The following is a 248,723-nucleotide window of genomic DNA, read 5'->3' as shown; positions in this document are numbered from 1 at the left end:
TTCTGTAACAAAAACAAAATAATTTGAGATTTTAGGATTTTTATGCATTTATGAATAAAAATTTAAAAGAACTACTCTTTTTAAGGTGAAATTTTAATGACAAGATGATTGATTTTAATTAATGAGTTACTATTTTATAGATTAAGTTCGGATACTTTAAAGAATAGAATTCAAAGGAGTGTTGTAAAGATTTTTTGAAGGGTGTTAAAAGCTCCGCTGGTGGCTCGTCTCTGTGGGTCATTTGGCAAGATGGGTCTTCAACTCTATTAACTCAAGCTAAGTATAAGCCACTTAGAATACTTAGAAGGGTCGTATATACGCAAAATTAAATCCCTCGAGGTGGGGCAGCTGGTGGTGGCCTGATCTAAACATTGTCGCTCCAATAAGTAAGTTTTAATTGGTAGGACACGTCACTTCAATGTGCTGAATTGATACTTTCACCCCATAAAAAAAAACTCTCCCCTAAACTTAAAATAACATGAATAATTAAAATTTAATAACGAGTCATTGAGACTGAACCTATTCTACAAGCAAACACAATGGATATAACTAATCAAGCAATAGGTTCAAAAATAAAAGGAAAAAAAAATTCACCAAGTAGTACAAAGTGAAATATTGTTTTTTGTTGTGCACTCACGAATTTATTGAAATATGTCTGGCTTAGCCGCTTAGCTAATGAATTTTTGTTATGGATTGTATGGTGTTCATAATATAATCTAATTTGTTTAATTCACCTTATCTGTAAAAATTTAATCCGTAAAAAATTCGATGGTGGATTAAACATGGATTTACTTCTATAAACCCACAAAAACTCGCGAATATACAAAAAGAATAAAAAAAGTTTATTTAATTAAGAGTAAAACTTATAAATGTGGTGTTACTACTTGCTAATAAGTAAATAAGTTAAAATGTAGTTACGTTAAAACCATATTATATCATATCCAATAATAATGTAAAATAAAAATAATTGAATAATGAAAATAAACAAATATTAAATTGTTCTTTTCGGTGTGTTATATATTTGAAACTTTGAATGTATTATTCTAACTTTTTTATAAATAATTAATTAATTTAAATCTTATTTAATATTGATTTTGATCGATAGTAAAATTATTTTTATATAAGATTTTTTATTTAATTAATTCATAGATTGGACAGAATTAAAAATTTTTTATCCACAAACCAATGTGCAAAATGGTAGATGAATATGGATTGAGTCAAATCAGCATCCGATCTGTAGATGTATAGATTGTATTTGAATTGAATTGAATTGAAAATTTATAATCTGTAAAATCATGTGTCGGATATAAATTAATGTGCAATCTATAAAATTTGATCTGCGAAGACTCCTAATGGACTGTGATCCACTAAACCAATGAATAAAAGTAACTTATTTTTGCAGGTATTGTTTTGTAGGAATGGTCTGAACATAAACATATCAATCATTAGCAGTGAAGAAATAAAATACTAGAAGTAGGTCCATTCAATCTCTTTTCTTCAATTTACACAATCATGAACCCTTTAAAATAGCTCATTACTCTCTATGGCCCTATAGACTATGGTCACCACAAATGCTTTTATGAAATGGTCCTTCAAATATTTATCATAGCCATATAATAGAGGGCATATACCTTTGGATGATGTAGAGATGAAGTCATGCTCTGCACTTGTTGGCCAGATATGTGTCCCACGATGCTTAACTTAAAAAAAATGTTGTATAATTGATTGTAAGTGATTGCCAATTATATATGAATCTTATTTGCCCCATGAGGGCACTAATTTGTCCTTTAAAATTGTGTGGGGGATTTAAAATACTAGTCTTCATACTTGAAATAGACAAGAGAAAAAATAAATGAAAAGATAAATATTTACAATGATATTAGAGATTTCAATAATTTTTTTTAATGGGATACGATATAATTGATATATTTACAATTAGAATTTAATTCAATACTATTACAATACTGCCCAAAGTTTTATCTTTACAAATTGTTCACAAATACATTTCAGAATTAATGTCCACAAATTTCTTATAAATTTAGAATAATAGTAGCTCCTCCACCAACTAGTAAGAAAAAGTAAGCTCCACCCACAAGCTAGTAAGAGAGAAAATAATTTCTAAATATATATATGAATTTATATTTAGAATGAGAAAAGAATCCACTAAGACTCGACCCAAACTCCCAAGTTTAACTTAATATAGTTGAATCAATTTAATTGAGTCCCAACAACTATGTGTTACTATGAATTCCATAACTTGCAAATTACTATTCTATCATCCAACAAACAAAAAATCACATTAACAAGAACTTAAATGCCAGCCTCTCTAAACATTACCCAAATATGATGTACCTTTTGCCTTCTTATTATGGATCAAAATTTTTGATATTATTAACATGAATAGTTCCACTAATCACTATCAATAAAAAATTCGAAAGTTACTGCCAAAAGAAGAATTTTGATTGCATTAATTCTTGAATGAATAGTACTTGTAACCTTATAATAAAGCTAGAGGACAAAGAAGATAAATTATAATTCACCGACCCAAAAGAAAAAAATATATTGATTTACAAAAGCATAAGAGGACAAGCAACAGAACAGGTTTCAACTGAAGTCTTCAAATATTGTAAGATTATAACAAAGGTTTGTGATAATGTGGGTCCACTTGAAGACTAAAGGAATGTTTCATCAAAGAGGGTCAAGAATCAAGATCACACCCTCTTAAGTCAACCCCACCAAGGGTCTTGGTTGAAGATTAATTTGGTGACAGGACACATGCCCACTAGTCAATTTGTTTATTCACTCATCATCCTATTGAAAATTTTAAAGATGATAGAACCTCTCTTTTGAATTTCTTTTTTAATGGTTGAAATTTGATAATACAATATTTAAATCAAAGATTTCAATGCAAAGTCAATGACAAGAGAGATGGTCTTTTTAGACACAACACCGAAAGCCTTCAATTCAACCAACAATAATACATATAAATTTACGAAAGAATATTGTTAAGATGATTTTACAACTGATTTAATTTACAAATAAATTTTACTAATAATAGCCAAGGGAGAGGAACTTTTGAGCTTAATTAGGTGATGATGTTGGAGGGAGGGAGGGAGTTGGTGAGGATAGCAAGAATTTGGACAAGTTTCCAAGATTAGAATTAATTCCACATATTAATTTGGTTGGTAAAGTAAGTTTTAGACTTGCATTTCTATATTAAATTATCATCTTGTTGAGAATGTAAAGCAACTTAAATGTATTATATTGCCACTAAACCATTTGTAGATCTTACTAGAACAAGAAACTATGGATATAGGCTCTATTTTAAAAGTCATGTATATGTAATGGTTAAATTATTTTGAGTTTTTAATTAAACATTTCTATCCATAATACATTATCCCACTAGGGAGAGCCAACTTTCAGAAAGCAAATTATATAAATATCTTTTGGCTCTTGTAACACAAAGTGGAAATCTTTGTTGGTTTTGTAGGAAGAGTGTACAAAATAAGAGTGGATTGTAGAATGGCTACAAATTAATTAGTTGGCAGAGAAATACAGCATAAAAAAATGAATATACATGTGAAAAGATTTCTTAAAAAAGTTGATGAAATGGAAATATCATTCAGTTTAATATAAATTCTCTTTCTTAATTGCTGAGAAGAAGAGAAAATCCTTCTTAGTTCTTAGCCAGCCAACCCTTCCTAAGCCTGACGTGATTTTTTAATTTTCTAATTTTTTTATATACTTATTTTGACTTATTACCCTCACTCATTGAGAAGAGCAATTTGTTTTTGCTTTAATTACCTTTAAGTGGTAGGGTTCCCGTTTGTTTTTATTTGGTCCTTATGTATTATTTTTATAGGCATTTTAGGGTTACGGGGGGGTTTGCCCTATCTCCCAATTGTGCTTTCTTGGATCACACTGATCAATCACCTACCAAACATTGCTTTTGTTTCCCAAAATAAAGTACTTTTTGAGTTTGGGTATTTATAATCAGTGGTGAAACTGGTGACGTTTGTTTTTTTATCTGAAATCTGAATAGACTTGAATTAGTCTGAATTATGAATAAATCTGAATGTTTGAATCTGAATAATATGTTTGTTTTTTCGTCTGAATCTCGGAAAATAAATATTAAGTTGTTTGTTTTTTTCAACTGAAAAAGCTGAAAATATGTACTTTTACATTTGTATCCTTATTAAATTTGAATATCAAATAAATAATATATTAAATACCACAATATTTTAACATTTATAAGTAAAACTATATTCAAGTGAATACATAATTGTTTTAGAATTTTAATATATAAAATACCATAAATTTCAAATTTTATCGTATATAATATAAGAAAGAAAAAACATAGATATTTTTATGTGGGCTAAATGTCCATGGGTGAGTTTTGGGATAAATATGAAAAATAAATTATAAAACATGGATATTTTTTACATTAGTAAGTAATTGACTTAATTCAAATTTCTCCATTAAGTAAAAAGCCAAAAAAATTAGCTTATTTTATTAAGTCAAAATTATCTAAAAAGTCTCATTAAGTTATAAAAACAAACACCTCTAATTAACTTAATTAATTAAGTTAAGTCACTTTAAGTCATTAAGTTAAAAGACAAACGACACCTAAGAATTTATTTTAATCCAAGTTAAATTAAAATACTCTTTCAATAAATATTATCGATTAAGACTAATACGAACATTTCTTAAAGTTTGATATGAACATTACTAATTTTATTGTGATTACAAAAAAAAAAAAAAACATGCTAAAGGCCAGTATTAACATTACTTATTTTATAACGGTTTATAATAAAATTTCTTGAAATTTACCTTAGCTTTGCCTATGTTTATTACTACTCCAAAGTTTCATTATAAGAGATCATTTGAGGTTGTTTGTAGGAGATTTTATTTTAGTTATCAATTATTATATATACACAATAAAAAATATTTTATATGCATATTTATAAATGTGTCAATAAATTTCATTCAACATTATCTTCAATTAAGTCATTTATATTCTCACAGTAGTTTAACAATAAAATACATACAACTGCTTTTTAAAACTCACAACACTATTAAAAATAAATTTGACCTAATTTTCAACTAATCTATTTACGGCTAATTATTTTAACAGCACAGTTATAAAAAAATATTTTAAAAATTACAGCATTACCAAATTGACCCTAAGTATAGTTGTTTAGGTTTGAGATTTCACTTTCATGTGACTTATGTTTTTGCACTGTGCTTGGTAGACTTTGAACTATATGTTATTATTAATCTGTGAATTTAGACTTCCATTTAATTTAGTCTAACTAAAAGAATAAAAAAGTATGGCAAGACCTAAGACATGAAACAAAGAAAGTTAAAAATGAAAGATGAATTGACTTTTGAATAATGAAAGCTCAGTAAGTTAAAAGTAAAACTAAAAACCCACCAATCTAGACCGTCCAAATTGCTTCACGTTGGTTGATGACTCTAGGAGTATATCATAGTCAACAGAAAAGTAAACCAGTTGACAACATTTAATTATAAAATTGTTAACAGCTAGGATAATTGATTGACTTAGCAAAACATGATATTCCAATTCAGAATTGCATGATTTTTGACAACAATAAATAACTATCACATCAATCTAAGTTTTAGATATTTTTAATTTAATCGCACCAGTAATTAAGTTAATCTAAGATTGATTTTTGGTACGTATTTTGATAGGTACCTATTGACTATTGTTCTAACCAAAGTCATCATGTATGGGTGTGTATATATATATATAATATAATATAATATTATGATTGTGGCGTGTACGCGGTGCGTGTTTTACTTTGAGTACTAATGAGTTTGACCTAATTAAAATTTAAAAATTAGGACATACGAAGATTTTAGAAGCACTTTGTGAGACTGAAAAATTCTATAAACATGGGCCATGAAAGTAAGGCGTGTTTGGCTGCTGAAATTGTTGCTTTTGTTTCTTGAGCTTTGGTCAGAAGCGCTTTCACAATCTTAGTCACTCTCGTGAAGCTAGCTAGCTGCTTGGCCTTTTCATTTTTCTCATTTTGTTTTCCTTTTCATGAGGAACAAAGAGATCAGACAAAATCTCGTGTCAAGAAATTCAAGTAGGGTTCTGGTTTTTGTCACGTTAGTATGCACATGACCAATTGACCACAATCTTAATTACACTATTGTTACATAATCGTCTTTTATATATAATCCCTAGCTAGAAATAAAGGAATTCTAACAATTATAATTAATATATTAGGACTATTAATAATTTTCAAATGACAGGATGTTCATCTTCATCGATCGGCTAATAAACTAAGAAACTAATTAATGTTGTACTAATTATTTATAAAGCTAATTCTTATTCCCAAGCGTTTTGGTTGATGGAGAGGAATGTGAACGAGAAAAACTCAAAATTGGAATCTTGTGCAGTATCATTGACAATGACAAGCACTGCTGCTGCGTGAGGCGACAATTGATATTTTGCCGGCAGCAGACCTTTAGAAAGACATGGGGGGCACATGCAAATGCGATGAAGAACCCACTTGGAAGTTTGAAGATCCAAATTCAAATGATTCATTTGGGCAAGTTGTAAGATGGAGAGATTCAACCCAGGTTGCGAATGTGATGAAAATCAATTGGATTGCTTGTTCTTTCTACATAAACCGTTCACTTGCCCAACCACCTCCATTACCCACAAAAGAAAGAAATGAAACAATTAATTAACAACTACTTGTTATTTGCTAGTAAAATACAATCAACAAGACAACAACTTTTTAGTTGAATTTATCGGTACATGCTCTCCTTATTTTTATAATAGAGAATTCGAGTCTCTTTATTTATGTAATTATAAGAACTTATTTAGTTGATTCTCTGAATTAGATTTTAATATTGGGAAAGTAGTATTGGTATTGTGATGCTATGCCTTTGTTTTTATTATACAAATATATGATACATTCATGTAAGTTTATAATCCACAACTGTAAGTGTCTATTAAACATTTTAGAGATGTATATTTTAAGACTTCGAGTACCAAATAGAAATATCAAACACACCTTGAATTAAAAAAATATTCAATAATCGATAAATTATGTCACAATTATTAGAAATTTGAAATGGAGAAGAAAATGAAGGGGGTACGTGTAAAAATGGGTTGGGGTGCAAATGATTAGGAAATTAGAAGAATATCATAAAAGAAAGCACGAAGAAGAAGAAGAACGAACGATAAGGCGGCAAGCAAAAAGAGAGGGGGTCGCCTTCGCTTTCAGGGCTCTGACTCTGAGGCAAGTGTAGGGCTTGCGGGACCCATGTGTCGTCGCACGCGAGCGTGCACGCCGCGTGGACCCCACCCGTTGACTTTGATCCAAAAGTCTTACCCTTCTAAGCATGACGTCATCCAGTCTCTGCCGCCTCGACCTCAACTCAACTAACCTAGTCAATTTCCATTTCCCCACCTTTATTTATTTATTTATTATTATTATTATTTTATTTTTGTGGTCAATTCTTAATTTTAATTTAATCTTTCTTCTTTTCCATTTTTTTCCTTAAAAAATTGTTACCTTAATTAAATTTTCTTATTTTTGGATACTCAACTGATAATTTTTATTTGCATTTGCCTTTTTTGGCTAATGGGTGGTATACACTTATGATGATACATGCATGTAAACTCCTAACAATTTTCTACTAAAAATAGGTGAAACATGAGTTTTAAATTATAAATATTTTGCAACGTGTTTGTTATAATTTATTTCAAAGTTAAGGTTTATCTTTTTTCTACCAAAAAAAATCATAATCTAATTTTTTTACTATTGGGAGTTATAACTTCAATTGTTTTGTGTATCTTTTTTTTATTTTAATTCTTATTCATCTCAACTCGAGCTTTGAAAATAATTTATCTCTATGTATTAAAGAGAGAAACACAAGTCTGCATAAGATGATTAGATCGATTAAAGATGCTTTGTATTCATGATTAGATGGATTAAAGATGCTTTGTATTCAATCACATAGGAAACCGCATCAAATAAGTTCAATATGGACGTACCTTATCCTGAATTACAGATTTAATCAAACTTACATTATGCATAACAAATCCTTTTTGACTTTATTAAGAAATGTTGTGAAAAATATAAACTGCCTTAATTAGAAAATGTTGAATTTCACCACCTAGATTGAATAAAAATCGAGTCATCCACCAACAATTCTTTTTTCATATGGTTAATAATAAATTGTAGCCTTACCGGGCACGGATATTGCTCTAATTTAAACCACAATTTATGCGATCTTTAACAACAAAATTTTTACACTTCTTATCATGCTCAATTTCTTGTCGACCACCTTATTGTAGATTTAATAAAAATGATAGTGGATAGATGTTGGAATAATTCAGAATCAGGAATGAATATGTTTTTCCTTTTCAAATTTTTAAAGTGAGTTTTGAATTCGAGGTAATTTTATTTATAGTAGGTCAATTAATTGCTCTTGACGTTTAAGCAAAATCTATAAAAGGTTCTTGTATTTGAGCTATAGCTTGCCTTGCATGAAATTTCCTTGAAGCAGTAATTAGTATATGATTTGTGGGTCTTTAAATTCAGTTAACAGTTTTGGAATATATATGTAGTAGGAAATTAATAATCATTAGTGTTGTTTGTCTAACACTTGTCTTTTAGAAATTCCCTCTGTTATTATTAATTATATATGAAAAAAAGAGATAAATATATGATGAATTATATTTTTCAACTACAATAAGAATCTACTGAAATTAGTACTATGAAAATCTAGCCCAGATAAGATTTATTAGATTTACTTCTAACTCTTTGAAAGAAAGAGTTCGAATGAGTTGGATCTACTTTAAATATTTGAAAGAAAGAGATTCTTAAAAATTTAGGTTAGAACTACTTACAACTCGTTTAAATATTTAAAAAAAAAATCAACCTTTTAATGCATATACAAGTACTTGAACCCTAGTTCAAGAATGAGTGAGAAAGTGTAACTACTAGACTAAGTAATAATTTGCTTGAGTCTCATTATAATTAATTTGTGAAAAGTAAAAATATTATTCAAAATTTAATCAAAATTTGAATGATGAAACAAAATATTGTTTCTTACAAGCTTATGGGAAATTCTGGCCTATGATTGGCCAAAATGGGCTCCATGTGCCTTGGTGGCCAATTTTTGGCATTACCTTACTAGGCAAAAGTTGTGCCAATTCGACCATATTACTTTCTCTCGTTCATATTATATTATATTTGAAAGAAATAAACTAATTGAAAAAAAAAGGGATAATTAAGAGCATCTAAAATAAGAAATTAATAAGAAAAGGAAAAAAGAAAAGAAATTCAAAATGAAAAAGACCTAAATTTTCTCTTGTCTAATCAACCCCCTGAAATGTCAAACATTAATCCAGATACTCGTTTCACTTTGCACAGTAACCCTGAAAAACAGTTCTTCTTCAAGCTCACACACACACACACACACACACGCACATATATATATATGACAAATATGCAGCGAGCCGATCATTTTATGTGACCTTCAGAAACCTCCCAAAAAAATAAATTGAAACCAAAGAGAGAAGAAGATCAAGAAGCAAGCAAGAGCTATTGTTATATTTATTAGCCATGGCAGATGAATTTAACACGAGCACAAACTGGTGGGAATCATCAAGAAACAGGTTCGATAGCGGCTCTTCATCTTCAGCAACTTCTGGTCTCAATAGTAATACCAGTAGCTTTGGATGGCCAGTCACAACTCATCATCATCATCATCACCATCATCAAATGATTGACATCAAACCTAATACTGCAGCCACAACAAGATCCTCTATAGATTCTTCGGCTTCGGTTTCGGGTAGTTCAGTTGTTTTTCAAGATTCCCATAAGCTCCAACAACCCCCTGCTGTTGATTCTGATTTGCAAATGATGGGTTTAGGCCTCTCATCTCCTTCTTCCCTTGACTGGAACCAAGCCTTGCTAGTGTAAGTATCTATATGTGTGTGTGTGTGTGTGTGTGTGTATACACACACTCCACTATATGTATATAACAAATTTCAATTAATTATCTTTTTTTGTTGTTAATTAGTACCCGAGGTGATAAATCTGAGGGGAGCTTTCGATCTATGCTGCAAGAGAATATGAATTCAACAAGTGGGTACCGAGGGTTTTCTCTAGATCATCAACAACAAATACAGTTTAGTCCTCATCACGGCGGGAGCTCCAGTGACAGCACGGTAACGTGCCAGGGCTTGCCTTCGAGTTTTCAAATGGATTCATCATCTCCGGTTAATTTGTACGGCAACGTCCCAATTTTTCAAGGTGGTGGAATATTAGGGTCCGACAATAATCAGAATTATCAGTACGGAGCTGCAGCAGCAGCAAGTAGCAGCTATGGGATGAACACAAGTGAGCTATCACCTTCTTGGTCAGCTGCTGCTACTAATAACAATAATAAAGTGCCTCAATTCTTGAGAACTTCACCGCCAAAACAGCAACAACAGCAGCAGCAGCAGCAGCAGCTTCACTTCTCTAACAACGCACCGTTTTGGAATGCGTCTGCTCCCACATCATTGAATGATGTTCGGTCACCGAACTTTTTCCCTTCTTTACAAACACCGTATGCTACTCAAACTTTTGATGAAAAACCAAAGGTAATGTTATTGATTAATACGCATCATCATTGTCTGTTTCTATTTTTTTTTTTCTTTCCTTTTAGATTAATTCAAGATTAGGGTTTCGATTTTATTAATTTCATCGTTTTTGTTTTCAGCACCATGTATCTGAGGTTCGAGATAACAGCAGCAGCATAGCAGTGAAGAAAAGTAGTGGAGGTGAACCCGCATCCAAGAGGGCTAAAAATGATCAACCGGCGTCGCCTTTGCCAGCTTTTAAGGTATAATTAATATTTATTAATAAGTTGAAAAATTATTTTGTTAATAAGATGGGATAGGGCTTATTGTATCTTTGAATTTGTTCATACAGGTGAGGAAAGAGAAGATGGGGGACAGAATCACTGCACTCCAACAATTGGTTTCACCTTTTGGAAAGGTAATTAATTAATAACAAGTTTACTCATCAATTTTTATTTTGAAATATTGATCATGAAATATTCTTGCTCTTTTATGGATTTTTCTTTGTGACTTGGTTTTAATGTATGTATTGGTATACATTTGTCAGACTGATACAGCCTCAGTGCTATCTGAAGCAATTGAATACATCAAATTCCTCCATGACCAAGTAGCTGTAAGTATCCACAGAAAGACCTTGTTATTGTCGCAATAATTATCAATAACAAAAAATCATCACATAAAATTTATGCGGTGGCCTCAACTTTCAACTATTTTTCTTTTTCTTTAAATATAATATCAGGTCTTAAGTACCCCATACATGAAAAGTGGAGGAGCTCCCATACCACACCAACCGGTAACATAAATTGTATATGTATATATATAATTATTGCATAGCGCATACATTATATGTTTTTGGTCACATAGTAGTAGATAAAACACACACACACATAATTTTTTTTTTCTTAATATATGCAGAATTCTGAGAAGGTTAAGGACAGTGAAGGGCCAAAACAAGATCTTAGAAGCCGGGGACTATGTCTAGTGCCGGTATCAAGCACATTTCCAGTCACTCATGAGACCACTGTGGATTTTTGGACTCCTACATTTGGAGGAACATTCAGATAGATGAAAAAGAAAGTGAAAGCAGCTAACATGGGGCATGCAATATGCAAGGAACTGATTCTCTGCTACATTTATGTATCTTATCAATTAACCCTAGACAAGTTGTGGGGGGTGAATTGATAAAGATTGATGAATGGTGAAAGAATAGGAAACAGAAGCTGCCCACAAAACTGTCTAGTCCGGGGATGGAAATTTTGAAAAATGAATTGTAGAAATTGTAAAAGGAGAAACAAAAGAAAAAAATTGTTGGGCCAGCTACAAGCAAAATGATGTAAGTTTGCCCTAGACTGGGACCATTTATGCAGCATATATTAATTGTTGTAATAATTGAAGAATTATGAAATTTTAAGGTTGTTTTAGGGGATGAGAATAGGGTGCTCAAGTATAGGATTTGTTTAGAAGAACATCTGTTGTTAGCATAGCTGAGGTTATATATTAGTTCATTAATAGAGATGATAAAGGTGAATTGAGAGCTGGCACTAGCTTTAGCTTGGTAAGCTTTTGTTAAGGGAAAAAAGAAAGTAAAGGAAAAAAAATAAAAATTGAAGGGAATAATTGAATTCCAGATAGGAGTGAGTGTGGGGATGTCATTTGATTGGAAATCTCACTTTTGATTTGTTTATGTGTTTGGAATATGTTAGTGGAAGTCAGAGAGTGACCCACAGCTCCTTCTTTCATGTTTTTATTAATCTATTTATTTTTTAAAAAAGCTTTATAATATCGTTAGAATTGGAGAAATGTATGTGCAGATGTTATCAGACATTGCTTTTGAGTTTTGTGCTTTTGATCCAATGGTCACATAGAGCAGCTTCCATTGGAAGACAAAGAGAAGCAAATTAATCATCTCTTTCTTTCTTGTTAATTTAAATCGAAACATGTTATAATTATTATCCATGTGTAGTTTTATCTTCAAAAGAATGGGCATTTGATAACCGTTGACACTTATGTTGTCTCATTGCATCTCCTGTACAACGAACTTTAGGGTTCTAAATGTGTGTATTTGAATTCACAATTCTAAAAGCATTTGTATCATATGATCCATGATTAGTGATAAGCAATGATGTCATTCTTGATGTTGAGTCAATACAACCACAATAATATGATTACATACATTTTATCTTTCATCTAATAATTCGAAATATATTTTGTTTTGATCCTTTCAAAAAAATGATAGTTTGTTTTGATCCTTTCAAAATTATGATAGTGTGCTAGAAACTTACAAACGTAACTCATAGTCATCCGCAAATCAAAAGTATATGAAATCATCATCTTTTATTAGGCTGACTTTGTTTCAGCTTTTGGCAACTATGCTACCAAATAAATGGTAATATTACCCATCAATTTTTTCTTGACAACTAGAACTTTCATTTTATTATTTCACAGCAGTACGTGATAGCTTAATAAAAACTATAACATCATAATATCAAATAGAGTGCAAATTATAAGTTAGTATCTCATTGGTTTGAGTTATCTTTACTACTTTTATATGTTCTCTTGATCGTAAAAAAAAAAAATCATACATAAAAACACAAATTTGAGAAAATAGTAATAATAGCTTCAAGGTTGAAAAGCTTACATAGACTTTTATTGGTTTATTAATTATTTATAGCAACATGTGAGATATAATGTGAAAAAAAAAAATTGATGATTCTTTTGTCATAACTAATCTGAAAAAGTAGTAAATATTTGAGTAAGTGTGAAGACTAGTTCAAGAATATTCCCAAAAAGTTAAAAGCTGTGGCACCTCTCTCTCTTTGAGGAGAAAAGGTTTTTCAGAAAAAATAATAAAAGCCTAATATATATAATATACAACAGACTAATCATGAACCCCAGCAAAAGAAAGAAGAAGAATTTAAAAAAAGCAACAAATCTTTCTTCTGAAATCTACTTGATTGGCATCTCTTAATTTCTCACACTTTCTTTTCCCTCTTACGACTTTTGCACCTATTGGCTAAAGAGTATAAAATAATGTAACATATTCCTTCAACCCAGCCCCGGGATCAGCACCAGCTTTATGAAAATTGAGCTTTAAATTTCTTTACTGAGATACAAACAGGCACACACACACACACACATATAGTATTTCGTGTGAGAATTGAAGATATCTTTAGCTTTACTGTACAATCTCTATACACTTCGCTTCTGCTTTCTTACTAAAGTGCTTCCAAGTAGCTAGAGCCACAATGCTATTGTGGGAAAGCACTTTTGCCAAAGGGGTTAATGGTAAAATGGGCATAGAAAAATTTAGAGTGGAAAGCAAAATTGTTGGCCTGCCCAACAGCATGATTGTAGAGAACTAATGGAGTGAGAAATGCGTTACCAGTAGTGAAAGGCATGTGCTTCACTAGTGCTTGACACATGCATGTACAAAGTACAAATTATATGCATATTCACCTATTCAAGTTGCATATGTAGGAGATGAGAAGTAGAAAAAAGTTTAATACTCATTCGAAAGTATCATGGGTTAAATTGAAAAACGTAAGATAATGAAGAAAAAGGCAATGGGAAGCCTGTTTGCATTTGTTTCCTTTGCCACATAAGCTTGATTGTTCGAGTATTTTTATACACACGTTTTTTTTTTTTTGGTTTGATACACAACAACAGCATCTTAGAATTTTGCTACCAGCCCCGGTATTGAATTCTGCTACATTTGAAGCTTTCTAGTTGGATCTTGCACACATTGTTGGCATATGGGCAAGAGAAAAATATTCTGATATCATGAAATTTGTGGTTGAAGTTTTGTTTCTTTTGAGGTTCTTCTTAAAAGTTCACTGCCACTTGTTGGGCCATCATTTGTGTTTATTATGTTTTCAGCTTTCAGCCTAATCAAGGAACTTTGCGGCTGATTCCGGGGAAATCTTATTTCCAAAGATCTCTAATTAATCATTCTCTGTCACCTTGTGCTAAAGCATAATTATCTTTTACGGATAAGTGAATCAAAATTCCAATGCTTCTTTTTACTCTCATTTACTTTTCAATCCTTACCCTGTTTCCAGCATAATCTGGGGCAAAGTAGAAGTTCACGGTGGAGAAATTGGACACAGAAACACATGCCCATAATGATGTGTTTAAGAAGACATAAGTTGAACAATAAGGGTTACTCACATGGGGATGTACAGTTCAGACGTGGATGTCTCGATGAAATTAAAATTTATTATTTTTTGTTTTGTCTTTCGGCTTCGTCCGGGTAAATTTTTCATGTGGACATCTAAAACTAGGCACGACTCCACAGTTCACATACCTAAAGTTAGGTGCACGTCAATTCGTGTTTGAAGAATAATCAGTGTTCAGTTGATATTAGGTTTGATCTGCAAAATCCAGTTGGCTTCATTTCCAGTCATGCAATTTAGTGTGAACAAGCTTGATCCAAGCAAGCTGGAATTACATCATGAAATTTTGTAACCGACCAAATCTTATTCGTCTCCTATACATGCTTTGGTCAAAAGTATTCACCGACAAGTAGGAAACGAGGGACAAAAAGGACGAAGACAATAATATTTCCCAATTTAATGTATAGAAGAAGTACAAATAATCAACCAAGCAACTTTTTATCATGAAGAAAAGCCACTATATGACACACGCACAAAGCTTATACTGATAACAAAGCAAGAATTTATTGTTTGCAAACCAGAAGATATAGGAAACCGGGAATTCTAGAGACGAAAAGAATGGAATAAGTCCACCTAATGGTTGTATTGTAAATTGAAATATTTAAGCACTTCCCTTCAGCTTCTTTGCAATGCCCGCAATGTGTTTTCCCTGGTGGAAAGCTTGCTCCAACTCAAGCTCAGTTGGCTGTCTCGAGCCATCTCCAGCAAAAGTTCCTGCACCGTAGGGACTTCCACCTTTCACTTTCTCCATCTCAAACATGCCAGCACCAAATGTGTATCCAATAGGAACAAATATCATCCCATGGTGAACAAGCTGAGTAATTGCCGTCAACCTGTGAAAATTCTTAAACTATTAGTCCTTGTTCGGTTTCATCAAGGAATTTCCATAATGTCAATTCAGTCTACCATGTTATCGGAACTTACGCTGTAGTCTCTTGTCCACCACCTTGTGACCCAGTGCTGTAGAACATCCCAGCAGGTTTGCCAGCGAGCTGTTGTGTCCTCCATAGACCACCAGTAGCATCTAAAAATGCTTTAAATTGAGCAGCCATCATTCCAAATCTTGTTGGGAAGCCAAAAACAAACCCATCAGCCTCAGCAAGTTCGTTGGGGGTAATAATAGGTACATCACTCTTTGGTGGTGCACTCATCTTACCAAGTACCTCCTCAGGTAGTGTCTCAGGGACCTGTACCATATGGACACTAGAGTCAGTTGGGGATCATTACCAACTACATGCTATTGAGGAAATAGCGCAGGAATTAAAAACCACAAAAAAAAAAAAAAACACATCTGGGTTCTAAAACAAGAGATAAACAGTATGAGAATTCAGAAACAAGGATTACTGGTTCAGTTGGGATGTTAAGAAAGGACATTGGGACAAACAAAGTAAACTTTGCAATCTCTTTGAAGCTTAGCTGCAGAAAATGACAACTTTGCAGCAGAGATACTTTGGCCGTTTACACCACAACAATAGATAATAAGCATGGAGGAATCATGAGTTATGGCCAACCAACTAAACAATATACTACCTCAAAACCTTAGTCAGTAAGAAGGCAATAACTTTGATGACTGGTTCAGTTGGGATGTTAAGAAAGGACACTGGGACAAACAAAGTAAACTTTGCAGTCTCATTGAAGCTTAGCTGCAGAAAATGACAATTTTGCAGCAGAGATACTTTGGCAATGTACACCACAACAATGGATAATAAGCATGGAGGAACCATGAGTTATGGCCAACCAACTAAACAATATATTACCTCAAAACCTTTCTCAGTAAAAAGGCAACATATACCAGACAAACAACAAAATAGCAGACTTAGTATATTATTATTGACAACAGAATGTGACACATAGGTAACATGGCAAACATCATTACCTGCCATAATTTGGCTTCAACACCCTCAACAGATGAAGCTCCTTTCTTTATCTCTTCTGCCAGTTTCTCTACATGTCCATACATGGAATAGTACCTGCAATGCCAATAAACTTTGATCAAAAAGAGTCACATTATGCTTGCAAAACAGTAAGAACATTGTACAATAGATACATAATTCTAGATTTTAGATGATAGAACAACAACATCTTAACAGATCAAATATCGTACAAAGGAGTAGAGAGAAAACAAAATATCTGTAAATCATTAAATTAACTGTCACTGTTATTAATAATGTATTATGGCCAAAGTTTTCAGCTAAATATAAAATAAGCAGTAGGAACACCTGGTCTAAGTCCCAAGTCCTAAGTTACCCTAACTGCTGCAACTGGTTATGATGAAACATTAAACCACTATGGTCAATTACCAAGTACTGACACATCATATAAAAATGAGGCCATATGGAATAAGTCTGAACCAATGTGGCAACCATATAGAAAACAGAGCATACTCCCAAGTTAACAGAGTCGGTCCGTAAAACCACATCCATCATTATCTGGCCAGGACAGAATGGAACAAGATCCCTCAGCCACCCACAATGCTTGAATAAGAAATGGTAAGGTACTGAATCAGGTCCTTGCATTAATTTGCTGCAGATCAAAAATGGGAACAAGGCACCTTGGAGGAACCAATAATCAGAAGACACAGAGGATAACTGCTGGCATGAGCCATCGATGATGCCAAAAACTGTCAGTAAAATTCATAGCAAACATTGACGTTGCTTGAAGAAATCAAGATGGAAAACTAAACTAGATATTAAGCCAAGTTATCGTGTCTGTTTGAATACCATCCAATGCCATGAAAAAATCACTTCTAATGGCCACCCCTACCTACAGCTACTTATCCTATGGCTTAAACGTGGGTACCTACCCACTGCTTTATGAGACCTTCTCTCATTGTGCATTATATCCAAAGCATAACTCTACCGTCCACATAAGACAGTTTAGTTGATCTTTTCACCATATGCAGGTCTATAGATCCGCAAATATTTCAAAGCTTTGGAGTTCAAACACATGTCAATAAGCTGGTGACAGCACGGAGTCAATAAACATACCACAATACAAGCCGAAAGAGAAAATGAAAAAATGAGAAATCAACTACACTCACTTATGAATTACAATCAAACAATGCTGTCTATAAACAGAGTGGAATGGGTGACTGAAGCATGAATTGTATTGGCCCATAACATTCTAAATGGTCAGTCTTTTGACTCTAAAGATACCTTATCCTAGCAATACCATAAATCTACTTCCAAACAGAAGTTGTCCCTGCAATTAGCTACATGACATGCGATAAGGAGCTTAGACTGCTGAAAAGTATGCATATGTCTATACTACTTCCATACTCTGAAAACAGCATTAGGAAATGAAAATTGGATGAAAATTTGACAGTTAACTTCCTTTCTTTGAAACAAAATTTATTTATCATTAGGAGCTAACATCTCCAATTCCAGGTTACCAAAACAACATAATATAGCATAACATCCTTTAGCTATGAATATTCAACATATACTCACCACTACACTAATTCGAAAATAATTGCATGAAACATGTAATTCTAAAATTGAATTTCACAGACTCCAAACATTTTAATATCATTACAAATATCTTATTATTTCACGCTTTCTCAGCTCAAGTGTTACTTTCAGCAGGAGCAATTTACAATATCAAAAAGACACTCCCAACGCGACACCAAATACACAGGCACGCACACAAACAGAAGGCATAGGAAACACAACAAAAACACTCAACCAAAACGATTATCAAAAGCTGAGGAACGAGTCACGGTAACTGCATTTCTGATCAAATAGATTTTTAATCGTAAAAACACAATCAAACCGCCAAGTGTCTACACAAGATGATCAAAATTACAGAAATTACGATAAACATACAATATTATTACGTAAATGAACTCTGTTAATTAACCTAAACACAAACAGATCCACAATTACGACATAATCAAACTCTCAAAACGCAAATTAAGTAAATATAAAACAATAAAAAATATTAATTTGCAAGAAAAAATAACAAATAGAGAGAGAAATTACATACACAATATACACTTTGGTTGCCATCTCTTAAGGAGTCTTCTTCGACGAGTCTCTGTTACTTTTCTCTCTATATATGAAAAAAAAGTTTGAAAAAATGGATTGGAAAATGGAGAGCCTAAGAAGTCGTATTTATAGTTGAGAAAGAGCAGTGATTGAAAAGATAAATCACGGATTAGTTATTCAATTAGGCGGACCTGGACGGTGTCGTTTTAGCTTTCCAAATTACAAAATTAAAAAAAAAAAGTGGTTAATGATGATATGTTGTTGTCACGCTCATCATCATCACGGTCGTTGGGAAACTAATTAATAATCTAGAAGATGGCACTATTTTTAATGCTTTTATATTGTTTAATTATTACTAATTAATGATTCAATCAGGTAATATCTAATAACATTTAAATCCCTAGTTTTTGAAAAATAATAAATAATGATACAATTTATATTTTATTTCACAAGGGTCCTTGCCACTGGAATTTTTTTTTTTATCACTGGCAATAATAATAATATGCATGAAAGTCTATCTTACGATAGTTCCATATTTCTTAAGGGTATTAAATCATTTTTTGGTTGAGTAGATGATATCTCCACATCTTATTTTTGAGTTTGATCGTTTGAGTTCTTCATGTGAGTTATAAGAATAAATATGATACATTTAAATAGGTTTTAACATATTTATAATGCATATATTTTTAATTGAGATTATAATACTTTGATATAAGTTGATCTTTTATCATACTATATGATGAATTATTCGTTATAATTTACTATATAATAGAATATTTAAAAAATAACTGAGGCTAAAATTCCAAATCAACATCATTAATTTTATTTGAGTGTGGATGGTTATTCTAAAGGTAATCGTGTTACTGGTGGTATTTTGCATGACCATTGGAGTGTGGTGTTAGATGCCTTTGGATCTCTTTTGGGTCATCAACATATTCTTTTCGCTAAACTGATCATAGTTTGTGAGAATTGAAATTTTGCTATTCAACTTGGCTATTATGAGATTAAGGCAAAGTTTGACTCGACCACAGTCATTTCTTCTATCAATTCTTATTGCTCTGCGCGGTGGGATTTTACTTATCTTTTTGGTCGTGTTCGTGCTCTGTTTTTTGGCCTCTCTATCCTTATTAGGCAAGTGTTATGGGAGGCTACATCTACTGCTAATTTTACGACCAATTAGGCATGTGTTTCATTATTGGTTTTTAGGTTGTCGAGACCTTCCAATTAGTTTGACTAGTATTTTTTATTTCGATATTTCTAAGGCCCTGCCTGCGTATTAAGTAATGATATTTTATTTTCAGCTTATTTTTTGGAGTCTTTTTATGTCTTGTTATACCTTTTTCATTTGCATTGGAAGTTTTAATCTTGTCGCTCTCTTTTTGTATCTCAATTTTTAATCTATATTACTGGTAGGAATCCAACTTAGCCCCTCACTATCTTGGTGGTTTCAACCAAAAAAATAAAAATGAAACATTTATTCGTGGATTCACGGACATACATATGCTAAAATAAGTAGACTGCCTTCGTCTGTGATTATGCAAAGACTCTAGGGAATCGAAAGCAATTCTCCCATTAGTTAGTTTGTTTTACCCTGGTGGGATATTAGTGGGTGCGGGCTTCAGGACAAATGAAAGATGCCGTGGCACGAGATGACAAGAGCTGCGTGACAATAATGCGAAGATGGGCGGCTGCGATTTCGCCTCAGATTAATGGATTTCGGGGTCCAATAATTTCAGAAAATGGAACTGAGCTGTTGATTGGTGGATAGAGTTTGACTTTTTTCAAAAAATTCGAGTGTGGACAACATTAAATGACGTATCACACGCTGCATGCTGACTCAAAATAACTAAATAATATGAATTTTTGACACCTTTGACCTAATCCGTTAGAAAATTTGAGTTTCAACATCGTGCCATTAGGTTGTCTCAGCTCTGCCAAATCTTAATTTAATCTGAATTGATTTTAATTATGGGTTTTTTTTTTTTTACAGAAAACCCAATACGGAAATTAAAAAAAATAATTAATGTGAAATTAGTTACTTTATCAAGTAAATTGGTGCAAAATCAATGGAAATATAAAACAGATTTTTTGAAATTTGAATGTCCAAATTTGTTGGGTCAAGAAAATGCAACTCTTTGGCCATCCAATTTTGTATGCCAGAAAGTTTTCGCATGGTTCAATGCTCCAAATCTTGTGTCATCTTTTTTTTTTCTTTTTTTACTTATTTAAAGCATTTGGAAAAAAAATTTTATTCCCACTTGATGAATAAACAACTACAACTTATAAAAAATTATGCCTAATCGTTGTTAAAACGGCCGCCATTGTTTTGTATTGAATCTCAAAAGAAGGGGATATTCATTTGTGCTTGTTGTTGAAGTCAACAACGGGGAATATGAATAGCATAAATTAAAAATGAAGTTTTGTCAATGGAAAAGCAAAGCTCTTTTTGGGTCAGCAAAATCCACCACTATGATCCCTTTTTTTTTTTTTTTGTTAATGCCCTAAACAGCTTGCATGGTCAATGGAGTAGCATGAGCAATAATGTATTGAGTGCTGGTAAGAGCGTATCATTGACATTGCCTCAAAACATATTTTAGTGTTGTGTCAATTTCTACACTTTGAATGATGAGAAGATCAAACACAAAAATTGAAACCCCCACCAAGCTCCAATGGTAAATTTCAAAAATGGTGGATGGAAGAGTTAGGTCTATAACCAAAATTCTTGTTTCAATATAAAGAATCATCCTCAAAGTTAATTGAATGCTAATTTGGACGTTAATCACAGTATTCAGAAACTAAACTTGTTTAGATGATGACAAAGTGAAAAAAGAAGGGTTGCAAACTTGCAATCTACATTCAATTTAATTGCAAAAGTCAGCTTTAAATCTATAAAATTATTCATATTTTATAATTGATTATCACATAATACATTAGTCCTTTCGTCCAAAAAGTAACAACCGCTAACTTTTCACATGATTAGAAAAAAAAGGGAATTTGGGCATTTCTTGAACTGTCAGGAACCTCCATTTCATAATTAATCATCATAATTTTTCATAATTTCCAACAAATGGGAATGGGTCCACAATGTGCATGGAAAAAAACAAAAAAAAAAAAAAAACAAATGTGAAACAGGCTTTGGCTTCAAGAGAATTCTGCAATCTGTAGACAAGTCACAGGGTATATAGCCCATGATGCTCAATCTTATTGCCTTGTTCAGAAAGTTATGCATTTGACCAATTGTCTCCTCTCTTATATGCAAAGGTGGTTCTTGTATGGATTCACATTTCTTCCAGACACAGCAATACAAGCAAGGATCTATGGCTGCTGCCTAATTACTACTTTCCTGTTGGCTTGTCATTCTTTTGGGCTACAAAATAAAGCAAGAGCATAATATGTATGTACATATCTAATATCTACATATATAGATTATATATAATTTTTTTGTTTTATGCTCTTTAAAAAGTTCGGATGGAGATGTAAAATCTCACCCATTAAATATTGATCCACTTTTATTTCTTATTATTACTCGAATTCAGGTAATTGCAAGTGCAATGCGAATTGATAAACGCAGCTTTTAAATCTTTGTAACCAAACATATCATATTGATGAAAAATAAAATGAAATCAAATCAAACTGGAGAAATTTATAAGGCTGGAAGATCAAGAGTGTAAATTAGTAATGAGAATTAACTAAATTTGAATTTGCTTCAACCAGGCGAATAAAAATCTGAAATCTGATGCAGCAAATATCGGACCCCATAAAAACTCTTAAAATAACTTAAATTTCTTGATATTCCCCTGTAATCCCAAATCTACAACTTTTTCACTATTCATCATCATCATCATAATTCATTAAAATTGGCTGAATTGTGAGATTTATTCTGACTGTGCATATATACTATATAGCCTTTTAAGAGTTTTAAAATATTTTGTCAATGAGTAGTGCTAAGTAGAGGAAAAGCTGAGAGAACACTAAGAGAAATTAGCCCTCTCTCTCCACCTTTTTCTTCACAATTTCTCTCTTAGCCTTTTCTTCACTTAACATATTTCTTTGTCAATAACTGCCACGTATCTACAAACATGTTATGTCGTTAGTTTCCATGCCTAAATCAAACAATCAGCAACATATATCTATAAATAATTATTGATACTGTTGAAAAGTAATATATGTAATGTTTTTTACTTACATGTCTTATAAGGCTAAGGTTGTGGTTTGGATTATAAAATCCTCTATATATATATATTTATGTATATGTGTGAGTATTAATCTGATCTATAATCTTAAACTTTATTAAAGTTTAAGAAAGTTATAAGTCCTACGGTTTAAAGTATAATGCCGTGAGTATTAATCTGATCTAGAATCTTAAACTTTATTAAAGTTAAAAAAAGTTATAAGTCATACGGTTTAAAACATAATGCCGTTACATTATTAAAGCATGTGATTTAAGTGCTTCTTTAGACTTTAACAAATCTAAGATCTCGATTGAAACATTTCTTTTATATATACACACACACAAAATGAGTCATGGTATTGCGTAAACTAAGTAACTTGTTAGTATTGCAGAATACAATAAGGTTACCCCGTATACAGATCTAAAACCAGCTTCTCCAAGCTTGGTGTTGATTGATTAAAAAGTTATCAGTTGCATTGGCAAACTGCATCCAACTCAGAGAATGGTAGCTCCAGGCCTTCTTTTCGATCTTCATTTCTATGAACAGATTGCGTGTTCTCTGTTTTTGCTAAAACCAAAAAAAAAAAAACAGTGGACACATTAAGCAATCCTCGTCAGAATTTCTAGTTGAAACATAATTGCCAGCACAAATTTACGACAGTAGGAAGTTTTAACAACCAAAGAAACATAAACTTGTGAAAGAAAACAGAATGTAATCTTACCTACTAAATTTCTCCTCTTTTTTGCGAATGTAAAAGCTGACTATAAGCACAAGCACCTCTGCAATTAGACCAACGGTTGTCACAATTATCAATATTTTCTTCTCATTCTTATCTTTTGTTCCCTTGATAGGCAATTTGGTACACCAAACAGAAATAGTCAATGGTGATGGTGCCAAGAAAACACTGCACGTTGGGAACCCATGGTTTGTGTGTCTCTCTGATAAATGTTAGTTTGTGCAAGGTGTTTGATGATATTAGCAAAGTGTTAGATCATTTGTCGGAGTGAAGAATCCTGCACCAGCTCTCACCATCTCACTCATGTACACTGGACAGTGACATGGACAAACAGGAGACAAGGACAGTACACGGCAGCCATTGGATCAAGTTTTTGTTAGCCGTAGGATTAAACGAAAGACATGAGATGGACTCTTCTTGTATGGGAAAAAACAATGTTGCGTGTGTGAAGATAGAAACGAATGGCATTACAAATTTTCTTAGCTTTGCAGTATTGGATCGTTTCTTAAGTTATAGTTGTTTTTACTTTTATATTTCCATTATAAAACTTCCAAGCTCTATAGAAGCTGCCCAACAGCTCCTGTTGAGCGTCAGCAGTGTTAGTACAAAGGTCTTCGAATTTTCTTTATAGTTTCTGCATCAGAGGCACTAGATCGAGCAGGATTTGCAGTTACCGAAGCCTTCATCCTAAGAAAAGACTTAGCGGTTTTTAACATGGTTATTCAAAAAGCATAATCAAACACTGACATAATGACATTATGGTAGCACATGCACAAATGGACATAAAGTGCACATACATTTAGTGAAACAAAAACGAAAGTGATAAAAGGCATTCATTAGAGACGAATTCAATTGGAGTCACCGTATGACCAATAGTAGCTTAATTTGCGAACCCGTAGGCCCAACCAGCGAAAATCAAGCCCAGAAATCAGAGCGAACAAGCCCAGCAATGTGCTGTCACCACTCTCTTTGAAGAGACTTGCAGAGCAAGGATAAGCGAGCTTGCAACTTCTGCAAGAAAACGTGAAATCCTGGTTGCATGAAGATAAAATTCTGTCTCCAAACGTAGTAAAAACCACATTGTGAAATTTGGACCATAGATTTTAGGGCTAACAAATTCTATGGCCAGATGACATCCAGTGCATATGCTTAGCTACCACTCCATCTTTGTATAAGGATCACTATTTCTAACTCTTCAAAAATTAATGAAATCATCTAGTAACTAAGATTCATAATTATTCCATTACAACAAACTTTTAAGTAAGATATATAAATGATCAAAAACCATTTACGTAAAATTTTAGAAGTTTCAACTTAGTTATATTTCTAATGAGAATTTGGTCTCAAATCGAGGTACCTAGCTTGCTGCTTTTGCCCACAATAATTGTTTCCATTAAAACTAAGATTGTGATTGTAAATGCCAGAAATTATGGCCACTTACACTGCATCGCATGTTTGTTAAAAATTGTTAATTCAGATAAAGAATATATTTTATATTGATTCCAATTAAACATCAATATAAACACAGCTCACATTGATTCTGGATCATAAATCAATATCTGATATGAATTATGTTCAGCCTCGGATTTAATATTAATATTAATTGGATGAATCATTGTGAAAGGTCCAGAAAAAACAAACATCAATCAACCCGAAAATGTTGATAAGTAATGACACATGGTTACTAACGAAACCACGTGCTAGGAAATGAACAAACAGTTGTCAAATTTAATGGTTCAAATTAATTTAAGGAAAAAAAATGTGAGGATTCATATATGAAATGATAGAACTTTCGCACCATTCTTCCGTCTCTCGGTCCGTAACTTTCACCAATTTTTAGAGATAAGTCGAAAGAAATTCATATCTAAATCAATTCTCAATCTCCAACGATTGACTTGAGTGTCAGAGTGTCTTTTAGAAGCACACATTACACACTCGAGTTCAATCAACAAGAGTCCATGAGAATTGTGATTTTTTCCAAAATCTTCAAAGAAATCGGGTATAACTCTTTGTTTATTATACATTGAATTATCATATGATGGATGAAGCTTTAAGCACCGTCCGTGATGGTCTGCCAAATGAATTAATTTAGTGCGTCTATTAGTTTTCTCCAATATTTTAAATTTATTGTATATAAAAAATTTTTAAATTAAGAAATTTTTCGAGTCTTTATTAAACAAAATATGAATTGTGAGAATGTAAAGAAAAGTTGCGATGAGGATATCATGAATAGAATTTTATTTTCTTATAAAAAAAAACGTTTTCATTTTCTTATTCATGCTATATTAACATGATTAACGACATAGAAAAGTAAAATTCACATGAGTGACATATCTGATAAATTTTTAGTTTCACAAAATGAAAGTCTTTATGGAACAAAATTCTTACCATTTCTGTCAATATTTAAATAAATATAGGAGTAAGAGGTTTTAGCCTCTTAAGCATAGTTCCACTGGCTATGAATTAATGAATACACTTTGTGCCATGGTCATATGAGTTTAAGTAATAGTAGAATATGAGAGTTGCTTTTAATGAGTGAGACTTCGCATCCGCATCTAAACTTTTTAATATAGAAGATTTTTATAATCCCGTAAATAAATATGTATGTGTGTGTATATGTATATAGTATGTATGTGTGTATATGTGTATGTGTGTATGTGTATATATATATATATATATATATATATATATAGTTATTCTCTTGTGCGAATATTTACATTTTATAAAATATGGGTACACTTTTTACAATATTATAATTGATGTGTTTACATTATTGTAAAGTATTTTACAATGATTTAAATACTTTTGTACTTTTGGACTATTGTAAGAGGAAGCGTCCACAGAAAATTTTCCTTTTATATATTATAGTGAAGATTGCAATTTGCAAATACATGTTTAATCCTCCTTAGGGAGACTGCCACTTCCTAAATAGTTTGACTTTTACCACTTTACCCTTGGGGGCTCCCATAACACTTTATTATTCTCTTAAAGTTAAAGCTTTAACGGAAAATGTTTCATTTTTTTCTTTTGCTTTTTCACATTTAACAAAATTTTAAGTCTAATACTTCAATTTAATGTTGTCATAAAATTATTCTGCGGAGATCTTTCTATAAGTTTATTTATAGATTCTTCCCCCTTTTATTTTATACTGAACGTTCCAACAGTTCGATACAATATAATTAACAGTAATAACTTAATAAAGAAACCAAAAAATAAAACAAACTTTCATCGTCAAAATCAATCATTACTAAATAATTTTATTTATTTATTTATTTATAAAAGGATACTTTAGGTTCAATTCTCTGGACTTAAATATTGTTCACCATTATTTATAAGTTTTAGAAACTGAGAATTATATGAAGCTCATAAATTTGATTGACGCAAGCGTAAAAATACTATATCTCAAAATGTAGAGGGATTGCTCCAGTTTACTACATACATACAGTGTTGAAAGAGTGTCTTCGGAACTGCTACTCTACTGAAGGTTCCAGGAAAGTTTCTACATGAAATAATCACATATTCTAAGTTCTGAAAAATTACTGATAATTTTTTAGAAAACGTAGAACAGGGCATGTACCAATAGGTTCTCTATCGGCCTTCCAACGTTGAGATCGTAATTGTATTAGTTGAAGATGATTCAAGCATGCTTGATGAAGAATTTGGCCCAGATGATTTCCTGTCCGCCAAGAAACCGGGTTGCTTCGGGTGAGGCAACATAATCTCACTGCCCAACATCAAAATCACCGAGGGCATACATGGCCTGTCCTCAGGATGGTGTTGCACGCATAACAAACCGACATGGATGCATCGTATGACTTCAGCAAGATTGCACGATTCTTGATAACACGCATCAATCAGTTGTGAAGGCATGCTGTTGTTCCACAACTTCCACGCCTGCAACATGTCAAAAACCTTATGTCATATATGATTTATTAGCGTAAAGTATGTCAGAAAATGGCATATGCATTTTACTTACATGTCCTATAAGATTGAGGTTCTTGTCTGAATGATAAAATCCTCTGTTTTTCTTTCCACTTACTATTTCCAGCAATAATATGCCAAAGCTGAAGACATCAGATTTTACAGAGAATAGCCCATCACTAGCGTACTCCGGTGCCATATAACCACTTCAGAGGATTAGAATATATAAGTTAACTTTCAATAATCAGTAGAAGTGAATCATAAAGATGATAAAGCAAGAAATACTTACTATGTTCCAACCACTCTCTTCGTACTTCCTTCTATCTCGTCTCCGACAAAAGTTCTGGCCAAGCCAAAATCTGAAATTTTTGGGTTCATCTCATGATCAAGTAACACATTACTTGCTTTGAGATCTCGATGTATAATCCTCAATCTAGAATCATGATGAAGATAGAGAAGACCCCTAGCAGTCCCGCAAATAATACAGAAACGTTTGGACCAATCCAATAGCTTACGTTTTGTTTGATCTAGAAAATATCACATTAAGGTTAGTACAGTTTCCAGCTTGAATTTTATGAAAAAGAACATAATGTCTGCTAAATCTTAAGAAAAAATATAATGAAAGCACAAGCTAGCTGAAATTTTTAAGGTTTTGACTTGTAGAGGGATCCAGACCAAAAATGAAAGAGTCTAGGCTTCTGTTTGGCATGAATTCATAAATCAGCAATTTCTCCTCTCCCTGAATGCAGCAGCCTAGAAGCTTTACAAGATTTCGGTGCTGTAATTTGGAAAATAGTATAACTTCATTCTTTAACTCCTTCAATCCTTGCTCCGAAATCTTTGAAAGCCTTTTCACAGCAATTTCATGTCCATCTGGTAGTGTGCCCTGAAAAAATATATGAGAAATTAGTTGTGCTACCCTGAGTAAGATAAGTACTTAATTATTGGGATCATTCTACAAGCGTGTTGCAATTTTACCTTGTAAACAGGTCCAAAGCCACCTTCTCCAAGCTTGTTGTTGATTGAAAAGTTATCAGTGGCATTAGCAATTGTAGCTAACTCAAACAGTGGTAGCTCCAGGTCTTCGTTTTGATCTTCATTTTCCTGATCGGTTCTTCTGTTGTTTCCTGTTTTCGCCAAAATAATGTACAATATTAACAGAAAGCAACATATGAGGATTCTGGACCATATCAAAATTTAGATTTCCATTTCCATGATCTGCGTGTGAAGGTTCTTTATCAGGAAAATAGCACTGAAACTATCTAATTCGTCCAATATGTGTTTTTCCAATCAGTATGAAAGTGCAAGTAAAAACAGAACCATAGGTGAAAAAGAAGTACCATATAGTTATATTGTTGCCTACAAAAAATTATCTATTTCGTAATGAATTTTTTTTGAAGACTTGATAAAATGAAACTGCTAGCATCAAAATGCAAACAAATGAATAAAAACTTTTCAAGGCAAATGGAGCAATTTTACCGGCTATGTTTCCCCTACTTATGCGAATGTAACAGCCCACCATAAGCACCACAGTAAACAGCCCAGAAGCAGAAATGAGTATCACCAGTATTGTAGTTGTAGGCTCATTTTTCGCTGCTTGATCATCATATTTTGATATAGAAAAGTAAGTCAACAATCATATGGCCAAGCAAAAACATTCAAATTGCAGCAAAATTCTAAGCATAGAGCTCAATCTGAAACTGCTTTTTATGAACTACATAGACGGTAGGAGTACCTCAATCGGCTCAGTAATAATAACACCACCCACCCCACAAAAGAAAAGATAAGTGGAATAGAGAATCTAACTGGAGTGTCACTCCTAAATTCTCATTATGGAGCAACATAAACAAGTAAGCCGATACCTCCTAGCTCTGAAGCAGACATTCGAATATACAAGTCCTGTCCACCATCTTGGAAGTTTCTCATGTCAATCAGATCACCAAACCACATAACACAGCCACTGCCGCCTCTAGTGATATCCGAATTTGTGTAAGCCATACAAGAAGAGTTTTCTAAGCATTTCTCCCTGCATTCCTTGAGATTCATACTTTTGCTCACCCAAGATGAAGTAGAATCTGGCAATTTGAGCTCAGAAAACTTGATAAAACCATCTTTTCTTGAGTAATTCAATGGCTTATTACGGACACACCCTTGAGACCAGTCCACATATCCCCCCGATTTTGAATGAAAACCTTCCAAACATTGGCAAATAGGTGATTGGCTAATGATGCAAATTCCATAGGCGCCACAAAGACCATAAGTGTCACATTGATCTTTTGGCAAATTTGAATACAACTCCCAACTTTGGTTTGCTTTACGCCATATGAATCGTTGACGTAGAGAGACTGTTTGATTCATAACAGTCCTTGAGATAACAGCTTTATCTGTGAGGTAGAATGTGTAGTACAGCTCATCCTCATTGAAGACAAAGCGATACTTAAAAATTGGGTTAAGCCTGAGTGATGAAGCACTGAATATAAGGCCATTCCAGGGGCCAGTCCTATAAAACTTTCTTGATCCCTTCCACATGACTAACTCAGGATAAAATTGTCGTTCAATTTTCCAAATAAAGTCTCCAGGAGACGGGTCATCTGAGCTCTTCCATGATGTTATACGCCGCTCAAGACCAGTCTTGAAATCCCATCCAAGCTTCATCCCTGGTAGCAATGTATCAGAAGGGTAATCAAAGCTTTGCCATAAATAAGTTTCAGAACCACCATCTCGTTCACCTCTGAGGACAAGATTTCCTGAATCTAGTAGCTGTAATACAACTGGGGTCTGCACTTCTTTGCTCAAGTTTGCTGACCAAACTACGCTCTTGTTCTGGCTTGTTAAAACAAGATTGCCCGTCTCGTTTACAACTAACAACCCAGAAGAGTCATTAATGGGGTTGATTCGGTTTGCAACCCAAACAACAGTTTTAACTGGCATATTTTTGTACCAAATTCCCACGTAACGATTCTTGGAACTACCAGGACTGAAGAAACCAAGCTCAAAGCTTCCATCTTTTGAAACTAAGGTCCTGCCATCGCTGAGGGACTGAGATGAAGTAATGGTGTCGGAAGCAAAAGAGGATTCAGACAAGAAAAACAGTAGCTTACAACAGATGAACGAAAACGAAAGTACATCCATTTGTTATACTCTATAGGCGTAGAGCTCTCTCTAACAAATTAAATAAATATAATTAAACACCATGACTGATAATCCATCTTGGAGGGCACTGACCTGAAAGCGATTGCTTCTGGACTCAAAATTCTCTATTTAATATTGTAAAATGTGGAACACCGGGAACGTAGAACAACTGTTAATTGTAGCTGAAAATTCAACATCTCTATAAATATGTGAAGGGTGAGCCGTTTGCACTCAAAAAAAAAAAAAAATCATCACACCCATAGAAAATTTGCAAGAAATTTGACTTATACTTACAACAATGGAAAAAAGGCATTTGATGTTAAAATTTTCTAGAAGTTTGACATATTGAATCAATATTGGTACCTTTTCCACCGCAAATTATTTAACATGTTCGTTGGCCCAATAATTGAAAATTTTAAAAAGACATATATCATTGGCCATCTCACAAACTATAAAAAAAAAAAAAAAAAAAACACGAACCTACGTTGCCAAGGTGTAAGCAACTGGTTAAACTACACTGCTATCCTATCGTTTGTTACAATAAAATTAATTAAAGAACAAAATATCTGTAAATTTTGGACGAACAAGTCCTGATTTTTTTTTTAATGTTTTCATTTGTCACTAAAATGAATCAGCAAGCCCAACTCTACTCAAGCAATGCCTGAATTCAAAGCAATGCAGACACTACCAATTATAAGCAGCTCCGACATGATAATAACAATTAATTTTGCAGATTCTTGGAGAGGCGAAATGAGTTTGATCCCAAAGGCATAAACCTACCAATTATAAGTTGAGCAAATTCCCCAACCCATGCATGAGAATTGAATCGAGTTCAGTTGCCAATTCAAGCCAACAACATTGAAGCCTGAACAGACCATCTTACCAAGAAAGGATACAGCAACTTCGGAGCAGAGAGTAAATATTAAAATTAAAAAAAAAATCTAATCAAGGATACTTTAGGAATTACAAGAGGTTTTACTTTTATATGGTAAAATTTAATTCTTCTAATTTTAATGTCATTTGGCCCCCCATAAAAATGCACCTTAGACCTATTTTTAAATAAAATTTTATATTACAAAAATAATCTTAAATAAAAATTACCAAAATAATAAATAATTTAATTATCTAAATTATTGCACCAACCATAAAACGGTTATTTGTGGGGTATTAAGAAGTTTATAGAGTTAAAATTTAATTTTAAGATTTTGATAGGGGATATATTAAATAAATGGATGTTAAGAGGAATTTAATAAGTTCTAAAAATTCCGTTCTTTTAATTAATTATGGATGTGTGGGGCAAATGTGTTTATTGAATAATTTGATGGGTTGCCTAATGATGAGCTCATGCTCCACCAACTCAATTTTTCAAAGGGGCTCGTTCCTCTTAACCAAATAATTTTTCTTAATATATATTGAAATAAATTTCTAAATTAGTACTCGACAGACTTTCTGAAAAGTATGTTATAAGTTGTAAAGAAAATTTTAAAAGAATTTTATGGATTCAATTCAAATAGTCTCACCATTAAGATATTTGATAAATTTAGATTATGAGACAATCCATTATAAAATCGTTTATCATACATGTTTAGTCAATTAATTGTGAAAGAGTGATGTGCGTGTATAATTACAAAAAAAAATGTGTTAAGTAATAAAAAGTATCAGCTCAGCCATGCCCTCATCTCCCACCTCGGGGCGAATCTCCTCAGCTGAATGGCACGAGAACAGTCCTGGTAAAACGTCTTATACAAACATGTGCCAACCAGAGAAACATACCAACCAGAGAGATGTACCGACCAGAGACGTATACCGACCAGATACCCATCACCCAAAGAAAGGGCACACGATCTCACAAAGTCTCGACAGTTCCGCTACGTCCCGAACCGTTGAGAGAAATATGGCATCCCACGTTTACCCACAGTCTAGTGGTTGGAGACCCATGAGGGTCTGCCAACACCCAAAAAAAAGGGGGGCAGGAAGAGTGCGCAGAAACGTGGAGCAACGACTATTAAAAGTCGGAAAACCGATGAAAAAGGAGAAGAAAAATTGAGAGTAAAGGGAAAACTTTGCCAAATTGAAATCAGATTATTTTCTATACAAGTTCTTGAGCACATTACGAAAAATCACATAATCTAAATTATATAGTTTTTCCGTAAACATTTTCCTATAAAACACCTTGTGCTAACTTAAGTATCGGAGGGTTTACGCCGGTAAAATCACCGGCGTCTCTGATCCGTTTTTGTGAACGCAAACTTGGAGAGAGAAAAAAAAGAGTAATTCCAGTCCCAAGGATTCAAACAATCGTTGAGACAGGAAAGAGGTGACGTTTTATCTATCAATCACATAAACGTTGGTGAAAGAATATGGTCGGACAAAGGGCGAGTAGATTTTAGCATCAACAACATGTTCAATATTTTTTATCGTAGATTATTATAATAAGTAGATTACTTAATTTTTGTCATGTTCAAAATTTTGAAAGTACAGTAAATATTGTAACAAAAAGATTTTTGTTGACGGGTGTCCAATTTTCATGCGTTTGGAAATTTTTTTTCATGAGATTGCGATGCTATCGTTACGGGGTCACTCGCATAAAAATAAATAAGAAAATCAGAAACCGCTGGATTCATCAACCAACCGAATTCATCAACCGCCGGATTCAACCAACCAACCGAATTAATGGTTAGTAAATAGGATTTTGAAAAAAAAGAGAACGGGACACGAGCCCAAAGACTTTTGATATAACAATAGTACTGCACATCCCAATTTTTTTATTTAAAAAAATTATCTCAAATAATGTGTCATTAATTGAGTGATTGATAATTCTTTACAAGATTCAAGTGAATTAATTGTATTATCTCACCGACCAATTGATAAATGACACATCATTTGAGATAACTTTTTGAGATAAAAAATTTAAAATGTGTAGCATTATAATTGGGGTCCATTTGTAATGTCGATAATAATAATTATCTCCCTCCCATTAAAGTCTTTCTTGACTTAAGCAACGTAGACTTTGATCATGATAGTTATGGTTGGTTGAATGAAGCTCAAAATTTTGATAACCCAAGTTATATTAAAAGTTAAAGTCGTGGTGAAAAAAAATATTGTAGTTACAAAAAAAAAGTTGGGATAAATATAATTTTTAAATAAGAATTTTAATAAAATAATAAAAAATTTAAAAGATTTTTATTATGAGCATTAGGATAAAAATAAATCATCCCAATTCTTATTGGCAGGAGTGGTGGATTTAGCATGTGAAAGACAAAAAAAATAAATAAAAGAAAAAATCTTTTGCGTTTCTAATTAACCTTCATCAATCTATTAAAATAGCCTCTATACATTCATAAACCTACAAAATTTAAATTTTAACTTGAACTTTTAAACTCACACTTTATTTAAAAATAATAATAACTCACAACCCAAAACATTTTTCTATTTCAAAAAATAGATTCAAATTTATTAAAAATAATAATTAGCCACTCCTCCAATCACAAATTTTATCTTTCCTGTTCTAAAAAGAAAAGAAAATTAGGGCTTGGGTTAAATTAGGAAAGAATAATTAGGTGGGTTTGCAGGAATGAAGGGAATCAATAAGTTGCTAAAAGAATAGTTTGAGACTAAAAAAGATAAAGAGTATCCATTACAGTATTAATATATTCGTTGGTGACACTTAACTACAATTTTTTCGGTTCCCACAGTCACAGTAGAGAGAACGTTTTCAGCAATTAAGTTCATGAAGAGTCAACGCTGAAATTGGATGAGAGATGAATGGATGAATGTTAATTTTATTGTTTATGTAGAAAATGATGTACTTAATAGTATTGATAATGAATATATTGCACATGGTTTTCAAAATGTAGAAAAAATCTTGGGTACTCTTGGAGAGCTTCTCCTTTTTCATTTACTCTTTGTCACGTGTATGTTTCTACTAATCATGATGACATATATACACAAGTAATAAATTGTGAATAGATAAAAATGCTCCAAAAGCACCAAAGATATTCCCATAAATGTATTAGCAAATATTTTATATCTAAACAATTATAATGTCTTGCTTTTATTTAATTTAATTCTCGGTTAATCATTTTTTTGGACCCAACACTGCTCACAGCACCTCTAATTTACAATTTCTATATGAACATTAGTTTACATTCTATTTTTTTTTTTTTACCAAAAATAGGCTTAGCCAACTTTCCATTTGGTTGACATATTACGGCTTTTGCACTTGACAATGTAGAATAAAGCATGATACCACAAATAAATTCTCTACCGACCCTCCAACTCAGAGATCGTAATTGTATTAGTTGAACATGATTCAGGCGTGCTTGATGAATAATCTTGTCTGATAGATTTCCAGTCCGCCAAGTAACCGGGTTGCTTTGGCTGAGGCAACACAGTCTCGCTGCCCAACATCAAAATCACTGAGGGCATGCTTGGCCTGTCCTTTGGATGCTGTTGCACGCATAACAAACCGATGTGGATGCATCGTATCACTTCAGCAAGATTGAATGAGTCTTGAACACACGGATCGATTAATTGTGAAGGCATGCCTTCGTTCCACAACTTCCATGCCTACAACATATTAAAACTCTTTTATCATCTATAGTTTATTAGTTCAAACTATGTTAGAAAATGTGGTATGCATTTTACTTACATGTCCTATAAGGTTAAGCTTGTTGTCGGAATGATAAAATCCTCTATTTTTCTTTCCACTTATTATCTCCAACAATAAAATTCCAAAGCTGAAGACATCGGATTTTACTGAGAATTGCCCATCACTAGCGTATTCTGGTGCCATATAACCACTTCAAAAGATTAAAATATATAAGTTAATTTTCATTAATCAGTACAAGTGAATCGTAAAGATCACATGACAAGAAGTACTTACTATGTTCCAATCACTCTGTTTGTATTTCCTTCTGTTTCGTCTCCACCAAAAGCTCTTGCCAAACCAAAATCTGAAATTTTTGGGTTCATATCTTGATCGAGTAGCACATTACTTGCTTTGAGATCTCGATGTATAATCCTCAATCTAGAATCTTGATGAAGGTACAGAAGGCCCCTAGCAGTCCCACAAATAATGTGGAAACGCTTGGACCAATCCAATATCTTACATCTTTCTTGATCTACAAATTACCACATTAAGGTTAGTACAAAATTTTCTGAAAATACATAAGAAACGTCTATAATCAAGGCACAAGCTAGCTGAATATTTTAAGGTTATAGGGACCCAGACCAAAAATGAAAGAGTTCAGGCTTTTGTTGGGCATGAATTCATAAATCAACAATTTCTCCTCTCCCTGAATGCAGCAGCCAAGAAGCTTTACAAGATTTCTATGCTGTAATTTGGAAAATAGTATAACTTCATTCTTTAACTCCTTCAATCCTTGCTCAGAAATCTTCGAAAGCCTCTTCACAGCAATTTCCTGCCCATCCACTAGCGTGCCCTGCCCAGACATATATGTGAATTTAGTTACCCGGTAAAATAATTATTTTTGACTGGCAAGTTTCAAGTTTACCTTGTAAACAGGTCCAAAGCCACCTTCTCCAAGCTTGTTGTTGATTGAAAAGTTATTGGTGGCATTAGCAATTGTAGCTAACTCAAACAGTGGTAGCTCCAGGTCCATGTTTTGAACCTGATCAGTTTCCCTGTTGTTTTCTGTTTTCTCTGAAATATTGGATAATATTAACTGAAAGCACATATGCGTATACTGGACAATATTAAACTCCTAACTAGTAACTACAATTTTCATGTTCTGGATGAGAAGTTCTTTATCTGTAAATTTGTATTAAAGATATTTTCCAGTCAGTATGAAAGTGCAAGTAAATAAAGAACCATAGGTGAAAAAGAGGCGTGTATTAATATAACACTAAATGCAAATAAGTAAGCATGCTATCAAAACGAAAAATTTACAACTTTAATTACCTTGCCCCTGATCTAAATGATATGCACTGATAACTCTTCATCTTGAAACAAATATACAGTTATTGCTGCATATAAAAATTTAATCTACTCTTATAAATTTAATATTTATAAGAGTTTGATTTGCCTGCATCAAATCGTTAGCGAGAATTTGTGAAGGAAAATGGAGCAATATTATACCTACTATATTTCTCCTTCTTTTGTGAACCAAGTAGCCACCTGCAATCACCACAGCTGACAGAGCAGCAGTAGAAATGACTATCACCACTATCTTCGTCCTAGGCTCACCTTTCGCTCCTTGATCGCCGTATTCAGATATAGCAAAGCAAGTCAATAATCAAATGATTCAAATAGCAGCAAAATTCTATGCATAGAAGCTATACCCAGAAACTGCTTTATGCGAAAGGAGCTTCTCAATCAGAACTCAATACTAAATTGCACAATAAAAATGTGCAACTAGTCTAACTGGAGTGGTACTCCTAAGTTCTCATAATGGAGTGACATAAACAAGTTTGCGGGTACCTATCTCCGAAGCAGACATTCGAATATACAAGTCCTGCCCACCATCTGGAAAGTCTCTCATGTCAATCAGTTCACCAAACCACATGGCACAGCCACTGCCTTCTCCTCTGATATCTGAATTTGTGTATGCCATACAAGAAGAGTTGTCTAAGCATTTCTCCCGGCATTCATTGAGATTCATACTTTTGCTCACCCAAGAAAGAGTAGCATCTGGCAATTTCATCGCAGTGAATTTGATGAAGCCATCTTGTCTAGAGTAGTTTAACGACTTATCACGCACACACCCTTGAGACCAGTCCACATATCCCCTTGACTTTGGTTTAAAGCCTTTTAAACATTGGCAAACAGGCATATCGCTAATGATGCAAATGCCATAGGCACCACAAAGGGCATAAGTGTCACATAGATCTCTCGGCACATTTGAATTCAAGTCCCAACTTTTAGTTGCTTTATTCCATATGAATCGTTGACGTAAGTAGAGTGTTTGGTTCATAACCATCCTTGAGAAAACAGCTTTATCTATCAAGTCGAAGGTGTAGTACAGCTCATCCTCATTTGAGACAAAGCTGAAGTTAAAAACGGGGTTTTGCCTTAATGATGAAGCACTGAATCTAAGGCCATTCCATGGGCCACTCCTAGTTAACTTTCTTGATCCCTTCCAGAAGATTGACTCAGGGTTATCTTGTCGTTCAAGTGCCCAAGTAAAGTCTCCAGGAGACGGGTCGTCTGAGCTCTTCCATGATGTTATACGCCGCTCAAGACCAGTCTTCAAATCCCATCCGAGCTTCATTCCCGGTAGCAATGTATCAGAAGGATAATCAAAGCTTTGCCATAAATAAGTTTCAGAATCGCCATCTCGTTCCCCTCTGAGGACAAGATTTCCTGAATCTAGTAGCTGGAATATAACTGGAGTCCGGACTTCTTTGCTCAAGTTTGCTGACCAAACTACACTCTTGTTCTGGCTGGTTAAAACAAGATTGCCCGTCTCGTTTACAACTAACAACCCAGAAGAGTCATTAATGGGGTTGATTCGGTTTGCAACCCAAACAACAGTTTTAACTGGCATATTTTTGTACCAAATTCCCACGTAACGATTCTTGGAACTACCAGGACTGAAGAAACCAAGCTCAAAGCTTCCATCTTTTGAAACTAAGGTCCTGCCATCGCTGAGGGACTGAGATGAAGTAATGGTGTCGGAAGCAAAAGAGGATTCAGACAAGAAAAACAGTAGCTTACAACAGATGAACGAAAACGAAAGTACATCCATTTGTTATACTCTATAGGCGTAGAGCTCTCTCTAACAAATTAAATAAATATAATTAAACACCATGACTGATAATCCATCTTGGAGGGCACTGACCTGAAAGCGATTGCTTCTGGACTCAAAATTCTCTATTTAATATTGTAAAATTCTCTATGAATAGGTGAAGGGTGGGCCGTTTGCACTCCAAAAAAAAATCGTCACACCCATAGAAAATTTGCAAGAAATTTGACTTATACTCACAACAATGGAAAAAAGGCATTTGATGCTAAAATTTTCTAGAAATTTGACATATTGAGTCAATATTGGTACCTTTTCCACCGCAAATTATTTACCATGTTCGTTGCCCCAATAATTGAAAATTTTAAAAAGACATATATATCACTTGCCATCTCACAAACAATAAAAAAAAATAAGAACACAAAACTATGTTTCCCAGGTGTAAGCAACTGGTTTAACTACACTGCAGTCCTATTGTTTGATATAATAAAAATTAATTAAAGAACAAAATATTTGTAAATTTCGACAAACAAGTCCTGATTTTTTTAAGTGTTTTTAAGTGTCACTAAAATGAATCAGCAAAGCCCAACTCTACTCAAGCAATGCCTGAATTCAGAGCAATGCGGGCACTACTAATTATAAGCAGCACCGACATGATAATACCAATTAATTTTGCAGATTCTTGGAGAGGCGAAATGAGTTTGGTCAGAGGCATAAACCTACCAATTATAAGTTGAGCAAATTCCCCAACCCATGCATGAGAATTGATTCGAGTTCAATTGCCAATTCAAGCTAACAACATTGAAGCCTGAACAGAGCATCTTACCAAGAAAGGACATAGCAACTTCTATGGCAGAGAGAAAATATTAAAATTAAAAAGAAATCTAATCAAGGATACTTTAGGAATTTCAAGAGGTTTTACTTTTATATGGTAAAATTTAATTCTTCTAATTTTAATGTCATTTGGGCCCCATAAAAATGCACCTTAGACTTATTTTTAAATAAAAATTTATATTACAAAAATAATCTTAAATAAAAATTACCAAAAACAATAAATAATTTAATTATCTAAATTATTGCACCCACCATAAATCGGTTATTTGTGGGGTATTAAGCGGTTTATAGAGTTAAAATTTAATTTTAAGATCTTGATAGGGGATATATTAAATAAATGGATGTTATGAGAAATTGCATAAGTTCAAATAATTCCATCCTTTTAATTAATTATGGATGTGTGGGACAAATGTGTTTATTGAATAATTTGATGGCTTGCCTAATGATGAGCTCAGGCTTCACCAACTCAAAAGGGGCTCATTTCTCTTAACCAAATAAATTTTCTTAATATATATTGAAATAAATTTCTGAATTAGTACTCGACAGACTTTTTGAAAAGTATGTTATAAGCTTTAAAGAAAATTTTAAAAGAATTTTATGGATTTAATTCGAATATTCTCACAATTAATTAATATTCAAACTTGACTTTTGAAGTAATCAACTTCACAAATAATTTCTGAAGATATTTGGTAAATTTAGATTGTGAGACAATCTATTATAAAATCGTTTATCATACATGTTTAGTCAGTTAATCGTAAAAGTGTGATGTGAGTGTATAATTACTAAAAAAAAGGAAGACATGTCCAATATTTTTGGTCATGGGTTATTATAATCAGTAGATTACTTAACAAAAAGATTTTTGTTGACGGGTGTCCATTTTTCATGAGATTGCAATGCTATCGTTACGGGGTCACTGGCATAAAAATAAATAAGAAAATCAGAAACCGCCGGATTCATCAACCAACCAAATTAATGGTTAGTAAATAGGGTTTTGAAAAAGAAGAAGAAAACGAGACAGGAGCCCAAAGACTTTAGATATAATTGGGGTCCATTTGTAATGTCGATAATAATAATTCTCTCTCTCCCATTAAAGTCTTTCTTGACTTGAGCAACGTAGACTTTGATCATGATAGTTATGGTTGGTTGAATGAAGCTCAAAATTTTGATAACCTAAGTTATATTAAAAGTTACAGTCCTGGTGAAAAAATAATTGTAGTTAAAAAAAGTTGGGGTAAATATAATTTTTAAATAATAATTTTGATAAAATAGTAAAATTTTTAAAAGATTTTTATTATGATCATTAGGATAAAAATAAATCATCACAATTCTTATCGGTATGAGTGGTGGATTTAGCATGTGAAAGACAAAAAATAGAAAAAAAAGAAAAAAATATTTGGGTTTCTAATTAACCTTCATCAATCTATTAAAATAGCATCCATACATTCATAAACCTACAAATTTTAAATTTTAACTTGAACTTTTAAACTCACGCTTTATTTAAAAATAATAATAACTCACAACCCAAAACATTCTTCTATTTCAAAAAATAGATTCAAATTTATTAAAAACAATAATTAGCCACCCCTCCAATCACAAATTTTATCTTTCTTGTTCTCAAAAGAAAATAAGGGCTTGTGTTAAATTAGGAAAGAACAATTAGACGGGTTTGCAGGAGTGAAGGGAATCAATACGTTGCTAAAAGAATAGTTTGAGACTAAAAAAGATAAAGAGTATCCATTACAGTATTAATATATTCGTTGGTGACACTTAGTTATAATTCTTCCGGTTCCCACAACCACCGTAGAGAGAACGTTTTCAGCAATTAAGTTCATGAAGAATTAACGCTGAAATTGAATGAGAGATGAATGGATCAATATTAATTTTGTTGTTTATGTAGAAAAGGACGTACTTAATAGTATTGATAATGAGAATATTACACATGGTTTTTAAAATGTAGGAAAAATCTTGGGTACTCTTGGAGAGCTTCTCCTTTTTCATTTACTCTTTGTCATGTGTATGCTTCTACTAATCATGATGACATATATACACAAGTGATAAATTGTGAATAGATAAAAATGCTCCAAAAGCACCAAAGATATTCTCATAAATGTATTAGTAAATATTTTACATCAAAAAAATTATAACGTCTTGCTTTTATTTAATTTAATTCTCGGTTAATCATTTTTTGAACCCAACACTGCTCACAGTACCTCTAATTTACAATTTCTATATGAACATCAGTCTACATTCTATTTTTTTTTTTAACCAAAAAAAGGCTTAGCCAAGCTAAGACACAACCGAGCGGGGAATCATTGTCCCATACATATCATAACAAAGCCAAGGATCATGACCTACAGGAGGTTCTTGATAAACATGAAATCCGAGAGGTATAGAGCCTGCATTTTTAGCCAAGTAGTCAGCTGCAAAATTGGCATGTCCTCTGAACTTTTAGATCCACAACATGCATTCACTGGATGATCCTCATCATTTTTTATCCAATCATTTATCTTAACTTTCCATTTGGTTGACATATTACTGCTTTTGCACTTGACAATGTAGAACAAGGCATGATACCACAAATAGATTCTCTACCGACCCTCCAACTCAGAGATCGTAATTGTATTAGTTGAACATGATTCAGGCGTGCTTGATGAATAATCTTGTCCGGTAGATTTCCTGTGCGCCAAGTAACCGGGTTGCTTTGGCTGAGGCAACACAGTCTCGCTGCCCAACATCAAAATCACTGAGGGCATGCTTGGCCTGTCCTTTGGATGCTGTTGCACGCATAACAAACCGATGTGGATGCATCGTATCACTTCAGCAAGATTGAATGAGTCTTGAATACATGGATCGATTAATTGTGAAGGCATGCCTTCGTTCCACAACTTCCATGCCTACAACATATTAAAACTCTTTTATCATCTATAGTTTATTAGTTCAAACTATGTTAGAAAATGTCATATGCATTTTACTTACATGTCCTATAAGGTTAAGCTTGTTGTCGGAATGATAAAATCCTCTATTTTTCTTTCCACTTATTATCTCCAGCAATAAAATTCCAAAGCTGAAGACATCGGATTTTACTGAGAATTGCCAATCACTAGCATATTCCGGTGCCATATAACCGCTTCAAAAGATTAAATATATAAGTTAATTTTCATTAATCAATGTAAGTGAATCGTAAAGATCACATGACAAAAAAATACTTACTATGTTCCAACTACGCAGTTTGTATTTCCTTCTGTCTCGTCTCCACCAAAAGCTCTTGCCAAACCAAAATCCGAAATTTTTGGGTTCATATCTTGATCGAGTAGCACATTACTTGCTTTGAGATCTCGATGTATAATCCTCAATCTAGAATCTTGATGAAGGTACATAACACCCCTAGCAGTCCCACAAATAATGTGGAAACGCTTGGACCAATCCAATATCTTACATCTTTCTTGATCTACAAATTACCACATTAAGGTTAGTACAAAATTTTCTGAAAATACATAAGAAACGTCTATAATCAAGGCACAAGCTAGCCGAATATTTTAAGGTTATAGGGACCCAGACCAAAAATGAAAGAGTCCAGGCTTTTGTTCGGCACGAATTCATAAATCAACAGTTTCTCCTCTCCCTGAATGCAGCAGCCAAGAAGCTTTACAAGATTTATGTGCTGTAATTTGGAAAATAGTATAACTTCATTCTTTAACTCCTTCAATCCTTGCTCAGAAATCTTCGAAAGCCTCTTCACAGCAATTTCCTGTCCATCCACTAGCGTGCCCTGAACAAGACATATATGTGAATTTAGTTACCCAGTAAAATAATTATTTTTGACTGGCAAGTTTCAAGTTTACCTTGTAAACAGGTCCAAAGCCACCTTCTCCAAGCTTGTTGTTGATTGAAAAGTTATCGGTGGCATTAGCAATTGTAGCTAACTCAAACAGTGGTAGCTCCAGGTCCATGTTTTGAACCTGATCAGTTTCCCTGTTGTTTTCTGTTTTCTCTGAAATATTGGATATTATTAACTGAAAGCACATATGCAGTACGTATACAATTTTCATGTTCTTGATGAGAAGGTTCTTTTTCTGTAAATTTGTATTAAAGCTATATTCCAGTCAATATGAAAGTGCAAGTAAATAAAGAACCATAGGTGAAAAATTTACAAGTTTAATTACCTTGCCCCTGATCTAAATGATATGCACTGTTAACTCTTCATCTTGAAACAAACATACAATTATTGTTGCATATAAAAACTTAATCGACTGTTGTAAATTTAATATTTATAAGAGTTTGATTTTCCTGCATCAAATCGTCAACGAAAATTTGTGAAGGAAAATGGAGCAATATTATACCCACTATATTTCTCCTTTTGTGAACCAAGTAGCCAGCTATAAGCACCACAGCTAACAGAGCAGCAGTAGAAATGACTATCACCACTATCTTCGTCCTAGGCTCACCTTTCGCTCCTTGATCAGCATATTCAGATATAGCAAAGCAAGTCAATAATCATATAGCTAAGAAAAAATGATTCAAATAGCAGCAGAATTCTATGCACAGAAGCCATACCCAGAAACTGCTTTTTGTGAAAGGAGCATCTCAATCTGAACTCATTACTAAATTACACAATAAAAATATGGAACTAATCTAACTGGAGTGGCACTCCTAAGTTCTCATAATGGAGTAACTTAAACAAGTAAACGGATACCTAGCTCTGAAGCAGACATTCGAATATAGAAGTCCTGCCCAGCATCTGGAACGCTTCGCATGTCAATCAGATCGCCAAACCACATGGCACAGCCACTGCCTTCTCCTCTGATATCTGAATTTGCGTATGCCATCCAAGAAGAGTTGTCTAAGAATTTCTCCCGGCATTCATTGAGATTCATACTTTTGCTAACCCAAGAGGAAGTAGAATCTGGCAATTTCAGATCATTAAATTTGACAAAACCATCACGTCGAGAGTAGTTTAACGGCTTAGTACGTACGCACCCTTGAGACCGTTCCACATAAACCTCTGATTTAGGTTTGAAACCTTTTAAACATTGGCAAACAGGCGATTTGCTAATGATGCAAATGCCATAGGCGCCACAAAGGGCGTAAGTGTCACATAGATCTCTTGGCACATTTGCATTCAACTCCCAACTTTTAGTTGCTTTATTCCATATGAATCGTTGACGTAAATAGAGTGTTTGGTTCATAACAGTCCTTGAGATAACATCTTTATCTGTGAGGTAGAATGTGTAGTACAGCTCATCCTCATTGAAGACAAAGCGATACTTAAAAATTGGGTTAAGCCTGAGTGATGAAGCACTGAATATAAGGCCATTCCAGGGGCCAGTCCTATAAAACTTTCTTGATCCCTTCCACATGACTAACTCAGGGTTATCTTGTCGTTCAGTTTTCCAAATAAAGTTTCCGGGAGACGGGTCGTCTGAGCTCTTCCATGATGTTATACGCCGCTCAAGACCAGCCTTGAAATCCCATCCGAGCTTCATCCTGGTAGCAAATTATCAGAAGGATAATCAAAGCTTTGCCATAAATAAGTTTCAGAACCGCCATCTCGTTCACCTCTGAGGACAAGATTTCCTGAATCTAGTAGCTGCAATACAACTGGAGTCCGGACTTCTTTGCTCAAGTTTGCTGACCAAACTACACTCTTGTTCTGGCTTGTTAAAACAAGATTGCCCGTCTTGTTTACAACTAACAAGCCAGAAGAGTCATTAATGTGGTTGATTCGATTTGCAACCCAAACAACAGTTTTAACTGGCATATTTTTGTACCAAATCCCTACGTAACGATTCTTGGAACTACCAGGACTGAAGAAACCAAGCTCAAAGCTTCCTTCTTTCGAAACTAAGGTCCTGCCATCGCTGAGGGACTGAAATGAAGTAATGGTGTCGGAAGTGAAAGAGGATTTAGACAAAAAAAACAGTAACTTACAACAGACGAACGAAAACGAAAGTACATCCATTTGTTATACTCTATAGGCGTAGAGCTCTCTCTAACAAATTAAATAAATATAATTAAACACCATGACTGATAATCCATATTGGAGGGCACTGACCTGAAAGTACACCCATTTGTGTATTGGTTTAGATCTCTCTCTAACAAACTCTATAGATGCTAATACCGTGACTAATGATCCATCTTTAACGGCATTGAACTGAAAGTCAATGCTTCTGGAGTCAAACCGTCGTATTTAAGAAATAAAAACCAATGGTTAGAAAATATGTTTATGAAAAAGATAAAGAAAATGGGAAATAAATGAGCCGAAGACTTAAAATGTAGGAATAATGTCGGGACCCACCAAAGTCGTTCTTGACTTCTTATGGCAATGTACACTTCCGCCTAATGTCGGGACCCACCAAAATTGTAGGAAACTAGGAATAATCTAAGATTCATTTATATTTTATTATTATTTATATTTAATTAATAGTTTAAATTTTTATAATTAAAATAAAAAAATTTCACCGCCGTACTTTAGTGCCATTTGAACTAGATTTTGATACCATTAAAATAATTATTATTTGGGTTATGCAACTATTACCAATAAATAATTTTCATTTGTCATAGATTTACAATTATGCAATAGTACAACTCTTTATTTTTATTAGTTTTAGGGCCAAATATTATAACGAAGGCAATTTGGGATGTAATACATCATCATCATCATAATAATAATAATAATTATTATTATTATGGTCTTCAATATATCGGCAAACACTGAGAACTGAGAAAAGTTTACATGAAATTTAATTAGAATAGAAGAAGCGAATTTCTAGCCATATGCATGCTGGGCCGTTATCAATTAAATAATGGATGGCCGAATAGAAAACGTCATGCAATAGTTTTAAATTACACAGAAAAATTATGGAGCTGTTTTTTTATATTAATTTCAAAGGAAAGAATAATCAATAATTTCGAAAAACCCCACCGGCTAAATTACGTGTAGAACTTCACAAAGGACATTGAATACTAATTATATTTTTGGTATCTGTCTATAAGTTGCAATCGGTTGTCATCAACGGATAATTTTTTGCTGGCTCCGAGATTCCAACTGTAATAATCATAATTGAGCCGAAAAAAATACTAATTACAGAGGCTTTATCTGTCAAACATCTCGCACCATCCCATTTTCTATTGTTTAGTTTCTCACTCCACATCCAACGGCTGATGCTGCAGCTTACAGATTCCAAGTGTAATCATAATTGAGCCGAAAAAATAATAGTGACGAAACAGTGACGCGAGTTAATTTATCCATTGACTTGACTGAGTGTTTACTTGGGTCATCGTTGTAAATCATTTGTTGTAATTAAATTTCTTATTTCTCATCTAACTAATAATGAATTTATATTGGTATAATTTTAGAAATCTGTCGAATATGATCTAATAGAAATCATGTCTTCTTGTTCCTATTAAAGTACGGCTGTTGGAAATATGAGTTAATATATATAGCGTCCTTAAAATTAAAGATGGAGACATAAACATAAACAAAATGAAATGATACGCACGTACTATTCAATTTATTAAACTTAAATATAAAATTGTAAAAAACCATGCATAAAACACAAATGGAAAAATAAGGATTTTTTAACTTCCCCAGAAGCTGGAAATTAATTATGATCGTATATATTTATTAATCACATGAGCTAAATCATTTTTACAGCATGAGTAGTTTTCCAATCCAAGATCCGGGAGACAATTTGTAGCCGTCGGATCAAATCCAACGGCAACTTATATTTTAATTTCAAATATTGATTCCAACATAAGGGTCTACATGCAGATTTTTATAATTTTTAATATTAAAAAAAAAAGTTGCCTAATAAATTTTTAGAGAGAGAACTGATCTTCCCCATCGGTTTCTTCATCACTGCTTTTCAGAATCTGAATATCCTCTCCATTTCATTCCTCCAAGACTTCAAATTTCTTCTCTTTTTACTCAATTCGAATTGACACATTTGAGTTTTTAACGATCAGAACCGAACTGTGGGGGGTTTAAAGATCGGTTCTTTTGCGACTTCTAAGGCTTCCTTTTAATCTTTGGATCTGGATATGAGGGGTTTCAATGATTGGGCTGTGACCGACGCAGTGTGACCGCAGGTGAGTTGAGCGATGGCGAAGGGGCGGATGAAGAGGGAAATGGAGAGCCACAAAAGAAGGGATTGGAAGGGCTCGCTGCTTTCGAAGAAGAAGAAAGCGAGAAAAATGAGAAACGAAGAGTCTGTAAAGGCGATTAAGAGAGAAAGTTTTGTGAGTTTTTGATGGATGTTGATGCCTGACTGGAGTCTGGAGATCCTGCTCCAGCACTTCTCTATAGTTGCCGGTGAAGGAAAGTTAATAGCAAAGCTCACCTGATTGATTTACTAAAATCAGATGGATCATGAACTCGTTGTTTTTTATGCCCTCAATATTAATAAAATTACAAAGTTTGAGATAAACCAAAAAAAAAAAAGAATTACGGCAACATCGGCAAGAAATGGTGACAAAATGGAAATCAGTGTGCATGTGTAATCATCTGCTTGTTTTATTCCTTTTCCCCCCTTGATTTAAGTTGTACTAAAATGGATAATGAAAAAGTGGAAATCCCAAATGGTGATTTGTTAGTATCAGTTCTTTTTGGCTTTAGTCAGATGATGAAGAATCTGGGGAGGGAATATCAGTTCTCTATTTAAAAGCAGCTTTACTTTTTAATATTAAAAATGGACTCGGCTATGTTGCAACTGTCGTACCCTAACTTTTGTCTTTTATAATTTAAATGTTGTCAAATTTACTTGAACACCTGCACTAATTTTATTTATATTTTGTTTATAAATCTTAAAAGGACAAAATTACCCTTCTTGACAAGTGTTAGAAGAAAATGGATAAGGTGCAGGGATTACGTATTTTGTGGTCGTGAAAAGCCATGGCAACAACCCCTCTCCTGGCCGCCGGCGATCGTAAAGGAGTCTTAGTTGGGGGATGGAAGTCGAAAGAAGACCTCAGCAAGCCGCACGTGACAGAGATCGGGCTGTTTGCAGTGATGAGTACAAAAAAAACAGTCAAAGAACGAGTTCAAGTTCAAGAGCGTGGAGAAGGGTGAGACTAAGATGGTTTCCGGCACCAATTACCGACTGATCTTGGTCGTCAAGGACGGAAAGAATTGTTACCAACAATGCATAATCTATGGAGGAGGAAAGTAGTGTCGGATCCCTTTTGTCAAAGGTGCAAGTGCAGAGGTGAGGATGTTTTCCATGCTTTAGTGGAGTGCAAAGCAGCGAGGAGGATTTGGAAATTTACAGATCTTGATGAGGAAGTTAAACAGTTGGCTCGTCAGGACATGTTAAGTGTGATTCAAGATGTAGCTTTGAAGAGAAGAAAGAAGGATCTGGAGTTTTTTGTTGCTGTGTGCTGGGCTATCTGGTATTCCAGAAATCGTTTTTTTTTTTAAGGGAAGGATGAAGATCCGAAGCAATCTTTTGCCAGAGCAGGAGCTATAGTGGAGTCGTACTGACGAATTAAATCCCAAATGCCCAAGCCATTCCAGAGCACAGCAAGAACAGAAAGTTGGAATGGACTACTCCTCCAAATGGGTGGTTCAAAGTTAATGTTGATGCGGCAATCAATGTCTCAAAACAAAAAGCAGGGCTGGGAGCAGTTATTAGAAATTGCAGAGGCAAAGTTGTTGCTGCAGCAGTCCAGGGAATCCCATATCAAGAAAATGTAGCTTGTATGGAAGCTGAAGCTATGCTGCTCGGTTTTCAAAGTGCTCAACAAGCAGATTGCTTCCCTTTGATCCTTGAATCAGACTCAAAGGAAGTGGTGGAACTAGATTTAAGTAAGAAGAGCAGCAAGGCTGAAATTTCGTGGAGAATTGCAGAGATTCAAGAAAAAATGAAAGTCCAGACATCGGCCTCAATTACATATGTCTCTAGGAGCTGTAATTTTATTGCTCACTATTTAGCTAAGGCTGCTTTAGATTTTTACAAGCAAGTTCTTTGGCTGGGAAATTTCCCAGAACAAGTCAAGTGTATTACAAATAGAGCTGTTTGACAAAATTATGAACTTTAGATTTTTACGAACTTAAATGAATATTAAACCCTCCGAAAGCTGTTTGACAAAATTATGAATGTTACATTATTATCATAATAATAATTACAGATAGAGCCTTGCTGAGTGAATACATTTGTCTATATTCTTGATTGTTGAACCTTAAATTTTGACAAATCCATTCCACCATTTACCTGCAACTCCGAGATAAAAATTTTCCGTTCAACATGAGCATAAGAGTGCCTTGCCCTTGCTCTTTTTTAGTTGCGTATGCTGTCCTTGTATTCTGCTTCAGCTTCCACGCCATTCTAATTCCTGAAATCCTTGGTGTGAGGGCTTCTGAAGTTGTTGGCAACGGGACAGATCGATTAGCCTTGCTTGAATTCAAGTCCAAGATCACCCATGATCCTCTTGGTGCTTTAGGCTCGTCGAATGAATCCATCCACTTCTGCCAATGGCATGGCGTTACTTGTAGTCAAAGGCACCAACAGAGAGTCACAATCTTGGATTTGGAGTCCCTTAAACTTGCTGGCTCCAAATCTAAAATTTTATTTTTAGTTTATAAATTTAAGGGTATTGTTGTCTTTTTGTTAATATTAGTGTTGGATGTAAACAAATAAATACTTTAATATTTATGAAAATAATAAATAAAAAGAGTGTAAGGTGTTAAATAGAATTTTAATAGTGTATGTAAGTAAAAGGTATCATAATATTTGTTAATATTTTATGAATAAAATAGAGTATAAGGCGTTCTGTTAAATTTACATTAGTTAAATCACAAAAGATAAAAATTGAGGTCCTGACAACTCTTGCAACATAACTGAACCCTTAAAAATTGTAAAAGTCTGCATGTGGGCCCTACTGTCGGAATCAATATTTGAAATAAAAATATAAGTTGCCATTGGATTTGATCCGACGGCTACAAATTGTCCCCCGGATTATAACTCCAATCCAAGATACTGGATTGGAAAACTACTCTGTACAGCATATCCTCCAAATGAAGCTTCGATCATAGGTAAGAAAAATGATAGTCTCTTAACGGGGCAGTGGACTAGGAATACTAATTTTTCTGTTTTGTATTTGTCTACAAGTTGCAATGGATCTTTTTTAATGGGATTTTTTTTTTTGCTTTTTGAGATTCAAGAGTGATCATATATGTTGTGCACGGAATACAGAATCAAGCGCACCAAATAATCACAGAAAAATAAAAGACACAGAATTTTACGTGGTTCGGCAATATGCCTACGTCTACGGGAGCAAAAGAAAAATAATTGTATTACCAACAATTATTAGAGTACAAATTTAAGTAGAAAAACCTCACTTTCCCAAAACCTAAATACACCAAATACTCTCACACACACTCTCCAATTGCTCACACTCTCAGAACTTTATAATTGTTTCACTTGCAATTTCTCTTAAGCTCTCAAATTTTTGGGATGAAATGAAATGAAGAAATGCTCTCTATTTATAGGCACCAACACCTAACATCTAATTTACATGCAATTATTTCAATGATTTGGGCCACCATTTCTACCTTTTGAAAAACTCTTCAATTGCATAAAAAAAGTCTTCATAAAGTTACAAAAATTCTTCATTTTTGAAAGAAATCATGCATGCGATTCCTACCTCTTCCAAAAGTCAATTATGCATGTGGCTCACCTCTTATTTTTCAATCAATTTGAATAAACAAATCGTCAATTTTGACTTTTCAACAATATATGAATTAAAAAAAAAAGACAAAACAAATAACATATATTTCTAACACGGAAGAGATAATTGATGGATGTCAATTCTCAAGGCCTGGCTAGTCTTTTCATTTGAACGTTCTATTAAAGGTTATTAACTTCTTGGAATGGGAGTCAAGAATGGAAGACCGGAAATGATTCCATTATTTACTTGCTTATTTGATATTTGAGAATGTGAATGAAATTTGTGAGGCCCACCAAATTTTAAAGGTGGGAATGAGAATCTTATTTCTATGAGAAGGTGGGATTGCGATTTTTATTTTCTAAATTAATTATTTTACTATCCCTTAATTTCTGAAATTTTGATTTTATTCCTATTACATAATTAAATAATCTTAATAAGATTAATTATACTAATAAGAAAATAAACAATTATAATAATAATAGTATTAGTAGTAACAATAACACAAGCCGACCTTGTAATCTAATGGGAGAACCTATACCTAGAAAGTTGAGGGGCGTAGGTTCGAGTCCTGCCAGCAACAAAAACTTGGTATTTGAACTTTGGTTCCCCTTCTGGTAATAAGAAGGAATTAAATTAATAAGAAGTTAGGGCTTTAATTTCCCTACAATAATAATATTAATAGTAGTTATTATCGATTTAAAATAACAACAACAACTACTAGTTTACTCAAAAACTCATTGTATTACACTCAATATTATAATAAATATGCCAATGGTTTCTTTAAAAATGTTTGCTTATTTATTTTACATAGAAAAATACATAATTGTAACTAAGGACATTTTTTTAACTTGCAATAACTCCTTCGCTTACCAGATGGATGAAACGTATATCATCATGACATCTGGCAAGAGTGGAACTAAGGACATTTTTATGACTTGTGACAACTTATTTGGATTACAAGACAAAAGTAAATACATCAATTGGAATTTTGTTGATTTCGATTCAAGTATATAATTTACTTTGATTCTTATTTCTCATGTGATCAATTCCAGCCTGTTCTGATTTCAACTCATTGCAATTTTTGTCCATTCCAATTCCAAGTAAACAAATTGCTAGTCTTATTAAATTTTCTCATAGTTAACCATTGGGGTATGTTTGGATGCAGTTAAAGACAGTGGAATAGACTAATTTTATAAAAAATTAATCCCAACATAGTATTTGACGCAAAAAGTAAACTGTCCACTTTACCAAGATCAATATAGTTGTATGTACATCTAAAGCAATAGCATGATGAACTAAAAAGTCTCTGGGGCCTATTGTTTATTTGACTCAAAAAGTAAACTGAGGATAATGCAGGTAAAGCCCACCAAATAAATCTTGTGATTTTGAATTTTTTTTTATGGGTGCGTTTGACATACTATATTGTATTATATTATATTGTATTAAGCTGTAATACAATATGGTGTTTGATGTAGCTTGCATTGTATTATTTAAAATAATAATTTCTATTTTAATATTTATATTAAATTATAATCAAAGTTTCATTTATATTCTATTATTATTTATATTCAATTAATAATTTAAAATTTTATAATCAAAATAAAAAATTTTCACCTTGACCATCCCACTTTAGTACCATTTGAACTATATTTTGATACCATTAGAATCATTATTATTAGGGCTATGCAATGGTCAACTATCATTGGCAAAGGAATTTTCATTCACCATCGATCTACATTCAAGGTTTTGGCATTACTGTGAAGCCCCGACAATGAGAATTTTAATGATACCAAATTTTAGGGTAAAACATGATGTCATGCAGTAGCCACCTGTGGCTAGCCGCCGTCGAACTTTCGCTAGTAGTTCATCAGCACTAGCGGCAACATACTTGAATTTTTAATTTTATTAAATATTATACATTTTTATTTAGTTTTGTTATTTTAATTAAAGAAATTAAAAAAATAATGTGAACAGTGCCATCTCACACAAATCTAAAATTTTTGGGTTCATCTCATTATCAAGTAACACATTACTTACTTTGAGATCTCTATGTATAATCCTCAATCTAGAATTATGGTGAAGATAGAGAATTTGACATCTCTATGAATATGTGAAGGGTGAGCCGTTTGCACTAAAAAAAAAAAAAAAAAAATCATCACACCCATAGAAAATTTGCAAGAAATTTGACTTATACTTACAACAATGGAAACAAGGCATTTGATGTTAAAATTTTCTAGAAATTCGACATATTGAGTCAGTATTGGTACCTTTTCCACCGCAAATTATTTAACATGTTCGTTGCCCCAATAATTGAAAATTTTAAAAAGACATATATATCACTGGCCATCTCACAAACTATTAAAAAAAAAGAAAAAAGAAAAAAAAAACACAAAGCTATATTGCCAAGGTGTAAGCAACTGGTTAAACAACACTGCTATCCTATTGTTTGTTATAATAAAATTAATTAAAGAACAAAATATCTGTAAATTTGGACGAACAAGTCCTGATTTTTTTTTTTTAATGTTTTCATTTGTCACTAAAATGAATCAGCAAGCCCAACTCTACTCAAGCAATGCCTGAATTCAGGGCAATGCAAGCACTACTAATTATAAGCAGCGCCGACATGATAATACAAATTAATTTTGCAGATTCTTGGAGAGGCGAAATGAGTTTGATCCCAAAGGCATAAACCTACCAATTATAAGTTGAGCAAATTCCCCAACCCTTGCATGAGAATTGATTCGAGTTCAGTTGCCAATTCAATCCAACAACATTGAAGCCTGAACAGAGCATCTTACCAGAAAGGATACAGCAACTTCTTTAGGAGAGAGAAAATAATAGAATTAAAAAAAGAAATCTAATGAAGGATACTTTAGGAAGTACTAGAGGTTTTGCTTTTATATGGTAAAATTTAATTTTTCTAATTTTAAGGTCGTTTGGGCCCCATAAAAATGCACCTTAGACCTATTTTTAAATAAAAAATTATATTACAAAAATAATCTTAAATAAAAATTACCAAAAACAATAAATAATTTAATTATCTAAATTATTGCACCAACCATAAAACGGTTATTTGTGGGGTATTAAGAGGTTTATTAAAATTTAATTTTAAGATTTTGATAGGGGATATGTTAAATAAATGGATGTTAAGAGAAATTTAATAAGTTCAAATGATTCCATCCCTCTAATTAATTATAGATGTGTGGGGTAAATGTGTTTATTGAATAATTTGATGGATTGCCTAGTGATGAGCTCATGCTTCACCAACTCAAAAGGGGCTCATTTCTCTTAACCAAATAATTTTTCTTGATATCTATTGAAATAAAATTTTTAAATAAGTACTCGATAGACTTTCTAAAAAGTATGTTATAAGTTGTAAAGAAAATTTTAAAAGAATTTTATGGATTCAATTCGAATAGTCTCACCATTAAAATATTTGATAAATTTAGATTATGAGACAATCCATTATAAAATCGTTTATCATACTTGTTTAGTCAATTAATCGTAAAAGAGTGATGTGCGTGTATAATTACAAAAAAAAAAAAAAATTACATGTTCAATATTTTTGGTCATAGATTATTATGATAAGTAGATTACTTAATTTTTGTCATGTTTAAAATTTTGAAAGTACAGTAAATACTGTAACAAAAAGATTTTTGTTGATGGGTGTCCAATTTTCATGCGTTTGGAAAATTTTTTTTCATGAGATTGCGATGCTATCGTTACGGGGTCACTCGCATAAAAATAAATAAGAAAATCAGAAACCGCCGGATTTATCAACCAACCGAATTAATGGTTAGTAAATAGGGTTTTGAAAAAGAAGAAGACAACGGGACACGAGCCCAAAGACTTTAGATATAATTGGGGTCCATTTGTAGTGTCGATAATAAAGATGATCTCTCTCCCATTAAAGTCTTTCTTGACTTACGCAACGTAGACTTTAATCATGATTTATGGTTGGTTGAATGAAGCTCAAAATTTTGATAACCTAAGTTATATTAAAAGTTATAGTCGTGGTGAAAAAATATATATATATATATATATTGATGCGAGATTTTAGTTTCTGCTCATTTACGATCAGGATCTCTTTTTAACTCTTAAACTTGCAGCCTACCGAGTATACTTCATGTTACTCTTCTAGGCGAATAGAGGTATGCCTCTTGCAACTTCTTCTCGACGAACTCCTGTGCACACAAATTAGTCAGAGCACGCTGGAAGTTTTCTTCGTGTAAACCCTTCAACGCTCAAATTAGAAATTCGGGTTGACTTTTTAAGAAATTCTGCCACTGATCTCGTGGCTCCCTAGGCAATAAAATACCTATGAGCTTTTCACAGGTTTTTCCTAGAATGCTTTTTTTTTCTTAATTTTTATGTAAAAGTGTTTAACCTTTTTACCTTCGTTGATTACCTCTTTTATAGTCTTCCTATAAATTTAGCCCCCCATGACCCACGTTCACCACCTCCCCAGCTCTCGGAAGTGGATGCTTGAATATTGTAGTTGCGGCCGAGTGGATTTCGTGCTTAGATTTTCGAATAGAAGTGCACACCCGTTAACTGTTATGGACTGGGTCTGTCGACCCCGGTCTCCAGCAGGAAGGCTCTCGGTTTCTAGCAGGAATCCTGCTCGTGCTAAGGTCTAGCAGAGGGTGTCCTTGTAATCGAGCAGAAAATGCCTGCTTTTGGCTACCTGATACCAGACCTCACATGTCTGCTCACTTATAAGAAGGTCGACTTCTCGTTTAGGGTATAGCTGGTCACTTCATAATACACCCTCAAACATTGTAGTTAAAAAAAAAATTGGGGTAAATATGATTTTTAAATAATAATTTTGATAAAATAGTAAAAATTTTTTAAAATTTTTATTATGATCATTAGGATAAAAATAAATCATCCCAATTTTTATCGGTAAGGGTGGTGGATTTAGCATGTGAAAGACAAAAAAAATAAAAGAAAAAATCATTTGGGTTTATAATTAGAGCGCTGCTATATGCCCCGAACTTAACTCTGAATTTGCCAAAACGCTGTGTTTTAAAACGGTCACTTTTCCTTTTTAATTGCAACTGTGCAGCACATGTGTGTGAGTTTTAAAACGGTCACTTAAACCGAACGACGTTGCTTCTTCAATTCATTGCAGCAACACTAACGGTAGCAACAATTCCAGCAGCAAGACTTGTTGATTCCAACAAGACTTGGGCACTTGTTGTATTCAATTCATTGAAGCAATTTCACACACACATATCAGCAGCAACAAGTGCCCAAGATAATAAAAAACAATCAGGAGTTCACACTAGGGATGGCAAAACCCTGGGCCGGGTCCGGGTATTGCAATGACCGGACCCTGCTCGAATGCAACCGGTCTGGGTTTGGGTCCGGGTCGGGTTTTAATTCTAGTGCCCGAATTTTATATATATATTTAATATTATATGTGTATATATTTTTTATTTTTTGATAATTTTATAAGTTTTAAATTTATTTCAATAAAATTTAACATGAAAATATAAATTTTAAGTATTTAAAACTTTATATATGTATAATAAATGAGTCAAATAAATATAAATATTTAAAATAATATATTTTTATAATTTTTTTAATAAAATCCAGGTTCCGGGTTTATCAAGTGATACCTAAGATCAACCCAACTTTATACCCGGGCCGAATAACAACGCTCGGGTATGATCTGGGTCTAGACCGGGCATATATTTTTGCCACCTCTAGTTCATACACACAAACACAAAAAAAAGAAAAAAAATTGCAGCAACAATTCGAGCACCAACTCCAGTACCAGTAACACTTCTAGCAAAAAAAATTCCAGTAACACTTCCAGCAAAAACAATTCTAGCAGCAACAACTCGAGCATCAATTCTAGCACCAGTAATGGTTCCAGCAAAACAAATTCCAGCAGCAACAACCTGGCCAAGGGGAGCCGTGTGGCGCTTTGTGAGTGGATGAGGAGGGAGAGAAGTTGACCCGCAAACCCGACTTGACCTGCAAACGTGACCCGGTTGGATTTCACGATCCCGACCACTCTACCGGCCGATCAAGGTATTGATCTGAAGATTGGAAGTTGGCCATCGTTTCCTTGCCATCCTCGTCGCTGAAAACCAATAGGAACACCAGCGATTTAGCTCGAAAGAACTGTGGCTCTAACTACCTCCGTCGTCGTCGATTTCGTTGGAGTTTGGACGCACCACCGCGTGAGTTCTACTCCCTCGATCACGTGATGGCGGTGGTCTGTCGTCTGTACCGGCTGTTCGCGTGGCCGTTGGGTGATTGCTATTTGTGGGTGTGATTGCTATTTGTGTTGGAGTCTTTGGTTTGTCAAAAGGAAAGTAACTTGGTAGCGTTTTTTACCCATTGTTTTCATTTTTGTTTTCATAATACAAACATAATATATGTTTGGTGAGATGGATTCAAAAAACAAATCACAAAATAACAAATTCAGATCCAGTGTTATAACTACAAACATGAAAATGTGTTTAACATGTTTCCTAAATATTACAAACTAAACTCAAAAATAGATTAAGAAACAAAACTCATTCTCTTCGGCAGCAACCCTCTCCCCCCTCTCATTGTTCTCGATCTGGTCACCCCCCCTCCCTGCCATCGTTATCGATCTAGTCACGGCAGCAGTGCTTTCTCCTTTTCTTACTCCAACAACATTTTCTCTCTCCTTATCTCCTCATCCTTTTCTTCGGTAGCAGTCTTCTCTCTACCCGCTCTCTCTCTCCTTTTCTCCCTCCAACAACACTTTCTCTGCCGCCGCTGCAACTTCGTCTCTACCGCGGTTGTCCTTTGGTGTGCCGTTCTCTCTCCGTCGTGGCCGTTGCTGCTCCGTTTGAGCATAGCCACTGCTGTCCATCTCCGTGTAGCCACCGCCGCTCCTACTTGATCGACTGAACTGCTGCATCTCTCTCAGCTTGCTGGTAATTTTTTTTATTTCAGTAATTGTTTGAATAATTTTGCGAGATTTTTTTAAAGCATGTTAATTGTGTATTCCCTCTATTCAAGCCAAAATAATTTTGAGTAATTGTTTTAGATTATGAGTAATTGTGTTGATTTGAAAACAAAACCGTGTGAATATAGTTTTGCTACACTTTGATTTTGTTTGCGGAATGGAAAAAAAAGGAAGCGATGAACTGGAATTGGGGGATTTAATTGTTGTTATGTTGTTGCTTCGTGTGCTTTGTTATTATGAGTTTTAATAATTTTGAGTAATTATTTTAGATTATGAGTAATTGTGTTGATTTGAAAGCAAAACCGTGTAAAAATATTTTTGGTACACTTTGATTTTGTTTGCAGAATGAAAAAAAAGGCAGCGATGAACTGGAATTGGGGGATTTGTCTTGCTGCTTTAATTGTTGCTATGTTGTTGCTTTGTGTGCTTGGTCATTATGAGTTTTAATATTTTCTCTCTGTCATTGAATCGAAATGCAAGCTGGAAATTGTAATTTCAGATAAATATATTTGGGGAAAATGATGATTGCCGAATAGCATTGTATTTGTGTTAAGGATGCAGAATACATATATCTGTTTTTGTTTATGCCATTAATTTGAATTGGTGAAGTTGTATTGGAATATTTTTTATTTTGGACTGTTGAATTTTTAATCTATGACATATTGGTAAAATGGCTTTCATGCTATGTTGAATTTGATTAATTTCAAAAGTTTGAGCTATGTATGTTTAGAAGTAGTTTCTTTAATTTCATTAATATTTGATATATGTTATTTTTTCTAATTTTATAGTAACAAGATATGGATCCACATGATGTTGGTGGTGAGGATAGCAAGATTTGGTTACCAGCTAATGTCGCAGAGATGAATGCTATAAGAGATGAGATTGCAGCTTCTATGAGGCACGATTACACATAATGCATAATGTGTACTATATAATTTTTTATAATTATTTTGTTTAAATCATGTGTTGCAATATACATCTTAATTATAGTATAAAAACAATGACAATGTAAAACTTTTTTTTTAATTAATGGTAATTATAAAACTTTATCATTATTTAATTTTTTATAATAATTTTGCTTAAATTATTATGGTATATTCGTGTATGTAATATTGTCACAATTATTTTCTAACTATAATTATAACTTAAAATGCTTAGTAAAAACTGTTTTTGAAAAAGGTATTACCGAACGCATATTATTTGGTTTTATCATTTTCAACTATATCTACCACACGCATATTACTGTTTTCAGTTTAGAAATATAGGATACAGAAAATGATACCAAACGCATATTTAAATTCAAAATACAACAACTGCAAAACACTATTTTCATTTTCATTTTTATTCTTAGAAAATTCAAATTCAGAAACAATACCAAACGGACCCTAAGAGACTGCGTGAGTGTGGTTTCTGATGCAGCGTTTTCAATTGAATCAAAACGACGTCGTTTTTCTAATTCGGGGCGCAATTCCGGATTAAATTCAGGGGAAATAGCTTTTTCCTTCTAATTAACCTTCATCAATCTATTAAAATAGCCTCTATACATTCATAAATCTACAAAATTTAAATTTTAACTTGAACTTTGAAACTCACGCTTTATTTAAAAATAATAATGACCCACAACCCAAAACATTTTTCTATTTCAAAAATAGATTCAAATTTATCAAAAATAATAATTAACCACTCCACCAATCACAAATTTTATCTTTCTTGTTCTAAAAAGAAAATTAATGCTTGAGTTAATTTAGGAAAGAACAATTCGGCGGGTTTACAGGAATGAAGGGAATCAATAATGTCTTGCTTTTACTTAATTTAATTCTCGGTTAATCATTTTTTTGGACCCAACACTGCTCACAGTACCTCTAATTTACAATTTCTATATGAACATTAGTCTACATTCTTTTTTTTTTTTTACCAAAAAAAGGCTTAGCCAAGCTAAGACACAACCGAATGGGGAATCATTGTCCCATACATATCATAACAAAGCCAAGGATCATGACCTACAGGAGGTTCATGATAAACATGAAATCCGAGAGGTATAGAGCCTGCATTTTTGGCCAAGTAGTCAGCTGCCGAATAGGCCTGTCCTCTGAACTTTTAGATCCACAACATGCATTCACTGGATGATCCTCATCATTTTTTGTCCAATCATTTATCTTAACTTTCCATTTGGTTGACATATTACTGCTTTTGCACTTGACAACGTACAATAAGGCATGATACGACAAATAGATTCTCTACCGACCCTCCAACTTAGAGATCGTAAATGTATTAGTTGAACATGATTCAGGCGTGCTTGATGAATAATCTTGCCTGGTAGATTTCCTGTCCGCCAAGTAACCGGGTTGCTTTGGCTGAGGCAACACAGTCTCACTGCCCAACATCAAAATCACTGAGGGCATGCTTGGCCTGTCCTTTGGATGCTGTTGCACGCATAACAAACCGATGTGGATGCATCGTATCACTTCAGCAAGATTGAATGAGCCTTGAATACACGGATCGATTAATTGTGAAGGCATGCCTTCGTTCCACAACTTCCATGCCTACAACATATTAAAACTCTTTTATCATCTATAGTTTTTTAGTTCAAATTATGTTAGAAAATGTCGTATGCATTTTACCTACATGTCCTATAAGGTTAAGCTTGTTGTCGGAATGATAAAATCCTCTATTTTTCTTTCCACTTATTATCTCCAGCAATAAAATTCCAAAGCTGAAGACATCGGATTTTACTGAGAATTGCCCATCACTAGCGTATTCTGGTGCCATATAGCCACTTCAAAATATGAAAATAAATCAGTTAATTTTTATTAATCAGTACAAGTGAATCGTAAAGATCACTTGACAAGAAGTACTTACTATGTTCCAATCACTCTTTTTGTGTTTCCTTCTGTTTCGTCTCCACTAAAAGCTCTTGCCAAACCAAAATCTGAAATTTTTGGATTCATATCTTGATCGAGTAGCACATTACTTGCTTTGAGATCTCGATGTATAATCCTCAATCTAGAATCTTGATGAAGGTACATAACACCCCTAGCAGTCCCACAAATAATGTGGAAACGCTTGGACCAATCCAATATCTTACATCTTTCTTGATCTACAAATTACCGCATTAAGGTTAGTACAAAATTTTCTGAAATAACATAAGAAACGTCTATAATCAAGGCACAAGCTAGCTGATTATTTTAAGGTTATAGGGACCCAGACCAAAAATGAAAGAGTTCAGGCTTTTGTTGGGCATGAATTCATAAATCAACAATTTCTCCTCTCCCTGAATGCAGCAGCCAAGAAGCTTTACAAGATTTCTGTGCTGTAATTTGGAAAATAGTATAACTTCATTCTTTAACTCCTTCAATCCTTGCTATGAAATCTTCGAAAGCCTCTTCACAGCAATTTCCTGCCCATCCACTAGCGTGCCCTGCCCAGACATATATGTGAATTTAGTTGCCCGGTAAAATAATTATTTTTGACTGGCAAGTTTCAAGTTTACCTTGTAAACAGGTCCAAAGCCACCTTCTCCAAGTTTGTTGTTGATTGAAAAGTTATCGGTGGCATTAGCAATTGTAGCTAACTCAAACAGTGGTAGCTCCAGGTCCATGTTTTGAACCTGATCAGTTTCCCTGTTGTTTTCTGTTTTCTCTGAAATATTGGATAATATTAACTGAAAGCACATATGCAGTACGTATACTGGACAAACTACTAACTAGTAATTACAATTTTCGTGTTCTTGATGAGGAGGTTCTTTCTCTGTAAATTTGTATTAAAGCTATTTTCCAGTCAATATGAAAGTGCAAGTAAATAAAGAACCATAGGTGAAAAAGAGGTGTGTAATGATATAACACTAAATGCAAGTAAGTAAATCTGCTATTGCAACAAAAAATTTACAAGTTTAATTACCTTGCCCCTGATCTAAATGATATGCACTGTTAACTCTTCATCTTGAAACAAATATACAGTTATTGCTGCATATAAAAATTTAATGTACTCTTATAAATTTAATATTTATAAGAGTTTGATTTCCCTACATCAAGTCGTCAATGAAAATTTGTGAAGGAAAATGGAGTGCTATTATAACTACTATATTTCTCCTGTTTTTGTGAATCAAGTAGCCAGCTATGAGCACCGCAGCTAACAGAGCAGCTGTAGGAACGACTATCACCACTATCTTTGTTGTAGGCTTACCTTTTGCTCCTTGATCAGTGTATTCTAATATAGCAGAGCAAGTCAATAATCAAATGATTCAAGTAGCAAAAGAATTATATGCATAGATGCTATACCCAGAAACTGCTTTATGCGAAAGGAGCTTCTCAATCAGAACTCAATACTAAATTGCACAATAAAAATGTGGAACTAGTCTAACTGGAGTGGTACTCGTAAGTTCCCATAATGGAGTGACAAAAACAAGTCCACGGGTACCTATCTCTGAAGCAGACATTCGAATATACAAGTCCTGCCCACCATCTGGAAAGTCTCTCATGTCAATCAGTTCACCAAACCACATGGCACAGCCACTGCCTCCTCCTCTGATATCTAAATTTGTGTACACCATACAAGAAGAGTTTTCTAAGCACTTCTCCCTGCATTCGTTGAGATTTATACTTTTGCTCACCCGAGAAGGAGTAGCATCTGGCAATTTCATCGAAGTGAATTTGATGGAGCCATCTTGTCTAGAGTAGTTTAACGACTTATCACACACACACCCTAGAGACCAGTCCACATATCCCCTTGACTTTGGTTTAAAACCTTTTAAACAGTGGCAAACAGGCAAATCGTTAATGATGCAAACGCCACAGGCTCCACAAAGGGCATAAGTGTCACATAGATCTCTTGGCAAATTTGAATACTGTTTGGGGGATATGTTTCGACGACGACCAGCAGTGATGAGCAGGCGCCTGGTAGCAGGGTTCCTCGAATAGGTATATCTTGCAAGAGTCTGGTAGCCGGGGGAGCAGGAGCAGGAGTATCCTGCTCATCCATGAGTACGGCATCCACGAGGTCAGTCTCCTGTTGGGAGCATAAAGCCGTTCCTGCTATATTACTACTAACGGTTGGGTCGAGGAGACCCAGTCAACGACAGTTGGCGAGACATGCTCTCTAGTCCGAGAATCAAGGCGCGAGGGCCACGCAACCACCCACGACTACGGCAATGGAGCATCCACTTTCGAGAAGTGGGAGGATGGCGAGCGCAAAGGGAGGAAAGGCCTGAGCTCAAAAGTGGCCTATAAAAAGGTAGCCAACGAAGGTAAAAGGGTTAGCAATTTTGAGATTATAACAGAGAGAAAGGAAATTCTAAAAGAGAAAAAAACGACCTAAAAGCCATAAGATTTGTGGCAAGCGTTCCCAGAGCCTTTATATCTGACTTGAGCATCGGAGGGTTTACGCCGAAAAAACAACCGGCGTGCTCTGACTTGTTTCTGTGGACGCAGGGATACTTAGGGAAGAAAGCGTACGAGGAGAGATCCTGATCGAGGTGAGGTTGATCGAGCAGACATCTTGGTCGTTGGAAGGCGTAACCAGAATCTCGCATCAACATTTTGGCGCCGTCTGTGGGGAGCTGAGCAAAAAGCTTCTGTTGATAACAAGAAGAGAAGGGAAGCAACTGAAAAGCAATGGAGACAGGAGGAAGTAGTGCATAAGGGGGTGATATGAGGCTTAACGATTCCGTGACGCTGAGGGAGATAACCAGTGAAGCACGGGAAAAAGCCATGTTCGACCGGATGGAACGGATGGAAAAGCAGATGGAGACCTTGACAACCATCCTGCATGAGCTGCGGAGCGAACGAAGGGTAACCCAGGAAGAAAGGGTGAGAGGTGGTGGAATGGCACCAGGTCCCGATAGTACGAGGAGAAGTCAAACCACCGGGAGATTTTGTGGTGAAAGAGGTAACATACCCCTGCGGGGAGAATTCCATAGAGAGGAAGAGCAGTCCCCGGTAAGACAGATTTTTGACGAGGACGATAGGGTGGCGAATGCAGAGGAAACAATGCTGAGGCAACATTTGCATGATGTAGAGCAAGAGCGGGATTAAGTTGCAGCACGTGACCCTGGTCGTGCAGTGCAGCTGGAGGAGGAAGTGCGCAGACTAGCCCAGATAATTGACGACATGCAAGGAAGGAGCAGAGCTCCTGGTTGGAGGATAATGCTGGACGGAGAATCACCGCTCGCAGCAGAGATCATGAGGGCAGTTATTCCGAGAGATTTCTGCCTCCCAGACCTTAGATATTCGGGAAGAACTGATCCGCTGGTACACATAGAGCGCTTCAACGACATAACTAGGGTACAAGAATTATCTCAATCCCAAAGGTGCAGGGTGTTCCCACTATCCCTTGAGGGACGTGCATGAGAGTGGTACAGGAAACATCCTCAGGGCAGCATTAAAACCTTCGAGCAGATGTGCCAGGAATTTGCAGAGCAGTTTAGTGGGGCAATGGCACTAGAAGATGACATGATGGAGCTGAAAAGCATGAAACAGGGGGAGCAAGAAACCCTTCGGGAATTCATCAAGAGGTTTCATCGTGTTGTCCTCGACTTGGGAGCCTTCAACCACCCTCAGGCGTTAAGGGGATTGAAAGAAGGGGTGAAGATAGGAAGGTTGTGGTACAACTTGAGAAGCCCAGTTATCCAGACGTATGCGGCCGCATACGAGCAGGCTAAGAGAGACATTGAGATTGAAGAGGAGAAGGCAGCACGGATTAAGACAGACTAGTTAGAAGGGTTGGGGAGGAAAGAGAAGAAAGCATTACCAGGGAATGGGCCGATCAGGAGGAGGGACCACCAGACCTCGGGTAGTGGAGCAGGAGGTCGGGTAACTGCTTACCAGCCTCATCAGAGGCCACCACAGTATCAGCGCAGCAGGGCGCAACCTCCTCGTTCCTCAACTAGGGAGCCTTGGAGAAGGCATGATTCGGCATATGGGGGTCTTCATCAATATTCCCACAGTAGCAGAGGGAGCAGACCAGAAGTACTGCCAATACCCCCAACTCAGAACGGAGCAAACAGAGAAAGAGCAGTGCACCTGATCGACCAGAACTAGGACTATGGACGGTACACTTCCTTGAAGATGTCCCTGGACGAGGTGTACGAGGCCATAAAGGATCGGGGGTTGCTATACCTCCCTGCTCCAATAACAAAGCTACCCAGCAGGAGAGATAGGGGACGCTATTGTAAGTTCCATGGCACTCATGGCCACACTACAACAGATTGCAGAGATCTTAAGACCTAGGTTGAAGATTTGGTGAGAAATCGGTATCTGGACAAGTTTGTAGATGGGACCTTCCCAACGGTAGCCTCAACAAGTGAAGGGGAGCAGAGTGACAGGAACTTGAGGCGAGAGCAACCTGCAGTAAGGGTTATAGCTGGGGGCCCAACATTGGCCGGAGATTCCAACAGGTCGAGGAAGAATTATGCTAGATACGCCATGACCAGCAAGGAGGTATTCTTCAACACCCCAGCGGCCAAACGTGCAAGAGTCAGGCAAGTGCCAATCATGTGGACAGATGAGGATGAAGAAGGGATCTTATACCCCCACGAGGACGCTCTGGTCATCAAGGCCACTGTTGCTAGCAAGAAGTTTGACAGGATACTGGTTGACACAGGGAGTTCAGTTGATGTGTTGTTTAAGTCAACCCTGGAGGAGATGGGAATAGCAGACCTGAAGTTGGATTACACCAATACCTCCTTGAAGGGGTTTGGAGGAGGAAAGCTGGTCCCTCTGGGCGTGGTCGAGCTGCCTATCACGATTGGGAGCTCCCCGACAGAAAGGACAATGATACTGGACTTTGTGGTAGTGGATGAGGAAGGACCTTACCAGATGATCCTAGGCCGGCCATTTCTGAGGATGAGCAAAGCGGTGCTGTCCAACCATTATCTGGCTTTGAAGTACCGGGTGAATGGGGTAGTTGGAGTGGTACGAGGAGACCATAGGATCGCAAGAAGCTGCTACTCCTCGGCAGCAAGGGAAGCAATGCAGATAACATCCCTCAATACCCGAGTAGAAAACAAGAATGGCAGGTAAGAACCTGTAGAGGATCTGGAAACAGTAAGCCTGGAACCAGAGAATCCGGGAAAGACGATCAGGATCGGGTCGAGACTTAAGGGAGAGCAAAAGCATGAGTTGATGAAATGCTTACAGGCTCATGCAGATGTGTTTGCTTGGACACATGAAGACATGCCAGGGATTGACCCTGAGGTAGCATGTCATAAGCTGGCAATAAAGAAAGGTGCTCGGGCAGTAAGGCAGAAGAGGAGGTGCTTTAACCATGAGAGGTATGATGCTATAAATGGCGAGGTGGAGAAGCTCTTGAGAGCAGGGTTCATTCGGGAAGTCAATTACCCTGAATGGATATCGAATGTGGTGTTAGTAAAGAAGGCAAATGACAAGTGGATGATGTGTGTGGATTTCACAGACCTTAATAAGGCGTGCCCAAAAGACAGCTTCCTTTTACCAAAGATCGATCAGCTGGTAGATTCAACGGCTGGACACGGTCTGCTTAGTTTCATGGACGCGTTCTCGGGATACAACCAGATCCCCATGTACGAGCAGGATGAGGAGAGCACGACTTTCATCACTAACCAGGGTTTGTTCTGTTACAGGGTAATGCCATTTGGTCTCAAAAATGCTGGGGCCACCTATCAGAGGCTGGTGAACAAAGTCTTTAAGCCGTTGATTGGGAAAACCATGGAGGTGTACGTGGATGACATGATCACCAAATCCAAAATCCCGAAGGAACATGTCAGACGCCTCGAGGAGACATTCGGGCTTTTGAGAAAGTATAAGATGAAGCTCAACCCGGAGAAGTGTGCTTTTGGGGTCGAGTCAGGAAAATTCCTTGGATTCATGGTGAGCCATAGGGGGATTGAAGCAAATCCTGAGAAAATCCAGGCGATTGTGCAGATGAAGTCTCCTCGTAACCTGAAGGAGATGCAGAGCCTCACAGGGAGGTTGGCGGCGTTGAGCAGATTCATATCCAAGGCTACAGATAAGTGTCAGCCATTCTTTCAAGTGATAAGGAGGGGAAAGAAAATAGAATGGACACAAGAATGCGAGGAAGCCTTCCAGAACTTAAAGCAATACTTGCAGCAAGCTCCACTGTTGTCCACACCGAGGGATGGGGATAAGTTGTATATGTATTTGGCGGTATCGGATCGGGCCACCAGTTCTGTTCTGGTGAGAGAGGAAGGAGGAGTTCAGTATTCGATATACTACACCAGCAAGGCCCTGCTCGACGCTGAGACCAAATACCCAACGTTGGAGAAATGGGCACTTGCTCTTGTGGTTGCGGCTCGGAAGTTGAGGCCATATTTTCAAGCATTCCCAGTCTCGGTAATAACAAACCAGCCATTGCGTCAAACTCTGCACAAGCCAGATGCTTCTGGTCGGCTAGTCAAGTGGACTATAGAGCTGAGCGAGTTCGACATAGACTACAAACCCCGAGCAGCGATAAAGGCTCAGGCAATGGCCGATTTCGTAGCTGATTTCACAGAGCCCGAAGTATGTTTAGATCGATGAGATGTAGTTACAGACAGTGACGAAGCTCAAGTATGGCATATGTCTGTGGATGGGTCATCAGGGGAGCAGGGTTCAGGAGCAGAGATTGTCTTGGAAGGCCCGGAGGGGGAGGAGATCTCTTATGCTGTAAAGTTAGAATTTGCAGCCACAAATAACCAGGCAGAGTATGAAGCCTTGATAGCAGGTTTGGAATTGGCTAAGGCCGTGAAAGCAGTCAGAGTGAAGATCCGAACTGATTCCCAGCTGGTTGCGAATCATGTCAGTGAAATATTTCAACCAAGAGAGGAGAAGATGGAGCAGTACCTGAAGATAGTCAGGCAGATAATGGGGAAATTTGAAGCAGTTGAGGTGATACAAATCCCTAGGGAGCAGAATAGTCGAGCAGACATTTTGGCCAGGATGGCAGCAGTAGCCGACCCAAAAATGCCAAAGTCGGTCCCTCCGGAGGTGAAGTCCAGCCCAAGTATCGAGCGGAATTTGGGGGTGTTGCGGATAGAACAAAAATGCTCGTGGATGGACCCGATAATTTCATACCTCAGAGACGGGGTGTTACCACCAGATAAACTGCGAGCTCGGAAGGTTAGAGCCCAGGCCTCGAGATACACGATGATTGATGGGGTACTGTATCGACGAGGATATACACTACATTTCCTTCGATGTTTGGATGAGGACAACGCAGATTACGTACTGAGAGAAGTACATGAAGGAATTTGCGGGAACCATTCTGGTGGGAGGTCCCTGACCCACAAGGTTCTAAGGCAGGGATATTTCTAGCCGACAATGCACCAGGATGCACAGGAGAAGACCAGGAGTTGTATAAACTGCCAGAGTTTTGCAAGTTTCTCCAACCAACCACCAGAGAAGCTCACCTCTATGGCCTCCCATTGGCCATTTGCTCAATGGGGAATTGATCTGATCGGCCCGCTACCAAAGGGACGAGGAGCAGCAACACATGCAATAGTTGCTATAGACTACTTCACGAAATGGATAGAAGTAGAAGCCCTTAGCAGGATCACAGAGAAGAAAACAACAGACTTTGTATGGAGAAACCTGGTCTGTCGATACGGGATCCCTTATGCCCTGGTAACGGATAATGACAGGCAGTTCGATAATCACAACTTCAGGGATTTCTGCCAGAACCTCGGGATAGAGCTGAAGTATTGCTCGCCTGCTCACCCCCAATCGAATGGACAAGTAGAAGCAGCCAACAAGACAATCAAGAGGCTTTTGAAAACCAGGCTTGGAGCAAAAAAAAGGTGCATGGGTTGATGAGCTGTCAGGTGTGCTATGGGCATACAGAACAACCCACAAAACAGCAACTGGGGAGACACCATTCGCCTTGGCTTTTGGACACGAAGCGGTCGTGCCAGCTGAGATAGGAACGACCACGCACCGGACAGATCATTTCAATGAGCAGGAGAACGACGAGCAGATATGTTTGAAACTTGATCTGCTAACCGAAAAGAGGGAGCAAGCAGCCGAGCGATCAGTCATTTACCAGCAGAGGGTTGCCCGGTATTATAACCAGAAGGTGAACATACGGCAGTTCAAGGTCGGAGATTGGGTGTTAAGGAGAGTGAACCAGAACACCAAAGACCCGACTCAAGGAGTGCTCGGTCCGAATTGGGAGGGGCCATATAGAGTCAAGCAGCTAGTTGGACCAGGAGCTTACAAGCTGGTTCGCACGGATGGCCACGAGGTGAAGCGCCCGTGGAACGCAGCACATCTCAGGAAATATTTCCAGTAAGAGTCGTTAATATTTTCAAGTTCTTTCTGTTCGTATTTGCTGTTATTTATTTTATAACCAAACAATTTCATGTAAGTTGAATCCTGCAATTAATGGAACGTCGAGGAATCTCATTCACTTGAAACTGTGAAAATTTTCTAAGGCATGCAAAGGCTCACCAAGTCTCAAAGCCTGTTTATGGCGAGACAGAAGCCAAGCGTGCCAGGATCTGCTCGACCACGCGAAGGCGAGCAGAATCCCCAAGCATCGAAAAAATCTCTAAGGCATGCAAAGGCTCACCAAGTCTCAAAGCCTGTTTATGGCGAGACAGAAGCCAAGCGTGCTAGGATCTGCTCGATCACGCGAAGGCGAGCAGAATCCCCAAGCATCGAAAAAATTTCTAAGGCATGCAAAGGCTCACCAAGTTTCAAAGCCTGTTTATGGCGAGACAGAAGCCAAGCGTGCCAGGATCTGCTCGACCACGCGAAGGCGAGCAGAATCCCCAAGCATCGAAAAAATTTCTAAGGCATGCAAAGGCTCACCAAGTCTCAAAGCCTGTTTATGGCGAGACAGAAGCCAAGCGTGCCAGGATCTGCTCGACCACGCGAAGGCGAGCAAAATACCCAAGCATCGAAAAAATTTCTAAGGCATGCAAAGGCTCACCAAGTCTCAAAGCCTGTTTATGGCGAGACAGAAGCCAAGCGTGCTAGGATCTGCTCGACCACGCGAAGGCGAGCAGAATCCCCAAGCATCGAAAAAATTTCTAAGGCATGCAAAGGCTCACCAAGTCTCAAAGCCTGTTTATGGCGAGACAGAAGCCAAGCGTGCCAGGATCTACTCGACCACACGAAGGCGAGAAGAATCCCCAAGCATCGAAAAAATTTCTGAGGCATACAAAGGCTCACCAAGTCTCAAAGCCTGTTTATGACGAGACAGAAGCCAAACGTGCCAGGATCCGCTCGACCACGCGAAGGCGAGCAGAATCCCCAAGCATCGAAAAAATCTCTAAGGCATGCAAAGGCTCACCAAGTCTCAAAGCCTGTTTATGGCGAGACAGAAGCCAAGTGTGCCAGGATCCGCTCGACCACGCGAAGGCGAGCAGAATCCCCAAGCATCGAAAAAATCTCTAAGGCATGCAAAGGCTCACCAAGTCTCAAAGCCTGTTTATGGCGAGACAGAAGCCAAGTATGTCAGGATCTGCTCGACCGCGTGAAGGCGAGCAGAAGCCCAAGCATTGAAAAATTTTCTAAGGCATGTGGCAAAACCATATGCCAAGCCAGAACCTGCTCAACCAGACGAAGGTGAGCAGATTCTTAAACGAAAAATAACTCATGATTACAACACAAGAAAGTAATCAAAAACATTTTTATTAATGTGTTAATAATTAACAGAGGAGATAAATTTCATAAACGTTGTTCATTACAATACAAGAAATATATCAAGAAGATGGCGGATCAGTAAGCCGAGCAGCATCGGTTGGCTGGACCTCCTCAGGTGCAGGGGGAGTATCACCAGTTGCGTCCGGGGGGGTGCTCGCCTCGGCAACGGCAGCACGGGTGCTCGCCTCGCCAACGTCAGCAGGGACCGCACGAGGAGGAGAATTTTCCTCCTTAATCACGATCGGCTCTATCCCTTCGGCATCTTTCTTGGCCGCCTCCTCGTCCATATGTTGAGCAACACCAGCTACAAGGTCATCCATCTTCAGATCAGGATGCTGCTTCCCGAGGACGGCCATGATGCAACAATAGGAATGCCGAAGTCCCTAGTCGTACTGGTTGTCGGCCTCCCTCTCCAAGTTCTCAACCTGAGCCCGGTGGGAATCACGTAGAGATTCGAGCTGAGCCTCATACATAGCCTTCTGCCTTAGCAGATCCTCCTTGACCTTGGTCAGCTCCTCCTCCAGGGTAATGGCTTTTGCTTGAGCAAGAGATTCTTGCTCCATCAGCTTAAGGTTCTCAACATTCAGCTCCCCTGCTCTCTTCTCGGCAACGTCAGCTCTGGTAGTCGCTGACTGAATGTCCTCCTTCATCTGCCGATTGTAGCGGCCAACCTTAGCCTTGTAATAGGTGATCATGCAGCTGAGGTGGAAAGCGCTATACTGCATGGCTCCCACCAGTTCACCCAAGGTGCAGCCGTCAAAGTCCTCCAAGTCCTTCTTGCTCACGAGTTTAGATAACTCATTGAGATAGGGGACCAAGTGTTCTGCTCGGCTGTCAGGTAAGCGAGACCGAGGCCCGACAGGAGGAGAAGAAGAAGCAGGATCTGTGGCTGCTCCACTAGTTTCCTCGACCTTGGCAGGAGCAGGAGGAAGAGTCTGCAAGGGAGGAACCTGCTGCACGATGTTCTTTCGCTTCGTAGCAGGAGCATCTTTGTTCTGGTCCCGTTTGGTTGTTGGAGGCCGAGAACGTTTCCCGGTCAGAGCTCCAATCACTGCGTCCTCCATCTTATGGCCGGGGGGCACCAAACGAGACTCGAGCAGGTTGTAGGTGGTTATCAGCTCTCGACTCGGGCAGGAATTAACCAATACGGCCTCGACCCGTTTGAGCTGGTCAGGTTTAAGCGGGAAGTGAACACCCCAAGAACCTGCAACGCAAACAGACACTTGGTTAAGAACAAACCAATAAAGCGAGAACAATTATGGATACGAGGCATCTAAAGCGAGCAGGCAACTTGGGACCACGAAACGGGGTGGGACGCGATAATCGTTCCCGTCAATTTGTGCAACTTGACCCCAAGGACCCCCAGCAAAAAAGAATTTCCTCTTCCAAGTCCCACCACCACCAGTTGGAAGATCAGTTATGGGTTTCCTGCTCTTGGTACTAGATTGGAAGTAGTACCAGCCGGCATCTTTAGGGCTGCTCTTTAGCTGGTATAGGTGCTTCACCTCATTAACCATGGGCTCGCTTTGGCAACATCTGTCCCACAATATGAACAGACCAGAGAGCACTCTCCACCCATTGGGGTTCAGCTGACCAGGAGCCAGATTCAGCCCGTTAAGTATCCGGGCAAAGTAGGGTTGCAAGGGACACCTCAGCCCAAACTTAAAGCTTTCCAAAAACAGGGTAACATATCCCCTAGGAGGTCGGCTAGGTGTATCCTTCTTTCCTAGGATCTTGAGAGGAATTTCACCAGGAATGCTATACCTAAGCCGGAGGTCATCCAGCTCGTTGAATGTGGTCGTGCAGGTCATGTAATCAATAGCATAATCCCGCGACAAGGCTCTACCTCCTACTGTACTACGCCCTTCTGGTCGCGGTGTTCCTGGTGAAGATCCCTCACCAGAATCACCTCCTTGATCCTCACTTAGGGTGTCTTCCGATCCAAAAGGTCCCTCCTCACCACTACTTCCGCTCGTGGAGGTTGTTTGGGGGGACATCCTCCTAGCGCTAGTCCCGACGCTAGACCTAGTGGGTTCTAAGGGGATCCCGGGGTCAAAAGCAGAATCAGCGAGCAGACTAGGCAAGAAACCTAGTTCGTCGTCATCAATCTCAACGACCTTCTCCTTACCCTTCGACATTCCCTAGGTAATAACCAAAACACCACCACCAACTACTACCCCAAACAAAGCAAAGAAAAAAGAAGTTATCTACAAACTATCCGAGACCGAGGAGAAAGAAGTAATACCTGAAGTACTGTTTCAGTCGGAGAAAGGCAAGGATGGGGGCTTTTATGCCGAAACTTCTTCGCCGGAGAGACAAGGACAGAGACGGTGGAAATGGCTAATTTCCCTTCAAGAGGTTTTGGGTTATCTTATTGGAAGAAAAACTCTTGGATAGCCAGCATTTAACAGCACCGAATCCCGAGGGTCTCGTAACCGTCGGTTTGAAATTCAAATGGAGGGGTGGATCTCCGCCACATCACCTCATCCGCAATTAAATGCGACACGACTCTTGGTAGCCTTTTCCTATCCTGCGCGAGCAAGAACTGTCGAGTTTCTACTGTTGGCTCACTACGCTACCCAACACAAGAAACTGGGGGACTGGTGTTTGGGGGATATGTTTCAACGATGACCAGCAGTGATGAGCAGGCGCCTGGTAGCAGGGTTCCTCGAATAGGTATATCTTGCAAGAGTCTGGTAGCCGGGGGAGCAGGAGCAGGAGTATCCTGCTCGTCCATGAGTACGGCATCCACGAGGTCAGTCTCCTGTTGGGAGCATAAAGCCGTTCCTGCTATATTCCTACTAACGGTTGGGTCGAGGAGACCCGGTAAACGACAGTTGGCGAGACATGCTCTCTAGTCCGAGAATCAAGGCGCGAGGGCCACGCAACCACCCATGACTACGGCAATGGAGCATCCACTTTCGAGAAGTGGGAGGATGGCGAGCGCAAAGGGAGGAAAGGCCTGAGTTCAGAAGTGGCCTATAAAAAGGTAGCCAACGAAGGTAAAAGGGTTAGCAATTTGGAGATTATAACAGAGAGAAAGGAAATTCTAAAAGAGAAAAAAACGACCTAAAAGCCATAAGATTTGTGGCAAGCGTTCCCAGAGCCTTCATATCTGACTTGAGCGTCGGAGGGTTTACGCCGGGAAAACAACCGGCGTGCTCTGACTTGTTTCTGTGGACGCAGGGATACTTAGGGAAAAAAGCGTACGAGGAGAGATCCTGATCGAGGTGAGGTTGATCGAGCAGACATCCTGATCGTTGGAAGGCGTAACCAGAATCTCGCATCAACAAATACAATTCCCAACTTTGAGTTGCTTTATTCCATATGAATCGTTGAAGTAAATAGAGTGTTTGGTTCACAACAATCCTTGAGAAAGCAGCTTTATCTCTCATATCGAAGGTATAGCAGAGCTCATCCTCATTAGAGACTATGCTGAAGTTAAAAATGGGGTTTGGCCTCAATGGTGAAGCACTGAATTGAAGGCCATTCCATGGGCCACTCCTATGAAACTTTCTTGATCCCTTCCACATGATTAACTCAGGATTATCTTGTCGTTCAACTGCCCAAATAAAGTTTCCAGGAGACGGGTCGTCTGGGCTCTTCCATGATGTTATACGCCGCTCAAGACCAGTCTTCAAATCCCACCCGAGCTTCATTCCCGGTAGCAATGTATCAGAAGGATAATCAAAGCTTTGCCATAAATAAGTTTCAGAACCACCATCTCGTTCACCTCTGAGGACAAGATTTCCTGAATCTAGTAGCTGCAATACAACTGGAGTCCGGACTTCTTTGCTCAAGTTTGCTGACCAAACTACACTCTTGTCCTGGCTTGTTAAAACAAGATTGCCCGTCTGGTTTACAACTAACAAGCCAGAAGAGTCATTAATGGGGTTGATTCGGTTTGCAACCCAAACAACAGTTTTAACAGGCATATTTTTGTACCAAATTCCCACGTAACGATTCTTGGAACTACCAGGACTGAAGAAACCAAGCTCAAAGCTTCCATCTTTTGAAACTAAGGTCCTGCCATCGCTGAGGGACTGAGATGAAGAAATGGTGTCGGAAGCAAAAGAGGATTCAGACAAGAAAAACAGTAACTTACAACAGATGAAGGAAAACAAAAATACATCCATTTGTTATACTCTATAGGCGTAGAGCCCTCTCTAACAAATTAAATAAATATAATTAAACACCATGACTGATAATCCATCTTGGAGGGCGCTGACCTGAAAGTGATTGCTTCTGGACTCAAAATTCTCTATTTAATATTGTAAAATGTGGAACACCGGTAACGTAGAGCAACTGTTAATTGCAGCTGAAAATTCTACATCTCTATGAATATGTGAAGGGTGGGCTGTCTGCACTTAAAAAAAAAAAAATCGTCACACGCAAATAAATTTTGCAAGAAATTTGACTTATACTTACAACAATGGAAAAAAGGCATTTGATGTTAAAATTTTCTAGAAATTTGACATATTGAGTCAATATTGGTGCCTTTTCCACCGCAAATTATTTAACATGTTCGTTGCCGCAATAATTGAAAAATTAAAAGACATATATATAACTTGCCATCACAGAAACTATAAAAAAAAAAAAGAACACGAAACTATGTTGCCCAGGTGTAAGCAACGGGTTTAACTACACTGCAGTTCTATTGTTTGATATAATAAAAATTAATTAAAGAACAAAATATTTGTAAATTTCGACAAACAAGTCCTGATTTTTTTTTTTTTAATGTTTTGATATGTCACTAAAATGAATCAGCAAGCCCAACTCTACTTAAGCAGTGCCTGGATTCAGGGCAATGCAAGCGCTACTAATTATAAGCAGCATCGACATGATAATACCAATTAATTTTGCAGATTCTTGGATAGGCGAAATGAGTTTGATCAAAGGCATAAACCTACCAATTATAAGTTGAGCAAATTTCCCAACCCATGCATGAGAATTGATTCGAGTTCAGTTGCCATTTCAAGCCAACAACATTGAAGCCTGAACAGAGCATCTTACCAAGAAAGGATATAGCAGCTTATGAGTTCTGAGATGAGAGAAAATATTAAAATTAAAAAAAGAAATCTAATCAAGGATAGTTTAGGAATTACAAGAGGTTTTACTTTTATATGGTATAATTTAACTTTTTCTAATTTTAAGGTCATTTGGGCCCCCATAAAAATGCACCTTAGACCTATTTTAAATAAAACTTTATAGTACAAAAATAATCTTAAATAAAAATGACCAAAAACAATAAATAATTTAATGATCTAAATTATTGCACCCACCATAAATCGGTTATTTGTGAGGTATTAAGCGGCTTATAGAGTTAAAATTTAATTTTAAGATCTTGATAGGGGATATATTAAATAAATGGATGTTATGAGAAATTTCATAAGTTCAAATAATTCCATCCTTTTAATTAATTATGGATGTGTGAGGCAAATGTGTTTATTGAATAATTTGATGGGTTGGTTAATGATGAGCTCATGCCTCACGAACTCAATTTTTCAAAGGGGCTAATTTCTCTTAACCAAATAATTTTTCTTAATATATATTGAAATAAATTTCTGAATTAGTACTCGATAAACTTTCTGAAAAGTATGTTATAAGTTGTAAAGAAAATTTAAAAAGAATTTTATGGATTCAATCCGAATAGTCTCACAATTAATTAATATTCAAACTTGACTTTTGAAGTAGTCAACTTTACAAATAATTTCTGAGGATATTTGGTAAATTTAAATTGTGAGACAATCTATTATAAAATCGTTTATCCTACATGTTTACTCAATTAATCGTAAAAGCGTGATGTGAGTGTATAATTACTAAAAAAAAAAAAGAAGACATGTCCAATATTTTTGGTCATGGGTTATTATAATTAGTAGATTACTTAACACAAAGATTTTTGGGGTAAATATAATTTTTAAATAATAATTTTAATAAAATAGTGAAAATTTTATAAGATTTTTATTATGATCATTAGGATAAAAATAAAGCATCCCAATTCTTATCGGTATGAGTGGTAGATTTAGCATGTGAAAGACAAAAAAAATAAAAGAAAAAATCATTTGGGTTTCTAATTAACCTTCATCAATCTATTAAAATAGCCTCTATACATTCATAATAAACCTACAAAATTTAAATTTTAACTTGAACTTTGAAACTCACGCTTTATTTAAAAATAATAATAACCCACAACCCAAAATATTTTTTCTATTTCGAAAAATAGATTCAAATTTATTAACAATCATAATTAGCCACTCCTCCAATCACAAATTTTATCTTTCTTGTTCTAAAAAGAAAATTAGGGCTTGGGTTAAATTAGAAAACAACAATTAGGCGGGTTTGCTGGAATGAAGGGAATCAATAAGTTGCTAAAAGAATAGTTTGAGACTAAAACAGATAAAGTGTACCCATTACAATATTAATATATTCGTTGGTGACACTTAGCTATAATTCTTTTGGTTCCCACAGTCACAGTAGAGAGAACTTTTTCAGCAATTCAGTTCATGAAGAATTAATGCTGAAATTGAATGAGAGATGAATGGATGAATATTAATTTTGTTGTTTATGTAGAAAAGGACGTGCTTCTTAGTATTGATAATGAGTATATTGCACATGTTTTTCAAAACATAGGAAAAATCTTGGGTACTTCTATTTTTTTCATTTACTCTTTGTCATGTGTATGCTTCTACTAATCATGATGACATATATAAACAAGTGATGAATTGTGAATAGATAAGAATGCTCCAAAAGCACCAAAGATATTCTCATAAATGTATTATTAAATATTTTATATAAAAAAAAATTATAACATCCTGCTTTTATTTAATTTAATTCTCGGTTAATCATTTTGTGGACCCAACACTGCTCACAGTACCTCTAATTTACAATTTCGATATGAGCATTAGTCAACATTCTATTTTTTTTTTTTTAACCAAAAAAATGCTTAGCCAAGCTAAGACACAACCGAGCGGGGAATCATTGTCCCATACATATCATAACAAAGCCAAGGATCATGACCCACAGGTGGTTCTTGATAAACATGAAATCCGAGAGGTATAGAGCCCGCATTTTTGGCCAAGTAGTCTGCTGCAAAATTGGCTCGTCCTCCGAACTTTTAGATCCACAACATGCATTCACTGGATGATCCTCATCATTTTTTATCCATTCATTTATCTTAACTTTCCATTTGGTGGTTCTTGATAAACATGAAATCCGAGAGGTATAGAGCCTGCATTTTTGGCCAAGTAGTCAGCTGCAAAATTGGCTCGTCCTTTGAACTTTTAGATCCACAACATGCATTCACTGGATGATCCTCATCATTTTTTATCCAAGCATTTATCTTAACTTTCCATTTTGTTGACATATTACTGCTTTTGCACTTGACAAAGTAGAATAAGGTATGATACCACAAATAGATTCTCTACCGACCCTCCAACTCAGAGATCGTAATTGTATTAGTTGAACATGATTCAGGCGTGCTTGATGAATAATCTTGTCTGGTAGATTTCCTGTCCGCCAAGTAACCGGGTTGCTTTGGCTGAGGCAACACAGTCTCGCTGCCCAACATCAGAATCACTGAGGGCATACTTGGCCTGTCCTTTGGATGCTGTTGCACGCATAACAAACCGATGTGGATGCATCGTATCACTTCAGCAAGATTGAATGAGCCTTGAATACACGGATCGATTAATTGTGAAGGCATGCCTTCGTTCCACAACTTCCATGCCTACAACATATTAAAATTCTTTTATCATCTATAGTTTATTAGTTCAAACTATGTTAGAAAATGTCGTATGCATTTTACTTACATGTCCTATAAGGTTAAGCTTGTTGTCGGAATGATAAAATCCTCTATTTTTCTTTCCACTTATTATCTCCAGCAATAAAATTCCAAAGCTGAAGACATCGGATTTTACTGAGAATTTCCCATCACTAGCGTATTCCGGTGCCATATAACCACTTCAAAAGATTAAAATATATAAGTTACTTTTCATTAATCAGTGCAAGTGAATCGTAAAGATCACATGACAAGAAGTACTTACTATGTTCCAATCACTCTTTTTGTGTTTCCTTCTGTTTCGTCTCCACCAAAAGCTCTTGCCAAACCAAAATCCGAAATTTTTGGATTCATATCTTGATCGAGTAGCACATTACTTGCTTTGAGATCTCGATGTATAATCCTCAATCTAGAATCTTGATGAAGGTACATAACACCCCTAGCAGTCCCACAAATAATGTGGAAACGCTTGGACCAATCCAATATCTTACATCTTTCTTGATCTACAAATTACCACATTAAGGTTAGTACAAAATTTTCTGAAAATACATAAGAAATGTCTATAATCAAGGCACAAGCTAGCCGAATATTTTAAGGTTATAGGGACCCAGACCAAAAATGAAAGAGTTCAGGCTTTTGTTGGGCATGAATTCATAAATCAACAGTTTCTCCTCTCCCTGAATGCAGCAGCCAAGAAGCTTTACAAGATTTCTATGCTGTAATTTGGAAAATAGTATAACTTCATTCTTTAACTCCTTCAATCCTTGCTCAGAAATCTTCGAAAGCCTCTTCACAGCAATTTCCTGCCCATCCACTAGCGTGCCCTGCCCAGACATATATGTGAATTTAGTTACCCGGTAAAATAATTATTTTTGACTGGCAAGTTTCAAGTTTACCTTGTAAACAGGTCCAAAGCCACCTTCTCCAAGCTTGTTGTTGATTGAAAAGTTACTGGTGGCATTAGCAATTGTAGCTAACTCAAACAGTGGTAGCTCCAGGTCCATGTTTTGAACCTGATCAGTTTCCCTGTTGTTTTCTGTTTTCTCTGAAATATTGGATAATATTAACTGAAAGCACATATGCAGTACGTATACTGGACAAACTACTAACTAGTAACTACAATTTTCGTGTTCTTGATGAGAAGGTTCTTTCTCTGTAAATTTGTATTAAAGCTATTTTCCATTCAATATGAAAGTGCAAGTAAATAAAGAACCATAGGTGAAAAAGAGGTGTGTATTGATATAACACTAAATGCAAGTAAGTAAACCTGCTATTCCAACCAAAAATTTACAAGTTTAATTACCTTGCCCTTGATCTAAATGATATGCACTGTTAACTCTTCATCTTGAAACAAACGTACAGTTATTGTTGCATATAAAAACTTATTCTACTTGGTGAAAGATTTTATTGAAGATTTGATACAGGGAAATTGAACTCATATAAATATTGATTGAAAGGAAACGGCTATCATAAAAATGCAAGCAAATGGCTATAAAGTTTTGAAGGAAAATGGAGCAATATTATACCTACTATATTTCTCCTTCTTTTGTGAACCAAATAGCCAGCTGCAATCACCACAGCTAACAGAGCAGCAGTAGAAATGACTGTCACCACTATCTTCGTCCTAGGCACACCTTTCGCTCCTTGATCAGCATATTCAGATATAGCAAAGCAAGTCAATAATCAAATGATTCAAATAGCAGCAGAATTCTATGGATAGAAGCTATACCCAGAAACTGCTTTATGCGAAAGGAGCTTCTCAATCGGAACTCAATACTAAATTGCACAATAAAAATGTGGAACTAGTCTAACTGGACTTGTACTCCTAAGTTTTCATAATGGAATGACATAAATAAGTATACGGATACCTAGCTCTGAAGCAGACATTCGAATATACAAGTCCTGCCCACCATCTTGGAAGTATCTGATGTCAATCAGATCACCAAACCACATGGCACAGCCACTGCCTTCTCCTCTGATATCTGAATTTGTGTATGCCATACAAGAAGAGTTGTCTAAGCATTTCTCCCGGCATTCATTGAGATTCATACTTTTGCTCACCCAAGAAAGAGTAGCATCTGGCAATTTCATCGCAGTGAATTTGATGAATCCATCTTGTCTCGAGTAGTTTAACGACTTATAACGCACACACCCTTGAGACCAGTCCACATATCCCCTTGACTTTGGTTTAAAACCTTTTAAACATTGGCAAACAGGCATATCGCTAATGATGCAAATGCCATAGGCACCACAAAGGGCATAAGTGTCACATAGATCTCTTGGCACATTTGAATACAATTCCCAACTTTGAGTTGCTTTATCCCATATGAATCGTTGACGTAAATAGAGTGTTTGGTTCATAACAATCCTTGAGAAAGCAGCTTTATCTCTCATGTCGAAGGTGTAGTACAGCTCATCCTCATTAGAGACAAAGCTGAAGTTAAAAATGGGGTTTGGCCTCAATGGTGTAGCACTGAATTGAAGGCCATTCCATGGGCCACTCCTTTGAAACTTTCTTGATCCCTTCCACATGATTAACTCAGGATTATCTTGTCGTTCAACTGCCCAAATAAAGTTTCCAGGAGACGGGTCATCTGGGCTCTTCCATGATGTTATACACCGCTCAAGACCAGTCTTCAAATCCCATCCGAGCTTCATTCCCGGTAGCAATGTATCAGAAGGATAATCAAAGCTTTGCCATAAATAAGTTTCAGAACCACCATCTCGTTCACCTCTGAGGACAAGATTTCCTGAATCTAGTAGCTGCAATACAACTGGAGTCCGGACTTCTTTACTCAAGTTTGCTGACCAAACTACACTCTTGTCCTGGCTTGTTAAAACAAGATTGCCCGTCTGGTTTACAACTAACAAGCCAGAAGAGTCATTAATGGGGTTGATTCGGTTTGCAACCCAAACAACAGTTTTAACAGGCATATTTTTGTACCAAATTCCTACGTAACGATTCTTGGAACTACCAGGACTGAAGAAACCAAGCTCAAAGCTTCCATCTTTTGAAACTAAGGTCCTGCCATCGCTGAGGGACTGAGATGAAGTAATGGTGTCGGAAGCAAAAGAGGATTCAGACAAGAAAAACAGTAACTTACAACAGATGAAGGAAAACAAAAATGCATCCATTTGTTATACTCTATAGGCGTAGAGCTCTCTCTAACAAATTAAATAAATATAATTAAACACAATGACTTACAGCAGACGAACAAAAATGAAAGTACACCCATTTGTGTATTGGTTTAGATCTCTCTCTAACAAACTATATAGATGCTAATACCATGACTAATGATCTATCTTTAACGGCATTGAACTAAAAGTGAGTGCTTCTGGACTCCAATTCCCTTGCGAGAACGCAACTATTTAGTGTTGCAAGTGGTGGAAACTTGAACAACAGTGACTGGTAATTGAAAATTCGATCTCTATCATGAGGTTGTGAAGACAAGATTTGTGTATTGATTTATATAGATGCTAATACCGTGAGTGATGATCCATCTTTTTTTTAAAAAAAAATGATCCATCTTTAACGGCATTGAACTGAAAGTCAATGCTTCTGGAGTCAAACCGTTGTATTTAAGAAATAAAAACCAATGGTTAGAAAATATGTTTATGAAAAAGAAAAAGAAAAAGAAAAAGAAAAAGAAAATGGGATATAAATGAGCCGAAGACTTAAAATGTAGGAATAATGTCGAGACCCACCAAAGTCGTTCTTGCCTTCTTGTGGCAACGTACACTTCCGCATAATGTCGGGACCCACCAAATTGTAGGAATAATCTAAGATTCATTTATATTTTATTATTATTTATATTCAATTAATAGTTTTAATTTTTGTAATTAAAATAAAAAAATTTCACCGCCCTACTTTAGTTCCATTTGAACTAGATTTTGATACCATTAAAATTATTATTATTTGGGTTATGCAATGGTACAATTATTACCAGCAAATGATTTTCATATGCAATGGTATAACTCTTTTATTTTATTAGCTTTAGGGCCAAATATTATAACGAAGGCAATTTGAGATGTAATACATCATCATCATCATTATTATGGTCTTCAATATATCTGCAAACACTGAGAACTGAGAAAAATTTACATGAAACTTAATTAGAATAGAAGAAGAGAATTTCTAGGCATATGCATGCTGGGCCGTTATCAATTAAATAATGGATGGACAAATAGAAAACGTCATGCAATAGTTTTAAATTACACAGAAAAATTATGGAGCTGTTTTTTTATATTAATTTCAAAGGAAAGAATAATCAATAATTTCGAAAAACCCCGCCGGCAGATATGAGCAGCAGTTAAAAACAAAAAACAAAAAAATAAAAATAAAAACAAAAAGGAGCAGAGCAATGATGAGCAGATAAGCCCCACTTGTATGTGAAATCGCTAAATTACGTGTAGAACTTGAGAAAGGGCATTGAATACTAATTATATTTTCGGTATCTGTCTGTAAGTTGCAATCGGTTGTCATCAACGGGAAATTTTTTGCTGGGGAGATTCCAAGTGTAATCATAATTGAGCCGAAAAAATAATAGTGACGAAACGGTGACACGAGTTCATTTATAGAATATACATTGCCACGAGCATATATTCATCGACTTTGACTGATAGTTTACTTGGGTCATCCTTGTAAATCATTTGTTGTACATTAGTTAATTTATAGAATTTAAATTTCTTATTTCTCATTTAACTAATAATGAATTTATAATTGGTATAATTTTAGAAATCAGTCGAATATGCTCTAATAGAAATCATGTCTTCTTGTTCCCATCATCATCCTATTCGAACCCTGCTGCAAGAAACTCATGTTTAGAAATATGAGTTAATATATACAGCGTCCTTAAAATTAAAGATAGAGACATAAACATAAACATAATGAAATGATACACACGTACTATTCAATTTATTAAACTTAAATATAAAATTGTAAAAAACCATGCTTAAACACACAAATGGAAAAAATAAGGATTTTAACTTCCCCAGAAGCTGGAAATTAACTATGATCGTATATATTTATTAATCACATGAGCTAAATCATTTGTACAGCATATCCTCCAAATGAAGCTTCGATCATAGGTAAGAAAAATGATAGTCTCTTAACGTGGCAGAGGACTAGGAATACTAATTTTTCTGTTTTATATTTGTCTACAAGTTGCAATGGATCTTTTTTAATGGAATTTTTTTTTTTTTTTTTGCATTTTGAGATTCAAGAGTAATCATATATTTATGTTGTGTGCGGAATGCGGAATAAAACGCACCAAATAATCACAGAAAAATAAAGGACACAGAATTTTTCGTGGTTCGGTAATATACCTACATCCACGGGAGCAAGAAAAAAATTATGAGAGTACAAATTTAAGTAGAAAAACCTCATTTTTTCCAAAACTTAAATACACTTAGTATTCTTCCACACACTCTTCAATTGTTCACACTTTCAGAACTCTAAAATTGCTTCACTTACAATTTCTCTTAAGCTGAAGAAATGCCCTCTATTTATAGGCACCAAGCTTGCACCTAATATCTAATTTGCATGCAATTATTTTAATGATTTCAGCCACCATTTCTACCTTTTGAAAAACTCTTCAATTGCATCAAAAAAGTCTTCATAAAATTGCAAAAATTCTTCATTTTTTAAAGAAATCATGCATGCTGTTCCTACCTCCTCCAAAAGTCAATTATGCATGTGGCTCACATCTTCTTTTTCAACCAATTTAAATAAACAAATCGCAAATTTTGACTTTTGAACGATATATGAATTAAAAAAAAAAAGACAAAACAAATATCATATATCTCTAACATGGAAGGGATAATCGATTGATGTCAATTCTCAGGGCCTGGCTAGTCTTTTCATTTGAACGTTCTATTAAAGGTTATTATTAGGCTGCGTTTACTTAGGAATGGGAATTCAGAATTGGAATAATTTCTTAATAAAATAAGGAGGAGAATGAGAATTAATTTTGTGAGTTCCATAATAATTCGGGAACAAAAAATGAAAACTTAGGAATCAAACTATGTTCCCGAGATTTCACATTCTACCCATGAATGTTTTATTATTTAAAAAATACCCTCACTTCAGATAAAAATACAAATAGCGAAAAATTTAAAAAAAAAATCCCTAAAAACCTAAAGACTCTCTCTCTCGCACAAACCAGAAGCTTCCATCACATCTCCCTCCCCTGCTTTCATCGCGTCGTCGGCACTCCCTCTCTCTCGCGCATCAGTCACCGCCTCACCGGACGGATTCCTCACTCTCTGGCCGGATTCATCATCTTACTGGCCTGATTCATCACTCGTTTTCTTCTTTCCCGTTAGCTCACTGGCCGAAATCATCAGCTTGTCACCGACCAACCACTTCTGCTCGGTTTCTCTCGGATTCGTCAGCCCGGTTCTCTCACGTCGCTCACCAGTCCGATTCGTCGTCGGTTGCTGATCGGTTTCTCTCGGATTCTGTTGATGTGGTTGATGATGATGTTCATGATGTTGTTGTTGATGATGTTGATGATGTTGATCATCTAATTGTGATGATGATGTTGTTGATGAAGAAGATGAAATTGACGATGGAGAGAAGTAACGAAGAAGTTGCAGAAGAGAGAGAAAGAAAAAAGAGACGAAGAAGAAGATAAAAGAAGAAAAAAACAAAAGAGAGATAAAATAATATAAAAAACAAAAGAGAAAAAAATAATAATAATAAAATAAATTATTTATTATTATTATTATTGTGATGGCAATTTGCTGGAGAAGTTGCCATTTGTTGATTTTGGACCATACAAATTTTATATTTATGATAATAAAATTAATCAATAATAATAATAATAAATGATATTCTAATTATTGTTAATACGATTATTTTTTAACAAAAAATTAATATATTATTATAAATTATTATTTTTTATAATTGTTTAATTCATTATGTAGAATAATAACAACAACAATAATATTTTATTAGTTTTATTATTATTATTATCCTTAATTTATTTTATCATTATAAGCAATAGGGGTATTTTAGTAATTTGAAACAACCTATTCCGATTCCATTTCGATTCCGATTCAAACAATTAAGTAAACAATTTATTCTTATTCTTGTTTTCCATTTCAATTCCAACTCATTCTGATTCCAACCCATTCTCAATCCGGGAGGTAAACGCACCATTTACTTCTTGGAATGAGAGTCAAGAATGGAAAAATGGAAATGATTCTATTATTTGCTTGCTTATTTGAAATTAAAGAATGTGAATGAAATTTGCGAGGCCCACCAAATTTTGAAGGTGGGAATGAGAATTTCATTTCTATGGAAGGTGGGATTGCGATTTTCATTTTCTAAACTAATTATTTTACCATCCCTTAATTTTTGAAATTTTAATTTTATTCTTATTACATAATTAAATAATCTTAATAATATTAATTATACTAATAAGAAAATAAACAATTATAATAATAATAGTATTAGTAGTAACAATAACACAAGCCGACTTTGTAATCTAATGGGAGAACCTATACTTAGAAAGTTGAGGGACGTAGGTTTGAGTCCTGCTAACAACAAAAACTTGGTATTTGAACTTTGGTTCCCCTTCTGACAATAAGAAGGAATTAAATTAATAGGAAGTTAGGGCTTTAATTTCCCTATAATAATAATATTAATAGTAGTTATTATCAATATAAAATAACAACAACAACTAGTTTACTCATAAACTCATTGTATTACACTCAATATTATAATAAATATGCCAATGTTTTCTTTAAAAGTGTTTGCCTATTTATTTTACATAGAAAAATACATAATTATAAGTAAGGACATTTTTTTTAACTTGTAATAACTCATTCGCTTACTAGATGGATGAAATGTATATCATCATGACGTCCAGCAAGAGTGGAACTAAGGACATTTTTATGACTTGTGATAACCCATTTGGATTACAAGACAGAAGTAAATACATCAATTGGAATATTGTTAATTTCGATTCAAGTATACAACTTATTTTTATTCTTATTTCTCATGTGATCAATTCCAGCCTGTTCTGATTTCAGCTCACTGCAATTTTTGTCAATTCCAATTCCAAGTAAACAAATTGCAAGTCTTTATTAAAATTTTCTCATAGTTAACCATTGGGGTATGTTTGGATGCTGTTAAAGACAGTGGAATAGACTAATTTTATAAAAAATTAATCCCAAAATAGTATTTGACGCAAAAAGTAAACTATCCTCTTTACCAAGATCAATGTAGTTGTATGTAAACTTAAAGCAGTAGCATGATGAACTAACAAGTCTCCCGGGCCTATTGTTTATTTGACACAAAAAGTAAACTGAGGATAATGCAGGTAAGGCCCACCAAATATATCTTGTGATTTTGACTTTTTTTGTGGGTGCGTGCGTTTGACATATTGTATTGTATTAAGCTGTAATACAATATGATGTCTGATGTAGCTTGCATTGTATTATTTAAAATAATAATATCTATTTTAATATTTATATTAAATTAATAATCAAAGTTTCATTTATATTCTATTATTATTTATATTCAATTAATAATTTAAAATTTATAATCAAAATAAAAAATTTTCACCGTTGACCATCCTACTTTAGTACCATTTGAACTATATTTTGATACCATTAGAATAATTATTATTAGGGCTATACAATGGTCAACTATTATCGGCAAAAGAATTTTCATTCACCATCGATCTACAGTCAAGGTTTTGGCACTACTGTGAAGCCCCGACAATGAGAATTTTAATGATACCAAATTTTAGCGTAAAACATGATGTCATGCAGTAGCCGCCGTCGAATATCGCTAGTAGTTCATCAGCACTGGCGGCAACATACTTGAATTTTTAGTTTTATTAAATATTATACATTTTTATTTAGTTTTGTTATTTTAACTAAAGAAATTAAAAAAATAATGTGAACAATGCCATCTCACACAAATCTAAAATTTTTGGGTTCATCTCATTATCAAGTAACACATTACTTACTTTGAAATCTCTATGTATAATCCTCAATCTAGAATCATGGTGAAGATAGAGAATTCGACATCTCTATGAACATGTGAAGGGTGAGCCGTTTGCACTCAAAAAAAAAAAAAAAAATCGTCACACCCATAGAAAATTTGCAAGAAATTTGACTTATACTCACAACAATGGAAAAAAGGCATTTGGTGTTAAAATTTTCTAGAAATTTGACATATTGAGTCAATATTGGTACCTTTTCCACCACAAATTCCTACACTGCAGTCCTACCGTTTGATATAATAAAAATTAATTAAAGAACAAAATATTTGTGAATTTCGACAAACAGGTTCTGATTTAAAAAAAAAAAAAGTTTTTATATGTCACTAAAATGAATCAGCAAGCCCAACTTTACTCAAGCAATGCCTGAATTCAGGGCAATGCAAGGACTACTAATTATAAGCAGCGCCTACATGATAATACCAATTAATTTTGCAGATTCTTCATTCTTGGAGAGGCGAAATGGGTTTGATCCCAAAGGCATAAACCTACCAATTATAAGTTGAGCAAATTCCCCAACCCATGCATGAGAATTGATTCGAGTTCAGTTGCCAATTCAAGCCAACAACATTCAAGCCTGAACAGAGCATCTTACCAAGCAAGGATACAGCAACTTCTTTAGGAGAGAGAAAATATTAAAATTAAAAAAATAAAAATAAAATAGTCTCAAGCTACCTAAAAAAAATAAAAATAAAAATAAAAATAAAAGAGAAAATTATTTAGGTTTCTAATTAACCTTCATCAATATATTAAAATAGTCTCTATACATTCATAAACCGATAAATTTAAATTTTAACTTGAATTATAAAACTCACACTTTATTTAAGAATAATAATAACCCACAACCATTTTTCTATTGCAAAAAATATATTCAAATTTATTAAAAATAATAATTATCCACTCCTTCAATTACAAATTTTTATCTTTCTTGTTCTTAAAAGAAAATTAGGGATTGGGTTATATTAGGAAAAGAACAAGTAGGCGGGTTTGCAAGAATGAAGGGAATTAATGATTTGCTAAAAGAATACTTTGAGACTAAAAAAGATGAAAGCGTATCAATTACATAATTAATATATTCGTTGGTGACACTTAGCTTTAATTCTTCCGGTTCTAACAGCCACAGTAGAAAGAACATTTTCCGCAATTAAGTTCATGAACAATCAACTTTGAAATCCGATGAGAGATGAATGGATGAATATTAATTTTATTGTTTATATAGAAAATGATGTATTTAATAGTATTGATAATGAGTATATTGCACAAGGTTTTCAAAATGTAGGAAAAATCTTGGTGCTCTTAGACAGCTTCTCCTTTTTCATTCACTATTTGTTATGTGTACGCTTCTACAAATCATGATGACATATATACACACATGATAAATAGTGAATAGATAAAAATACTCCAAAAGCACCAAAGATATTCTCATAAATGGATTAGCAAATATTTGATATTAAAAAAATTATAACGTCTTGCTTTTATTTAACTTAATTCTCGGTTAATCGTTTTTTTTTTTTGGATCCAACACTGCTCACGGTACCCTAATTTACAATTTCTATATAAACATTAGTCAACATTCTATTTAGATCCACAACATGCAATCATTGGAGGATCCTCATAATTTTTTATCCAATCATTTATGTGAACTTTCCATTTGGTTGAGACATTACTGTTTTTGCACTTGACGATGTAGAATAAGGCTTGATACCACCAATAGATTCTCTACCGACCCTCTAACTCAGAGATCGTAATTGTATTAGTTGAAGATGATTCAGGCCTGCTTGATGAAGAATCTAGTCTGGTAGAATTCCTGTCCGCCAAGTAACCGGGTTGCTTTGGCTGAGGCAACACAGTCTCGCTGCCCAACATCAAAATCACTGAGGGCATGCTTGGCCTGTCCTTTGGATGCTGTTGCACGCATAACAAACCGATGTGGATGCATCGTATCACTTCAGCAAGATTGAATGAGCCTTGAATACACGGATCGATTAATTGTGAAGGCATGCCTTCGTTCCACAACTTCCATGCCTATAACATATTAAAATTCTTTTATCATCTATAGTTTATTAGTTCAAACTATGTTAGAAAATGTCGTATGCATTTTACTTACATGTCCTATAAGGTTAAGGTTGTTGTCGGAATGATAAAATCCTCTATTTTTCTTTCCACTTATTATCTCCAGCAATAAAATTCCAAAGCTGAAGACATCAGATTTTACTGAGAATTGTCCATCACTAGCGTATTCCGGTGCCATATAACCACTTCAAAAGATTAAAATATATAAGTTAATTTTCATTAATCAGTACAAGTGAATTGTAAAGATCACATGACAAGAAGTACTTACTATGTTCCAATCACTCTTTTTGTGTTTCCTTCTGTTTCGTCTCCACCAAAAGCTCTTGCCAAACCAAAATCCGAAATTTTTGGGTTCATATCTTGATCGAGTAGCACATTACTTGCTTTGAGATCTCGATGTATAATCCTCAATCTAGAATCTTGATGAAGGTACATAACACCTCTAGCAGTCCCACAAATAATGTGGAAACGCTTGGACCAATCCAATATCTTACATCTTTCTTGATCTACAAATTACCGCATTAAGGTTAGTACAAAATTTTCTGAAAATACATAAGAAACGTCTATAATCAAGGCACAAGCTAGCCGAATATTTTAAGGTTATAGGGACCCAGACCAAAAATGAAAGAGTCCAGGCTTTTGTTGGTCATGAATTCATAAATCAACAATTTCTCCTCTCCCTGAATGCAGCAGCCAAGAAGCTTTACAAGATTTCTGTGCTGTAATTTGGAAAATAGTATAACTTCATTCTTTAACTCTTTCAATCCTTGCTCAGAAATCTTCGAAAGCCTCTTCACAGCAATTTCCTGTCCATCCACTAGCGTGCCCTGCCAAGCCATATATGTGAATTTAGTTACCAAGTAAAATAAGTATTTTTGACTATCAAGTTTCAAGTTTACCTTGTAAACGGGTCCAAAGCCTCCTTGTCCAAGCTTCTTGTTGATTGAAAAGTTATTGGTGGCACTAACAATTGTAGCTAACTCAAACAATGGTAGCTCCAGGTCTATGTTTTGAATCTGATCGTTTTCTGTTTTCTCTGAAATATTGGACAATATTAGCTGAAAGCGCATATGCAGTACGTATACTGGACAAACTACTAACTAGTAACTACAATTTTCATCTTCCTGATGAGAAGGTTCTTTATCTGTAAATTTGTATTAAAGCTATTTTCCAGTCAATATGAAAGTGCAAGTAAATAGAGAACCATAGGTGAAAAAGAGTCGTGTAATGATATAACACTAAATGCAAGTAAGTAAACCTGCTATTCCAACCAAAAATTTACAAGTTTAATTACCTTGCCCCTGATCTAAATGATATGCACTGTTAACTCTTCATCTTGAAACAAACGTACAGTTATTGCTGCATATAAAAACTTATTCTACTTGGTGAAAGATTTTATTGAAGATTTGATACAGAAAAATTGAACTCATATAAATATTGATTGAAAGGAAACGGCTATCATAAAAATGCAAGCAAATGGCTATAAATTTGTGAAGGAAAGTGGAGTGCTATTGTACCTGCTATATTTCTCCTGCGTTTGCGAATCAAGTAGCCAGCTATAAGCACCACAGCTAGCAGAGCAGCACTAGAAATGACTATCACCACTATCTTTGTCGTAGGCTCACCTTTCGCTCCTTGATCAGCGTATTCAGATATAGCAAAGCAAGTCAATAATCATATAGCTAAGAAAAAAGGATTCAAATAGCAGCAAAATTCTATGCATAGAATCTATACCCAGAAACTGCTTTATGCGAAAGAAGCTTCTCAATCAGAACTCAATACTAAATTGCACAATAAAAATGTGGAACTAGTCTAACTGTAGTGGTACTCCTAAGTTCTCATAATGGAATGACATAAATAAGTATACGGATACCTAGCTCTGACGCAGACATTCGAATATACAAGTCCTGCCCACCATCTTGGAAGTATCTGATGTCAATCAGATCACCAAACCACATGGCACAGCCACTGCCTTCTCCTCTGATATCTGAATTTGTGTATGCCATACAAGAAGAGTTGTCTAAGCATTTCTCCCGGCATTCATTGAGATTCATACTTTTGCTGACCCAAGAGGAAGTAGAATCTGGCAATTTCAGATCATTAAATTTGACAAAACCATCACGTCGAGAGTAGTTTAACGGCTTAGTACGTACGCACCCTTGAGACCGTTCCACATAAACCTCTGATTTAGGTTTGAAACCTTTTAAACATTGGCAAACAGGCGATTTGCTAATGCTGCAAATGCCATAGGCACCACAGAGATTGTACGTGTCACACTGATCTCTTGGCAAACTTGTATACAGCTCCCAACTTTGAGTTGCTTTACTCCACACGAATCGTTGACGTAAAGAGAGTGTTTGGTTCACGAGAGTCCTTGAGAAAACAGCTTTATCTACGAGGATGTATGTGTAGTAGAGCTCATCCTCATTAGAGACAAAGCTTGAGTTAAAGATTGGGTTAGGCTTTATTGATGAAGCACTGAATGTGACGCCATTCCATGGGCCAGTCCTATAGAACTTTGTTGATCCCTTCCACATGACTAGCTCAGGATTCCCTTGTCGTTCAATTTTCCAAATAAGGTCTCCAGGAGACGGGTCATTTGAGCTCTTCCATGATGTTAAGCGCCGCTCAAGACCAGTCTTTAAATCCCATCCGACCTTCATTCCTGGTAGCAATGTATCAGAAGGATAATCAAAGCTTTGCCAAAAATAATTTTCAGAATCACCATCTTGTTCACCTCTGAGGATAAGATTTCCTGAATCCAGTAGCTGTAATACCAGAGGAGAACTCACCTCTTTGCTCAAGCTCGCTGACCAAACTATGCCCATGCTCGGGCTTGTTAAAACAGGATTGCCTGTCCTGTTTATCATTAACAAGCCAGAAGAGTCCTTGATGGGTTTGAGGCGGTTTGCAACCCAAACAACTGTTTTAACTGGTATACTTTTGTACAAAATTCCCACATAACGATTCTTGGAACTACCGGGACTGAAGAAACCAAGCTCAAAGCTTCCACCTTTTGATATTAAGGTGTTTCCATCACTAAGAGACTGAGACGAAGTAAGGACATCTGATGCAAATGAGAATTCAGAAAAGATAAGCAGTAACTTGCAACAGATTAACAAGAGCGAAAGTGCATCCATTGGTTTCTACTATTTAGATTTAGATCTCGCTCACAAGTTAAATACATATAAACACCCTAATTAATGATCTATCTTGGAGTGAGGTCCATGCTTATTTAGATTGGAAGTTATATTGACCTTCAGGTCAGTGACTGTAGCCGAATTTGGCTTGTTCCGCCTGCATAGGCTCAAATTCCCTTTCGAAGTAGTTAAATAATGTTGTAAAGTGATGGGACCTTGAAAAACAATGACTTGCACCTGAAACTTCAAGATCGCTATGAACATATGAAGAAGATTATGATAATAAAATCTTGTAGGCAATATTACCCGATCTTTCATTTGACCACGACAGCAATTAGATGCATCGATGCATCAGTAGATATATATTAAAGTGGTTCTTGTGGCAACACAGACTTCGTGGATATCGTAGTTACGTTTGAACAAGAATCAAAATTTTGATTGGAATCTTTCTATCTTACGTTACATGTAGAACCGAGTGAGAACCTCAGAGAGGACTTGGAACACTTTTTTTTTTTAATATAAATCTGTCTATAAATTGCGATCTACAAGTTGCAATCGGTAGTTATTAGTGGGAAATTTTTTGGTGGTCCAATTTCTTTTTGAAAACTTTGAGGTAATTGAGGTCGGTTCTCAGGCCTTAATAGTCATTTCAATATTTATACATTGACTTGACTGGGTCATCATTGCTATTTAGTTACTCTACTGCAAAAACTTGGACCACTAAATTCTTTGTCAATGACGTGAGCTAAATCATAAGTACAGCATATCCTCCAAATAAAGCTGCTTCCATAGCGTCTGTTAACTGACGCTGGTTCGATCTATGGGGCAATCTTGAATGAAGACAAAAATTAATTAGTAATTTTTCTATAAGAGATATCCAAATTTGTTAAATTAAAGGAAGAAAATAAGAAAATATACACTCTAATAATATTTATAAACTTTGTAATGAAATTTACAATAATATCTAAGTATTTATTAAATTTTTATTTACTTTTATTTTAGTAAATTTTAAATATTATATAAATCTTGTCCAGTCCTATGTATCCCCAAACCTAAGACAATATTAATGTAATCTAATTCTGTCCTATTACTAAACACAAGTCAGGAGTAGATATAATCTATTAGGAAATTTTATATGCAGACATTATTACTTTGTAGAACAACTTTTTTTTTATATCACTTATTATGAAATTTTAATCCCACTCAAGATCTTATAAGAAAAAATATCAAACAAATAATAAATAAAAAATAGATCAAAAATAAAACTAATCACACAACACAAGAATTTACGTGAAAAATTTTATGTTGGAGAAAAAACTTGGCCGCCAAGGATGACAAGAGAAAAATCTACTATGTGAAAAATTATTGCAATCATTCTGATATTTTCCTCATACCAAAACCCCAATAACACACAATCTCTCAATAGACCCACCGTTTCTCTCATATTAAAAACTGTCTACTTGAAGAGAAACAAATTGTTGTCTTATGTTATATAAACAAGTTAACCTCATTATATATAGTAATTATTTCTTTTTAGTACAGGAGGAGCACTTAGCAAGGGCTAAGGAAGAACAGAGCGAGTGTAAGAGAACCCGTACATGTCATGAAGCAACCAGTAATTTAAACCAACAGGGGGTGAATCCTGCACATAAAGACCTAAGGGGAGAGAGGTAGCCAAATTTGCAAGGAAGTCAGTAGAGTGATTCGCCTCTCTATACACAGTGGAGACTAACATTCCAATCACGAGTCAGTATTTCTTTAATGGCATGCAGAATTGGAATAGAATCATTAGGAGCGACCCTTTTATTCCAGACAAGCTGGGTTACACATAAGCTATCAACTTCCACTTCTAGATTTCTAATCCCATTTCTCCAAGCGAGAAGTAAGCCTTGATATAAGCCCCAAAGTTCAGCAAGAGTGATAGAACACATCCCTATATTCATACGGAAACCACCACACCACCGACCCTGAGCGTCTCTGATCAAGTCCAAGCTCCCGCCATTTCAGAGCTCTTGCAAGATCCATCCATATTGAGTTTGAACGCAGGTGATGCAGGGGGACTCCAGCTAATCCGCTTTTCAATTTGAGCAACATCAGCTGGTTTGATTGCCAAGTAAACACGCTGAATTTCCGCAACGCGAATAGAGACATCATGGATAATACTTCGACAGCAACTTGTAGAATTAGAGAAAATCACCTTATTTCTCCAATTCCATAATTGCCAAATCATCACACCAAAAGTACATGGCCAGTCATTATTAACATTAAAATTCCAAGTATTTCTAAGGTTGCAGAGAATCCAATCTTGAAGATTAAGAGAAAAGAAACCGATCGTGTTCTCATTGGGTAATAAAGATCTCCAAATTCTAGTTGCCATCTAATAGTCCCTTTAACACATGAAGGGTATCCTCCAGGTGGTAACCACGTATATCACAATTTGAATTTATTGGAATGTGGCATCTAGCAAGTTCTGCTTTAGTCTTTAGCTTATTTTGGATAGCAAGCCACAAAAACATTTTAATTCTTTGTTGACCTTGCCACTTCCAAATAATCTTCCAACCAGGATCATCAAGAGCGGATTATTGTTGAATTAAAGAAAGATAAGCTGATTTGACTATGAAAAGCCCTGTTTTAGAATGTGCCCATCTAATCTCATCCCTGCCACCACTATTTAGAGGGGGTTTAATAGCTGCAATACGAAGGATCACATTATTTGGGAGCAAATTAGCAAAAAGTCCCCAGTTCCAAGAACCATCGCCATTAACACACTCTGAAACCGTGCTATTGATTAACTCCACCGAAAGGGGTTGCTGAACATAAAAAATCGAAGGCTTGTCCTCAAGAGCCCCGCAGTCCCACCAAAAGTTAACTTTTCTACCGTCCCCAAGGTTCTATCTTATCCCCTGAAAAACTTTATTCCAAATAATTCCAATAGCTTTCCATATATAGGAACCAAACTTGGTATTCAAAGATTGTGGCACTACCTGATCTTCAATGCCATATTTCGACCGTAAAACCTTGACCCACATGCTGTCTGATGAGGTGATTAGGCTCCAACCGATTTTAATGAGCAAAGCCTTGTTCATATCATCAATTCTTTTAAGACCCAAGCCTCCCCAAGTCCTAGGCTTGCACACAGTGGCCCATTTAACCATACTCATCTTCTTCATCTCAGCATTTCCGCTCCAAATAAAATGACGACAACACTGATCGATTTGGTCATAAAGTATGGAGCTTGAAGTCTGCATTGTGTAAATCAGAATGGATTGAATAACTGACTGCACAAGTGTGACTCTGCCAACCAAAAAAAGATGAAGGGTATTCCATCCAGTGAGGCGCTGTTGGACTTTATCAAGGACACCCTTTTAGGTGTGTTTGTTAACTCTATTATGTAAAAGGGGAACACCAACATAATTGCCTAGGTTATCAGTCACATAAAAACCAAGCTCAGAAACAATCTCACGCCTATCATCAACTCTAACATTTTAAGAGAAATAAATATTGGTTTTTTCTTTGCTGACTTTTTCACCAGATGCGAGACAGAAAAAATCAAGCACCTCATAAATAACTTGGGCTTGGTGAAAGTAGTATGAGATCATCCGTAAAGAACAAATGAGTGAAGAGGACTCCATTTCCATTCAAACGAACAGGCCACCAACGCCCTTTTTTGACTTCACTATTAATCCCATGACTCAGGCGTTCTACACATAACACAAAAATATAGGGTGATAAGGGGTCCCCTTGACGAATCCCTCTCGAAGGAGTGAAAGAGTCGGTTAACTCTCCATTCCATAATAATTGCATTGTGGGGGAGGTGATGCAATCCATTATAAGACGAATAAATTGTGCAGGTAAGCCCACCTTCGAAAGAGTTTCATGGATGAAGTCCCAGCGGAGCCTGTCGTAAGCTTTTTCCAAATCCACCTCAATCACCATATGCCCTATCTTGCCTGTCTTCTTCCTCATCGAACGAATAATTTCTTGAGCTATAATCACATTCTCAACACTGCTCATAGTACCTCTAATTTACAATTTCTATATGAACATTAGTCTACATTCTATTTTTTTTTTTTTTAACTAAAAAAAGGCTTAGTCAAGTTACGACACAGGAATCATTGTCCCATACATATCATAACAAAGCCAAGGATCAAGACCTACAGGAGGTTCTTGATAAACATGAAATCCGCATTTTTAGCTAAGTAGTCAGCTGCAAAATTGGCCTATCCTGTGAACTTTTAGATCCACAACATGCATTCATTGGATGATCCTCATCATTTTTTATCCAATCATTTATCTTAACTTTCCATTTGGTTGACATATTACTGCTTTTACACTTGATAATGTAGACTGAGGCATGATACCACAAATAGATTCTCTACCGACCCTCCAACCCAGAGACCGTAATTGTATTAGTTGAACATGATTCAGGCATGATCGATGAATAATCTCGTCTGGTAGATTTCCTGTCCGCCAAGTAACCGGGTTGCTTTGGCTGAGGCAACACAGTCTCGCTGCCCAACATCAAAATCACTGAGGGCATGCTTGGCCTGTCCTCTGGATGCTGTTGCACGCATAACAAACCGATGTGGATGCATCGTATCACTTCAGCAAGATTGAATGAGTCTTGAAAACACGAATCGATTAATTGTGAAGGCATGCCTTCGTTCCACAACTTCCATGCCTACAACATATCAAAACTCTTTTATCATCTATAATATATTAGTCCAAACTATGTAAGAAAATATCGTATGCATTTTACTTACATGTCCTATAAGGTTAAGGTTGTTGTCGGAATGATAAAATCCTCTATTTTTCTTTCCACTTACTATCTCCAGCAATAAAATTCCAAAGCTGAAGACATCGGATTTTACTGAGAATTGCCCATCACTAGCGTATTCCGGTGCCATATAACCACTTCAGAGGATCAAAATTATAAATTAATTTTCATTAATCAAGGCAAGTGAATTGTAAAGATCACATGACAAAAAGTACTTACTATGTTCCAACCACTCTGTTTGTGTTTCCTTCTGTCTCGTCTCCACCAAAAGCTCTAGCCAAACCAAAATCTGAAATTTTTGGGTTCATATCTTGATCGAGTAGCACATTACTTGCTTTGAGGTCTCGATGTATAATCCTCAATCTAGAATCTTGATGAAGGTACAGAAGGCCCCTAGCAGTCCCACAAATAATGTGGAAACGCTTGGACCAATCCAATATCATACATCTTTCTTGATCTACAAATTACCACACTAAGGTTAGTGCAAAATTTTCTGAAAATACATAAGAAACGTCTATAATCAAGGCACAAGCTAGCCGAATATTTTAAGGTTTAGAGGGATCCAGACCAAAAATGAAAGAGTCCAGGCTTTTGTTCGGCATGAATTCATAAATCAACAATTTCTCCTCTCCTTGAATGCAGCAGCCAAGAAGCTTTACGAGATTTCTGTGCTGTAATTTGGAAAACAGTATAACCTCATTCTTCAACTCCTTCAATCCTTGCTCAGAAATCTTCGAAAGCCTCTTCACAGCAATTTCCTGTCCATCCACTAGCTTGCCCTGGCAAGACATATATGTGAATTTAGTTACCAATTAAAATAAGTATTTTTGACTAGCAAGTTTCAAGTTTACCTTGTAAACGGGTCCAAAGCCACCTTGTCCAAGCTTCTTGTTGATTGAAAAGTTATTGGTGGCACTAACAATTGTAGCTAACTCAAACAATGGTAGCTCCAGGTCTATGTTTTGAATCTGATCGTTTTCTGTTTTCTCTGAAATATTGGACAATATTAGCTGAAAGCTCATATGCAGTACGTATACTGGACAAAATCACTACAATTTTCATCTTCTTGATGAGAAGGTTCTTTATCTGTAAATTTGTATTAAAGCTATTTTCCAGTCAATATGAAAGTGCAAGTAAATAGAGAACCATAGGTGAAAAAGAAGCGTGTATTAATATAACACTAAATGCAAGTATGTAAAACTGCTATTCCAACCAAAAATTTACAAGTTTAATTACCTTGCCCCTGATCTAAATGATATGCAATGTTAACTCTTCATCTTGAAACAAACGTACAGTTATTGCTGCATATAAAAACTTATTCTACTTGGTGAAAGATTTTATTGAAGATTTGATACAGAAAAATTGGACTCATATAAATATTGATTGAAAGGAAACGGCTATCATAAAAATGCAAGCAAATGGCTATAAATTTGTGAAGGAAAATGGAGTGCTATTATACCTGCTATATTTCTCCTGCGTTTGCGAATCAAGTAGCCAGCTATAAGCAGCACTGCTAGCAGAGCAGCACTAGAAATGACTATCACCACTATCTTTGTCGTAGGCTCACCTTTCGCTTCTTGATCAGCGTATTCAGATATAGCAAAGCAAGTCAATAATCATATAGCTAAGAAAAAAGGATTCAAATAGCAGGAAAATTCCATGCATAGAAGCTATACCCAGAAACTGCTTTATGCGAAAGGAGCTTCTCAATCAGAACTCAATACTAAATTGCACAATAAAAATGTGGAACTAGTCTAACTGGAGTGGTACTCCTAAGTTCTCATAATGGAATGACATAAAGAAGTATACGGATACCTAGCTCTGAAGCAGACATTCGAATATACAAGTCCTGCCCACCATCTTGGAAGTATCTGATGTCAATCAGATCACCAAACCACATGGCACAGCCACTGCCTTCTCCTCTGATATCTGAATTTGTGTATGCCATACAAGAAGAGTTGTCTGAGCATTTCTCCAGGCATTCATTGAGATTCATACTTTTGCTAACCCAAGAGGAAGTAGAATCTGGCAATTTCAGATCATTAAATTTGACAAAACCATCACGTCGAGAGTAGTTTAACGGCTTAGTACGTACGCACCCTTGAGACCGTTCCACATAACCCTCTGATTTAGGTTTGAAACCTATTAAACATTGGCAAATAGGCGATTTGCTAATGCTGCAAATGCCGTAGGCACCACAGAGATTGTAGGTGTCACACTGATCTCTTGGCAAATTTGAATACAGCTCCCAACTTTGAGTTGCTTTACTCCACACGAATCGTTGACGTAAAGAGAGTGTTTGGTTCACAACAGTCCTTGAGAAAACAGCTTTATCTATGAGGTTGAATGTGTAGTAGAGCTCATCCTCATTAAATACAAAGCTGACGTTAAAGATTGAGTTAGGCTTTAGTGATGAAGCACTGAATGTAACGCCATTCCATGGGCCGGTCCTATAGAACTTTGTTGATCCCTTCCACATCACTAGATAGGGATATCCTTGTCGTTCAATTTTCAAAATAAGGTCTCCAGGAGACGGGTCATTTGAGCTCTTCCATGATGTCAAGCGCCGCTCAAGACCTGTCTTTAAATCCCATCCGACCTTCATTCCTGGTAGCAATGTATCAGAAGGATAATCAAAGCTTTGCCAAAAATAATTTTCAGAATCACCATCTTGTTCACCTCTGAGGATAAGATTTCCTGAATCCAGTAGCTGTAATACCAGAGGAGAACTCACCTCTTTGCTCAAGCTCGCTGACCAAACTATGCCCATGCTCGGGCTTGTTAAAACAGGATTGCCTGTCCTGTTTATCATTAACAAGCCAGAAGAGTCCTTGATGGGTTTGAGGCGGTTTGCAACCCAAACAACTGTTTTAACTGGTATACTTTTGTACAAAATTCCCACATAACGATTCTTGGAACTACCGGGACTGAAGAAACCAAGCTCAAAGCTTCCACCTTTTGATATTAAGGTGTTTCCATCACTAAGAGACTGAGACGAAGTAAGGACATCTGATGCAAATGAGAATTCAGAAAAGATAAGCAGTAACTTGCAACAGGTTAACAAGAGCGAAAGTGCATCCATTGGTTTCTACTATTTAGATTTAGATCTCGCTCACAAGTTAAATACATATAAACACCCTAATTAATGATCTATCTTGGCTTATTTAAATTAGTTTATGCTGACCTTCAGGCCAATACCTGCAGCCGAAGTTGGCTTGTTCTGCCTGCATAGGCTCAAATTTCCTTTAGAAGTAATTATTCAATGTTGTGAAGTGATGGGACCTTGAAAAACGATGACCTGTACCTGAAACTTCTATGAACATATGAACAGGATTATTATAATAAAATCTTGGAGGCAAAGCAATATTACACGATCTTTCATTTGACCACGACAGCAACCTATATATATATATATAAAGAAAAGGGAAACCGTCGGTTCATAAGGTAACCAAATCAATGGTTAGAAAATAAGTTTTTGAGAAAGAAAACAGAAAATGGCAACCTAAACACCTGGTAAATGAGACACAGAACAAAATCTTCGATTACAAGTGGAGTCCCACCGAAGATAATGTAAATGTAAGAAAAATAATTTGTCCTCCATTAAAATCGTTCTTGTAGCAACACAGACTTTGTGCACATCGTAGTTATGTTCGGACAAGAATCAAATTTTTTATTGGAATCTTTCTATCTTACATTGCAGACGAAAGTACGTTAAAATGGGGTGTGGTTAGGTTACATACATCACAACTAACAAGTGGTTTCCTAGTGATTCGTTGAATGATATATTTTATGTAATTTAGCAAGGTGCATCAAAATGATACTCCTGAAGGATTGTTAATGTCAGAGCTTGAGGCAGTTGAATTATATTATTGAGTATCACGGGAAAATGATTTGAAGTTTATCTGTTTTTGTATATTTGTTTTGTTTTCCACTAATTATGAGGTACCATGAAAAAGGGTAATTTGCAGTTGTATCCCCTAAGGTTTAGCGTATTTCCACTTGATAGAAATTATCAATGTATCTTCACTTTCCTCCCCTACAGTCTGTATACCGTTTCATTTATCGTTAATGGATGAGGGTAAATTCGTAGAATCGTAGTACACATTTATATTCCAAAAATTAAATTTTAAAAAATAAAATGCTGAGGCTACAAGTTATTATCCAATGCATCTATCGCTACATAATATATCCAGCAGATTTGAGAGTGTTTCTTCTCTTTCATCAAATCTATTCATCACAAAAACAATTCTCCTTCATCTAACCGAAACACAAAAACATATCCACCTCTAAATGCTTTGAAGATAAAGAAATCAACCGTAAGGTGATAATCAAGGGTGACGGCGTCGACTGAGTGCCGCCTGCGGTCGGGGCTAGAGGCGACCGTCGCTCAATAGCGTAGAAGGTTAGTCTTTGAAAAAAAAAAAAAACTCTTTGCATGTTGGAAATCAGTGATTGGGCATTATTTTGTTTTGTTATTTAAAAATGAAAATGGGTTTGTTAATGTGTCGAAGAATATGTTCTGTTGCTGGTGTTGTTTGTGGATTAAAATGAAAATGGGTTTGTTGATGTTTTGATGAAGTTGCTCTGCTGCTGGCGTTGTTTTATCAATTAAAATGAAAATGGGTTTGTTGATGTGTTGAAAATGCTGTCGGGGATTTTTGTTGATTAAATGAAAATGGGTTTGTTGATGATGTGTTGAAGCAGCTGCTGGCATTGTTATTGTGACTTTATTTATCCAATTGATGAAGTTATGAGCTAATAGTTCTGTTTGATCAAGTTTGGGCTCTTAATAGTGGAGTTGATATTCCTAAAAGTGAATTTATGATTATGAGAATATGAAAATTGAATGGCATGGTAGAGGTCAGGATTAATCACCGTCAAATATGTTTCTAGATAAAGGAGCAAGCAGCAATCAATTTGAAAGTTAAAACTTTAGGCATATGTAAGTGCAACTGAATCAATCATCAGTTGTTATCTCGTAAGTTAATACTAGCATATTGCTTAATGGTAAGTGATGCTATTTTATGTGTATCGCTGCCTATCAAAATGTTTATGTTGTAAGTTATCTCCTTTTAGGAAATTGGATGCTTCTGCTAGTTCTCTGGTAAGGGCTATTTAACTAGTTCTAACAGATGCCGTCGTGTGCATTAATTAGCTTAATAGTTTATTGACCCATATCCATGCCTATTCTCCATTTCTCTAGTACTTTAGCTTTATGAATGTGTGAAGTGAACTTTTGTTTTATGTTTCAGGACTTGGGATTAGAAGTGTATAACATTCAATATCTTTATATCAAAGAACTGATATATGGTAATGTTGTGCGACCTGGTCTTTATTAGCTTCTTGATTTGCGAGGACGTTTGACAACCATCTTCTTTGACTATGATTGCCAGCATATAAGCTGCTACATATTGTATCTTAGGAATCACAACAATTTATTATTGCAATATGGTGATTTTGAAACCAAAACTTGGCAGTGTCAAGAAAATAGACCTATGTTTATTTATCTTCCTGTTTTGTATGTCTTTAATAGACTAATATAAGTTATTTTTAGTTTTATGAACTTTTTTCAATTTAGTTATTTCATCTGATCTTTGTTCAGTTGTGGTTTCCTTTAACTGAGCTAATAGTGTTGTTTGGTCAAAGTAAGTTCGGCTTCATAAGCTTCATAGTAGAGTGTAGAATTGGGTACAATTTTGGGTTAGACAAGTCAAAAGTCTTATCAAGTAATTGTGCTGCTTACTGATTTGGTAATTGTTAATATTTCTTGGTATGCTTTGAAACATTAGAAAGCAGAAACCAATTGTCTTAATAATGGAAAATCATAAGAACTTAGTTTATTAAACATGATTAAAAAGTTAGGTTCTTTGTTAATGAGTTTTCTTTCCTTGAATTCTTGGACCTTTTTTTTTTTCATATGATATTTTTGGCATCTTTAGATCTTACTCTACAGAAATTTCAAAAATTGTGCTACTACTATTATTATTATTATTCTGACTATTAGTGCTAGACTGCTAGTATTATGGTGATGATGTCTGCAATGAAAGTGATAGCATGGCAATAAATATAATTGCGACATTACTAAATAAGTTTATTTGTCCTTTTATTTTGTTGACTTTATTGTATGTCATATTATTTCATTTAACTATTTTCTCAGTTCTAGGTGAAAATTTCAGCTTCAAGACCAAGCTAATCATCCAGCAATTCAGTGAAACCGAGACACAGTGGCTCATAAATTGTTGTTGATGATCCAGCCATTCTGGTGCTTGCCAGTCCTAGATGAGAAAACTTTCAACATGGTGCATAAAATTGTTGTTGATTTGCTTGATATATGGTGCGTTTGGGATTGAGGTTGGACAGCTACAGCTCTAAAGTGTTTGGTAAACACTAGTTGCTGTAAACCAAACACTTTAGAGCAGTAGCTTGAGAGCTATATTAATATGATTTTTCACTTGTATAATGGAAAATTTATTATATTTTTAATAATTTTATCAAAATTATTATTTAAAATTCACATTTACTATATATTACTAACTTTTGTTTTATAGTTACAGTTTTTTTTCCACAACAACTATAACTTAGAAGCTACATCATCTCAATTCCAAACACTCCCCTATTTTGACCTTTGTGAATCCATGGTTTGATTCCAATGTTTGAAATTCAATTAAAAGTTGAGCTGTGATTAATTGATGAAAGAGTGTGTATGGCTTGAGAAGCAAGTGAAAGAAATGGGAAATGTGTTTTTTTTTTTTTTTCATCTATCTATTTGTTTATTTTTTGCTTACAAATGTAACAATTTATGGTCATAAGAGGAATAGAGTTGTATTTAATTTATTATTATTATTTTTTAATGATTCAGTAATGTCATTGTTTTGTCAATGGCGTTTTGTCATTTGGCAAGTACTCTACCCTTTGGCGCTAAAGCAGATTACAGCAGTCGAAATAGTAAATTCGGTTCTTGATTTGAGCGCGAGGGGTATCCTTGTCTTTTCATCGGCCAACAAACAGTCAACAGAACAGCCTACAAACGGTAGGGGCTAAATGTTATGCTATTATTTATTCTTTACAATTTCTATTAGTTTTATTAGTTTTGGGGCCAAATGTTATACTGAAGGCGGTTTGAACACGCAATACATTATTTAATTTTTTTTTTTTGGAGCTATTATTTATTTATTTATTATCTCACTACTTCAAGTCTTCAACTATGATGAAGTAACACAAACCACTACATAAATTATTAAAGTGTTTTTGTTGTAGTTTAATTTTTATTATTTTTTTGGTTAGAACGACTAGTCAAATACAGATGTCATGATGATGTCACAGGGGCAAAATATATATATATATATATATCTTTACACAAAATCTAACCCAAAATTATGAATCAACCCAAAAATTTTAAAGCCAAAAGCAATCCCAAACATACCCTTGGAATCCAGAAAATTCAGCAGGTCTTGAAGCCGATTCCATCACAGGGCCCTCAAAAGATTTGGACATTTGAAATTTCTAATAGCTACCAGAGGGGACCGTCACTTTTACAAGAACTTTCCTACGGTAAAGTTTTTGCATTTTAATATTTCTTTAGCCTGTCATCAAGGTTTACAACAACTCATTGCTTGATTAGACAATGTATCTCAAGTAAAACTCACCTCCAGCTCCAGTGTCAAGCTTTTGCCACAGTTTTCCAGACAACAATGTTCTCTATGAGATATCAGTAACTTGGAGCAGAAACATAGATTGCTGATGAGGCACCAATTACAAAAAATTTTAGGCAAAAGATTGATTTTTTAAGCATATGGGGCTGTATAGATAGATCATCTAATTTGGGAGCCCGCATGTTGGGCTTCCACCACTTGAGAACATCCAGGCTTAAACCGAGAAACCCAAGTCCTCTGATCAATCGCTACGTTAGGCTATTCAAAGTTTGGAGAGCCATGATTGATTAAATTTGGTAACCAAATAGTAAAGTCTTGAGACAACTGAGCAAGACTTGATCCCCAACTCTCTTAAATTGGATGGCAATCGGACCAAATTGACAAAAACTTTTGTAGCTGTTGCTAAGTTATCAAGCCAAATTCATATCTACATTCTTAGTATATGCCATAAAACAAGTAAATAGATATTCCAAATGGTTATCTATATTTCTCATTTCCTTCTGCATAAGAAAATTTATTTCATTAAAAAAAAATCTTGAAACATCAATAAAACGAACAAACAAATAAATAAATAAAAGGCCGAAAATCCATGACAACCACTGAACTCTTGTTCTAGAGCTTCTTCAACCAATAACCTTGAAGCATCATCACCTCAGGACTCAATTTAAGCATCAAGACACAAAACTCCATCTGCTTAAGAGCTCTATCACAATCAAAGTCACCTTCTTTCAACATACACTTGAGATCATCATCACTCAAGTCTTGCAAACCCAAAAAGGCTGAGATTTTCTTCGAACTCTCAAAGGTGATGATGGCCCCTTAATGGCTTTATCAGCATCCATTGAAAGATTAGTGTGTTACCAATTATTAGATGCAAAAAATTTAATTGATGATCACAAATTATGTCGGCGTCATGGGATGTCAGTTAGAAAATTTAACAATTTGTTAACATAATGAAAGACAAAATAATTTAAAGATTTATTAATATTTATTGATATGACATCTTTTAATAAGGTTATTCATCTTCCTCCAGATAAATTAGACTAAAAAATATGGATTAGGATCCACTCCAGGATAGATAAGTTGTAACAAAATTATTAAGTTGTAATCCGACTAGTAAAATTAATCGTTGGTACTAGATTCACAAGAGCGTTAAAACTGTGAATAAATCATTCCAAGTTTGAAATATTACTGAAAATGTACTCTTTAAGTTTCAGAAAGTGTCTCATAAGACGTTTCACTAATAGCTTCTCTATCGACCCTCCAACTCTGAGATCGTAATTGTGTTAGTAGAAGATGATTCAAGCATGCTTGATGAAGAATCTGGTTCTGTTGATTTCTTGTTCGCCAAGAAACCAGGTTGCTTTGGCTGAGGCAATACAATCTCACTGCCCAACATCAAGATCACTGATGGCATGCTTGGCCTGTCGTCGGGATGCTGTTGCACACACAATAAGCTAATGTGGACACATCGTATCACTTCAGCGCGATTGCATGATTCTTGATAACAAGCATCGATCAGTTGTAAAGGCATGCCTTCGTTCCACAACTTCCATGCCTAAAAGATATCAAAACTTTTTCATCATTTATGATTTATCAGTTTAAACTAATTTAAGTCAAAATTAAAGTGACATAATTCTTGATTCATTTTCTAAGAAGAGTGTGCATTTTACTTACATGTCCAATAAGGTTAAGGCTGTGGTCTGAATGATAAAATCCTCTATTTTTTTTTCCACTTACTATCTCTAGCAACAAAATGCCAAAGCTGAAGACATCGGATTTTGTTGAGAATAGCCCATCACTAGCATATTCCGGTGCCATATAACCACTTCAAAGAATCAGAAAAAGTTAAATTTTATTAATCAGTGGAAATGAATAATAAAGATGAAAAAACAAGACATACTATGTTCCAACCACTCTGTTTGTGTTTCCTTCTGTCTTGTCTCCACCACAAGTTCTAGCCAAGCCAAAATCTGAAATTTTTGGGTTCATATCATGATCAAGTAACACATTACTTGCTTTGAGATCTCGATGTATAATCCTCAATCTAGAATCTTGATGAAGGTAGAGAAGCCCCCTAGCAGTTCCACATATAATGTGAAAACGCTTGGACCAATCCAATAGCTTACTATTAGTTTGATCTAGAGAGTATCATAACAAAGGTTAGTACAATTTTCAGCTTGAATTCTCTCTTTTTTTTTTATAAAAAAAAATCTGCACTAAATTATAAGAAACGTTTATAATCAAGGGACTAGCTAGCTGAAAATTGTAAGTTTTAGAGGCATCCAGACCAAATATGAAGTAGTCCAGGCTTTTGTTCGGCATGAATTCATAAATCAACAATTTCTCCTCTCCGTGAATGCAGCAGCCAAGAAGCTTTACAAGATTTCTGTGCTGTAATTTGGAGAATAGTATAACTTCATTCTTCAACTCCTTCAATCCTTGATCAGAAATCTTTGAAAGCCTTTTCACAGCAATTTCCTGCCCATCCACAAGTGTGCCCTGGAAAGACATGTGAATTTAATTACCAGGTAAAATAAGTAATTTTGACAAGCAAGTTTCTGTTTACCTTGTATACAGGTCCAAAGCCACCTTCTCCAAGCTTGTTGTTGATTGAAAAGTTATTGGTGGCATTAGAAATTGTAGCTAATTCAAATAGTGGTAGCTCCAGGTCAATGTTTTGATCTTCGTTTTCCTGATCAGTTTCTGTTTTCACAGAAATAATAATGGACAGTACTAACCGAAAGAAACATATGCAGTCCAGATACAGGACTTAATTAAAATGGAAACTTCCATTTTCTTGTTCTTGATGCGAAGGTTCTTCTTTTCCACAAAATTTATTAAAGTTCATTCATTTAACAGTCCCCGTCTAATTGATATGCTCTTTCAATACTATCTACTTGGTAAAGAATTTGATTGAAGAACTCATAATGAAGAAAGCAAAGAAAACTATCGGAACCATTGGTTGAATGAAAACTGCTGCGTAAAAGTTCAAACAAATGGCAATAAATATGTGAAGGCAAAGGGAGTTATTTTACCTGCTATGTTTCTCCTTCGTTTGTGGATCAAATAGCCAGATATAAGCACCACGGCCAACAGAGCAACGGCAGAAATGACTAGCACCACTATCTTTGTCGTAGGCTCGCCTTTCATTCCTTGATTGGCATATTCAGATATAGTAAAGTACGTCAATAATCATAAAGGTAAAGAAAAAAAAAAAAAAACTCAAGTTGCAGCAAAAATTCACTGTTCAAGCAGATAGGAGTACCTCAATATCTGAACTCGTGAACAAATCACACAATAAAAAAAATGGGAACATGTAATCTAACTGGAGTGGCACTTCTAAATTCTCATTATGGAGTAACATAAAGAGGTCAGCAAATACCTAGCTCTGAAGCAGACATTCGAATATAGAAGTCCTGCCCACCATCTGGAAAGCTTCTCATGTCAATCAGATCGCCAAACCACATGGCACAGCCACTGCCGCCTCCTCTGATATCTGAATTTGTGTACGCCATACATGAAGAGTTTTCTAAGCACTTCTCCCTGCATTCCTTGAGATTCACACTTTTGCTCACCCGAGAGAAATTAGCATCTGGCAATTTCAGCTCAGTAAATTTGATAAAACCATCTTGTCTAGAGTAGTTTAATGCCTTACTACGCACACACCCTTCATGCCAGTCCATGTACCCGCCTGATTTAGTTTTAAAACCTTTTAAACATTGGCATACGGGCGATTTGCTGATAATGCAAACACCATAGGCACCACAAAGACCATAAGTGTCACATTCATCTCTTGGCGCTTTTGAATACAAGTCCCAAGTTTGAGTGTTATTACTCCATGTGAATCTTTGACCTAAATAGGTGGTTTGGTTCATGACAATCCTTGAGACAACTGCTTTATCTTTGATGCTGAATGTGTAGCACAGCTCATCCTCATTAGCGACAAAGCTGAAGTTAAAAATTGGGTTAGGCCTTGTCGTTGGGGCACTGAAGCTAAGGCCATTCCACGGGCCAGTGGTATAAAACTTGCTTGAACCCTTCCACATGACTACCTCAGGATTATCTTGTCGTTCAACTGCCCAAATAAAGTCTCCAGGAGACGGGTCGTCTGCGCTCTTCCACGATATTACACGTCGCTCAAAGCCAGTCTTTAAATCCCATCCGAGCTTCATTCCTGGAAGCAATGTATCAGAAGGATAATCAAAGCTTTGCCAGAAATAAGTTCCAGAATCACCCTCTTGTTCACCTCTGAGGACAAGATTTCCTGAATCTAGTAGCTGTAATACCACTGGAGTCTGCTGCACTTCTTTGCTCAAGCTTGCTGACCAAACTACCCTCATGCTCTGGCTTTTTAAAATAAGATTGCCCCTCTTGTTTATAATTAACAATCCAGAAGAGTCATTGATGGGGTTGAGTCGGTTTGCTACCCAAACAACAGTTTTAACTGGGATGCTTTTGTACCAAATTCCAATGTAACGATTCTTGGAACTACCAGGACTGAAGAAACCAAGCTCGAAGCTTCCATCTTTTGAAACTAAGGTCCTACCATCACTAAGAGACTGAGATGAAGTAATGGTATCAGATCCAAAAGAGGAATCAGGCAAGAAAAATAGTAAATTACAACAGACGAACAAAAATAAAAGTACACCCATTCGTGTATAAACTTAGATCTCTCTCTAACAAACTATATAGATGCTAATACTATGACTAATGATCCATCTTTAACGGCATTGAACTAGAAGTCAATGCTTCTGGACTCAAATTCCCTTGCGAGAACGCAATTATTTAGTGTTGCAAGTGGTGGAAACTTGAACAACAGTGACTGGTAGTTGAAAATTCAATTTCTATGAGGTTATGAAGACAAGATTCTACACGACTAAACCTGTCCCATTTGATGTGATAATAAAATCTTGGCAACCAATATTAGTGATCTTGGATTTTAAAGGTCAGTCCAGCTGCGTTACAAATAGGTCTGGATTGGAATTTTATTCAGATGCATGAGAGAATTATGCTGGATTTGACCTTCCATTTTGTCGTTTGTAGTGAAGCAATGATGTGCTGTTGAGATATAAATTCAAACCTAGAGCATAAAATCAAAGAGTATTTACTGTAAAGTTTCGCAGGTTGATTTCACTCACCAAGATTTCTTCAATCACAGGTAAATTACACATCAACAATGTCCTAGAGTGCAGGGTACGGGGTTTTGCACAATCAACTCTTAATGCCCCATCAGTTACATGTAACCTTTTGCCACTTTCAGAGATGTGGAGTCCAGAAAATTCTGCAGTCTTCAATTCCATCAGAGGGCTCTCCAAATGTTTGGCAGTTGGCATTTCTTGCTGCTACCAAATTCTACCATTACTTTCACAAGAAGTTTCCTGTCATAAAGTTGTTCTTTGCAGACAACAGTGTTCTTTATGAGATATCTGTGAATTGAAGCAGAAACATGAGATTGCTGATGAGGCAAAAATGTATATATTTCTATATATTATTCATCTCCAATTACAAACTTTTTAGGCTAAAGACGATTTTTTAAGGTGCACATTGCGCTGTATGTATCATCTAAATTGGGTGCCTCCATGTTCTGCTTCCAGCAGTTGAGACCATCCCGGCTTAAAAACAGAAACCAAAAGTCCTCTGATCAATCACTAGATTAAGCTTCTTTAAAGTTTAGAAAGCCATAATCAATCCAATTTAGTAACCAAATAGTAGTTTTGAGACAATTGAGATAAACGTGTTTCCCAAACTCAATCATACCAAATTGACAGTTATTCAAAGGCTGAATTTTACTTCAAACTCTCAGAACTGATGACCCCTTAGACTTAAAATTCAACCGCCCAAGCTTGATCCCGTTTTGGATATGCGAATTGTTAGTTAGGCATATTTTTATGGTGTACAATAAATGTATGTATTTAGACTCCCAATAAAATTTAGATTGTTAAAAAGATAAAAAAATTAAAAATTAAATAATGAGCATAAATAAGCTCACCATTAGTTAACGTTATTTAACTCCTGAAGTAATCAACTTAGCAAACAATTTCTTAAGGTGTTTGATAAATTTTAGATTTTGAAACCATCAGTTATCATATAATTTATTATACAGGTTTGGTAAGTTAATCATAAAAGAACATGTCCATTATGTAATTCACGCAGCAGGGCAGTGGAAGCGAATTATAGGATAGATAAACATTAAATATTATTCTAGTTCTGGGCCAATCAAATACAATTGAGTTACATTTTAATTGAAGTTTGATTAGATCTAATTTTAATCCAATGAGATTTTGATCTCTCTGATATTAATTAATACAAGGGGGTAGCGGAAGCAGGTTGATAGGGTAGATAAACAATGGATATCGTTTTACTACTTGGCAAAGCCAATGCAATTAGGTTAAGTTTTAGGCTCCGTTTGGTACAGCTTATTAAATAGAGCTTATAACAGTAGAGCTTATAGCAGTAGAGCTTATACCAATAGAGCTTTTGGATAAAAAGTCATTGGTGTTTGGTTGTCAATAAAAAAAGCACTTTTGAACCATTAAAATGTGTGATATTTTTTATATTATATATTTTTAGAAAAGCTCTATAGTCTCTACTCCCAAAAGCTCAAATTTTGGGCTTTTACTAGTAGAGGTAAATTAGCTTATTTAAGCTAAAAAAACTCTATTAAAAAAAAACCAAACACCATAAAAAATTTTAAAAAGTGCTTATACGATTAAATAAGCACTTATGCCTTTTAAATAAGCCATACCAAACATGCACTTAATCAAAATGTGATTAGATTTTATTCTAATTCAAATGACTTAATGAGATTTTGACCTAGTCTCTAATTAATATCATTAGTAAATTAATTTATGTTTGTTACATGTTTAAATTATTTACACTATATTAATATATAAATATGATGTAACAAAAAGATCTTGTTGACAGGTGTGATTTTTCATGCGATCTGAAAATTTTCTCATGAGATTGCATTGTGTTCTCCTTACAGCGTCACACGTATAAAAGTAAATGAGAAAATCAGAAACCGTCGGATTCCTAAAGTAACTAAATCAGTGGTTAGAAAATAAGGTATTGAAAAAGAAAGAAGAAAATAGGACAAAACCTAAAGATTTTAAATATAATTAGGGTCCATTTATAATTACAATGTGAGTAAGAAAAATAATTTCTCACCCATTAAACGTAGACTTTATGCATAAGAGTTTATGATTGTTCAATGAAACTCAAAATTTTGGTTGGAATCTTGTGTATCTTTCTTTAATTTTAAACGAGAGGAAGTCAAAATGATAACAATATAACGTTCATATTTTTGATATCTTGAATTGCTATTTTTAAATAATAATCATGACAAAAATAACAAGATGCTAAGGGCTATTATGAAGAGTTCCTCTTATTTACAATTTCTATATAAACATTAGGAAGCATTCTATTTGAGATCCACAACTTATACTACATCGTAGGATAATTGAACCAAAAACCTCATCATTTCTGATTCAATCATTTAGCTGAAATATCACTGATTATGTCATTTAAGTTTCAGAGATAATGTAGAAGATGGCATGTTACTAATAGATCTCTAACGAGCCTCCAACTCTGAGATCGTAATTGAGTTACTTGAAGATGATTCGGGAATGCTTAACAAAGAATCTGGTCCAATTGATTTCCTATCCGCCAAGAAACCGGGTTGCTTCGGCTGAGGCAGCACAATCTCACTGCCCAGCATCAAAATCACCGAGGGCATACATGGCCTGTCATCAGGATGTTGTTGCACACATAATAGACTGATGTGAATGCATCGTATCACTTCAGTCAGATTACAAGATTCTTGATAACAGGGATCAATCATTTCTGAAGGCATGCCTTTGTTCCACAACTTCCATGCCTAACAACATATCATAACTCTTTTGTCACTTATAATGTATTTAGTGGTTTAAACTATGATAGAAAATGTCGTATATATGCGTTTTGCTTACATGTCCTATGAGATTAAGCTTGTTGTCCAAATGATAAAATCCTCTATTTTTTTTTCCACTTACTATCTCCAGCAATAATATTCCAAAGCTGAAGACATCGGATTTTACTGAGAATTGCCCATCACTAGCGTATTCTGGTGCCATATAACCACTTCAGAGGAGTAGAACGTATAAGTTAGTTTTCATTAATCAAAGTCATTAATCAAAGCAAGTGAATCGTAAAGATCACATGACTGGAAATACTTACTATGTTCCAACAACTCTGGTTGTGTTTCCTTCTGTCTCATCTCCGCCAAAAGTTCTGGCCAAGCCAAAATCTGAAATTTTTGGATTCATATCCTGATCGAGTAACACATTACCTGCTTTGAGATCTCGATGTATAATCCTCAATCTAGAATCTTGATGAAGGTAGAGAAGACCCCTACCAGTCCCACAAATTATGCGGAAACGCTTGGACCAATCCAATAGCTTACATCTTTCTTGATCTACAAATTACCATGTTAAGGTTATAAGATTCGTCTATAATCAAGGCACAAGCTAGCTGAATATTTTAATGTTTTAGAGGGATCCAGACCAAAAATGAAAGAGTCCAGGCTTCTGTTCGCCATGAATTCATAAATCAACAATTTCTCCTCTCCTTGAATGCAGCAGCCAAGAAGCTTTACAAGATTTCGGTGCTGTAATTTGGAAAATAGTATAACCTCATTCTTCAACTCCTTCAATCCTTGCTCAGAAATCTTCGAAAGCCTTTTTACAGCAATTTCCTGTCCATCCACCAGTGTGCCCTGGGAAGATATATGTGAATTTAGTTACCCAGTAAAATAAGTATTCTTGACTTGCAGCTTTCAAGTTTACCTTGTAAACTGGTCCAAAGCCGCCTTCTCCAAGCTTGTTGTTGATTGAAAAGTTATACTGGACTATATTAAACTAATAACTACCATTTTCTTGTTCTTGATGAGAAAGTTTTTTTTTGGAAAATAGTATCATAGCCATTTCATTCATCCAATATGCATTTTCCAGTCAATATGAAAGTGTAAGTAAATAAAGAACGACAGGTGAAAAGAGCCATGTATTAATATAATACTAAATGCATGCAAGTAAACATGTTATTCAAGCAAAAAATTTACAAGTTTAATTAACCTGCCCTAGGTCTAAATGATATGTATTGTTAACTCTTCATCTTGAAACAAATGTACAGTTATTGTTGCAGACGAAAACTTAATCTACTTGGTGAAAGATTTTATTGAAGATTTGATACTGCAAAATCGAACTCATATAAATATTGATTGAAAGGAAACAGCTATCATAAAAATGCAAACAAATGGCTATAAATTTTTGAAGGAAAATGGAGCAATATTATACCTACTATATTTCTCCTTCTTTTGTGAACCAAATAGCCATCTGCAATCACCGCAGCTAACAGGGCAGCAGTAGAAGTGACTATCACCACTATCTTTGTCGTAGGCTCACCTTTCGCTCCTTGATCAGCGTATTCAGATATAGCAAAGCAAGTCAATAATCATATAGCTAAGAAAAAAGGATTCAAATAGCAGCAGAATTCTATGCATAGAAGTTATACCCAGAAACTGCGTTATGTGAAAGGAGCATCTCAATCTGAACTCATTACTAAATTACAGACTAAAAATATGGAACTAATCTAACTGGAGTGGCACTCCTAAGTTCTCATAATGGAGTAACTTAAACAAGTGAACGGATACCTAGCTCTGAAGCAGACATTCGAATATACAAGTCCTGCCCACCATCTGGAAAGCTTCTCATGTCAATCAGATCGCCAAACCACATGGCACAGCCACTGCCGCCTCCTCTGATATCTGAGTTTGTGTAAGCCATACAAAAAGAGTTTTCTAAGCACCCCTCCCTGCTTTCCTTGAGGTTCATACTTTTGCTCACCCAAGAAGGAGTAGCATCTGGCAGTTTCAGCTCAGTAAATTTCATAAAGCCATCTTGTCTAGAGTAGTTTAACGGCTTATTACGCACACACCCTTTAGACCAGTCTACATATCCCCCTGACTTGTGTTTAAAACCTTTTAGACATTGGCAAACAGGCGACTGGCTAATGATGCAAATGCCATAGGCGCCACAAAGGCCATAAGTGTCACATTGATCTCTTGGCACATCTGACTACAGTTCCCAACTTTGAGTTGCTTTATTCCATATGAATCGTTGACGTACATAGAGTGTTTGGTTCATGATAATCCTTGAGATAACTGCTTTATTTGTGATGTTGAATGTGTAGTACAGCTCAACATCATTAGAGACAAAGCTGAAACTAAAGACTGGGTTGGGCCTTAGTGATGGAGCACTAAATCTAAGGCCATTCCATGGACCAGTCCTATAAAACTTTCTTGATCCCTTCCACATGACTACCTCGGGATTATCTTGTCGTTCAATTGCCCAAATAAAGTCTCCGGGAGATGGGTCATCAAAGCTCTTCCATGATGTTACGCGCCGCTCAAGACCTGTCTCTAAATCCCATCCGAGCTTCATTCCTGGGAGCAATGTATCAGAAGGATAATCAAAGCTCTGCCAGAAATAAGTCTCAGAATCACCATCTTGTTCACCTCTGAGGACAAGATTTCCTGAATCTAGTAGCTGCAATACAACTGGAGTCCGGACTTCTTTACTCAAGTATGCCGACCAAACTACGATATTGCTTTTACTTGTTAATACAAGATTGCCTGTCTTGTTTATCATTAGGAAGCCAGAAGAGTCATTGATCAGGTTGAGTCGGTTCGCAACCCAAACCACTGTTTTAACTGGGATATTTTTGTACCAAATTCCTACGTAACGATTCTTGGAACTACCAGGGCTGAAGAAACCAAGCTCGAAGCTTCCATCTTTTGAAATTAAGGTCCTACCGTCATTAAGAGTCTGAGATGAAGTAATGATGTCAGGTGCAAATGAGAATTCAGACAAGAAAAACGGTAACTGTTGAGTACATAAAAGCACCAGGTCGGCCATGCTACTATTTCCGCCCCGGCACGGATCGCTTCAGCCAAAGTGATATGAGCAGAACACGTGGGCTAACATGAGCCGACCAGAGATGAATATAACCAGGGAAACATACCGACCAGAGGTTTATACCGAGTCGGCACTCATCCCCAGAGAAGCGGGAACACGATCCCACAGAATTGCGGTAGTTGCGCTTTTCCCAGAACCGTTGAAGGACACGCGAGATCCACGTTTGCCCACAATGTAACAGTTAGAGTCCCATGAGGGGCTGCCACTACCCGAAAAAGGTGGGATGAATGGCAAACGGAAACGTGGGGACAGCGGCTATAAAAGAAGAAGAAATCGATGAAGAAAAGGGGATAGAAAAACTGAGAGAGGGAAAACGCTGCCAAATTGCAACCAGGCCATTTCCTTACAAATTTCTAACAAACTTCTTGAATCCAAATTACATTGTTTTCCCGTAAATACCTTGTGCTAACTTAGGCATCGGAGGGTTTACGCCGGCAAAACCACCGGCGTCTTTGACCCATTTTTGTGAACGCAGGTCTAGTGAGAGAAAGGAGGGTGATACCAGCCTTAGTGGTTCGAACAAACAGTCGATAATACAAACGTTGGTGAAAGAATCTGGTCGGTCCAAGGGCGAGCAGATTTCAGCATCAACATTTTGGCGCCGTCTGTGGGGATCTGGATAAAAAGCTACCACCGAATCAGTAATTACCGGAGAAACAGCGAACGATTGATATGGATGTGCCGAGAAAGGATGCTTTGAGGGAGGATAACGAAACTGTGGAGACAATCACTCACCGGGAAATTACAAACGAAGCCCGGGAGAGGATGATGCAAGACCGATTGGAACGGATGGAGAAACAAATGGAGACTCTCACGACCATACTGTATGAGATGAGGGATGAGCGGAGAAAGGATTGTGAAACCCCCGTGGGGAGAGATGATGTTGGAGGAGAGCCTAGCTTCCGGAGGCGTAGAGTTGAGGAAATCCCTCCGCCGGTAGACCAATTTGATGGGGTGCATCCCCACAGAAGCACTAGTCGGGCTTCAGGAGAACGAGTAGATGAAGGGAGGGACCAACCTCGCCCCGAACGGGTACCGGAGATTGATGGCCAAGGGGCCAGTATTGATGAAGGAGAGCTCAGACAACGGTTGCAAAACGCCGAGCAGGAACGAGCTCAGATAGCTGCGCGTGATCTTGACTGTGCCATATAATTGGAGGAAGAAGTGCGCAGATTAGCGCAATTGATAGAGGAGATACAGGGCAAGAGAAAGCCCCCGAGCTGGAGGATAATGCTAGATGAAGAATCTCCATTATCAGCTGTGATCATGGGTACCATAATCCCAAGAGATTTCCGCTTCCCCGACCTCAAATACTCCGGGCGAAGTGATCCACTGGTGCATATTGAACGTTTCAACGACGTGACGGGTGTGCAAGGGTTAACACCAGCCCAGAGATGTAGGGTGTTACCATTGACACTGGAAGGACGAGCCCGAGAATGGTACCGCAAGCTGACACGAGGAAGTATCAGAGGGTACGAGCAGATGTGCCAAGAGTTGGCCGAACAGTTCCGAGGAGCAGTGGCCCCAGAGGATGATATGATGGAGCTAATGGGAATGAAGCAGGAGGAACAAGAATCCCTTCGGGATTTTATAAAACGATACCACCGAGCCGTGCTTGATTTGGGGGCCTTCAATCACCCGCAGGCGTTGAGGGGATTAAAGGAGGGAGTGAGGATAGGCCGGCTATGGTATAACCTGAGAAGTCCCTCGGTACAGAATTACTCAGCGGGGTATGAGCAGGCAAAGAGAGACATTGAAATCGAAGAGGAAAAGTCGGCGAGGATAAAAAGTGAACAGCTGGAGAAGCTGAGAAGAAAGGAAAGGAGAACCCCGAGTGGGAGCGGATCGGGAAAGCGAGCTGGGGAATCCTCAGCTAAGAGCGGAATATCAGCTCGGTCCCGCCCTTACCCTGTAGCTTTGAGACCGCAACAGTTCCAACACAGCCGGGCCCAACCTCCGCGTACTTCATTCCCGGAGCGGCAACGAGAATTCAGGCAGATGGCTGCCCGCCCTTATCACAACGCTCCCAGACCGTTACATACAAGTGGTTCCAAGGCAGGAAGACCAGACCAGCTAGCGACTATACCAGCCCGAGATGACATTCAGGATAGCCGAGCAGTTCAACTGATAGACCAGAGCTTGACATATAGACAGTACACTCCATTGAAGATCTCCATGGAGGAACTGTATGAGAGGATCGAAGGACGAGGCCTGCTGTACCCTCCAGCCCCTATAACAAAACCGGCTCATCGACGGGATAAGAACATATTCTGCAAGTTTCACGACACTCATGGTCACACAATCGACCAATGTCGTGACCTAAAGATTCAGGTGGAGGACTTAGTACGGAACCGGTACTTGGATGAGTATGTAGAGGGGGTGTCCCCGATCATCGAATCACAGTATACACGGGATGAAGAAGTTCAGAGGGGTCTGGGAGGTGAACAGCCGACCATCCATGTGATAGCTGGGGGGCCAACATTGGCTGGGGATTCGAACAGAGCACGGAAGAACTATGGGAGATACGCCATAACTGGCAAAGAGGTGCTTCTAAATTTGCCAGCAGCCAAGAAGGCGAAGGTACGGCAAGTTCCCATTATGTGGACGGAGGATGACGAGGAGGGTATTTTGTATCCTCATGAGGATGCATTGGTGATTAAAGCAGTGGTGGCTAGCACAGAATTGCGGCGAATACTAGTGGACACGGGCAGTTCAGTTGACATTCTATTTAAGTCAGCCCTGGATGATATGGGGATTTCAGATTTAAAGTTGGAGCGGACAAATACATCCTTAAAGGGATTTGGAGGGGGACGGTTAACTCCCATGGGGATCATCGAACTCCCAATTACTCTGGGGACGAAGCCATTTGAAAGAACAATGATGCTGGATTTTGTCGTGGTAGAAGAAAGAAGCCCTTACCAGATGATACTGGGGAGACCATTCATGAGGATAAGTCAATGCGTTGTATCCACGCATTACTTGGCACTGAAATACAGAGTAAATGGGGTGGTTGGCGTTGTAAAAGGCGACCAGAGGATGGCAAGGAGTTGTTATGCTACAGCGGCCAAGGAGACACTGCAGGTTACTTCTCTAGATAATCGAGGAGAGTCCAAGAAGGGCCGCCAAGAGCCTGTTGAGAAACTGGAAGAAGTTGCGGTAAGCAAAAGCAACCCAAGCAGAGTAGTGAAGATCGGGTCAGGATTGGTTGGGGCAGTAAAAAGCGAGCTGATAATTACCTACAGTCTCATGCAGATATATTCGCCTGGTCTCATGAAGATATGCCCGAAATTGATCGCGGGGTAACTTGCCACAAGTTGGCAGTCAAGAAGGGGGCAAGGCCGGTGAGACAGAAGAGGAGATGCTTCAACCAGGAAAGGTACGAGGCCATAAACGCCGAGGTGGAGAAGCTGTTGAAAACAGGATTTTTAAGGGAAACCAAGTACCCAGAATGGATTTCAAATGTAGTCCTGGTAAAGAAGGCCAACGGGAAGTGGAGAATGTGTGTGGACTTCACGGACCTCAATAAGGCATGCCCGAAGGACAGCTTTCCCCTACCCAAAATAGATCAGCTGGTGGACTCAACAGCAGGTCATAGTCTGCTCAGTTTCATGGATGCCTTTTCTGGATACAACCAGATACCCATGGACGAGCAGGATGAGGAAAGCACTACCTTTATAACTAACATGGGTTTGTTTTGCTACAGGGTAATGTCTTTCGGCCTAAAAAATGCAGGAGCCACCTATCAAAGGTTGGTAAACAAGATCTTCAAACCGCTGATTGGACACACTATGGAGGTATATGTGGATGATATGATTACAAAGTCCAAAGAGCCGAGGGATCATGTGAAGCATCTAGAAGAGACCTTTGAATTACTGAGGAAGTATGAGATGAAACTAAACCCGGAGAAATGTGCATTTAGGGTCAGCTCGGGCAAATTTCTGGGATTCCTGGTAAGCCACCGAGGGATTGAGGCCAACTCCGAAAAAATACGAGCGGTTACAGATATGAGATCTCCACGGACAGTTAAAGAGGTACAGAGCCTTACAGGGAAGTTGGCAGCATTGAACCGATTCATCTCGCGAGCCACAGATAAATGCCACCCTTTCTTCCAAATCATAAAGAAAGGGAGAAAGATGGAATGGACGTCAGAGTGAGAGGAAGTATTTGGGCAGCTGAAGGAATATCTGGCCCGTGCACCGTTACTATCAACTCCGAGAGAGGGTGACCAGCTGCTTTTGTACTTGACAATCTCCAAGCGGGCTACCAGCTCAGTCTTAATCAGGGAAGAAGAAGGGAAGCAACACCCGGTATACTACACGAGCAAGGCCCTGGTGGACGCAGAAACCAGATATCCACTAATGGAGAAGTGGGCGCTGGCTCTGATAACGGCAGCACGCAAACTCCGACCATATTTTCAAGCCCACCAGATCATTGTGATGACTGACCAGCCCCTTCGGCAAGTGCTTCAAAAACCAGATGCGTCTGGTCGGTTAGTAAAATGGTCTGTGGAGCTGAGCGAATTTGACCTGTCCTACAGGCCCCAAGGAGCAATCAAAGCCCAAGCCCTGGTAGAATTTATGGTAGACCGAGCTGAACCAGTGGAAGGAGATCGGGAGGAGCAACCGTTAGAGCATGAGAAAACAGAAGGGATGTGGTTGGTAATGGTTGACGGATCATGTAGTGAGCAAGGATCCGGAGCAGGGGTTGTAATACGGAGCCCAGAAGGATCCGAAATAACGTATGCAGTGAAGTTCGAATTTCAGCTCACAAACAACCAAGCCGAATATGAAGCCTTTATCACCGGGCTCGGACTCGCACACGCCTTAAAAGTAGAGAGGGTAGAAATCCGAGCAGATTCCCAATTGGTATGTAATCAGCTCAATGATCAGTTCCAAGCAAGGGGAGAGAAGATGGGCCTTTATTTGAAGAAGGCGAAGCAAATGGTCGGGCTTTTCCAAGAGGTGGAGGTAAAGCAGATATCCCAGAATGAGAATTATCGAGCGGATATGCTGGCTAGGATGGCTGCAATTGCAGACCCGGAATTACCTAAGTCGGTCCCACTAGAGATAAGGACCTCGCCGAGCATAGGGGAGGAAGTGGAGGTGATGAGAGTAAGCACTGGAGAATCCTGGATGGACCCGATTCGCGCGTATGTCCGCGACGGAGTTTTGCCTGAGGACAAAAGGCAAGCGAGAAAGTTAAAATGCCGAGCAGCGAGGTACACGCTACTAGATGAAGTGCTGTACCGCCGAGGGTTCACCTTGCCCCTTTTGCGATGTGTGGATGATGAGGAGGCAGATTATGTACTCAGGGAGATTCATGAAGGAATTTGCGGCAATCACTCAGGAGCAAGAACTTTAGCCTTCAAGGCACTCCGGCAAGGATACTTCTGGCCAACCATGCACCAGGATGCGAAAAGGATGGCAAAGAATTGTAAAACATGCCAAAGCTTCTCCGAGGTTCCTGCACAACCCCCGGAAAAGCTGACGGCTATGACATCCCCGTGGCCTTTCGCTCAATGGGGAATCGACTTGATTGGTCCGTTGCCTAAGGGACGAAGAGCGGCGACACATGCAATTGTGGCAATAGACTACTTCACCAAGTGGGTGGAAGTGGGAGTCCTCAGCCAAATCACAGAGAGAAAGACAACAGATTTTATTTGGAAAAATATCATCTGCAGATATGGGATCCCCTACACCATCATCACAGATAATGGGAGGCAATTTGACAACAGCAACTTCAGAGAATTTTGCCGAAATTTGGGGGTGGACCTGAAGTTCTGCACCCCCGCACACCCCTAGGCAAACGGACAAGTGGAAGCAGCCAACAAGGTGATAAAAAAGCTCCTGAAGACTAAATTGGGAGAGAAGAAGGGAGCTTGGGTTGACGAGCTACCAGGAGTATTGTGGGCCTACAGGACAACTCACAAAACCGCCACAGGGGAAACCCCGTTCGCTTTAGCTTTTGGTCATGAGGCGGTAGTCCCGGCAGAAGTGGGAGTGGGGACACATCGGACAGAATATTTTACTGAGAAGCAAAATGACGAGCAGATCTGCTTAAGTCTGGACCTGCTGGAGGAAAAAAGGGAAGGGGCATCACAGAAAGTGGCCCAGTGTCAACAAAGGGTCATGCGCTACTACAACAAGAACGTACGCGTGAGGCAGTTCCGAGCAGGAGATTGGGTACTTAGGAAGGTGAACCAGAACACCAGGGATCCTAACCATGGCGCTCTTGGCCCAAAGTGGGAAGGCCCATACCGAGTGATACGAGCCACTGGACCAGGAGCATATAAATTAGCGTACCAAGACGGACGAGACGTGAAGAGGTCATGGAACGCCGAACACCTGAAGAAGTATTTCCAGTAAGCAAAATGCTCTATTAAATCCTCACTCTGGCAAGTTATTTCTGTTACAATGCCTGATGGCCTGTTGCACATGCATGCATTATTTTTGTAATACATTCAAATTTCAATAAAGATGAATTCAGCATGAAATCCCCTGCTAGCGAGCCCAATAAGAAATTTTCTACTAAGGCAACAAAGTGCCTGTTTCTACTCGGTCCACGAAAGACCAGCAGCTAAAGTTTCGAAATACTACTAAGGCAACAAAGTGCCTGTTTCTGCTCGGTCCACGAAAGACCAGCAGCTAAAGTTTCGAAATACTACTAAGGCAACAAAGTGCCTGTTTCTGCTCGGTCCACGAAAGACCAGAAGCTAAAGTTTCGAAATACTACTAAGGCAACAAAGTGCCTGTTTCTGCTCGGTCCACGAAAGACCAGCAGCTAAAGTTTCGAAATACTACTAAGGCAATAAAGTGCCTGTTTCTGCCCGGTCAACGAAAGACCAGCAGCTAATTTCTCAAAATTTTACTAACGCAAGTAAGTGCCTGCTTCTGCTCGGTCAACGAAAGACCAGCAGCTAATTTCTCAAAATTTTACTAAGGCAAGTAAGTGCCTACTTCGGCTCGGTCAAGGAAAAGCCAACAGTAGACTCTACAAAAGTTTCTCAGGTAAATAAATGCTTATTCCTGCCCGGTCCACCAAAGAACCAACAGGCAAGATTAGATAAATGGTCAAGTTAATTTGCAGAAAACAATCCATGAGCAAACATCAGACAAGAGAGCCAATGGAAAGCAGCTAGAAATTTTATAAATGATTAATTGTTTACAAGACTAATGGAACTTTAAAGTCTATACAAAAATAGACCTAAGGATTAGGAAGGTCGACGGCCTCAGCAGGTGAAGGGTCAGCTATCTCGGGAGGTGGAAGGTCAGCAATATCGGAGGGAGGAGGCACGAACCCCTGTCCCATTTCAAAAACACGCTGCCCAGCTTCTCCCTCCTGCACCCCATCCAAAGGAGCCTCCACCTGGTCCTGCTCACCCTGCTCCTTATCTGCTTGGTCGACCTCTGCCATATACCGCTGCACTCCGGCCTCCAGCTTGCTCATGTCCAGCTCGGGATATTCCGTCTTAAGCACAGACATGATGCACTTGTAGGAGAAGGCAACCCCAGAATCATACTCGGCATCCAGCCGATCATCCACATCAGCGAATTTGCCTTTCTCCTCAGCCAGCTGCTCACCCAAGGATTTTATTTCCCCCTCAAGGGCGACCCTCAAAGTATCCCTTTCAGTTTGAGTAGCCTGAAGATCAGATCTCAGGTCACCCAACTTGCCCTCAAGTTTGGAGGAAGTGGATTCAGTAACCGCAACCTTCTCCTCTATCTCCGTGATCTGCTTATTCAGCTCAGCTAGCTTCTCCTTGGAGCAATCAGCAGAGTCAGTTTTCTTCTTCAATTCCTGGTTGTCAGCCTGGAGCTTCCTCTCATGGCGCGCGGACCCAATCTTGTAGCACGAAACCATGGTGGCCAGCCTGAAGGACACTCTCTGAACAGAAGCAGCTAGCTCGGAGAGGTTCATACTCTCGATGTCCTTCACCATCTTGGGCCCCACCGATCTCTTGTAATCCTTCTGATACGGGCTCAGGTAGTCTGCTTGATCCCGAGATGGTAGAGGGGAAGATCGGTCCCCAGACGGGTAGCTGACCTTAGGACTTTTGTCAGAAGTTTTCTCCCCGCCACTCTTACGGGGTGGAGGAGGGGGCAGAGCAGGGACAGGAGCCTTGGAAGGGCCGACACTGGTTTTCTTTGGAGGAGGAGGGGGGTTGCTGGAGCTGCTTGGAGCCCGACCACGCTTCCTGCTCATCGCGCTGAGGATCGTGTTATCCATTCCAGCGGCTAGGTCTACTAGGCCTGAAACGACCAGGCTTGTTGGTGACAGGAGGTCCTGGCAGGTAAACGCGTTCAACAGAGCAGTTTCCACCTGAAGCAAGGGTCGATCTTCAAGCCCCTCGATCAAACCCCACGACTCTGAAATAACAAAGAAGGTTAAAGAACTCGATAAGTGACAATTTGAGTAAGAGCATAGGCAAAAATGAACGACCTGGGGTGACAAAATGTGTGGGAAGATAAATGTCTCCACCAAGCGACCGAACCGCTGGACACCAGTTCCCCCCGGTAAAGAAGAATTTGTTCTTCCAATTTTTACATGAAGAAGGAAACCCAGTGATCGGTTTCCTCTTTGCAGAACTTGACATAAAGTAGTACCAGCCCGCTTCCCTCGGGCTACTCCGTAGCTGGTACAAGTGTTTCACTTCAACAAGGGAAGGCTCCTCCGACCCGCACCTCTCCCACAACACAAACATTGCCGAGAGAACCCTCCAGCCATTTGGGTGTAGCTGACCTGGGGCCAGGTGCATACCGCCCAGTATCTTGGCAAAATAACATTGAAGGGGCAGCCGAGCTCCTAATCTGAAACTCTCCAAATGCATCGTCACATGCCCTTTCGGAGGCCGACTAGGGACATCACCTTTTCCAGGAACTACAAGAAGAACATCGTTGGGGATGTTGTAGAGGTTCCTAAGCTTAAATAGATCAGTGGGGGTGGTGGCACAAGCTATGAAATCAATAGGGTAGGAATCAGCCTCAACCCTATGGCCAAGATGCCTTTTCTTAGCAGGTCCGCTCGGTCCGGAACTGCTCCCCTCACCATCACCAGCTCCTTCAGGAATCCCAACCCCACTAAAGCTGTGGTTCTCACCAGAGCCCGACGCAGGTCCACCTCTATTCCCTACAAGCTCTAGTTCGGAGGAGGGAGAGACAACCAAGGGTCGTGGGTACTCAAGGGTACCCCTGCCAGGGGAAGGACCTACGCTACTGGAGGGGCCTAAGAAATCTGTGGGTATTGATACATTGAGGCCTGAATCCCCTGATTCTTCATCACTCTCATCAACAATTAACTTTCTTTTCCGGTTTGACATATCGGAATCCCAAAAGAAAACAAGGAAAACTCGAATATACGGATACAAAATGGGGCAACACGAAACCCAATCAACAACAACCAGAGAAGGGATTAAAAGCAGTACCTGAAATGAACTGGCCCTGATAGCGCTGCCGTGACAGAGAAAAAACCAGCAAGTAGAAACTCTAAACGTAGGGAATGTGAGTAAAGTTCAGAAAGGGGGGAGATTAACGACGGAGAGACGAATAACACGGAGAGACGGATAACAAAACAATGACAATGTAAGTCTAGGGATTTGAAACGAAAAAGGGGAAATGAAAGCATTTAAGTGATGGGGATGCCAGCTCACTCACCAAATATCGAGGAAAGATAGCCCGTCGTTTCAAATTTCAAATATGAAGAATCTGGAGGTGCCACATCACCAACCGTTACAAGGGGCCAAGATAGACGTAAGCCCAGATAGGCAATGGGCATGCTCATTTAGGCCCATACTCAGGTCGGAATCTCCCCAAAAGAAAAATGGTACCTCAAGTCCGCCCCAGCAAACAGAAGACCAGATGAGAAGCTCCCCGGGTTGGTGAGATTTGACCATCAGTTTCTACTCTTCACTCATTTCACTCGCCAGACCAGAAACTGGGGGACTGGTGTTGAGTACATAAAAGCACCAGGTCGGCCATGCTACTATTTCCGCCCCGGTACGGATCGCTTCAGCCAAAGTGATATGAGCAGAACACATGGGCTAACATGAGCCGACCAGAGATGAATACAACCAGGGAAACATACCGACCAGAGGTTTATACCGAGCCGGCACTCATCCCCAGAGAAGCGGGAACACGTTCCCACAGAATCGCGGTAGTTGCGCTTTTCCCAGAACCGTTGAAGGACACGCGAGATCCACGTTTGCCCACAATGTAACAGTTAGAGTCCCATGAGGGGCTGCCACTACCCGAAAAAGGTAGGATGAATGGCAAACGGAAACGTGGGGACAACGGCTATAAAAGAAGAAGAAATCGATGAAGAAAAGGGGATAGAAAAACTGAAAGAGGGAAAACGCTGCCAAATTGCAACCAGGCCATTTCCTTACAAATTTCTAACAAACTTCTTGAATCCAAATTACATTGTTTTCCCATAAAAACCTTGTGCTAACTTAGGCATCAGAGGGTTTACGCCGGCAAAACCACCGGCGTCTTTGACCCATTTTTGTGAACGCAGGTCTAGTGAGAGAAAAGAGGGTGATACCAGCCTTAGTGGTTCGAACAAACAGTCGATAATACAAACGTTGGTGAAAGAATCTGGCCGGTTCAAGGGCGAGCAGATTTCAGCATCAACAGTTACTTACAAAAGATTAACAAAATCCAGAGTGCATCCATTGGTTTATACAATTTAGGCTTGTAGCTCCCTCTAATATATTAAATAAATATGCCTTGAGTAGTGATTAAATTCGAAGTCTATAATAAACTCTTTGGCATTGTAGCCGAAGTTGGCTTGTTCCGCTCCTCATCCTATGGGCTCCAATTCCCATGCAAGACCGCAGTTATATACTATAAAATGATGGGACCTTGATAAACAGAGACTTGCACCTGAAAATTCAACATCTCTATAAATAAGTGAAAAAATTATGGTAATGAAAATGGGCAAGCTAAACACCTGGTATTATAAGTGGGATCCCACTGAAGACAACGTCAATATAAAGAAAAATAATTTCTCCGCATTTCTTCTAGCAACGTAGACTTTGCGCGTATTTTAGGTATGGTTAGTTGAGTAAAACTGACAGTTTTGATTGGAATCTTTGTATCACGTTGCGGAAGTTTTCCTAATGATCTGTCAAATGATATATTTTACGTAACTTAGCAAGGCCTGTGAAAATGATACTCCCAAACAGGGAGCAGTAACGTCGGAGTAGAAGGCAGTTGAACTATTCTTGACCATCCAAGTGTCACAAATTTTACATAAGTTCACAAAATGACCTTTATATTTTTAATAGAGTGATGATACAGTCACAAATTCTTGTGTAAATTTATCTTGTACAAATTAATTTGGAATTAATTCATTGGTTGAATGAAAATACAAAATAATAAAAATAGATTATGTGGGCTAAAAGATATTCAATTTAACCAATTTATTCATGCCACATCAGTTTGTACAAAATAAATTTATATAAGAGTTTGTGGTTGTATTATTACTTGTTTTAATATCTTGAATCACTAGTTATCATTCATGAAGTAAATCAATTGTTGATGCTGCAATCTGAACCAATTAGTTAGTGACTCAGTTTCAGATCCCTGTATCAGCATTAAATTTGTTGGTGGGAAGCTGCTGGTCGATCTCCGAGAATATTCTCTGACTATGAGCAGAACATTCATGAGCATATAATCTTCAAGCTGACGATCAATAAGCACCTGAAATTACAGAGAATGGTAAGAGGTGCCGGAAGTTTTTCCGGCGTAAACCCTCTGATGTTCAAGTCAGTTATGGGGTTTATAGGAAAAACCAAATATGCCATTTCTCATATGGCTTAATAAATATTGCCTTAAAACCAAAAGCTTTTTGAATAATTTGCAGAAAAGTAAAGTAGAGTCTCCCGAAAGAATTTCTCAGTCAGATCCAGAGAAAAAAAGAGCCCCCCTGGCGTGGTTTTCTCAGAGTTTTTATAAACACCCCACACCCACGACCTTAGATCGTGCCAATAACCATTAATTGATCAAATTCGTGCCCTGATTTTTCGGAGGAGCTTTGTGGTGGTTTATTTTAATTGAGTCTTTATTCCTGGTCATCACCTGGTCGAGGTGATCTGCTCAAGTTTAGACCACCTGGTCGAGGTGATCTGGTCAAGCTCATAGCACATGGTCGAGGTGATCTGCTCCACCTCATAGCACCTGGTCGAGGTGATCTGCTCCACCTTATAGCACCTGGTCGATGTGATCTGCTCAAGCTCATACCACATGGTCATCTGCTCAAGCTCATACCACATGGTCATCTGCTCAAGCTCATACCACCTGGTCAAGGCGATCTGCCCAACCTCATTGTACCTAGTCGAGGTGATCTACTCCATCTCATAGCACCTGGTCGATGTGATCTGCTCAAGCTCATAGCACCTGGTCGAGGTGATTTGCTCAAGCTCATACCACCTGGTCAAGGTGACCTGCTCAACCATTTGCTCACTTTCACTTGGAGGAGATCATGGTCGCTCTATTTAATTCCTCAAACACCAGTCCCCCAGTTTCTAGTGTTGAGAGTAAAACAAATCAACACTGGAAACTATAAAGTTTATAATTTTGGAAAACCTATGCCTTAGGAATATTTTTTGCGAATTTTGCCCAATCGTCCTCACACGACTGAGCAGGTTTGGGCAAATCTTTACTTTAGCAAATTTTGCAAGATATGGCTGCTGGTCCTTCAAACGACCGAGCAGGAGTTGGCCCATGTTTGCCTTAGTAAAATTTTATAGAATTCGCCTGCTGGTCCTTTAGGCGACCGAACAGGAATAGGCACATGTTTGCTTTAAAAAATTTAGTAGACTTTAGCTGCTGGTCCTTTAGACGACCGAGCAGAAATAGGCACATGTTTGCCTTAGTAAAATTTGTAGTCTGCCTGCTGGTCTTTTCGGTGACCGAGCAGGAATAGGCACTTGCTTGCCTTAAAAAATTTAGTAGACTTTAGCTGCTGGTCCTTTAGACGACCGAGCAGGAATAGACACATGTTTGCCTTAGTAAAATTTGTAGTCTGCCTGCTGGTCTTTTCGATGACCGAGCAGGAATAGGCACTTGCTTGCCTTAAAAAATTTAGTAGACTTTAGCTGTTGATCCTTTAGACGACCGAGCAGGAATAGGCACATGTTTGCCTTAGTAAAATTTGTAGTCTGCCTGTTGGTCTTTTCGATGACCGAGCAGGAATAGGCACTTGCTTGCCTTAAAAAAATTAGTAGACTTTAGCTGCTGATCCTTTAGATGACCGAGCAGGAATAGGCACTTGCTTGCCTTAACAAATTTAATAGACTTTAGCTGCTGGTCATTTAGACGACCGAGCAGGAACAGACACTTGCTTGCCTTAAAAAATTTAGTAGACTTTAGCTGCTAATCCTTTAGACGACCGAGCAGGAATAGGCACATGTTTGCCTTAGTAAAATTTGTAGTCTGCCTGCTGGTCTTTTCGATGACCGAGCAGGAATAGGCACTTGCTTGCCTTAAAAAATTTAGTAGACTTTAGCTGCTGGTCCTTTAGACGACCGAGCAGAAATAAGCACATGTTTGCCTTAGTAAAATTTGTAGTCTGCCTGCTGGTCTTTTCGATGACCGATCAGGAATATGCACTTGCTTGCCTTAAAAAATTTACGAAATAGCCTGCTCACCCTTTCATAAATCATTCTCATATTGAGCAACTTTCTAGATATCAAGTTGATTGAGTTATATCACTAGCTTTAATATGAGCTCTATCAGTTTGACATGTACAAACTATCCTCATTTGATAAATTACTAGTAGGTAAATACTATAGCCGCAAATAAAGGTTGCAAATGCATGTTTTCATGTAGACATCAAGACATAAATTTGTTAAAATTTCTGACCTGATTAAGATGCAACTTTTTGCGTCAATGTCTCCTTCCAGGTGCATAGCTTGCCTCATTCGCAAATGTATCAAAATTGACGTTTTGTAGTGAAATTGCATAACAGAATTCCCTGCATATTCTTCAGATGAAAATGAGCTGTCTGATTCCTGCAAACGTGTGTAGCCAATGTGCTCTCATTTGAGGTTTTTTATTCAAATCCTTGAATATGAATCTATTCTGTAAAAGAATTTGAAAAACTTGTCTAGCGATCTGAGCCAAATCTGAATTGGCCATAATACTACAAACTAGCTGCTCCATGATCATTAAAAAGTCACTGCACTCATAAATATGACTTTATAATATTATTCCCATGTAAAATTTGGAATTGAATACTTAAAAAAGCATGTCCAATTCTTAAATTGATAAAATATCTATGTATCTATTTTATACATGATTGGTTATGTTATCATGTTGTGAAATCAAGTACTAATTCCTCACATTCCCATATGACTGCAGAATTTACTCCTGATATTCCAGGATCGTTGTGGAATGAATTCCTAACATTTTGAGATCATCAATTCCATAATGCACTATCAATTTAAAGTTACATGTCTCAACGAGAGATTTGTGCTCATGCATGCATCATTGATGTTAAACATATGCGTGATGATAAAAAGAATATTCAGCTAAGAATAATTTTTTAGTTAAAAAATGGGATGCATTTGCAAACTAATCTGATTAGTTTTAATGTGCATAAGATAGGCAAGTTGCGACAATAGCAGAATTACAATTTGCAAAAATTGAATGATATAAAATAATCAAGGAAGTGGTTCGAGTGCACCTGTAATTGACCATTTGAAATATGGCTTCTGACCTTTGGTAAATTTTTTTTGTGAACTTCGTTCTGCTCTATTGTTGTGATTGTACTTCCCCTACAGCTTCTGAGCTTCCTTTCATTGTCACTGTGAAAACCTTCATACTTGTTTGATGAACGCTCATGGTAATTGAAAAAAACTGAGAAAGAATTTCTTTGTTCCTGAATGGACAATCATTTGCCTTTTTCCCAACTTATTTTTTATTATTAATGCTTTGCCTTCCATTTGCCTTCCTTGATTCTGATTTAGCTTACTCAGTATATCATTTTATAAGCTTAATAAAACAATTAAATGATCTATAACTTATGAAAATTGTGAGTAGAAAAATAACATAATTCGTTTAGACTTTCTATCAAATAATTGGTGGGCTTAACACCATGTCCTGATTATGTGATTATCTTCCTTATGATTTTACCCAAAAATTTCACAATAAAAAATAGTTAATCTAAGGTAGCTTAAGCAACAAAGGCATGGATATATTCTTAAACATAAAAGCCAAACAGATAATTCTGAAAACGATAAGTGAGCAGCACATGCTTTCAAGAGATTAAAGTAAGCATGTTGTTCTGACGATTGGATGGCAAGCACATGATTAACTAAAGACAAATGGCAAGCACATGATTCCTGTAAGTTCTCATGCCAGGCATTGGACTTCAAATCCTAACTCTGTTAAAATTCACTTCAGTTCTATTTACTGGAGCTTATTATTTATTCTATTTCAAGAATGTAGAACTTATTTAGCAATAAACGAGGCATGCAGTAAATGAATATTTGATTCTAGATCTTAATCCACGTGAATGGTATTTTCAACTAGTTGGTCTTTGTGATCTAATCATGCAAGGCCATAAAAGAAAATTTCCTATTTTTAAATTGGATTTATGGTCACAATTACCAAAATTGTGCAATCAAATAAACTGATTTTCATAATTTCATATTGTAAACCGCAAATTTTTTTTTTTTTTAATGAAGACGAGAATCAAGTTCTCGTCAAGCTAATATGTGAATTAAAGTGAAAAGCTGATGACTTACCGATTAAATGAGCAAATTCCTTTAATACTCGAATTTTGTCATTGGGCTCTGGGCAGTGCTTAATCAAGAATCATTCCCAACAATTTAATTTGCAAATTACTTCTGCTTCGGCCAAATCCAAATTGGCAGAGACAATATGACTTTTTGTACTGATCCCCACAGACGGCGCCAAATGTTGATGCTGCAATCTGAACCAATTAGTTAGTGACTCAGTTTCAGATCCCTGCATCAGCATTAAATTTGTTGGTGGGAAGCTGCTGGTCGATCTCCGAGAATATTCTCTGACTATGAGCAGAACATTCATGAGCATATAATCTTCAAACTGACGATCAATAAGTACCTGAAATTACAGAGAATGGTAAGAGGTGCCAGAAGTTTTTCCGGCGTAAACCCTCCGATGTTCAAGTCAGTTATGGGGTTTATAGGAAAAACCAAATATGCCATTTCTCATATGGCTTAATAAATATTGCCTTAAAACCAAAAGCTTTTTGAATAATTTGCAGAAAAGTAAAGTAGAGTCTCCCGAAAGAATTTCTCAGTCAGATCCAGAGAAAAAAAGAGCTCCCCTGGCGTGGTTTTCTTAGGGTTTTTATAAACACCCCACACCCACGACCTTAGATCGTGCCAATAACCATTAATTGATCAAATTCGTGCCCTGATTTTTCGGAGGAGCTTTGTGGTGGTTTATTTTAATTGAGTCTTTATTCCTGGTCATCACCTGGTCGAGGTGATCTGCTCAAGTTTAGACCACCTGGTCGAGGTGATCTGGTCAAGCTCATAGCACATGGTCGAGGTGATCTGCTCCACGTCATAGCACCTGGTCGAGGTGATCTGCTCCACCTCATAGCACCTGGTCGATGTGATCTGCTCAAACTCATAGCACCTGGTCGAGGTGATCTGCTCCACCTCATAGCACCTGGTCGAGGTGATCTGCTCCACCTCATAGCACCTGGTCGAGGTGATCTGCTCCAACTTATAGCACCTGGTCGATGTGATCTGCTCAAGCTCATACCACATGGTCATCTGCTCAAGCTCATACCACCTGGTCAAGGCGATCTGCCCAACCTCATTGTACCTGGTCGAGGTGATCTACTCCATCTCATAGCACCTGGTCGATGTGATCTGCTCAAGCTCATAGCACCTGGTCGAGGTGATTTGCTCAAGCTCATACCACCTGGTCAAGGTGACCTGCTCAACCATTTGCTCACTTTCACTTGGAGGAGATCATGGTCGCTCTATTTAATTCCTCAAACATCAATTATTACGGATTATAAAATCTTTAAAAAATAAATTATGTAGTTGTAGAGATTTGAAAGAAGATCTTCAAAATCATAAAATACAACTCTCACCACTAAGCCAAGAGATGTTAAATGTGAATGTGAATGTGGCTAAATTATTAGATTGTCTTTTTCAAAAAAGGGGTTGGGGTACATTCAAAAGTGAAAAAAATGATCCACCCGTCCAGGCCTTAGTTGGGTCCCCCATGTGTAAAATGCAACATATTCTTGAAATACTTTCACGATACTTTAAAGTTGAGATTGTAACACCTCAAGTTCACCCAAAAACTCAAGAGGAATTTGGAATAAAACCTTAGAACATTAATCTTATAACTAATCCCAAATAAAGTCAATGTTATCCATAAACAAAGCATATTCTCCAAAATAATAAATAAATCAATAATCCTCTAAAATAAAAACTAGCTCTAAGTAATAATCAAAATAGCTACAATCAATTCATCTAACAAATCCTCTTCGCTAGACCAAAAGCCCACATCTCTAAAATCAATCTGCAAAATGTTGGAGATGATGGGTGAGCCGTCAACTCAATAAGCAAACTCATGCATAAGGTTACTAACACGAAAAATTATATAATCATTATTATGAAGTACTATAAGTCAAGAAAACAATAATAATTTTAGAATCATACGTAACTCATAATCAGTTAAGTCATAACGTAAAAATTATTTTCAATAAATAATTTGTAACACCACAAAAATTTACCCATGAAAGCACAAGGGTAAAATTGGAATGAAATCTCACATCATTTATTCTTATTAATAAACTTCAAGAAAAACAATTATTATTCATACTCCAACTGAATTCTTGCCAAAAAAAATCTAACATAAAGTCTCCAAAGAAAAATCTCTAACCCAAAATAAAAAGTCTAGCCAAATTTAATCTTTAAAGCAACCCCAAAGGTCCACTAAAAAAAAAAAACTCCATCTAGATATCCAAGCCACATCTCTAATCAATCTGCAAAATATTAGAGACAAAGAGTGAGCCGTGAACTCGGTAAGCAAATCCATGCACAATATTTGAAAACCTTTGTCATTATACCATTAAACATTTTATAACATCTTATAATAACATCTTCATTTAGCATAAGGGATAGATTCATGTAAAAGTATTAAAAACATTAAAACATTCATAAAAAATTAAAATATAAACATTTGGTAACTCATGCCTCGTAGTCATCATCATTCATCATTCAGGGTACTATACCCCACATTGTTCCTCATTCAGGGTATTATACCCTACATTGTTCATAACATCATTGTGCACAAGATCATCATCATACTAGCAAGCTGGCCATGACATTACCTAACATCATAACATTTGCATCTCATACATTACTACAGACTATGAGCCAAAATATTTTTGAATCCATCTTACATCCTTTCATAAATAACATTTAAAATCTTCTAAAACATTTAAGAACATTTCTTTGATCATTTAATTCTTTAAGAAAACATTTTGTTTAAGAAAACTAGTTTCTTAAGAAAAACTTATTTTAAAATACCTTTTCATAAATTCATTTAAAAGTGTTTTTATTTTAAAAATTCATTTAATTATTTTAGAAATCAGTTTTGTAAAATTTTTTATTTAAACATAATTTTTATAACATAAATTGCATTTATTATAAAGTACATCATGCATGAATCTGCTTACCTCGATCCGTTGTAATCAATTCAATACCTCAAGAACAAACCAACAAGCTCACCCACGTCCTGTAATCATCATAAAAATATTCTTATCAATATTATCTCTAACCTTTAACATAATCTCAATCATCCTTAAATCATAGGCACTCATACTAGCTTAATACTTATACATATTCTAGACATAAAAATGAGTATCCTGCACATGTTGATTTTTAATAACCTATACACATGTCAACAAACCATGAAAATTTACAGAGGTACTGTGAACATGCATATCATTGCATAAAAAATTTCACAAAAATAAGCACAAGTGAAAATCAAGTCAGAATATTGACCTTTCACCAAAGTAACAAAACTGTCCAGCATTGGCCAAAACAGAACTTTATCACTTAGGAAATTCATAAAATATTCTCTAGTATTCGAAATAATCCGTTATTTTTTCTAATTACAGAAGACACATTCAAAAAGCATATAATTAAAATTCATAATTTTTGGACACCTGAAATTATTTTAAAAGCATTTTATTTCTGAGAACATCTTACCTGTCCAGAAAATTCCAGATTTGAAGACAGAATTTCAAAAATTCATATCTTGTATTTTGAATGCCCAAAAATTTATTATAAAATCCTAACATGGGATATAATTTTCATAAATTAGCCCAAACTGTTACTTATTTCAGCTTCTGCAATTCTGGAAAACAGTTTCCAGATCTGCAGCAGCCGCATGTTATGATTTTTAATAATTTACCCATAATGAATAAAATCACGAAATTTAATATGAAGGAGACATAGAGCTGTTGACACAAAAATCTCCATAATTTTTAAAGATGTGTAACCTTACAGAAAATTTTCTAGAATTGAGAACTGCTGCTGAAAATCGGAAATTTCCAGCACCAGCAACTCAACGTCGAAAAATCATAACAATTTGCATACTCAGAGGATTTCAACACAAGACCTATTAATGGAAAGCTTAGGATGTCTAGTTTCATGAGTTGTAAATGTATTCATTTGATTTTAAATAAAGAAAACGATTTGAAGCAATGAACAGAGACTGTTCATATCATCACAACATTACAAACACACATATATTACTCAAATCATACTACAAGTAATTAAAGACAAACAATTAATAAAAATAAATCATATAAGTCAAAGAAATAATTAATACCTTAAGGCAAACACCAAGCCAAGAAGTTATAATTTCTTTTCCTTCTCAAAAGACTTTTGTTTCTTTCTTTTCTTTTCTTTTCTTTTTTTCTAGGGTTTGTAACGGTGTGAAAAATAAAAGATGACTTTCTCTTAAAAAGATGGCTTCATCTTAAATACTTTTGGTAATTAATAAATACTTTTAAAACATAGAAAGTAAGAAAACATGAGTTTTAAGAAAATTAATTTTTTTAATAAAAGCTAATAACCTACGTAACTTATTTAAAACAAATTGATAAGTTTTACTCACATACAAACACCCAATAATAAATATCCTACCCAATTTAACAAGGGTAAAAGAGGAAATAAAAAAATGGGAGTTGCATAATCGCGTAAGAAATCTTTTATCAATAAAATCTTTCTTTTGTTCAATTTGCTCATGCCACATAGTGTCGCTTGTATCCTCGGTGACCTGGTCAATAGTTCAATATGTCATTTGTACTTGCGGTGACCTGGCCAATAGTTCAATTAGGGTACTTTACTCCACAATAATCGTCAATAGGTGCGCACAATACAACTAGTTCTTCAATAATTTCAATGACGGTAATTACGGACAATGAGCCAAAACCTTAAAAATAATTTTCAGTTTTTCAATATCAATCATTCAATAATATTTCAATAAAACACTTATAAAACATTGAATTGGAAAAACTTTGCAAATATTTTTCAGGAAAACATTTTATAGAAAAACATTTTATAGAAAAACAAGTATTTTAAAGTTATTTTTAAAACTAATTTAAGAAAAAGTTTTAAAATAGCCTCAAAACCATAACTTGCCAATCCATTTGAACAACATTATTCTATTCATAAATATTTACATATATACTTATAATAAACATTATGCATGAATTCACTTACCTCGATCCAATGAAATCAACAATAATGCCAATCATACGAGCTCACTCTTGGCCTATAATTATCAAGAAAAAATTCTTATTAGTATCTCATTCAATTATGACCTAAATAGGAAAACTCAAAAATACTTAAACCATGTACCCTTACTTAAGCACATCAATTCACTAACTGTACTAGACCATCATATAGGAGCTGATTTCTATCATGCTATAAACATGTTGGAAAATCATAAATATCACAAAAAGCTATTGTAAACATGTTGGCATTCAATACAAAATTTAACAATATTAATTAGAGGTCATAATCATCTCTAAAAATTGATTTTCCATAAAAACGTCAAAACTGTCCGGTGACCGTACAAATAGAGGACTGCTGATTCAAAAATTCATAACTTTAGTTATACATATTCAAAAATAGCAATTCAAACTTTGAATATCATAGAAGACAATAAGGAATAAAAATTAAAAATTTATAAGGCATTTAGTAATGAAAAAGTAACTCAAACTTGCTTTAATATCAACCCTCGCAATTTTGGAAAACAATTTCTAGCATTGGTTCTTTGCCAAGTTTATAGCTATGATAATTTATAAATTCTTGTGATTATTATTATTATTATATTTTTTGCCCTTTACAAAAATAAAGAAACACAACAAACAAAGCAAATGTCGGTGATTAGCAACGGTTTTCAACCTGATTAAGCAGCTACCAAGTCTCATTGTTATTATTTTCTGCATTATTGTTTTATCTACTATTTACAGTAATTTCATAATTTGATTACTTTTGGAAGCCAAGAGGTTTCTGTCTTGCAGAATTTGACAATTTCTAAGTTAGCAATTCAAATGTTATGTCATTAACTCGGTTTTTTATTTACAAAAACTTTCCAAACTTTAAATTTTAGTTTGAAGCTCTGCTTTTTAGTTACTGTTGTTTAGAAAATCTATTATATGCTTAATTTGCTTGCGTCTTACCGAATGTGTTCAGCACTATTGTTTGTGTTATTGATAAGAGATTTTTAATAAAAGTAATTAGTTTTAACTGAATGACAACTTGGGAGTTCTAAAAACATTAGTCAACTAATTGCTATTGAATTTAAATTAGTTGTTTTAAAAAAGAAAAAAGAAAAGGTCGTGTTTTGTTCCTCAATTTGATTATGTTTTTTTCAAAATTTTGTGTGTAAATATGAGAAAAGCAACCTTTAATGCTGCATTCACCTATCTGCATGAATGAAATAGGTCACAATCTTCTTGCATGTTTAGATTTTTAACTTGTAAACTAAGGTGCTTAAGACAAAAGAGGCTTAATGTATCTAATTAATTAAAAGTAGTTATATCCCCAACACAAAGTGCTTTTATCCCCAATAGGTTGATCACCAATAATATTATTGTAGGTTACGAGTGCTTCATAAAATCAGACATAGTAAGGGAAAAAGGTAAGGCCTATAATAGATTGGAATGGAGCTTTCTTGAACAAACTATATTAAAGTTAGGCTTTTCTCATAATTGGGTAAGTCTAATAGTGAGGTGTATAAGCTTTATTTCATTTTTTGTAATTATAAATGGCATGGTTAGTGGCGTAATCCAACCTCAAAGGGGATTAAGACAAGGATGTTCGCTATCTCCATACTTGTTTATAATATGTGTGGAGGTTTTTCTTCTCTACTGTTGCAGGCTGAGCAACAGAAGTTCATTCATAGACTGTCCTTTAGAAATAGTACAAGAATCTCTCATCTTCTCTTCGCTAATGACAATCTTGTTTTTACCAGAGCATCAACAACTGACTGTCAAAACTTGAAAAGAATTTTTGATTGCTATATTGCGACCTCTGGACAACTTTTTAATTATGAAAAATCTTCCATGTTTTTTAGTTGCAATGTTCAGAATGGACAAGCCACAGTTATCAAAAATATTTTTCGACTCAACATTGTGTCAAGGTATAAAATGTTTGGGGCTTCCATCTATGGTTAGGAGGAAAAGAAGTAGCTTCTTCAATGACATTAAGCTAAAGGTCCTTAGTAAAATTACAAACTGGCAACACAAGTTCTTCTCATGTAGGGGCAAGGAAGTGCTAATCAAGGTAGTTGCACAGGCTATTCCGGCATACGCTATGAGCGTATTCTAGATTCTTAATGGTATCTATGATGACATCCAGCAAGCAATTGCTAAATTTTAGTAGGAAACTAAAGATGACAAGAGAAGCATCCACTGGTCAAAATGGGAAAGGCTCAGTGAAGCGAAGAGTAGATGAGGCATGTGATTTAAAGAATTTTCAACCTTTAACCAGGCTTTTGTAGGAAAGCAAGGTTGGAGAATTCTTCCAAGTCTAGACTCATTAGTGGCAAGGGTCCGACAAGCAAGGTATTTTAAGAATAAGGACTTTTTGAATGCAAAAATTGGCTCGAATCCCTCATTCATATGGAGAAGCATTAGATGGGGCAGACAAGTTATTAAAAATGGCTCAAGATAGAGGATTAGAGATGGGCATAATGTCTAGGTTTATAAGGAAAATTAGCTATTGAGACCTCTGACTCTCAGACCTATTTCGAAACCAACTTTGCCAACAGATACTCTAGTTTGTGAGTTGATTAATGATGAAAACCAATGGAATGAAGGACTGATTTATAGCTATTTTGATAAAATGGATGCAGATAGGATAGTTAGCATTTCTTTGCCTAGAAGACTAATGAAAGATCAATTACTTTGGCATTACGAGAAGAGAGGCCAATGCACAGTCAAGAGTGGATACCAGATAACTTTAAGAATGAAATTTCCAGCCACCCCAACATGCTCATCAACTACCAAAGATCAATGGAATATTATCTGGACTCTTGCATTACCAAAAAATAAATGTGATAAGAGAAGCATCCACTGGTCAAAATGGGAAAGGCTCAGTGAAGCGGAGAGTAGATAAGGCATGGGTTTTAAAGAATTTTCAAGCTTTAACTAGGATTTAGTGGGAAAGCAAGGTTGGAGAATTCTTCCAAGTCTAGACTCATTAGTGGCAAGGGTCGTGCAAGCAAGGTATTTTAATAATAAGGGCTTTTTTAATGCAAAACTTGGCTCGAATCCCTCATTCATATAGAGAAGCATTATATGGGGCAGACAGGTTATTAAAAATGGCTCAAGCTAGAGGATTGGAGATGGGCATAATATCTAGGTTTATAAGGAAAATTAGCTATTGAGACCTCTGACCCTCAGACCTATTTCGAAACCAACTTTGCCAACAGATACTCTAGTTTCTGAGTTGATTAATGATGAAAACCAGTGGAATGAAGGATTGATTTATAGCCATTTTGACAAAATGGATTCAGATAGGATAGTTAGCATTTTTTTTGCCTAGAAGACCAATGAAAGATCAATTACTTTGGCATTACGAAAAGAGAGGCCAGTGCACAGTCAAGAGTGGATACCATATAGCTTTAAGAATGAAATTTCCAGCCACCCCAACATGCTCATCAACTGCCAAAAATTAATGGACTATTATCTGGACTCTTGCATTACCAGAAAATATTAGAATTTTTTGTTGAAGGGCAGCAAATAATCATCTCCCAATAGCTGAAAATCTCTAGAAGAGAAAGATAGTTCAGAAGCCCATGTAGAAATAGTTTGGAGAATGCTTTTCATGCTTTAGTGACTTGCAAGGCTGATAAGAAGATATGGAAAACTACTCCTTTTGTAGCTGAACTTAAAGAAGCTGCTGGACAAGACATGTTGAGCTTATTGCAGAGCATATCTAAATTAAGAAGAAAAGTTGATTCTGAACTATTGGTGGCTATTTTTTGGGTGATATGGAGTGCTAGAAATAAGTTTCATTTTAAAGGAAAAAGCGAAAATCTGTAGGTGTTGGTAGCTAAAGTAGAGGCAGTTGCTGTGGCTTATAAAAGAACCTAAGTTCCAATGCTTGCTTCTGCTGGAGATCAACAGAGTATGACTCAAAGAACATCGAGTCCCTTTAAAAGTGGATACTGTAAGGTAAATGTAAATGCAACCACTAACTCAAAAAAGCAAATCTCAGGGTTGGGAGCTGGGAGCTGTCATTAGAGATGAATTTGGCAATGTTATTGCAGCTGCAATTAAGTCTTCAAAGTTTAATGGAGATGTGGCTTTTGCAATGGAGGAGGCAATGGAATTGGGTCTGCAGATTGCTGGACAAGTAGGATTAAGTTGTCTAGTTATTGAATCAGACTCTCAAGAGGTGGTTAATCGTATGAACAACAGGCAGGGCAGTGGAACTAAGATCTTTTGGGTCATATCAAAAATTCAAAATTTAGTGAAGGGCTTTGATAATGTTAATAGTCAATATGCTCATAAATCTTGTAATGTTATTGCCCATTCTTTAGCTAGGTTAGCTATTGAGAGATGCGAAAATATTGTATGGATGGGTTCATTCCCTTCAGAACTAATGTCCCTTTTATATGAATTGAATTGAATGCATTTTTCCTTTAAAAATAAAACTAAAAGTTGTTATAGGTTTTTTTTTTTTTGTGCTTAATGTAAGTAAATATTACTTTATATGATAAGGCAATACTGCTATTTAATGTTGTAAAGTGATAGAACCTTGAAAAGATGAGACTGACATAGTGGAAGGCATGCCTTCGTTCCTTAACTTCCATGCCTAAAGCATATCAAAACCCTTTTGTCATTTATGATTTATTAATTTAAACAATGTCATAAAGTGACATAATTCTTGACCTCTTTGAAAGAGTAGTGTGCGACTGTACATGTCCTATGAGGTTCAAACTCTGGTCTGAACAATAAAATCCTTAATTTTTCTTTCTATGTCCAACAATAAAATGCCAAAGCCAGAGACATCATAATTTACTCAGAATAGCCCATCATTAGCGTATTGTGGTGCCATATAAGCATTTTAAAGGATTAAAAAGTGTTATTCTTTAGGAATCAATGCAAATGAATTGTAAAGATGACAAAACAGTAAGTGCCTACTATGTTCCAACCACTTTGTTTGAGCATCCTTCTGTCGCCTCACAACTAAAAGGTTTGGCCGAGCTAAAATTTAAAATTTTTAGGTTTATAACATGATTGAGTAACACGTTACTTGCTTTGAGATCCCAATGTATAATCCTCAATCTTGAATTTTGATGCAGATAGAGAAGACCCCTAGCAGTCCTGCAAATAATGTGGAAACGCTTGTGCTTTCACTAAATTTTTGCTAGGATCTGATTCGAACTAATTGGGTTATCCTCATCAGACCTAACTTAAAGTTGATTCAAACAAATAAATTTATCTTTGAGGGGAGCTTGTGCTAAGTTTGGGTGTAAGTGTATTTTTTTAATATTTAAGGCAGGTGGTTTAGCTGAAGTACCCTACGTGGTGAGCAAAAGTACTAGGTATAGTGAGTTGAAGTGGTTATATAAGGAAAAATAAGGAAAGTTTAGTGGAACCTCATAGGATTTGATTGGGGTGGAGCTAATATATGTTTAGGTGTAGCTCAAGTGTAATCAAAGGATAACTTAGGTGGTCCCACAAAGAACACACAATATTTACATAGTTTGGCCTTTGGTTTACATCCACAGGAGCAAGTAATCAATATAAATAAGAGTTTACATAAGATTTTACATTAAACATGATGAATAACATAAGGTAGATAGCTATATAGAGATGTTGGTCTTGATAAAGATGAAGATGGTAAATGAAAATATGGGGAGTGATAATATGGTGGAGAAGTTGATGAAGGTGGAGAATAGAAATGCCCTCTTCGAAATAGAGAAATGGGTAATGATCTAAAAGATTGAGAGAAAGAGAGAAAATATGCATGTGTGAGTGTGAGAGAGAGAGAGAAAATGGGGGGGGGGGGAGAAAGAGAAGAAGAGATGAGGCAAATAAATGATAAAATGAGAGCATGCCCAAATATGGGAATAAAACATTTATATAGTGGAGGTTAGTGGTGAAGAGAGTGCATAAAAGTTAGAATAAAAGTTATCCTTAAGTTAAAAAGAGAAAATGTTTTTAGGGCTATGTGTCATATTTAGGGAAAAAGGAAAAAAAATTCCTTTTGTACTGGGTTTATTCTTTCTCATAAATATCTTCAAGCATCCAACCTTAAACATTGATTTCCAAGCCAATCCAATGTAGCAAATTCTTCAAAATGATATCTTTATACTATTTTAAGTATTGTGCCTATTTTGCCCTTGTAATTGTCCACTTATCATTCATTTATTAGAGCACATTCCAAATCTACCTCCAACAAGATCTCTTTAGTTTCTTGTGTTGAAAGAATTGATTCACAAGAAACTCGAAAAATAAAATTTGGATTTAATGACATGTGGCTGCTTCTAGTTGCTAGTTTACTTGTCTTGTGACCTTTTTGCAGTAGGTGAGGTGACCGAGGGAGCTTAGCCTTCCTTAAGTGAACTTTAACATGCTTCCTAAATTGACAACTGTTGCGATAAATTCAAATGCTATTGGTGTCAATGTGCAAATGTACATAATAAGAAATATAATGATGAGTATTCAAGATCGTCTCCACAGGGATTGATGTTATCATACTTGCTACAACAATCTTAACAGTGCAAATTTTGTTCTAAATTAAAATAAAATAATTAATGAAATTAATATACTAATTAAAATAAAAACACAATAAATAAAATGCAACAAAGTAAATTATCACGTCAAACTCAAGGATAAAACCAATAGGAATATAGAGTAGTTGAGTGAATAAACTTTCTTATTGGTTTTGACTATTTTTTTAATGTTTGGCTCAGTTGCTACAGTATCTGCTACAGTACTAGACATAATCCTTATGTATCCTCAATTGTCGCATGTTGGATATCTTATATCTGTATGTAATCTAACATCGATCAGTTGTTATGCCAACATAAGATATAACATTACACGCTTAGGTTCTAATTACCATACAAGGTGAATCCCTATATCTAGTTCATCACTAATTTTAGATTAAATATGACCCTTTTGGAATCAAGTTAAACTCAATCCAGGAAATCCAATCTAAAACCAAATATTGTTCAGATATGTTCCACTAAGATAGGCCATTTTATAACTCTTTCTTAGCTAGTATCATTAAATAGGTGATCAATCGAAAAAATTAATAGAAATAAATACTATCAAAACAAAATGTTATAGCAAACATGCAACAACGTATAAATTCAGTCAAGGAACCATTAAGGTTGTTTATTACTCAACCACAAGTAAATTTAATTCATAAGTTGTGAAAGAAAAGTAAACAACAAAGTTTCAATCATCAAATACATCCTCATGACTAAAAAGTAAACAAGAAAACAAGAGAAGAATAAGAAGGACTGAGTTCCCGATTGATTTTTGCAAATTCTTCTCTTGTCCAGCCCTCAATCTCTCTCTTGAATTCTATTTTTCATTTGTTTTTTTGTGGTTTCTCTCCTTGGGTGACAACCCTCCTCTTTCCTTGTGATGTGTGCTCCTTTTATAGTTGAAAATTAGGGTAAACGGTAGCCTAGGATGTATATCTTCCAGATTAGGAAACTGCAGATCGCAATATTCCATATATCTCGTGCGAAATTTTCTCTATCGTTGTTCTAGGATTACTATAGCAACGATGCCACAACAACGGTTGCTACTGCAATGGCTACAACAATTGCACTGTTCCAGATTTGTTTCAATTCTTCTGTAGCCAAGTTCTTTCCTTATTTTTCCAGGTTATTGCAGCAACATTAATTATTTAAAATTCGAGCTACCGGTCACATACAATTGTGCAAATGATCTAAGCACACAAATTATTTTGAAACAACGTAATTTATTAAAAATAAACTAAAATGTATATTCATGCAAAATAAAACTAAAATGCAATAAAAATATGTCATTTACTTTCTAAGTAATCTTGATTTATGTCTAAAAGTGTCATGATAACTCTCATTTCATAGAGTTGTCAACAACCTTTTGGAGTCCTTGGTTTACCCAAGGGATACACAAATCATAAAGATGATGGCTAAGAGAAAAATCCAGATAATACCCTCTAGCATACTTCCTGAATTGACCATTAACTAGAGTCTTTAATGTACACGAGAGATCTTCAACTCCTAAGGATGATGACCAGGATAAAAATCAAGAGGTTACCCTCTAACATGCATCTTGAATTGACCATTAGTTGGAGGCCTTGGAGTTTTTTTAGGTGTTGTGGTTCTTTAAGGTATGCGACCCATACATCTTAGGCATAGCTCAACTGTTATAGAATATCTCAGCTATACAAATCTTCATAGAATTTTGTTGTAAATTTTCTAATTCTATTGGTGTCAATGTGCAAATGTACACAATAAATAATATAATGATAAGTATTCAAGATCGTGTCCTCAAGGATTGTGGTTATGAGAATTGCTACCATAATTTTATCAATGCAATTGTTATTCTAAATTAAAAAAATTACTAAACTAATGAACTAATTAAAATAAAAACGCAATAAGAAAAATGCAATAAAGTAAATTAACACAACAACTATAAGGATGTAACCAAGGGGAATGAAGTAGTTGAATGATTAAACCCACTTAATGGTTTTGACTATTTTTCTAATGTTTGGCTCAGTTGCTACAGCATCTGCTATAGCACTGGGCAGAATCCTTATGTATCCTCAGCTGTCGCATGTTGGATGTCTTATACCTAAATACAACTTAATAGTAACTAATTGTTATGCTAACATTAGATATAGCATTACACATTTTAGATTCTAATAACCCTACAAGATGAATCTCTATATCTAGTTCATCACTAATTTTAGATTAAGCATGGTCCTTTTCTAATCAAGTTAAACCCAACTCAGGAAACCCAATCTAAAATCAAGTATTGCTCTGATATATTCTACTAAGACATACCTTTTTTAGGCTCACTCTTAACTAGTATCACTAAATAGATGGTCAGCCAAAATAGTGAATTGAAATAAGTATTATCAAAATAACGTGCTATAGCAAACATGCAGCAACACATAATATTAGTCAATTAAATATCAAATTTGTTTATCACTCAACCACAAGAAAATTTAGTTCATAATTTGCGATAAAACAAGAAGCAAAATTGTTTCAGCCATCAAACAATTTATCATAACAAGATAAAAACAAGAGAACAAGAAATAAGAGTGAGATCCGCTTGTTGTTCTTTTAGAATCCTTTGTTGATGTCCTCAATTCTCTCTCTTGATCTTTGTTTTCTCTTATTTTATTTCTCTATTCTTTTTCTCTAATGACGGCCTCTTACTTTTTCTTTGCATGTTTGCTCATTTTATAGCCTAGAATTAGGGCAACCGGAGGTCTAGGGCGCGCATCTTCTAGTTTAGGAAACTCCATATCGCTATCTTCTAAGTATCTCATGTGAAATCTTCTTTGCCATTGCTCCAGGAGTGCTACAGCAACAATGCTACAGCAACAGTGCTACAACATTAGCTTCAACATCTGCATTGTTCGAGACTTGTTTCAATTCTTCTGTAACCATGTTCTTTCCTTATCCTTACAAGCCTATTGGAGCGGTATTCCTTCCTTGAAATTTGAGCTTCCAATCACCTACAATTATGCATATGATCGAAGCACACAATTTATTTTAAATCAAACAAAACTTATTAAAAATAAACAAAAATTGATGTTTATGCAAAATATTACTAAAATGCAATAAAAACATGTCATTTACTCTCTAAATAATCATGATCTAAGTCTAAAAGTACCATGATAAATCTCATTTAATAGAGTTATCAAATTTCTTCCACAAAAAGATCATTATTTGTCTAAAATGGTGATTATATTCAGTCTCTTCAACTGAGATATATATGAATTCTCAATCCACTTATATACTCATGAATCAATAGTTAGACAACTTTGCTACCCCTGATGTACTAACTAATGGGACTAGTTTTCATGTTATTGAATCAAGAATTAAGCAAGCATCATAGGAGCAAAGAAGTAACTTCAATCTATTTGGTGAATATAATCTAAATAATCAGAAATAAATAGTGGGGGTAGCTCAGCTTCCCTTATGGTGCTTGCATTGCATGCTTATCATGTGTACATATTCTTATGGCAATCACAATTCATACTTATCATGTATGTGTATATTCTCATAGCAATCAAAATTTACTTTTATAGGAGTTCTCAATCCATTCAAATAAATAACTAAAGGAGCTCAACCATCATCGACATAATAATAATTGGTGATAATTATCATCTATAGTGATTCACAATACAAATAAGAATTCAATATTCAAAATCCAACAAACATGACAAATAAATTAAGAATGAAACTCTACAATTCGCGTAATAACTATGGTGAATAAATTTATTTCTTGCTCTTCTCGAGCTTTTTTAAGGACTCTTTTGGCCTATTTTTTTGGCAAAATGGTCAAAAACATCATGATTTGCCATTTGTTTTGAATCAAATTAGCAAGATAAACAAGGATAAAGGAGGTTGCTCATCTATTTTTCTACGAAATATCGAAAACCTAATAATCTGTCATATTCTTTGAATCAAATTAGTAAGATAAATTGTGATTAAAGCGGTGGCTAGCCTGCCCTTGTAAGTACTTCAGACATCCTATTCATGTGGTTGTCCTTCACTTTTCAGGTTGTTCATCCCTCACTTTTGCTTAAGTAAGAGAATTGAGAGTAATCATGCACATACCTTAGCAGAATTTTACGACACTGTATTCTGCCCTCGGATCTTCTTTGACCCTCTCTCTTTCTTCAAACAATTATTATTCCATGATCTTTCTAAGAAGCTGTTAGTTATATCTTTGTATTCCTTTTGCTGGTTTTGACTTTGAGCGATTGTTCATGATTAAGATAAGTCAAGTATCCCAGCTTGTTATGACATAACACAATTTTTCGGCATTATGCTACGCTGAAAGAATACATTGAAAACACACTTCTAGTGATATTTCCAAGCATTTACTACTCCTTATGAATTTGGATGTGTATCTATAAAAATCAATTGTTGCTCTTTAAGTTCTCCTTAATGTTTTTCCTCACTCAATTACCCCAGGGCTCCATCCCTACGAGTCATGGGTGAATCAGATATGGACTTGGCGATGACTTAAATATGGATAGCTGAGTGATATTTGATTTCTCCTAAGCTGGTAGATAGAGCTTTGCTTGCCAGTTATTGGTATATCTCAAGTACTCCACATGGCACTATTTGTATTTGAGGATACCTCAGCTGTCTATTTGTCTAAACACATTCTAAACCAAACTAGTCACCACAATGTAAGCCTTTTTTGCTACTCCCCATAGACGGCGTCAATTGTTTTCACCAAAGTTTTGCTATGATTCAATTAAAATCAATTGGGTAGTTCTCACCACATGCAGCTTAAATCTAATTCAGACAAATAAATATATATTTGAGTAAAGTTTGTGCTAAGTTTGGGTTTAAATGTGTTTTTTTTTTTAATGTTTAAGATAGGTTGTTTAGCTGAGGTACCCTAGTTGGTGAGATAAAGTAATAGATATAGTGAATTGAGGTGGTTGTATAAGAAAAAAGAAGGTAAGCTCAATAGAACCCCATAAGATTTGATTGGAAGGGCTAATATATGTTTAGGTGTAGCTCAAGTATACTCTAGGGATAACTTAGGTGGTCTCACAAAATATTTAGTGTGGGTAGGATAGCACAGATAAGCTCATACATGATATACAATCTCAATCTCAATCTCAAATTGAAAATATAGCAAAATGAACATAAGTACAAAGAACACATAATATTTACATAGTTCGGCCTTTGGTTTACATCTACAAGAGGAAGTAATCACTAATCCACTATATAAATAAGAGGTTACATAAGATTTTACATTATATAAGATGAATAACATAAGCTATATAGATATATAAATAAGAGGTTACATAAGATTTTATATTACACAAGATGAATAACATAAGGTATCTAACTATATGGAGATGCTGGTCTTGATAATGATGAAGATGGTGAATAAAAATATGAGGAGTAATATTATGGTGGAGAATAAAAATGGCCTCCCAAAAATAGAGAAGTAGGTGCATGATCTAAAAGATGGAGAGAATGAGTGTAAGAAAGAGAAGAGAAGAGAAGAGGAGGTAAGGAGATGATAGAATGAGAGCATACCTTAATATGGGTAAATAAAACATTTATATAGTAAAGGCAAGTAGTCAGAGGAGTGCATAAAAGTTAGGGCTAAATATTATCCTTAGGTTAAAAAGAAAAATTACTTTTAGGGCTATGTGTCATGTCTAGGGAAAAAGGACTAGAATTTTCCTTTTGAACTAGGTTTTTCCTTCTCATAAATATCTTAAAACATTCAATTTTGACCATTGATTTTCAAGTTAGTCAAATGTAGTTAATTCTTTCAAACGACATCTTCATATTACTCTAAGTATTGTGCCCATTTTACCCTTATAATTGTCCACTTGTCATTCATTTATTAGTCCAAAAATATCATTCCAAATTTATCCTTAAATAGCTTGGACAAATCCAATAGCATACGCCTTGTTTGATCCATAAAGTGTCATGTAAAGGGTTGTACAACTCCTGTAACACCGCAAATTTCCATAATATTAAATTATCAAAATTGGGCTTTCATTGGGAATTATGGGTGGCCTATAACCCTTATTAGAAAGAGATACTAAATTATAAATAGATGTTATTTATGAGATAGTTTTGGGAAATAGTTATTTTTCCAAATTAAATAGGGTTTCTTAAGACTCCCTATAAATTCATACGTTTTCCCTTCCATAACCCTAAGTCCACAACATTTATTCTTCTTCTCTGCTGCTCTTTATGCTCCTACCTAAACCCTAGGATTCAATCTTCGTTTAGGAGAGAATCAAAGCGCGGGTAAGTTATTCTCCCTATTCTCAACAAATTTTTAATCACTCTATCTAGGGTTTATATTGGCATGATTTTAGATTGTTATAGATCATAATGCATAATTTAGGATGTATTTAGGCTTTGTTTAGGGTTTTGATTTATTATGAGTTTAGTTAATCGATCATTGTCGTATTAAGCACACAAGATAATTCTAGACAGTATGAGTATCTCAAATTTAAACCCATATTTTCTGAATGATTTTTCTTATGAAATTTATATTTATGGAAACTAGACATGTAGGACTTCTTGAATAAATTTTATTTCATTAAATTCGACTTCGTTTTCAATTTTATATTTATTTTCGAAACAGAAACCACTGCAATAGAAAACTGCGATTCCAGCATTGCGATCGGATTCACAAGATTATTTGTACCACTAAATTAACTCGGAAAATTCTGAAAGTTTATATGTAGGTTAATATATGTGTCTAGGATTAGTATTTTCTGATTAGTATTTTCTCTTATAAAAATCACAGAACCTGTTCTATTGGTTTATGTGAAAACAATTTCGAATTTGTTGAGAAAAAAATAGTTTTGAAAATGTTTTTGATATCGGATTCTCTTGAAATTTTACATGGGGTACTCATGGATGTCCAGAATAGTTCCATAGAACATTATGTCATTATGAGTTTTAGATTAAGAGTTAAAATTCGGAGAATCAGACCTGTACGGGTATGAATTAGAAAATCAAATTCTTGGAATAAGTTATTAATTGTCATATCTTGTATTTCTTTAAGGCGTTGGAGGTGATTGAGGCTCTTAGAGGCTTAGAGAATAAGTTATTAATTGTCATATATGATCGTATAATACGATATATGTCTGTTCTGGACCAATACTAGGTTTCTGTTCTGAGTGTGCACACGATATTCTGATTCTGTTTCTGGCCGGGTCACCGGGACTATAGGTGATACTATGTGACATGAGCTAACCTTTTGTTTTCTGCATATGTGTTATATGATTTGCTTTGTAAGTGAATATACTTTTGGATATTCTGAATTATCAAGAATTTATGTTATGTTATCATGATATATCGTTTTACGAAATTTATGGATTTATGAAATATGTTTTACTAAAGAGGCTTGCAATATTTTTGGTATCAATAGGCCTAGTGTGTTAGGAATGGCTTTACTTATCGAATTGACAGCTCACCCCTCGTCATTAGTTTTTGCAGATTAAGTTCCTTTTTGAGAGGTGTGCTTAGCTTTGGAGTTAGAGATTTCGTTTCCAGTTGCTATTTGAATAAGAAGAGGAATAGACTCATGTTTCTATTTATTTTATTTCTGTTATGAACTTGTAATTTGGAGTTTGAGACTTTTGTTTTGGGAGAGATTATTTAGTGTTAGACATATGAATTTGTGGATTTATTTGAATAAGAATTTAAGGTATTTCAATTTGGAATTTATGAGTAAGGATTACGATTTATAAGTAACCTCCTTGTTCACGTGTTAGATTTGAGGTGTTACAACTCCCAGATCGAATTTTTTAAAATTTAAAAACAAAAATTGCTAATTTATAAGAAATGCCTATAATGAATGCAAAAGCTACCTGAAAATTGTAATTTTTATAGGGATACGGACCAAATATGAAGCAATTGAGGCTTTCGTTTGGCACGAATTCATAAATCTAACAATTTTTCCTCTTCTTGAATGCACTAGCCAAGAAACTTTACAAGAGTTTGGTGCTATAATGTGGAGAATAGTAGAACTTCATTCTTTAACTACTTCAATCCTTGACTAGAAATCTTTGAAAGCCTTTTCACAGCAATTTCCTATCCATCCACAAGTGTGCCATGAAAAAATATATGGGAAATTAATTACCAAGTAAAATAAGTAATTTGTACTTGGGATCATTTCATTAGCAAGTTTCAAGCTTACCTTGTATACGGGCCCAAAGCCACCTTTTCCAAGCTTGTTGTTAATTGAAAAGTGGTAGCTCCAGGTCTATAGACGTTTTGATCTTGATGGTCCTAATTTGGAAGCCTGAAATCCTCTAAATTTTTTTAACATTGTAAAGGTTCTTTTTATTTTGAAAAGAAAGGAAAAGGTTATATCTTTCATACCCTGGCACTAAGTTGGCCTTCACTTAACACGCTGTCGTAAGGATTTGCAACATTCATTGCCAGCTTAGCCCCAAAAAGAGAAAATACGTATAGGAAATTTTATAAGGTTCCCAACCAGTTTGTATCTAATTAATTAATTATGTGTACGTACTAGTTATATTGAAAGAATAGGAAAAATTATTTTAACATGAATGACTTAAAACGTATTGGTCAGTAAACATAATCCGCATCAGTGAAGTGTGTATAATATGTTGAAAAAAGTTGCAGTATAGTTACAATTTGTATTGCCAACTTGGAACTGAACCTAGCAACCTATGCCTTTCTACCTTTCTTGCATCTTACTGTATAGTAAAATATATAAATTGCATAGTTATCATCTATATATAGACTACATTTTATTTTGTGTTTCTTATAAAAAAAATATATTTATTTTTGTTAATAGGTAGCGGATGATTCCAATGCACATCAACATCGTCATGCAGTTGGTGGTGCAAATTATGGCCTCGACTTATATGTTTTTGGAATTTGTAAAGAAAGTGTTGGTAAGTGATGAAGTGATAGAAAAAAGAAAGAAAACTAAAAAGAAAATTCCAGTTGCAAGCAAACACTTGATTATAATACTTGCATAATGAATGAATGTTTAGAATGTTACTTATCTAGTAACTGAATTGGATCTTGCGAAGCTAATGCCAAATCATAGAAGCTACTAGATACTATTACAATCAATAAATTCTATTACAACCACAATAGACGAATTCTGCCAGCTCAGCATGAGAGTGTATCTGCTATGTGAGTGTCTAGCAAGCTCAGTAAGTTCAAGTAAGCTCCCAATGTACTTTCTGCTACAGCTCTGCTTATTCCTAATCCTACAACAGTTACTAACCTTTCGCCACTTTCATACATGTGGAATCCAGAAATTTCAGGAGTCGTCAATTCCATGACAGGGCTTTCAAAATATTCGGCAGTTGACATTTCTAGCTGCTACCAGATTCGATCATTTCTTTCACAAGAACTTTCCTGTCATAAAGTTGCTGCCAACTTTCCATTTTGATTTTTCTCCAGCGTAGACAATGTTTTCCAAGGAAAGTCACCACTAGTGTCCAACTTTTGCCTAGTTTTTCCAGAAGGAAATGTTCTTTGTGAGATATCTGCGAATTGAAGCAGATAAGATAGATGATGAGGCAAAAAAGTACTTATTATTGGAGAAAAATCAGTTTTTTTTATAAAAAAAAACTTTCAGGATCGATCTCATATAATACATAAGAATTCGTAATATATTCGTAATATAGAAAATCATACCTTAATAATATGAGAAGATGAACAATTGAAAATAATCCAGGCTCTTAGATCACGATATGTCACCACCACTTCTGTTAGATCACAATCCGTCACCACCACGCCTATTAGATCACGATCCATCACCATCACGCCTATTAGATCATGATCCGTCACCACCACAGTTGTTAGATCACGATCCGTCACCAATGATCTTCCAGGTTGCGACTCAGGTTTGATATGTACTTGACGTGTGGACGCCTTTATCACCACTAAAAGCAACTAGCAGGAAAAAAAATTTTCTCACAAAATTAAAGAGAAAATATTTTTCTTTGATCTGTATAATATGGCCTCTCCCTTTCTTTTGGGAGAAAATAAGCCTTTTGATATCTGTATTTAGTGGAAACCCTAAGCTCCATATTTTTATATTTTTAATTCTATTAAATCAAATTTGATTTAAATTAAAAATAATAAAATCAAAAGTAACGTTACTTCTTCTTGTCATAGGAGCCCACCTTGTAAAATAACACAAGACCCTTTAGAAACAAGCACATTATATGGAGCCTCCCACTAAATAATATATTTAGGCTTTTAACCCAAATAGCTAGTTATCTTGCTTATTAATCCAGTAGCGGCGCAGTCAATTAAATGAGCTAACCTGGGGATCATATGAGTACATACAACAGTGGCTACAATAATTAGGCATGTAATTAAATTATCCCACTTTTTTAATTCCAAATCTACTCCACTAAAAGATTGGAATCGACTCCATAATTGTATGCTATCTAGGATAGTGTACTCGAATAATAATTCGACCCGTGCCACATTGATTTCTTTACTACATAATCATTTGTACCACATCGTTAATTAAATCGATATCTCAACTGTCCAATCAATTTAATTGCATCTTGTTCCTTGATACTTACTGGTTTTCTCTAATGATCATTTTCAACATACTAAATATGTTGACACACTCTGGCCAGAAAATTCTATAATCAAGTGCCGAAAACTCATCAAGAGATGTGTTGTACAAATTATATATTGTTAATCTATAACTCCAATACTCATAATTGCTCCCACCAAGATACCGAATAATTTTGACTATAAGTGTGTGTCGTGCCCATTGGTAACTCAAATGGAATAACAATTACAATTATAAAATCATAACTAACTCAAGATTAAAATTACAATAAAATCAATGCCTATGAGATTTAATAAGTCTGACAGTTATTACAAAGTTAATTAAATCTCATATGTGATCATGTTCAATGTAATCGTACTACATCAATAAATTCATACATGATTAAGACAAATCATTCAATGAATTTATTACAGTTTAAACATAAATAGAGCATCCAACTCTATTTATCAACTACAAACTTAATTTATTTAAGGGAAAATATCCACCATCCACCTATTTTTTCTAACTTTATCAAAAATACACAATTCTTTTTTTTTTTTTTGCTGAACTCCACCTAAACTTACGTTTTGTTTCACTTCTCCACTTCTGTTTGCTGCCCGTTACGAAAACTAACAGATTCTTAGTTAAATGACTATTTTGCCCCCAGAACAAAAATAACAATTTCACCCTCAAAAACAGCAAAAAATGGCAGTTTGTTATTGTAGCCGTTAGCTGCCAACGGCTACAATTTGGGGCATATAAACACAAGAATCAGCATGCATGAAGAGGTCATTCAACCATGCAAGCTGCTCCCAATCAGGCATATAAACCTCATACAACCAGGCATATAAACCTCATCATACAACCATAATCCATAACACATCATAACTGTACCATTCATCATAACACATTGAAACATTACAGCCACTCAACCATTCATTCATTCAAACTCAAGACTTGCTCAACCATCATCCACACATCACTTGATTAACTATTCATTGAAACACATCATCTACACATTTAAAATGGCATCAAGTTATAGTTCAAGTTCTGCAGCCAGTGGACAGCCACAGAGAAAAATTAAATGCATTCCCAAGTACTGTTGGTGTGGCATGCAGGCGTGTGCTATGGTTTCCACTACACCACAAAATCCTAATGCAATGTTTTGGTCATGCAGGTTGAACAAATGCAAGTTTTGGCAATGGTTTACTACTGAAGCTCTCATATACCCTAGTAGAAGTGATCAAATGGTAGATAATCAAAATTTGGAGCCAAATGCAGTAAACTTTGGAGCTGATGAGATGGTGAAGATAAAGAAAAGGCTTAGGCTGATTGAAGGAAAGCTTAAATATATAATAATACTGCTAGTGTGCCTCTGTGCAATTGTATTTATTAAAATGTAATGTATCCTATAAAACATGCATTACTAAAATAAAAGCTTATTGTTGACAGTCCTAGTATCTATCTTTGCAATTGCATTTAAATACACCCTAAATAACATTTTGTTAACCACAATAATTGGAAAATATTATCATATCATAGTTATCCAAAAGTACAACCAAAATAACCATTAATCATATCATCAAAATACATTATAAATGACCTTTGACAGCCACATAATTATCCAAAATAACCAGTAATATGCCAAAATAACAACCAAAATGGCAAGTTAACAAGTTTAGTTTGTTCCCATTACAAAGAACCTGTGATAATTGAAGCTTGAGATGGATTTTGGGATTGGTTCAGTCCTGGACTTGATTGTCTTTCCCTTGTTCCAGCACCTCGAAGAGCCCTTTTTTTCTTTGTTCCAGCATTCGAACTTTGACCTGGGCCACTAGGTATCTAAATTATATATTACGTTAGTTTAAGAACTTGAACAAAAAATACAAAAAGATATAAATATTGAACCAAGATAACACCTTTCTTGCTGTTTCAGATGCAGTAGCTGCTGGCTGGCCTGAACAAATTGACTTTGCTGCTGCCGCCTATAAAATATGTTGATTTGCAAATGAATTTTATATTATACATAAAACAAACTATGAAGGCACAAACGAACTACTAGTAGCACCTGTTTTCTTTTCAATCTTGCCTGCTGTGAAGCATTTAATGGCTGGCTTGATGTTGTTGATGCCTATAAACCATTATGATAGTAAACATAACGACAGTATAAATATATTAAACATAATAAATAATGATAAACATAATAAATAATAATAGTATATTAAATATACCTGAAAATTATTGTTCCTCGCTCTATTTGACCTTGCAACAGATGGCCTCAACGGACAGCTTCTCACGTTGTGATTAGAACCACCATAAAATGAGCAAATGACAAAGAATTTTCTTTTCTCTTTTTGAGGCTCATTTGCTGCTCTTTTTCTGGATTTTTTGGGCCTTCCAATCTTTATTTCAACAATTGGTGGGTCAATCAATGGCCTTCTTGTAGGCTCCCATGTACACTGATCTGAAAGGGGGCTGAACATCACTGAATAAGTGCTAAGGTAAGCTTGTCTACTAAAGCAAGTTGGAACATACTCCTGAACTTGATGTCTTGCATATCCCATGGCAGCCATAGCATGTTGACAAGGGAGGCCAGCAATTTCCCAATAACCGCAATCACATGTTCTACATTCTAGCTTCACAACAAACCTCCTAGGTGGATTATAGCCTCTATCCATGACTTGAAAATTAAGATCACCAGAAGCTTGTACAATCATCTTCTGTGCAATCTTATTTTTTTTGTCCAAGTCTTTCAAAACCTTAGGGGTTAGCTGTTTTTTCCAAGTGGCTGCCTCATTTCTTCTTTTTGTAAACCGTTTCATAAGTCTACATCTTATTTCTTCAAGCATTGTCAAACAAGGTCTGTCTCAGTAAGCTAATATCCAGCTGTTGAAGCACTTTGATGCATTGTTATCGGTATGATCTACCATGCAATTTCTGTCATATGTGTGCATTGACCAATTATAACTATGTAGTTCTCGTTCCAACCACTCAAATGCAGCTTCTTTTTCAGCCTTGATCTCTGCCATTGCCTCGTTAAAATCATGCTTGTTACTGCTCTTGGCAGCTTTCCAAAATAATTGTTTCAACTGTGCACCAGCAAACGACTTGGAAAAATAAGCATAAACATGCCTAGAACACGCCCTATGATAGGCAGTAGGCCAAGTGGTTGAAATTGCATTAATCAACCCCTTTTGTCTATCACTAATGAAAGTGACTTGCCTTCCATCATCCAAATAATTATTCAAGTTCTCCATAAACCATCCCCATGTCTCTGTATTCTCAATCTCACAAACACATAGCGCTAAAGGGAATATCCCATTATTACCATCTATGCCAACAGCAGCTAACAACACTCCACCGTACTTGCCTTTCAAGTGACATCCATCTACCCCAACAAAAGGTCTACAGCCGTTAAGATATGCATTTTTTTGTGCTGGAAAGGCAACAAAAAACCTCTGGAATAATACCTTATTAGGAATAGAAATAGTATCACATAACACCTTGCATATTGCTCCTGGATCAGCCTTGTGAATGGCAGCAGCATAGTCAAATAATTTCTGATATCCCCTCGAATGATCCCCAAATACCTCAAGTCTTGTCTTTGCTCTAGCCTTATACAGTGTCAGCTTCCCAATCTTTAAACCATACGTCTCTTGCATATGATTCTTCAGAATATCAATCTTGACATTAGGGTCAACAGCAACCTGACCCTTTATTTTAGAAGCAACCCAAGCAGATGTAACTTTCACTGTCTTGTTAGTAAGCCTACACTCATGATTTTTGTTATATTCTCGCAATATAAAACCAGTCCCATCATTCAGCTTTGCACCAGACACGTACCATGGACAGTTAGCTTCTTTACAAGTACCTACGAATCGTCTTGGCTCACTATATACTGTTTTAATGGCAAACCTTTTTCTAACCATTACCTCATGCAATATCTCCTTAAAATGACCAACATCTCTAAATACATGCCCTAATTTAAGCCTATGTTTCCCATCGGCACCTACTTTGTACTCATGTTGCTGTAAGTAATTAGTTAATTGGACAGTGCCTAGCTCAACATCATCATCAGAAGAATCAACCAGTCTTCTTACCTCTTTATTAGCATCAGACAGATTGTCATCTGAATCGGATTCTAAGTCGCTGCTTTCACCCCTCTGATGATCTCCACTGTCCTCACTACCCTCGTCAATAATAGGTTTAGGTTCAACAGCACCATCAAATTCAGTTTCCATGAATTCCATATTAACATCATCATCATCACTGTCAGCTCTTCTGTCTGAATAGTCAGATAGCCATGCATCCTCATCAAATTTATCAGCCCCAACAGCAACTTGTTCCCCAACAGCAACTTGTTCCCCAATAGCAGCTTGTCCCCCAACAGCAGCTTGTCTCCCGACAACAGTTTGTCCCCCAACAGAAGCATTTCCATCAACAGATTCATTCAACTGAGTAATTAATTCATCAGGCAATACAACTCCCAGGTTCGTTAATAATGCTTGCAGTAAGGAGGAATCTTGAAACTGAGGGTGAAGAATTGGTACAACTTCAACAGTTAAAGTACTGACACCACAATCTAATGAATTTTACGCAAAAATTCGAGTGCAAATTCTGAATCCAGTGCAACTTTCATCTTATTCTCCAGGTTCGTGGCATTCAACATAATTTTTGAAGTGGAGTCTAATCCATATGGACTCGTAATGTTTACAGCAGCCTCTTTTATCTTCGCAACAGTACAGTCAGGTTCAAGCAACCTTAAATTCTTCCTCGTGCCTCAAAAGAATATCACTAACTCTAGAGGTGGCATCCTGAATGTCCAAAACAAACGATCAGATTCACCAAAGAAACAAACATCCTGGAGGACTTTGTCAGATTAAAAATTATAATCTTTGAGAGATTCAAATTTCACATGCATATGCCAAACCTTCATTAGGGGGGCTAGGGCATTTAGATAAAAATTTTCTAAAAATCACGACCCATAGTGTAGCAACTACAAATTTTCAAAAACCCCAAATTTTGTAAACCACGTGCACAAGTACATGAGTATACAGGGGATAAACATGCATTCAACCATGCTAGCAACAATCTTTCATGCATGTGCTTCTCACCAGCCTTAAAACAACATATTACTTCTCAATTTATCATTACCATAAAAAAACGGACTCAATTTACTATAAATCAACTTAATCTGTATTCTAGGGTTTCAAGAAACAACGATTAACAATGTCCTCAATACAAATCTTAAATAATATTATTTCATACGAAAAATAAATGAAAATTAATAAATAAAACTAAACTTACTTGATACTAGCTTCAAACCCCAGAAAACCTAAGTGTCGAGATTTCTAAACCGCTCACAACTTCCCTCAATACCTCTGAATCTTTGACTTAACAAAAGTTTTGATACTCAAGCGTTGTTTGTTGATGGAAATTGCAGAAAGAATGGCGGGAATTTGTTGGTTCTTCATGCAGGGTGGTGGTGGGTCACTCGTGAATAAACATGGCTGTTCTCGTTTGCTTCTCTGGACCACTTTGTCTTTTCTTTTTTTTTGTCCAATTAAAGTTGTAAACAACGTCGTTTTTGGCTGTTATGCTGAAATGACCGATTTACCCCTACGACATCAGTAATGTTATAACGGATAGCAAAAGGAAGTGGAGAAGTGAAACAAAACGTAAGTTTAGATGGATTCCAGCAAAAAAAAAAAGAATTGTGTATTTTTGATAAAGTTAAAAAAAACAGGTGGACGGTGGATATTTTCCCTTTATTTAATTATAAGATAACTTGTATTTATATCTTCTGTGAATTCATATGATGATCACATAAATACATATAATATGATTAAACGGACCTTATTCAAAATATTTATGCAATTAAAAATATCTCAAATATTTTATTAATCAAAAAATAAATTAATTAATATGCTTTAAAGAGCATATAATCCCAACGTATATTTCTATATACGCATTACTGATCACCAATTATAAACTTTTTAGGCTAAAGACTGATTGTTTAAGGAGCATATTGGGCTGTGTAGGTCATCGAATCTGGGTGCCCACAAGTTCTGCTTCCAGAAATAGACCATCCAGGCTTAAAACCATGAACCAAAAATCCACTCAATCACTAGCTTAAGCTTATTCAAAGTCTGGAGAGCCATAATCAATTAAATTCAGTAACCAAATAGTAGTCTTGAGACATTGAGCTAAACTTATCCCCTAACTCTTTTAAATTGGATGGCAGTCATACCAAATTGACATATTCAAAGGCTGAGTTTTTCTTCAAACTCGCCGAAGTGACGACTCCTTTATCAGCATCCATCAAAAGATTAGCGTGTGCTACCAATTATTGCATGCAAAAACTTTAATTACATTATCACATTGGTCGGCTTCACGGCATGTAATTTAGCAAACTTAATAATCACCATTTTTTGGACAAAATGTATTTATGCCATCAATATGTTAGTCCATCTATATATATATATAATGTTTTAGGCAACAATCCCAATAAACAATTGACTAGATACTTTTCTAAGTATAATTTCAAAGTGGTGAAGCCCGTAGGTAAGATCAAGTGATTTTCGAACAGTTTTATTTGGTTGGCAAGGTTGACCGACGGTGGCTCCATACGGTGTGGGAACGGATTCTTATGGGGGCTTTGTTGAAGCGAAGTTCAGTCCTTACTCAAATTTAAAATAATCCTCAGAGAGTTGAGGAAGTTAAAAAATTAATTTGGGTTTTGTAACTCCTCTACTATTTACCCAAAAAAAAAAAATCAAACTGGTGAAAAATATACCGTGTGTTAGAAACTAACTTTTCAATTGGTTCTTCACAAAGTTAATAATTATAATAACTTATCAACTTCTTGCTTATTATTATTGTTATTTTCCTTTTACAATAATAAAGAAACACAAAAAAAAAAGCACAGGTTTTTGATCATTTATGTATATATTTAATTTGCTCTAGGGACTTGGCCGGATGGTTTTTAAGCAATTTGTTTTGATTGAGCCAAATTCAAATTTGGGGAGGTAGAGGTTAAAAAAATTACTTTTGTCTTTGCCCATTAAAAAAAAAAAAAAAACTCTATGACGCTATTTATTTTTTCTTTTTAATTGATGAACTTTGATTTAGTAAATGAATTTGTTAGAAAGTAATTGTGTGTTTACTTGTGGGATTGATGAATGAGAATCACATTCCTATGGAGAAGTGGGAATGAGGAGTGAATTAATATTTGTATCATGAGCAAAAATTAAAAATATCTTTTTAGCCCATTTAAATATTATAGTACCAGTAGTAATAATAATAATAGTAGTAGTACTACTACTACTAATAATAATAATAATGAATAATGACAATAATCATCGAGGTCATTTTAGTAACTTGTAACAATTCATTTCTATTCTAAGACAAAATAAACACATAAATGAAAATACAGTTCATTTCGATTTCGATTCTTATAGTAAAATAAATAATTTATTATGATTCTCATACCTCATGGTGCTTCTAACCAATTCTTATTCAAGCTCATTCCGATTACCAATTGATAAACACACCATAAAGAGTTGTACAATTAATCAGAACACATAACGAAGTTTACTCCTAAGTACTAAGCCATAAAGGATCTGATCATACAAAACTCAATTCAAAACTTCAGAATATATGTTCTGTAATTGCACCGGCGGCTTGAAAATTGACTCGACTCAAATGGTCTGTAAAGTTAAACTTTGAATAGCCCTAGTATATTGCATTGTATAAAGAGAAAAAACAAAAAGGTATATCCCTCATTCTCTCAAATATAATAGTATGTTTTGTCTCAGTTCTCACAATTCCTCTTATTTACAATTTCTACATAAACATTAGGATACTTTCTATTTAGAAACACAACATATACTATATCGTTGGATCCTCACCATTTCTTATTCAATCATTTACCTGAACCTCGGTTTGAGTAAATCTGATATTCCAAATGGTTGAAATATTACCGATAATGTTCTTTAAGTTTTAGATAATGTAGATAAGCCATATTACTAATAGATTCTCTATCGAGCCTCCAACTCTGAGATTGTTAATGTATTAGTTGAGGATGATTCAGGCATGCTTGATGAAGAATATGGTTCCGTTGATTTCCTGTCCGCCAAGTAACCAGGTTGCTTTGGCTGAGGCAACAAAATCTCACTGCCCAACATCAAAATCACAGAAGGCATGCATGGTCTGTCCTCTGGATGCTGTTGCACACATAACAAACCGATGTGGATGCATCGTATTACGTCAGCTAGGTTGCATGAGTCTTGAATACACGCATCGATCAATCGTAAAGGAATGCCTTCGTCCCACAACTTCCATGCCCACAACATATCAAACACTCTTTTGTCATCTATGATTTATTAGTTTAAACTATGCTAGAAAATGTCGTATGCATTTTATTTACATGTCCTATAAGGTTAACCTTGGTGTCTGAATGATAAAATCCTCTATTTTTCTTTCCACTTACTATCTCCAGCAATAAAATTCCAAAGCTGAAACATTGGATTTTATTGAGAATTGTCCATCACTAGCGTATTCCGGTGCCATATAACCACTTCAGAGGATTAGAATATATAAGTTAAATTTCATTAATCAGTGCAAGCGAATTGTAAAGATCACATGATAAGAAATACTTACTATGTTCCAACCACTCTGTTTGTATTTCCTTCTGTCTCATCTCCACCAAAAGTTCTAGCCAAGCCAAAATCTGAAATTTTTGGGTTCATATCCTGATCAAGTAACACATTGCTTGCTTTGAGATCTCGATGTATAATCCTCAATCTAGAATCTTGATGAAGGTAGAGAAGTCCCCTAGCAGTCCCACAAATAATATGGAAACGCTGCGACCAATCTAATAGTGTACGTCTTGTTTGATCTAGAAAGTATCATGTAGACGTTAGTACAATTCCCAGCCCGAATTTTCCGTGAATAAAAAAAAAACAAAACACAAAAAAAAAAAAAAACAGTGCTAAACTATAATAAACGCCTATAATCAAGGCACAAGCTAGCTGAATATTTTAAGGTTAGAGGGATCCAGACCAAAAATGAAAGAGTCCAGGCTTTTGTTCGGCATGAATTCATAAATCAACAATTTCTCCTCTCCTTGAATGCAGCAGCCAAGAAGCTTTACAAGATTTCGGTGCTGTAATTTGGAAAATAGTATAACCTCATTCTTCAACTCCTTCAATCCTTGCTCAGAAATCTTCGAAAGCCTTTTTACAGCAATTTCCTGTCCATCCACCAGTGTGCCCTGGGAAGATATATGTGAATTTAGTTACCCAGTAAAATAAGTATTCTTGACTTGCAGCTTTCAAGTTTACCTTGTAAACTGGTCCAAAGCCGCCTTCTCCAAGCTTGTTGTTGATTGAAAAGTTATCTGTGGCATTAGCAATTGTAGCTAACTCAAACAGTGGTAGCTCCAGGTCTATGTTTTGATCTTCGTTTTCCTGATCAGTTTCCCTGCTGTTTTCTGTTTTCTCTGAAATTTTTGACAATATTAACTGAAGGCAGCATATGCAGTACGTATGCCAGACAATATTAAATGACTAACTAGTGAATACAATTTTCTTGTTCTTAATGAGGAGGTTCTTTATCTGTAAATTTGTATTAAAGCTATTTTATACATCCAATATGTACTAAAGCGCAAGTGAAAAACAGAACCATAGGTGAAAAAGGGGCATGTATTAATATAATTCTAGCTAAATACATATAAGTAAACCAGCTACTCCAACTAAAAATTTTATGAGTTCAATTACCTTGCCGCAGGTATAATGAAATGCAGTGTTAACTCTACACCTTAGAGACATATTCACAGTTATCGCTGCATATAAAAATTTAATCTACTTGGTGGAGGATATTATTGACGACTTGATGCGGGAAATTCAAACTCTTACAAGTATTGAATGAAAGGAAACTGCTATGGTCAAAATGAAAATTTGTGAAGGAAAGTGGAGTGCTATTATACCTGCTATATTTCTCCTGCGTTTGCGAATCAAGTAGCCAGCTATAAGCACCACAGCCAGCAGAGCAGCAGTAGAAATGACTATCACAACTATCTTTGTCGTAGGCTCACCTTTCGCTCCTTGATCAGCGTATTGTATTCAGATATAGCAAAACAAGTCAATAATCATATAGCTAAGAAAAAAGGATTCAAATAGCAGCAGGATTCTATGCACAGAAGCTATACCCAGAAACTGCTTATGTGAAATGAGCGCCTCAATCTGAACTCATTAATGAATTACACAATAAAATAAAATAAAATAAAAAAGTGGAACTGCTAAACTAACCGGAGCGGCACTCCTAACACCTAGTTTCTCATAATGGAGTGACATAAACAAATTTTATGCGTGTACCTATCTCTGAAGCAGACATTCGAATATAGAAGTCCTGTCCACCACCTGGGAAGTCCCTCATGTCAATCAGTTCACCAAACCACATGGCACAGCCACTGCCTCCTCCTCTGATATCTGAATTTGTGTACGCCATACAAGAAGAATTTTCTAAGCACCCCTCCCTGCATTCCTTGAGATTCATACTTTTGCTCACCCAAGAAGAAGTAGCATCTGGCAATTTCAGCTCAGTGAATTTGATGAAGCCATCTTGTCTAGAGTAGTTCAACGGCTTACTACGCACACACCCTTGAGATCGGTCTACATATCCCCCTGACTTTGGTTTAAAACCTTTTAGACATTGGCAAACAGGCGACTGGCTAATGATGCAAATGCCATAGGCGCCACAAAGGCCATAAGTGTCACATTGATCTCTTGGCACATCTGAATACAGTTCCCAACTTTGAGTTGCTTTATTCCATATGAATCGTCGACGTACATAGAGTGTTTGGTTCATGACAATCCTTGAGATAACTGCTTTATTTGTGATGTTGAATGTGTAGTACAGCTCAACATCATTAGAGACAAAGCTGAAACTAAAGATTGGGTTAGGCCTTAGTGATGGAGCACTAAATCTAAGGCCATTCCATGGACCAGTCCTATAAAACTTTCTTGATCCCTTCCACATGACTACCTCAGGATTATCTTGTCGTTCAATTGCCCAAATAAAGTCTCCAGGAGACGGGTCGTCAAAGCTCTTCCATGATGTTACGCGCCGCTCGAGACCAGTCTTTAAATCCCATCCAAGCTTCATTCCTGGAAGCAATGTATCAGAAGGATAATCAAAGCTTTGCCAGAAATAAGTTTCAGAATCACCATCATGTTCATCTCTTAGGACAAGATTTCCTGAATCTAGTAGCTGCAATACAACTGGAGTCTGGACTTCTTTGCTCAAGTATGCCGACCAAACTACGATATTGCTTTGGCTTGTTAATACAAGATTGCCTGTCTTGTTTATCATTAGGAAGCCAAAGGAGTCATTGATGGGGTTGAGTCGGTTTGCAACCCAAACCACTGTTTTAACTGGGATATTTTTGTACCAAATTCCTACATAACGATTCTTGGAACTGCCAGGACTAAAGAAACCAAGCTCAAAGCTTCCATCTTTTGAAACTAAGGTTCTACCGTCATTAAGAGACTGAGATGAAGTTATGGTGTCAGATGCAAAAGAGGATTCAGACAAGAAAAGCACTAACTTGCAACAGATGAACAAAAATGAAAGAACATCCATTGGGTGTACAGGCTTAGAGCTTTCTCTGACAAATATAAGCACCGTGGCTAATGATACATGTACTCATGTTCCCTTCAGAGAATGCAATTATTTAATGTTGGAAAGTGATAGAACCTTGAAAAGAAGTGACTGTTAGCTGAAAATTCAACATCTCTATGGTAGACCAATAAACCAGTCCCATGTATACTATGAATAATGAAATCATGGGGGCAATATTAAATGATCTGGGATTTAATGACTTAGTCTTAGTCCAGCCGTGTGGCATTGCAATTCATTTTCAGTAGACTTAGAAATTCGTCTGGATTGGAATTCCATTGAGATAATTGAGAGAGTTGAGTTGGATTTGATCTTCCATTTTGTCGTTTGTAGCAAAGCAATGATGTGTTGTTAAGACAATAAATTTATACCTAGAACATTAAAATCAAAGAGTATTTATTGTAAAGTTTCGAAAATAGAATAGGTTTCTTCAATCACAGGATATTTACACATTTGAGATACCTAAAACAAGTCTTACCCTCATGCGGAGGGTAAGACTTGTTTGGTTCCTTATCTGCCAGCATCATGAAATAGGAAAGAGGGTTCAGAACAATTAACTAAAATCCTACACCATGACTAACAAGACTAGAATTTTAGGAAACCAGGGAAATTCATGTTTCTTCTCTTTATACAAAGCAATTACTGGGGCTATTTAAAGTTCAACTTCACCTAACATTTGAGAACAGTCAAACTTTTTTTTTTTTTTTTTTTAACAGTGAGGGGATGGGCAAAACACTTTATTTTTATTTTTTTGTAAATAGACAGTTGGGGGAACAAGTTTAGTTCAATTGTCTCAAGACAACTATTTGGTTACTAAATTTAATTGATTATGGCTCTTCAAACTTTGAATTAGCTTAATCTAGTGATTTATCAGAGGACTTTTGGTTTCTGGTTTTAAGCTAAGATGGTCTCAAGTTCTCAAGTTCTGGAAGCAGAACATGGAGGCACCCAAATAGGATGATCTATATAGTCCAATATGCCCCTTTAAAAAACATTCTTTAGTCTAAAAGTTTGTAATTGGTGATCGGTAATGAGTATCTAGAAAATGTGCTTTGCCCCATCAGCGATCTTATGTTTCTGCTTCAATTGACGGATATCTCACAAAGAACATTGTAGGCTGCAAAAATCGAGGAAAAGCTCGACACTGGTCGTGAGTTTACTCGGAAAACATTGTCTACGCAAACAACGAATTTTAGTAATCCTCGGTGGCAGGCTGAAGAAAATCAAAATGGCAACAACTTTATGACTTGAATGTACCCTGATTCTCTCAAATTCGACAGTCCTGCTTTATCTTAGTTCTCATAGTCCCTCTTATTTACAGAATCTCTATAAACATTAGGATACTTCCGATTTAGATGCAAAACATATACCACATCGTTGGATCCTCGCCATTTCTCATTCAATCATTTACCTGAATGGTTTGAATAAATCACATATTCTAATGTACTTTTTAGGTTTTAGACAAATGTAGGTAAGGCACGTAACTAATAGATTCTCTATCGAGCCTCCAACTCTGAGATCCTAAGTGTACTAATTGAAGATGATTCAGGCATACATGATGAAGAATCTGGTCCGATTGATTTCCTGTCCGCCAAGTAACCAGGCTGCTTGGGCTGAGGCAACACAATCTCACTTCCCAACATCAAAATCACTGAGGGCGTACATGGCCTATCCTCGGGATGCTGTCGATGCATCGCATCACTTCAGCGAGATTGCATGTTTCTTGACAACATGCATAGATCAGTCGTGAAGGCATGTCTTCCTTCCACAACTTCCATGCCTAATGCGTATGAAAACCCTTTAGTCATTTATAGTTTTTTAATTTAAACAATGTCAAAAAGTGACATCGTTCTTGAACCTCTTCCGAAGAGTAGTGTGTGATTATGTTTCACTAACATGTCCTATAAGGTTAAGCTGTGGTCTGAACGATAAAACCCTCTATATATTTTTTTTTCACCTTACTATCTCCAGCAATAAAATGCCAAAATTGGAGACATCGGATTCTACTGAGAATAGCTCATCACTAGCATATTTCGGTGCCATATAACCACTTCAGTGGATTAGAAAACATTAGTTTTCACGAACCAGTGCAATTGAATCGTAAATATGACAAAACAATAAATACCTACTATGTTCCAACCACTCTTGTCTGTACTTCCTTCTGTCTCGTCTCCACCGAAAGGTCTAGCCAAGCCAAAATCTGAAATTTTTGGGTTCATATCATTATCAAGTAGCACATTACTTGCTTTGAGATCTCGATGTGTAATCCTCAATCTAAAATCTTGATGAAGATAGAGAAGAACCCTAGCAGTCCTGCAAATAATGTGGAAATGCTTGGACCAATCCAATAACGTACGTCTTGTTTGATCTAGAAAGTACCATACTGAGGTTAGTACTACTCCGAGCCCAAATTTTCATATATTAAAAAAAAAAAAAGAAACTGTGCTAAATTACAAGAATCGCCTATAATCAAGGCAAAAGCTAACTGAAAATTGTAAGGTTAGAGATGTCCAGACCGAAAATGAAAGAGTTGAGGCATATTCTCCTCTCCTTGAATGCAGCAGCCAAGAAGCTTTACAAGATTTCGGTGCTGTTATTTTGAAAATAGTATAACTTCATTCTTCAACTCCTTCAATCCTTGCTCAGAAATCTTTGAAAGCCTTTTCACAGAAATTTCCTGTTCTCCACTAGTGTGCTCTGAAAAAATATATGAGAAATTAGTTACTGAGTAAAATTTGTAAACTGTTCTTGGAATCATTTCACTAGCAAGTTTCAAGTTTTCCCAGTATACAGGTCTGAAGCCACCTTCTCCAAGCTTGTTGTTGATTGAAAAGTTATCCGTGGCATTAGAAATTGCAGCTAACTCAAACAGTGGCAACTCCAGGTCTTCATTCTGGTCTTCATTTCCCTGATCAGTTCTACTGTTGTTTCCTGTTTTGTCCAAAATGATGGACAATATAAACTGAAAGCAACACATGCAGTATGGATATTGGACTACATTAAACTATTAAATTTCAATTTCTTGCTCTGTGAGAAGTTTCTTTATCTGGAAAATAGTATTGAAACTATTTAATTCATCCAATATGTATTTTCCTTTCAATATGCAAGTGATAGCAAATGCAGAACCATTAGTAAAAAGGAAGTATGTATTAATAAAATACTAAATGAATATAACTAAACCTGATGTTCATACAAGAAAAATTCGCAAGCTCAATTAGCTTACACCCAGTCTAATTGATATGCACTCTTGATTTTACATCATGAGACAACTATATAGTTCTTGTCGCCTATAAAAGACTATTGACTTGGTGAAGAATTTTATTGAAGACTTGGTAGTGAAAAATAAAACTCTCATAAAAACTGATTGAAAGAAACTGCAGGCGTATAATTACAGAAAAAGGGCTATGAATTTGTGACGGTAGATTACCTACAATGTTTCTCCTGCTTTTGTGAATCAAACAGCCAGTTATAAGCACCATGGCCAACAAGACTGCCCTCTTGTTTATAATTAACAATCCAGAAGAGTCATTGATGGGGTTGAGTCGGTTTGCTACCCAAACAACAGTTTTAACTGGGATATTTTTGTACCAAATTCCTACGTAACAATTCTTGGAACTACCAGGACTGAAGAAACCAAGCTCAAAGCTTCCATTTTTTGAAACTAAGGTCCTGCCATCACTGAGAGACTTAGATGAAGTAATGGTGTTGGAAGCAAAAGAGGATTCAGACAAGAAAAAAAGTAGCTTACGACAGAGGAACAAAGATTAAAGTACATCCATTAGTGTAAAGGCTTATAGCTGTCTAACAAATTACATAGATATATGCACTGTGGCTAATGATACATCTTGGACCTGAAGTTCCATGTTTCAGGACTCATGTAACCATGTTCCCTTACAAGAATGCAGCTATTTAATTTTGTAAAGTGATGGAACCTCGAACAACAGTGACTGATTGCTGAAAATTCAATATCTCTATAAATAAGTGAAGATAAACCATTAACCCAGTCCAATGTCCTATGTACTGGGATGATAAAATCATTGAAGCCAATAATAAGTGTTCTTGGATTTAAAAGGTCAGTCCAGCTGTGTGACACTGCAATTCAACTGCTTAGACTTACAAATTGGCTGAGATTGAAATATCTTTGAGATGATTGGTAGAATTGAGCTGGATTTGATCTTCCATTTTGTCATTTGTAGTAAAGCAATCATGTGTTGTTAAGAAATAAATTCAAACCTAGAACATAAAATCAAAGAGAATTTGTTGGAAAGTTTCGCTGATAGATTTCACTCACCAAGTCTTCTTCAATTGCAGGACTTTTACACATGAACGTTGTCCTAATGTAGAGGGTAAGACTTTTTTGTTCCTTACCTGCCAGTGTCATAAAAAGATACTGAGTTTAGAACAATAAACTCTTAATCCTACACCAATAACTAATCTTGTGCCACTTGCAGAGATTTGGTATCCAGAAAATTCAGCAATCTTGAAGTCAATTCCATCACAGGGCCCTTTGAAGATTTAGATATTTGAAATTTCTAGATGCTACCAGATGTGACCATCAATTTCACAAGAACTTTCCTATGATAAAGTTTGTCAAATTTTAATTTTTCTTCAACCTGTCATCGAGGTTTGCTAAAATCATTTTTGCATAGACATTGTAATTCCAATAAAACTCACCTCCGGCTCCAGTGTCAAGCTTTTCCCAGACTTTTCCAGACAGCAATGGTCTCTGTGAGATATCTGTGAACTGAAACAGAAGCATAAGATTGCTGATAAGGCCAAAAAGGTACGAATTTTTTAGGCAAGGGACAGATTTTAAGGAGCATATTGCACAGTATAGATAGATCAAATCATCTAATTTGGAAGCCCACATGTTCTGCTTCCACCACTGGAGACTATCCAGGCTTGAACCCAGAAACCAAAATTCCTCGGATCAACAACTAGCCTAAGCTAATTCAAATTTTGGAGAGCCATAATCGATTAAATTTAGTAGCCACACAGTAAAGTCTTGAGACAATTGAACAAAACTTGTTCGCTAAATCTCTCAATTGAATCGCAATCATACCAAATTTACGAAACCTTTTGTAACTTTTGCTAAGTTCTCAAACCAAATTCATATCTTCATTTTCAGTATGTACCAATAATGAACAATTAAATAAAAGAACAAAATTATAAAATGCAAATGGTTCTCTATATTTCTCATTTCCTTCGGTATAACAAATTTCATTACACAAATAATCTTGAAACATCATAATAAAATGACCCAAAAAAAAAAAAGGAAAGGCGAATTACAAAATATCAATGAGAATCTCTGAATTCTTGTTCAAGAGCATCTTCAACCAAAAACCTTGAAGCCTCCATCAACTCAGGGCTCAATCTAAACATCAAAACACAAAACTCCATCTGATTAAGAGCACCATCGCAATCGAAGTCACCTTCTTTCAACATACACTTGAGATCATCATCACTCAAGTCTTGCAAGCCCAGCAAGGCCGAGTTTTTCTTCAAACTCTCAAAGGTGATGACCCCTTTATCAGCATCCATCAAAAGATTAAACCCATTGCAAAGCTCTCCTATGAGACCATCCCCACCAAGCTTGTTGGCCATCAGAGGCAAGCAATCTTCGAAGTTTCGTGAAGCAGCAGCCATCTTTATTTGCAGACAAAGAAGGAAAAAAAAAAGCTTTGATTTTTATATCAGAGAAATGAAGAATTTTAATTTTTGTGAGATGGGTATGAGTGAACGTGAGAGATGAGGGTGTGTATTTATAAGTGAAAGGGATATGGGTCTTCCAAGAAAGAGGGCCATGGGAGACAACTCAGCTACAGGTAATGACGAGAAGGACGGTTGGTCCATTTGCTGGGGACAGCAGCCATGGGTTTCTGGGAAGGTGGTGAGGGGTATAATGGTCATTTAATATGACGGCCAGAGAGGTTCTACTTTAATTCAAGACATTTTGGAAGGTAGGGGGGAATCGATAAGGAACCTTACGAAGGGCATTATTGTTATTTTCTGGTGAGAACAAAGAAATGAGACGGCGGTGGGGATGACTCGTCTGGGTGAGGTAAGCAGTGAGCCTGCTTAGTAGGGTACGTCAAGGGGCAGAATGGTCAATGAGAGTTCACCATACGCGTTTAGTTCTATTGAGTTATTTTTCTGCCTTTTTCTTTATCCCAATTTCTTTTCTTAATATAGTTATCGTTAACTTTCTAAGTACAAAAAGTGGTTATCGCAAAATGGCCAATTTTAATCGATAATAGATATGGATATACATGTCACGTTGAAGTATTACAAATTAAAAAATTATAAATTAAATTACTATAAAATCAAGATTATAGCAAGTTTTTTTTTTTTATATATATAATGAAGTTATCACCTTATTGATGTCATAATTAGTCATTGTTTCGGTCTGTTATGAGAAGAATATTTAAGTTGTTTGTCTTTTATACAAATTCTTGAAATAAAAAATTAAAATTGAGTCTTAATTAATAATTTAATTAAATGAATAATTAGAATAAAATTTTATTTTACATATTAAAAATATGCAATCTCAAACAATCGAAATGGGATGCCCTTCCTATTTGATTACAAAAGCTTATTCCCCACTTATTTATTTGCATTTTACAAAATTTAAGGATGGCAAAAATCCCCACGGGGACGGGTACCCTCGGGGATTTTTCCCATTCGGGGAGGGTATGAGGATAATTTCATATCCAATTTTTTATTCGGGGAAAGGACGGAAAAATATTTTTACCCAATTTTTTATTCGGGGAGGGGACGGGGATGAGGTGGAATTCCCATCCCCTACCCATTTCCCCATTTTAATTTTTAATTTTATTTTAATTTTTTAAAATTACTAGTAAATAAATAATAAAATTTAAATTATAAAATTATAAATATTGGTAAAAATAAAAAATATCAAAATATTTATATTATTAAACTTTTAGGCCTAATTAACTAATTAAAATCCTAAATTTTTATTTAGGACTTTAAAAAAACCGAGTAGATTCTATGAGCCCAATTTTTTTTTAATTTTAATATTCTTTAAATATTTTAAACTTAAATATATTTTTTATTTATTTTTAGATGTTATAATTGCCCACAACGAATCACAATTTTAATATCTAATTTAATCTAATCTAATATTTACTCTTGATTTGCTCCGATTTAACTATTGTGTTGTAAAAGGAATAGTCCACATTTATAAAATGCCCACACCACCATTGAAAAAGTTAATTTTGAATTTAAATTCGATTTTATTTGTAACAATTTTGTATTAGACTATTAATTTGTTCATGATAGTTTGTAAAAGAAGTTTGTATCCCTTGCATGCTGCGTTACTTACTAATTTAATGTATGTGACTTTTGTAATGGATATTAATGTAAGATATATTTCGAACTTTACTTTTATTTGAATTTTTTATTTTAATATGATTAACTCAAAATCGAAAACAAAAAAAATGTATTAGTTATTCGGGGATCGGGGACCTTCAGGGATCCCCTGTTATTATTCAGGGAGGGAATGAGGATTCTCTCAAGTAATTCTGACGGGGACGGAGAGGGGACAGGGACATACGCAAAATATCGGAGATGAATACAGAGAAATTGGTCCCCTCCCCTCCCCTCCCCTCCCCATTGCCATCCCTAACAAAATTACTCCGTACTAAGTATCGATCGACCAAGAAGCTTTGAATGGGTCAGAGCTGACGTTTTCCAAAAGCCATAAAGTTTTTTTTAATTCATTCTCTCGTTACTTTGAAGTTTGTCTGTTTTTGGGGGCAAATTCATTTGTTTTGGGAGGGAGATTTCGTGGGGGGGGTATAATTGTCATTTACAGGAAGAAAGATGGTGGGAATTCTTCTTTAGGTGACTTTACTTCGGCAGGAAGCTCTCTTACATGAATTTCCCATGGCTTTCTTAGCGTAAAATTTTCTTGATTCTTCTTTTTTCATATCATACCATGTATTGTACGTATAATAGCTTTGAAATTAAAGTGATTTGGTAAGGAATTCCTTAAACATTATAATAATAATAATAAAAGATAGTCCATGATAAATTCTTCAAAAGACTACACTCATAGACCAATTTAAGCCAAGTCCCATTAGAGGTATTCAACTAATGTCAATAAAAAAATTAATTAAGTACGAGATAAAATTAATACATGTTAAAAGATTTGATTGTATTGTACAGGACAAAACCATCCTCTCAAATCAAACCCAAAGTTCGTGCAGCCTGCCGGCATGACTTAACCCAAGTTGATTATACAGGTCCCCAGCCAAGAGTAAGGTCAAAATTGACAATCTGTAATGGGCCCTTAAGTAGCCCCAACAAGAAGACGAATGCCAATGGGTCTGCGACTTTTGGCTACTACTACTCTCTTGCTCTTGGACGTTTCAATATTTTCTAACAGGGGTGATAATGTTTTTTTCTTCGAAGGGGAATGAATGAAAATTCCATTAAATCAATGAAGCGAATATGGGCATAAGGGTATGAACCCGTCCATGCAACATTTTCGTATTTCTCTAAAGTTAGTTTAACTAGAGAATGAGCAATTGAATTACAAGATCTAAACATTACAAGATCTAAACATATACGGGACTTCAATCTGATTAAAAGCTTTCATGAAGTTCTAAATTTCTAAAACAACCCAGTAGTCATCTCTTTCATGCTGCCCTGCCAAATATGATAATTTTATTAATTAGACTAATTCTGACAACTTAATTTTCTTAATGAAAGGTTTACTTCTTAGTTAAAAAAAAAGTGAGATAAAAAACATATACAATTCAAATGATGCAATGCAACAGAATTAACTGTCAACATATTTGTTTTAGTAAGTCTGAATCTCGCTCAAAGCATCAAAGAAGCACCAAACAAACTATATAGAATGCAGTAAACATTTGGAAGATGCAACTGGTTGAAATTCAGTGGCTATGTTTATTAACAGAAAGCAGTAAAGCAAAGCTTGAATTGCTATTGCATCATCCATATCCATACTCACTGGCATGTGGTCAGTGGATTATATCTGAAATGCCCTCTAGTAGATCATGAATGGCGGCTGACTAGAAACTTGCAACTTCAGGGTTCAATCGGTAATAGGCTGGGATCTCCTCAGAAGAAATGATGCTTTTGAAAGTGCAGAGTCGATAGCAAATGCTGCAGAGTGAAGAATCATCGAAAAGGGAAAAAAAATAAAGGAAAATAGGGAACCAGTTTAGGGATGTAACGAAGAATGGGAGAAAAACTGTCTACATGCAGTTGTTGTTTCTCACCTTGATGCTTGTGGAATGTAGAACGAAGAGTGTCTGTTCCAGAAATTACAGTCACTTTTTCACTTCTCTCATGAATAAAATGAACCAATCAACTGAAGAGTCAAAAGAACCTTATCAACAAACCTTACTATGTATGAAGTATATATATGATAACTGGAAGGTTGAAATTTGACTGAACAGCTAAATAAACCAAGAAGAATCAGCAGTTAAGTTCAGAAAGAAGAAAAGAAAAAGCCATTTTCAAGAATGCTTACATCAACTGCCACTAGGCCTAAAGTCTCCAATTATAAGAGCCTTTCGGCAGAGGGTGGATTCAAATAGTCACACTCGCTTCCCACTGGAAATCATAAAAGAACCGCAATAAGGAACATTCATTAAAAAATGAAAGAAGCAATTCAAAATACTATGCAGGGACATTGCTGCTGATGATCCACACATGGGGCAATAATCTTGTCAGAGAAAAATAGATTAGCATTGCAAACCAACCACTATGATATCAGCAGATTTAAGTAGTGAGAATCTTTACATGTAAAGAAGCAATTACATTTTATTTTCGATTTGGGGACTGGATGTTACTTCTCTGAGCTTTTGATTAGCCTGAAAAATAGTAAAAACATTCGATAGATTAAATTGCAGGCATTGATAAGTAAAGAGTAATACAGTAAGCATGATTAAACACAAGATGATGCAAGTAAAATAATAAAACAAACATATTAAAATTACTTTTCATAATCAGTACCAGACAAGCTGGGTCTGTGTCGCTGAAAGAAAGCAACCATGTATTTTTCCTATTATCTAATACATAAACCAAAATCTCAGTTTTGTACTTTACCCACAAATTGAGTTTTTCTATCATCTTCTAGCGAACAACCATGCTCTCTGTGAAGTAAACAAAATGGAAAGAAAAAAGATCAGTCAATTTCAGATATAGTTCTACAATCAGCCTAATGGAAAAAAGAAATGAAACAACAAAGTACTACTAAGGAGCTTCCTTCATTTTCTACAACAATGTGAATGCATTCTTAACAGTTCAATCATTTACGACTTGTCAAATTCATCTGATAAGTTAAAATGAAAATAAAAGTAGCGTTAGGCCAGAGAGTAATTATGAAAGGCTGAAAAAAGATTAAATTTTACAAAATTAGAATGGGTGATGTGATTCACACTGTAATTATCAAAATCTGAATAATGGTTTAGGAGTTAGAATTTGACAGACCCATGAATGATGGAGCATAGGGTAGAATGAGTCAATCTCTGCAACTGCTAACTTTCTTCATTTTGTAAATCAGATAAATTTCATCCTTCTTCATGCTCATTGTAGATGAATTTGTCATCTATCTTAACACATGGGATGTGGGCTATCTTGGTCCATTCTAGGCCTTTATCCCTTTTGGACTGCTTTTTCAACAAAGGACATCCATCAATATATAACTGCAAAAGTGAGGATGGCAAGCCAACCTCTGGAAACGATGTGAGCTTCGGGCAATTTCTAATCCGCAAAAGATCAAGTGATGTCAAGTTCCGAAAACCCTTGGAAGACAGGTGCTTCAATTCTGGGAATTTTGCAATGGCGAGCTTAGTAAGAGAAGTAGGCAACATCATACCCAGCTCCTCCTGTGGAAAAGACACTGCATCCAGGCATCCGCCAATAGAGAGATTTCTCAGAGCAGTGAGTTTGTGTAGTCCCCACTCAATCAATGGCTTATACAAGTTGAAATCCTCAATTGTAAGTGTTGTTAGGGAAGTGGGAAAACCTTCTAGGAAAGGACATGATTCTTCGACACTGACAAATTTCTAATTCTTGAAGAGAGCTGAGGTTGTGCATGCGGTCAGGTAAGGCAACAAGATTCTCACATTTGCCAATTGAAATTCTAGATAGGGTGTTGGGAAGCCCTCCTTTGGGAAAGGAAGTGAAGCTTGAACAATCCCATATGTAAATCTGATGAAGACACTCAAGATTTATTGGGCTCTCAGGCATGGATTTACGAATTTCAAATTTCCAAGTCATATTCTCTCCAAGAGACCTCCCTGCAATTGAGACTAGCTTTGGACAATATCGAATTTTGACCAGTGGATGATAAGCATGTGAGAGACGGACCATAGGAGACATACAAGTACTTGATAATTGATGTGCTGGTGCTGTTAATGTGCCCTCTATCATCCAACAAATGCTTCAATTTCTCACATTTTCTTATCTGAAGCTTTTTCAGAGGCAAAAGTAACTGGCCTTTTACAACAAATTTTAGAGAATTACAACCTTCAATTAGCAGACATTCAAGACAAACATTGTTGTGCTTCATTCCCTCAGGCAAGAACTTTAGAGCACTGCAATTTTTTATCTCCAGTTCACCCAAAATTGGAAGAAAACAAACTTCTTGAAATGAAACAAGCCTTTGACAATTTTCAATGCATAACTTTTTCGGAGAGGTGAGACCATGCAGTCTTATAGGAGTCTTCTCCAGCCAAATCTCATTTTGCCACAAGTATATAAGCTCTTCACAACGAACAACTTTTAGATATTCTACCTTCTGAAAACTCTCTGTTGATCAATCTCCAGAATCTGAAATATTTGAGAGAGTCACAGAATTTAAAGATTTGGAGTGAGTTAGACTACCACAGACTAGGCCTTTGCATCCATCTATTGACAAGTCAGAGAGTACTGGAAGGCTTGCAAAAGAAACCTCAAATTGTGCACATTCACTAATCACAAGTTTCTTCAATGAAGGAAGGTGATCAGGTAATCTTCCAGACAGTTTAGGACATTTCACAATGGAAAGCTCACGGAGAAGCGGGAAACTTTCCACATACTCATTTTTTCCAATGGTATCCCAGAGCTCCCATTCTTGCAAATCCCTAAAACAAAGAGTTTCCAAAGATTGAAAAGGCTTTGAACAACCATCTCCGTAAATCTCAGAACCTATGATTTTCAGTTCAGTCATCTCCCTAATGGTGAGGGCTTTAAGTGAGCACAATAGCCCAAGTGAAGGCAAGGATCTGCAATTTGTACAACTTTCCAAAGTTATCATCACAATGTTTGAGAATGATGGATCCCCAACCCAAGATGGGAATCTTGTGCCACCATAACATTTGATTGTCAGCTCTTTCAGGCTTGTGTGAGACTTCAGCATGCCGAGTACACTTTGTGAGTAAGCTCTAAATGGATACCTACATTCTAGCACCAAGCATTCTAAGTCATTCTTATCACTTAATATGGCTTTCGTTGGATCTTGCAAATCAGTTGCATTCTCTAATCCTGAAATGCAAAGCTTTCCACAAAGAGACTTTCAATTCTTCAAAGCTTCCAAATCAGATCCAGAACCTTCACTAACAATAAAATTAGACAACGTTTGAAGACATTTCCATTCTTCCATTCCCAACGGCATCTCTTTTATTAGATGTACATCTGTAATATCAAGATGACGTAAATTGATCAAATTCATCACCTTTGAAGGCCACTTCATCAGATAAAAACAGCGTCTCAATAATAAAGTTTGTAGGTTGATCAATGAACATGTTGATTCAGGCAAACTGCTTATTGCAGTATTAGACATGTCAAGGTATCTCAGATGCATCAAACGCCCAATTGAATTGGGTAGTTCGATGATATGGTAACTTTTTAAAGACAGCACCCTTAACTTTTTGAACTTAGGCAACAGATCAGAAAGGAACATGTTAGATATGAAACGAGCACAAGTATGATCACCCTTGAGCATTGGCAAGAATGTTCTTAGACACTCAACTTCAGGGAAGATTTCATACTTATGGAAGTCATCACTATAACCACAAACATAAGAAGAATGTCGAGCCCTTCTGAATCTTTCTGGTTGTTTGTTGGCCTTCAATTCATCCTCCAACCGAAAATTTGTTTCACCAGAGACCCATTGAGCCAAATCATTGACAAGATCATGCATTAAAAATTTAGAACTGTTATTACATGATTTCTGAAAAATTGATCTTGACAATAGATCCCGAAAATACTTGTGGCCCAAATCTTCCATTTGCTTATTATCTTCTGATTGTTGAATAAGGCCGTCTGCCATCCATAAAAGAATAAGTTCCATCTCCTCAAATTCATAACCTTTTGGAAAAATTGCGGAATAAGAAAAGCATCTTTTTAGATGTGAAGGAAGATGGTGGTAGCTCAACCTTAAAACCGGGAGAATGTCACTTTCTTCCGACAAATCCCATATTCTGCTCTTCAGTATGCCTTGCCATTCATCATCTCTCTGTTTACAGCATAGAAGACCACCAAGATTCGCTGCTGCTTGTGGCAAGCCTTTACACTTTTCAACAACTTTCGCATGAATTAATTCCAAATTTTGATGTGCACTGGCATCTCTATTTTCAAATGCATGCTTCTCAAATATAGACCAGCAATCATCATCAGATAGAAGCTCAAGATTATAATAATCAATGGGTCCCAGTGTTAATGCAACATCAACACTTCGAGTTGTCACAATTATCTTACTTCCTGGTGTCCCGGCCATGAAGGGAGACTTCAGAGTTTTCCACAACCCATAGTTCTTGCTCCAAACATTATCTAAGACAATCAAGAATTTCTGTCCAGCTATTGCCTTTTCTAGTTGAATCTGTACTTGATTCAAATCCTTCAGGTTGGAGGGTGAGGAAGTGACTGACTCAAGAATTGCCTTTGTGATTTTCAAGACATCAAAGTCCTCAGAGACACAAACCCATGCTTTTGGGTTAAAACCTTCCACTTCCTTGTCATTGTACACAAGTCGGGCAAGAGTTGTTTTACCAATGCCCCCCATGCTGACAAGGGCTTACACCAAAGTTCAAACCAGTTCACTCATCGCTTAGCACCATTTCTAGTATTTTCGCTTTATCTTCATCTCTTCCATAAATAGCAGCTTCAGATTGCAAACATGTACTGGGTGGTCTTTGCCATGCAGTAGCAGATGACATTCCGGCAATGATTTGCAATCCAAGGTCAACTCTCTGTTTACAGATTTCTTCTAACCTGCAAGTGATGCTTTTTATCTTGTACTTCATTCCAACATTATATTTCACTGCACTTGGACTTAAGTTAACAAGACAATTAGGGATGAGGTTTTCAACCTTGCCAGTGATAGCATGATGTCCCCCCATTAGCTTGCGCGCCAATACCTCAGTAGTAAACTCGTCCAGTACGTCCTCTACATCATAGGCCAAGTCTCAAAGTTCATCCAGCCACATTTTCATAGCCCTCTCTGTCAGTTGCTTCTCCTGTGCATCACTGAGCACAACCTGAATAAATCAAAAACGTCTTTCTCCATTTCTCAAGCTTTGAACGTATCCCATGTTGGCGTGCAAAGTGCATCACCTCACGGGACATCAATCTGTCAAATAACACCTTAAGGAATGCAGTGAGAAAGATTTCACCGATAGCCATGGGTTTTAGTCTATAATCCAAAGAAAAAATCAGGCTTATCTCCCAAAGAAAATGATAAGACCAAACAATTAACCAAGAGACACCAGTTTTGTTCTAAGCTAGAAAAAAAGAAACTCGGAAGTCAAATGTTTGATGTTGATTCTCATCTACCTCACCAAATGTTACCTAAACAAATTGCATAATTAATTAAGTTTACTCTGAAAGTCTCATCTTCAACACAATTTTCTATGGCTTAAGAGATATACTATTATAAATCTCAAGTCACCCGGAGCATCTATATCAAACATTTGATAAATAAAAATGTCATCATATGTAACTAATGAAAATGTCATCAGAATAAGGAATAAGTTATTATGAAATTCAACCATGCAGACCCTTATATAAGGTAGGGACACGTGGAACAATAAAAGCAACGCCGCTGGACCACAACAGTATCAGTTTCATAAACATTTTCTCCTTCATTTGGTACCAATTTTCTTATCAACCGAACAAAATAAAAAACGCGGAACAGCATGAATTATCATCCATGCAGAGAGTTTGATTAAAATAAAAAATGAATTATATATTTTTCTTTAGCTCTGTTGAATATCAGCAGGAATATTTTATGTATAATTTATGAGTCTCATTGTCCACATCAATTCCTTGCATTTTCCCATATTTTGCATTAATTTATATATAAATTGAGTTGTTCATATATATATATATATATATACGGGAAGAGATGATGCGTGACTGTAGCTTGTTAAGAACCCATTGGGTAGCTTTGAACTTCTCAGCACAACTCCCATCAATGAGCTTGACGCGTATGCAAAGTACGCGACTGGAAGCACCTAATTACTCTTCCATATATTACTAACAAAATATCATTGTTACATGAAAATTGAATCAGAGCTTACCTATATGCAATCCAGGCTGACTCGAACCAACAGAGATATTCTTTGAAGATATGAGTTTGCGCTAATTGAACTATAGTACAGACCTGGAATGGTGGTGAAGTGCCAGGATTAGACGACAAGTCGTAGATCTGTTAACAGCATATCTGATTCTCAAAATGTTATGGGAAAGATTAAACGACAAGCCCAAATCAATTATACCTAGCTGCTGTCTATTGCGAGTTTTTGGAGGAATAATTCATTTGGGCTGAAACTTGTTGGACTTGACAGGCTTAGTCCTTCAGATTGAGGGCCCAAAAGCTATTATGCGTAACTGTAACAGGTCTATATAAAAGATAAAAGAAATATATATATATATATAGAGAAATGTTCCAGTTAAGAATTTTAAAGTACGGAAAAATACAAAAAAATTTTAAAATCGCATAAATTTAAAAGATTAAAACTGTAAGCCTTTAAAGTCATGTGGTTTTAAAGTTTTTCCTAACTTTCCCGTACTTTAAAATCTCTGACCAGAAAACTACTATATATATATATTTTTTTTTTAACACCATTTTTAATGAAAATTTTGACATTTATAAAAATAATTTCTCATGAAACTGCTAATTTTTCAATTTTCTTTCTTTTTTTTTTCACAGCTCATATCCATGGAGTTTTTTTCTCTTCTTTAAAAAGAGATTTCATTAAAAAATTTCCTACAAAACAATCACTTCTAAAAAAATACTTTTACAGATGTTTTTATTTCTATCAAATTAATTTAATAGCTCGGACATAATTGAGGAACAAAATCTCAAATAAGCGATTATGTGAGAATCGACCACAATCCCAACCTATTGTTTACCTCTTTAAGCTTCTTATTAGAGATATAATGAAGAATTGGCAGAGGAGATTATAATATGAATTTCATTTACATGCAAAGTCTAGATTGATGTGTAATCTACGAGCAACTTGAATTTTTTATTATTAAGTCACAACTCTAGGTTGGCTCTGACTTTACGTTAAATAATTCAACAAGTTTAAATCTCAAAACAATAGACAAGCTATGTACAATGTTGAAAAAGATTAATGGATGCAAGTGATAAAATTCAGAAACTACATTGACAGGAGGATGTAATGTAAAATGAAATTTTTCTGCAATTCTTGGTCGAAAGGAAAAACACAAAGAACAAAGCAAGATTATTGAATCCGCCATAGTTTAGACATTGCATACACATATGCTTCAAAAGGTCGTGTTGCCAGTGGCAGAAAACTGGAATTTGATGATCTGAGACAGAGACCGCCTCGAATAGATTTTATCACATCTGCTACTTTCGGAGAAGCATGACACAAGAAGTACAAGACGAAGCATATCACAATGTGAGCACCGAGCACCTTCTGAAGGGAGTTGTTAATCAGCAGTGATAGCTCAAATCAGCTTAACAAGCCATCTGACAAATGAAATGCAAACAAGTTAGCAACTCCTTTGATTTAGGTCAAACGGTAGTAAAGGGGGAATGCTAAGCCCAAGTTAAAAAAAAAAAAAAAACTCAACAAGAAATTGAATGCTTTCGAAAAGTTAATACAACTTAAAGGCTGCAATATTCGCACCTAGAAGACATTTTGAACATGCATGGTATAACTGAAATTCATAGTTCTAGTGCAACCCAAAAGAAAGAAAAAATGAATTCTTGAAATGGAAAAACAATTCTGAGAATTCAAGACTAAGATGTACAACTAGCACAGAAAAAATGAATTTAAATTTTGATTACCTGAACCTACAAATAGGTTGCATGCAACCATGCCCATCTTCTTCCCAACAAACAACTGAATGGGCTCTGACCTGATCAATCTAATGGAAAAAGGAAATTCATTACAAAATTCAGCTACAAACAGTTAATAAATGTAATCAAACTGAAATGGAACAGTATAGAATTAGTAGTTATCTGAACTCAAACTTTTGTCCGACAGCAAGAGCACATTCTTGGCAATTTAAGAAAATCTATTGTTGATGCTTAAATCTACTCGCCTTTTGACCGACCAGATTCTTTCACTAACGTTTGTGTTATCAACTGTTGCTTGAACCACTGGGGTTGGAATCACCCTCCTTTCTCTTACTAGACATGTGTTCACCAAAAACGGATCAGAGACGCCGGTGGTTTTGCCGGCGTAAACCCTTCGATGCCTAAGTTAGCACAAGGTGTTTACAGGAAAACAGTACAATTTGGATTCAAGGATGGTTTCTAATCTATTCGAAGTTTGTAAGAAAAAGGTCTGATTGTAATTTGGCAGCGTTTTCCCTCTCTCAATTTTTTCTGTCTCCCATTTCTTCATCGATTTCTCCTTCTTTTATAGCCGCTATCCCACGTTTCCATTTACCCTTCATCCCCCCTTTTGCGGGTAGTGGCAGCCTCTCATGGGACTTTAACTGCTTCATTGTGGGCAAACGTGGGATCTCGCGTCTCCCGCAACGGTTCTGGGAAAAGCGCAACTACCGTGATTCTGTGGAATCGTGTTCCCGCTTTTTGGGGGATTGGTATCGGCTCGGTATATGACTCTGGTCGATATATTACCCTGGTCGGTACTCGTCTCCGGTTGGGTCATGTTTATCCCCGTGTCCTGCTCGTACCATTTGGCTGAGGTGATCCATGCAGGGGCGGAATTAATAGCATGGCCGATCTTGTGCTTTTATTTACTTAACACAAGTCCCCCAGTTTCTGGTCTTGCGAGTGAAATGAGTTAAGAGTAGAAACTGATAGTCAAATCTTACCAACCCGGTGAGCTTTTCATCTGGTCTTCTGTTTACCGGGACGGACCTGAGGTACCACTTTCCTTCTGGGAAATTCCGACCTGAGCATGGGCCTAAATGAGAATGTCCATTGCCTATCTGGGCTTACGCCTACCCTGGCCTCTTATAACGGTTAGTGACGTGGCATCTCCAGACTCTTCGCATTTGAAATTTGAAACGACGGGCTATCTGTCCTCGATATCCGGTGAGTAAGCTGGCATCCCCATCACTTAAATGCTTTTATTTCCCTTTTCGTTTCAAATCCCTAGATTTAAATCATCGTCGTTTTATTCTATTCGCTTTCTCTGTTGTGAGACAACTCCTACGAACTTCGTTCATACTCTCCGCGTCTGGGACTTCCGTTTGCAGGGTCTTTTCTCCATCACAGCGACGTTATCAGTGCCAGTCTATTCCAGGTACATCCTTTAACTTCTTCTTTGGTTGTTTTTGCTTGGGTTCTGTGTTGCCCCTTTTTGTATTCGTATACTTGGATTTGTTTTGGTTTCCTTTTGGGGTTCCGATATGTCAAATCGGAGAAGAAAATTGATTGCCGATGAGAGTGACGAAGAAACGGGGGATTCAGACCTTAACTTGTCAATACCCACTGATTTTTTACGTCCCTCTAGTATTGTAGGGCCCTCCCATGGTAGGGATACCCTTGAGTACCCACACCCCTTGGCTGTTTCTCCCTCCCCCGAACTAGAGCTTGTAGAGAATAGAGGTGGACCTGCGTCGGGCTCTGGTGAGAACCACAGTTTTGGTGGGGTTGGGGTCCTTGAAGGAGTTAGTGATGGTGAGGGAAACAGTTCTAGACCGAGCAGACCTGCTAAGAAAAGGAATCTTGGCCATAGGGTGGAGGCGAATTCTTACCCTATTGATTTCACAGCTTGTGCCACCACCCCCACTGATCTATTTAAGGTTAGGAAACTCTACAACATTCCCAATGAGGTTCTCCTGGTAGTTCCTGAAAAAGGTGATGTCCCTAGTCGGCCTCCGAAAGGGTATGTGACGATGCATCTGGAAAGTTTCAAATTAGGAGCTCGGCTGCTCCTTCAAAGTTATTTTGCCAGGATACTGGGCGGTATGCACCTAACCCCAGGTCAGCTACACCCAAATGGGTGGAGAGTTCTCTCGGCGATGTTTATATTATGGGAGAGGTGTGGATCAGAGGAGCCCTCCCTTGTTGAAGTGAAGCATTTATACCAGTTGAGGAGTAGCCCAAAGGAAGCAGGCTGGTATTATTTTATGTCGAGCTCTACGAAGAGGAAGCCAATCACCAACTTTCCCTCATCGTGCAAAAATTGGAAGAACAAATTCTTCTTTGCTGGAGGAAATTGGTGTCCAGCGGCCCATTCGTTGGGTGGTGATATTTACCTTCCAACGCATTTTGTCACCCCAGGTCGTTCATTTTTCGCCTATGTTTTTTCTCCAATTGTCACTTATTGGGTTCTTTAACCTTGTTTGTTTTTTCAGAATCGTGAGGTTTTATTAAGGATTTTGAAGACCGACCTTTGCTTCAAGTGGAAACTGCTCTAGTGAACGCGTTTACTTGCCAGGACCTCCTGTCGCCAACAAACTTGGTCGGTTCGGGCTTGGTACATATTGCTGCTGGAATGGATAACAAGATCCTCAGCGCGATGAGCAGAAAGCGTGGTCGGGTTCCAAGCAGCTCCAGCAACCTTCCTCCTCCTCCAAAGAAAGCCAGCGCCGGTTCTTCCAAGGCTCCTGTTCCTGCTCTGCCCCCTCCCCCCCACGTAAGAGTGGTGGGGAGAAAACTTCCGACAAGAGTCCTGAGGTCAACTTGCAGTCTAAGGACCCATCTTCTCCTCTTCAATCTCGGGATCAAGGTGACTACCTGAGCCCGTATCAGAAGGATTAAAAAAAATCGGTGAGGCCCAAGATGGTGAAGGACATCGAGAGTATGAACCTCTCCGAGTTAGCTGCTTCTGTTCAAAGGGTCTCCTTCAGGCTGGCCACCATGGTTTCGTGTTACAAGACTGGGTCCGCCCGCCATGAGAGGAAGCTTCAAGCTGACAATCAAGAGTTGAGGAAGAAAGTTGAATCTGCTGATCGCTCCAAGAAGAAGCTGGCCGAGCTGAACAAGCAGCTTACGGAGCTGGAGGAGAAAGTTGCGGTTGCTGAGTCCACTTCCTCCAAGCTTGAGGGTGAGTTGGGTGACCTGAAGTCCGATCTTCAGGCTACTCAAAGTGAAAAAGATACTATGAGGACTGCTCTTGAGGGAGAGATCAAATCCCTGAGTGAACAGCTGGCTGAGGAGAAAGGCAAATCCGCTGATGTGGATGATCGGCCGGATGCCGAGTATGACTCCGGGGTTGCTTTCAGCTATAAGTGCATCATGTCTGTGCTTAAGGAAGAATACGCCGAGCTCGACATGAGCAAGCTGGAGGCTGGGGTGGAGAGATATATAGCTGGGGCCGGCCAGGGAGAAAAGGAGCATGGTGAGCAGGAGCAGGGTGAGCAGGAGCATGTGGAGGCTCTCTTGGATGGGGTGCATGAGGGGGAAGTTGGGGGACGTGCTTTCGAAGTGGGTTAAGGGTCCGTGCCTCCTCCTCCAGGTATTGCTGATCTCCCACCTCCTGAGGCTGCTGAGCCATTGACTTTCCTAATCTTTAAGTCTATTTTTTGTATAAACTCGCATTTGTTTTGTAAACAATTGAACATTTATAAATTTTTAGATGCTCTCTATTGGCTTTTTTGTCTGGTTTTTGCTCATAGGTTGTTTCTGCAAAATAAGTGGACAACTTATCTGGTTTTGCCTGTTGGTTCCCTAGTGGACCGAGCAGGAGTAGGCCTTTACTTACCTTAGTAAAATTTCCGTAAAATTAGCTGCTGGTCTTTCGTTGACCGAGCAGAAACAGACACTTATTTTCCTTAGTACAATTCTCGTAAAATTAGCTGCTGGTCTTTCGTTGACCGAGCAGAAGCAGGCGCTTACTTTCCTTAGTACAATTCTCGTAAAATTAGCTGCTGGTCTTTCGTTGACCGAGCAGAAACAGGCACTTACTTGCCTTAGTAAAATTCTCATAAAATTAACGGCTGGTCTTTCGTTGACCGAGCAGAAACAGGCACTTACTTACCTTAGTAAAATTTTCGTAAAATTAGCTGCTGGTCTTTCGTTGACCGAGCAGAAATAGGCACTTACTTGCCTTAGTAAAAGATACCCTCTTCATCGTCATCTATCCACATTATGGGAACTTGCCGCAATTTTGCCTTCTTGGCTGCTGGCAAATTGAAAAGCACTTCTTTACTAATCATGGCGTATCTCCCGTAGTTCTTCCGTGCTCTGTTCGAATCCCCGGCCAATGTTGGCCCTCCTGCTATCATACGGATGGTCGGTTGTTCACGTTCCAGACTCCTCTCAACTCCTTCATCCCGCGTGTACTGTGATTCAATAACAAGGGACACTCCATCTACATACTCATCCAAGTATCGGTTCCTCATTAAATCCTCCACCTGAGTCTTCAGGTCACTACATTGGCTGATAGTGTGACCATGAGTGTCGTGAAATTTACAAAATCTGCTCTTATCCCGTCGGTGAGCCGGTTTTATTATAGGGGCTGGAGAGTACAGCAGGCCCCGTCCTTCGATCCTCTCATACAATTCTTCTATGGAGATCTTCAATGGAGTGTACTGTCTATATGCCAAGCTCTGGTCTATCAGCTGAACTACTCGGTTATCCTGAATGCCATCTCAGGCTGGTATAGTCGCTAGCTGATCTGGTCGCCCAGCCCTGGAACCATTTGCATGTAACGCTCTGGGACTGTTATGATAAGGGTGGGCAGCCATCTGCCTGAATTCTTGTTGCCGCTCCGGGAACGAGGTGCGTGGAGGTTGGGCTCGGCTGGGTTGGAACTGTTGTGGTCTCTGAGCTACGGGGTAAGGGCGGGATCGAGCTGATATTCCGCCCATAACTGAGGATTCCCCAGCTCGCTTTCCCGATCCACTCTCGTTTGGGGCTCTCCGTTCTTTTCTCCTCAGCTCTTCCAGCTGTTCACTTTTTATCTTTGCCGATTTTTCCTCTTCGATCTCTATATCTCGCCTCGCCTGTTCGTACCCCGCCGAATAATTCTGCACTAGGGGGCTTCTTAAGTTATACCACAATCGGTCGATTTTTACACCTTCTTTTAATCCCCTCAATGTCTGTGGGTGATTAAAAGCTCCCAAATCTAGCACGGCCCGGTAATATCGCTTTACAAAATCCCGGAGGGACTCATGCTCCTCCTGTTTCATCCCCATCAACTTCATCATGTCGTCCTCTAAGGCTACCGCTCCTCGGAACTATTCGGCCAACTCTTGGCACATCTGCTCGTACCCCTTTATACGTCCTCGGGGCAGCTTGCGGTACCATTCTCAGGCTCGTCCTTCGAGTGTCAATGGGAACACCCTGCACCTCTGAGCTGGTGTCAACCCCTGCACCCTCGTCATGTCGTTGAAACGCTCAATATGCACCAGCGGGTCACTTCGACAGGAGTATTTGAGGTCGGGGAAGCTGAAATCTCTTGGGATTACTGTACTCATGATCTCGGTTGATAACGGAGATTCTTCATCCAGCATTATCCTCCAGTTCGGGGGCTTTCTCTTGTCCTGTATCTCCTCCATCACCTGCGCTAGTCTGCGCACCTCTCCCTCCAATTCTACTGCACAGTCAGGATCACGTGTAGCTATCTGGTCTCGTTCTAGCTCGGCATTGTGCAACCGTTGTCTGAGCTCTCCTTCATCAACACTGCCCCCTCGGCCATTGACTTCCAGTACCCGTCCGGGGAGAGGTTGGTCCCTCCCTTCATCTATTCGTCCTCCTGAAACCTGACTAGTGCTTCCGTGGGGATACACCCCGTTAGGTTGGTCTGCCGACGGAGGGATTTCCTCGACTCTACGCCTCCGGAGGCTGGGTTCTGCTCCAACATCATCTCTTCCCACGGGGGTTTCACAATTCCTTCTCCGCTCGTCCCTCAGCTCGTGCAGTATGTTTGCGAGAGTCTCCATTTGCTTCTCCATCCACTCTAATCGATCTTGCATCATCCTCTCCCGGGCTTCATTTGTAATTTCCCGAAAAGTGATTGTCTCCCCAGCTTCGTTATCCTCCCTCGAAGCGTCCTTCCTTGACACATCCATGTCTATCGTTCGCTGTTTCTCTGGTAACTACTAATTCGGTGGTAACTTTTTATCCAGCTCCCCACAGACGGCGCCAAAATGTTGATGCTTAAATCTGCTCGCCTTTTGACCGACCAGATTCTTTCACCAACGTTTGTGTTATCAACTGTTGCTTGAACCACTGGGGTTGGAATCGCCCTCCTTTCTCTTACTAGACCTGCATTCACCAAAAACGGATCAAAGACGCCGGTGGTTTTACCGGCGTAAACCCTTCGATGCCTAAGTTAGCACAAGGTATTTACGGGAAAACAGTGCAATTTGGATTCAATGATGGTTTCTAATCTATTTGAAGTTTGTAAGAAAAAGGCCTGATTGCAATTTGGCAGCGTTTTCCCTCTCAATTTTTTCTGCCTCCCCTTTTTTCATCGATTTCTCCTTCTTTTATAGCCGCTGTCCCACGTTTCCATTTATCCTTCATCCCCCCTTTTGCGGGTAATGGCAGCCTCTCATGGGACTTTAACTGCTTCATTGTGGGCAAACGTGGGATCTCGCGTCTCCCGCAACGGTTCTGGGAAAAGCGCAACTACCGTGATTCTGTGGAATCGTGTTCCCGCTTTTTGGGGGATTGATATCAGCTCGGTATATGACTCTGGTCGGTATATTACCCTGGTCGGTACTCGTCTCTGGTTGGCTCATGTTTATCCCCGTGTCCTGCTCGTACCATTTGGCTGAGGTGATCCATGCCGGGGCGGAATTAATAGCATGGCCGACCTTGTGCTTTTATTTACTTAACATCTATGTTGACACCTCATATAACCTAAATAACCATCCTGTAATTTAGAAAAAGTATAAGTTAGTGACATATCCAATTTGAGAAAATGAACTAATTACCAAAAGGTCAAACAGAGAATTAAAAAAAAAATGCAAGTGAATAGTTTAACACTTTCCAGAACAATCAGGATAGTAATACCACTGCTAGAAACTGACTGACCTGACATCAAGTATGAGGATCAATGGCAAAATTCTCTAATTCTACCATTTTTTCTTTCTTTTGAGATAAAATAGTCTTTATTGTTTCTCCTCTGCATCATAGATGAATTTGTCATCTATCCTAACACAAGGAATGTGGGCTATCCTGGACCACTCAGCCCCTTTATCCCTTTTGCATTGTTTTGTCATTAAAGGGTAATCATTAATATATAATTCAAGTAGTGAGGATGGCAGGCCTGCCTCTGGAAAGGATGTGAGCTTCGGACAATCTCTGATCTGTAAATATTCAAGAAAGGCTAGGTTCCGAAATCCATTAGAAGATAAGTACTTCAATTTTGGGAATCTTACAATGACGAGCTCAGTTAGAGAAGAGGGAAATGTCATTCCAATCTCCTCCTCTGGAAAAGATACTGCATCGGGGCATCCAATGACGCAAAGGATTTTCAGGGAAGTGAGCTTGTGCAAGCCCCAGTCAATCGGTGATTCGTAGGCATTGAGATCTTCAATTGAAAGTGATGTTAGGTAGCTGGGAAAGCCTTCTTTTGGAAAGGACACAATACTTGGACACTGATATATTTTCAATTCTTGAAGAGGCAGTGTAAGTGACTGGGTAGGGCTTTAAGTTTCTCACATTTACCAATTGTGACACTTAAACTGCAGTTGGGAAGCCCTCCCTCTGGGAAGGAAACAAGACTCGGACAGTCCCATACGTAAATATTATGAAGACTGTTGAGATTCGGTAGGCCCTCAGGTAAGGATTTAAGGTTTTCACATTTCCAAATCCAAATGCATCCAAGAGAAGTATTATTATGAAACCTTTCTGCTATTGACTCCAACTTTGGGCAATCAAGAATTTCGAGCTGTTGAAGCGCCTTGGGTAATTGGCCTTTTGATGATAAGCATATAAGAGATGGACAGTTATATACATACAAGGATTGAAGAAGAGATGTGCTGGTGCTGTTATTCTTTCCATGCATCATTAAAGATGATGGAATAGAAGTTTCCTCTTCATCATGCAACAAACACTGCAATTTCCTACAATTTCGGATCTGAAGGATTTTTAGAGATGAAGGCAGATGGCCTCTTATGATGTATGTCAGAGAATGACAACCTCCAACCCATAGGCTTTTAAGACATGCATTGTCGTGCTTCATTTCCACAGGTAAGGATGTTAAAGCATTGCAATTTCGAATCTTAAGTTCACTGAGAATGGAAGGAAAACATGATTCAGGAAATGAAATAAGAGTAGGGCAATCTTCAATAGATAGCTTTTGAAGGGATGAGAGGCTTTGCAGCCTTATTGGTGGCTTTTCTAGACAAATCTCATTCTGCCAAAAAGATATGAGTTCTTCACAACCAACAATCTTCAAGCACTCAACCTTCTGAAACCCTTGGATTAACAAATTTTCAAACCCTGAAATATTTGAAAGAGTCAGAGTTTATCGACATCAAGTCAGCTGGGCTCCTGCATGCCACACCTTTGCATCTATCTATTTCTAGTTTGCAGAGCAACGGAAGGCTTGAGAATGACACCACCAATTGAACACATTCGTAAATCATAAGCTTCTCCAATATAGGAAGATGGTTAGGTAATCTGCCACAAAGTCTGGGGCATTTTACAATAGAAAGCTGACGAAGGCAAGCAAATCTCTCTACATGATCATTTTCTTTGAAAGAATTCCAGTGTTCCCATTCTGGCAAATCCTCAAAACAAAGAGTCTCTAGTGCTTGAAAAGGTTTTGAGCAACCCTCCCCGTAAATCTCAAAACCTATGCTTTTTAGTCTTCTCATCCCCTTGATTGTGAGGTTTTTAAGCGAACCCAAAAGTCCAAGTGAAGGTAAGGATGTGCATTTTTCACAATCTTCCAGTCTCAAGAGTACTATATTAGAAAATAATGGGTCTCCCATCCAAGATGGAAATACTGTACCACCATAGCATTTGACAGTGAGCTCTTTTAGGCTTCTATGAGGTTGCAGCATGTCAAGTACATTCTTTTCAAGAGCCTCATTCCGTGAATCATCAAACTGAGAACTCCATTACAGCTTTAACAATTCTAAGTCCTCCTTATCAGTTAATATGGTCTCTTATGTCCTCCAAGTTAGTTACATAGTCTAATCTTGAAATGCAAAGTTCTCCACGAAGCAACTTGAAATCCTTCAAATCTTTCAAACGAGATCCAGTAACCATTCCCACAATAAAATTAGACAGCATCTGAAGACATTTCAATTCTTTTATTCCCAATGGCATTTCTCTTATCAAGTCAACATATGTAACAACTAAATGCCGTAGATTGATCAAATTCCTCAGGTTAGAAGGCAACTTCTTAAGTCGATAACAACCTCTCAATATTAAAAACTGCAAGTTGCATAAAGAACATATTGACTCAGGCAAACATCTGATCATAGTTTCTGAAAGGTTGATGTACCTTAGATGCTTCAAATCACCAATTGAATGAGGTAACTCTGTGATATAATATTTTTTCAATGATAGCACCCTTAATTTTGTGAACTTTGGCAGCAAATTAGAGAGAACAACATCGGTTATGTAACGAGTCAGAAGACGAATTTCATATGACAGCACAAGTAAAAATGTCCGCAGGTGCTCAACTTCATGGAAGACTTCAAATTTACTTTTTCCATCATAAAATCCACAGGTGTAAGAAGAATGGCGTGCCCTTCGAAATCTTCTTGATTTGTTATCAGTCACCATTTCGTTCTCCAATCGAAAACTTGTTTCTCCAGAAATCCACTGAGCTAAATCATTGACAAGGTCATGCATTATAAATTTGAAACTGTTATTACTTGAAGGTTGAAAAATTGACCTGGACAGTAGATCACAAAAATATTCACAACCCAAATCTTCCATTCATTTGCTGCTATTTGATTGTTGAATAAGTCCTTCTGCAATCCATAAATAGACTAACTCCATCTCCTCGAATTCATAGTCTTTCGGGAAAATTGCACAATATGCAAAACACCTCTTTAAATGTGAGGGGAGATGATGATAGCTTAATCTTAACACTGGGAGAATATTACTTTCTTCTGATAAATACCATATTTTGCTGTTCAATATTTCATCCCACTCATCATCACTTTGCTTACAACGTAGAAGACCACCAAGAGTCTCTGCTGCTAGTGGCAAGCCTCTGCACTTCTGAACAACTTTCTTACGAATTGATCCCATATGCCTATGCAAACCCACGTCTCTTTTCTCAAATGCGTGCTTAACAAACACAGACCAGCAATCATCATCAGATAAAAGCTTTAAGTTATAATATTCAGCGGTTCCTACGGTTAAAGCAACATCCGTGCTACGTGTAGTCACAAGTATCTTACTTCCAGATGCTCCAGCCCTAAAGGGAGACTTCAGGGTATTCCACAAGCTATAATTCTTACTCCAAACATCATCTAACACAATCAAAAACCTTTTCCCAGCTACTGCCTCTCTCAGTTGAACTTGTATTTGGTTTAAATCCTTTAAACTGTTGGGTGAGAAGGTAATTGACTCAAGAATTGATTTTGTGATTCTCAAAATATCAAAGTCATCAGAGACACAAACCCATGATCTTAGGTTAAACATTTCCACTGCTTTGTCATCAAACGCAACACGAGCAAGTGTAGTTTTCCCAACTCCAGCCATACCAACAATCGGTATCAAGGAGAAGTTGGCATCAGTGGGTTCATCTCTCAACACCATTTCAAGAATCTTCGCCTTATCTTCATCTCTCCCGAAAACAGCAGGTTCTGTTGGCAAACATGTACTTGTTGGTCTTTGCCATCCAGCAATTGACACCCCTCCAGCATTCATTTGCAATCCGAGCTCAACCTTCTGTTTACAAATTTCTTCAAACCGGCTAGATATACTTCGAATCTTGGACCCCATACCAACATTAAACTTAATAGAACTTGGACTCAAACTGGTGAAACAAGCAGGGATGATGAGATTCTGAACCTTGCTGTTGCTAGAGCTAGACTGATGATGTTCCACCTTCAACTTGCGTGCCAAAGCTTCTGTGGCAAACTCATCCAATATGTCCTCCACATCATAAGCCAAGTCCTGAAGATCATCCAGCCACATTTTCACAGCCTTATCAGTCAGTTGCTTCTCCTCCGCGTCGCTAAACACAGCCTGGATCATCAACAACGTTTTCTTCCACTTTTCTAGCTTTGAAATTACCCCCTCTCGACGTGCAAAGTTCAGCACCTCACGGGACATCAATCTGTCAAACAACATTTGAAGGAATGCAGAGAGGAAGAGCCCTCCCACGGCCATTGGTGATTCAAAGAAATCCTGTTCAAAAATAAAGAGTCAGGATCATCACTCACACTCAGACTCAGACTCACTCTCACTGCATGTATGCTTGAGATTCATGTACTACTGTATATAGCTTTTAATTTATGAGATAATAAAAAAATTTAAAAATTGAACAATTTCAAATGGTAAAAATATCATTAACAGAAAATATATTACATATATTAATGTCTAAAATTCCAATTGCCTTCATCAATTCAACATGAAGATGAAAAAGTTTACCTTGATTCGCTTCGAAGCGGTTAGTGTGCTTGATTGAATTCAACGAGGAAGCAATAAGCACTAAGCAGCCGCCGAGAGTCGAGCCGATTAGTCATACATCTATTACGAGAGAAAACGGCAAGTTGTCCACATGCTGAAGCAAAGCCGACGAGTTGCGTTGGCTTTGACTAATATGAAGATAACCGACAGATCGTCCATGTGGGATATGGCTTAAATGACAAATCATCCGCATTTAAGAGAGTTAAACGACAATTTCTTTTAATCACTCGATTGTGAGAGCTTAATGAAATTTCTTTTTCCTTTTTTCCTTTTTTCCTTCTTTTTGAGAGAGAACTTAAAAAAATTTGGGAGGGAAATTCTGTTAAGACTAAGGGCTATTTTAGTAATATTACAGATTTTAAATATTTTGACTGAGTAAGAACAATATTATTATCGAAATGAAATAGCAATAGTCTGAGGAAGAATAATATTATTATTGTACTAAAATAGCATTAAAATCAATCGGGCGGGAGTTTGAAAATGAAAATTTTGGGGGAAAAAATAGCATTTGTATCTTGATCAATCCAATCTAAAAGCTTTGTCTTACTTTTATTAGACAAATTACATGGTAACGACTCAATCAATCATTAAAAGAGATCGGCTCCTCGTATGAACATGGTTACTTCAAATATAAGAAAGACACAGTCAATCTATCGAAAGAGTGAACAGAGATTTATTTAACAATGATTTGAAAACGGCATCGTATAGAACAGACTAGTATGTCAAAAGGCATTGACAAAGATGATGCCGGGCGGTGGACTGGTGGGGTACAACTGAATTGATGATCAATTTAGTCACCATGGAAAACGAAAGGAAGAGCAATAAATTAAAGCACTGTATTGACTTAGAAACTTATTAGTTTACTCCACACCACACTCCACAGGTCACGTCAAGCTCTATCCCTCCTGACTTTTTCAACTTTACACCTGCACTTTACTGATTTGTTTTACCCAAATTTTGGCAACAAAGCATATGGGATCAAACTGCTTTCTTGTATGAGCATGATACGGCAAATGGAAGGCTTAAAAATCTTAATTATCTATTCTTTCCTGTTTTGTAACATTCGAACCGCCAGTACACGGGACGCCATTAGTCTTGGGCAATCCATCAGAGAGGGTGAGACAGTAGTTTCAGCTAGTGAAAGCTTTGAACTAGGATTTTTCAGTCCAGGGAAATCGAAGAGTCGGTACCTGGGAATATGGTTCAAGAAAATAGCAACTGGGACAGTTACATGGGTTGCCAACAGAGATGCTCCACTTTCCGATCGTTCGGGAGTTCTAAGTATGAGTCGCCGAGGGAACGGAACGGCACTTGTCCTTCTCAACAGCACAAATGACATCGTTTGGTCGTCCAATATTGTGTCGAGAGCTGCGCAGAATCCAGTCGCAGTGCTTTTGGAATCAGGAAATCTTGTTGTAAAAGAGAAAGATGGAAATGATAATGACGACCCAGATCACTTTTTGTGGCAGAGCTTTGATTACCCTTCCCATACCTTGTTAGCAGGTATGAAACTTGGAGTAAACTTGGTTACTGGCCTGAACCGGTTGATGTCGTCCTGGAAGAGTGCAGACGACCCTGCTCGAAGCGAATACACATATGGGATTGATCCAAGCGGTGTTCCACAAGCAATGCTTAAAAAGGGGTCTACTATAAGATACAGAGCAGGTTCGTGGAACGGTCTCCATTGGACCGGGATGCCTCAGTTGCAACCAAATCCTGTATACACATTTGAGTTTGTGTCAAACGAGAATGAGGTTTTTTATAGGTTCAAGCTTATTAATAGCTCAGTCCCTACTATGATGGTGATTAACACGATAGGTGATGTACAGCGGTTCACATGGATGGAACATACAAAGAAATGGGGGTTGTTCGCGCGGTTCTCTGGAACTATACTGGATCAGTGTGACAATTATGCACTTTGTGGTCCATATGCTAGTTGTAACATCCATTCTGACTCTCCTGATTGTGAGTGTTTGGAAGGGTTTGAGCCCAAATCTCCAGGAGATTGGTATATGTTAGATAAGTCCGGCGGGTGTGGTCGAAAGACTCCATTGAATTGCAAGCATGGGGATGGCTTTCTGAAGCTCAAAACAGTTAAAGTGCCTGATACACGTTACGCTCAGGTTGATAAGAACATCATCCTTTTGGAATGCAAGGAATTATGTTCCAGGAATTGTTCTTGTACAGCATATGCTAATTCGGATGTGAGAGGAGGAGGAAGTGGATGCTTGCTCTGGTTTCATGATCTGATTGACATTAAAGTACTTCCAGAGATTGGGCAAGACATTTATGTACGGATGGCTGCTTCAGAACTAGGTATGCTTTCTTTCCTTCCTGTTCCTTCTGCTCCAGGTAACAGCTCTGTATGTTTTATGTCGGGTATGTTTTATGTCGCTGTGCACTCGTTTTCTTTTCTTTACAGACACGGGTATTTAGTTGAATTTACTGAGCTTGAACTCAAGATGATTTCCAGGTAAAATTGAGAGGAGAAAACAACAAAGGAAGGCGAAGCAAGTGACGATCATTATCACATCTATACTGTTAGCCACAGGAGTAATTTTATTGGGAGCAATCGTCTATATTTGGAAAAAGAAGCACAGAAATTATGGTAAATCAGCTCGCAAAACACCATGTTGATTGTATGAGCATCAGAGACGGGAAAGTTTAGCACCAAATTAGAAATAAGTGCATAGCAATGCAAGAGCATTCTTAACCGTGAAGAGATTCAGTTCTTAACAGCTAGTCAATTTTCTACTATTTCAGGGAAGACTGATGATAGACAGGAATTGTATTCGAATGAAAAAGGCAGCAGCAAAGAAGAAATGGAATTACCAATATTTGATTGGAAGACCATAGTTGATGCTACTGATAACTTCTCAGAGGAAAACAAGTTAGGAGAGGGTGGTTTTGGACCAGTTTACAAGGTAACATTATATTATGTGAATTGTGATTAGGCTGTACCATTTTCATATATTAAGAAGCGCACTTCTAAGATCTATGATCTCTAGGGAATGTTGATAGAGGGGCAAGAAATTGCAGTTAAAAGACTTTCAAAAAGTTCCGGACAAGGAGTGGAGGAGTTCAAAAATGAAGCCCTTTTGATTGCTAAACTTCAGCACCGAAATCTTGTGAAGCTTCTTGGTTGTTGCACTCAAAGAGATGAAAGGGTGTTAGTTTATGAATACCTGCCAAACAAAAGCTTGGACTACTTTATTTTTGGTTCGATTTCGATATACCCTAATTTGAAAATTCTTTCTAGTTATAAATTAATTGTTTTCATCTTCGTTGTTTAGCAGTTAAGGACAGTTGATCCTGACTAACTTTGATGTCAAATTTTCAGATACTACGAGAAGTAAAGTTCTGGATTGGCAAAATAGATGCCACATTATTGGGGGAATTGCTCGTGGGCTTCTTTATCTTCATCATGACTCAAGGCTGAGGATTATACATAGAGATCTGAAAGCTAGTAATGTTTTATTAGATAATGAGATGAACCCTAAGATTTCAGACTTTGGCATGGCTAGGGCATTTGGGTTAGATCAAACTGAGGCAAACACTAATAGAGTTGTTGGAACATAGTGAGTGAGCTTGCACATTTGTTTTGTATTCTTTTGTATCATCTGTAAGCTCACCAATCTTTTTGCACTGTTAACTCTTGCAGCGGCTATATGTCTCCCGAGTATGCAATAGATGGATTATTTTCAGTGAAATCCGATGTCTTCAGCTTTGGTGTTTTGGTACTAGAGATAGTGAGTGGGAAGAGAAACAGGGGATTTTACCATGCTGATCACCGCCATAACCTTCTTGGACATGTAAGCCTGTGCGCTGAGGAGTAACAAATACAGTTACAACTAATGGTTCTGTATTGTAATCGAGAGAAATTCTGTTTAGCTCTATGATGACTGAGAATCTAAGATGTTTAATCATTGCATTTTCGTTTCTTTTTTGTTCTGTTTCAGGCTTGGCAACTGTGGATACAGGACAGACCAGCGGAACTAATTGACAAGTCACTATACGACTCTTGTTCTTTATCTGAAGCTATACGATGCATTCAGGTTGGTCTGTTATGTGTGCAGCAAATACCAGAAGACAGGCCAAACATGTTATCTGTGGTTCTAATGTTGAGTGGTGAAAGGTCACTGCCTCAACCCAAGCAGCCTGGATTCTTCACCGAAAGGAATCTACCAGAGTCAGAGTCCTCGTCGAGCAAGCAAAATTTATCGTCAACCAATGAAATCTCTTTCTCAATGTTAGAAGCTCGATAACAAGGACCAGTTTTATAAATCCATGGGGGTTTCCTGTACAACCCGAGCAATAGATAATGCTGAAGCTAGTCTACAAACAATTCGTTTAAAATTCCAGGTGCATAAAATTCTGCACTAGACTAGCACAAATATAATTGATCAGCCTCTAGTAGGAATGTTAAAGATGTTCATGACTTATTTTCAGTATCTTGATAACTTGCACCCTAATTTCTTTTTCTTTTTTTCTTTTTTTTCGAAAATATATAAGATACCCAAAATTAATCATTGTATCAATCATTAATGGTATCTTCTTTATTAGTCTTTTTCTTTACAAGTCTACTGTGCAATAAAATTTGTAGCAAACCAAGTCAAATTCACACATGCGTCTAAGTTGTCTCCTTAACAAAGACTCACGACCTGTGAAGTTATATGGGAAGCCAGTTCATCGATTGATTATGACTAGTTGCGGCTATCAATTCGTAAATTATAACAACTCATGAATTTAAATGTCTCCGTGATCTTCCTTTATGGCAACTTGGATCAACTTTTAAGAACCAAGAAATTATTTTCCAATCAGGCGGCAGCTTAGCTGTATATAATGTAGAACTTCATGTTCCAGAGCTTAGCAGTTCAACAAATAATTGAGCATATGGGCCAAAGAAATGATATATTAAATGTTTTAGGATTCATTTTAGTGATTTTGCTCTAGAAATTATTTCAGACTATTCAAAGTCCATGCTCTGTCAAACAATTTAGCACGTACTCTATGGCATCTACTTGAGTTGAGTAGACAGTATATATTTGAACATTTTATTTTCCACTTAGCAAGTACTATGAATTGCCTTTGGAGGTTCTGAACTGCATATATGTAGCATTAAATATATTTTGAACTTTCTTTAATAGAAGAGCTAGCAAAATGAGGATAATACACATGAAAGAATGAGTTAAAAGTTTTGTACAGAAACACAACCCAAAACTGTATCCGAGCTGATGATACTTCTGCAAATCTGAAGCTTTTGTGGGGGAAAGAAAAATGTTTAAGAAAAAACTTTTGTAACCAACAACCAAGATTGAAATTATCATCCATGACAGAGGGATTTGTACTCAATGTACCCCCAATCTATTAATTATTTATCTGTATGTTCAACATTCTAGCTTCATTCACAATTATCTTAAGCAACAGAATGAGCATACTAAATGTCGGTAGATTGAACTCTGAAGGCCTCTATTTGACAGAGTGCACTTGGAGGCAACTAAGTAGCAGGTAGAATCGGCAAAATAAGAAAAAAAATATTAGTTGCTGTCGCTCTCATAGTAATAGTAATAGCAATAGTAATTTCAGCATACTTTGCTTTAGTAAAATAGTAATATTAATTTTTTAAAGGAAAAAGAAAAAAGAGGGTGTGGGCACAGATAATTTGAAACTGGGTCTAGAGCAAGACATTCAGAAATCTGCTAATAATTTTGCCTGTATAGAGGAGTCGATAGACTTCATGAGAATTTCGAATTTCGATGCAGTGAATGGGGTAGCTGACAAGCCCTACATTTTCTAAGGATATTGGCGACATGCCATCTTATTACAAAATGAGTTAGTGACATATCATCCGGTCTTAAAGACTCAAGACAACTAGGCGGCTAACTATACTGAGAGAGTTTGAAACGGGTGTGCCATCCATTAAAAGTGAAAAATGGATAGTAAGTCGTCTTACCTTTCAAGCGTATAAAGGATGCGCCATTTTCATTTAGCGAAAAATTACAACAAAGCGTCCACAATTATGGAACATATCATGTGACTCGTGTTACCATCATTTTTCAGAGGGAACAATTGTATTTCATTGTGGATTAGCTCTCATTAAATGATAATTTTTTAAAATACCTTTCAAATTATTATAAATTTCAATTTACCTCAAAGTTTGTTATGAAGACAAAATATTTCATCAACTTACGTCTATTTTTTCCTTATCTTTTGAATAAAAATGGAGTAAAGGGAGGTTTAAAATGTTTGTGAGTATTTTGAAAATTGTTCTTTTATGAAGATTAAATTCAATACTAGATGTCGTTATAATGTACATTCTTAAAACTTAAGAAAAAATTAACTCTTAAAGAGAGAAAACTTCGATAACGACAAAGATAAACCCAAAGAGAATAATTTAAAATATTATTAATGAAAAATTTAAAGGTGCTACAACAAATTATGAATAACAAGTCTATTTATATTAGAGGCTAAATAACAAGTCTATAATTACAAATATAACTCAAATAAGCTTAGGTCCTATTTGGGATTAAAGGTAGACAGTTGTAACTTAAAAATTATAATACTAAAATGTATAGTAAACACTAGCTATTATAATTTGGAAAATTTATTGATATGATTTTTCACTTGTACGATGAAAAATCTATTACATCTTTAATAACATTGTCAAAATTATTATTTAAAAAATTTATTTATTACGTATTATTAATTTTTTTTTCATACTTATAATTTATCTACAGCAGTTGTAACTTAAAAATTAAAGTACCTTAACATCAAACATGCCCTTAATGAAATTAGAGATAATAAAATATTAAATATTAAATTAACTCAAAATCTAGAATTCCTAATTTATTAAACAAAAAGAATCATGTATATGGATTTCATTTTAGCATTTCATAATCAAATAGTTAAGATTGATTGGCGAATATTTAAAAAAAAAAATTGTTGTTGCTAATTTTGTATTTATTTATCATATAATTATTTTATAATTTATCAAATTACGATTGTTTATGTAAAATATTTAGAAACAATATTTAAATAGTATTATTTGTTATGTGGTCAACATTGTGTTAATGAGTTTAATTATTTCCATACCCCTTATGTAGTAGTATTTTAAATAAATGTAAGATATTGTCTAGATACACGAGTTTGAACTGGAAAATGTAAATTTTTTGTGTGGATTGTTGTTCAATTTGTAGCACTTAATCCTCCGAAGTTTTTGTTTATTACCTCCAATTTATATATGATATGCTATGTATTCACCAATAAATTTTAAGGGAAATTTTGGGATATCAAAGACAAATAAAAATTATTGACTTGGCAGCTAAACTGAAAACTTGGGGAGTAGAAAAAAAAATAAATTAGCATCAAAAGTTGAAGACGAAAAGGAAAATAAATACAGGAGCAGTTTGTCAAAAACAATTTCTCACATTCGACTATTCGAGTGTCATGGTTTTATCAAACCAAAAGATGTGTCAGGCAACTTAATCCATGAATAAATCAAGAACCCATCTTTATATCTACATGCTGATGATGATATCTTATTTATCACACGCTATTGGTTTTTATTTTACAATTATATTTTTTTTGTTTTCTATGGTAACTATTACTTAAAAGTCATGACACATCTTAATATTAATTAAGGCTCAATTAACGAACTTACTATCTCGTTGAAGCTGACAACACATAAGTTTTAGCATCAACTGTTGATGTGTTCGTATATGTCAAGATTGTTTCTGCTACATTATATCTACGTTACCTAGTAAGAGAGAATTATTTAGACCTATAAGAAGGATAATTTATATACAAAAATACTATTACAGAGTAGATATGGTGAACCTTTTTTTTGTTTTTCTTTTTTTGACAAGGACGGTGTTATGATAATAAATTTAAATAATTGGAAGAGCATAGAAGCAACGAGACACCAAGAGTTAAAATAATTTTGATAACTAAGATGATTTCTACCTTTTAGTATTATAAGATTAAATTTTTCATAAGTGCGTGCTAACAAAAGGGGGCCATACTCTTCGTTTTCCAATCAGCGTGTCTCAGAATCGATGTGGGATTCCGAGGTGCAATATGGTGCCGCTATCAGAAGGAAGATAAAGTTGAATTCAGCGAAACACATTTGATTATGAACATTGTGTCACCAAAATTCTATGAGCAGACTTTTGCCGATTCAACTTCCCTCGATAGGAAGCAGTCTTCACATGTGTGTTGATGAGTCTTGACTTTTCTTCCAAGTTTTTCTATTTGCTTGTCGTTAAAACTTTTCACTTCTGAAAGATATTAGAGTTTCTAAAGTTATTTAATCGGTTAACAATGTGATTGGTTAACAAAATATCACATACATTATCCAAGTAACATCTGACTCTCCCTTATCTTTTTTAGCTAGATTAAGACAATCGTATATTAAATCGATAATTAATACCCCAAATGATGGCGCCGATGATCAATCTTTGGAGTTGAGTCCCCGCAGAAGAAGGAAAGTGGAAGGAAGATTAAATTAAAGCACCGTATTGACTCAGAAACTTAGGTTAATAGACAGCTTGAGGCAGGTGAATTCCGGTTCATTTGAGCAACCTATGTCTCCTGACTTTTCAACGTTATTATTATAATAATTATTATTATTATTATTTTGTGTTAATAGAATGAAGAAGTCTATAATTACATGCACTGAGTGCTATCATCCTAATTATGGAAAAAGGAATATGAGAAAGTACTGTTAGTAGAAAGCATGATCAAGCAGATGGAAGGCGCCAAGATGTTGATTATCTACTGTTTTCTGTTTTATACCATAAGAACCACCAGCACACAAGACACCCTTCGTCTTGGCCAATCCATCAGAGATGGTGAGACATTAGTTTCAGCTAATGAAAGCTTTGAACTAGGATTTTTTAGTCCTGGGAAGTCAAAGAGTCGGTACCTTGGAATATGGTACAAGAAAATAGCAAATGGGACCGTTACATGGGTTGCCAACAGAAATGCTCCACTTCCGGATCGCTCTGGAGTCTTGAGTATCAGTAGCCAAGGGAATGGAACCCTCATCCTTCAAAATAGCACAAATGGCATTGTTTGGTCATCCAATGCATCGAGAACTGCACAAAATCCAGTCGCAGTGCTTTTGGAATCAGGAAATCTTGTTGTAAAAAGTGGAAATGATAATGACTCAGATAACTTTCTGTGGCAGAGCTTTGATTATCCAACCCACGTCTTACTACCAGGTATGAAACTTGGAGTAAACTTGGTCACTGGTCTGAACAGGTTCATATCGTCCTGGAAGAGTGCAGACGACCCTGCTCAAGACGATTACATGTATGAGATAGATCCCCGTGGTGTTCCACAAGCGATGCTTTTGAAGGGATCTACTATAAGATATAGACCAGGGTCGTGGAACGGTCTGCATTGGACCGGGATGCCTCAGCTGCAACCAAATCCTGTATACACGTTTGAGTATGTGTCGAATGAGAAAGAGGTATTTTACAGGTTTACCCTCATTAAAAGTTCAGTACCTTCAATGATGGTGGTTAGTCCATTGGGTGAATCACAACGGTACACATGGATGGAACAAACACAGAAATGGGCACCCTTCCTGTCGTTCTCTGGATTGATCGATCAGTGTGACAATTACGCACTATGCGGTACATATGCTATTTGTAAAATGAATTCTAACTCTGCTGAATGTGAATGCTTGGAAGGGTTTGAACCCAAATCACCAAGGGATTGGAAGCTGTTGGATAAGACTGATGGGTGTGTTCGAAGGACTAAACTAGATTGCGAGCGTGGAGATGGCTTTCTGAAGCGTGAATCAGTTAAATTGCCCGATACTCGTTTCTCTAGGGTTGATAAGAACATCAGCCTCTTCGAATGCAAGGAATTGTGTTCAAAGAATTGTTCTTGTACAGCATACGCTAATGCAGATGTCCGAGGAGGAGGAAGTGGGTGCCTGCTCTGGTTTCACGAACTCACTGACATGAAAATACTTTCAGAAGGTGGGCAAGACCTTTACATACGGATGGCCACTTCAGAACTAGGTATCCTTTCTTTCCCTTCTTTTCCTTCTAGTAACATTATTCTATTAAGTGAATACCTAGCCTATGTTATGTGAAAGTAGACTTTCTTTTTATTGTCCAAGGTAATTTCACTGCTGTTACTGCATAAATTTGGAATTTCTGATGTATCATGTTTAAGGCAATTATTAAGTCCAACTGTGAGACTTTAGTTGAATTTATTCTGCACCAACCCAAGAATGTATTTGTTGGAAACTCTATTGCAATTTTCCAGATAATTTTGAGAGAAGAAATCCCAAGAAGAAAAAGAAGGTCGTGCCCATAATCACATCTGTACTGTTAGCCACAGGAGTAATTTTAATAGGAGCGTTCGTGTATGCGCGGAAAAAGAAACGCAGAGATCAAGGTAAATCAGCTCACAAAACACTTCGTTCATTTCATAAAGTATCAGAGATGAGAATCTCTTGCACGAAATTAAGCATTTGTGCACAGCAATGCTAGAACATACCTCTTTAATTGGTAAGAATATCAATGGCTAATAGCAAGTCAATTTCCTACCTTTCCAGGAAACAATGATGGTAGAACTGAATTGGGTTACAACGACAGAGGCAACAGAAAAGAAGAAATGGAATTACCAATATTTGATTGGAAGAGCATAGCTAATGCTACTGACAATTTCTCAGAGGAAAACAAGCTAGGAGAGGGTGGTTTTGGACCAGTTTACAAGGTAACGTAACAACATGCAACTAAACTGTACCACTTTAATGCAGCAACAAGCTACTTCTGAGACTGGTGATTTCTAGGGAATGTTGATAGATGGGCAAGAAATTGCAGTTAAAAGACTTTCAAAAAGTTCCGGACAAGGAGTGGAGGAATTCAAAAATGAAGTCCTTTTGATTGCTAAACTTCAGCACCGAAATCTTGTGAAGCTTCTTGGTTGCTGCATGAAAAGAGATGAAAGGATGTTAATCTATGAATACCTGCCCAACAAAAGCCTGGCCGACTTTATTTTTGGTTTAATATTCTCTACATTAAAATTTTTTTCTGGTCCATTTTTCTTCTTCTCTCTGGAGAACTTAGCCATAGCTTATCGAAACTAACTTGGATGTTAATGTTTCAGATGGTACAAGAAGAAAACTTCTGGATTGGAGCAAACGATGCCAAATCATTGGGGGAATTGCTCGTGGTCTTCTTTATCTCCATCAAGACTCCAGGCTGAGGATTATACACAGAGATCTGAAAGCCAGTAATGTTCTATTAGATAATGAGATGAACCCTAAGATTTCCGACTTTGGTATGGCTAGGGCATTTGGGGTAGATCAAACTGAGGCAAACACTAATAGAGTTGTTGGAACATAGTAAGTGAGATAGCTTTTGTTTCATGCTTCACTTTATATAATCTGTGAACTGACCAATATTTTTGCACTGTAAATTTTTCAGTGGGTATATGCCTCCTGAGTATGCAATAGATGGGCTATTCTCGGTGAAATCTGATGTCTTCAGCTTTGGTGTTTTGGTACTGGAGTTAGTGTATGGTACGAGAAACAGAGGATTTCACCATGTAGATCACCACCACAACCTTCTCGGACACGTAAGGCTATAGACTGGGAAGCTGAGAGAAGCTCTGCGATTACTCTGTTGTTTAGTTATGCCATTTTTCTCGATCTGTTTCAGGCTTGGCGACTGTGGACAGAAGATAGACCGGTGGAACTAATCGATAAATCGCTTGAAGACACATATTCTCTATCTGAAGCATTACGATGCATTCAGGTTGGTCTGTTATGCGTGCAGCAACGACCAGAAGACAGGCCAAACATGGCATCTGTGGTTCTGATGTTGAGTGGCGAAAGGTCACTGCCTCAACCGAAGCAGCCTGGATTTTTCACAGAGAGGAATCTACCAGAATCAGAGTCCTCATCAAGTAACCAAACCTTTCATTCGAGCAATCAAATCACCGTCTCATTAATAGAGGGTCGATAAGAAGCACTAGTTTACACCAATCAAACTGGTTTCCTATAAATTCCAAGCAGGAGATAATCCTCAAGCTGGTCCAGACGCAAATGGTTTACAAATCGCAAGTGCTTAAAACTGTTCTCACTGTCTCTGTAAATTATGCACCTGACTAATTAGTGCAAGGACTATTGATTGGCCTCCTCTAGGAAGATTCAAGATACTCGCGTATTATTTTCAGTATCTTGATCAATTGCACTAAACGTGTCTTAACTTGTGAAAATGTGTATGATCTTTAGAATTAATTATCATATTTACCACGGATGCTGCCTTCTTTATTACTCTTTCCCCGTACAAGTCTGCAATGCAATTTTTTATCCTTACTCGCTTGTTTGAACCATGCTCTTAATCTTTTGCAGTTATTATTATGGATTTTATTCATGGATTAAATTGCCTGACACATCTTCCTCCTGGTTTAGTTACTTAAAAGATGTGTCAGGCAACAATGGAAGCATCACGTAGCCTCGTATTTATCTCATTGCTCATTTCTTGCATTCGAAGCAATCATGATACTGCTAAAGGTAGATACCCAATTGCGACTCATTCAATGAACTTACCATTTCACTGAAGCAGACAACACGTAAGCTTTGACGATCAACAATTGTTTCTCAGCAAACTGAAATTCCTGGCATTTAGAGCCACTTGTGGCCTTTGATTTTTGAGAAATTTTGAATTTGCTTCCAATGCTTTCATTTTTGTCGAAAGTTATAATGCCATATTATATTGATGGGTCGATAGGTGTCAAGATTGTTCCATTTGTTATGTGATTCATGATGAACTGTAAATGCTTTTGAAACTGATCTGTTTTTATAATCTTTAGCTGTTTTCATTATATGATGAATTTTAACTACAAAACTATGAGTGTGTTATGATAGAATTGAATAATTAGAAAAGCGTAAAAGCAACGGAATACAGGAAGTTAAAATAAATTATTTATTTAATCGATAAAATAAGAAACGGGATTTTAAAAGGTTATTGGAGGGTCCCAATTGTCTAACTCAATAATAATAATAATAATAATAAAAGAACAAATCAATTTAAAACTACTAATTATATTATTAGCTGGAAATCCGAGTTCACTAATAAATATTTATCATATCTAAATATTTGGAAGGAAACTCCCACTACTATTGAAGAGATATAGACTATATTTAAAAATTTAGATAGTTAGTAGTTAGAAATCCTTGCTCACTAATACTAGGGAGATATTTATTACATGTAAATATTTGGAAAGAAAATCCCACTAATACTAGGGAGATATCAACTATATTCATATATTTTGATGAAAAATAAGTTCTTGGTAGGACTTGAACTCATACCCTCAATGTTGAGGGGATGAATTCTACCATTGGGTGAAATGCTTAATAGTAGTTAATTAGATTTGAATGAAACAACTTTGAATTTTAAAATACATTTCAAAATAGTGGAGCTATTAGCACCCTTAAAATACCTTGTGAAACCCTTCCTTTATATTTACCTTTTTAGTCATAATTGAATGTACATAAAAGAAACAACAATCATAAAAAAAAGATTTGATAACTCGCCAAAAAAAATCAACAACTTTGCTCACTTCAATACTTAGTTCCTAATTATTAAAAAATCTCACGAATTTTGGAGCATAAGATGAATTTGGCAACTTGAACAACTAACTCCTTGGCAACCTAAATATGTATGGACAGATCCAGCTTAGACCTAGAAGGAGTTTCAGCTTCTTTTGGGCTCGTAATTGATTTTAATCATGGCCCACATTTTATTGTAAGCCTTGTTTCTCTTAAATATATTTTAGACGCTGTATTTCTTGGCCCATTTAAAATAGAGTCCAGCTATTAGTACCCTCTCAAGAATTCTTAAGACCCCTTTCCGTAATACACCCCCCATTAAATATGAGAAAAAAAGAAAATTAAGCCATTTTAATAACACCCCAGCTAATCCCGACAATAACCCAATATCACACTTCGTAGATATAATGTTAAAATCCCCATCATTGAGTAATGATGCTCTCTTAACTGCTTAATATTCATATAACTATTTTTTTTTTAACTAAAAAATTCTCAAGTTTGTGGATTGTTTTTAATTCGTCTATCTATCTTTTATAATCTTTTCTCTCTCAGTTGTAGAACAGGATGGCGCTATGTAGAATTCACCTCCCTGAACATAGTTAAACAAGTATCAAATTTGAAAGAGTTATATGCACGACTATGAGAGTTATTACTAGACATTTTCTAACAAATTAAAAATTTAGATAAGAGATCACATCTAAAGGGCATTGAAAATTTTATGTAATTGGAAAAGAAGAAACTTTTCAATGAAATCCTAACAATTAAGAATTGCAAACTTGTGGGATTAGACATGAAATATCGATATAAAGAGCTCTTTAGGAAAATAAATTGAGATTGAATTCTATTAGATATGAATGTCTCTGTTGTTAATTTAATTTAGGGGTAAAAACGTAAAAATATAATAAAAAATTCATAAGATTTTTTTTTACAGTGTTATAACCCGACTCTCTAAAATATGTTTATGAGTAATGATATTTAACCACTTGTTTTATCCCATTAACCCATTTCTTAAATTAATTCATTTTTCCAAAATTACCCTTAGTTGGAAAATAAAAAAATGATCAAATAATAGATTTTTTCCCCTCTGTCTTATGCTTTTTCTATCTTTCTCAAGCATCGTCATCACGCAACATCTTTTGTCATGACCACCATATCCATCATCATCATCACTACCATCACAATACTTCTTGACCACCATTAATCAGAAACTAACTACAACACATGAATTTTATTTTATTTTATTTATAATAGCAACCACAACAATACCTGACAAAAAAAAATAAGTTCATTATTCAACAATTCAAATAAACAAAATGTCTAATTGTCGAATTTGTTAGATGGCATCTAGGGATGGCATCTAGGGATGGCAAAAATCCCCACAGGGACGGGTACCCTCGGGGATTTTCCCCATTCGGGGAGGGTATGAGGATAATTTAATACCCCATTTCTTATTCGGGGAAGAGATGAGAAAAATATTTTACCCAATTTCTTATTCGGGGAGGGGACGGGCATCCCCTACCCATTTCCCCATTTTAATTTTTAATTTTATTTTTATTTTTTAAAATTACTAGTAAATAAATTATAAAATTTGAATTATAAAATTATAAATATTGGTAAAAATAACAAATATCAAAATATTTATATTATTAAACTTTTAGGCCTAATTAACTAATTAAAGTCCTAAATTTTTATTTAGGACATTAAAAAGACCAGGTAGATTCTATTAGACACAAATTTTGTTTTACTTTTAATATTCATTAAATATTTTAAACTTAAATATATTTTTTTATTTATTTTTAGATGTTATAATTGCCCACAGCGAATCATAATTTTAATATCTAATCTAATCTAATCTAATATTTGCTCTTGATTTGCTCCGACTTAACTATTGTGTTGTAAAGGAAATAGTCCATATTTATAAAGTGTCCACGCCACCATTGAAAAAGTTAATTTTGAATCTAAATTCAATTTTATCTGTAACAATTTTGTATTAGACTTTTAATTTGCTCATGATAGTTTGTAAAAGAAGTTTGTATCCCTTGCATGTTGTGTTACTTATTAATTTAAGGTATGTGATTTTTGTAATGGATATTAATGTAAGATATATTTCGAACTTTACTTTTATTTGAATTTTTTATTTTAATATGATTAACTCAAAATCGAAAACAAAAAAATGTATTAGTTATTCGGGGATCGGGAACCTTCGGGGATCCTCTGTTATTATTCGGGGAGAGAATGTGGATTCTCTCTAGTAATTCTGACGGGGTCAGGGAGGGGATGATGACATACGCAAAGTATTGGGGATGGGTACAGGGAGATTGGCCCCCTCCCCTCCTCTCCCCATTGCCATCCGACATCAAAATCAAAATAGGCAGCCTCAAAGTCGAGCACTCAAAATTATCTCAACCTACTAAAAGTATTCAACCTCGACTATACTTAGTTTTGCAAAAATTAACCCTTACTTTGCATCTAAGCCATGCGGTAAAAATATTCAGCCCCGACTATACTTAATTTTGCAAAAATTAACCCATGTTGCGGGCGATGTGGTGCCTTCACCTGCCATCGCCTGCAACATGCGCCCATCGCCCGCAATATGGTGGGGCAGTGGGTGCCTAAACCCAACATAAATAAATAAATAAATATATATATATATATATATATATAATAAAAGCTTATGAAATAAGTGTAAACTTCATACTAGTAAGTAACTTTGGTGTTAAAGAGTGGATCACTAGGAACTAGTTCAGCATATTTATTGAGATAATTGAAAAAAGGAAAATTATCCATCGACCACTTTTTTTTTCACCATTTTTAAAAATACACAATTTTTTTTTTGCAGCGCTCCACCTGAAGTTAACATTTTTTTCATTGGTCCACTCTCATTATAACACCGTTAGAACTTTGCTAATATCATAAGGGTAAATTTGTCATTTTACAATGACATAATGACGGACATGTGCAAAACAATATAATGAGTGCTATTTCATTAAACAATATAATGAGTGCAAAATAATTTAAGCGATTTTGACAATAGTCTTTGGAGAGGGACAATTTAGTTCATAATGAGTGTAGTTAGTTATTGTTTTAAGACATTTTTTCTTATGTCTATTTTTTATAATAGATTTTTGAAAGTGACTATATAATAAAATTTCCCGAAAATGACGGAGAGGATATAGGATAGAAGTAGTTTATCATGGATGGGTACAGGCAATTGTTTTCTAAACCTACAATTATAGGTGCGTTGAAAATGAATATATTGATAAAATTTAAATATTTTGGCACTCATCATCTTGTTGAATATTTTATTATATTTTCTATGAACCGCGCCCCCAAACCTCAACTCTAGGAGTTGGGTCCGCCATTTCCATCGAATATCATTTAATGTCCTTTGAATAATTACATTATAAATTGTTCTCCTTGTAAATGAGAGAGATTATACTTTTATTACTGTCATTGCTTCACTTCGTATGATTGATGTATTTGATAGAAAGTAAAAATGAAAAGGGTGGGGATATATGATTATATTCACTCTATTATTTTTATAAATCTATCCGATTTTTCAGAAAATAATTATAACACATTCTTACCAGTTTTTAAAATATATAAATCAAAAAAGTTTTTGACAATTAATTAATTATTATTTTTTAACTTAAGCCTCTTTGGCCATTAACGTTACTTTAAGATAAGTTATATTTTCATTTTAATGATATAAAATGATCAAATTTCCTAAAAAAAGAGGTTCTGTATTCGGTATTTAATTTTATTTGATTAAATCTCCAAACTTTTTTTTGTATTTCTTTTAAAAATAATATGAACTTATTGTAAATATTTATTAAGAGTAGGATGAATTTACAAAAATTCTAGAGGTAAGAATATCACCACCCAAATGAAAATTACTCATAATTTCATAATTGTGGAATTAATTGGGAAGTGTCCAAACTATACAAGCAAATAATATAAATGATAAAAGCTAAAGGAAAGCAAAGATAATAGCCCAAGATAATAGACAAGTGCATGGAGCTTCCGTTTACGCGGCAGAGGGACGAGAAAAATCCCGCAGTTACAGGGCCTACAACAAAACGTTATATTTAGGGTGAGTATTAAGTATAATTTTACTCTTATTTTATATATATATAAAAAGGTACAAGTATAATTTTTTATCTCCTTGATTGGGTGGGTCCAATACGAGTATAAAACACACATACCCGTTTGACTATTGACTTTTTATTTATTTTTTATGTTTTAGAAGTTAAAATTAGTACCAAAATCAAATAAATATTAAAGTAAAAAACAAAACCCCAAACGACCATTTAATATGATATTGTTTTATATATTTTTTGAGAGAATGGACTAGACATTTACTAAACTATTTAAAATCTTGTTCTAATTGAGAAACAAATGACGATAGAACAATGTTCAAATCAGAATCTGGTGAAAGAAGTGAAGTCTGAATAAGGAAATACCAAAGTGGAGATATTTGTTTTCGATCCAAATATGTAGTAATACATTAATTAAAATTAAACTTAATAATAATTAAATTATGATAGATATTTACTTAAAACTAAATATAATTTTTTTAATATATTTTAGAATAAAGTGTTATATGTTCATCTAGAGTTAAATAGTTTAAGTACCAATTTTTAAAAAATATATGCAGATATTAAAAAAAATAAAATGCGATATAGATGATAGGAGAAGGTGGCGAATATCTCTAATTTTTATTAAAAAATTTCCGACCCATATCTATTCAAGTGCACAATAAATAAATAAAAAATCCTCTACTAAATAGATAGGTACAAATATTGACATTCCGTACAGTACCTAAGCCGTTCCTGTCCTTATGGGTGCTTGTCCTCATGGGTGCTGTTATAAAAGGAGTTTTAAGATGCTTTTAGAGAAGTGCCCTTTCTCTCTACACAAACAATAAGACTCCAGAAAAACAATAATACCTAAAATTTTAAGCAAAATTATGTACTGCTTCTTCATATTCTATGTTTCCTAGTCTGCACGTCTTAAGTAAATGTGGGATGCCGAGGTGCAAATGTGGTGGTGCTATCAAAAGGAAGATAAAGTTGAATTAAGCAAAATTATGAACATTGTGTTTTAACTAGATTTTAGGGTGAATATAAAAGGCTAAAAATCTAGTTAAACACAATAAAATTTTTGTTGAGGTGAAAGGGTGCCTAACATAGCCGAGACCTGTTGCTCATTTTGACTTTAAGCAAAGATTGGGGAAAGAATGGAAGAAGTGAGGTCATAGTGAGAGGCTTGGATTTGTAGAGGATTGGCTTCAAGGACTTTGTTTAATATGCAAAATTGAGAAATGAGGTTAGAGGAAGAGTCAGCGGTACTTGGCAACCAGACTCAAGTTAGTTAGTTTTCTTTTTTTTTTTTGGTCGAAAGCATACAAGCTCTCAACTATGGCGATTGAGGTTAAAGAAAACCTCAGCCTTGTGTTTTTTGTGTGTTGTGTAATGAATGATAAATATAGAACTTGAGCGTTTTGATATGGAGTGCCTTAGGGTTCCTAGCTGTCATGCCACCTAACGCATTTTTTATTGGCGGTCTATGTTGTTTTTGGTAAAGATTTTCTTGTCCTTGAGCTCATGTGACCATTTGGCCCTTTTGGAGCATGCTCAAAGAATAAATCGGTGTGCCATTTTCATGGTTGTCCACACACACATGTTGGACGCTGCTGAGTGTTCCAATAAGCCACTATAGAGGTTGTTTGGCAGTTGTTGACGTGGTAGTTGAGGACAAATGGTCCTAATTGTCCTAACAAGCTATTTTTGGTTTTTTTACAAGCTTGATAGCCTATTGTCTCATCTTTTTTAGCAAAATATTCATTTTCCATTCTTAACTAAAGCCCTTTAGTTATGTTACATGATCATATAACATACATGATTCTTCCACAGTCATTGGATTTTCATCCAACGGTTTTACAAATAATATAATTTATTATCTTATATGTTCATAACCGTTGGATTTTCATTCAAATAGCTATGGAAGAATCATGTATATTATATGATTACGTAAGATAACAATTTCCAAACTAAAGAATGAATTTTTTTTTTTTGTGGCGATAATGAGGTCCGACTACGGTACAACGGTCATACTTTGCCACCGTTGCATCCAGCTGTTGGATCCACTTGGATGGATGGATCCATTGGGATCCAACAACTGGGTGCAACGGCATAGTTTTCTCCGCGATAGTGACACCTCACGTGGTTGACATTTTATATATTTTTTGCAACCTTTCTACTTTTAACAATCCTCAGTTTCTTTTAGTAGGAATGTGGCCGAGGATACTATTCATATTATCTGTGAACAACTTGGAGTTGTAGCTACTTCAGACCACGGTACCTATCTTGGATTACCATCATTTGTTGGGCGCAAGAAGATAGATATTTTCATATACATAAAGGATAAAGTTTGGAAGAGAATTCAAGGGTGGCACCAAAAACTCCTCTCTAGAGCTGGAAAGGAAATTTTGATTAAAACTATGGCACAGGCCATACCTAATTATGCTATGCAAGTTTATCTCCTCCCTCTCGATTTTTGCCGGGAGCTTGAAAAGATGATGAATTCTTTTTGGTGGGGTAGTAAAAGATATGGTAGTGGTGGAATCAGTTGGATGTAGTGGGGTAGACTTTGTAAATCAAAAGCTTATGGTGGTATTGGGTTTAAACACATTCATAAATTTAATGTTGCTATGCTAAGGAGACAAGGCTGGAGGTTACTTACAAATCCATACTTACTGGTGGGCAAAATGTTTAAAGCTAGGTATTATCCTAATGCAGATTTTACTCAAGCAAAGTTTGGAAGTAATCTGAGTTATGCATGGAGATCGATTTTGGCTGCTCAGAAGATATTAACCCAAGGGAGTCGTATCCAAGTTAGGAATGGGCAGAGCATTACTATTGGCTCGGATCCCTGGCTGCCTGATCAGGAGAGTGGCTTCACTACAACTCACCTTCCAGCGACGTTAGCGTCAACTCCTGTGAGTAGTCTTATGGTTCCTAATCACCAAAGTTAGGACTATGATATTGTGAAAGATGTGTTCAACAGCAGAGATCGAGACTGCATTCTCCAAATTTCTCTTAGCTCTCGGCGTGACTGTGATACTTGGTATTGGCTCTCCGACGCCAAAGGAATTTGCACTATTCGAAGTTGTTATAAGTGGATGGACATTATATTAGAGCCGCCTAGCAGTGGAGTTTGGAGTAAGATTTGAAAGCTGGCTGTACCTGCCAAAGTCAAGAACTTTCTTTGGAGAGCTGTGGCAAATGTGGTTCCCACTGCTGATAACCTTATTAGTCGTCGAGTCGAGGTACACCCTTATTGTACTATCTGTAATGCATCTTCTGAGACAACTTATCATGTCTTAGTTGATTGTCCTTTTGCCAAACAATGTTGGATGGTTTCCTTGGTTGGTTTTGCTGGAAGTTTTGTTAGTTTTGGTGCTTGGTTGGATGCTCTATTTACTCGGTGCAGTGTTGATGATAGCTGTCTTGCTGCAATGGTTTGTTGGGGCCTTTGGCAAAATCAGAATAATAAGGTTTGGAGGAATATATTAAGTAGAGTGCCTCAAGTTCTCAACAAAGCTGGCCAAGACTTGTTCCAATGGCAAAAGGCTCGTCAACTGAGTCACTTTACTCAGGTACCTGTAGATTTAAACCTTGGCTCTATTTGCTGGAAACGCCCTCGCTTTGGATGGTTTAAATGCAATGTGGACGCTGCCACTTCCCGAGCTACTGCTAGGATAAGCTACGGAGCAGTTATCCGGTCTTCTGAGGGTAACTTCCTTGCTGCAAAATGTGGTTCTTTGATTGGAAATTTTGAAGCTCGCAAGGCAGAGGCTTTGGGTGTGCAAAAGGTCTTGAGTTGGCTTAAGAACGCCCCATTTTTTCCGATTATTATTGAGACTGATTGTTTACAAGTTTTTAATGCTTTGATTGATTCCAAGGACTATCATAATGGTTTTGGACTTATTATTTCAGATTGTAGAGCCTTGGCTCATTGTTTAAAAGAGGTAACTTTCTCTTTTGTAAGGAGATCTACGAACACCACGCCCATATTGTGGTTAATAGGGCTGGGCAAACAGTTTGGTTTTTTCCGAACCGAACCGAGCTGAACCGAAATAACTTAATTCGGTTCGGTTCGGTTCTAAGGTAAAAAACCGAATGGTTCGAAATTACAAGAACTGATTGGTTTACATTCGGTTCGGTTCAAAACCAAACCGAACCGAAGAACCGATCGGTTCAGTCCAAAATATAAAAAGCCAAATCACAAATCCCCTTTTTCTAATTCCTAATTTCGTAACCCTAATTCCTAAACCTAAAGTTCAAAATCCTGCTCTCTCCCTCGTCGGATCGGTGACTCGCGGCCTCTCCCTGGATCCCTTGCATCACGGTCAGCGGTGGCGCATCTCTTCAAGCATGGTGACGCCGTCAAAGCCGTCAGTCCCTCACGGTTTCACGCGTTCAGTAGCTCGGTGCCTCGGTCCCTCACGCTCACCGTCAAAGGCTCAAAGCCCTCAGTCAAACTCACGATCTTCAAGCGTGGTGACGTCGTCAAAGCCCTCGGTCCCTCACGCTTACACTCACGGTTTCACGCCGCTCGTCTTCGGGCCTCACTGCTCTAACCGCCACTCATCACTCAGCCCGCGTCATCACTCATCTTCACTGCTGCAGGTTATTTTTTTTAATTTATGTTGTGGCAGTCTGAAATTGTGTTTGAATTGAAGCTTATGTGGGGTTAAATTTGTGGAGGTGTTGGTTGCTGGCAGCCTGGCACTGGTAGTCTGAAATTGTATTGGCAGTCTGATAAACGAGCTTATCTCGCGTCGCACCAGCTAAACAAAGCTTAGTTTAACTGGCTGAAGTTGTATTGTCTAGTCGTTGTCGTGTATTATTGTTGTTTGCTAGCAGTCTGAAATTGTATTGGCAGTCTGAAATTAAATTACAATAAACACTTTTCATTTTTTTCATATGTTTCTAATTCTGCAGTCTCTCATGTTGTATAGTTTATCTTTTTGTATATGTAGGTTGCATGATAACTAAGGGCTGAATTGTACTGATTGTTGCATCTGATTTGGATATTGATTTTCATGTTGAAAATGTTTCATTGGTACTGAATTTGCACTCAAAGTTTTGAGTGAATTTAGATAAATGTATAGTTTTAAAAACTAGATCGTACTTTATTTTATATACGTTTCAAATATTAAAGTTTGTCCTTGTAAAGTTTCAAAAACTAGATCTTGTTTTTCATATTTACAGGTCATGATAATATAATTTTGAGTTTGCTATTTTATTGTTTAGTTTAGAGTTCTATCAGATTTTTAAGATTATAATTTATATTGTGTGAAGCCTACAAAAGAGATCCCATTATTAATTTTTGTGGAGTGTTGTTATATATCGGATACAGAGAATGTTTGTTGTCCTGAAACTTATATATAGTTCGAAAATGAATTCAGAATTTGGATACATAGAATGTTTCTTGTACTTCTATTTAATTTGAAAATGAATGAATTTGAATATATCTATAGAACCGAACCAAACCAAACCAAACCGAACCGAAATATTTCGGTTCAGTTCGGTTCGGTTCTACAATTCGATTCGTGTTCGGTTTGAGTTTTTAAGAACCGATTGGTTCCGGTTCGGTTCGGTTCGGGCTTCGAACCGAACCGAACCGGAAAATGCCCACCCCTAATGGTTAAGATGGGGTGTTATTTGTCGGGTCCGGTAAATGGAGACGTGCTCCGGCTACTTTCTCATTTGACTGTTTAATGAAATTCTCCTTTTCTTAAAAAAAAAAAAAAAAAAAAAAAAAAAAAAACATGGTGAAACCCGCGTACCATTTTAATTACCTGGTATAACCAGCATAAACCAATATCCGCTGGCGACATTTTGCTATTATAAAACTCTTCATCAACACTAGGCGCTCTGTTACTAGCGTTCCATTTCTTCCCCAAACACATGGTTTCACCCAAATTCGATGGACAGACTTTGGCCGATTCAACTTCACTTAATAACAAGCAGTCTTCAAATGGGTAATGCTGGGTATTGGCTAAAATCATCCAAGTTTTTCGATTCAACTTCACTTGATAACAAGCAATCTTCAAATGGGTAATGATGGGTATTGGCTAAAATCATCCAAGTTTCTCTATTTGCTTATGGCTAATAATACTTTTCTTTTCTGAAAAATATTAGAATTTCTATAGTCATTTAATTGGTTAACATGACACTTGGCTAACAAAATAGCAGTCAGTAACACCTGATTTTCCTTCATCTTTTTTTGCTAGATTAAGAAAATTGTTTGTTAAGTCAAAAAGTAATATAAAAGATGACGCTGATGATGATGATCAGTCTTTGGAGTTGGGTGCCGTTGGAAGAAGGAAAGTGCAAGGAAGATTAAATTGAAGCAACGTATTGACTCAGAAACTTAAGTTACTAGACAGCTTGAGGGAGGTGAGTTACGGTTCACTTGAGCAACCTATGTCTGCTGACTTTTCAACTTTATTATCTGTATTATTTTTGTGTTAACAGAAGAAAAAAGTCTATAATTACCAGTACTAATTGCTTTCACATTAATCATGGCAATAAAGAATGAGAAAATACTGTTAGTAGAAAGCATGGTCCAGCAGATGGAAGGCGCAAAAATGTTAATTATCTGCTGTTTTCTGTTAAGTAACATCAGAACCGCCAGTACACGGGACACCATTGGTCTCGGACAATCAATCAGAGATGGTGAGACATTAGTTTCAGCTAATGAAAGCTTTGAACTAGGATTTTTCAGTCCAGGGAAGTCAAAGAGTCGGTACCTGGGGATATGGTACAAGAAAATAGCAAATGGGACTGTCACATGGGTTGCCAACAGAGATGCTCCACTTCCGGATCGCTCAGGAGTCTTAAGTATCAGTAGCCAAGGGAATGGAACCCTCATCCTTCTAAATAGCACAAATGGCATTGTTTGGTCATTCAATGCAGCGAGAACTGCACAAAATCCAGTCGCACTGCTTTTGGAATCAGGAAATCTCGTTGTAAAAAGTGGAAATGATAATGACTCAGATAACTTTTTGTGGCAGAGCTTTGATTATCCAACCCACGTCTTACTGCCAGGTATGAAACTTGGAGTAAACTTGGTTACTGGTCTGAAAAGGTTCATGTCATCCTGGAAGAGTGCAGACGACCCTGCTCAAGACAATTACATATATGAGGTAGATCCCCGTGGTGTTCCACAAGCAGTATTTAGGAAGGGATCTAAAATAAAATTTAGAGCAGGTCCGTGGAACGGTCTTCATTGGACGGGGACGCCTCAGCTGCAACCAAATCCAGTATATACGTTTGAGTATGTGTCAAATGAGAATGAGGTATTTTACAGGTTTAACCTCATTAAAAGTTCAGTACTTACTATGATGGTAATCAATCCACAAGGCGAACCACAACGGTTGACATGGATGGAACAAACACAGAAATGGGCACCCTTCGTGCCGTTCTCTGGATTGATCCTTGATCAGTGTGACAATTACGCACTATGTGGTGCATATGCTATTTGTAACATGAATTCTAATTCTGCCAGATGTGAATGCTTGGAAGGGTTTGTACCAAAATCACCTAGTGAATGGGATCTGTTAGATACGTCTGATGGCTGCATTCGACGGACTCAATTAGATTGCGAGCATGGAGATGGCTTTCTAAAGCGTGAATCAGTTAAATTGCCTGATACCAGTTTCTCTCGGGTTGATAAGAACATCAGCATATTGGCATGCAAGGAATTGTGTTCAAAGAATTGTTCTTGTACAGCATATGCTAATGCGGATGTCCGAGGAGGAGGAAGTGGGTGCTTACTCTGGTTTCATGACCTCATTGACATGAAAGTACTATCAGAGGGTGGGCAAGACCTTTACATACGGATGGCTACTTCAGAACTAGGTATCCTTTCTTTCCCTTCTTTTCCTCCTGGCAACATTATTTTATTAAGTGAATAACAAGCTTATGTTATGTCAAAAATAGACTTTTCTTTTGTCTAGGGTAATTTCATTGCAGTTACTACATAAATTTGGAATTTCTGATGTATCATTTTTAAGGAAATTATTGTCCAACAGTGAGACTTTTGTTGAATTTATTGTGCATGAACTCAAGAATATATTTTGAACTCTATTGCAATTTTCCAGATAATTTTGAGAGAACAAAACGCCGGAAGAAAAAGAAGGTGGTAATCATAATCATATGTGCACTGTTAGCCACAGGAGTAATTTTAATAGGAGGGTTCATGTATATGCGGAAAAAGAAACGCAGAGATCAAGGTAAATCAGCTCACAAAACACTTCTTTCATTTCATAAAGGATCAGAGATGAGAATCTCTTTCACGGAATTAAACATAATCCTTGAACAATCATCTTTTATTGTGAAGAAAATCAATGGTTTATAGCAAGTCAATTTCCTACCTTTCCAGGAAACACAGTTGGTAGCAGTGAATTGGATTACATCGACAGAGGCAACCGAAAAGAAAACATGGAATTACCAATGTTTGATTGGAACACCATTGCTGATGCAACTGATAATTTCTCATGGAAAAACAAGTTAGGGGAGGGTGGTTTTGGACCAGTTTACAGGGTGGGTAACATTATATTAAGTGATTAGGCTGTACCATTTTCATATAACCTGAAGCTCACTTCTGTAATCTCCGTCTCTAGGGAATGTTGACAGAAGGGCAAGAAATTGCAGTTAAAAGACTTTCAAAAAGTTCCGGACAAGGAGTGGAGGAATTCAAAAATGAAGTCCTTTTGATTGCTAAACTTCAGCACCGAAATCTTGTGAGGCTTCTCGGTTGTTGCACTCTAAGAGATGAAAGGATGTTAATTTATGAATACCTGCCCAACAAAAGCCTGGAACAATTTATTTTTGGTTTAGTATTCTCTGCACTGAACATTTTTCTAGTCAGTTTTTTTCTTCTCTTTTGAGAACTTAAACATAGCTGACCGAAACTAACTTATACGTTAATGTTTCAGATGTTACAAGAACCAAATTTCTGGATTGGAGTAAACGATGCCAAATCATTGAGGGAATTGCCCGTGGTCTTCTTTATCTTCATCAAGACTCTAGACTGAGGATTATACACAGGGATTTGAAAGCCAGTAATGTTTTATTAGATAATGATATGAACCCTAAGATTTCAGACTTTGGCATGGCTAGGGCATTTGGGGTAGATCAAACTGAGGCAAACACTGATAGAGTTGTTGGAACATAGTAAGTGAGCTTGAGTTTTTTTCCATCATTCTCTTTCTATAATCTGTGAGGTCACCGATCTTTTTGCTCTGAAACACTTTCAGCGGTTATATGTCTCCTGAGTATGCAATCGATGGGCTATTCTCGGTGAAATCTGATGTCTTCAGCTTTGGTGTTTTGGTACTAGAGATAGTGTGTGGTAAGAGAAACAGAGGATTTTACCATGCAGATCACCACCACAACCTCCTTGGGCATGTAAGGCTACAAGCTGAGAAGTTCAGAGAGCTCTGTGATGACTCTGTTGTTTAGTTAATAGTTATGCCAATTTGTTTTTCCCCTGTTTCAGGCTTGGCGACTGTGGACAGAAGACAGATCATTGGAACTAATCGATAAATCACTGGATGGCTCTTATTCTTTATCTGAAGCATTACGATGCATTCAGGTTGGTCTGTTATGTGTGCAACAACGACCAGAAGATAGGCCAAACATGTCATCTGTGGTTCTAATGTTGAGTGGTGAAAGGTCATTGCCTCAACCGAAGCAGCCTGGATTTTTCACAGAGAGGAATTTACCAGAATCAGAGTCTTCATCAAGTAAGCGAAAATTACCTTTGAGCAATGAAATCACCATCTCATTAATAGAGGGTCGATAAGAAAGCACCTGTTTACATGAAGCAAAGGGGTTTCCTATAGATCCGAAGTAGTAGATAATGCTCAAGCTGGTCTACAAGCAAATGGTTTACAAATTGCAGGTGCTTTAGAGTGTTGTTGCTGTCCCTTTAAATTTTGCACCAGACTTGTACAAGGACTATTGAACGGCCTGTAGGAAGGCAAAAGATACTCAAATATTAATAGATTATTGTCAGTGTCTTGTTGAATTGCACTTAGATGTGTCAGGCAATTTAATCCATGATTAAATCATGAACCCATCTCTATACGCACATGCTAATGGTGTCATCCAACCGGTTCGGTGAATTTGAATGACTCGGTCTGGGTTCAGTTCCTTCCAAGCATCCACATACAGGAGAATCATGACATTGCAGCAAGCATTTCCTCCATTCAAAGAATGGATGTTACATTGATCAAACGAGGCCACAGGTAATAAGTTCCCCGTGGTGATTTTTAGCTACCCAGATCAACTTCTGTTCGATTCCTGATCCATCTATCGTATACCTAGAAAGAACTGAACTGTTTTGGAGCTCAAACTTGTAATAGACCTCATTTTCATCAGACATGGATTCATAAGTATATATATTTCATTTCATTTCATTCCATTTCAAACCAGGAAAGCCTGTAAGATAAAGGCCATTCCACGAACCAGCTCTCAAACCTGGGAAAAATTGATTCACGATACCATGAAGATTGATTTGGATTTTGGAGTTAATTGTCTCCAGTTCAGTGGGTGTTGTTGATGATGGAAGCAAAAGAAAGAACAAATGATGGGAGCATCATTAAGCCTTCTACTGATCTCATTATTCATTTCTGGTATTAGTACTCATAATAGTGCAAAAAGATAGATGGCCAATTGTTACTCAATCCATGAACTTACCATTTAATTGAAGCTGCCAACAAATAAATTTGACAATAATAAACTATTATCACCCAGCTGGAATTTATGGCCTTTAGAGCCATTTGTGGCCTTTGATTTTTGAGAAATTTTGAATTTGCTTCCCTTTTTGTTGAAAGCTATACATAATGCCATATATAGCTTTAAATTCAAATTTGTATTATTCAAGTCCTTTATTGAATTTCACCATAAAAAAAAAATAATAATTAGGACATGGGCATTTTAGCTAACATTAGTGTTAATTACACCAAAAAAGAACATAAATTAATATGAAGAAACTAATTGTTTGATTAATATTTATTCTTTTGTTCTATTTTTTAACATTTGTTTGTTCATCAGCTCTAACAAACAAAAAGATGCGTGACAATGTGAAAGAAAGATATTCATATCTTTTCTGGCAATTTTTTTTTTACTGTCCCTAAATCTATTATAATTATTGAATAGTTGATTAGATTTTTAACAAGGTAAAAAAATTAATAAATAAATAAGGATAAAGTAAATCTTACACTATTAATTGTATTATCTGATAAGAATTTGTTTGCTCAATAATTTGTTTCCACTGATACTGGAGACATATATATTCTTCAGAGGAAAGATATTACCATATCTAAATATTTGAAAGGAGAATGAGCCCCGAACTCACATCCTTAGCATTTCAAAAGAATGGTGCTATTGGCAAGCCTCTGTAACTTTTTAAAAAACCCCATGCTAATTTTAATTCCATTAATAATCTTACATTCTTCCTTTTCAATAAAGTGATAAGCCCATAAACTTTTATCCGAACCACCACAAAATAATCTGGAACATGTTTGGCTTCTAACAACCTTCGGCCAAAGAAATTTCGGGTTTCAAATTTGCAACTCAATGCATTAACATGTTAACTTAGAGAAAAATATCAAATTTGAAATTTCAAACTTTTAGAGGTTTCACATCGAAATTTTGTTTCAACCTATCACTAAAGAGTGGAAGTGGGGTTAAAGAAATAGTATACAGATGCAAGATGAGATTTATAAATACATGTGCAAAAAGATTTTATTTTAAGTATAATTGTAAAAAAAGCTTAAAAGCATAAATACACAAGGGGTTTCAAGAGATTTAAAGAGGAATTTCAATAGTCCAACTCATTTAAAAAGCTTGGTCTTCTTATAAACAAGAAGACTAAAAAAAATAAAAATAAAAATACTCAAAATTTAAATAATTTATGCTTACATGAGGTCATTCATATTCTTTATTTCTTAATGGACACATCTTAAGGGCTCCGAGGTAAAGACAAACCCAATTAAGGTCTAACAGGGTCATTAGACCATCTTGCGCCTTTATAAATTCTTTCAAATTCAGCTTATATTTAATTGAAGAGTGGAACTATGAGCACTATTATAATTTCCATTTAAAACTCCCTTTCTATTAAGAGGTACTTTAATTCCAAAATATCATTTTCTAATTTTTCAATTTCTTCCACTTAAATCCAAATATGCAAATATGGTTTTCTTAGACAAAAGTTTGAATGATCAAATCATATATGTTTAACACAAAAAAGAAAATTCTACAATGCCATGATTAAAATCACGGCATAAATGTCGTGATAAACATAAATTTTATAAATTATATATAAGATTATTAACTAGAGGTAAAACCAATAAATTAATATAAGATTACTAATTATTAAAACAATAAACATGGTTTCCATAGAATTTTAGTAAAAAATAGCATATTCGTTTATTTTAATTAAACAAAGAAATACTCATAAAAAAATTATACTGAAAACAATTGGAATAAGCACTATTAAATTGGTTCAACCATAAATTCTATAGGACATTTATGATTTTTTTTAATTTCATATAATAGTATATGTTTATTACACAAATTAATTAAGCAAAATTATTTACCTTAATGTGGATATAATCAAACAAAACAAAAATATATCTTATATTACTAGACACATATTTGATATATCAATAAAATTAAATCTAATTTTGAGCCTTATATATACTTTATACTTTATTATATATACTTTATAACGTTTTAAACTTTACTCTTTACTTATGCTTAGAGTCCATTTGGGTTGCTATTGAGAAAATGTAGAAGGATGCAAAATCACTTTATCTTACAACTATGTTAAAAAACATTAAAAGAATAGTTTTTCAAAATTTGATTTTAAGAATAGTTTTTATATTTCATAAAACATCACATTTATTATATAAGCCCAAGACTATCATTATTCAATTTAAATACAAAATCAGTAAATATATACCGTACCAAATATTATAATGAGTTTTTATTTTACATTTTTAAGCTTTTTTTTAATTTTTTTCAATAACTCTTATATTAATTTACTTATTTACATTTTATTATTAAGTTTTGAGTGTAATCTACAAAATTTATATTTTATTTTATACTAAACATTGATTTGTAAGTTTTACGTTATATTTGTAAATTTCTATTTTGCTGACTAGTAAAACATCAATTTATCATTTTTATATTAATTTACTTATTTTACCTTCTACTTCTAAGTCTAGTATTGCATTTTTAAATTTATGTTTTTTTTTCTACTTAGTATTGATTTATTAGTTTTATGTTATACTCGTAAGTTTTTATTTTGTTTACCAATAATATATCAATTTATCAGTTTTATACTAATTTATTTGTTTTACCTTCTATTTACAAGTCTTTATGTTTTATTTGCATAAGTTATGTTTAATTACAAGACATAGCTATGGTGCAATTGTGGTATTATACCACAGCTGCACCTAGCTATTGGATCCAGCTGCACACATTCACCATAGCTGGATCCAATGGCTAGGTACAGCTGTGGTATGGTACCACAGTTGCACCATAGTTAGACCCTTAATTACAATATAATATCATGATTTTTATCATGGCATCATAGAATGAAGCCTTAATGTGTGTGTGTACGACTTAATTTGAGTTAAAATTGGACTCAAATGGCTAATTTATAACTTTTTTTTTACATTGACATGCAAGAAATGGTAAAAAAAATTTTAAGTTATACAGAAAATTGATAGTAGACGAAGAGATCAATAAAGGATAATTAGAATGTATTAATAGAATCACATTAATTAGAACGTAAAAGTGTTTGTGAGGAAAAAAATAAAAAAGTGAAAATTGTTGTTCTTGTAATTATATGGGTATAAAGCATTAGAGAAAAAGTTATGGAAAGAAAAAAAATAGAGGTTTAATTGAATTTGTTCTGTCCTTCTATATAATTGCTAATAGAAATTATATAGTGGTGCTAATAGACCTATTCTTAATTGAAAGCTCTTAATTGAATTTTTTTCTTTTTTGAGAAGCTCTTGATTGAATTTGTTCTGTCCTTTTATAGAAATTATATAGGGGTACTAAGAACATCTCTAAAAAACTCTATAAATTTTACCCTTCAAATATCTATTTGTTTACCTATGTGGCAAATAGAAGAGTAAAAAAATATGTTATTCTCCAAAAGACTCTTCAAATATAAATAAGTTAATATTATTTTAATTAAATAATATTATTTTACAAGAAAAATCAATAGCAATTAAAGCATCTCTCTCTTTCTCTTATAAAATGTAATAAAATATAAATTGAAGAGGGAGAAAATAATTTTCCAAATTTAAAGAGAGAAAATTATTTTTTATTTAAAAAGTTTTAATTGAAATATTTTTTGAAATTTTAAATACTGGTGTGACTTTTAAAATAAATAATAAAAGTTTTTTTGAAAAATATTTTGATGATGCACAGCTCCGAATTTTTAAGCCCATTTAAAGTGTAATTGTGTTATGGCTTTTTGACTTTTGGCCCACCTTCTAGATTGATTGAATTAACATAATTATCCTTATATAGTTTTTATATTCACAAAAATATCTTACCAAAACACCGTTTGGCACATCAAACCAAAAAAAAAAAAAGCCCGAAAAAGTTAGGTTGGGTACTGCAGCTACGTCTCCTTCCTCACACACCGCCTGTGATTTGAAAAAGTTGGGCGGGTTATTGACTGATTTTGATTTTGGCAAAATGATAATCAATTTTGTAGAATGTATGGGGTTAGTGAATGATGTTCAATTGTTCGTTTAAAAACAAAAATGATATATGGCCTGACGGTTTGTTAACTGAACAAACTAGTGATTGTTTTCGGGTAGATGAAACGATGAATGATAATCTGATCTTGATCAATTTTATCTTTATGGTATATTTTGATGACCCATGTTTACTGACAATTCGTTAATGGTTTGATGAACATAAAAATTGATTTTTTTTTATGTATATAGCTGAGAATTTTGTCGAGAATTTTTTTTAAATGTTATTGTTCGATGGTGAATCTTTATTTATTTATTTATTTTTTTCTTTTTTCCTCCACCGTTCCGAGGTGCAAATTTGGGGATGCTATCAAAAGGAAAACAAAGTTGAATTCAGTGAAAATATGAACATTGTGTCACCAAAATCCAATGGGCAGACTTTGGCCGATTCAACTCCACTCGATTGGAATCAGTCCTCAAATGGTTATGGCTAGTGAGTCTTGCCTTATCCGCCAAGTTTTTCTATTTGGTTATGGTTAATACTTTTCTTTTCTGACAGATATTATGTTTTCTGTGGTTAGTTAATTGGTTAACAATGTGACTTGGCTAACAAAATATCACATACATTTTGTCAATATACGTATGTCGGTAACACCTGATTTTCCCTCATCTTTCTTGCTAGATTAAGACAATCATATGATAAGTCAAACAGTGATGACGGAGATGATGTTGACGATGATCAGTCTTTAGAGTTGGGTCCACGCTGAACAAGGAAAGTGAAAGGAATATTAAATTAAGGTACCGTATTGACTTAGACTATTAGGTTACTGGACAGATTGGGCAGGTGAATCCCGGTTCATTTGGGCAAACTATGCCTCCTGATTTTCTGTATTATTATTATTATTATTATTATTGCGTTAACAGAAGAAAAAAGTCAATAATTACCTCTACTGAATGCTTTCATGTTTCATCCTATTTATGGAAAAAGGAATATGAGAAAATACTGTTAGTAGAAAGCATAATCAAGCAGATGCAAGGCGCCAAAATGTTAATTATCTACTGTTTTCTGTTTTATACCATAAGAACCGCCACTGCACGAGACACCCTTAATCTTGGACAATCCATCCGAGATGGTGAGACATTAGTTTCAGCTAATGAAAGCTTTGAACTAGGATTTTTCAGTCCTGGGAAATCAAAGAGTCGGTACCTTGGAATATGGTACAAGAAAATAGGAAATGGGACAGTTATATGGGTTGCCAACAGAGATGCTCCACTTTCTGATCGCTCTGGAGCTTTAAATATCAGTAGCCAAGGAAATGGAACCCTCATCCTTCTGAATAGTACAAATGGCATTGTTTGGTCATCCAATGCATCGAGAACCCGGAATCCAGTTGCAGTGCTTTTGGAATCAGGAAATCTTGTTGTAAAAGATGGAAAGGATATTGACCCAGATAACTTTTTGTGGCAGAGCTTTGATTATCCATCCCATATCTTAATTGCAGGTATGAAACTTGGAGTAAACTTGGTTACTGGTCTGAACAGGTTCATATCATCCTGGAAGAGCACAGATGACCCTGCACAAGACGATTACGTATATGGGATAGATCCCAGTGGTGTTCCTCAAGCTGTGTTTAGGAAGGGGTCTACAATAAGATACAGAGCAGGTTCGTGGAATGGTCTTCACTGGACGGGGATGCCTCAACTGCAACCAAATCCAGTATATACGTTTGAGTATGTGTCGAATGAGAATGAGGTATTTTACAGGTTTAACCTCATTAAAAGTTCAGTACCTAGTATGATGGTGATGAATCCATTAGGGGATCCACAACGGTTGACATGGATGGAACAAACACAGAAATGGGCACCATTTGTGCCGTTCTCCGGATTGATCCTTGATCAGTGTGACAATTACGCACTATGTGGTGCATATGCTGTTTGTAACATGAATTCTAACTCAGCTAAATGTGAATGCTTGGAAGGGTTTGTACCCAAATCACCAAGTGAATGGGATCTTTTAGATAAGTCTGATGGGTGTGTTCGAAGGACTCAGTTAGATTGCGAACATGGAGATGGCTTTCTGAAGCGTGAATCAGTTAAATTGCCTGATACTCGTTTCTCTCTGGTTGATAACAAGATCAGCCTCTTGGAATGCAAGGAATTGTGTTCAAAGAATTGTTCTTGTACAGCATATGCTAATGCTGATGTCAGAGGAGGGGGAAGTGGGTGCTTACTCTGGTTTCATGACTTGATTGACATGAAAGAACTTTCAGAGAGTGGGCAAGACCTTTTTGTAAGGATGGCTGCTTCAGAACTAGGTATCCTTTCTTTCCCTTCTTTCCGTTATAGTAACATTATTCTATTAATTTTAGTGACAAGCTTATTTTATTTCAAAGTACACTCTTTTTTGTCCGTGGTAATTTCGTTGCAGTTACTGCATAAATTTGGAATTTCTGATGTATCTTATCAATGACATTATTAAGTCCATCCTTGAGACTTTAGTTGAATTTATTGTACGTGAACTCAAGAATATAGTTCCATTGCAATTTTCCAGATGATATTGAGAGAAAAAAACCCAAGAAGAAAAAGAAAGTGGCGATCGTAATCACATCTGTATTGTTAGTCACCGGAGTAATTTTATTAGGAGGGTTCGTGTATTTGTGGAAAAGGCGACACCGAAAGCAAGGTTAGTCAGCTCATGAAATACTTTGTTGATTTCATAAAGTATCAGAGATGGAAACTGTTGCACGAAATTAAACACTTATGCACAATAATGCTTTAATGTTAATCTTTAATTTTGAAGAAAATCAATTGTTTTTAAGGGAGTCAATTTCCTACCTTTCCAGGGAAGACTGATGGTAGCAGTAAATTGGATTACAATGACAGAGGCAACCGAGAAGAAGAAATGGAATTACCAATATTTGATTGGATGGCCATAGCTAATGCTACTGAAAACTTCTCAGACAAAAACAAGTTGGGGGAGGGTGGTTTTGGACCAGTTTACAAGGTAAAATAACATTATGCAGTTTGACCGTACCATTTTAATGTAACAAGAAGCTTACATCTGTAACCGGTGATTTCTAGGGAGTGCTTATAGAGGGGCAAGAAATTGCGGTTAAAAGACTTTCAAAAAGTTCCGGACAAGGAATGGAGGAGTTCGAAAATGAAGTCCTTTTGATTGCTAAACTTCAGCACCGAAATCTTGTGAAGCTTATCGGTTGTTGCACTCAAAGAGATGAAAGGATGTTAATTTATGAATACCTGCCCAACAAAAGCCTGAACGACTTTATTTTTGGTTTTCTCTACACTGAACATTTTTTCTGGTCATTTTTTTCTTCTCTTTTGAGAACTTATCCTTAGTTGATCGAAACTAAGTTAGATGTTAATGTTTCAGATGTTACAAGAAGCAAATTTCTGGATTGGAGCAAACGATGCCAAATCATTGGAGGAATTGCTCGTGGTCTTCTTTATCTTCATCAAGACTCTAGGCTGAGGATTATACACAGAGATCTAAAAGCCAGTAATGTTTTGTTAGATAATGAGATGAACCCTAAGATTTCAGACTTTGGCATGGCTAGGGCATTTGGGATAGACCAGACTGAGGCAAACACTAATAGAGTTGTTGGTACATAGTAAGTGAGCTTGCATTTGTTCATTATTCTCTTTTTATAACCCGTGAACTTACCAATTCTTTTGCATTGTAACTCTTTCAGCGGTTATATGCCTCCTGAGTATGCAATAGATGGGCTATTCTCAGTGAAATCTGATGTTTTCAGCTTTGGTGTTTTGGTACTAGAGATAGTGTGTGGTAAGAGAAATAGAGGATTTTACCATGCAGATCACCACCACAATCTTCTTGGACATGTAAGGCTATTGACTGAGAAGCTTCGAGAAGCCCTGCAATGACTGTTTAATTATGGCATTTTTTTCAATCTTTTTCAGGCCTGGCGGCTGTGGATAGAAGAGAGACCGGTAGAACTAATCAATAAATCACTAGGTGGCTCTTATTCTTTATCAGAAGTATTACGATGCATTCAGGTTGGTCTGTTATGTGTTCAACAACGGCCTGAAGACCGGCCAAACATGTCATCTGTGGTTCTAATGTTGAGTGGTGAAAGGTCACTGCCTCAACCGAAGCAGCCTGGATTTTTCACAGAGAGGAACCCACCCGAATCAGGGTCCTCATCAAGTAAGCGAAGCTTACTCTCAACCAATGAGATCACCATCTCATTAATAGAGGGTCGATAAGAAAACACCAGTTTACATCGATCAAAGGTTTTCCTGTAAATCGCAAGCAGTAGATAATGCTGGAGCTGGTCTACAAGTAATGGTTTACAAATTGCAGGTGTTTAAAGGTGTTGTCGGTAATCAGTATCCCTTTAAATTATGCACCAGACTAGGTCAATGACTATTGATTGGCCTCCTGTAGGAAGGTTAAAGGTATTCAAATAGTATTGTCAGTATCTTGACTAACTGCAATAAATGTCTTATTTTTAGAATCTTATTTTGTGAAAATGTTTGTGATCTCCAGAATTAATCATCATATCTATCATGGATGTTGTTTTCTTTATCACCCCTTTTTTTCACACTCTGCAATGCAATTCTTTAATTCTATTTGTTTGTTTGAGCAAAGTTCTTAATTTTTTGCAATTATTTTTATAAGTTTTGATTTTGAAAAAATGCAGTCCCATTTGATAAGGTAGATAACTGAAATTTTTGAAAGCTCATTTCATTTCCAGTGTGGGGCTAATGGCCCCGCTTAGGCATTGTGACATATTTTAACTTCATAACCCCTGAAAGAAAGATAAAAAGTAATGGAATTTTTAAACATTCCACCTCCAGTATTGCCTTTGATTTTAACAGAAAATGGTGGTCAACTGAGTGAGGTTCCTACGTGCAGCAAAGTTGTGTACTTTGTGAAGAATCAAGAGGTTATTTGGGAAGCCAGCTCACTGACTTATTATGATTAGTTTTTATTATCAGCAACGAAATTCATTTTTGGAATCGTTGTGGCTTGCTTAGATTCTCGGGTTTGCTGAATGTTTGGTCACCAACAACTCTTGGTTTCTATGTTATTTTATTTCATATATTGGGTGGGTGTTGTTATTCCATAAATCATGGGGTTAGTATAACAAAAAATTAGGGTCTGTAGATTAATTTCCCCAAAAAAAAAGAAAAGAAAAGGTCTGTAGATTTGCCTTATGTGCCAAGATTTCTGTAATAGTAGTCACGGACCTCATGGCTGACAGAATCGTACTCCACATGAACACCCCATTTTCCCTAAATCGTTCTTGCCAGTATAAAAAGGATGTGTTAGATCCAAAAGTCTTGAAGCTGTTGAGTAAATTATCTGGGCCCCTTGAAAGCTACTTGAGTAAATTGAAGGAAAATGAAAGGGTAGCTGGCTATCTTGAATCAGACGTCCATAAAGCACGATATTTTGCCTCTGCCCTCAGAAACAAGGTTAATTGACAACAATTGACAGGTTACGTCCAATTCATTTGGGAGGCATATTGCTCATGACTTTTCAACATTTTGGGTGTGAAAAGTGCTTACCTATTAAGAATTTCAGCCAACTGTCCATCAAGGTGTATGGTATCTGTACTAATGCCTTTCATTCTAACATTGGCAACAAATTGTATGAAACAAGCTATTAGTATAAGCATGAGCAAGATGGAAGGCTTCAATTTGTTAATTATCTACAGCTTTCTGTTTTATATTATCAGTGCTGCCAGAACACTAGATACCATCAGTCTTGGCCAGTCCATCAAAGATGGTGAGACATTAGTTTCTGCTAAAGCAAGCTTTGAATTAGGGTTTTTCAGTCCAGGGAATTCAAACATTCGGTACCTGGGAATATGGTACAAGAAGATAGCAGAGGGGACTGTTACCTGGGTTGCCAATAGAGATGCTCCACTTTCTGATCGCTCAGGAGTTCTAAGAATTAATGGCGAAAGGAATGGAATTCTTGTCCTTCTGAATAGCACAAATGACACTGTTTGGTCATCCAATTCTTCAATTAGTGCACAGAAACCTGTTGCAGCGCTTATGGAATCAGGAAATCTTGTTGTGAAAGATGGAAAAGATAATAACCCAGATAATATCTTGTGGCAGAGCTTTGATTATCCATGTGATACCTTGTTACCAGGTATGAAATTAGGAATAAACTTGGGTACTGGTCTGAACAGGTTTTTATCGTCCTGGAAGAGCACAGACGACCCTGCTCGTGGTGATTTCACATATGGGTTAGATCCTCGTGGTATTCCGCAACTAGTTCTTAGAAAGAATTCTATAATAACATTTAGAGCAGGCTTGTGGAACGGTCTTCATTGGACGGGGGTTCCTCAGCTCCAACCAAATCCAGTATATACATTTGAATATGTGTCAAATGAGAAAGAGGCATTTTATACGTATAATCTCAGTAATAGTTCAGTGCCTTCCAGGATGGTGATAAACCCGGCAGGTACTGTGCAGCGTTACACGTGGATGGAAAGAACGAAGACTTGGACATTGTTCTCTCGGTTTTCTGGAGTGACGCTTGATCAGTGTGACAGTTATGCACTATGTGGGGCATATGCTAGTTGTAACATCAATTCTAACTCTCCTGAATGTGAATGCTTGCAAGGGTTTGTACCCAATTCTCAACGAGAATGGGATATGCAATATAAGTCTGGTGGGTGTGTTCGCAGGACTCCATTGGATTGCAAACATGGAGATGGCTTTCTGGAGCACAAAGCAGTGAAATTGCCTGATACACGTTTCTCTTGGGTTGATAAGAACATCACTCTTTGGGAATGCAAGGAGTTGTGTTCTAAGAATTGTTCTTGCACAGCATATGCCAATGCGGATGTCAGAGGACGAGGAAGTGGGTGCTTGCTTTGGTTCCATGACCTGATTGACATCAAAGAACTTCCTGAGAGTGGTCAAGACCTTTTTATACGGATGGCTGCATCAGAACTAGGTATCCCCTTCTTTTCCTTCTGCTCTTTTTACTAACAGCAATCTATTAAATCTAGGGTAATTTCTTTGCAGATGCTGCGTAAATTTAGAATTTCTGATGTATATTGTTAATGACATTATTTGCTCCAAACTTGCTAATTCTGTTGAATCTATTGTGTTTCTACTCAAGAATATATATATTTTTGAAACTCTATTACAACTTTTCAGATAATGTTGAGAGAAGAAGACAATCCAAGAATAAAAAGCAAGTGATGATCATAATAACATCCATATCATTGGCTACAGCAGTTATTTTCATAGGAGGGCTCATGTACAGGCGGAAAAAACACAGTAATCAAGGTAAATTACTGTAATAATGTGGCATCAGTTCAGCTACATCTTGTAACTTTTGTGTGGCTAGTTTGAGGTGTGATTACCTCTTTTCTATGTTTTGCTGCTACATTTTTATTTTATTTCAATAAAATCACCTTACTTAGGTGAGGATTCATCGAAAAGGAAAAAAAAAGAAAGAAAAAGGTAAATAAGCTCATGAATCATGATCATGAAACACCATTTTGATTTCATTAAGTATCAGATAGAGGAAACTTTTGCACCAAATTAAACATTTATGCATAGCAATGAGCGTTCTTCATTAGTTTTGAAGATTCCTACAATTTCATGGAAGACTGATGACAGCCATAAATTGAATTACATTGTCAAAGGCAACGAAAAAGAAGAAATGGAACTACCAATATTTGATTTGAAGATCATAGCTAATGCCACGGATAATTTCTCAGAGAAAAACAAGTTAGGAGAGGGTGGTTTTGGACCAGTTTACAAGGTAACATTATATTATGTGATTAGTCTATACCATTTTCATGTAAAACGAAGCTTACTTCTGTGACCAATGATTCGTAGGGAATGTTGATAGAGGGGCAAGAAATTGCAGTTAAAAGGCTTTCAAAAGGCTCTGGACAAGGAATGGAGGAGTTCAAAAATGAAGTCCTTTTGATTGCTAAACTTCAGCACCGAAATCTTGTGAAGCTTCTTGGTTGTTGCACTCAAAGAGATGAACGGATGTTAATTTATGAATACCTGCCCAACAAAAGCCTGGACTACTTCATTTTTGGTTTGATATTCCATAAATTCGAGTCATTCTTGTCTTACAGTAATTATTTTCATATTCTCTTTTTCAGAACTTAAGCAAAGGGCTGATCTCACCTAGGATGATGAATTTTCAGATACAACCAGAAGCAAATTATTGGATTGGAGCAAACGAAGCCACATTATTGCTGGAATTGCTAGAGGGCTTCTTTATCTTCATCAAGACTCTAGGCTGAGGATAATACACAGAGATCTTAAAGCCAGTAATGTTTTATTAGATAATACGATGAACCCGAAGATTTCAGACTTTGGCCTGGCTAGATCATTTGGGGTAGATCAAACTGAGGCTAACACTAAAAGAGTTGTTGGAACATAGTAAGTGAGCTTGTTTTTATTTTCTTTATATAATCAGTGAACTCACCAATTGTTTTGCACCAACTTTTTCAGTGGCTACATGTCTCCTGAGTATGCAATAGATGGACTATTTTCAGTAAAATCCGATGTCTTTAGCTTTGGTGTTTTGGTATTAGAGATAATTTGTGGAAAGAAAAACAGAGGATTTAACCATGCTGATCATGATCACAACCTTCTTGGACATGTAAGTCTTTAAACTGAGTAACAAAGAATTAGGCCAAAACTAATCATATAATTATAGAATCTCTACAAAGAGTGAGATGTTTAATTATGGCATCTTTTCTTTTTCAATCTGTTTTAGGCTTGGCGACTGTGGATAGAAGAAAGACCTTTGGAACTAATAGATCAATCACTAGATAACTCTTGCTCTTTCTCTGAAGCATTACGATGCATTCAGGTTGGTCTTTTATGTGTACAACAACGACCAGAAGACAGGCCAAACATGTCATCTGTGGTTCTGATGTTGAGTGGCGAAAGGTCACTGCCTCAACCTCAGCAGCCTGGATTTTTCACAGGAAGAAATCTACCTGAATCAGAGTCCTCATCAAGCAGGCAGTACTCAGCTTCGACCAATGAAATCACCTTATCAGTGTTAGAGGCTCGTTAAGAAAGCAGCCAGTTTACTTAAATCAAAGGGGTTTCCTGTACATTCCAATCTATAAGCAATTGGTTTACAAATTACAAGTGCACAAAAAGCTATTGAAGCTGTCCCTTTTAAATAATCATCAAGCAGAAAGGTGATCATTGATTGCCCAACCTCCTCTAGGAAGGTTAACAATGTTCTAAAGGTCTTGTTTACTTCCAATATATAAGATCTCCAGTGTTAATCATCATTATCTAATTGACTAATTCTACTATCGATGTGGTCTTCTCTCTTATTTCGTGTACAATCATGCTGTCCAGTTCTTATGTTTATTTGTTGGTTTCAACTACATATGTTCTCAATATATAGCGTTAGATACTGAATAACACAACTCCATGTCCCCATCTATCAATGCAAGTAACTTAAATTTTTGAGAGGATTTCATTTTCATTGTGTGCTGCTGCCTCACACTAAGGCAGTTAGGCATTGTCACATATGCTAACTTCATAAACAACCTAAAAGGAGGGCCGGGGGGGGGGGGGGGGGGGGACGAAATTGGAACTTGGCATTCCACCTCTAGTACTGTCTTTTATTTAATGACAGAAAAATTGGGTCAACTGAGTTGATCCAGTCCTCTCCTTAATAAAGACTCATCAGTTTATTTGCCAAGCCAGCTCATTGATTGATTATGACTAGTTTTTATTATCAATTCCGAAATGGTTCCAGTTGTTGATATTAAATAATGACAACTGCTAAAGGATGATTATTCAAAATTTGGATTTCTTCTTTTGAATGCACTTTTTCGTTTTGTGGTTTTTGCAAAAGCAAGATATCTGGATCACCATTATTTGATTCATTATTGAAGAAATCCATTTTCTTTAAAACGAAATTCCGTTTGAGCGTAAGTGTAACAATTAAAATACAGATAGTTTTGAATACACACTTGGTAGTTGCAGCACAAGCATTGTGAATCACCATTATCTGATTCATTATTGAAGAAACCCATATTGTTTAAAACAAAATTCCTTTGAGGGTAAATGTTGATGCTGAAATCTGTTCGCCCTTTATCCGACCCGATTTTTCACCAACGTTTATATGTTTGATGGAACGATATCGCTATCTCCTCGCCTTAACGATCGCTTACGTCACTAGATTGAAATTATCCCTTTTTATCTTGCTAATCCTGCGTTCACAAAGAAATGGATCAGAGACGCCGGTGGTTTTACCGGCGTAAACCCTCCGATGCCTAAGTTAGCACAAGGTGTTTATGGGAAAACAGTTCAATTTAGATTTCGGAATGGCTTACGATTCACTCTCAATTTATGCAGAAAAACAGTCTAGTTTCAATTTGGCAGAGTATTCCCTTCTCTCTCAGTTTTTTCATCCTTTTCTTCATCGATTTCTTCCTCTTTTATAGCCGCTGTCCCACGTTTCCGTTCACCCTTCATCCCCCTTTTTCGGGTAGGGGCAGCCCCTCATGGGACTCTAACTGCTACATTGTGGGCAAACGTGGGATATCGCGTCTCCCTCAACGGTTCTGGGAAAAACACAACTATCATGATTCTGTGAGATCGTGTTCCCGCTCTTTGGGGGATGGGTATTGGCTCGGTATATGTCTCTGGTTTGTATATTCCTCTGGCTGGTATTCGTCTCTGGTTGGCCCATGTTTGTAGAAGGCTTATTATCAGTGTTCTGCTCGTACCATTCAGCTAAGGTGATCTACCCCGGGGTGGGGATGATGGCATGGCCGAGCTGGTGTTCTTATTTACCTAACACTAGTCCCCTAGTTTTTGGTCTTGCGAGTGAAATGAGTTGAGAGTAGAAACTGATAATCGAATCTTACTGATCCTGGGACCTAGTCATCTGGTCTTCTGTTTACTGGGATGGACCTGAGGTTCCATTTTTCGTATGGGGAGATTTTTATCTGAGCGTGGGCCTTTATAAGCATATCCATTGCATATCTGAGCTTGCGTCTCGTCTGGCCTCTTATAACGATTAGTGACGTGGCACTTCCCGACTCTTTGAATTTGAAATTTGAAACGACGAGTTATCCATCCTCGATATACGGTGAGTGAGCTGGCATCCTCATCACTTAAACGCTTCTATTTCCTCCTTTTCGTTTCAAATCCCTAGATTGAAATCATCATCGTTTTGTTATTCGTTTCTCCGCCGTTAGCCAACTCCTTCTTTGAACTTTGCTCACACCTCCCGCGTCCGGAGTATCCATTTGCTGGGTGTTTTCTCTGTCATGGCAGCGCTATCAGTGCCAGTCTATTCCAGGTATAGCCTTTAACCTCTTCTTTGGTTGTTGTTGATTGGGTTCTGTATTCCCCCTTTTTGTATTCGTGTACTCGGGTTTGCTTTGGTTTTCTTTTGAAATTTCGATATGTCAAATCGGAGAAGGAAGTTAATTGCAGATGAGAGTGACGAAGAAACAGAGGATTCAAACCTTAACTTGTCAATACCCACTGATTTTTTACGTCCCTCCAGTAGTGTAGGTCCCTCCCATGGTAGGGATACCCTTGAGTACCCACATCCCTTGACTACTTCACCCTCCCCTGAATTAGAGCTTATAGGAAATAGAGGTGGACTTACGTCGGGCTCTGGTGAGAACCATAGTTCTGGTGGGGTTGGGGTCCCTGAGGAAGTGGGTGATGGTGAGGGAAGCAGTTTCGAGCTGAGCCGACCCCCTAAGAAGAGAAACTTTGGCCATAGGGTGGAGGCAGATTCTTACCCTATTGACTACATAGCTTGTGCCACCACCTCAACCAATCTGTTCAAGCTTAGGAATTTTTACAACATTCTTGAGGAGGTTCTCCTTGTAGTTCTTGGGAAATGCGACGTTCCTAGTCGGCCTCCAAGGGGGTATGTAACGATGCACCTGGAGAGTTTCAAATTAGGAGCTCGGCTGCCCCTTCAGCGTTACTTTGCCAAGATATTGGGTGGTATGCACCTGGCCTCAGGTCAGCTTCATCCAAATGGGTGGAGGGTTCTCTCGGCTATGTACGTGTTATGGGAGAGGTGTGGTTCAAAGGAGCTCTCCCTTGTTGAAGTAAAGCATTTATACCAGTTGAGGAGTAGCCCGAAGGAAACAGGCTGGTATTACTTCATGTCGAGCTCTGCGAAGAGGAAGCCAATCACCAGCTTCCCCTCCTTGTATAAAAATTGGAAGAATAAATTCTTTTTTGCTGGAGGAAGTTGGTGTCCGGCAGCTCGTTCGCTTGGTGGTGATATTTACTTTCCAACACATTTTGTCACCCCAGGTCGTTCATTTTTTGCCTATATTCTTTCTCAAATTGTGACTTATTGGGTTCTTTAACTTTGTTTTCTCTTTCAGAATTGTGGGGTTTGATTAAGGAACTTGAAGACCGACCTTTGCTCCAGGTGGAAATTGCTCTGGTGAACGCGTTTACTTGCCAAGACCTCTTGTCACCAACAAACCTGGTCGGTTCGGGTTTAGTGGACATAGCTGCTGAAATAGATAATAAGATCCTCAGCGCTATGACTAGAAAGTGTGGTCGGGCTCCAAGCAGCTCCAGCAACCCTCCTCCTCCTTTGAAGAAAGTCAATGTTGGCCAACCTAAGGCTTTTGTTCCTGCTCTGCCCCCTCCTCCTCCTCGGAAAAATGGTGGGGAGAAGGTGAGTGATAAAAGTCCTGAGGTCAGCATCCAGTCTGGGGACCGGTCTTCTCCTCTTCTATCTCGGGATCAAGGTGACTACCTGAGCCCGTACCAGAGGGATTACGGCAAATCAGTGGGGCCCAAGATGGTGAAGGACATCGACAATATGAACCTCTCCGAGTTGGCTGGATCCGTTCAAAGAGTCTCCTTCAAGCTGGCCACCCTGGTTTCGTGCTACAATAACAGGTCCACGCGCCATGAGAGGAGGCTTCAAGCTGACAATCAGGATTTGAAGAAAAAAGCTGAATCTGCTGATCGCTCGAAGGAGAAGCTGGCTAAGTTGAACAAGCATATCACGGACCTGGAGGAGAAAGTTGCGGTTGCTGAGTCCACCACCTCCAAACTTGAGGGTGAGTTAGGTGACCTGAAGTCTGATCTTCAGGCTACTCAAAGTGAAAGAGATACTTTGAGGACCGCCCTTGAGGGAGAAATCAAATCTTTGAGTGAGCAGTTGGCTGAGGCGAAAGGCAAATCTGTTGATGTGGATGATCAGCTGGATGCAGAGTACGACTCTGGGGTTGCTTTCTGCTATAAGTGCATCATGTCTGTGCTTAAAGAAGAATATCCCGAGCTGGACATGAGCAAGCTGGAGGCTGGAGTGCAGAGATATATGGCTGAGGCCAACCAGAGAGATAAGGAGCAGGGTGACCAGGATCAGATGGAGGCTCCTTTAGATGGGGTGCAGGAGGGGGAAGCTGGGGGTCGTGCTCTTGAGGTGGGTCAAGGGTCCATGCCTCCTCCTCCCGGTGTTGCTGATCTTCCACCTCCCGAGATTGCTGATCCTTCAACTGCTGAAGCCGTCGACCCTCCTAATTTTTAGGTCTATTTTTGTATAAACTCTAAATTTTCATCTGTTTTGTAAACATTTTGAGCATAAATTTTAGATGCTTTCTATTGGCTCTTCTGTTGTGGTTTTGCTTATAGCTCGTTTCTGCAAATTGCCTTAACGCTTTTAGTTGGCTTCGCCTGCTAGTCCTTTAATCGACTGAGTAGGAATATGCATTTGTTTGCCATAACCAAATTTGTAGATTTGCCTGCTGGTCCTTTAGGCGACCGACCAGGAATAGGCACTTGCTTGCCTTAATAAAAATTTCGTAGAATTACCTGCTAGTCTTTCGTTGACCGAGCGGGAATAGGCACTTGTTTGCCAAAGTAGAATTTTGTAGCATTGCCTGCTAGTCTTTCGTTGACCGAGCAGGATTAGGCACTTGTCTGCCTTAGTAGAATTTTGTAAAATTTCCTGCTGGTCTTTGTTGACCGAGCAGGAGCAGACACTTGCTTGCCTTAGTGAAAATTTCGTAAAAATGCCTGCTGGTCCTTAGGCGACCGAGCAGGAATAGGCACTTGCTTGCCTTATTAAAATTTCGTAAAAATACCTGCTGGTCCTTAGGCGACTGAGTAGGAATAGGCACTTGCTTGCCTTAATAAGATTTCGTGAAAATGTCTGCTGGTCCTTAGGCGACCGAGCAGGAATAGGCACTTGCTTGCCTTAATAAGATTTCGTGAAAATGCCTGCTGGTCTTTAGGGGACCGAGCAGGAATAGACACTTGCTTGCCTTATTAAAACTTAATAGATTCTGCTAGCAGGGGAATTTCATACTGAATTCATCTTTATTGAAACTTGCATGAGTTACAGAAATATGGAATATATGCATATGTCACAAGTCATCATGCATTCAACAGAAATAACTTATCGAAATAAATACTTGGCAAAGCACTTTGCTTACTGGAAGTACTTCTTCAAGTGTTCGGCGTTCCATGACCTCTTCACATCTCGTCCATCTGGGTAAGCCAGCTTGTAAGCTCCTGGTCCAGTCGCTCGTATTACCCTGTAAGGGACTTCCCATTTCGGGCCAAGAGCGCCATGGTTAGGATCCCTAGTGTTTTAGTTCAACTTCCTAAGCACCCAATCTTCTGCTCGGAACTGCCTCACGCGTACATTCTTGTTGTAATAACACATGATTCTTTGCTGACATTGGGTCACTCTCTGTGAGGCCCCTTCCATTTTCTCCTCCAACAGGTCCAGGTTCAAGTAGATCTGCTCGTCGTTTTGCTCCTCGTTGAAGTATTCTGTTCGATGTGTCCCCACTCCAATTTCTGCTGGGATTACCGCCTCATGACCAAAAGGTAAAGCAAACGGGGTTTCCCCCGTGGCAGTTTTGTGGGTTGTCCGGTAAGCCCATAACACTCCTGGTAGCTCGTCGACCCAAGCTCCCTTCTTCTCTCCCAGCCTGGTTTTCAGGAGTTTCTTTATTACTTTGTTTGCTGCTTCCACTTGTCCGTTTGCTTGGGGGTGTGCTGGGGTGCAGAATTTCAGGTCCACCCCCAAGTTTTGGCAAAATTCTCTGAAGTTGTTGTTGTCAAACTGCCTCCCATTGTCTGTAATGATGGTATAGGGGATCCCGTATCTGCAGATGATGTTCTTCCAAATAAAATCTGTTGTTTTTCTCTCCGTGATTTGACTGAGGACTCCCACTTCTACCCATTTGGTAAAGTAATCTATAACTACAATTGCATGCGTTGCTGCTCCTCGGCCTTTAGGTAATGGGCCAATCAGGTCAATTCTCCACTGAGCAAAAGACCATGGGGATGACATAGTGGTTAGCCTTTCTGGGGGCTGACCAGGAACCTCTGAAAAGCTCTGGCAAACCTTACAATTTCTTGCCATTCCCTTCGTATCCTGGTGTATGGTCGGCCAAAAGTATTCTTGCCGGAGTGCCTTGAAAGCCAAAGTTCTCGCCCCCGAATGGTTGCCACAAATTCCTTCATGAATTTCTCTCAGCACATAATCTGCTTCCTCGTCATCCAAACATCTTAAAAGGGGTAAGGTGAATCCTCGGCGGTAGCGTATACCTTGCCGCCCTACATTTCAACTTCCTTGCTTGCTTCCTGTCCTCCGCTAAGATGCCTTCTCGGATATATGAGAGAGTAGGGTCCATCCAGGATTCTTCGGTGCTCACCCGCATTACTTCTGCTTTTTCCCCTATGCTTGGCGAGGTTCTCACTTCCAGTGGAACTGACTTGGGTAATTTTGGGTCTGCAATTGTGGCCATTCTGGCCAATATATCTGCTCGGTAATTTTCATTCCGGGATATCTGCTTTATTTCTACCTCTTGGAAGAGCTCAACCTTTTGCCTCACCTTTTTCAAATAAAGCCCCAACTTCTCTTCCCTTACTTAGAATTGGTCGCAGAGCTGATTACAGACTAGCTGAGAATCTGCTCGGATTTCTATTTTCTCTGCTCGTAGTGCGTGTGCAAACCCGAGCCCAGTAATGAAAGCCTCATATTCAGCTTGGTTATTCGTAAGCTGGAACTCGAATTTTACTGCATAGGATACCTCGACCCCTTCTGGGCTCCGTATTACAACTCGTGCTCCGCATCCATGTTCACTACGTGACCCATCCACTATTACCAGCCACACCCCCTTTGGATTCTCCTGTTCCACTGGTTGCTCCTCCTGAACTTCTGCCCCTAGTTCAACACGGTCAACCATAAAATCAGCCAGGGCTTGGGCCTTGATTGCACCTCGGGGTTTATAGGATATGTCGAACTCGCTCAGCTCCACGGACCACTTTACTAACCGACCAGATGCATCTGGTTTTTGGAGCGTTTGTCGAAGGGGTTGGTCAGTCATTACAACTATCGGGTGGGCCTGAAAATATGGTCTGAGCTTGCGTGCTGCCGTTATTAGAGTTAGTGCCCATTTCTCCATCAGTGGATATCTGGTTTCTGCGTCTACCAGGGCCTTGCTAGTGTAGTATACTGGGTGTTGCTTCCCTTCGTCTTCTCTTACTAATACCGAGCTGGTAGCCCATTTTGAGATTGCCAAGTACAAAAACAGCTGGTCACCTTCTCTCGGAGGTGATAATAGCGGGGCGCGAGCTAGATATTCCTTCAACTGCCCAAACGCCTCCTCATATTCTGGTGTCCATTTCATCTTTCTCCCTTTCTTTATGGTTTGGAAGAAAGGGTGACATTTATCTGTGGCCCGCGAGATGAATCGGTTTAATGCTGCCAATTTCCCTGTGAGGCTCTGCACCTCCTTAACTGTTCGTGGGGACCTCATTTCTGTTATCGCCCGTATTTTCTCCGGGTTGGCCTCGATCCTTCGGTGGCTCACCATGAATCCCAAAAATTTGTCCGAGCTGACCCCAAATGCACATTTCTCCGGGTTTAGCTTCATTTCATACCTCCTCAGCAATTCGAAGGTCTCTTCCAAGTGCTTCACATGATCCTTCAGTTCTTTAGACTTTGTGATCATATCGTCCACATATACCTCTATAGTGTGACCGATTAATGGTTTGAAGACCTTGTTCACTAACCTTTGATAGGTAGCTCTTGTATTTTTCAGGCCAAAAGACATCACCCTGTAACAAAACAAACCCATGTTAGTTATAAAGGTGGTACTCTACTCGTCCTGCTCGTTCATGGGTATTTGGTTGTATCCTGAAAAGGCATCCATGAAACTGAGCAGACTATGCCCCGCTGTTGAATCCACCAATTGATCTATTTTTGGTAAGGGAAAACTGTCCTTCGGGCATGCCTTATTAAGGTCTGTGAAATCCACACACATTCTCCATTTCCCGTTGGCCTTCTTCACCAACACTACGTTGGAAATCCACTCCGGGTATTTAACTTCCCTTATAAATCCCGCTTTCAACAGCTTCTTCACTTCGGCATTTATGGCCTCGTACCTTTCTTGGTTAAAGTACCTCATTTTCTGCCTCACCGGCCTTGCCCCTTTCTTAATTGCCAGCTTGTGGCAAGCTATCCCGCGATCAATACCTGGCATGTCCTCATGAGACTAGGCAAATATATCTGCATGGGACTATAGGCATTTCACCAGCTCGCCTTTTATTGCTCGCCCAATTCTGACCCGACTTTAACCACTCTGCTCGGGTTACTCTTGCTTACAACAATCTCCTCCAGCTTCTCAACAGGTTCCTGGCGACCCTTTTTAGAATCTCCTCGGTTATCTAGAGAGGTAACTTGTAGTGTCTCCTTGGCTGCTGTAGCATAACAGCTCATCGCCATTCTCTGGTTGCCTTTTACTACGCCAACAACTCCGTTTACTCTGTACTTCAGTGCCAGGTAATGTGTGGATACAACGCACTGGCTTACCCTCATGAAATGTCGTCCCAGTATCATTTGGTAAGGGCTTCTTTCTTCTACCACAACAAAGTCCAGCATTATTGTTCTCTCAAACGGCTTTGGTCCCACCGTAATTGGAAGTTCGATGATCCCCATAGGGGTTAACCATCCTCCCCAAATCCCTTCAGGGATGTATTTGTCTGCTCCAGTTTTAAGTATGAAATTCCCATATCATCTAGGGCCGACTTGAACAGTATATCAACTGAGCTACCCGTGTCTACCAGTATTTGCTGCAATTCTGTACCGGCCACCATTGCCTTAATCACTAGTGCATCCTCATGAGGGTAGAAAACACCCTCTTTGTCGTCCTTTGTCCACATAATGGGAACTTGCCTAATTTTCGCCCTCTTGGCTGCTGGCAAATTGAAAAGCACCTCTTTGCTGGTCATGGCATACCTCTCATAATTCTTCCGTGCCCTATTCGAGTCTCCAGCCAAGGTTGGCCCTCCTGCTATCACACGGATAGTGGGCTGTTAACGCTCTAGGCTTCTCTCAACTCCCTCATCCCGCGTATACTCTGATTCGATGATGGGTGAAACTCTATCTACATATTCATCCAAGTATCGGTTCCTCACCAAATCCTCCACCTGAGTTTTCAAGTCACGACACTGGTTTATTGTATGACCATGAGTATTATGGAATTTGCAAAATCTACTTTTATCACGTCTGTGAGCAGGTTTTGTTACGGGGGCAGGAGGGTATAGCAGGTCTCGCCCTTGGATCCTCTCACATAATTCCTCCATAGAGACTTTTAATGGGGTGTATTGTCTATACGTCGTGCTCTGGTCAATCATTTGGACTGCTCGGCTATCCTGGGTATCATCTCGAGCTGGCATTGAAGGTAGCTGACTGGGTCGTCCAGCTCTGGAGTTGACAGCATGTAGTGCCCTGGGAGTGTTGTGATAAGGGTGAGCAGCCAAATGCCGGAATTCTCGTTGCCTCTCCGGGAGTGGGGGGCATGGAGGCTGAGCTCGGCTGTGTTGGAACTGTTGTGGTCTCTGAGCTATGGGGTAAGGGCGGGATCGAGCTGATATTCCGCCCATTATTGAGGATTCCCCTGCTCGCTTTCCCGACCCGCTCCCGTTCGGGGTTCTCCTTTCTTTTCGCCTCAGCTCCTCCAGCTGTTCACTTTTTATCCTTGCCGATTTCTCCTCTTCCATTTCTATATCTCTCCTCGCCTGCTCGTACCCGGCCGAATAATTCTGCACTAGGGGGCTTCTCAAGTTGTACCACAGTCGGCCTATCCTCACGCCCTCTTTTAATCCCCTCAATGCCTGCGGGTGATTGAAAGCTCCCAGATCAAGCACGGCTCGGTGGTATCGTTTTACAAATTCCCGAAGGGATTCATGTTCCTCCTGCTTTATCCCTATCAGCTCCATCATATCATCCTCTGGGGCTACTGCACCTCGGAACTGCTCGGCCAACTCTTGGCACATCTGCTCGTATCCTTTTATACTTCCTCGTGGCAGCTTGCGGTACCACTCTCGGGCTCGTCCCTCTAATGTCAATGGGAACACCCTGCACCTCTGAGCAGGTGTTAGCCCTAGAGATGGCAATTTAGCCCGGCCCGAATTTTAGCCCGATTGACCCGACCCTATATATTAGGGCTTTGGCCCGAATTTTCGGGTTTCGGGTCGAGTTCGGGCCACAATTTTAAGGCCCGAACAAATTTAGGGTCAGGGTCGGGCTTAAAGTCAACCCGACCCGACCCGACCCTATTTACAAAAAAAAAAAAAAAACACAACACAACACATCACACACGCTGCATGCACACATCACACACGCTGCATGCACACATCACAAACAGCTGCTGACACAAGACACAATCACACAACTCACGCAGTCAACTAGTCAAGCACAGCTCTCAAACTCAAAAACCCTAAGCCACTAACCCAGCCACTGCCACCCAGCCCACCGCTGAGTCAACCAGCAGCATCGTGACTGTCGACGCTCGCCAACCAATCAGCCGCGTCTCGCCGTCGCGCCTCTCCGTCGCGTCTCGCCGTCGCAAACTCCAAAGGTCTCGCTGTCGCATCTCACTGTCGCATTTCTTCCGCCATCATGACCCGCCATCGTGACCCGCCATCTTGACCCGCCATCTTGACCATCCGCGACGCCACTAGGTGAGTGAGTAGCCTCGATCGGTTCTGTAATTAGCCATAAAACCAGTAGCCTCGATCGGTTCTGTTGAACTTTTTAAGTTGTAATTATAAATTGTAATTATTGTGGAATTGGTTGTGGAATTGAGAATTGAATTGTATTTGTGGCTGCATATCAGCCTTATTGTTATTCATGTTTAAGTTAGTCATGTGCTTCTCGTGTGACCTTCAAATTGATTCCATTATGGAATTTCCATAAGCATCAAAACGGCATAACATTTTAGTGCTTTGGTGGTTAATTAATTGAGGCATGTGGACAACACATGAACAGGTTAAGCAATCTGGAAATGCAAGTTGCAGCTGCATTTGGAAAATAGTTTTGGTAGGGTCGGGCTAGATGTTGGCCCGATTCGGGTTGGGCTCGACCCGACCCTAACTATAAATAGGTAGGGCTTTTTTAGGGTCGGGCTTTAGTTTTTTATTGATTGGGTCGGGTCGGGTTTGGCCAAGCCCGAGCCCGACCCGAAGTTTTGCCATCCTTAGTTAGCCCTTGCACACCCGTCATATCGTTGAAGTGTTCAATATGCACCAGCGGATCACTTCGCCCAGAGTATTTGAGGTCGGGGAATCAAAAATCTCTTGGGATTACAGTACCCATGATCTCGGCTGATAACGGGGACTCTACATCTAGCATTATCCTCCAGCTCGGGGGCTTTCTCTTGCCCTGAATCTCCTCCATCACCTGCGCCAATCTGCGTACCTCACCCTCCAATTCTACAGCACGGTCAGGATCGCGTGCAGCTATCTGATCTCGCTCCTGCTCGGTATTCTGCAGCTGCTGTCTGAGCTCTCCTTCATCAACATTGGCTCATCGGCCATCAATTTCCAATACTCGTCCGGAGCGAGGTTGGTCTCTCCTTTCATCCATGCGCTGCCCTGGGACCCGACCAACATTTCTATGAGCATGCACCCCGTAGGATTGGTCTACCGGTGGAGGGATTTCCTCGACCCTACGCCTCCGGAGGCTGGGCTCTGCCTCAACTTCATCTCTCCCCACGGGGGTTTCATAGTCCCTTCTCCGATCATCCCTCAGCTCATGCAATATGGCCGTGAGAGTTTCCATTTGTTTCTCTATCCGTTCCATCCGATCTTGCATCATCCTCTCTCCAGCCTCATTTGCTATCTCTCGGAGAGTGATTGTTTCACCAGTTTCATTGTCGCCAACTAGGGCATCCTTCCTTGATATATCCATAACTGATTGTTCGCTGCTTCTCCGATGACTACTAATTTGGTTTGGTGGTAGCTTTTTATCCAGCTCCCCACAGACGGCGCCAAAATGTTGATGCTGAAATTTGCTCGCCCTTTATCGGACCAAATTTTTCACCAACGTTTATATGTTTGATGGAACGATATCGCTATCTCCTCGCCTTAACGATCGCTTACGTCACTAGATTGAAATTACCCCTTTTTATCTTGCTAATCCTGCGTTCACAAAGAAATGGATCAGAGACGCCGGTGGTTTTACCGGCGTAAACCCTCCGATGCCTAAGTTAGCACAAGATGTTTACAGGAAAACGGTTCAATTTAGATTTCAGAATGGCTTACGATTCACTCTCAATTTAGGCAGAAAAACAGTCTAGTTTCAATTTGGCAGAGTTTTCCCTTCTCTCTCAGTTTTTTCATCATTTTCTTCATCGATTTCTTCCTCTTTTATAGCCGCTGTCCCACGTTTCCGTTCACCCTTCATCCCCCTTTTTCGGGTAGTGGTAGCCCCTCATGAGACTCTAACTGCTACATTGTGGGCAAACGTGGGATATCGCGTCTCCCTCAACGGTTCTGGGAAAAGCGCAATTATCATGATTCTGTGAGATCGTGTTCCCGCTCTTTGGGGGATGGGTATCGGCTCGGTATATGTCTCTGGTCGGTATATTCCTCTGGCTGGTATTCGTCTCTGGTCGGCCCATG

General features: G+C 36.8%; 17 protein-coding genes and 3 long non-coding RNA genes across 88 annotated transcripts; 11 read left to right on the top strand and 9 right to left on the bottom strand.

Annotated features, from left to right (window-relative positions):
- Window positions 1-9,241: 9,241 nt before the first annotated feature.
- On the top strand, window positions 9,242-12,344 carry LOC102619495 (transcription factor bHLH123). Of its 2 annotated transcripts, XM_006475189.4 has the most exons (7): window positions 9,243-9,970; window positions 10,075-10,639; window positions 10,759-10,881; window positions 10,971-11,036; window positions 11,166-11,231; window positions 11,358-11,411; window positions 11,534-12,344. In XM_006475189.4, exons 1-7 carry the CDS (start codon window positions 9,615-9,617, stop codon window positions 11,681-11,683), a joined length of 1,380 nt encoding a protein of 459 aa, XP_006475252.1. In that variant the 5' UTR covers window positions 9,243-9,614; the 3' UTR covers window positions 11,684-12,344. The 2 variants fall into 2 exon arrangements, with proteins under 2 accessions (XP_006475253.1, XP_006475252.1); XM_006475190.4 differs by lacking the exon at window positions 11,358-11,411 and having other exon boundaries at window positions 9,242-9,970.
- A 2,821-nt stretch (window positions 12,345-15,165) lies between these two features.
- LOC102619203 (probable NAD(P)H dehydrogenase (quinone) FQR1-like 1) lies at window positions 15,166-19,014 on the bottom strand. The gene is made up of 4 exons (XM_006475188.4): window positions 18,775-19,014; window positions 16,667-16,760; window positions 15,715-15,977; window positions 15,166-15,623 (listed from the first exon to the last, which is right to left on the bottom strand). The coding sequence occupies exons 1-4, from the start codon at window positions 18,795-18,797 to the stop codon at window positions 15,392-15,394; spliced, it is 612 nt and encodes a 203-aa protein (XP_006475251.1). The 5' UTR covers window positions 18,798-19,014; the 3' UTR covers window positions 15,166-15,391.
- Window positions 19,015-27,059: 8,045 nt separating this feature from the next.
- On the bottom strand, window positions 27,060-31,670 carry LOC102629172 (G-type lectin S-receptor-like serine/threonine-protein kinase At4g27290). Of its 3 annotated transcripts, XM_015529334.3 has the most exons (8): window positions 31,518-31,670; window positions 29,468-30,919; window positions 29,085-29,201; window positions 28,584-28,732; window positions 28,281-28,491; window positions 27,895-28,132; window positions 27,661-27,811; window positions 27,060-27,578 (listed from the first exon to the last, which is right to left on the bottom strand). In XM_015529334.3, exons 2-8 carry the CDS (start codon window positions 30,735-30,737, stop codon window positions 27,273-27,275), a joined length of 2,442 nt encoding a protein of 813 aa, XP_015384820.1. In that variant the 5' UTR covers window positions 30,738-30,919; window positions 31,518-31,670; the 3' UTR covers window positions 27,060-27,272. The 3 variants fall into 3 exon arrangements, with proteins under 3 accessions (XP_015384820.1, XP_052289603.1, XP_015384822.1); XM_052433643.1 differs by having other exon boundaries at window positions 29,468-31,646; XM_015529336.3 differs by having other exon boundaries at window positions 29,085-29,198; window positions 29,468-31,645.
- A 3,043-nt stretch (window positions 31,671-34,713) lies between these two features.
- Window positions 34,714-170,446, bottom strand: LOC102616779 (G-type lectin S-receptor-like serine/threonine-protein kinase SD1-1). 50 transcript variants are annotated; one of them, XM_052433607.1, is made up of 12 exons: window positions 170,097-170,446; window positions 167,939-169,790; window positions 167,552-167,790; window positions 164,165-165,793; window positions 114,629-114,673; window positions 79,919-79,927; window positions 36,838-36,945; window positions 36,254-36,402; window positions 35,971-36,181; window positions 35,623-35,860; window positions 35,389-35,539; window positions 34,714-35,306 (listed from the first exon to the last, which is right to left on the bottom strand). In XM_052433607.1, the coding sequence occupies exons 4-12, from the start codon at window positions 165,384-165,386 to the stop codon at window positions 35,001-35,003; spliced, it is 2,439 nt and encodes an 812-aa protein (XP_052289567.1). In that variant the 5' UTR covers window positions 165,387-165,793; window positions 167,552-167,790; window positions 167,939-169,790; window positions 170,097-170,446; the 3' UTR covers window positions 34,714-35,000. The 50 variants fall into 50 exon arrangements, 46 of the variants coding, with proteins under 46 accessions (XP_052289567.1, XP_052289575.1, XP_052289573.1 ...); XM_052433628.1 differs by lacking the exons at window positions 34,714-35,306; window positions 35,389-35,539; window positions 35,623-35,860; ... (3 more) ...; window positions 79,919-79,927; window positions 114,629-114,673 and adding exons at window positions 96,544-97,192; window positions 97,275-97,425; window positions 97,508-97,629; ... (2 more) ...; window positions 163,088-163,245; window positions 163,732-163,848 and having other exon boundaries at window positions 164,120-164,911; window positions 167,548-167,790; XM_052433615.1 differs by lacking the exons at window positions 79,919-79,927; window positions 114,629-114,673; window positions 164,165-165,793; ... (1 more) ...; window positions 167,939-169,790; window positions 170,097-170,446 and adding exons at window positions 37,180-38,043; window positions 74,241-74,530; window positions 81,307-81,394; window positions 81,496-81,747 and having other exon boundaries at window positions 36,838-36,954.
- LOC127899748 (uncharacterized) lies at window positions 35,636-61,231 on the top strand. Its single transcript, XR_008051706.1, has 3 exons — window positions 35,636-35,783; window positions 42,646-42,815; window positions 61,084-61,231. It is a non-coding gene; the product is annotated as an uncharacterized LOC127899748 (long non-coding RNA).
- LOC107176573 (uncharacterized) lies at window positions 56,573-58,948 on the top strand. Its single transcript, XR_001507864.3, has 2 exons — window positions 56,573-57,861; window positions 58,682-58,948. It is a non-coding gene; the product is annotated as an uncharacterized LOC107176573 (long non-coding RNA).
- On the bottom strand, window positions 70,524-73,465 carry LOC127899745 (uncharacterized). The gene is made up of 2 exons (XM_052433648.1): window positions 72,753-73,465; window positions 70,524-71,711 (listed from the first exon to the last, which is right to left on the bottom strand). The coding sequence occupies exon 2, from the start codon at window positions 71,569-71,571 to the stop codon at window positions 70,891-70,893; it is 681 nt and encodes a 226-aa protein (XP_052289608.1). The 5' UTR covers window positions 71,572-71,711; window positions 72,753-73,465; the 3' UTR covers window positions 70,524-70,890.
- Window positions 101,400-103,813, top strand: LOC127899746 (uncharacterized). The gene is made up of 2 exons (XR_008051704.1): window positions 101,400-101,690; window positions 103,446-103,813. It is a non-coding gene; the product is annotated as an uncharacterized LOC127899746 (long non-coding RNA).
- Window positions 170,447-170,588: 142 nt separating the features above from the next.
- Window positions 170,589-171,250, bottom strand: LOC107174215 (calcium-binding protein KRP1). Its single transcript, XM_015529352.3, has one exon. It carries the CDS (start codon window positions 171,066-171,068, stop codon window positions 170,718-170,720), a length of 351 nt encoding a protein of 116 aa, XP_015384838.1. The 5' UTR covers window positions 171,069-171,250; the 3' UTR covers window positions 170,589-170,717.
- A 2,271-nt stretch (window positions 171,251-173,521) lies between these two features.
- LOC102616283 (putative disease resistance RPP13-like protein 1) lies at window positions 173,522-181,142 on the bottom strand. 9 transcript variants are annotated; one of them, XM_006475182.4, is made up of 7 exons: window positions 175,905-181,137; window positions 175,521-175,567; window positions 175,233-175,285; window positions 174,943-175,025; window positions 174,689-174,780; window positions 174,418-174,572; window positions 173,522-174,092 (listed from the first exon to the last, which is right to left on the bottom strand). In XM_006475182.4, exon 1 carries the CDS (start codon window positions 179,458-179,460, stop codon window positions 177,973-177,975), a length of 1,488 nt encoding a protein of 495 aa, XP_006475245.1. In that variant the 5' UTR covers window positions 179,461-181,137; the 3' UTR covers window positions 173,522-174,092; window positions 174,418-174,572; window positions 174,689-174,780; window positions 174,943-175,025; window positions 175,233-175,285; window positions 175,521-175,567; window positions 175,905-177,972. The 9 variants fall into 9 exon arrangements, 8 of the variants coding, with proteins under 8 accessions (XP_006475245.1, XP_024953145.1, XP_052289607.1 ...); XM_025097377.2 differs by having other exon boundaries at window positions 173,522-174,087; XM_052433647.1 differs by lacking the exon at window positions 173,522-174,092 and having other exon boundaries at window positions 174,186-174,572; window positions 175,905-179,924; window positions 180,977-181,142.
- Window positions 181,143-184,256: 3,114 nt separating this feature from the next.
- Window positions 184,257-185,593, top strand: LOC127899951 (uncharacterized). Its single transcript, XM_052434112.1, has 2 exons — window positions 184,257-185,180; window positions 185,291-185,593. The coding sequence occupies exons 1-2, from the start codon at window positions 184,257-184,259 to the stop codon at window positions 185,591-185,593; spliced, it is 1,227 nt and encodes a 408-aa protein (XP_052290072.1).
- A 41-nt stretch (window positions 185,594-185,634) lies between these two features.
- LOC127899950 (uncharacterized) lies at window positions 185,635-186,288 on the top strand. Its single transcript, XM_052434111.1, has one exon. The coding sequence runs from the start codon at window positions 185,635-185,637 to the stop codon at window positions 186,286-186,288; it is 654 nt and encodes a 217-aa protein (XP_052290071.1).
- Window positions 186,289-190,414: 4,126 nt separating this feature from the next.
- On the bottom strand, window positions 190,415-192,615 carry LOC102627152 (putative disease resistance protein At3g14460). The gene is made up of 4 exons (XM_015529306.1): window positions 192,331-192,615; window positions 191,944-192,192; window positions 191,315-191,861; window positions 190,415-191,250 (listed from the first exon to the last, which is right to left on the bottom strand). The coding sequence occupies exons 1-4, from the start codon at window positions 192,613-192,615 to the stop codon at window positions 190,415-190,417; spliced, it is 1,917 nt and encodes a 638-aa protein (XP_015384792.1).
- LOC107176556 (putative disease resistance RPP13-like protein 1) lies at window positions 192,615-194,486 on the bottom strand. Its single transcript, XM_015529305.3, has 2 exons — window positions 194,371-194,486; window positions 192,615-194,127 (listed from the first exon to the last, which is right to left on the bottom strand). The coding sequence occupies exon 2, from the start codon at window positions 194,107-194,109 to the stop codon at window positions 192,703-192,705; it is 1,407 nt and encodes a 468-aa protein (XP_015384791.1). The 5' UTR covers window positions 194,110-194,127; window positions 194,371-194,486; the 3' UTR covers window positions 192,615-192,702.
- An 809-nt stretch (window positions 194,487-195,295) lies between these two features.
- LOC102626881 (uncharacterized) lies at window positions 195,296-206,749 on the top strand. Its single transcript, XM_052434110.1, has 14 exons — window positions 195,296-196,725; window positions 196,883-197,017; window positions 197,173-197,333; window positions 197,418-197,628; window positions 197,750-197,987; window positions 198,071-198,221; window positions 198,369-198,671; window positions 203,102-204,440; window positions 204,691-204,822; window positions 204,983-205,143; window positions 205,220-205,430; window positions 205,537-205,774; window positions 205,857-206,007; window positions 206,091-206,749. The coding sequence occupies exons 1-14, from the start codon at window positions 195,405-195,407 to the stop codon at window positions 206,394-206,396; spliced, it is 5,058 nt and encodes a 1,685-aa protein (XP_052290070.1). The 5' UTR covers window positions 195,296-195,404; the 3' UTR covers window positions 206,397-206,749.
- Window positions 206,750-217,844: 11,095 nt separating this feature from the next.
- Window positions 217,845-222,134, top strand: LOC102626595 (G-type lectin S-receptor-like serine/threonine-protein kinase At4g27290). Of its 4 annotated transcripts, none has more exons than XM_052433599.1 (9): window positions 217,845-218,112; window positions 218,289-218,454; window positions 218,533-219,918; window positions 220,161-220,292; window positions 220,442-220,602; window positions 220,683-220,893; window positions 220,998-221,235; window positions 221,319-221,469; window positions 221,561-222,134. In XM_052433599.1, exons 3-9 carry the CDS (start codon window positions 218,580-218,582, stop codon window positions 221,864-221,866), a joined length of 2,538 nt encoding a protein of 845 aa, XP_052289559.1. In that variant the 5' UTR covers window positions 217,845-218,112; window positions 218,289-218,454; window positions 218,533-218,579; the 3' UTR covers window positions 221,867-222,134. The 4 variants fall into 4 exon arrangements, with proteins under 4 accessions (XP_052289559.1, XP_052289557.1, XP_052289558.1 ...); XM_025097360.2 differs by having other exon boundaries at window positions 217,846-218,112; window positions 218,592-219,918; XM_052433597.1 differs by having other exon boundaries at window positions 218,289-219,918.
- Window positions 222,135-226,654: 4,520 nt separating this feature from the next.
- LOC107174244 (G-type lectin S-receptor-like serine/threonine-protein kinase At4g27290) lies at window positions 226,655-231,360 on the top strand. 5 transcript variants are annotated; one of them, XM_052433594.1, is made up of 9 exons: window positions 226,655-226,960; window positions 227,141-227,283; window positions 227,473-229,105; window positions 229,342-229,473; window positions 229,634-229,794; window positions 229,872-230,082; window positions 230,167-230,419; window positions 230,501-230,651; window positions 230,730-231,360. In XM_052433594.1, the coding sequence occupies exons 3-9, from the start codon at window positions 227,662-227,664 to the stop codon at window positions 231,033-231,035; spliced, it is 2,658 nt and encodes an 885-aa protein (XP_052289554.1). In that variant the 5' UTR covers window positions 226,655-226,960; window positions 227,141-227,283; window positions 227,473-227,661; the 3' UTR covers window positions 231,036-231,360. The 5 variants fall into 5 exon arrangements, with proteins under 5 accessions (XP_052289554.1, XP_052289556.1, XP_015384805.1 ...); XM_052433596.1 differs by having other exon boundaries at window positions 226,655-227,283; window positions 227,473-227,588; window positions 227,779-229,105; XM_052433595.1 differs by having other exon boundaries at window positions 226,657-226,817; window positions 227,168-227,283.
- A 133-nt stretch (window positions 231,361-231,493) lies between these two features.
- On the top strand, window positions 231,494-236,131 carry LOC102616008 (G-type lectin S-receptor-like serine/threonine-protein kinase At4g27290). Of its 2 annotated transcripts, none has more exons than XM_015529320.3 (7): window positions 231,494-233,748; window positions 233,955-234,086; window positions 234,383-234,567; window positions 234,645-234,855; window positions 234,968-235,205; window positions 235,278-235,428; window positions 235,546-236,131. In XM_015529320.3, the coding sequence occupies exons 1-7, from the start codon at window positions 232,380-232,382 to the stop codon at window positions 235,849-235,851; spliced, it is 2,592 nt and encodes an 863-aa protein (XP_015384806.1). In that variant the 5' UTR covers window positions 231,494-232,379; the 3' UTR covers window positions 235,852-236,131. The 2 variants fall into 2 exon arrangements, with proteins under 2 accessions (XP_015384806.1, XP_006475244.1); XM_006475181.4 differs by having other exon boundaries at window positions 231,701-233,748; window positions 234,449-234,567.
- Window positions 236,132-238,213: 2,082 nt separating this feature from the next.
- Window positions 238,214-240,327, top strand: LOC107176555 (uncharacterized). The gene is made up of 2 exons (XM_015529304.1): window positions 238,214-239,054; window positions 239,165-240,327. The coding sequence occupies exons 1-2, from the start codon at window positions 238,214-238,216 to the stop codon at window positions 240,325-240,327; spliced, it is 2,004 nt and encodes a 667-aa protein (XP_015384790.1).
- A 1,981-nt stretch (window positions 240,328-242,308) lies between these two features.
- LOC107176554 (uncharacterized) lies at window positions 242,309-244,755 on the bottom strand. Its single transcript, XM_015529303.1, has 4 exons — window positions 244,423-244,755; window positions 244,080-244,312; window positions 242,769-243,875; window positions 242,309-242,678 (listed from the first exon to the last, which is right to left on the bottom strand). The coding sequence occupies exons 1-4, from the start codon at window positions 244,753-244,755 to the stop codon at window positions 242,309-242,311; spliced, it is 2,043 nt and encodes a 680-aa protein (XP_015384789.1).
- Window positions 244,756-248,723: the final 3,968 nt, after the last annotated feature.

This window comes from Citrus sinensis, chromosome 9 (assembly GCF_022201045.2).
Source record: "Citrus sinensis cultivar Valencia sweet orange chromosome 9, DVS_A1.0, whole genome shotgun sequence".
NCBI lineage: Eukaryota > Viridiplantae > Streptophyta > Magnoliopsida > Sapindales > Rutaceae > Citrus > Citrus sinensis.
This window is presented reverse-complemented; position numbering and strand designations above follow the sequence as displayed.

What these genes read in the sequence shown, in the direction of transcription:
- LOC107176554 (XM_015529303.1), bottom strand. Translation starts at nt 244,755, where the DNA reads ATGGGGATCATCGAACTTCCAATTACGGTGGGACCAAAGCCGTTTGAG. An exon ending in GCCAACGGGAAATGGAGAAT is followed by an intron (nt 243,876 to 244,079) that starts GTGTGTGGATTT and finishes GTTTTGTTACAG; the next exon opens with GGTGATGTCTTTTGGCCTGA. An exon ending in GCTTTCATTACTGGGCTCGG is followed by an intron (nt 242,679 to 242,768) that starts GTTTGCACACGC and finishes ATTCTAAGTAAG; the next exon opens with GGAAGAGAAGTTGGGGCTTT.
- LOC107174215 (XM_015529352.3), bottom strand. Translation starts at nt 171,068, where the DNA reads ATGGCTGCTGCTTCACGAAACTTCGAAGATTGCTTGCCTCTGATGGCC.
- LOC102626881 (XM_052434110.1), top strand. Translation starts at nt 195,405, where the DNA reads ATGAGCATGATACGGCAAATGGAAGGCTTAAAAATCTTAATTATCTAT. An exon ending in GATGGCTGCTTCAGAACTAG is followed by an intron (nt 196,726 to 196,882) that starts GTATGCTTTCTT and finishes GATGATTTCCAG; the next exon opens with GTAAAATTGAGAGGAGAAAA. An exon ending in GTTTTGGACCAGTTTACAAG is followed by an intron (nt 205,144 to 205,219) that starts GTAACGTAACAA and finishes GGTGATTTCTAG; the next exon opens with GGAATGTTGATAGATGGGCA.
- LOC102619495 (XM_006475189.4), top strand. Translation starts at nt 9,615, where the DNA reads ATGGCAGATGAATTTAACACGAGCACAAACTGGTGGGAATCATCAAGA. An exon ending in TGGAACCAAGCCTTGCTAGT is followed by an intron (nt 9,971 to 10,074) that starts GTAAGTATCTAT and finishes GTTGTTAATTAG; the next exon opens with TACCCGAGGTGATAAATCTG. An exon ending in TCCTCCATGACCAAGTAGCT is followed by an intron (nt 11,232 to 11,357) that starts GTAAGTATCCAC and finishes ATATAATATCAG; the next exon opens with GTCTTAAGTACCCCATACAT.
- LOC107174244 (XM_052433594.1), top strand. Translation starts at nt 227,662, where the DNA reads ATGCCTCCTGATTTTCTGTATTATTATTATTATTATTATTATTGCGTT. An exon ending in AATAGAGTTGTTGGTACATA is followed by an intron (nt 230,420 to 230,500) that starts GTAAGTGAGCTT and finishes TAACTCTTTCAG; the next exon opens with CGGTTATATGCCTCCTGAGT. An exon ending in ACCACAATCTTCTTGGACAT is followed by an intron (nt 230,652 to 230,729) that starts GTAAGGCTATTG and finishes AATCTTTTTCAG; the next exon opens with GCCTGGCGGCTGTGGATAGA.
- LOC102627152 (XM_015529306.1), bottom strand. Translation starts at nt 192,615, where the DNA reads ATGCATGACCTTGTCAATGATTTAGCTCAGTGGATTTCTGGAGAAACA. An exon ending in CAAAGTTCACAAAATTAAGG is followed by an intron (nt 192,193 to 192,330) that starts GTGCTATCATTG and finishes TGCAACTTGCAG; the next exon opens with TTTTTAATATTGAGAGGTTG. An exon ending in GCATTTCAAGATTAGACTAT is followed by an intron (nt 191,862 to 191,943) that starts GTAACTAACTTG and finishes TGGAGTTCTCAG; the next exon opens with TTTGATGATTCACGGAATGA.
- LOC107176556 (XM_015529305.3), bottom strand. Translation starts at nt 194,109, where the DNA reads ATGGCCGTGGGAGGGCTCTTCCTCTCTGCATTCCTTCAAATGTTGTTT.
- LOC102616779 (XM_052433601.1), bottom strand. Translation starts at nt 165,386, where the DNA reads ATGGATGTTCTTTCATTTTTGTTCATCTGTTGCAAGTTAGTGCTTTTC. An exon ending in AATGTCTGCTTCAGAGATAG is followed by an intron (nt 163,849 to 164,119) that starts GTACACGCATAA and finishes ACGCTGATCAAG; the next exon opens with GAGCGAAAGGTGAGCCTACG. An exon ending in GCTTTGGACCAGTTTACAAG is followed by an intron (nt 163,018 to 163,087) that starts GTAAACTTGAAA and finishes ATATCTTCCCAG; the next exon opens with GGCACACTGGTGGATGGACA.
- LOC127899951 (XM_052434112.1), top strand. Translation starts at nt 184,257, where the DNA reads ATGTCAAATCGGAGAAGAAAATTGATTGCCGATGAGAGTGACGAAGAA. An exon ending in CTCCAATTGTCACTTATTGG is followed by an intron (nt 185,181 to 185,290) that starts GTTCTTTAACCT and finishes TTTACTTGCCAG; the next exon opens with GACCTCCTGTCGCCAACAAA.
- LOC102616008 (XM_015529320.3), top strand. Translation starts at nt 232,380, where the DNA reads ATGGTATCTGTACTAATGCCTTTCATTCTAACATTGGCAACAAATTGT. An exon ending in GAAAAAACACAGTAATCAAG is followed by an intron (nt 234,087 to 234,382) that starts GTAAATTACTGT and finishes GTTCTTCATTAG; the next exon opens with TTTTGAAGATTCCTACAATT. An exon ending in CCTGGACTACTTCATTTTTG is followed by an intron (nt 234,856 to 234,967) that starts GTTTGATATTCC and finishes ATGAATTTTCAG; the next exon opens with ATACAACCAGAAGCAAATTA.
- LOC102619203 (XM_006475188.4), bottom strand. Translation starts at nt 18,797, where the DNA reads ATGGCAACCAAAGTGTATATTGT. An exon ending in GCAACCAAAGTGTATATTGT is followed by an intron (nt 16,761 to 18,774) that starts GTATGTAATTTC and finishes TTGGCATTGCAG; the next exon opens with GTACTATTCCATGTATGGAC. An exon ending in GGTGGACAAGAGACTACAGC is followed by an intron (nt 15,624 to 15,714) that starts GTAAGTTCCGAT and finishes GAATTTTCACAG; the next exon opens with GTTGACGGCAATTACTCAGC.
- LOC107176555 (XM_015529304.1), top strand. Translation starts at nt 238,214, where the DNA reads ATGTCAAATCGGAGAAGGAAGTTAATTGCAGATGAGAGTGACGAAGAA. An exon ending in GGCAGCTCGTTCGCTTGGTG is followed by an intron (nt 239,055 to 239,164) that starts GTGATATTTACT and finishes TTTCTCTTTCAG; the next exon opens with AATTGTGGGGTTTGATTAAG.
- LOC127899745 (XM_052433648.1), bottom strand. Translation starts at nt 71,571, where the DNA reads ATGGAGGACGCAGTGATTGGAGCTCTGACCGGGAAACGTTCTCGGCCT.
- LOC102616283 (XM_052433647.1), bottom strand. Translation starts at nt 179,460, where the DNA reads ATGGGGGGCATTGGTAAAACAACTCTTGCCCGACTTGTGTACAATGAC.
- LOC102629172 (XM_015529334.3), bottom strand. Translation starts at nt 30,737, where the DNA reads ATGGATGTACTTTCGTTTTCGTTCATCTGTTGTAAGCTACTGTTTTTC. An exon ending in GTCTGCTTCAGAGCTAGGAG is followed by an intron (nt 29,202 to 29,467) that starts GTATCGGCTTAC and finishes ATGATGATCAAG; the next exon opens with CAGCGAAAAATGAGCCTACA. An exon ending in AAGTAGGGGAAACATAGCCG is followed by an intron (nt 28,733 to 29,084) that starts GTAAAATTGCTC and finishes TGGCGAAAACAG; the next exon opens with GAAACAACAGAAGAACCGAT.
- LOC127899950 (XM_052434111.1), top strand. Translation starts at nt 185,635, where the DNA reads ATGGTGAAGGACATCGAGAGTATGAACCTCTCCGAGTTAGCTGCTTCT.
- LOC102626595 (XM_052433599.1), top strand. Translation starts at nt 218,580, where the DNA reads ATGGCAATAAAGAATGAGAAAATACTGTTAGTAGAAAGCATGGTCCAG. An exon ending in GATGGCTACTTCAGAACTAG is followed by an intron (nt 219,919 to 220,160) that starts GTATCCTTTCTT and finishes GCAATTTTCCAG; the next exon opens with ATAATTTTGAGAGAACAAAA. An exon ending in GATAGAGTTGTTGGAACATA is followed by an intron (nt 221,236 to 221,318) that starts GTAAGTGAGCTT and finishes AAACACTTTCAG; the next exon opens with CGGTTATATGTCTCCTGAGT.